The 241,190-nt window shown below is 41.1% G+C and overlaps 13 protein-coding genes across 28 annotated transcripts; 5 read left to right on the top strand and 8 right to left on the bottom strand.

The window, feature by feature from the left end:
• The first annotated feature begins 1,612 nt into the window (after positions 1-1,612).
• On the top strand, positions 1,613-12,171 carry fsd1 (fibronectin type III and SPRY domain containing 1). The gene is made up of 13 exons (XM_047343015.1): positions 1,613-1,811; positions 2,575-2,670; positions 2,805-2,936; positions 4,270-4,371; positions 4,621-4,643; positions 5,620-5,741; positions 8,526-8,735; positions 8,832-8,930; positions 9,042-9,189; positions 9,287-9,369; positions 9,484-9,735; positions 10,733-10,821; positions 10,918-12,171. The coding sequence occupies exons 1-13, from the start codon at positions 1,797-1,799 to the stop codon at positions 11,026-11,028; spliced, it is 1,482 nt and encodes a 493-aa protein (XP_047198971.1). The 5' UTR covers positions 1,613-1,796; the 3' UTR covers positions 11,029-12,171.
• Positions 12,172-12,468: 297 nt separating this feature from the next.
• On the bottom strand, positions 12,469-20,780 carry LOC124854721 (signal-transducing adaptor protein 2-like). 2 transcript variants are annotated; one of them, XM_047343016.1, is made up of 13 exons: positions 20,626-20,780; positions 18,603-18,674; positions 18,380-18,499; positions 18,241-18,297; positions 17,949-18,097; positions 16,739-16,870; positions 16,582-16,651; positions 15,978-16,080; positions 15,506-15,595; positions 14,597-14,644; positions 14,451-14,486; positions 14,213-14,347; positions 12,469-13,383 (listed from the first exon to the last, which is right to left on the bottom strand). In XM_047343016.1, exons 1-13 carry the CDS (start codon positions 20,710-20,712, stop codon positions 13,331-13,333), a joined length of 1,152 nt encoding a protein of 383 aa, XP_047198972.1. In that variant the 5' UTR covers positions 20,713-20,780; the 3' UTR covers positions 12,469-13,330. The 2 variants fall into 2 exon arrangements, with proteins under 2 accessions (XP_047198972.1, XP_047198973.1); XM_047343017.1 differs by lacking the exon at positions 15,506-15,595.
• Positions 20,781-23,428: 2,648 nt separating this feature from the next.
• On the top strand, positions 23,429-27,289 carry LOC124854722 (ras-related protein Rab-11B-like). Its single transcript, XM_047343018.1, has 5 exons — positions 23,429-23,584; positions 25,086-25,281; positions 25,374-25,567; positions 25,659-25,739; positions 26,540-27,289. Exons 1-5 carry the CDS (start codon positions 23,545-23,547, stop codon positions 26,683-26,685), a joined length of 657 nt encoding a protein of 218 aa, XP_047198974.1. The 5' UTR covers positions 23,429-23,544; the 3' UTR covers positions 26,686-27,289.
• Positions 27,290-28,497: 1,208 nt separating this feature from the next.
• On the bottom strand, positions 28,498-37,438 carry march2 (membrane-associated ring finger (C3HC4) 2). Of its 2 annotated transcripts, none has more exons than XM_047343030.1 (5): positions 37,069-37,438; positions 34,118-34,415; positions 33,321-33,525; positions 32,848-33,057; positions 28,498-32,717 (listed from the first exon to the last, which is right to left on the bottom strand). In XM_047343030.1, the coding sequence occupies exons 2-5, from the start codon at positions 34,297-34,299 to the stop codon at positions 32,559-32,561; spliced, it is 756 nt and encodes a 251-aa protein (XP_047198986.1). In that variant the 5' UTR covers positions 34,300-34,415; positions 37,069-37,438; the 3' UTR covers positions 28,498-32,558. The 2 variants fall into 2 exon arrangements, with proteins under 2 accessions (XP_047198986.1, XP_047198987.1); XM_047343031.1 differs by having other exon boundaries at positions 33,330-33,525.
• Positions 37,439-38,445: 1,007 nt separating this feature from the next.
• On the bottom strand, positions 38,446-42,102 carry LOC124854756 (ras-related protein Rab-11B-like). The gene is made up of 5 exons (XM_047343116.1): positions 41,944-42,102; positions 40,727-40,922; positions 40,441-40,634; positions 40,172-40,252; positions 38,446-40,060 (listed from the first exon to the last, which is right to left on the bottom strand). The coding sequence occupies exons 1-5, from the start codon at positions 41,981-41,983 to the stop codon at positions 39,915-39,917; spliced, it is 657 nt and encodes a 218-aa protein (XP_047199072.1). The 5' UTR covers positions 41,984-42,102; the 3' UTR covers positions 38,446-39,914.
• Positions 42,103-44,280: 2,178 nt separating this feature from the next.
• Positions 44,281-88,997, bottom strand: pip5k1ca (phosphatidylinositol-4-phosphate 5-kinase, type I, gamma a). Of its 5 annotated transcripts, none has more exons than XM_047343207.1 (19): positions 88,628-88,997; positions 72,885-72,916; positions 71,650-71,736; positions 71,265-71,395; positions 70,985-71,102; positions 68,864-69,016; positions 65,153-65,452; positions 64,445-64,653; positions 62,597-62,680; positions 62,287-62,335; positions 59,759-59,843; positions 59,186-59,347; positions 58,598-58,739; positions 58,254-58,286; positions 57,850-57,969; positions 54,265-54,517; positions 51,338-51,418; positions 49,485-49,574; positions 44,281-47,762 (listed from the first exon to the last, which is right to left on the bottom strand). In XM_047343207.1, the coding sequence occupies exons 1-19, from the start codon at positions 88,758-88,760 to the stop codon at positions 47,760-47,762; spliced, it is 2,265 nt and encodes a 754-aa protein (XP_047199163.1). In that variant the 5' UTR covers positions 88,761-88,997; the 3' UTR covers positions 44,281-47,759. The 5 variants fall into 5 exon arrangements, with proteins under 5 accessions (XP_047199163.1, XP_047199164.1, XP_047199165.1 ...); XM_047343208.1 differs by having other exon boundaries at positions 51,350-51,418; XM_047343209.1 differs by lacking the exon at positions 51,338-51,418.
• A 1,902-nt stretch (positions 88,998-90,899) lies between these two features.
• gpx4a (glutathione peroxidase 4a) lies at positions 90,900-95,621 on the bottom strand. 3 transcript variants are annotated; one of them, XM_047342877.1, is made up of 7 exons: positions 95,462-95,621; positions 93,246-93,340; positions 92,995-93,139; positions 92,510-92,661; positions 92,300-92,324; positions 92,014-92,073; positions 90,900-91,247 (listed from the first exon to the last, which is right to left on the bottom strand). In XM_047342877.1, the coding sequence occupies exons 1-7, from the start codon at positions 95,525-95,527 to the stop codon at positions 91,215-91,217; spliced, it is 576 nt and encodes a 191-aa protein (XP_047198833.1). In that variant the 5' UTR covers positions 95,528-95,621; the 3' UTR covers positions 90,900-91,214. The 3 variants fall into 3 exon arrangements, with proteins under 3 accessions (XP_047198833.1, XP_047198832.1, XP_047198834.1); XM_047342876.1 differs by having other exon boundaries at positions 95,435-95,601; XM_047342878.1 differs by lacking the exon at positions 95,462-95,621 and adding an exon at positions 93,539-94,055.
• Positions 95,622-96,199: 578 nt separating this feature from the next.
• Positions 96,200-98,727, top strand: polr2eb (RNA polymerase II, I and III subunit E, b). The gene is made up of 8 exons (XM_047342875.1): positions 96,200-96,379; positions 96,847-97,021; positions 97,213-97,328; positions 97,480-97,560; positions 97,686-97,744; positions 97,857-97,935; positions 98,314-98,386; positions 98,594-98,727. Exons 1-7 carry the CDS (start codon positions 96,323-96,325, stop codon positions 98,377-98,379), a joined length of 633 nt encoding a protein of 210 aa, XP_047198831.1. The 5' UTR covers positions 96,200-96,322; the 3' UTR covers positions 98,380-98,386; positions 98,594-98,727.
• A 356-nt stretch (positions 98,728-99,083) lies between these two features.
• On the bottom strand, positions 99,084-114,706 carry arhgap45b (Rho GTPase activating protein 45b). 2 transcript variants are annotated; one of them, XM_047342873.1, is made up of 24 exons: positions 114,306-114,706; positions 112,995-113,238; positions 111,973-112,155; positions 109,485-109,625; positions 109,192-109,276; positions 107,949-108,021; positions 107,765-107,840; positions 106,999-107,130; positions 106,744-106,805; positions 106,529-106,639; positions 106,346-106,426; positions 106,096-106,263; positions 105,765-105,902; positions 105,466-105,662; positions 105,234-105,352; positions 104,626-104,712; positions 104,374-104,475; positions 104,105-104,268; positions 103,581-103,769; positions 103,370-103,507; positions 101,784-102,055; positions 101,440-101,677; positions 100,159-100,258; positions 99,084-100,006 (listed from the first exon to the last, which is right to left on the bottom strand). In XM_047342873.1, exons 1-24 carry the CDS (start codon positions 114,591-114,593, stop codon positions 99,564-99,566), a joined length of 3,831 nt encoding a protein of 1,276 aa, XP_047198829.1. In that variant the 5' UTR covers positions 114,594-114,706; the 3' UTR covers positions 99,084-99,563. The 2 variants fall into 2 exon arrangements, with proteins under 2 accessions (XP_047198829.1, XP_047198830.1); XM_047342874.1 differs by lacking the exon at positions 114,306-114,706 and adding an exon at positions 113,756-113,914.
• A 1,207-nt stretch (positions 114,707-115,913) lies between these two features.
• Positions 115,914-136,781, bottom strand: tjp3 (tight junction protein 3). Of its 4 annotated transcripts, none has more exons than XM_047343229.1 (30): positions 136,599-136,781; positions 129,005-129,061; positions 127,901-128,022; positions 127,685-127,787; positions 127,279-127,567; positions 127,072-127,175; positions 126,755-126,944; positions 126,538-126,613; positions 126,002-126,099; positions 125,625-125,712; positions 125,336-125,515; positions 124,971-125,074; positions 124,363-124,447; positions 123,587-123,666; positions 123,251-123,347; positions 121,941-122,029; positions 121,741-121,813; positions 121,524-121,597; positions 121,107-121,170; positions 120,831-120,987; positions 120,345-120,453; positions 120,031-120,250; positions 119,735-119,940; positions 119,517-119,612; positions 119,299-119,378; positions 118,997-119,207; positions 118,736-118,836; positions 117,573-118,133; positions 116,853-116,911; positions 115,914-116,751 (listed from the first exon to the last, which is right to left on the bottom strand). In XM_047343229.1, the coding sequence occupies exons 2-30, from the start codon at positions 129,050-129,052 to the stop codon at positions 116,631-116,633; spliced, it is 3,885 nt and encodes a 1,294-aa protein (XP_047199185.1). In that variant the 5' UTR covers positions 129,053-129,061; positions 136,599-136,781; the 3' UTR covers positions 115,914-116,630. The 4 variants fall into 4 exon arrangements, with proteins under 4 accessions (XP_047199185.1, XP_047199182.1, XP_047199183.1 ...); XM_047343226.1 differs by lacking the exon at positions 136,599-136,781 and adding an exon at positions 133,071-133,516; XM_047343227.1 differs by lacking the exon at positions 136,599-136,781 and adding an exon at positions 132,116-132,531.
• Positions 136,782-137,901: 1,120 nt separating this feature from the next.
• On the bottom strand, positions 137,902-201,597 carry si:ch73-63e15.2 (protein strawberry notch homolog 2). 4 transcript variants are annotated; one of them, XM_047343222.1, is made up of 32 exons: positions 201,442-201,597; positions 187,372-187,598; positions 185,985-186,073; positions 178,982-179,108; positions 159,098-159,274; positions 157,718-157,804; positions 156,652-156,757; positions 156,386-156,546; positions 156,145-156,278; positions 155,873-155,963; positions 155,587-155,730; positions 154,925-155,042; positions 154,727-154,832; positions 154,425-154,578; positions 154,154-154,330; positions 153,577-153,674; positions 152,860-152,942; positions 152,013-152,195; positions 151,537-151,658; positions 151,322-151,453; positions 151,072-151,207; positions 149,296-149,408; positions 147,279-147,350; positions 146,987-147,095; positions 146,831-146,902; positions 146,584-146,727; positions 146,128-146,222; positions 144,493-144,585; positions 144,238-144,369; positions 143,697-143,773; positions 143,208-143,398; positions 137,902-142,588 (listed from the first exon to the last, which is right to left on the bottom strand). In XM_047343222.1, the coding sequence occupies exons 2-32, from the start codon at positions 187,477-187,479 to the stop codon at positions 141,210-141,212; spliced, it is 5,010 nt and encodes a 1,669-aa protein (XP_047199178.1). In that variant the 5' UTR covers positions 187,480-187,598; positions 201,442-201,597; the 3' UTR covers positions 137,902-141,209. The 4 variants fall into 4 exon arrangements, with proteins under 4 accessions (XP_047199178.1, XP_047199179.1, XP_047199180.1 ...); XM_047343223.1 differs by having other exon boundaries at positions 157,718-157,801; XM_047343224.1 differs by lacking the exon at positions 157,718-157,804.
• A 3,665-nt stretch (positions 201,598-205,262) lies between these two features.
• Positions 205,263-220,050, top strand: tm6sf2b (transmembrane 6 superfamily member 2b). The gene is made up of 11 exons (XM_047342796.1): positions 205,263-205,372; positions 205,601-205,719; positions 208,029-208,132; positions 210,228-210,325; positions 210,413-210,516; positions 212,587-212,669; positions 213,077-213,201; positions 215,440-215,541; positions 216,810-216,902; positions 218,937-219,056; positions 219,694-220,050. Exons 2-11 carry the CDS (start codon positions 205,640-205,642, stop codon positions 219,928-219,930), a joined length of 1,146 nt encoding a protein of 381 aa, XP_047198752.1. The 5' UTR covers positions 205,263-205,372; positions 205,601-205,639; the 3' UTR covers positions 219,931-220,050.
• An 8,409-nt stretch (positions 220,051-228,459) lies between these two features.
• On the top strand, positions 228,460-236,817 carry hapln4 (hyaluronan and proteoglycan link protein 4). The gene is made up of 7 exons (XM_047343070.1): positions 228,460-228,670; positions 229,893-230,025; positions 232,027-232,216; positions 232,468-232,640; positions 232,742-232,857; positions 233,095-233,281; positions 235,627-236,817. Exons 1-7 carry the CDS (start codon positions 228,668-228,670, stop codon positions 236,016-236,018), a joined length of 1,194 nt encoding a protein of 397 aa, XP_047199026.1. The 5' UTR covers positions 228,460-228,667; the 3' UTR covers positions 236,019-236,817.
• Positions 236,818-241,190: the final 4,373 nt, after the last annotated feature.

Here is a 241,190-nt window from a genome sequence, read left to right as displayed (position 1 = left end):
AATAAAGGTGTAGTTATTGTTATTATATATTGTCCTAATTTAAAGACATCAGAGGGTCCTACTGCTATGCCGCGGCTTAAAATGTACATCCTGCACGCTTCTTCACAGTGGTGCATAACAGTTTTTCAGTGAGATACAGACAGAGTGAAAAAAAACAAAAAAAACATGGAGTGACGACATAAGGGGGATTGTGAAACCCCTGTGGGTTTTGGTGCTGTGTCTTTCTTGAAAAGGCTTCCTGTGACAAGAAACAACTATGGTGAGTGGAACATAATGATTCCATCTAAAAACCACAACCTGCTCTAGAGACAACAGGGATCAGAGATAAAGAAGTACATTCTTCAATTATAGTTTCATGCAGGACGAGATGATTAGAGCTTTGAAAACACAATGACTTTTTAGTGTCTGACATTTTACAGTTGGGTATTAAAAACAGTTCCACTATTTTACAATGATATCTGACACAAATGTGTCTTTAAGTTCATTTAAGTCAAATGAAGAAGCATGATAATAAGTGACTATGAATTGTTTGGTTATGACAGTGAACAGTGATGATGAAAAAGTTTACAGGTGGTGTATTTCTTATGAATCCTCATGATCTTGAAAGTGGGTACTATCTGTGATGAAAGAAATGGACTTAAATCCTTTGTTTGGTAGGACGGTGGTTTACATTGATTTGACAGAATCTACAATACTGCATGTTCACGTGTTTTGGGGTATTTAATGTGCAAATTGTTGCACATATTTGTCTTGATTTTGGTTCGTTATTATCAAAACGAACCATATGAATACAAATTATATGTAACAAAGGTTGCTGATTTTTACAACCATAGAAGTTAAGGAAGTTAAGTATGTAAGTAAGTACAAGTGTGTTGTTGAAAATGTTGGAGTTTGTTTACAATAATAACCAAAAGTCATTTTTCTCTCATCAGCCAAAACAAATATTACATTATATTATGTTTTTCCTCCTATTACTATTTAAAGTTATTTATTAATTAATTCACTCATTAATTCATTGACCTAACAAAATGAAAGCCCTTCTCTGTTGTGTTTGCATTTTATTTTCTTCCAATTTGTATTCGTCATTACCTCGTTCTGCTTGTTTCACTTAACTTATTGAATAACGTAATTTTGAAAAAAGTTTTTCCTTTAAAAGGTCCAGTGTGTCAGATTTAGGTGAAAGACATCTATTGGAAGAAACTGAAAATAAAATAATCAGAGTGATGATTTCACTAGTGTGTTTCATTTAAATTGTACAACTTGTGGTTTTCTTTACCCTAGAATGTGCCCTTTATATTTAAATACTTTATATTTACATCAGCAGCAGGTCTATGGAGGCCAACTTGTTTTTTTTTTTACAGTAGCCCAGTCTGGAAAAACTAAACAACGTTTGAGTTTTTATGGCAACTGAGGGCTAGAGGTTTGGAGGGGGAGGGTGAGGTGAGGGGTATTCAGCTGCGACATGCAACTTCACCACTAGAGGCCACTAAATTCTACACACTGAACCTTTAATTGTGAGATTAGTAATGACTCTCAGACGATCTCTCCGACAGTACCTGAAAGCAGCATCGCTCCGCCACACAAACACCATTACCCAGAATCCTCCTCTGCCGCATGCGCTCTACGCACTACGGCCCAGAGGCGTTGGTGGTTGGTGTCCGTCCGAGAGATGCGTCTCTCCCCGGCAGCATCAGCACCAGCTCCGCCGCGCGAATAAACCGAGAGAACCGGGGCACGGAGGAGGAGCAGCGGCGGCGTTTGCGGCTCCAGCGGCGCCGGAGCATCGGGGCGGCGAGATGGGCGACCAGAAGGTGAGCCGGAGCCCGAGGAACAGGTGTCTGTGATGGGGGGAGAAGCAGCCTGTTTCAGGGCGTAGTGTTACAAAGGAAGCGGGGGGAGACGCTGCAGAAACCCGGGGAGTTTGTGGACATGGGAGCAGCTCGTGTTTCACAGCCGTGTCGTTTGCATTGATACGACTCTGTGCGGGTGAAGGTTTATCATTTCCGCGCCTTCGACGACTTTGTTACCGGTGTTTCGGAGCAGCTGCAGCGGCGGACCGGACAGGACCGGACCGGGGGCCTCGGTGCAGGTCCTCTCGCATCAATAAACATTACACAGTTCTTCCGTGTTAATGATGTTTCACTGTGACTGAGCAGCGTGAGAGTGGATCTAATCAGTGATGTCATATATCAGAGGTGTAGTCCGGCTCATAATCCATCTAGTCCCCTTGCAGTGGGCTGTTCAGTTCAGTGGAGCCGCATTATTGAATTATGAATGCACATCCTTCCGCCCGTGAAGTGTCCTCCCTGTGCTCAGAAGCTAGTCCCTCTGACCCCATCTGAAGAACACACATTTGATCATGTGTCTAAAGGAGCTCAGAGCCCAGAGCAGCTTGTGTCCTTGATGATCAGCAGCACCTCAGCTCGTCTGGTTGAGTGTGGAAGAGAAACCTGCAGCCATTCAACCCTCTGATGGAGAATATTTGACTGTGCACGCTTTGCTTTGAGGCTCTGAAAGGATTTGATTCGACAAAATATCAAATGTACAAATGTGATCTTTGTGTCATCTTTTCAGGAATCTCTGTTTAAGATCACCCACACACTGGCCATGAAGAATGAGGAGATTTCAAACTTCATCGGCACTCTCAAACAGAACCTCGACAACCTGGAGGTACAAAGTCACAGAAAACCTTCATCCCTTTAATTCGCAGTGTGGCAGCTGTCCTCTGTCCATGTGTTCATCCAGCTTTTCAGGTGAAAAGGCTGCTTCCCATTTTTACTTAATTTATTGTCTTGTGACACCAGGCAAACTCCAACCGGGTGCAGGACGACCTGCAGTCAGAGTTCACCGCCCTCCACTCAGTCCTGGACGAGATAAAGGAAAACATGCTGACACGCATCAAACAGGAGAGAGCCAGCCGCACCTACGAACTACAGGTATTTACCGCTCTATCTGTTTTTACAATAAGTGTGAATGTTTGTAAGATGCAGTTATTTAGAACAACCTGAAAAACATTTGGAATTTACTCAAGCTGCGATGTATTCATTTCTTTTTTACTTCTTTGTCTCATATCATACGTATCTGACCATATCGTGATCACCAAATGAATCGTGTGTTTTGTGTCTAACTGAAAACCAAAAATGTGGTTTCAAAGCACGAACTGATATTCAGGCTGTTGTGGAGGAACATGTCACCAACTTTAGTGCAGAATCAAACAAAACACAATTTAAAACTACCAGGGTTTTTTGCAGGCTCTTAAAAAATTCTAAGCTCAATAATCTAGGCCTTAAAAAACTTTAAATATGTTAAAACAAGAACAAGGTCTTGAATATTTTTTTCAAGGCTTTAATTATGTCAGTTTTTGTTTAACTCTACTTCCATCACTCTGAAGAATTTTACGAGAAATGTTTTGGCGCCATACATGGTTTGTAATGTCTCTGTGTGTAGATCTTTCCCAATGATACAAATACTAGCACGCTACGATAAAACTACAAATAAGACCAACATGGAGCTAATCCCTGCTCAGAATTTGTACACTCTGTACACTGTGTGGATAACTACTGTCTCTGCCTGACAACATAGCATTTCAAAGGTTGTTTTCCACTCGACTAATTAAAAAAAAAGAAATTGCTTGATTAGTTAATTTTTTTAATAATAAAATTGATATGTACCGCTGAGGTCTTCTTCAATATCAACATAATGTAAAGGATTTGTTATTCAAATTTGACATGGCAGGAACATAGGATAGAACATTTAAAAAAAAAAACCGATACAACAACTACTACTACTAATAATAATAATCATAATACAGAATATTGGGTAGAAATTAATTCATATCTTTTTGAAACAGAAGAGAATCAAGGCAGAGGACATAATACCAAAAATAAATACATTTATTTATTTATAAAATAATTTAAGAACACGAGGAATTAAAGAAGGTTCATGTCATGTCTGGAATTGTTGATTTCAGAACTTAATCACTAAAGGGCAGATTTTTTGTCAGTTTCTTGACCATAGAACAGTCATTTCAAGTCAGCTTCCGTGAAATTAGCTGTTTTATAATATTGTCATGTTGAAATATTCTCACAGTGGTGTCTTGATCTCTGGTGCAATGATCCGACACCCTGCAGTCTCAGGACAAAGCCATGACTCTCAAATGATGCCGCAAACACCAAAGCCTGTGCAGGGAACATAATAGTCCCATTATACTGCAGCGAAACGGCTGTGAGTTTGCAGATGTTTGACTGTGTGACGTGATATCTTGCCCAGAGTCAGCTGAGCGCCTGCTCCAAAGCCCTGGAGAGTTCGGAGGAGCTGCTGGAGCTGGCCAATCAGACACTGTGCTCCTCGGAGACGGACGGTTTCACCCAGGTAACTGGGCGACTGCTCTGCTGCTGTGGTGCTGCTGCACTGTTCCCCTGCTCTCTGAATGTTTTAATGATTGACCATGAACTTCAGTGTCCATATACATGATTGAATCCGTGCTTCTTGTGGTGTAGTGTTATCTTAACACCTGCACATATTTTGTGTTAAATGAAATGTGATGGGTTACAACTCAGTTTTCTCTTTGCTCCGTATCTCTTCTCTCTCTTTCATTTTCCCTCTGCTCCTCCTCTCCAGGCGGCCAAAGACATTAAGGATAGGTATAGTACTCAGCCATCCCTTGCTTCCATTTTGTCATAGCCTCCTGTAACCAATGAGCTATCTCATCATCTAGCATGCATGCGTTCAAACGTGTAGCCACCACACCCATTCTGTAGACAATAAGCACCATGGAAAAGCTTTCTTTTGTCTCTGTTTCCCACTGTCCTCTAAAGTCTGTACCATCCGCTGTCAGCCTCTCCCTGGATAAATGCTCCCTCTCTAGTTCTGCTTCCTAACGCCCGGGCCACAGTGGATAGCTGAGCAGTGCGTGTGCAGAGTCTTGCGTTTCATTTTTGCCCCCACGTTATTGCGTAAGAGCGGCCACCAGCATGAGACATGTCTGATCTGCGCTGCTCTTCTAGAGAGTCGGGGTCTCGCCCATATTCTCCACGTCTCCACACGCGATTCACAGCAAAATTGAATTGTATGAAAATGATCTTTCCGCTCAGTTTCAATGTCTTAATATCGAATATGTCTCAAACATAAATATTTGCATAACCCTGTTTCAAAGTAAACATGTAAAGCACACGTAAGGTTTTTTATTGACTACGGCATTCATTTGTTTTATAGTGGCTTTATTGGGAAATATTGGCAGGACTGGAGATGCACAGCTTCATACCGTAGAGTCTTGACATTTAGTTGAGTACATGACCCACTTTCATTTGAGGAAATACAGTAGTCATACCTAAAACCTCCCGTAGCAGCTGCAGACACGCTCTGTGTGAACAACAGATGTGCGTAAGCAACACAGCATGCGCTGCACATGCACCCAGTGTGACCTGGGCGCAGGTGTTGACCAGGATAATGAGGTCAGTTGTAGTAACAGAAGTGTAGCTAGTGGCCTTTTCTTAGTGAGCTGTACTAGAATCACCTGTTTGTGTGTTAGTTTTTCCTTCTCTGACTTAGTTGAATAATGCACCGTGCTTGTCTCCACCCTGTGTGTTTGTCTCTTTCTGTGCGTCTCTTTGTCTGCAGCGTGACGATGGCTCCAGCCTTTCGCCTCTCCCTGAAGGCTAAAGCCAGTGACAACATGAGTCATCTGATGGTGGATTTCAGCCAGGAGAGGGAGATGTTGCAGGGTCTCAAGTTTCTCCCAGGTCAGATCCACATTTACAACAAAGACACGCTGATAGAAACGTTTGTAGACAGCATGATGTAAATAAAGCTCTCTTCAGACATGCACTGAAATCTGGAGGGGCTGCACGTGAGAACACAAAGTCAGTTGCTCCGGACATTTTCCGGAACTTTTCCTCCAAGGCCCGAGTAAAATGTCTGGAAAATGTCCCAGTGAGCCCATGTGAAAAAAAAATGTTTTTTTCCTATCTTTATTCAAGAGTGTGGTCTTTCAGTTTGAACACATGACTTGTTGAATTCATGTTCAGATTGTGTACTGCTTTTCATCCAAACCCTGCCCTTGCACTCAAATAGCCCCTGTTCGCACTTAAATTTGCTCTGCTCCTGCTCAAACTGTGTGCTTGCACTCAGATATATTGTTGCTCGCACTGATTTCCTGCACTCCAGCTTCAGCCCTTCTCCGCACTCGGGCTGCTTTCTGCCGCTCATGAATCGTCTGCTCTCAGATTTCTCCTCTGCTCTTGGATTTTTTTGTGGAACAACCCTGTCAAAATTCCCCAACCAATAGAATGCCAGGTTCATTGGTTGACCACTGGTCAACCAATGAAATGAATGATATCCACTCCGACTCTGCTCCACTCCCGCCCTCCATGGCTTTATTATATGGACTTCCCCTTGCTGTATATTCCGGTATATACAATAACTGTCTTTTTATTCCAAACGTATTAGAGAAAGCAAGGGGAAGTCCATATAATAAAGCCGTGGAGGGCAGGAGTGGATGAACCCGGTCAAAGAGTAACCGCCTGCACGCGACGCTCAGAAGTAAAGCGAACGCGCCCGCAACGACCAGAGGCCAGTGGTCAACACCTCACCTGGCATTCTATTGGTTGGAAAATTTGAGAGGGTTGAGAGCAGACGATGAATGCAAGCACACAATTTGAGCAGAAGCAGAGCAAATTTAAGTGCAAACGGGCTATTTGAGTGCCTGGTCGATGTGCTATAAACAAAAACACATGGTTTCTGCAGTAGAATGAATAGGTCTTATCCTGCATGCTCTACCCAGACGCCACCCCTTAATTGCCTGACATTTTCCTGTTGTCTGACCCAGACAATCTCCTGTTGCGTTCATCATATGTTAAAGGCAAACTCAATTTTCTGGACAATTTACAGAGTTCATGTCTGTAAACTGCCTAAGTAGATTTACATCAGTATTGTACATGTTCTTCACTTGTGTATTTCCATTTCATGCTACTTAATACTTTAAGCTACAGCATTTCAAAAGGATTTTTTAAATTTTTTGATCCATTACATTTAATTAACTGCTGCAAATACTAGGCTGTTCACTAATTCGGATTTTTATACGAAAATAATTCTTGCTAAACTTTCCTTCTCAAGTCATTTTAATCTGTGATTGATGATGGTCAATTGATGATGATCAATCTATGCATCTTATACTCAATTCTGAATTAAATTAAACAAGAAAATCTGGCCAAATCTGGTACTTTTACTCTTGATACTGATCTTTCAGCTGGAAATACTTTACTTTTACTGTAGTAGCTGGGCTATATGTGATATTTGAAAGTTAAAAAGAGGAGCCAATAAATGCAGGTAAAATAATCTTCTTATGGATAAATCTGTTTATCAGTGGTAGTATACACAGGTTTTAACCTCTTATCACCTTGGTTACATTCGCTGTCAGAATAGAAACCATCTGTGAGACTGTCTTTCAGATTTTCCACTTATCAGTATTGTATATACTGATGAGTCAAATTACAAGTAACATGAAACATCGCTTTCTTCGCTCAGGGCGATGAAACCACAGAGATTGGTTAGCAGCTCTATGACACGTGTTAACCTCATTCGAGAGCTGGTGTGGTTTTACAGCTCACCTATGTACTGAAGGGGTCGAGCTCATTGCGAGCAGCGGAAAAGCTCAGATAAAACCACTCTATCCCTCCTCTGCAGCACCAGACGACAGGCCGATGAGCTGCTAAGGAAAGTTAAAGCTTGACGGGCCATATTCTTTCTATCAGAAGCTGTTAAAGCCCTACGGAGCCCCACTGGGGACATTAGTGGAATAAATATTATTGAGTGGTCACAAGTTGATAAGGTAATAGGGGGATCATTTCTCTGTGGCCACTAGATGCAAATCTATTCACCGACAGTGCCAGGTGATGGAAACATTTGCAATCACTAGTTTAGAGAGACATAGGACCCAGTGTTGTCAGTAAAGAACAGATTCATATCTTGTGGCCACAAATATTAAGACATGGTCACAATTTAGTTATCTCATGGACACAAGTAAGTTATTTCGTCCCAAAACCTTAATAACTCGTGGTCACAATAATATATTTTGCACCAATGCCACTAGGGGCACAATAGAGACCAAATGAAAGGAAGAGTTACAATTAAACCTACATTTGTCCACTGGCACTGGCCACAAAAGGACTCTTGTCTAGACAATACTATTGTCTAGACAATTATCCGCTAACAAGGTATACGTAGCTACTTACAAGGTGAAAATATGCTGACCTGGGTCCCTACCAGGATGTTCTTTAATTTTTCTGCCACAAAGTGGGCAGATATTTTTAAAAATGGAGCTGCTTTATTGTACATATTTATGTAATGTAATTTCCTGTAGACAGAAATTAATAATAGATAAATCTTCTGTTTAATATATGTATTTTGCACAGAATGTGTTACTGTCAAGTGTTGAAAATGTTTAGCATGAGCGGGGTTGTGTTCACAGAAACTGATTTTGGATGTCCCTCAAAACAGAAATGGTGTTTCTTCTCTTCCACATTCAGTTCCTGCCACTCCAGAGATCCAGGTGTCAGAGTGCCAGGTGTGTGACAACACAGTGACTGTAGCATGGACCTTACAGGAGCCTGACACTAAGATAGACCACTACATACTGGAACATCGACGGACAAACCACGAGGGTCCACCACGCATCAGGGAGGACTACCCCTGGATGGTGGTGGAGGGGATACGAGAGTTGGAGCACACACTGACGGGTACAAGCAAGGCTGTGAAGAGACCTTCGGCATTTGTTGTTTGAACCCTGATGAAGCTGATTTATAAGTTATAGTTTTGTTTTTCATTATTCTCAGGTCTGCGCTTTGACACCCGGTACATGACGTTCAGAGTGAGAGCGTGTAACAAGGCCGTGGCAGGAGAGTTCTCTGAGCCAGTTACTCTAGAAACTCATGGTGAGAATACAGGGCATAAACAGCAGGTCCATTCACAGCAGGTCACAACCATTTAAGTGTTTTATTCGTTTTAAAAGTTAATAAAAAGTTTGCTTCCTGCTCGGTTTCCAGCCTTCACCTTCAAACTGGACTCTGGTTCGGCTCATCAGAACCTAAAGATTGAGGACTTGAGTGTGGAGTGGGACAGCGGCGGAGGAAAGATCCAGGACATCCGCAAAGAGAAGAACCGAACCAACTCCCCCATGCATTCTCCAGCCAGGTTTGTATGGATGATGACTGCAAGGTCCTTAAACCATGTCAATGATGTCATTATGAATAAATCTGAGTCTCTACCCTGATGTCTCGTCTATAATCAGGTCAGCACTCATGTCTCCTAAAAGAGCCCCGACTGCCCGTCCAGGCAGAGACCGGTTCACGGCAGAGTCCTACACAGTGCTGGGTAAGAATTTCTTTTTTTTTCAGTGCTAAAGGTTCATAAGCACAACTCTTAATCTACTTAATATTGATACTGTAATTCCTGACCTGTATTATCTGGGCTTTTGTCTCATTACAGCTGACACCATGATCGATGCCGGCCAACAGTACTGGGAAGTGCGGTTTGACAATGAGAGCAAGGCCTTTGCTGTCGGGGTGGCCCTGCGGACCCTCGGCCGGTTTGACCAGTTGGGGAAAAGCAACGCCTCCTGGTGCATCCATCTGAACAACTGGCTGCAGCAGAGCCTCACAGCCAAGCACAACAACAAGGCTCGAACACTGGACTGTCCGATCCCAAGCAGGATAGGAGTCTACATCAACTACGAAGAAGGTAAGATAATCACATTCACATAGTTGGTGTTTGATTAGAGACAGAATCATTGCTGGTCTATTGAACTGTGGGTTTCAGTGATTCTCTCTCCAGAGCAGAAATTTCAGTTTGTCACTGATGCTGAACAAAGAAAATACAGATTACAGATATTCAGTTATAACTCTGCATTAAAAAGCCACTTAAAATACTGCAGGGCAGATGATTTATTTGTATGTGCTTTATTATTAAGATATTTTTATCCCTGTAGACAGAACATTAATCAGCAACAGTTTCGACAACAGCAAAAAAGAAGCTTCTAAAATGTGAGGATTTTCATTTTGTATTCATATATTTAACTAAATTTAATAACATAAGTTCCACTGAGGTTAAAAAACTCTTTTGTAAGGTTGACCAGGCAAAATAAAAAAAATAAAAAAACGTATTCAATTTAATTTCAAATACTTTAGATTTTTGGGGGATGTTGATCAGGCCCTTTAAGGAACTTTTCATTTGAGTAGAGTTTGGTGCCTCAGTGGACAACAGTGTTGATTTGTCCACCTCTCCTGCTGTAATAACATCGGCATTTGTTTTTGAAGGAGTGAAAAAAGACACACAGCTGTTTGCAGAATGCATAGCGATTAGATAATGTATCTTTTTGTTGCTGCATGAATTTGTTGCTGTAGGATTGTTTACTTTGTGGGTTATCCACCCGAACACAGACATTGAGTATAGTTTATAGAGAAGGCCCATTTTCTCCCTGATTGTCTCATTGCTGTTGTAGGTCATAAAGATTAAAATGAGACTGTTTCATAACCAGTGAAAATCTACTTGTAGGGCCTTTAATTTTAAGACATCACTCCAGGCCCTTTTATATAAACATTCAATAAAGTAAAATAAAAGGTTAATTGATAATTTTTAGAAATAATTGACAGGTAAATCAACAATCATAAGAATTTTTCGTTGCTGTCCTTTTTTATTGAAGTACATGAGTGTGATTGGCCTTCTTCGCTCTCTCCAGGTGCTCTGTCTTTCTACAACGCCAAAACTAAGCAGCTGATGCACACCTTCAAAACCAAGTTCCCACAGCCAGTTATACCTGCTTTCATGGTGAGAACTGTTTCTTTAGAAGCCTCTGTGCTCTCAAACCATCATCCTGTGACCTCTGTGTTATCAATCTGGCTGTCACTTTGCTGCCCCCTGCAGGTGTGGAATGGCAGTTTCTCAGTAGTGACGGGCCTGCAGGTTCCCAGCATGGTGCAAAGCGGTCAGAGGAAGAACAGCGGCACCAGCAGCTCCAACGCCAGCCTCACCTAGACCCATCCAGTCAGCAGCTCGATGCTACACCAGCTCGATCTGATCGCTGTCACCCGCTGCAGAACATCATCTCTGCCATGACGCCTGTCAAAGCCATATCATGGAAGAGTTACATCACTGGGGTGCGATGGTTTAGCCTGTTTCTCATGTCCGTGCATGACAACATAAATGTTTTTTGGAACGAGTTAGTCATCGGCGCCCTCAGTGACATAATCCTTCATATTTGTGACTCTGGCTGTTGTGGTTGCTTGGGGCACGTTAGGTGTAGTCGTACTAGTTTGTCACTCTCTACACATTCAATTAGCACTGTCCCACTGCTGCTAGAGCAAATATTTAGCGCTGGCCGCTGCCCTCTCCTTCCTTCCTTCCTTGCTTCCTTCCTTCCTTCCTTTCTGTCTTTCTTTCCATCACCAAAACTATCAGTTGTACTGTCATGCAGCTAGCTGCAGGTGCAGGGTCCAGCCCTGTCCTGTCCGCTCTCTCCCTGTGCCTTCTTTGTCATTTCCAAACTGATTGGCCAGATCGGGTAATCTAATCCGCACCATCATGCTAATATTTCACTGCAAGATCTGGTCTCCCTATTTCAGTTTAACAATGTATTGTGTCAGTGTCAGTATATCCTATTGTAACTTAGTGGTAAATATCATCTACTGAATCTGCCTCTATTCATCAACCAACCTATGTAACCCAAATAACAAGCTGCTGTTAGACAGAGCTGCTAAGTAGAATGTAGTTCATCACTCAATCAGGATTTATTCTACTTTGCCAGCAACTAATGGATCTTGAGAAATGAACCACACACATAATAGGGATGTTGTAGTTGAATTCTTGCCATGGCATGAAGACTTATCAGTATTTACTGCATTTCATTTTGTAGTCAGGACCCACACTGAGTGTAAGAAACTGGATCCTTCAGCCTTCTGCTCAGGTTCTGTCAGTTTTAAATGAGTCGGTGTTGAGCTTCGTCTGACAGAGGGAGTTTTCCTCATTCTAACGTCTTGAAGTGGAGTCAGAGCCGTCAGACACGGCTTCAGGAATTTGGAAATGACTGTACTGTATTCATTGTATTCACCTGACTTGCACCCTAATGCTTGTATGTATAGTATGTATGTGTCTATACCTAATAACACCACTTAATCTGCAGAGAGATGAGTCGTGGGTGTGTCTGTCGTCCCACAATAACTAATACCTTTCCAGTAGCTACAGCTAACTTACTGTGGTGTGAGGATTAGCAAGGTTTGGGATCCACCTGGGCTAGAAAGGAAAGTGGTGGCCTCTTGAAATTGTTTACTGATGTTACTGATCCTTACTTGTGCACTCTGAGTAGCGTCCATGTCATACAACACATGGTAAAAGTCTCACTTTGCCCTGTTGCTCTTTGTTCCCCCGAATGCATCTCCTGAATAACTGTAGCCTGCAATGTTTTAAGAAGCATCCAGCTGAGATTTATGTTACCTTTATTTCACGTGTGGACAAAAAGTCAGTTTATTGTAAATAGTTTGAATTTTTCCACTATAATGTATCAGCCATTGAGGTAATAAAGGAGTGAGGTCACTTTGCTCACAGACTTAATTTTTTCAAACGAGGAAAGTTAACTATTAAAAAGAGGTGCAACGAAAAAGTAGAGCAGCTACAGGAGATTGAAAACAGCCTGATTATTTCCAACTTCTGCCTCACACATTTTAAAGTCACTTGTTCAACGGTCCGACTTGATGTGATGGAAGCAATCAAAGCTACAAAATGAGCTGACTTCACTGATAAACTATTCACTTACATAATGTAAGTAATCAGCAGCTCATCTCTGGGAATCTGTCTCTACTCACTCATGGCTTATATAAAGAGAAAGTCATTTTGAGAGAAACACTATACATGTATTTACATATAAACATCACGAGCCTACGAGACAAAACATCCTGTCCGTAGTTGCTTAAAAAAATATAAATGTATACATGATAATGACATTTACAAAATGAACCAAAAAAACAACACTGATAAGGAAAATAAGGTGAAGATAATGTGACAGGTACATCCCTCTTTACAGTCCATTAATTTGCTAATGCGTGTTAGAGAAGGGTGAATCAATAAAGTGTTAATCTTCAGAGAGGCCTCACTACTGACAGGCAGGCAGCCAGCGAGGAGGAGGAAGAGGAGCAGAACCACGGTGCAGAGGAGGACGAAGTCATTCATGTGCAAATTCATGTCGTCTCTGTTCACCCGTGCCAGTTCATCGTGCAGGGACAGACTGGGAGGTGGCTCCTTTTTCATGTGAGTGAAGGCTTCCAGAGACTCCCACCAGGAAACTTCACTCCAAACACTTTGCCCTCTGCTCAAACTTGAGTTTCAGCTCTGATATCGCTGCGAGAGAAAACAGAGCATATCAGACGATGAGCTTCAATAGTCAATCAAATCAACCAAATTTTATTTTTAAAGCTCGTATTCACAAATCAAAATTTACCTCAAACACAACAGAAAAGGAAAAGCGTTAGAGAGGAAATACATATGCTGCGTCAGACAATGCGAACTTTTTATATTGTAATAATTCCATTTCATAATGATGTCATCCTGAGGTAAATTAACTGAATGATTATTATTGGTTCTTCTAAATAAGATGTAAATCGTGTTTCTAATCTTACTTGTTGCAAAAGCGTATAAATACTTGCATGTATAATTTTCTGAGTTCATAGTGAGGTCATGATGTCATTCCCATACTGTCATGAATAATATTTCAATCCATACAAGCTTTAGGACGTGTCTATAGGATGCAGAAATACCCACAATACAAATACATTTTTTAACAATGCATGACATCATTTTCTTACTTCATTGTGATTTCTTCATGATGTCTCTTGTATAACATGATTTTTTTGGGGAATCATTTTCTGATCAACGTAAGCTTTAGATTGTTTAACTTGATTATTTTAGCAGTGATACCTTGAAAAAAAAAGATTCTGATCATAGTTAATCGGTCTGGACCTTTGACCTTTGCCCAATTAGCTGTAAAAGTGAATCGTCTGCAGATACCCTCCCAAGTAATATTCCCAATAAGTTTGGTGAAAATCCTTCCATGCATTGTTATTTTCAACACGCACACAGACATGGGCAAAAAATAACACTCTGCTCGTGCTGCTGCTGGCGTGCAGGTTAAATATGAATTAAAATGGTAAATGTCCTCAAGTGGACTCACTCTGTTCTACAGGGTCTGTGAGGCTTCTCCTCCTCAGCTCTTTTGTGGAGGAGGCGAGGGAGGAGGTTGACCTACTCGGGTTCAATTTGCGAGGAGCAGGAACTGGAGGTTTGGAGGCGGAAGGTTTCTTTAGCTCTATGGGAAACAAAATGAAACCCAACACGATTCAAAATCAAGCAGCGAAAACAGCAGATAAATGGAGTATTGTGAGATAGAGCGATAAGAAGAAGGGACATACCTGGCAGAGCGACAGGTCGATCCTCTCTCACCTCCACTGTTTGAACAGAGACGTGCGTTAGCCACAGCGATGGAAAAAATGGAGTCATACCAGTTTATGTTTGCAAGACAGAAAAATCAAGAGCTGACTGGCAGAGTTAAACTCACACTCAACTGGCGTCGGTGCTCGTTCAGGAGTCTGTACTTTTAAAGCAACTGCAAAGGAAAACATTTAATTATGATTAATTCATTATTATAGGGTTGATATCAAACATAATAAGGTAAACAACAAGTGCTGTCACAGTGAAATCACCTAACCCTAAACTACAGCGGGCTGCTCTCAAGTCCACTGGTTGTAGGTGGTTTTTGAAATTGAGCATTTAGAGAACAGCATATTCAGTAAAATAAAGGTTAACGTGAAGATTTTTAGTTATGCATGTGCTGTGGCTCTGGGGATGGAAATATCTGTGTGTCTGTTGATCCACCATGTTGGTTCAAACACAACACAACGTGTGGAGAGATGTCTCAAACAGGCATCTCGTTCTTATTGTTTGCTTGAATCAAGTCCACAGCGGAACAAAAACACTCTAGAGGAATTTGTTCCTGCTTGATAAATAAGAAAACCATGAGTGATTGTGTGAGTGTATGAACAAGCAACGCGATCGTACCTCTACGTGATAACTCCACTGTTTTCACAATGTTGTCAGAAAGCTTTGATTCAGTGGAATATTTATTTTAAGTACAACCACAAAGTGAATTAATCAACCACTAGAGGTACAGCCCCTGAAGTATATGCAGTGGGTTTATAATGTTAAATAGAAGATTATACAAATTTTTTGTTATTGGTTTCTATTTTGACAAACTAATTAAAAGTTCTATTTTGTGTTGCTGTGACTTGGAAGGGGTCCAAGATGAACCCTCTTGCGGATCTAATTTCCTCATCTGAATACCTGAACCACAGAAAACAGTTCTGACAAACAGTTGAGTGGCTGAGTGAGTTGGTGCTTAGGTTTTTTAACATATTAGTGTGTATTACTAGGTATTATTCATATTATTATTTTAAAATTGACACAGTACCTGGTTTTGGCGGCAACCTTGGCAACTTGAGGTTAGAAAAAGCCTGCTGAACACTTTTTTCTCCATTTTCCCTGTCCGACCGAATAAAAACTGTAAAAAAATAAAAAACTTACATAAGTCTTTGGTGAATGGAGATAAGATAAGATAAGATAAGATAAGATAAGATAAGATAAGATAAGATAAGATAAGATAATCCTTTATAAATCGAGGAGATGTGCTGTGTTGCAGCGCCAAAGAGGACAGTCAAAAATAGACATCAGTAAAAGTAATAATTAAGTGCAATATAAACAAAAGGAAATATAAAGATATAAATGGAATTGAAATAATATATACAGTATATATATATATATATATATATATATATAGCAAGATGTATACAGTATAACTGGATTGCACATTAGTCATTGAATTGCACAGATAGGAATGAGTATTGCACAGTTAAGTGAATGTAAAAGTTTGTAGTTGTACGTACAGATGTTTTTCTCATACTGCTCCTCGATGATGAGCGGAACCAGAGCTCGGTCAGTTGTTTCCACCAAGTAGTTGATCACATCTCGAAGTGTGTCACAGTGAACCTGCACGGGGAAAAGCTTGTTCTCATTAACGTTCAGCACATGCAACAACAATGAAAACAGCTTGTGTTCTGGCTCTGATCCTGGAACATCATGTGTTCACGTTCTTCACGGAAACACCTTGCCAGTGCACATGCGCACATGCGCACATGCACACACACACACACACACACACACACACACACACACACACACACACACACACACACACACACACACACACACACGCATCACTTTATGCCAGCAGTGAGTCATGACAGTGACAGTGACAGCAACATCTCATCTGCCGCATTCACACTTTTCTCTGGGAAGTATTGTCACATTACTTCCCTGTCAAATGTTTGGCATTGCTGAAGCTCATTTAGATAAGCAGATTTATCAAGTTACCGAAAGGCAACGTCAGGCTACTTTATTGTCCGTTTTATTCAAGGGCAACTGTCAATATCACTGATAGTTTGGATAGAATAACTCTGCAGAGAGTAGAGGGATGGTAGAAACACTTACAGGATTGTCCACATCAATAGAAAAGCCCCCTTCATGCTTAGTAGTCACACGGTAGTGACTGAATATAGCACTGATGGAGAGAGAGAGAACAAGTCAGTCAAAAAAACGAGGAAACAAATCAAATTGAAAACTTTACAAACTGTGTGTGTGTGTGTACCCGACATGGTCCTGTCTGGTGGTGATAGCGAAGGAGTTTCCGTCGCTTCCAGGCCTTATGAGCAGGTTTCCTCTCTTGCACTCTTTCTCGAGCAGCAGCTCGGCCTCCAGACGAGACACTCTGTGGTAACAGCTGCAGCGACGAGACAGAAGGAAAAACGTCACTCATCCAAAACTGGGATCAACAAAAAGTGGTGCACAAGAACTCACAGATTGGACGTCTGTGAAGTGAGTGTGAATGAAAACCTACATAAGTTTTGTCTGAGATCTAAGGTAATAAAGGCTGAGGTGTACTCTCAGTGTGTAGATTTATTTTGATGCTAAAACATGAATTAAAACTGAATCCATAAAGAGCATTTAAAAACCTAAAATTCACATGTGAAGATTAATATGCTTAACATTTTAAACATTAGGACCCTCTATTGACAAAGCTCTGTCCAATTTAAAGTCAGACATCTCTACTTTTCACATTACTTATACGCAAAGGGAGCAACATCTTCATTTATAAAGCTACCATTTTATTTATCAACAGATTCAAACTCATGAATGTGGGGAACTGTTACCTTTGATATCCATGATTACAGATTATTATAGTTCTCATATGAGGAATAAGTCCCTTCAATAGACATTTCTTTCAATGACACAAACAATTAAAGTTTCATTTAAGTGTTAAATTATGACTGCTCCTGTTTTTTGTTAATATGTCCATCACTGTGTATGCTGCTTATACTACTGTCTATGTGTCTCTGGTAAACATATGTACAAGATTTTTGACTTTGACTTTTACTATGGGTTTGCACCATTGAGGTTGAATCTGCATTCCCTGATTAATTAAAGAAATGTATTGATTAATTGAGTATTTGTTACAACTACAGAAAATAAAATCTAACATTTTCATGAGAACGCAAATAATAGTTCAAGGGAATTATTAATGTTTTTACCAGTATGCTTACATTTAGTTTTTCGGGAGTTTTAACTTCATATGTACCCTTTACATGTTTTGTAGTAATAAAAGTTACAGATTTTAAGAGAGGCACATTGGAAGGAATTATCAAGTAATGTCAGACCCATAAAGACCTTTTCTATTTCACAATTCTCTCTTCAGATATTAATTTAGTCATGTTTGTATCCTGGTATCAGCTCTATAATATGGCCATTATATTAGAAAATCACCACTTGTGTCAATACTATGGAGTCTGATTGGTACTCACGGTGGTAATTCAACTTGATCGTTGATGTAGGCATAGGAGGTGACTTCAGGCGGAGCGACACATTTTAATCTCTCCCTCTCATTCTCCACTGCTTCCTGCAGCATGTGGAACTGACCCGGTAGCAGGTTGAGGGAGGGGGGCACTGACAGCTGCAGGGAAACACACAGTTTTTCTCTTATTAGTGTCGTGATACAAACCATACCACTATCTCAAGTGTCTCCAAGTGTCTCATCCAACTCAAACTTCAGCCATTTAAACATAAATTGTGTATTAAATGTTGTGCATCACAGACCTCAGTCACAGAGAGGATAAAGCCCTTCCACAACTCACGAGCCTCTGTATTAGGAGCCTGTAGAGACATTAACAAACTGTAAATAAACAGGAATTAAAACAAAAGTCCTGACCAGCATATTTTCTTAATGTTCCCTCACGGTGAATTTGATATTTCCATCTGGCAACCTGAGGGTGAGTCTGGCTGCGTCCAGGTTACGATCCTGGCTGCTGTCGTCTGTGACTGAGATCAGTCCACTGAGATCCAGTTTCTCTATGTACTGAGGAAACACACACACAAAGCCACAGGTGTTGGCTCAATATAGAATTGTCTGGGGAAAAACCTTAAATACAGTTTTTCATTGATTAACCCAAATAACTTACATCAGTGTTTCTCTTGTCATTGAAGAAGTAAAGCATGTTTCCACACAGGCAGGTCCACAGATTCCGGGACGTCTGCACAAACACACATAGAAACATACTGAATGAAAATACAGCACATCAGACACAGAAAACTATAGAACCCCACATTGGTCAGCTGATAAAAAATTAGCGGATATGAGCCTTTAAAAAACATATCGGTATCTGTGTTTATGTTTGCAGGTATGTGCCAATATGAAAGCTTATATTTTACAGAATAAGCAATAATGAAAAGATGTGCATTTATGTTAACATTTAAAATATTATTTTCGAGATTCATGGCTATATATTTGATTGTATTTGTGTTTACTTTTTATCTACAGCTATTTATAATAAAGTTTATGGTTAAACTGTCAAATATCAAGCATCAATTACACGTCTTTGTCATAACAGTTTGATAAGTACATCTTAGAAATAATTGCAAAATGTTTATTATATATATATATATATATATATGTATATGTGCAAATTCGTATTGGAAAGATTTGTATTAACAGTATCGCCATCGGCCCACATAATTATGGATAGGTCTATGGAAACAGGAGGAAATACAAACTAACCAAAGCTAAACAGAACAAGGCAAATAAGTAGGATAGTTAATCTGTTCCTGGATTTGACTTGATGAGTCAAGAGTTTGTCACCACATTAGAAATCAGTGTTGGGTATAAATAGTGCTGAAGTGGTTTGACCTGCAGGTAATTATAAACATGTCACTGGATAAATTTTGGGAGTGAATCATAATCTAAGATCACCATTGTCTGTCTCAGGGAAAAATGCTGCCAACGCTGTGTGGTACAAGTAATGCAACAACTTTCCAGTCCGGTATTTATAAGTTTGCACAGAGGATGGTCCCAATTTAGTCACAAACAAATCCCCTGATGTAACTGAGCTGCCCTTCCTTCATTAGGTATACACCTAAAGTGTCCCAGATAAATCCTTCCCCCACTGTAATTTCATGTGCTTTCATCTGAGAGTGTACAATGTCTTATCAGCGATGACTTGGCAGAAAAACCCAGAGGATTTACTATTTGCAAAGCCTGTCATGCCAGTTTGTTTCTTTACTTTTCTGTCAGTTTCAAGCCCGCACAAATCCTCATGGCACAGAGGGCTGAAAAGCAGTCAGACCTGTCGCAGACGCAGAAATGTTGCTCACAATCTGCAGAAGTCAAAGTCCACATAACTTAACTATAACTATCTAACTATCATAACTATCTAATGACAGGCTGCTCCGCCCAGAGAAAACAACACTTCACCGGCATTTACCAAGGACTGTGATGAACGGCTCTGACATATAAAAAGCATTCAACTTGACAGAAGTGTTGAGGACATCCCTGGCAACTATACTGGACATTGTTGAGAAACCAAGCTTTCACGGTTCTGCCAAACACACACACACACACACACACACACACACACACACACACACACACACACACACACACACACACACACACACAAGAGAAAGAGACAAACAGAGAAGGGAGTAAAGCTAGCATCACAACAACAGTTGTCCTATTTCACATATCATCATGCACTCCCGTTTGCAACTGTCAACTAATAATCAAGAAAGATAGATGAACAATGGAAATAATAACAACTGCTAGATGCAGACCTTACAGTCATTAAACCACACTATCTTTGACAAAACCCTTACTTTTACATTTCAGGATCAACATACAATCTTTGGTTGACCTTTTTCTTAAAATTTTGAATTTTTCTATTATTTTCATCGCTGCATCATCCGCGACTTTATCGATTATGGGACGATGAAAATAGGTTTAAAGATTGTTAGAAGAACACTTTAAAATTGGCATTAAGCCATACCAACTTAAATGAAAAAAAACTTTACAACAAAAGACAAATACAGAAAATAGACTCAAAGTGTCTCTTCACAATCCATTCAGCTGTTGCATGCTACATTCAAAGACAACCTGTGCTGACTCTCCTGCAGTCGACAATAACATGTCTCTGCTGCCTGAGAAGTTACCTTGTCTTTGAACGACCTCTTCTCCAGGTAACCCTCATAGTAACAGTCGGGCAGCTGGACTCTCTGTCGCCCTGCTCTCCTGGCCATGTCGAGGTGCAGCCTGTATATGAGACGTTTACTGGGACTGTGTGGTAGATACTTCCATTACCACCTCAGCAGGTTCTGCTAGACTGAAGTTACCGTAAGAGGGAAGTGGTTACCTGGGTGTCACCGCTTTCACAGCCTTAATGCTGATTGGCCAGTGCGTGAAGTGGGTGGATGTTATTTGAAATTTCCACAGGTGAGTGTACCTGTGACGTGAAGGATCTGTGTGGAGGATGGAAATTACCTGTCTGCTTGGGCCTCACTGAAACTAAGACTGGTGTAGAGCGTCTTTGATCTTAACTTTATAAGTTTTATAATTATTAAGACTGAACTTAAACTGACCAGAGGAACTTGTGTGTTATTTCGACCGACTGAGCTACTATCAAGTCCTCATTTGGATTGGTTTCTTTATGTAAAGCGCAGTAGGAGGTAACTGTTTTCAACAAAAACACAAACAATCAGTGTGTCTTTGCAATTTTTTATTTTTTTTTAACCTGAGCAGTGAAAATAAATGTTCAGAATATTAAAAGAAAACACTCCTTTTATTAAGCTTATACAGCACCTGAGTTAATTTTATATTGTAGGATTATACAGGACCTAAATTCCTTAAATAATTAGATTATATAGCTACACAGTCCATTTTACAATATTACCTTATATTGCACATTAGTCTTTTTATATTATAAGCTCACCTGAGTCCATTTTTTTTAAGCTTTTATAGTGAAACTATTTTATATCATTAGCTTATATAGATACTGAGACTATTTTATTTGATTAGCTTATAGCTACTGAGTCTGTCGTATATTATTATTACAGGTACAAGGTCAGATTTGATAACGTCACGTAATATTGTCACTTCCTTGTGGGAAAACATCCGTTGCTTTCATACAGCTGGAATTCCACAGGGCAGTGGTGTTGTATTGGATGTGAATGATAAAGAAAAGCAGGATATTACAGGATCATGGTCTAGAAGCGAACTGATGTATTTCATATTTTAACAGGACAGGTTAATGTACAAATGCTCTTGAATAAGTGAGAGGTCTCATGGATCTTCAGTGAGTGGGAGCTGAGTGTGATGGCCCCCTCTGCTGGTTCTGTGAATGGACTTGTCAAACTCAGTTATGAGTTTATACCCAACTTAAACTAAAACAGTTTGAATTGTAGCTTTATTACCTTTAGTTCTAGAGTTCAGATTTTCATCAACTTTCATCAACTATTTTAGAGAGCTGAAAATATGACTTATTATATTATAAATTAATTAGCCTTCTGTTGTTTGAGGCAGCACAGACAACTACTGGTGCCTATTTAGGGTACAAGGGGCAGGCAAATTGAGATTTAAAAACATTCTTTGCACATTTATTTAGCAAAATGAAACTCTCTGTCCATAGCATGAAGAGATGAAGAGCTGCTATTCTGATTCTTTGTAACATCATTTCATCTGGTTCCTAAATGTTTGTTAAACTCTCAAGTAAAATGTCTTGTTTCACTGATAGTTGGCTTTTAATCTTTTATATCTGGCTCTCCCAACACAGGCTACTATGATCCCTGACATTATCTCTATCTGTCTGTCTGTCTGTCTGTCTGTCTGTCTGTCTGTCTGTCGGTGTCAGCCATCATCTATGACATAATCTCTCTCTATTTGTCCTCCACAGCTTCCTGGCCATGTTCATATCTGTCTCTCCACAGCACCAGATGTGGTTAAAGACGGAGCAGGAACCTGTGGCTTTCTCGGCTTAAATTAACATCTGTATTTTCCTGTCTCATTCACATTGACCCATCAACATTTACTAGGATACTTTTATGTCAGTTTTTATCCAATTTCACTGTTGATACAAGTTCAGCTCCTACACACGGAGTCATGTCAACATTCAAAACAAAGTAATGCAGAACTTATCAGCATCATGACCTACGCCCGGATTCCAGATACGGGTTGGACAGAGAATATACGTGTAATGAGATTGACAGCGTTTACCTCGTGAATGTTAGAGTAAATGATACAGCTCTTTACAGATATTGAGTCTGGACATGTATAGTTTTTATTATGAATCATAAAATAATAGTAATACACTTTGACTAAACTATTCACACTAAAGATCCACCGAATAACTTTCTCTTGTGCTTTCAGCCCCATCACAAAGTCTTCATCATTGGATGGAGTTTGTTCAGTGTTCATCTGTTTATGTTGAATCCCAGAAACTGGTATGACTTCATCGCTTGCACTCTTCATCTGTGTTGGCTTTAAAATGAGACGCTGATGGTGAGAGTTCATTCTAGGCCTGATCATTTATTAATCAGGACCTGCCGCTATTACCACCTCATAAAAATCGAACAGGTAGATAGTGCAGGGTGGAGCGTGGATTCTTTTATCAAAGGTCAGAGCTGAACTATCAAGCCTAATAAAAAAATAAAAATTGGGGTCTGACAAGGAAATGGCAGCCTTTAAATAATAATGTTTACTTGAATTAATATGATAAACAATAATGGAAAGCAACTACAACTTTTTTTTTTTATTATTATAGGCCAAATCTTCAGCAATTGATTAATTAAAAGAATCATCTCTCACACAGTATCATGGATGCGACCCTTTGGGAAATGACATCTATACAAAGGAAAGTACAGACATGTCAATGACCATGTCACGTTATTACCATGGATGCGCACATCCACGATTATTCCTGTGACTTCCTGCAGCTGCAGCTGCTCAGCGTACGTACCGTCACGTGCTGCCCCTGCGCTATGTGCGTACTGCCTCCTGTCATCTTGGCGCAGCTGCCTGCTTGTGGCAGGGGAGTGTTTTCTCTCAGCGCAGCCTCAGCGAGGTGATCACGTCTGACCATGGGCAACAGAGACGATGAATATGATTTCCTGTTTAAAGGTGGGAAACACGGACCGAGCTTGCAAATAGCATTCTGTTATCACAGCTGGCTGAGAAGTTGCCAAGCTCGGGCTAGCATGCTAGCGTTAGCTGCGTCAACGTCAGTGGTCTCGATAACATCAGCTGGTGGTGGCAGCTAACTGTCGCTAGCCGCCAGCTAACCGCTCCCGAGCCGTCTTCTCCAATTGACACCACGTTTAATTTAACATGAGGTCTACAGCCGCTTTTATTTGCGTGTGTTCAAACTGTGCTGCTAACGCTGTGTTTGGCTACATGTGTTTCACATCGAGGAGGGCGTAAGGAAAGGTAGCCCTGCATGCTAGCAGCTAATCTAACGGGTGGAGCTGAGTCTTTAACAATAACTTTGTCGTCGAGCGGGGGGGGGGAGTTGTCCTCCCACAGCTGGAACCACACTAAAAACGTTACTGTCCAAACATGGCGCTCTACTTCTTCACGCAGGTCTAATTAACTCCGATACATTTACTGGAACAATACTGAACCCTCTGAGGTTCAGTGATGTGGTTGTGTACCTGTCGCCTCAGGGCAGAAACTCACTCCAGCTGATATGAAGAGGAAACAACTAGTTTCTTGTGAAGCGGCTGTTCAGGTGATCAGGTGCTTCCCAGACAACCCCAGGGCCTGTTTCCACTTTTACTCACTGATCTATTTCTGTCATTATGTCATTGTTCACATGGTCCTGTCACACCTTGAGTTCAGTTTCATGAGAAATGTTACTCACTTTCCTGTCTAAGTTTAGTCAGGCACATTTCCCGATTTAGGCTCAGCTTGTTATTGTGTTATTTTTAATTGAAACACTCAACTGCTTTCAAACTCAAATGACTCAAACTCAAACCCTGATTGAAGTTTTCTTGCTCCGAGGGGTTAGATCTGAAAACATGAAGCTCTTGTTAACACCGATTTACAAACTTGAATGATATTAAGCTCTGTAGTTAACGGTAGAAGATTCTTTCACATCCAGCCAAGTGTCATTGTATTGTAAACCACTGGGATTTGGACTGTGCAGTAACAATAGCAGAGGATCAAGAGGCCTTGAAAAATCGTTGAGTCAGATTTCCCGGAGCGAGTGTTTTTTGGCAGCGTCTCCCTGAACGACGCCCAACAGGGCAAAGTCTGCCAAGATAGAAGATGGCAACACAAGTCAGAGCTCTCACTTTGACCAAGGAGGCAATGAATGAATGGCAACCTGACCACCTACTGTGCATTATATCATCATAGTTGTTTGATACATTTTGTCTAACTGTTAGTATCAGTGTTATAAATGAGCTAAATCTGGTACATTTATGTCAGTTGAACTCTTAAATTAAGTTTTAAAAAGTGAAAGATCACCAGCTGCAGTAGTACTGGATGAGGCATTTGCAGGTGAACATGGGTCGAGTAAAATCACACAACTGCTGGAATTATTGAAATCTGTGAGACACATTTTCCTTGATGATAACCCTGGTAAGTGTTTACATTTCTTTTCTTTATGTTGTGGTTGTAGTCGTACTAATTGGAGACTCTGGAGTGGGGAAGAGTAACCTGCTGTCCCGGTTCACAAGAAATGAGTTCAACCTGGAGAGCAAGAGCACCATCGGGGTGGAGTTTGCCACCCGCAGCATCCAGGTGGACGGCAAGACGATAAAGGCTCAGATCTGGGACACAGCTGGACAGGAACGCTACAGAGCAATCACCTCAGCGTGAGTTTGTTTATTGTTGTGTGTAAACAAGTGTTTACTGTGGGGAAAACCTATAGAGTTGATGTACTCATCTGGTTTTATGCTGTAACCAGGTATTACCGGGGAGCAGTGGGGGCTCTTCTGGTTTACGACATCGCCAAACACCTGACGTATGAGAACGTGGAACGCTGGCTGAAGGAGCTGAGGGACCACGCTGACAACAACATCGTCATCATGCTGGTTGGAAACAAGAGCGACCTCCGCCACCTCAGGGCCGTGCCCACTGATGAGGCCCGAGCCTTCTCAGGTAAATCACACCAAGTGCTGAAGTTATAAAGAAAGAGAAGCCACTTGGTTACATGTTTAAACTAAACATTTTTTTTATCTTCCCACATTAGAAAAGAACACTCTGTCATTCATTGAGACATCAGCGTTGGACTCTACAAATGTAGAAGAAGCCTTCAAGAACATTTTAGGAGGTAGGAAAAGCAAAGAGGCAGTACAATAAATCATGTAATGCACGTAGAATGATCCCTAAAGATCAGTGTTGCATATGAATTATTTAAAACATCATCAGGTAATAGAGGAATAATTATAATGAAAGGTATTTGTCAAACTCATGAAGATGTTGACAAAGAAGGAACAAGTATTTTGTGTTTATAACTAATTTAGTAAGTTATTGGTGGTGATTGAAGAAATATATGAAGGGTGGAGTTGAAAAATTACCTAAACTGTGTACTGTTTTTAAAGTAACTGAACTTGAACTCCAATACTTAAATAAAAACAAATATTATTCATTTTTAAACCTTGATTTAACAGTCAAGATTCATGATATAATTGGCATGTAGATATTTATCTTGTGTGATATGTATCTTTTAATACATTTTAGAAAAGATACTAACATTTTACTCCCCCTCATCCAAAAAAAGTTACTCAATGAGATTTAAAACATTTTTAAGTACTCTAAAAGATTTTTTTACTCTAATGCAAGTGAGATTTGTTTTTATATGTAATTACCAGCACTTCACTTTTGTGTACTTCTATACTTTCTATACTCTCTACCAGAGTTGACTTTCAATCTAAGAATTCATTTAACGTTCAATATGGAGGTGAAAAGAATTGTCTGAAAGACTTTTAAGCAGAACACTTAATTTAATGTTTAACCATTCTTTTGTATTTTACTTCTAATGGGATATTCACTTGTGGGATGAGTTTTAACAAGTTTAAACAAATGAAATGCATCATAATATTAATCTTTTCCTTGCTTTCCCCTCTGCAGAAATCTATCGCATTGTGTCGCAGAAGCAGATAGCGGACAGATCTGCACATGATGAGTCTCCAGGCAACAATGTGGTGGACATTAGCGTCCCACCGACCACTGACGGGCAGAAGGGCAACAAACTCCAGTGCTGCCAGAGCCTGTGACCCTGAATCCCACAATCCCATGGCACTCATCCTCTCCTCCACATCCACGCTGAAATCACATCACCTGAGCACTTTCTATCCCGGAGCTCTGCTCGCGGCTGACTCCTTTGTCACTCTGTATATTTCTTTCTTCCTTTCATTCTGTTATGTGTCATACTTTTGAACTCACCCATTGCTCTTCTCTTCTGCCATGAAAGAAAACGAGAAGCCTTTATGTCACTTGGTCAGCTGAGCTGTTTGTGGAATCAATGTGAAGGTTCCTGTGGTGCAGGGAAGAGGCGCTCGTGGCCATCTTAGAGATTCTTGAGGTTGTTTGAACTCTACTGACTCACCGTCATGCACAGGGAGGCTGTGACACACATTTCAATGGATCCCACTAGATGGTGCTGTGTAAATAAACCATAGGCAGTTACTCCTACCTGGTGAAGCAGTATTATGCCTTTTGACAGTGTGGTTCTTACTCTCTTCTTACATTGGTTAAGTTGTCATGCCAAAAACATCCTCACAAAGTATTTATTGAAGAATACTTGGCTTGATTTGTCATAGTTTTACTTTCAGTGTAAGAACTGTAAAACAATTTACAATAAAAGTACTTGAGTACAAATTTTGTGTATTTTGGTGTATTTTGAGCAACTCCATTTTGCTGAACTTTATATTTCTATTCCACTGTATTCAGAGATTAGTATTTAGTACAGCTTATATCTATTGTAGTGGTTTGTTTTTAGGTCAAGATTTTAAAATGTGATAAGTTTTTATAATATGCTGCAATGTTAGATTAAATAACACCAATACTACAAGTATAAATCAGGAAAGATAAGCTTGAAAATGTAAACATTAAAACCCTGCTTGCATGTTAATGCATCAGTTATAAGAATCTGATTATTTAAACTTTGGAGGCGGCTCTGATTCAGGAGATAGAGGATTGTCCACCAATAAGAGGGTCGCTGGTTCGATTCCCACCTCCAGTCTGCATTTAGAAGTGTCCTTGAGCAAGACACTGAACCCCAAATTGCCCCTGACGATTGTGGCGACAGAGTGTAAATGATGTGTGATAGAAAAAGCCCTATGTAAACGCAGTTCATTTCCTTTTATTTGCTATAAAGAACATTTTGCTCATAATGTTAATTTAAGATATGGAATGTTGGGCTTTACTTGTCATGGAATTTTTATATTATGTGACCTTACTGTAAGTTTAAAAAACTCTCAGTAGCACCTCTGTCAAGCTGATATCAGCATTTTAGTAAATAAGATAAGACAAGTTGTCTGGATAACATGGGACCTGTACAAGGAATTCCACCGTCTACATCAGGCTACTGAGTTCAAGGTTATGGTACGGTGTGTATCCTCCGTATCTGAGGGTAAACTAGTGAGGTAAAGAGGCTGATCTTATCCTCGATTTGATCACCAGAGCCACTGGAAACATTCCAGTATTTTTGGCAGGTTTTCCTTCCTGGAGTGATAAGACCAACATGAAATAGTGTTTTTCTAAACTAAGCTGCTTATGTTTGCTAAATGCAGCGGATCGTACGAGGAGATTCTGTGACTCTCGGATCCGGCAAAACTTGACATCAGCAGTTGTTTTTCCATCAGGATTAATGGCTTCATGGAGCTGTGGTCAAAAACAGACTTACACTAATGACGTCTCATCCTCACTGGGCTGAGACGATGAGCTGTAAACAGCCGCATCATACAAATCACAGAGTGTACACTGTAGCGTAAACGATAAACTACACTGCCACACAGAGGTCTTCACATGAAAATACAACCACACAGATACAGAGCAGAGAACTACAAGAAAACAAAATGCACAAGTTAATTTTCACCCATAATTTATCATCATTTTTATTTGCTTTGCAAATAATTCTTGGCTGATTGCAGGTACCAGGGTTTGGTGAAGACATCTTTCTTTTTTTCACAGCACACCATAAACATCATATTATTGGCAAGAGTGAATACTGAACTGCAACAAATGATACATACATTAACATATCCAACCTCCAAAAATAAAGACATGTAGAATTAAAATATAATACAAAAATGTCATCATAACACAACATAAGTAACTTCTAAATGGTTGTTTGTGTATTAAACAAAGAAAACAATGATTTAAAATCCCTTTGTGGGTTTGAGTGGTGGAATCTATATAAAGGATCAATTGCATCATGGTAAATGTGTTATGAAACTCTTTGGAGAGATGAGGAGCTCGGATAGCTCTGACGTGAACAGACATGTAGAACGAGGAGCAGCTCTGCATAAATTATGGGAAACTTAAAAAAAACAGAAAACACCATCGATCTGCTTTAACTATAAATTCCAGTTTCTTGTTTTTAAGCTATTTTGAATCATCACCTCTTTGCTTCGAACCAGGGCCCCAGTTGACCCTAATGCCTGGAGTAAAGCTTGTTTATGACAAACAGTAAACACACAGATGATCAAATGACTCATAAGCTTGTAAGGCAAACTAGGCCCCGGGTGCATCGCAGTATTGCAAGATATAATCCTTTGATCAATTAAAAACACAAACAAAAGATTAACTGGGGCAGAATGTGGGACACCACACCATCAGCGCAATGTTCCAAAGGGTGATGTTAGCCGAGTGAAGCCAGGGCAGGGAAATAACTAGAGCCAGACTGATTTATTGGGTGACCGGTTGTTATGTGCCTTTCATGAACATATCGGTATTAGCTTCTGTTTGTTAGTTGTATTAAACTTTTATTTTAGAGAGATAAGTATTCACGTTGAACTTTTATGTGACAAAAATTTGGTTTATTTTCTTCAAGATCTGTATATTTGGTTGTATTTGTGTTTTCTTTTACCTTGTTATTCATATTAAAGATTATAGCTTAACTCTAAAATATCAAGCCTCAGCTTGATAACAACATCTTAGGAATCATTGCAAATTTTTTGTTAATATTTATCTATTGATATATTAGTATAGGAATTTTTTTCCTCCCCAATATCGGTATCGATATCAGCCCCCCCCCCAATCAAATCAATTTCTGTCAGGCTCTAGGAATAACAGCTACTGGTGACTGGTAATGTCACATAATCAAACAGATCTGGTGTCAATTTCCAACCAAAGCACCAGCACCACTGTGATGCACCGCGCCTCCAGTGACTGATGTTCAGAACACAAGTTGTCTGAAGTTCAACACAGTGCAGGAGGAAAAATGTATTGATGCTTATTGACGGCCAAGAACCAAAATTCACTCTGAAAATGTGACTGAGATGCTCAGAGTTTCCTCCTGAAAAGACTCTTTGACATTTTGAAAACATCTGACTTTGCCATGCCACCACATACCAGTTTAAGTCAATACATTGTTCACGTATATATTAAATTAAAGACATTATCAACGCAAATGTGCATAAAATCCAGACTACTGGACTTTTGTGTCTACAATAGTAGAACATTAAGGAAAAGCATGATAAGAGTATGTTAATCAAAACATTAAAATAAAAATTAGACAAAGTGACAAATTTATAAATGCCACTGCACTGAAGACAAAATGAAAACCAAAAGCAAATGATTATTTTTAATTAAATTCAAACTTTAGCTTGTAACAATAAGAGCCATTACAGATTTAAAGCTTGCCCCATTGCTCTCAATGCCTTCTGTGTTAAGGCATTTCTTTTTTAAATTGCATCCAACAGAATTGCGCAGCTATAAATGAAACTAAACCTTGTAAGACATACACAGTGATACTGAACTCAGAGCTTAGCACCTGCATGTCCTCCAAAGGATGATGTGTTGTATCCTTAAAGCCGATGTGTTAGAGTCGATGGCCTTCATCAGGTCCATGGACTGAATCATGTTCATTTTAACATTGTTCTACAAATGTTAATGGAGTTTTCACCTTTAACCCTCTCACCCTGTGGATGACTCACAGTGTGTTTAATCAACCGTCTCCTCATAAACCAAATGACATGAAATGAAGAAATAAATGCTTTCAAAGTCGACCACATTATGACGTGGAGATCTGGAAACCAGGCTGACTGGCTGGTTTGTGGTTTTTTTTGCCTCTCAAATCAGAGAATATCATCTCTGACTGGTCTATTATCAGCCACTGTGAGCGACCTGATTTACAACTGCACCAAACTATATACAAGAGAGAGAAGTGAATCCCAATCACAGCCAGTACGAACTGTTCTGGTCAGTAACATCACAATGTAACACCCCCCCAAAGAACGACCTTCCATCAACAGGGTTTTTCAGGGGGTTCCAAGCCCGGGGCAGACACCCAGGGAGCCATGCACAGCTCCACTAAGTCTGCTTACAATGTTCGTTTTGGGTCTTTTCATACATGTTTGGGCCGTTTGTAACAGGTTTTGTCAGTAATTTACTGCTCCCGTATGTGTCTATCATTCGCGCTGCGCACTGCCAACTGAATCCAGCCCTTTCTACCCAGTCTGAGTTTACATATGTGTGCGGGAGGTGTAGGCGGCATGAAATTTGACGGAGGCGGCCGCCTCGCAATTCTCTATGCAGGAAAAACCCTGATGAAATGGACTTAGAAGAGCATGTGAGCATCTAGTGGCCTGCTTCAAAGAAAAGAAAAAACAAAGTTTGGTCAGATTTGGCCTTTGTGGTGCTTGCATAATGTGTCCACCAATTACAGTCATGGTTGGTGGGTTAAGTTTATGTCAGATTGGCAATAGCACTAAACACCAGCACTAAAAGTCACCACTTAAGAAACTATGGTTAACCATGACTTGATGTGACGAAATTGCAATATTTTATCATCTATATCCCTGATTGTTGTGATCATGGAAACTACACACTTATAGAAATATGTATTGTTGTAAAAAACAAAGCAAAATCTAAACAAAACAGGCCATCAATACTAATGTTTGAGTACACAGTACCAGCCACCAAACAATGCTCGTGGAAATGCTCCTCTAAAAGCCATTTTAATTGGAGTTTTCTCTCAATCTATATAAATATAAAGACCTAGTTCTTAAGTGCTGATAATACAAGAACCTCTATGAGGACACTTCAGTAGGAATAGCAAATTTGTTCATTCTTCGTGGTTTAAAAAAGACTTTATAATACACAGTAAAAAAAAAAAAAATATCCCAAATAATTAACAGTAGTTGCATGCATGACTGTGCATGTTGGCGGAGGTCTCTTCATGTACTGTGACGACCTCGGAGTCCACAGTGTTTTTATTGCACAACCATCTCTGGCTTTGCAAATGTTGCGGTAGCATCCGTTCTCAGGTGAGATAAACAGACGCAGAGAAAACACTGAAACGTCCCATAAGCTTGAGCGAAACCTGAAAGGTTTCATTTCCGACAGCGTACTGGCATCTGTACGGTAAAATGGAAGTAAATCAAAGAGCTGAGCTTTTCAATAACTTCTTGAAATAGCTCCTTTGTCTTGTATGCCCAGATGTGACAGGAATCTAAACACGTTCATCGTTGCAGCACAACAACGAATGGACTCTCTGGAGTCACCTGTGGACCATTGATGGGTTGTTGAAACTAGGCAAAACAACCCATTAGAACATCTGAAAGTCCATTATACAAGTGAGTTTGGTCCATCCCTTACTTTACTTTCATTATCAGCTATTGCAATCACATCGTAGATGATAACACTGAACAAGTCTCTACTGTTCCATTCTTCAGTGCCTTTGCATCAGCTCTGTCAAAGACAGACTATTTAAATGTGCTCAGTTCAGCACCCACACAAGGACAGATTTTATCAAAACAGGAAATGGGAAAAAATAGGGACTGATGGGGCAAAGAAATAAAAGGGAGAAGTTAAAATAAAAAGGCCCACAAGTGCTCGTTTAAAGTTGTGCTGGCAGGCATGACACACTGAGAATTAGCCCCCACACTCACAAAAGACTACCATCAACCAATCCCATTCAGTCTCATACTATACTCTCATTGGCAGGCTTCTTCATCAGTTTACTGGAGAGCAAAGAATGCTGGGAAGAGTTAGACTCCTTGGCTTCAGGTATGAGCAACCGTACTTTCTGATTTGTTCTTCTCCACTCAGAGTACAGCTGACAGTGGTAGCGGAACGACACCTGCACAGACAACCAGGAAGGAAAATGAGGAAGATGGGACATTAGTTATTGACATGTGTATTAAAGCCTTTAAGGTAAAAATGGCTGCATGACAGTAATAATACAGCCTGATTTATGGGAAAACATTTACCAGGGTCCAGAGAACGTATATGGTGAAGAGGGCGATGGTGAGGGCGATGAGGCCGACCGCCTGCAGCCAGCTCCCCAGCTGAAGGTGGTCCTGAGCGCCCCGTAGACACAGCCAGCCTGAAATGGCTGCTAGTGGCGTGATAAACAGGAAGCATATCATGTCACAGAACAGTGTCCTCTTCTCATTACGAGGGCCAGGGTCCCGCAGCCACTGGGATTTAGAATTAGACAGAATATATTCGGGTGAAAAGAGAGGGAGGAAGACAAGGAGAAAAAGATCTTAAGTCATTCAAGAACAGAGAAGTCTCACTATTATAAATCAGCAAGCAAGCAAGCAGAAAGATGAGATGTAAAAAAAAAGAAAAAGAAGCTGCTTCACATTTAACATAAGCACAATTCTTTACACACAGCAGCTCAGCCAATGAGAATACAAAAGGAAGGAAGATTGATGCAGACAAGGCAAAGGACATTGACCTTTGTTACCTCTGTGAGAGGCCGTGGTCGGCGCTCGATGCTGAACTCTGTGTGGCAGAGCTCGCAGTAGCTGGTGTTGGAAGACGACAGCCACTTCTCCAGGCAGCTCCTGTGCACCGCCCCCAGGGTGCCTGTGCAGTTACAGGGGGACAGGAGCCTCTCGCTGTTGCCTCCTTCATGGCAGATACGACATATGGGACCGTCACTGTGACAAAAAAACAACTAAATCTGAAACAACTTTTCAAGCAAATGGAGTCACAGCACTAACTTGACTCCACACCAGGTAATTAGTTAATGGAAATTTACTCGAGCGTATTCTGAACGAGAAAGAGCGAAAACCCCATTTGTGTCTAGACTCATCAAGCTCATTTGTCTATCAGGAGGTGTGATACAGCAACAAATATATCATTGTGTAGTGTTCAAATATCATTACTCTTTACAGTATTACAAATGGCATTAAAATGTCTGACCAAAAAGAGGAGGCCTTGGTCTGGATCATACTGCACCATGGCTCGGTTGGTTTGCAGTGTGAAAACTTTATTTGTTTAGTTCAGACAATTCCAAGAAGTTGAGACAGGATTTAACAACAAAAGAAAAGGAAGTGAAAGTATTTCGCAGAAATGTCTTCTTCTCCTCTGACTATATAATGTTTAAAAAGGAGGAAGTTCATTTTGCTGGTTTAAATGTCATCATGATATTACAGTGGAAATGAAATGAATTAAACGGTTTATTCGTTTTCAACGACTTTCTTCCAAGGACTTCATTCATTTTCTAAAAACAACCTCAGGCACTCTTACCTCTGTGAGGCCATGGGTTTTAGCACAGATGACAGCAACCGTCCGTCTAAGGCTGTGACCTGGGTGACGTACAGCGCCTGGCACCCGTCACTGCCTGACTCCTCCACACTCTTCCACAGACCTGTGCTGCTGGCACAGTCACACAAAGAGCCAGGCAGGTGGCAACACCCGCCTGTCGTCATGGTTATGGTGTCCCGATACTGGCCCTCCAGATGGAGGTGAAGGTCAGAGGAGAGGGATGAAGGAGGAAGCAGAACGTACGAACTCTGTTCTCCCGCAGCGTGGGATAAGTTAGTTTCTACAAACAGAGAAAAAACAGCCTGAGAGTCAACAGCTTTTTCATATAAACAATATTGGTTTAAATATATAGTATAAGTATCAAAAAGAATTTGGGGATAAATGGGCCTGACTGGATATTTCCTCAGTGTCATGTACTATGATATGCCTATTTCATACCTTTAATTATTAGCTACTTAATAGATTCTGGTTGTCAATATAAATACAATAATCAACAAATAAATGATGATGCATGAGTGGAGCTATCAGCATTTAGAGTATTTAAAATGAGCCTTCACCAGGTGCAACACTAAAGTTATCCTTACACGCTGATAAATCAATAATTACCATTCAATTACAGCATATATTGAGATGAAATGCATAGTTAGTACTTGCATTTTGGAAATGTAAGTACATCATACTATTAATTATATTGGCATATTTTTACACTATGGTATTGCTACTTAAATAAAAAGATTCTCACCACTGGACAATATAATGACTTCAACATGAATGGAGTTAAATACCATACGAAAGCAATGATAGTGAAAACCAGCAGTCATATTATTATTATATTAACAGTATTGTGAAAATATTATGATTTTGTCAAATCAGTCTCGTTCCTGGTTTCCATTCCTTTATTATGACATAATTCCTCTTAGAGTTAATGCACCAATAGTGTCCTGACATGTGGAAATAACTTAGTCATTTAACAGAAAGCGGTCTGTGTGGAGTCGGCCCAATGCGTCTGCTAATCCATTATAAAAGCCAGTGTGTTGGTGTGCATCAGTGAGTGTGATGTGCAGCAGACTGATAAACAGCTGTCTCTTCTCTGATACTCCCTCACTAACGATAAGAGAACTAAAGAGACGACTGCATTTTCTACAGCCTGTAGTTTATTCATCTTACTTCCTCAAAAATTGTGTTAGTCTGTACAGTGACAGGTGAATTTCAAATGGATATTTCCTCTAAGTGGAATGTGTATTGTAATGACAATAATTACACACAGCAGGAATAATAATAATTCCATAAACAGCCTGTGTCAGTATTTCTTTCAAATGTTGAGCACTGAAGTTGTTACATAACTTTTATGGTAATTAACAAACCAGTGTATTGGTCAGGAGTAAACACTGGGTTGTTGTTGTTGTTCACATTAGGCCCGACTCTCCGACTACACGTTGCTGCATTACTCCAGTCTTTATATGATCCTTTGTACTCAACACTGCTGTGTGTGTGTGTGTGTGTGTGTGTGTGTGTGTGTGTGTGTGTGTGTGTGTGTGTGTGTGTTTTTAAACAGGAGGTTTAACATGGCAGATGGTGCAGAAATTCTGGTGCTAATTTATGGGATTTGCGTCTTTAGTCTGTTAAACCTCCTCATGAACAACGAACAGAAGAATTTTCATTCCATAGTTTTTAAAACCTTGCTGTGATTAAGAGCAATGGTTTAGTCACAGGTGTCTGTTAAAATAACAGATATTAACAAATTGATGAAAACAAATCAACAATGATTTGATGATGGCCAGGTAAAATATTCATCTAAACCGACAAACAATAGGTAAATGTGGGTAATCAACATAATGTAAATATTTATTGTACTAAATGCAGTATTTTTAGTATTTTTGTCATTTATTTTCCATCTTTAAATGTATATTTGGATGTAAACATCTCAGATTATTGAAAATACAAAACACAACAGAATAATAATGGGGTAGGCAGCGTAGACACTCTAAGGGATACTACAAATATTTGGTACTGCCACCTGGCATTTTTTGGGTGATGATGTTAAAAATACAGTGAAATAATGAATTTAAGCAGTTTGAAAAGTTTTTTGAGAAATGAGACTTGTTTAAACACATTGTTATGGACTCAAAAATGTGTATTGGCTCTATATTGAACGGACAATTTAAAAATACCTTTCGCTGTTGATCACAAATTCCAAATTATCATTTGAACTATTTGGCCGCAAGGTGGTTGTTGAATTGAACAGTCAAGCGATATATAGGAACTTTGAGTGACTGATTATTTCATGAAGACTGAGGGCCTGAACTTGACTTCACACGGGTCCATGTTCAGATGTTAAAGTGTTAAGACTGTACATCACTGAATGGAGACATGATTAACAGGTACAATCCGTGACCCAGAACAACAAAGGGAGGAGGCCAAAACTGAGACAAAACAACATCCAAGTCATTGTTTTCAGACCTAGTCATGCATGTAAATACACAAATTAAACAAGACTCGTATATTTTCATATACTTTGACCTGAATTCTACAGAAACACATGAATGCGACTAACATTTGAATACACTGAGTCATGTGTCATGAAAAACAGACCCAGCCAACAGATTAAAGTCATATTCTGACTTTCATTGCGACTAACAGCAGCTATTGTTAGCGCAGCAGCCAGATGTTGCAGCTTTGGATCAGACTATCGTCTGGCGCAGAGGGTTGTATCACGTCAATATCTCTAAATGCTGCAAGGCTCAAATGATCTGTGCGTAACAGTGAGGTCGTTTTACACATTAATGACACAGGCTATACAAGCTCGAGTCTGTCAACATGTTGTCTGTCTTCATCACCCGGGACATCAACGGGTTCACTTGTCACATCTGTGCTGTGTGCTAGCTGCCACTAGCTAGCTGCGGAAATCAGAACCGACACAAAGCTCCACTCACCCGTGTTGTCCTCTCACTGCTGCTTCACGGCGACAGACCTCACGGCCCCGCTGTCCCCGCGCTGTGTCCACGTCTCATGTCACTGTGTGTGGTTAGGCAGCGGTAGTACAGTCCGCTGGGTAACGTTGGAAACCCTGTGCAGCTCCGTGCTAACACAGCTAGCGGCTCTCAGCTGATAACACAGAGCGGGCCACACTTCCGCTTTCCCCCCGAGCTTTAAATACACAGCAGGCTCATCATCAGCTGTCTGACTGCTGCGGGGAACACATGCACATGCACATGCACACAGACACTGACACCGACACCGACACTGACACTGACACAGAGCCAGGATCAGAGCCCACCACTGCAAACGTGACTGGGAATAACAACAGCTCTACAGAGGGAGGGGCCAAAACACACCAGGGGCTGTCTTAGAGTGGCAGGTCAATAATAATAATAATAACAATAATAGCAGAGGCAATATGATGTCTGTGTTCAAAAGAATAGTAATAACAATAATATTGATAATAATAGAGGCCATATGTCTGTGTTGAAAAGAATAGTAATAATAATAATGTTAATAATACAAGAGGCAATAGTGTGTGTTCAAAATAATAGTAATGATAATGATTATAATAGCAGAGGCAACATGTCTATTGGTTTGAAATAATGAATAGTAATAATAATAATAATACCAGAGGCAAATCACATGTTTAAAAATAAAAAAAGATAAAAGATAATTTTTATATTAAGTCAACACAAACTATTTTCACATGGTATTTTATTTTACAGAGCTGGTCTTACATCTGCAAAGTAAAAATATTTTATTTTTTTGATGAACAAAAAACATGTAAAGCCAGGCAGCAAGAACCTTAACTCATCAGATTGTAGATTTAAATAATAAACCTATTTCATTCAAATTAAGTAGTGCTGAACGGCAATCACACTGACAGTATTTGATCGAAAGTGAGTGGAGTTTTGAAACCAAATATCAATACTTGAATCAACCGCTTTTTTGACTGTGGTCTTTGCTGCTTGTGGGACCAATAAAGAATTATCTCACCTTATCTTATCTCATTTTAAAGAGGCCTGTCCCAGAGGCATAGAGGCAATGAAGTGTTACATGGTTGTTTTCTGTGATGGTGGCAGGTCATTCTAAGTGCAGATGAGTGAAGTCAGACTGTCATGTGAGGCAGCACACTGTGTACAAACAGAGACTAAAATCACACGTCCAGTTGAAACTTGAGTTGCTAAACAACAGTAGCAGACACAGCGTTGTGCCCTGGGTGAGTAATACATTCAAAAATAAGCCTGTCTACTATACAGTCACATGCATTACGTGGTGTTCATTCTACAGGAATGGTTGTAAAGAGGCTTGTAAAACAAAAACAAGTATGGCTATGTAAATTAGATTTATTTATGATTCAGTATTTTCTGTGCAAACAAGCTTAGGTTTGCTTATTTTACACATATTGATTTAAAGAAATGTAAAATATCACAACAGACATGATGCATCAGATCTATCACACATGACAGGATTTCTACCAGATGGTTGAGGAGCGGCATTTCAGCCAACCATGTAAACAATTTGCATTTCTCATTTTCAGTTCCATTTCCCAGCTCAAGACTGTGCCTGGCTTTAGTGAAGTGTTTCAAAAGTATGTTTTTATCATCTTTATCCATTAACCTTATATAATATAGTATATACAGTACATTGTGTTCTTTTCAGCCAACTCCTCCCTCAAAAGCAATAGGAAATGTCACCTTCCTTAATTAGGAAGTTAAGTGTATTTAAAACTATATGGTGATTTGTTTCACTGAAATTTTTAGACATAAGTGCAAGAATGATTTTCATTTTGACATTCTGATGAAAGAATTTGGACCTGAGCCAACTCATTACAGGAACTACTTAGCGTAGCTTCTGGGTTCTGATCATATTACAATAAACACTTAATCACAATTAATAACAATACTTTTGCTATATTGCATTACATTTTTTTTTGCCAAATACAGATTATCTGTCATCTCAGCAGCTGCAAACACACTTGCATGAGAAAACCCCAAACTGATATCAATTGCATCTGTGTCCTTTGGTATCTTTGTGCACTAAGATTAACACTCACACATACATGCACACACAAATAAAAACACTCAAGTTTGTTTCACACGTGCCCATATTAAGTCTGACAGTCACAGCCAGTCTGGTCCCTGGCTCACGCTAACTTAATGCCACGGTGGGCACAGGGCAGGGAAGGGGAAATTAAAACTAAAGGAGGCGACCAGGAACTCCAGACAGAGTTTAAATGAATACTCCAAAGTACTGATGCATCACAGTCTTCTCATCTCCTTTTCTACATCCGTACTGCGTGATTGGCAGAGCCAGGTCTACCAGACATAAAACTGGGACTCCACTTTAGCAGATCATGTCATGGGACTGTATCCTCAGGCTAAGAAAAGGAGGCAAGTACAACCGACTCGGAGCACTGATAAACACGCCCACTAATCCCTCACCGTTCCTGCAACAGGAGCGGGTCAACAGGACCATAGAGGTGAGTTAATTAAAAAGAAATGTAGTTTACTACAGTGTTGAGATCAGCCCCACAATAGGAAACACTTCCTCCCTCTCAAGGCTATAATGAGGCCATCAAATTATATAGACACAGGCTCTCCTGAAATCAGAGGAAGACAAACAAACAAAGAAAAAACAAACAAAGAAGAAACCAGCAAAAAGGAATGTCGGCTACAAGAGTCTTGGATCAGAGGCATCAGAACCAATGAGAGTATCATGTTGACAGCAGCATGACAGAGGGAGTAAAGCAGAGGCGAGGAAAGGAGTGACTGACAGAAAGAGGAAAATACAAGCATCACAGGCTTTGACAGCAAGGGAGTTTGTTGCCCCTCTGCCCGTCCATGGTCGGGGGGACGCTGATGTCCACTACATTGTTGCCCGGAGAATCATCATTTCCAGATCTGTCTGATATTTGCTTCTGAGATACGATACGGTAGATTTCTGTGACAGAAAAAAAAATAGGGATACTTGAGTAAGATTAGAGGAGTTACACAAGCTTGGAGACTTACGCCGAGCTGCACATCATATTCAACACTTAAACACTTTTCTTACCCGTCAGGATGTTTTTGAAGGCTTCTTCTACATTAGTGGAGTCCAAGGCTGAGGTTTCAATAAACGAGAGAGTGTTCTTTTCTGAGGATGAGAAAGAGAAAAATATTTCAAGTCTAAATGTTAACACCTTGGATAACAATCTTCAAGGTTAACAGCAAATTACTTAGTGGTTTGTGTAACTGAAGAGTGTTTCTTGATGACTGAATTATCCTTTAAATCACATGACTTTATTTAAAATGCAGTGTTGTTCACCCAGAGGCAACACTTACCTGAGAAGGCTCGGGCCTCATCAGTGGGCACGGCCCTGAGGTGGCGGAGGTCGCTCTTGTTTCCAACCAGCATGATGACGATGTTGTTGTCAGCGTGGTCCCTCAGCTCCTTCAGCCAGCGTTCCACGTTCTCATACGTCAGGTGTTTGGCGATGTCGTAAACCAGAAGAGCCCCCACTGCTCCCCGGTAATACCTGGTTACAGCATAAAACCAGATGAGTACATCAACTCTATAGGTTTTCCCCACAGTAAACACTTGTTTACACACAACAATAAACAAACTCACGCTGAGGTGATTGCTCTGTAGCGTTCCTGTCCAGCTGTGTCCCAGATCTGAGCCTTTATCGTCTTGCCGTCCACCTGGATGCTGCGGGTGGCAAACTCCACCCCGATGGTGCTCTTGCTCTCCAGGTTGAACTCATTTCTTGTGAACCGGGACAGCAGGTTACTCTTCCCCACTCCAGAGTCTCCAATTAGTACGACTACAACCAAAAGACACATCCCCCAAAAATATTACGAATCAGCTTGGATACTAATTATTGGAAACATTGGATGACGAAGTTTTAATGTATATAAATAGGATCTGTGACTTTAAAAGTCCATATCTCCTTTAATACAATTCACAGAGAAATAGTTCTCATGTCGTTTTAAAGTTCTTTTCCAGCTCTTAGTTAAACAATATGAAAAAAATTCTTCAGTCCAGCCTGTGAAGAACTTAAGTCATTAAAGATAACCTTCGCAGACTATAAACAAAATATACACACAGGAGGGTCCTAGTTTTTGGGTCCGGTCCTATTTGATATTTGACATTATACAGAAGAGATGGCCCTCATTTCCAATAATCCTTAGGGGTGAACTCATAAATTGGATAAAGTAATTGTTTTATCAATATTCCATAATGTGTAACTTTTACACTGTGGCCAGAGCTTTGGTTAATTTAAGTTTCCTGTTTATGATTTATATCACATCCACTTCTCACAGGAACTATATCTATACATCTATGAACAACATCCTGATCAGAGGTGAGAAGTTAGTGATCAACAGCAACACATACATTCAGGGGCGATACGCTAACAACTCTTGAGGTACGACATGTACAACATGTACGGAGCAGCGATTAGATTTCACTTCAAGTTAACGTTGGGTGGTGTCAGGTGATTGTTTGTAACGAGGCCAGGCAGGTAGCTTCCATGTTAGCATGCTAGCTACTTAAATAGCCGCTTATTTAACTCAACGTTAGCCTGCTAATTCACTAGCGTTGAATAGCAGCACTAGTCTGACCGGTTGACGGTGTTAAAGTGTAGACTACTGAATATGAGTTGTAGTCATGTCACATACAAGTGTTAGCTTGGAGTTAGCTCGACAGTCAGCAGATACCATGTTATCGATCACCACTTTGCCACTAGCAGAGCTAACTTTAGCATTAGCGCTGGTTTGCTGGACTTCCTCATCGGACAGTCACCAAGCGGAGGGTCGTTCGTCCCCGATTAAAGAAGAACTCACCTTTGAACAAGTAGTCGTACTCATCATCTCTAGTTCCCATCTCAAAACACGGTTTAATGTACTTTTCAAGTACTTTCTAAACATCCACAACAAGCCTCAGCACCGGCTGCTACCAGGCACCGCCCTCAGATACAGGGCACGGGCACGTGAGGTTAGCAACGTCCACGCGGGCCAATTGGAGAAGTTATCCTATTGACTGACAGCTAGACGAACCAATCATGTGCTCGCTCTGAAAAAAGCCGACCAATCATCACGCGGGGGAGATAATACGGTGAGGCAGTGCACCCTTTGTTCTCCTGACTGTAACGCCCCATGTCTACATGCTGAATGAGCAACATGCAGCTGATTTATATGTTTATAGGCTGCTTCACCATGTTCACTGTGAACAGCCACACCTTTTATACATTTCACTCAGTTGTACAATATATACAATCTCTATATTATTTTGGAAATCAGATCAGCTACATCCAAACAAAGACCTCCAAGGCCCATGTGAAAACAAACAATGTAAGAGGCTATAACCATGTCTTATTGTCCTTTCTGTTATTGTTGATAACCCTAACCCTAACCCCTAACCCATTTTTTACATGGCCATCCAGACTAATGAAGATAATTACTCTGGTTTTCTGTTTTGTTCTTGAGTTTACGCTCATCTTGTAGGAATGAAGATTTGATGGTCTTCTATCTGTGCTCAATAGAAATAACTTCAGGCCTCATGTGGTCAGACCCCTCTGTGTTTTGCATCAGCAGATTCACTTTCTCAGCCACACTTTGCATATTTGCTCTACTGGCAGGTCCGGATGGTTGATTCCGGGCAACACATCGACCAGGCAGTCAAGATTTCCCTAAAGCAAAAGGCAGATTTCAATGATCAGTTTGGTGATTCACATTAAATTTCATGAACAAAACAATCAGGTTCAAATGTTTTTAATCTGTTCATCTTATTCCACAATACTTGGAAGGAAGAAATGATTTAGCTCATTGATAAAGGCAAACCTGATGTTGGTTGTAACTGAATTAATATTACAAATATCACTAATGATGATCAAACATTGTATTATGTGTTATTGATCTTAAATTTTCCATTTGATTTCAATTTTTATCATACTATAATTGTTATAATATATATATACTCACCGGCCACTTTATTAGGTACACCTTGCTAGTACCGGGTTGGACCCCCTTTTGCCTTCAGAACTGCCTTAATTCGTCGTGGCATAGATTCAACAAGGCGTGGCATTTAAACGATGCTCAATTGGTACTAAGGGGCCCAAAGTGTGCCAAGAAAATATCCCCCACACCATTACACCACCACCACCAGCCTGAACTGTTGATACAGGATGGATACAAGGCAGGATGAATACAAGGCAGGATGGATACAAGGCAGGATGGATCCATGCTTTCATGTTGTTTACGCCAAATTCAGACCCTACCATCTGAATGTCGCAGCTGAAATCGAGACTCATCAGACCAGGCAATGTTTTTCCAATCTTCTATTGTCCAATTTTGGTGAGCCTGTACGAATTATAGCCTCAGTTTCCTGTTCTTAGCTGACAGGAGTGGCACCCGGTGTGGTCTTCTGCTGCTGAAGCCCATCTGCTTCAAGGTTCGACGTGTTGTGCATTCAGAGATGGTATTCTGCATACCTTGGTTGTAACAAGTGGTTATTTGAGTTACTGTTGCCTTCCTATCATCTCGAACTACTCTGCCCATTCTCCTCTGACCTCTGACATCAACAAGGCATTTTCGTCCACACAACTGCCGCTCACTGGATATTTTCTCTTTTCCGGACCATTCTCTGTAAACCCTAGAGATGGTTGTGCGTGAAAATCCCAGTAGATCAGCAGTTTTTGAAATACTCAGACCAGCCCGTCTGGCACCAACAACCATGCCACGTTCAAAGTCACTTAAATCCCCTTTCTTCCCCATTCTGATGCTCGGTTTGAACTTCAGCAAGTCGTTTTCACCACGTCCAGATGCCTAAATGCATTGAGTTGCTGCCATGTGATTGGCTGATTAGCTATTTGTGTTAACAAGCAATTGAACAGGTGTGCCTAATAAAGCAATTTGGCATAAAATAAAAAGATAAACAAATGCCTTTAAAATACTTTGTTTTACTGTCTATTTTTTTACAATCATGAGGACATAGGCAACCAATTATCGCGTTTTTGAGAACCCAGTGCTAGAAGTTAACGCAACCGATCCTGATCAACCTCTCAAATGAAGTTAAAATGATGAAACACTATTTGACTGATGTCACCGGTAGAAGTGACTCGCTTCCAGTTTCAACAAGGGAAAAATATAAATATAACATGTCATTATCTCCATGGACAAAAATTCATAGAACTTCTTTATTTTGTATTCATTCTGATTGAGTCCAAACACACACACACACACATACAGCCATCTATTTATCCTCAGGTATAAATAGATGAATATACACAGATATACATAAATACACATTTCTGATATGCATATTCATTTTGAAATCATGCTATGTCTCTGCAAAGGTATATCCCTATTGGATGAGGGCACACCGCGATTTGAAAACACGTACACAACACAGCTGAACAGTTGGAAGAATCCCTACTGATTTGCATGTACAGAAAACCCCACAAATCGTTTCCACGTTTGGATATCTTACAAAGAAACAGCTGTGGTTTATAGACCATAAATATACAGCAGCTGCGTCTCAATAAACACACTGAGGAATATGATACAGTAAATCATGAAGATTGCAATCGTCTCTTGCCCAGCAGCAAAAATAAAACCAAATAAAAATAATATTCTCCGATTCAAATGGAAAATATATTTGTATATCTTTATATATGTATTTATAATTTTATGTACACATTCTCAGGAGCACAACTATGAGAAAGAAAATAAATACAACAGGACGTGGAAGAAAAAAAAAAAAAAGTACAAACGATAGGCCTACAAGTAAGATCTCTCAATAAGGCAATCAAAATGAACTGAAAAGCAAGACTGTACAAAATATTGCTGCTATGGATTCCATCTGATGAACAACAGCAAAGTGATTACAACTGGCCACTGCACATCATGAGAATGAGCTGACTTCTATTTTTACAATGTCTGACATGGATGTGTCCTCCCTTACACTAAAACACAGAGCAACTGAAAAACACACCTTCTGAAGTTGGAATAAATAAATGAGTTTAACGTAGTTGAGAGACATCAGCCACAGAGAGACTACAGTAAACACGAACCCTACAATGACTGTGATTCACCATCACACACACACAGTTAATAAAATAAACGCTGTCTGAACACCAGGCTTTGTGAGCAGAGACTCTATCGAACAACTGAAAGTGTGATATCGTGATGTAATGTTTATTTGGCCTCTATCACTAGTTCATTTTCAGGTCCTCTACAGAAGTGCAAACAACGTTCAACCCTTTTTTTTTTTTTTTTTTTTACAAACCGCTGCGTCTCAACAAGTCATCACTGCAACGCACCATGTTTGTTGTAATATACACATAACAGGTACGATATTGACGGCAAATACGACAACTGCTGCTCTACGTCTACAAACATCAGAAATGTCCAGGTCAGTGGATTTGTCATTGTGAGGAGGTGCCGCTATCGGACACAGCAAATGTCACTCATCTACTGATAATTCTTCCACCTCCCAAAGAAACAGAAGTGAAACTCTACTCTTACAAATGTTGGCTTCACCCTCAGTCATTTTTTTAGTTTAAATGAAGACGTTTTTTTTGTGTGTGCGTCTTGTCCAAAAATAGGGCAACACTGGAAGACACTGTAATGATGTGATCATCACTGTACTGACTGACAAGTCCGCTGCCTCAGTGTTGTAGTTAACTCCGTCTATATCGAAGGCAATAGTCATAAGTCTCAGCTGTTTCCACAAGAGATGCAGTGAAGAAAGTATTAACACTGAACTTACACGACAAAACGTGACGTAAAAACAAACTGGGAAACTACTGAAAAGCCGCAGTGAACAGATTATAAAAACAAAAAGTTAACTTCTTTGGATGCAAATTGAAAAGAAAAAAAACGTTATAAAGTAAAAAGTACCAGTAACAGTTTATATTGAAAGAACAGAATAAAATACAGACAGATAAAACAAAAAAAAGACAGATAAGAACTAAATAAAAGTTCACAGTAGTAATAACAGCTAAAGAAATGATAAGAAATAATAAATGTTGCAAAAAACATGATATAATTTATAAATTATTAAGTATTCAAAAACTTTTTATCACTGTATATTCACTATAGGAAATCAAGTGTTTCAAATCTCTCTTCTATAAACTAAGCTGCTTATTGTCACTACTGGAAATGTGAGGATGATGAACTACGTCTAGATGGTCTCTTTTGATTGGTCTAACAATGGTTATCATTCTAACTCCGGTTCCACGATCACAAGCACAGACCTCCAACACCTCAGGCTTCACCACTCGCTCTTCGAGTGCAATCTGCAGGTGGCGTGGGCAGCACCATGGAGGCTCCTCCCCATTGGTCAAGCGTCTCGTAAATACAAGTGTTAGTGGAGTTGTGAGGAGCCGCCACAGGAAGACTTAGCTTCACATTGTCTTCACTGACAATGATGACGAGCACTTAGACGTCCTGGATTAATCATCAGAGCAAATTACGAACAACTGTCTTAGAAAATGTTAGATTATTTGATAAAACCAGAAAATGGTCAAATAAAAATATTTCTTTCATTCACTGCTAACGGCAGCGAAGAGCTAATGATCATGGGCGCAATGAAACAGACATCAGAGCCCCATTATTATATAATTAATTTTCAGATTCTGGATCTGTTCTGGATTAATTCAGAAACTATGACCCTGGTTAGACATGGTATTAACTTCTGTCCTGAGTGATTCCATCACAAATGTTCAAGTGCTAAAACCCTGTGTGAACGCACCCAAATGTGTCCTCAATGCTTCTTCAGATCCAATAACTCAGACCACACTGTTTTCTCTGTGAGATCTCAAATCCGTCCTGGGCCACATATGAAGGACATCTGACTCAGTTTCACAATGAATCAAACGTATTTTTACGCTTCTCAGTGACCATACGCTGATTTGTTTTGCGGCCACAATATCAACACTGACCACAACATTATGATTTCTATTGTTTTTGTGTCTCTTGATACCAGGTCTGAACAGGGTCTACGGGTTTTGTCAAGAATTGCAACAACAAAATAATTTGAAGTTTTTGCAGCTCTTATTTGCAACTTTTCATGTGGATTATTCATGTTGTAATGTCGTATTTATCTGGTTTCATTTATGTAAAAAAACATGATCTCTAAGTAACAAAGTTTAAATACCGAAAATCAAAGGCAACAACTCGATCATACAGCATTGTTATGTTATCACAGACACGCCCATGTTTCTGTATTGAGTAACAGTGAAGATATGAGAAAAATAAATTGTTAATTGGGAAACCAGCGGCTCTGCGGAGTGAGTAGAAAAAGCCTGTTTAGAAGCTGTTGGAGGGCTGTGCTAGTGTTGAACATAACAAACAGTACAACTGTCTTCCATGTATGTCAAACATATATGCACTATGTCCCACAAACACATATTCATTAAAGTTATATAATTTTCATTTGTTAAGGGTGAAAGGCAGGGGTTTCATCACCGTCAGAATTTTCTCCCCCCTCTGGTATTCAGTCACTGTTTTCTCTTGGTGTGTTCGTTTTCTCTATGCCTGTTTAAAATCCTGGTTGGGAAAAAGATCCTGCTGCTACCGCTGAGTTCTGGACTTCAGACCAAAGAACCAAAGAGTCCTCTTCACTGAGAAGTCCGCTCCTCTCTGCCAGAGAACAGGGTTTACTGTTGGAGACACAGAGTGAACGTATGAGCGTACAGATCACACACATTGATAAGTATAATCATAGACTATGTATAAAGATGGACGACATGACAGCTCCCAAAAAGGGAAGCCGAAGCGTCTTTATTGCCACCTGGTGGCTGTCTACATTATAGGTCATTAACCCCGCCTTATCCATATTAGTGCATGGGACATGGATAAAAGTAAGGATTTAAGTACACATCAAAGAAAATTTCTCAAAGATGGTTTCTGTCATTTTAGTCAGTTCCTATCACACTGCTGTTTGTTCAAGTAATTTTTCCAATAAGTTTGGTTTTAATTTGTTATTTGATGCTATAAGACAGGGTGACATATCATGACTGACGTCAAAAGCACGACATAGTGGCACGCGCATCTGGGAGGGCTTCATTGTGGGTAGGTACAGATGCCTCGTCCATCTTTATTCACAGTTTATGTGGACTAAGTTTAACCGTTCTCATGCATTACTTGGTAAAAATACTAAGCTGGCTCATCAAAGTGCATTTATAAAAGAAGAAACAGGAAAACAGAATAGGTAAGAAAATAAGAAACCTCTTAAACATACAAACACCCATGTGTACCTGAAAACAGGAAAAGTGAAGAAGTCTGACAGGTAATTAAGTCTGTTAACATTGACCTTAAAATCCTATATAGATTTAGTGGAAAAGTTTAGATTAAATTATGCCGTACAATAATGATGTCCTGAGTCAGCGTAATTTAAATATATATATATATATATTTTTAATTTAGAATAATATTTGCAACGTTATTCCAATCCACATCTAATCACATCATGCATTTATCTTACTGGGATGGACATAATCTACGCTAATAAAACATCTGAGAACTTTCAATACAGCCAACATCTTTTGTCACGTGTGAAAGTAAAAACCTTGTGTCACGTGTCTAGTATGAGAAGAAGAAGAGCTTGAACGTTTGATTTGTATTTTAACACTTAAAACAAACTACTGACTCTCAAAGTAAACTCAAAAGTTACATAAAATCAATATATTATGGAGCAAATGCTCTGCAGGGACCGGTGGCCGGGATCTGGGGGGGTGGGGTAGGGTGGGGTTCACAGTTTTTGTGATTTTTCTTTCTTGTTTTTATTAAATTGTTTTATTATTTGTATATTTTTTCAGTATTTTGTGTTTCTTTAGATAAGAAAAAAATATTATTTGTGGTAAAATGAATCCAAAAAATTCATCTACATTGGGAGATGACTGAGAAATGTGTGATGAACATGTTCAATAAAATGTGACTCCTCTGTAGGTTTAATGTCCACAGTTTAACTGCGAACATTGTGCAGTGTGAGCTGTGGGTGCGATTTGATGCATGAGTTTAATGGCGTCACACAGGCTGATGCGGAATCATGGTGTAGTAAACGCTGAGGGAAACAGGATGACTGGCAGTGGCAGGCGACCAGTGACCAAATCCACCCACATATCAATGAGAGATGAATGCCGTCATGTGGTGGAGGGTTTCTGAACACACAACAAACCTACTCTTAGAATAGTAATAGAATTTGTGACCTGAGATGCTTTTTCTACAGTTACTGCAGAAGCTTTTTACTCAGTTACAACTCATCCTCTCCATCTTTGGATGAACAATCACCGCCAAACACAACATGGTCTACCACTGATTATACTCCTCTTCTAAGGGATTTTCCCTGTACTGGATACATTAGTCCGATGCTTCTCACTTACTGTCTCTCTTTCCCAATCCCCATCTGGCAGGGCCTTAGACTCTGAGCCATAGTGTAGCGGAGAGTACACCCAGGTCCTGTCCTCTGGAGGCTGTTTTTACACACCCACCACAGTAGAGGGAGCCAGAGGAACAGAGGAAAGGCCAGAGGTACAGAGACAAGCAGCAGGGGCAGGCAGGAGAGAAAGACACGGGAGATCACAGGAGAAGAGAGGACAAGACAGGAAATGAAAATTAGGGATGCATAAAGGAGGAAATGTTGCTGAGACACATCGGAAAGTGTGAAACTAACATATATGAGCAAATGTTCAAAGGATGTGTTAATCCTTTCAGTGGTTAGCAGACTTGAACATAGATGTACAGATCAAAAATAACTGGCGGTACTGGTAAATATGATGGGTCTGTGTTGGAAGCATGTGTCTTAGTGGTTGTTTTGCCCCATTTAGCTCCTGGGAAGCGAAGTGAGGTGTAGAGAGCGAGGGATGAGACGCTGCATCAGCCAAACGGGGAGGATGACGAGCAGGAATTAGGAGGTTGGAAGGGGAAGAAAGCCAGGATGCCAGGACAGTAAGACACAGAGAGCATCCTCAGTCTGAGCAAAACACAAGAACATGTTCCTTTTTTCTTTTCCAACAAGCAAAAGCGCTCTTTCTATAGAGTCCCTGAAAGCTGTGGTCGGTCTATTATCACTATAGGTACCAGGCATTTAAGACCTTAAAGAGCGGGAAGCAGCTGCCACTAGGAAGGTATGTTGGTGATGGAAACAAACATACACACACACACACAGAAAGAGCACGACCGATTTATCACTTGGCCGATAACGTTGGACTCACATGTATGCGTTGGTCGCATCAACCGAAATAATGCTCTGACATCATGCATTCCCGAACTTCATTGTGGTTCCGCTGCATTGCGTTGCCCACACTGCGCACGGCAGAAGTTAGACAGAGCTCAACTTTTCATGCGGTAACAGAAGTGCAGGCGCTAGCCAATCAAATCACGTAAATTTGTCAGCAGAGGAAGCTGGAGAACCTGGTCTGTTTTCATCTGGTTGTGGATTTTATTTCCTGAGTACTTCTCTATCATTTTATTGATAGCTAGCATCACACGTTAGCATGAAAAACTGCTATGATGTGTGTCCTGAGCATGAAACTGTGAATGTTGTTATGACGATCGCGTCAGCACCAAGCAGGCAGCATGCCCGTTGACAAGTGTTAATGCAACACATACGTGTGAGTCCAGCATAAAATCGTCTGTTATGGGGCTTTAATGTTTAATATCATGAGGAGTATATGTTTACCAATATGAACATTTTTATTTAACAAAATAAAAAATACAGAACAAATGTGCATTCATCTTCAGTTTCTCAATTCAAGCTGTATATATATTTGGTTCGTTTTGTGATTAATTTTCATTTATAGCTATTTATAATGAACTGAACTGTAAAATATCAAGCCTCAATTACAATTTGTCTAGATAAATCGCTATACACACACATACACGTACATATGGTCCTAAGAGGGATGAAGCAAGCTGTCAGTGAGTGAGGAAACCAATTTAAAGGAAGATCAATACAAGAGTAAAACACAGACACTGAGTAAGATGCCTCCAGACTTTTGTTTACAAACCTCCCACACTTCTTTGTCTTCACTATGGGGAGTGTAGACGTTAGTTTTTAGTTTCAACACAATCACAAAAACACCAGCAGTGGACATATCACATCAGGTATGAGCCTCCTGTGGCACACTCAGGAAAACCTTGTTTTCTCTCAACACTGTCATCTTATGTTTCATATAACAAACAAGTACACAGGACTATTCTACCCTCACACCACAACAAAAACCATCTCTCCTACCATCTCACTTACTGGCCTTCTGGACTGGAATTTCCTCCTCTGTCGCACAGGAGAGACCACCCAGGTCCTCCCATCAGGAAACTGACAACAATAGGGGGACGTGGTACATGACAGAAATAAAGAGAGACATGACAAACAGAGATGAAGGACAGACGAGTGAGGAAAGGTGAAAATAACACGGTGAAAAAAAAGAAACATGCTGAGGTGAAAATGGAAAAGACAGTTCTGGAGGAGAGTAACCCAGCAGTGCAACCTAGATACACTGGATGAATCAGTGGTGACAGATAGATTCACAAGTATGGCAGCCACTCTGTTTTCATCTCCCCCTACCACACAACATGCTGCCATCGCCGCTTTCATTATGACGCATGGCGACAACCACAGAGAGGCAGAGGAGAAGGAGGAGAGGTGAGGCTAGAGAAAGAGAGGGAAGTGTGGAGAGGAAATATTCACAACTCGATAGAACAGAGGGAGGTGAGAATTATTTAGGAGTTTGGGGTGAAATGAGAGAACAGAGGAGAGAAGGATGGAGGTGAAAATGATGGAGAGCAGACAAACGGAAAAAAAGACAATAAAATGTGGAATAGAACAGAGGTGAAGGAGAGAAGAGCAGGAATCATGAAAAGTGAATGTGGAAAGTGTTGATAGTGGCTGAATAATTCAGACACGAGCCACTCTGAGGAACCTGTGAGGTGGACACGCACGCATGCTTTTTCAATACAACTTTAATAGACTCTAATGTATAAGCAGCAATGAAGTGAGCAAAGGACTTCTGTCTGAGAAATCATTGCCCTCCTACAGACTACACAACCAGAGGGGGGATTAGAGAGTGCATACCGAAGCCAAGGCTGACGCCTTGTCTCGCCATGTCAAAGAAAATGGAATGAAATATGTTTTCTTTAGATACATCCAGTTACCTTTCTTTATCAAAGTTACACCCTCCGGCAAATTTCGTGGAAATTAGTTAACTAGTTTTTGTGTATTCCTGCTTACTAACAAACAGACAAACAAACAGCGATGAAAACATACCCTCCTTGGTTGAGGTAATAATAAAGATTAGATCTTGTTCAGAAAGACCTTCTGGTAGCTGAAGCTCTTGAAACGAGTAAAACTATTTCACTAATACAAAAGCAGTAATGCGTTTTAGTTTTTGTTTCTTGCTCTCATCTCTGAGTGTTGTGAATCAACACTTTTAAGCATTTATCAATTGAAAAAGCAGGTTAAGCTGAGCGATGATGCAGAAACTTGATTTATGTGGGATGTCACAGAGGAGAAGTGGTGATGACAGGATGATCAAATGACGAGTTGGCTGATGAGGCTGCTAAATGATCAAACTAAAGAGTGAAGTAGAAAAAGTACCTCCCATATCCGTGGCATGTACGGCTTTCACACTTATCGGCATACTTGGTCACTGCCTCGAGGCCACTTGTGACCACACAACCTGTGGCGTGTGTGTAGTTACATTTCATGACGTTTTGTGTTACTTGGCCTCATGCAGCATTACAGACCCCACCCCTGCTCCTGTGTTCAGAGAAGCATGATTTGGGCATCGGCCAGCAGCGGTCAGCTGAGAGTGCTGTTAAATAACTGAGGGAGCTCATTGACTAACCTGTTGGCCTTTTCTCATGCGACATTAGTGGGTGATTGATTCCTGATAGGGGACACCAAGTGGGAGTGTAGCCAGGTGGCACAGGAGGTACAGAGAACATTTCTATCGGTTACTGTGATCAGCAGCTCCGCTCTCCGTGCAGCAACTGACACTCATACATTCATTTATAGTCGTGCTTTTGGGCACATTGACACCTGCCAACCCAACACTGTCTGGTGGGAGCCAGTTAGCCACTGTAGACTGAACACACAGAAACTGCAAACGCTTTAGTTGTTATTTAGTTAGAGTGAGTCTGCAGCTCTGTAGAAGATTATATAAGACAGGAACAGACAAAGTGATGGTGCACATGCTATTATCACTTAAAACACTCCAAACTAGAGTGCACACTGCAAAACACTGTGCTTAAAGGAATAGTTTGACATTTGAGTAAATATGCTTATTTGCTTTATTGCTGAGAGTAAATATGAAGCTGCAGCCAGCAGCTGGCTAGCTTAACCATCCATACATCCATTTTCTTATCTGAGATTTTTATCTTATTTGAGGTTTTCCTAGGCCAGATAAGATCCTACCAGTGAGTTGTAGGTCTACCACTGGTTCTTCTTCCAGTTGAGTGGACCCATTATACCTCTAATAGAAGGCACTTAGGAGCCTGATTAGATGCCTGAATCATCCCAACTGGCCCCTTTCGATGTGATGGATCAGAGGCTCAACTCCGAGCTCCCTCTGGGTGCCCTGGGGCTCCTCCAGCTGAGATGCAAGGCAAAGTCGATCTACATTCTGACCCTCACCTATGGCCACGAACTCTGGGTAGTAACTGAAAGAACAAGATCTTGAACACAACCCTATCAGCCTTAGAGATGAGGGTGAGTAGTTCAGACATCCGGAGGGAGCTCGGTGTTGCTTAGCTTAGCATAAAGACAGGAAGTAGGTAAAGATGTTTTCATTATCTCCCAACAAGAAGCCTATTTTCAGCATATTTCTCAAATTGTCAAACATGTTGTTTAACTGAATACACCACACACACACACACAGCAACAACTTCACATGCTCTTCTTCCCATACCAGCCTGATTCTCCACTTGCTTTTGTGGTCCTTGTATCAACGCCTCTGTAGGAGAGCATCATAAGGCTCAGTCCAGCGACTGTACAAACCATTGACACACTGACCTTGACTCTGAGATGATTTGATGGCTAAATAAAAAGCTAGTTCTTGTCTGAGTCAAGTTTAATTTATCCTCACAGGAACAGTTTCTTAAAGCATGTAAGAGAAGGTCAATCTGTGTACATAGGTCAGTGTTCGTGGAAGGGGTTTTACTTACAAAGTAGATATCTGTGATTGGCACATCATCGTCATCATCAACTGAAGCTTGGCTGGTGCAGCCCGAGCCAGACACCTGGCTCGCCCGGTCCGCCTCCACCACCACCAACTTGGGACTGGATGCAGCTTCCTCAGCTGCCCCAGGAGAGGAGGGAGCAGCTGGGGCAGACGATGGGACTGCTTCAGGTACCGATGACCAGGTGGAAGGCTCTGCTGCATCGGGAGCCTCGGCGCCGGCTACTTCCTGAACATCACTGTGAATTGAACAGATGTGTGATTGTTTAAAGTCACTGTGGGCTGACAAAACTGACACAACTGATGATTCTCAAGCAAGTTCTGTAAATTTCATTTATATTTATAATTTCTACAGATTTATGAATGTTTATTCATGATTGACACAAAGTCACAAATCAACAATATCTTGACACACACACACACGCACACACACACACACACACACACACACACACACACACACACACACACACACACACACACACACACACACACACACACACACACACACACACACACACACACACACACACACACACACACAAAGAGCCATTAATTGGGTCACTTGCCAAAAGCCATTTTCCTGCAGCAGGCCACAGAAACAGGTCCAAGCTATTAGAGTAAAGTGGCTCTGACTAAAATTCAACAGCTGTGTGTGGGTGTGGGCGTGTGTGTGTGTGTGTGTGTGTGTGTGTGTGTGTGTGTGTGTGTGGTGTGTGTGTGTGTGTGTGTGTGTGTGTGTGTGTGTGTGTGTGTGCTGTTAAGCAGCTTAATCTCAAAGATTTGTCAGCTGGCCGTGTGCTGCCACACTTCTTCATTGTTCCTGGTCAGAAAATCAACCGTTGGGGGGGATTTAGGGACAGACACATTCATCTCAGCTTCTGTGTTTATCAAACCTCCACCAAAGAAAAGCCTGTCTGCTGGCCACTGAGGCAAAAAAGCTGAGTTGGCATTTTAAAGAAGGAGCTGATTGGCTGAATAAATGAGGGGGGCGGGATGATGGTTGCCATGCAGAAAGTCTCTTTCACGCCATCTCTCATTTCCATTCAATATATTGTCATAAAACGCTACATATACATTTGTGTCGCAGTGAATCGGACTCCACAGCTTTATCTGCCTCTCTTCTCTCCCATCCAAACAGATCCACAGCTGCAGGTGAGTTGAGGCTGCTCGGACATTTTTCAGGTGCTTCATTTGATTTGTTTTAGCTGCTCTCACTGCCCACCTCCCGGCTCCTCCCGGCTCCTCCCAGACCCCCCCGGCCACGTGTCTAGCCAGCATCAGACCCAATTATTCCGTTGGTTTCCCTACCACAACCACATCCTTCATCCTCATAACCCCATCATAAATGGAAGCCCCACAGCCAGTCTATGCAATGTGCTTACATCTCTGATTAGTTCTGTTTATTTTTCATCTCATGTTGCTTACTCATGATGCTGTGTATCTTTGAGTTAAGTCTCCAGCAATCAATTAAACACCAGGTTAAAATGTGTCAGGTCATCCTGAGCAGCCTCAGGCCTCCAGCCTTCCTGCCCCACTGCCCTACTTCTAATGGCTGGTTCCCCCATGTCAGGGCTCCTTAAGCCCCTTGTCTGCCTCGCAGTGTCACCCCATTAAAAAGACAAACATGCACACACACACAAATCAAAATGCATGTGCGCTCTCTCACCCTAATTTCTGTAAATTAGATGCCTGCAGCATTTATCTGTCTAGAACAGATAAATGGGTCAAGCTGCTTTCACTGTTCAACTCTGTCCTAAAAACTTAGTGTGTTTGTGTGTGTGTGTGTGTGTGTGTGTGTGAGATGCAGGTGAGGTTTATTAACCTGCCAGGAGGTTATTTATGTAGTCACATCAAACTGATTCATATTGATGATTTGGGTCATGCAGGGCTCACTGCAGCTCTGCAGCTTATCTATTCTCTATCAGGGTCACATGTCTGCAGGGAGCGTATGACAGAGCTCTTCTTCTCATTGTTTCTTCTTCAATGGTGAGAAGGATACAGAGCTGTGTTTGTCATTGGGCCTCAGTCACCAACCGTTCTGAAGAAGAAATCTCTTCTTAAAACCCATTTACCCAGGTTTACAAAGATTCTGAATTCACCAAGGTTTTCTTATCTGGGATTTGTTCTTGTGTAAGAACAAAATCTACACACATTGAAGAGCATTCTGAAGCATACTTGACAACTGACTTGTGTAAAAGAATCAGTTATTGTGTTTTTTACTTTTAATTCTACAGCTATTATAAGATTTAAATTAACATAATATTTTTTCATTTGTAACTTAAAAAATTATAGACCAGTTTCAGGGCATATTATAATTTTTTAAATGCATGGAAATCGAGAAGAGGAGAACACACACACATAATATTTGGTCAATACTGAAAAAGATAACACTTTTTAAACACAAACATGTTGGAAAGGAAAATATTTTGTCACAAAAATAGTCTCCCCTCTTTAGGTTTCACATACTAGTGTTTATAAATTAAATGTGTCATATGTTCCATAATTTTACTGCTACAGCTTTAAGTTAAAACTGAACCCAGGTCTGTGGTACAGTGCTCCCTGTGTGTAACGAGCACAAGCTGAACCCGAATATGACTCGAAACCTCAACCTGGCCCAGCATGTCCGGTCCTGATGGGTAGTGTAAGGCTCAGGTCCAGTAGCCACAGAGGCTCCACTGAGGGTTCACCTGCACTGCTGAGTTTCCAATGATGCGCTGCTCCAGCAATAACTCTGTCCACCTTCCTTTTCGTTTCCCTTCCTCCTCTCTCTTCTGTGTTTGACATTATCTATTTTGACTTCCAATCTTCAAAATGAGATCTAGCATTTTGAGCTACATATGATGAATTCCTGGTAACATTTATGATGTTTTCTTGTGAAACAAATACAGATGTAGAAACAAAACCTTCACCTCTTCACATTTTTTGAAGAGCCCCAAAAAATCAACAATCTGTTATGGAGAAGGATCTCTTATTTAAAGTGCTGAAAAGTCATGTCCATTCGAAGGCCCTAACATGTGATGAGGAATTACCGGGTTCTGAATGGAAAAACCATAAAACAGTTTACATTGTGATGTGTAAGACACTCAAACTTCACTGATGATGTCGTCAGGACCTACTGCCCACTGCTGGTGCATTGACAGTAAATTAGTGACGGACCCAATGAGCTAATTTTTTATGTTTGGAATATTTCATTGAACTGAATGTACAGTACAGTTGTGCTCCTGATATTTGGCTTATGAAAACAGATCTACATTAACTGCATTTATCTCTCTCATGTCATATTTGTAGTATTATTGACTACATGACGTATTGGACCATTCAATGCAGTTATTACATTACTGGGTGGTTGCGTCACTTCTATAAGGAGGTTATGTTTTCATGGTGGATCAAGGACTTGTTTTTTTAATGACATTCTTTAACATTGTGAGATAGGGCAGTTTTTGAAATTTGAGGATGTGATTTCTATAAGTCTGTGCAATTTGAGGCAGCTTGATGGACTTTAAGGGGACTTTTGGGCCTTGGCCTATGTATATGCTCTACTGAGCGCCATTCTAGTTGTTTTATGTACCTGGGTTGAGGTGAAAGTTGTGGAACAGAGATGGTGGGCTCACTGTCGTGTCTCTTCAACTCCACCTCCACTGTGATGGTTTGCTGATCCTCCTCACGCACACGCAGCTCCTCCTGGGTCCTGAACACAAATAACAACACACACAGAGGAAATGAAACACGTTTGGAAAACAGACACACCCAGCCACATCCTAGAAACAGGAAGAATGGCTCTACTTATAAACACACTTTCCCGCAGGCTGCCCTCGCATTTCTCCTCTGACCTCCCACCACACCCAGCAATGTGTAATGCTGTGAAAACATAAAGCTAGCCTAACCTCAACACATTATAACATTATAACAGCTGAGTTAATCCTGTTTGAAATGGTTTATGAAGTGAAAGTAGCTTTCATAGTTCTGACTCACCTTCCATCATGGCTGAGAGACTGGGTGTGTCGCCTGGAAACAGAGAGCACAGTGTCGGTACAAGCTGAGAACTGCAGCATTCAGCCAACATGCGGCATATAAGGAGTAATCTTAAAACCTTCACGAGTAACTACTGAAGAGTTTTTTCTGATTAAGTTCAGATTTTTAGGATTTTATATATTTTATATTAATACATTATACATATAGTGTATTAAATACTAAAAATAAATTTATTATAAATACAATATCAACTGACTTTGGGAGTAAAGGCTCAGATTTAAATTGATGATGCCAATGTTTTAATTTATGTGTGTGTGTGTGTGTGTGTGTGTGTGTGTGAGTACCTGTAGCGGGGGTTCTCTGCTGTGTCAGATGGGGATCTCTCAGGGATGGACAGAGAGGTGGTCGAGGACAGAGTGGTGGCGATTGATGCTGTGGTGGCTTCTTCAAATGATGGAGGAGTGCATGGAAGAAGATCTGGTCGACCTGGAGGAAACAGAGAAAGATTTTACAATTTATCTATTGAGAAAGCACCCAGCGATAGGTTGGCGACCTGTCCAGGGTGTACCCTGCCTCTCACCCAATATAAGCTGGGACTGGCTCCAGACTCCGCTCTGACTCTCAAAGTAAAGCAGTATAGATAATGGATGGCTGCATTGATAGATGATGAGATAGCGGGATCCTGTGAATTGTATTGTTTTGCACTTATTTCTGAGGTGCTGTAATGCTTGTGTACTATTTTAAAAGCTACAAGTCCGTTGTTGACTATGCCCTGCAAACGTCATCAGTACTATAGTTTAGAAAAGAAGACAAAACATGTTCATGTCATGTGGATAGATGCTGCACTTTTTCTGAATATTTCACTCAAAGAGACCAAAAGCCAATTTTAATTATCTTGGTTATGTCACTGTTTTCACAACACTGTTATTTACCCTCGTCCTCCAGCGTTGGGAAGCTGCGAGCTCCTCTCAGGTCGTAGATGTTCTCATCCCTCTCAGAGGGCAGCTGGCTGGCTGACCAGGCTGCACCAGGACCCATGCACTTAGGCACCATTAAAGACACTCGACCCTTCTTAGATGGAGACGACTTCAGAGCTGAGAGACAAAACAAAGTTAAACACATAAATGTTGAGAAAACTGTCGGATTGAAAGATCTACTAAAGATCTAATTAAGCCTTTAAATCCAACTACCTCCTTTCTAGCTAATGTTTTTTGGAGCTCATTCAAGAATAACCAGGAGATAACATATTTTCTTGAAGCCCTATTGCAGTGAATTCTTTGCTTGTGATGAAAAAGAAAGCTGCACAGGCATCAAACTGATGTAGTTCTCTCACATGACATGAAGCAGCACCTAATAAGGCAGTTAGCTACTGTGTCCGATAGTCCTGTCAAAGCTCGGCAGTAAAAGAGACAAAAAGCCTGGCATCCGACATTGACTCAGTGGTTCTTCCCACACGACTCTGTTTGACTATGTAAGGCAGTGTCTCGACGTAAAGTTAAACTCACAGGAACTCTTCCTGAAAACCGTGTTGCTCATGAACTTGAAGAACCTATCTGCATAGAAGCCAGGCCGGTGGACCGACACGGTGTCCTGAGGAGAGACAGAAACCCAGAGATTAATGAGACAAGTGGTGCGCGGATAAAATGATCAAACCAGAGCTTTAAGTAGATTAATTATCTATTAGTCTCTGAGTGTCCCATTTAAGTATTCTTTCAACCCACCGGACCGAACAACACACATACACAAAAAAAAGAGACAAATGACAGAGAGAAACACGGTCAGACGAGGCTAACAGACACATCTCTTCATTATTTATGTTGCAGCAGACGGAGATCCCACTGCCAGCAGTCTGACAGATGACACTTGGTGTTTGGTTTAGACAGAAAAGAGGAAAGGAGCAAGGGATGAAGGAGACAGAAGTGAAGCCCCTGCTTCCCTACACAGTTATTATAAGCCTTTTGTATCAATACCGCTGGAGTTCACGATGAGTAACATCTTTAAAGGCATTCACGCAACTGGGCCAACTGCATGTAACACATTGAAGAGTGTAGTATCCATTATCATCAGCAGTGACGCACAGGAGGCTGTTACGGGGTTAGTCGCTCTCCCACTTGTATCTTGTGTATGAGTGTGCTCAGAGAGGGAGAGTGGTATGAGTAAGTGAGAGTGGGTGGGTGGTTGGGGGTAATGAAATGGCTGATTGCTTCTTGAGAGCAGGTGACTGGTGACAATCTACAGAGTAAATTCTCAAGTGTACGAGGAGATGGGAGGTGCGATGCAGTCAAGGGATCTGTGGGTAATGACAGAAAACTAAAACCTATTTGGTACATTTTTGTGTATCGGATTTAGGGCCCATGTTCATCAAATAAAAAATCTCTAATTTGTAAAATACAAGTTTTTATAATTTAGTCTGATGCTACAGTTTTAAGCTGATAGCGAATCAAAATGAGGATTTTGTGTAAAAGGTCGGTAAAAACATGGATGTTTTTAAGGTCCAGTGGCTCCCAATCTTGACAGCCCGGTCCACACGTTTGTGAGTGAGAGAAGGCGTGAGCGAGCGACAGCAGTGCACACAGCTCTACAATGAAGCACCAGCACAAAACACTAAGTTAGAGAACTTTCATGCTATCATGAGAAGGGGAAACACTGCACACACCTGAAGCGCACCACAAGAGTGCAGCTGTAAGCGCCCTAAAGATACTGAGCCAACATTCTTTTCTTACACTTTACAAGTGTAATCGGTACCACTGGTGCTGGCGCGACTTTATTACCCATTGGGAAAAGTTCCACACAGTGGTATCCCTACTAGTCTTTCCTTTGTTTATGGAAGTAAACTTATATTTCTTAATTAATATGCTCAGGGTTTGTTGTTGTTAAAATGTCCCACACACTTCTCAAAATGTACAAGAGGATTGTTTCAGTAATCAACGAGCACAATAGTAAACATGCATTATTTATCCATGACAGAAGGAGATTGAGCCATTGATTCTCTCTCTCTCTCTATTACCACAGTGACAAGCTGACTGCTCATAAATGTGATTTACTGTGGACAAAGCTCAGTAATGTCTTATCTTAATGACAATGACAGAAAACAATGCAGATGGAGTGTACACTAATAATAAAATATTTGCTTCATTAAAGACAACTGTGGCTGCTCATAGGCTTATACTCAACATGTGAGTAATCCACAGTTCTGCCTTAAGCTGCTTCTAATAAGCTTGCATACACAAACAAACCCATAAACATGAATAAATAAACAGACCTGTACGCTGAGACTGTTAAATCAATGTGTGAGGAGACAGGGAGGGTGTAGCAACTGTACCAGGGGCATATTCTCTGATTTACAGGATGAGAGAGAGTAAGATGGACAGATGGGGAAGGGGATGAGCTGACAGAGATGAAAATCCACACCGACAGATCAGCGCTTCGTCAAACCAATAAAGTTTGCCAGAGTTGAAGCTAATAAAAATCCTCAAACACGCAAAGATCTGAAAACAAATAAAGCTTGAGGCTCCAGTTAATCATGTTTGGTACAAGCTAAAGGTAACAGTGATTCCTTTGTGTGCTGTCCCAGAGGAGGACCTGGTCTGTCGTGAATAATGTCAAAATAATATCATAATAAAAGATAAATTTATATTCACAAAGTTCAGGTACAAATTATTTTGATGATATGTCCCCTAAGCACCTACAAAACATAAAAGAGCAGATCCTTAGGTGCAAAGTCACCTGAAGTCAGAATAGTTTTCTCAATGATAAAGAAAAGCTGGTTATAAAAAAAAGTCAATTATGATTGGCTGTATAAAAAACACAGGTGCTGTTGCCATGGAATAATCCATGTGTAGAGGGGGAAGTGCTGCCCTCAATGGACTGTATATGTCAGGGGGAGGGACCTATGGATGGACGACGACACACTGATCATTACATCACAATAGAGTTGATGTTTTGTTGATCGTTTGTGTGCACAATATACAGCAGTTCCTGTTCCTGCATCTGATTGGCTGCGTCTCTATTTACAGAGCTATTAAAAACTCACCCCGTCGTGAACCAAAGCTTTCCACGAGTGCTCCAGTTTCTTGATTAGCCTGCAGAGGCAGAGAGACGCACACTTAAAGTGATGATAACCATGTCTTATATATAAGGGTCATACACAAATGAATATAAGCAACGTGCCTATAAAATGTGCTGTCTGTTATGTTGTTTCAGTTTATGCACAAAAAATGTCTGCTGCAGTAGGAAGTATCTACACACAGACATTCATCCTACATCTGAAGCCTGCGACCTACTGGAGAATATAAAACTGAAGCATTGACTGCATACAATCCCATGGTCTCTGTGATGATCACCTGTAGGACTGCAGGATGTCGATGATCCCGATGTAAAGAAGAAGTCTCTCTCCCTTTCCATTGACAGCTGGGATACCGCCCATCCTAAAATGAGAAGCCAAAAAAAAAAAAAGGCGCAGTCGAGTTTGTCAATCAGACTGCAGGACTGTTTTCAGCTGATGTGATTTGATACGAGATCCTGTGAATCAATAATTGATCCGTCAAAATTTAATCATCAAAACCAGAGTTCAGACACAGGTTTTTACCAGATTTTGTAATCATCCCGCAGCAATTTTTACTCTGTATGGTATTAAAACCCTATTTATTAATAATTCATGTTTTTCATAATAAGTTTGCATATTATGAAATATATTCTATCTGCCTGATAAGGCTTAACCTAAATCATATGAATCCGGAATCTTAGAGGAATTAAAACCATTTTAATGAAGCATTGCGTTAGTTCATGCAGGACACGGAGGCATGTGCTCAGCTGTCATAAACTGTCAGCTACTGTCAGCTACACTGATCCCTGCTCAGCTAAAGTGCCACTTATGCTCTGCTGCCGCCAACTTGCCTCCACCGCCCCAGCCTCCACCTTTTAGCACTGAGTCCAAACATGGTTGTGGTAAATGGTATTCATCTGGAACAAAATGCATCTTGCCTGCTACGCCCACTGGGGGGTTTTGCACGTGTTCCCTGTTTTATCTTAGCATGCTGCTTGGCTAATCCAGGGAACATCCAAAGCATGGAGCCATCCCCGCCAAGCATAACTGTATTTCCCTTTGTGCAATCAATGATTAAAACATGACGAAGTGTTCCTGACTGAAACGTATTTAATTTGTAGTATTAAATTGGATTCCCACAGTACCTATATTTGGATGCTATTAACAATAACTTACAACAGATATATCCCAGTAAAATAAATATAGGTGATGATGATTAAGGCTTTTATTGTGAAGGAGCTAAAGGAAGTGTTTGACATTTTAAACATTATTTTAAATCCCAAACTCACATCACTTCACATGGTGTTTTTTTCTCCAGTTTGTACCATCTAATTAATTATATTCATTCCACACCCGATCTGTGGAAGCCCTGATTAGATGACGTGATTAAGAGGCAGCAGTACATCACACACAGGGTCCTGCAGTTCAATACTTGATCTAATCCTTGTCAGTGTAAGTGTTCAACTTTGACCAAATAATCCCAAATCCCATAACCAAGCAGCATCCCACTGCACTGTGAAGGTGCGGATACTGTGCTCTACTGTATCTTCTAAACAGCTGACAGAAAATCTCATACCAATTCATCTGGAAAGCAAGGTAGTTTATATTAGAGGAAGTCAAAGTGTCTGAACTCTTAATGTGTAATCAATCAAAGTCAATACTTTGTTTAAAATCAACTTCCTCTATTCAAGCGATAGTAGCATTCTAATTATCTATCGTCCATTTAATCCACACTGAACCAACAGCCAAAGATTGTCTGCCTTAACACTACCAACTGATTGATGGGCAAATATCAAGCTTGTTATCAAGGTCCCTTGAAACTGGGGGAACCAGCTTCAGTATGACCTGTAAAATCTTTTGTCAATTTTCATTTTATATGGCAGATTTCACTTTTTAGATTAAAAGGAAAAAAATCTGAAATTTTCTGTGCATACTCACACTGAAGTTTACAGATTTAAATACTGAAAAGGATAAAATGTCTAGAAACATTAATAATTTACAGGTGAAGTACTCTTGGGAGTCGCAGTTAAAGATTAAGCACTTCAGACGAAAATGTTCCGACTAATACAGGTTTATCATGTTTATTATTAATATCTATCACTGGCCTCCGCTGCAAACAGCCCCATGTCTCTCTGGTTAAACTCACGTGTCGTCAGTGTCGATGGACCCTCCGCAGGCTGCTCCTCCCTGGATGGACTCCATGGCTGTGGAGTACAGGGCCTTCTGCTGGGCCACGGGCCTCTTCTCGTCACTGCCGCCCTGGGAGCCCTCCATCTGCCTCTCCCTCTCCGCCTGGTCCATGTTGTGAACGCCCAGCAGCAGGCTGTAGTCCATGATCTTGAAGCTCTCCAACACCTGAGCAAATACAGACACGTGAGTGTCCTGTGATTGACAGACACATGGTGTATAAAACCGTCTGAAAGCTTTTAACTGTGGTGGATAACAGCTTCAGCACCAGAGGGAATGAGACCTGTAACAGTGGAGATGTTGGTGCCACACACAACACACAGTGATGCACACACTGAAGCATGTAAGCACTAATAAACAATGTATAAGAGAGCAAGTGTGTGAGCAGAAACTCTCATTTGCTTTGGGACACTGCATTTTGGCATCACTTACTCTTTCCTTCTACCCTCCCTCTATTTCTTACCTCCTTGCATAGCATCTACTCCCGATATCTAAAGACTCTTGATCAGGATGTCATATGGACCTCAGAATTACTAAACCCCCTTTTACTAACCACGTTAGCTAACTTTCATTCTACCCTGCCATGGCTCTCTCATGTCTATCTCAAGTGTAAATTCAGCAAGCAACAAATCTTTACACAGCAGCTATAAAACTCTGTTCGTCTTACCAGGCAGTCTCTCTGTAGGGTCTTGACGAGCGCGTTGTAAGTGTCCAGGTCCAGCATCAATCCGTCCTGCATGTCTTGCATGAAGTCCAGGTCTTTGAAAGTGGGCCTGGCCTTCTCCCTCTCCTTCTTTGACGCTCGCCTCTTGTAGGTGGAGCCCTTCAGGTCAAATTTGAGGTGCATGCGAACCACACGGGGCAGGACGTTGTTCATCACAACCACGCGGATGTTTTTCCCGCCCGACTGGACGCAGTAGAGACCGAAAAACTTGGGCAGCAAAGTGCGAGGGTTTTGATTCAAGTTCTGTAGAGAAAGAATGAGAGAGACAGCAGACGATCTTAAAAAGGCTCATAAATTGGTGTAAGTTTCTGAGCTTTGACGGGATGTTGAGTAAGAACTTTACAGCGGAAGCAGTTTGCGTGGGGAAAAGTTTGGCACAAGCTATTATCACATTTTACATGATTTTTTAAAAAAAATATGTACCTGTGAACAAGAAGTGCTAAAGAAATTATTCTTGACACTCTGAAGGATCTGAGAGGGTTTGTTATCACAGAATATCCAGAAAGTCAAGACAACAACACATGAAGCATTTTTTATTCCAAGGGACCTCGGGAATAAAAAATACATGAGCAGTACGATAGGTGATACACAGAGTGGGAACAGTTAATTTGTTAAGAATACATGATTCTCTGTCTACACATACTTTGGTCACATCTGTCACCTGATTACATCAGAGTGATTTACATAACTGAGAGTGAACAGAGATCAAGATTTTTAACTCACGGTGCAGTGATACATGTGGAAAGACTCAAACTGTGATTACAAAATAAATCAAAGATATTATTATAATTATCATCATCATCATCATCATCATCAACAATAGTAATCATCCACCGACGCAGTGATACAAGGTTTTCCTCCAATGGATGAACTAAGCAAGTTGTCCCACTGAAGATTTCCAAACAACAATTTCAGACGATGCGAGTCATTAACTGCATATCCAGTGTCTCATCAGTAGCCTGCATCACTTAATAAATAATCTTTAAGTTTCCAAGACAACAAACAGTGAAGAACAAAATGATGATCAATGTTTCTCTCTCTAGATCAAACAGTAAACTGACATGTTACAACAGAAAAGCTACAGAAATTACTACACAAAAGGTAGTTTTCAGTTTATCAAACTGTAAAATCTAATTTATCTTCAACAGAGAGTACCATTAATATAACATTGAAAACTACCTTCTCCTATTTGACAGGGTTCTGTGTGGATTTTCAGCAGTCAATCCACACAAATGAGGTTAATCGGGCTGTGTGCTCAGTTAAAAACCTGCTTTGACCTTGGGACCTGAGCCAGTTCAGTCCCATTAGAGAAATGAGAGAGAGAGAGACAGAGAGAGCTGTAGTCCATACATTGATAGCACACAGCATCCAGGACTGGAAGTAACTACAAGAGGAAAAGGAAAGAGGAACAGATAGAGGAGAGATGAAGGGTGAATGTGGAAGTGTGGCTAAAAGGCTCAGCACTGAATGACCTTCAGCTGAGAGAAACTGGTAGAGAGAGAGAGCAGCAGAAACGATACAGAGGAAAAGAGCGAGCGGGAGAGAGAGAGAGAAAGAGCATCCTCTGCCGTCAGCCATACACGACCCTTCTGTCGATGTTAAGAGGGCAGAGCGTTGACGAGCCAACAACACAGACACGTGAGGGAGAGGAGAGAGCAGAGAGCAGAGATGGAGAGGAGCGTGAAAGGAAAGCGGGGGGGAAGAGTGGATTAAAATACGGGGTAGAGTGAGAGATAAAGACAAATAAATTACCCCAAGAGCAGCACAGCGGGAGGGAGGGTGATAAGACGTTAAAACGTGAGAGAGGATGGGAAGATGAGGTAGAATAGAAGGGCAAATACACAGAAGGAAAAAAGTCGGTTACATCACAGTGATCTGTATGCTGCCCAGAGCGAGACTCCTCAGCCAGCCCTCTACCATCCGCTGGTCAGCTGTGGAAGAAATGTGGAGCTCCACCAATGTATGCCTGCATGCTGTCGGTTTTCCCACATACTTTATTTCGTTCATCACATCACTAGCTTGTGAGTCTATATATGTTATGTGTTGTGTCTTATTTCCTTAGTCCACCTTCTCTGACCTGAGGCTACAGCCACCCTGCATGAGCATGAATATCTCCACTTTCATTATGCCTCGTTCTCAGACCAATTACACCAGCGAAAACCAACCAAAACGACGGAAAAGGTCACAGCAAATGTGCCGAGCCTTTAATGTCCCTAAATGATTAAATGATTTCCCACAGTGGTCTTTGGCCATGCCTGACGGAACATGAATAAACACGAGGCCCAGGGCTGTGAACCTGAGAGGCTGGATAAGTAGCATGGACATACATGGAGCTGTTGCTGGTTGACTTCATTCACAATAAGCCTGCAGACTTTAGAGAGGAGGAGAGGAGGGGATGTTACTGTTGGGGCAAGTCATGCTCTGTTAGGCTGAAGTACAGTACATCCGGTTACCGAAATACACCAGCCAGTCTCTTATGAATCCGCGCGGCCCGAGGTTTCAGTCAGAAAACAGAGTTGTTATGTCTGCTGCTTCATATGAAAAGAATTTCATGCTCAGAGGAGAGATTTCCAGGCTCTTACATAAAATGCCGACGAAAAAAAAATATTCCTCAAAATAACGACATGAGGGCAAGTTTCCATTTGAATGAAAGTCTGAGTGTTGCATGTGTTTAGTGGCCTTTTCAGACCAAGATACAGCAACACTGTCTATTTTTACATTGACAGCAACATTACGCTGATTGACCCGTTATTGATAAGACATTATTTCTAATATCATATTTACATGAGCTGCCAATTGAATATTGCATTCATATTCCTGTTTAAATGATACAGAGCATCATTACATCCACCCTGTCATAGGCTAACATTCCTGAAACTTGTTTGAGAATATCACCATACAACACGTTTCACAGCTTAAGCCATCTTGTTTACACCAGAATCCAGGCCATGCATCATTAAGCAGTTTGTAACTGATGAATGTCAATGTCACAAAATGCTGTGAAAACTTCAATAGGACGTTATAATGCAATTAAGACGTAAACATGTCAACATAATACGACTAAGGTCGTAATACTCCACATGTCGTTGTTCAATTACTGCTTATTCTGAGTATGACCTTATTAGGTTAAATTAATCATAAAACTGTCTACCTGCCAGCGTCTTATTCAGGCTATCGTCTTCCTCTGTTTTTTATCTGAATATTAGTATCCATGTAAACGTAGTAACAGACAAGCTTCTCCCCATTTTCTTTGCATGAATCTGTGTTCACTTTATGTTCACGTGCCTTGACAACTACATGGTATCAAGTCTTATTGTTTTGCATGAGATTATATTTGTACGCATGAGCAACAGTTATTCACCATGTATTATCCTGCATGTGTGAATCCTACCATGAAGAGAAAAGATTGGAAAACTACTGAACCTGAAAGTAAGAGTAAAAAAAACAAACAATACAGCTAAAAATCAATGGCTGCAATTTTGTTTTCATCTACCTTTGACATAAGACGGACATGGATTTTTTTTGCATTTAAAAAAAAGTAAGATATGGACATGATTCACTTTAGATGAGCACGTTTTTAACACTCCCACTCATACCCAGTAACTGTACGCACATGCGCACACACACGCACACGCACACGCAGTCTTTGCTCACCATGTAGTATCCAGGCAGCAGTTTCTGTAAGAACTCAGCCTCCTTGTGCATAACAGTCTTGATGATGAACTCGTCGTCCTTTGTGAGATAGAAGACTGAACCACTGGCTCCAGGATTGGACAGCTCAATTAGGGGCTCGTTACACAGGGAGTACTGCAGGGACACACGGACACAGAAACTGTGATTTAGTGAAATAAAATGACAAAAGTATAGTTGTTTTAAGCATATTTTAGTAAGAAAACATAGTATAGTGTTTGTGGAAATTCATTGTGATAGACAGGAAAAATAACTTGGGGGCATATTCATGATGAATATGGCTCTCCTGTTCAAAATATGAATCAAACATTTTTTCCAAATAATCCAAATAATAATATAACATCTTAAAAACTGGGGGGAGGATATCTTCAAACTTGCACCGTGACTCATCTCCAGATAAAAAAATCCTACAATCCTGTTTAAACACTGGATCATTTAAAAACAAATCAAGAGGCACACATAAGTATGTTGGCCCACGTACACACACGTATTGGGCTTGAATTGATTATCTTTGGGTTTTTGACTTTTGGATCAAATTTAAAGAAAGCAAATGAATTCATCACAATTTGTCACATCAGTTGGGAACATCAATGTAAACCTGGTGACGACATTTTACATCAGTTAAACCTGCATTCAACACATGCATATTGAACTGCGTTAGACAAAGATGCCTAACGCAGTGGGGGATTGAAATATAACATAAACACTATTCACAGTCTGGTGAGGCTGAATACTTCTTGGCTATCATATACTGAGAGATGTGCATCCCTATTTCCCAGTATGCTCAAAGAACCAACATTTTATATACAATAGTAAATCCATTATATCAATGAAGAAATTCATGTTAATCAATTGTTTTCTATCTTGCTATATTAAAAATTTACATTTTTATTATCATGGTCTTTTAAAAAAAAGATCTCTTCTTTTGAAGTAAACCCATTAATTGTCTGGACTGGAGTTTCATTTCAAGTACCCGCATGCAAACACATGACACAAGTTATATTTTCCAGTTTATAAATACTGTTGCTCGTTTGTGTTCATATCAAACGTGATAAAGTTGTATTACAGTCACACTTTTGTCAGGCACAAAGTCACCTAACAGTCCTGAGGTGGCTGAAGTGGAAGGCAGACAGGCTAAGAGAGACACTAACCTGCTCAGTTACTGACACAAACAGACAGATAAAGATGCACCTGACCTTATCGTTACTGTTATTCACTGACATCACAGAGAACAAGTTCACCTGGGGCCTGTTTCGACAATTCACTCTGGTGTTTTCTTTTTTTGCTTCCACGTGGTAAGTACACGTTGAACATGCATAAACACAGACTAAGCAGTGTGTGTTTATTCTGTTAGACTGCTCAGAGCAGTGAATCATGCAGCCTCCAGGTCCTCGACGCTGACGTGCAGAGACAAGCTGCAAACCTTCATCCTTCTCCTCAGTCGTGCTCTCTCCTCCACTCCGCCTGTGCTGTCTCATGGTTTTTCTTATTCATTCTCTTCCACACTCAACACTTGTTTACTTTATCTGTTGTCATTTGTTGGGTTTCCCTTCCTCCCATTTCTCCTTAAATCCCAATTTGTTGCTCTCTGATACGAGAAAGATTGTTATTGTTATAATTTGTTACTGACAGACTCAAGTCACATGACCATTGAATTGTGACCATTTGTGTCATGTGCTGTTATCTGACATGGTAGATTATTATTAACACATTGGATTGATTTTGATTGACTGAAAATGATGCTGAGAATGAAATCAAATTTGAATTATCCCTGACTTTTTAACTGATTTAAATGTGGAAACTAGATCATCAGGATTTCTTCTGACTTGACTTGTGGCTGACAAACAGCAGGGACTCAACTGGACTTGGCTTGATTCTCACCACAGTAACATGAGACTCCCTTGTGACCTTAAGATGAATACATAAGACTCATTGGACTCGCATGTGTGTACGACTTTCTTCAACCTCTGATATGAGCTGATACAATCATATATGTGACGATTCTAGTTCGACTATAGATTTTCTGGTGAGTCTATGTAGTGTGTGGTAAGAGCTGGTACAGCTATGACAAAACAAAAGACTTACCAGGTAGTCATCTGGCCTGATGCCAAACAGTTCTCTGAAGTAGCGGAAGGCCACGGGAGCGTATGTTTTGAAGCGGAAGTCTGGGAAATGGTGGGCTGGAGTGAGGTTGCTGCCTTCACTAGAGGGCAGAGCATCAGAGCACAGTGATGAGTTTCATACTCCTCTCCAGCAAACATCCAACAGGTTGGTTAAGATCATATAGTGTTCACTCTACAGTATATGCACTGGAAATATACTGCTGAAGTATTTATTTATATGTGTGCGTGTTGGCAGTTGAGACCTGGGGAAAAAGATGCTCTCCACCACGTAGAAGTCCTGCATCAACACATCTCTCTCGGGCTTGGAGCTCAGGTTGCCAACGGTGTAACCGATGCCCAGCTGGATGGCACCTTTCAAGGCCGAGGATGTGGTCTGCACGGGTGGGGAAAGGGAGACAGATGCAGATGTGGTGAGAGGGATATGTGATGGAGCACATTTTGGAGAGGAAATTAAATTCCATATAAAGCTAATATACAATGTTATTGTCAGTTAGCATTGAATAAGATGACTCTCTGAATTCAGCCATAAAAAACACACAATTCTCAGATGTTTCTCTCTCAGCTTCTTCATATGGAAAATTTTACAAGAACTTAGCTTGTTTAAAAGCTGAAAAACTGCTACTTTACCTTCTTGTAAGTAGTTTCTCCTGATGCATCCACCCCTCTGTGACCAATCTTCTTTCCCTGACCAGGCAGGCCAGAGGACGAGGGCATCTGATGACACAGAGAGAGTTCATTAAAAACGTTTGGGAAATATCAGAAGACTGAGCACTGACACAGTATTAATGCAGGAGAGTGATTTCAAACTTTGGCGTTTTTTAACTGAGATCATATTTTCATTTTTAAGCAAAATATGTGAAACTTTACCTCCTGAATCAATCCATGATAACTTCTGATTAACTGAGATGATTTAGTTTCAATGGTGGAAACTGCTCTGGATGTTTATGATCTGAAAGTTGGTGTTTTAAGTAGAATTAAATGTCCATGGCAGACTTAAAATAAAACAAATGTCCAGCACTTGTTTGTTTTATAACCTCTGCCAAGGAAGTTATGATTTCCTCTTGTTTGTTTGTCTCTCTGGAAGTTAGCAGGATTATACAAAACTACCAAACAGATTGCCATGAAACTTGGTGGAAGGATGCGGTATGGGTTGTGAAAAGTTTATTTTATTCTGATCAGAAATGTTTCTTCTGAAATTTGTTTCACTTGTCTGCAGCATTTCCCACATATTTCATTCAATCTATGGCAGTAGCAGAGATGCACACACAAAAGGCCTCTCTCACACGCAACAGATTCAGAGTGACAGGTACCCACAGTAATGTGAGGGAGAGAACTGCATTGCATGCCGTGTGGGTACACACTCAACTGCAGCTGAAACTATGGGGTCTGACTGTCTGCATGGATGGTTACAACTTTATGGACGAAAGTGTGAGCGAGCATGCAGCAAATATCGTTGCACACAGCTATACGATGCAACAACATAGCCAAACACTTGCGTTCTACCAGAATCTAGATAATTAATTGATAACACTGGTTTGACATGGCAAGAGAGGGCATTAGCCATGGCAGAGGCATGCACTTTCAGAGCAAGTGCTCAGATTGCTCATGGATGGGATTCACTAATTTAGGAGGATTAAGATCATTTGAGAGGGATATTGAAATTACACGGGTGGTACTGTTGTCTGTTCCGACCCTTATGGAAGTCATCATGCACTAAGTGAGGAAAATTAGGCACTGCACATATCCTCAGATGAAAATGTATACTAGTGATTCTCATTAGCATCCAAACCAAAGAACTAGTTGATATTGATGTAGAGACAAGAACTAAAAAGAGAATATTACAGGGACGGATGGCAGCTTACCTCTGTGATGAAGGCTTTCTTAGCAGCAGCATCTGAGACAGAGAAAGACACAGAGAGATAGAGATGACAGTGTTAGTCGCTCTGAGACAGAGAGGCTCCAATACTCAGCATCATTAGTTTTCCCTGTGACAGAAATGAATCCCAAACCGTGGACGCAGCAGTCCAACATTATGTAATAACAGTGTGAAACACAAGTAGCAGCCTGTCAGCAAGAGGAACTGCAGGAAACAATCGCATCAGCGACAAGAGCACAAGGTCCTATTTGAACATGCTCACGTGTATTGAGTGCTGTGTGGCTGAAGGAATGTCAGTCTGTCGTGCCATCGTTCAGGCAAGGAATAAAAGATATCATTGTTTATTTGTTGGATTGCCATGAAACACTGTGCAGACATTTATGGTCCCCTGAGGAAAAATTTAATGACTTTTGTGACTCCCTGACTTTTCCTCTAGCAACACTGACAGGTTGATGAGTGTGACTTTTAATGAAATATCTCAACATCATCTACTGGATGGATTACCAAGGAATTCAGCAGACTCATTCATGTCCCCCTCAGGAAGATTTTTAATAACACTAGTAAATCCTCATATTTCATCTAGTGCCACCATCAGGTCTCTTTCACTTTTAAACTTTTAGTTTAGGACCAAAATGAATGATAGTTCAGATCAACATCTGCTCGAGAATGTGTTTATTGTTAAAGAGCACATATTAAAAGTTGGTGAGCATGATTAAAATTACACCCTGCTAAATATCAATGTGTTAGCACTGTGATTGTTAGCATGTTGACGCTGGTCTTCAGCTCGAAGCACTGCTGTGCCTCCGTACAGTCTCGTACAGAGCTGCAAGCAGGGCTGCAAACTCTCCGGTCTTGTTTTGACATGATTTATTAATTACTTCTATGAGGGAGGTTATGTTTTCACCCCTGACCGTTTGTTTGTGGGTTCATTTGTGTGTTTGTAAGGAAGATTACACAAGAACTACTGGACAGATAACAAAACTTGGTGCAAGAGTGAGGTGTAGGCCAGGGAAGAGCCCACTAAAGTGAATTCAGACATATTTTGGGGGTTGGTATCGAAGATCATGTGCAATTTCTTGTGGACCTAAATACAAATCTGGATCTAGTGGAGGGATGTTATGGGGGTGGAGGATTTTCAGCTACTGTATGGTAACGAAAATAGCTCTAGACACCTGCATGTAACTACCTCCAGCTGATAAACAAAATGCCTTAGCTATAGGACTTGCTTTAATTTAAGGCTGTTGTTGAGGTATGCACTCTACTGAGAGAAATTCTAGTTGAGTAAAAAATACTTGTAGACCTGATTAAAACATAAATAATATCAGCTTATGGTCAAAGGTACAATCCAAACAAGGTCACTTTTTAGGTGAAATGAAAAGGGTTGGACTTTATTAGATAAAATAAATAAACATGCATAAATCTTGACTGGAAGAGGTCGAAGCTTGGTTAGTAACATTTGCATTTAAACTGAGCTCTGTTCTTTCCGTCTGCAATGATTTTGTAGAAGTTGAAGTCAGCGTACAGTACATGCTAGCACTGTGGCTTTAATGGTTATAGTAAAAATAGTATCTCGGCTGACATGTGCTACACCATGAGATTACATTAAATTATGATGGTCTAAAAAAATCGTACAACTGCAAAAGCCGTACAACTGCTATGTTGTCTAATAACAGGATGTGGGGAGTAGAGAAAGGCAATCAGAGGACTGTTTTCACCAGGAAGACCTGAAATAGATGCATAATTATAGATGTATTACACTCAGCATAATAATGCAGAGAAGAATAAGGAGGGCAGGGCAGAGAGAACACAGAATGAGGAAGGAGACAGAATGAGTAGACTTCAGACAGCACAAGATTCAGGCTGATTAATACACTCTCTGCCATCACTGTAACCAATATCACACACAGCCGCACAGATGGTGGAATTTATAACGAAACTGCTGATATGTTGACAACAGCAACAACACAGTCCGACTGTTGTGAGTAAATAAAAGAGTCTCAGTGATGAGATGTGAAATTACAAATTTATTTGTATTTATATGATCACGTTTCATTTTTCTTTCACCTGATTTAACAGGTTTATTATCATTTAGCATTTAGTAGTTTTTTGTAAAACAGATTTACTTTGTAGCTCACTGCAGTCCATACTGCTCTGAAATACTTGTCAAACCCTCTTTTCTAAATTTATCAGAAACCATAATTTAGAGCATGCATTAATAATCATTTTCTAAATTGAATCACAATGTGCCCAGAGATTTACACACACCCAGTGAGACAGCATGCACAATGGCAGGAAATATGACATGAGATTTTTCTGCTGTGACATGTCAAAATGTGCACTAATTGTATGTGCAATGATTACTTCTTGTAAGTGGCTCAGTAACGGCAATATGCTGAGTAAAAGTTGTGGGAATCAAGTTATTACATCCTGCTCAAAAGGTTATTTTCATTGCTGGATACATGAGCCATCTTGAGTCATCACGACTGTGGTGAATCAAGATCATTAGCAGACTCAGGTCGTCTCATTTTAAAACTACAGATGACTAACAGAGGATGAGAAAGAAAAATGACAATTAAAAATGTGCAAACTGATCTGAGTACTGATTGGAGATAATCTCTCTCAAGATATGGAACCATAGATGTCAAGTGAACAATGTGTGTATTCTACTTTATTCTATTTCTCTCTAAATCAAACCGAATCAGGAGGTTAAAGCTGGTATTCTGCCCTAGAGAAAAACTCAGGCTAAATAATGATGACAGAAGATAAAGTATCACTTTCTGGTTGTAATCTTTGGGAGCACCAATCTATAACCAGTACAACATGATTCAGTGCTTCCCCTCACCAGCTGAGAGCAGCTAACCTGTACAGCACAGTAAAACCCAGTGTCACAGAGGAGAGGCATAGCATCTTCACAGCTTGACTCACTCTGTGTTTGCAGCTGAAATGATAGCCAGCCTCTCTACTCTCTCTCTGTGCCTGCATCTCGTGCATGCCCATGTGACCACAGAATAGCCTGTTTGCCACCCCTCCTCCTCCTGTGTTTCTCTATCTCTCTCCCTCTGTTACACACGCACGCACGCACGCACGCACGCACGCACGCACGCACGCACGCGCGCGCGCGCGCGCGCACGCACATTGGGATGAGCGAACAAAAACGTGCCAATGTTCCCTACAAGCTGCAGCATACAGGGAATACAATTTGAGGGGGGGGAAAAGACTGAGGGGTGAAGGAATGTTTCAATGTAGATAATTACAGAGGATGCTCTGCTGCTTTTTAACATGCTGTGCTATTTATTTGTGTCTGTGAGGACGCATGGGAATGGTGGGTTCTTTAATCTCTCCTCTGTCATTTCCAAATTCCTATTTCATATGTGTCGTGTATTCGAAGGGTGTGTGACATCCTTCCTTACTGCAGCCTCTTCCTTTCCAAAGGTCTGCAGCTGTTAAGACTGCTCTTACAGTGCTGCATTTAATTTCACTGATGTCCCTATGGTAATGAGTTGAGATCAATTATTATAATTTATTAGGTGATAGAATCAACTTTTGGACACTGAAGTTAAAACTCTCCAAAATGATTTTGCCTTTGATTTAAAACTACATTAACCCAAAAAACGATATAATGGTGTAATGTATCTCAATGATACATTAACAACCCAATGATACAGCAACAAAATGAATTTTAAATAAATAATGTATACTGTGGGCTGCATTCATGTGTGTTACTGACAACAATGTCTGACTTAGATGGGATCAATACTGGGACTCCCGGAGGATGAACTAAGTAAGAGGCCATCTCTGAGATGATTGTTTGTTATCCTGGCAGAGGCTAAGTGATGGTGCTTCAGCTATCGATTAGGTGTTAATTTTTTATAAGACAATAAAGCAGCATTTGATTATTGTGTCAAAGTGTGACTGACCTTAAAACACCAAGCGTACTAAATACAAGGTGGAGTGTAACATTGATTTGTGATTTGCTCATTGTCATTTGCCTGTGAGATTTTAATACAATCTATGTCAACAGTGTGAGGAGGAAATTATAGTCATTTGTTAAGGATTGCTGCAGAAGTTCAGCCTTGGGGAGCTCCTTTTTTTAAGAATATGTTGATTTATGGTTAGCCTCAGCCTAGTTCATTCTACTCAGGAGGGTTATGCAACAGTGATGGTTGCTGTTTGAACTCAGGGAGGGAAAACTGATCCTAAATCAGTGCATTCCACCCCTGAACTGTATTCCCCATGACCACACCAGCAGGGATAGGCAAGGATACATCCAAATTTATTTAAAAATAAAATATTGTAAGTGTATCAACATAATACAGCAGCCAAGCATCAAAATAAACAAATTTATATTATTTATTTGATTTATTATTTGATATATTTTATCAAAATAAAATAAAAGACAAAATACAGCAGCCAAGCCATGTATCAAAATAAACTATATATTTATATAAATTTATACCATAAATGTAATTTAATTGTATGCAAGACCAGTGGGTAGCTGCAAGGGATCAGTTATTTTTCAATAATGATGCTATATAATTGTAAATGCTTAAGAAGTGCAGCACACCAGCTCAACTGTCTTACCTCTTCTAGTCTTTGTCTGCCTCTCTCTCACTCATGTCCCTCCTCATAGGCTACTGCCTATCGACGCCTCCAATCTCGTTCAGACTAGCAAAAGAGAATGACCTTGAGGCGTGCATTTTCAATTATCGTGCCCACGCAGTCTTGTTCTATAGAGTTTAATAGAGTTATTTGAGAACAATTCTCATGAAACACAAAACAGCCCCCACTAAGTTACACAAATAGATAAGATGTGAACTACTGGAACAAATGGAGCCACGTTCACTTTAGCGCACACATAACACAAGCTCTCGGCCAATGGGCGCGAGACGTGATCAGCGAGAACTTGTTGATTGCTGAAACTAACGCGGCTCTGGGCTACGAGTATAACAGCAGACATTTAGGCTGAAAACGACACCACAGGAGCAGTATGGAGGCAGGTGAATCTGTTGTTTTTTTACGTTTGAAGAAGTGGTCGCCATTTACTTAAATTTTTGGGATTTCGCTGCAACACTGTTTACCCCTGAAACTCCAAAATTGCTTTGTGGACTCAGACACTTCTTCACCCACCCCTCCATCGGCATAATGGTAGTAAATAATGAGTGAATTTTCATTTTTGGGTGAAGTATCCCTTTAAGTATTTTTATACAAAATATGAATCCATTTTCATCAAACCTATTAAATACACAACAAAATACTATTTTGTATTTCAAATATTTTTATATTTTATCCGTCAGGTTCATTATAAAATTTCAACTTGTTTTCTCTTACTCACTTTCATAGGAAGAGATGGTAAGAAGATAAATACCTATTACCTTAGAAAGACTGAAAGCAGAGAGAGACAGCCGGGCTCTGTGAAGTAACCAGTAAGTAATCTCCTCCCAGTACCTCTAAAGGTCTTTACACACCAGGGGCGTAACAAATAAATCCATCCATCAATTATATACACCACTTGTTTTCTTGAGGGTCGCTGGGGAGCTGGAGCCAATCCCAGCTGTATCGCAGCGCCAATACACGTTCACTACGGCCAATTTAGACTCTCCAATTAACCTAAACCCAATTTTGCATGTCTCTGGACTGTGGGAGGACCAAGGGATCGAGAGACCATGGCAGAATCGTTGAATTGCAGTGAGGCTACAGGGTTAAACACTACTGTGCCCCATCTGGGGAGGCACAGGACCATACTGGGATCCTATCGACCCAGATTAGAGCCTGGCAGTCTGTCTGTGTTAACTTGCTTTATAACCCTAACTACTGTAGTGTACAGTGCTTGGTTAATAACTTTACTTGCAGTTCACTAAAATTGACATTCAGATGAAAAAACGAACTTTGCTTTGACGTCACATGACATTCACCTTGTGAGTAAAGAAACCTGCAGGTTTACATAAAATAACGCTCCCAGTGTATTAAGTCCTTTAAACACCACCTGTCTTTTTTCACTTTTTTTTGTACAGACCAATACCAGAATGATATTTATTTTCTCGAAGTCATTTCTGTTGTTTTTATGACCACCTCTAATGTGACTTGTGTGACAGATACACCTGTGCAGATGGTCGGACAGTGATCACAAACATGGATAAGTGTTTACATGTCACAGTATCCTGGTTTCTGTCAGAGAAATCCAGCCCAACCCAACCAGCAAACCAGCCTCTGTGTGTTTCTGTAACTAGGACATGATGTTACTATGCACAAACACACAAAAAAAAAGATACTCCTGCTGCTACTGTGCGTGTGAACTCAGGTGTATCTGTGTGTGCATCTCAGTATATCAATAACTCCTCCCACCTGACCATTAATGCAGTTACTTGAATGGCGACAGTTATGATTAAGGAGTCATCAACTTCCTAATGCTGAACTATTCAAAGAGGCTTAAACGTTGCTCGCAATTACGGCACTCTGGCAGAATAATATCCTTACGGCTTATCCTTACTGCATGTAAACGCACAGACAGGGAGCCACAGGCAGAGTAATCAGTAATGCCAGCTACTTACTACAAAGAGAGGTACGGTTAAACCCACCTCTAAATACGTTGACATGAATTAACTAACCCGCATGGTGGTATCAGCAGACATTCACAAGCTGCTCCCTTCTTCAGCTTTCCTCTGATTTACTGAACAAAGCGGTGCACTTGGGAAAGCCACTCCGACCTCTGCTGTCAGTGAGGTTGGGTACCAAACCCAACACTTTTTAGGGCACTGACTGAGTTACTACTGTACTAAAAAGTACCATTTCACTTTAAATCAAACAATATAAAATGTCAGTACGTGAGCAGAGCATTAAGAGAACGAGAGAGACAAACTTTGTGTGCAGAGGGCTGGAGAGGACAGAGGACAGCTTTTCTCTGTGCCAAGTCATCCTTTATGATCAAAAGCATCAAGGCAACCAAGCAGGCATAATAAAAAGCTTCCTGCCCTCAGCTGGATCAGAAAAAGCTCCCTTTGAGACATTTAGCTTAGAACTAGACGATGAGTACTGAACAGATTCTGCATACAAACTGCTGCTGGCAAACATTCATTTCTTAATAAATTGATTAATTGTTTGTCGTATAAAAGAAAACAGAAATCTGCTCATGACAATCCAGCAATGTAAAATGTCTTTGTTTTCTCTCACTGACAATCAAAAACACAAGTTGATTTGAAGTTAGTGGAATTCCAGGCATGAATTTATACAGTCAGCCTTAGTGGAATCTGTATGCTCATTTTCAAAGAGATTACCAGAGACTAAATCTTTATCAAAAACTGAGCAGATCTCCTTGTTATCAGTTATCTGGTTTGATATGCGCAGGTGGGAAGTCATATTTTTATTTGTGACTTGTTTTTCTCAACTTCAAACATCTGTCATTTTACAGAGCCCATATAAACCAACTTTAAGACCTAATTTATTTATTTTAAAGAACATTTGACTTTGCGCTGCCACTGAATCATTACTCATGTAATAAAGAATCAATAGAAAATCTGCAATGTGCTGAGGTTTTGTAAATGTCTCACAGAGAGGCAGCAGCCCAAATGCAAAGCCAGCCAAATCACGGTCACTATTACTTTACTATCCCTAATCCCAATCCCACCAGGCTTCCAGACTAACTGTCTGGATTATCAGGATAACATGGCGGCAATGCAAGGACAGGTGGAAGTCAAGAGACTGTCTGTTTGTCTGCCTGTAACATACAGTCTCTGCTTTGCTTGTTCATCATCGCCAATAATGCAACTGTTTTAATCAAAAAATCTGTTTTATTGTGTTTCAGAGACACTCACTGATGATTGCAGGAATTAATTCAGTTGCCTCGAAATTTCTCTGCTGGTGAAAAGCTTGACAAAAGAAACTGCAAATGTTAATAAAATGGAACCACTGCAAGTATTCCGCCTCTACCGCCTGCCTTCACCATCCTACTCAGTTTATTAAACACAGAAATTGACAATGAGAAGTGGCTGAACTGACTGGCTCTGCAGTTACAGACGGAGTTACTGACAGCAGCTAATAAAGCCTGTCTCAATCTCACCACATCTACTGTGGAACGGACTGACGGAACAGGTGGGGAGGAAAGTGTCATGTTTCCTAAGAAAGGCCTGAAATGGAAATTCAAAGTAAGGTCTCCCTTTCAGTCTCCCTGTCAGGGATGTAGACATCTACCTGTGTGTTTGTGGGAATGTGTTGCCCCTCAACACTGTGACTCGACATGTACACTCAGCCAGTACAAAAACCCATTAACAGAGGAGTAATTAATATTTCTGCATTCACGCCTTCAGTTTACATCTTCTCCTGGATATCAGCTTGTGGGAATGTTACATTAATACAATTCGATTGATATGTCAAGCATACGTGCGGTCTATACTCCCTCTGGGAGCTTTTTCTTCTCCCGGACAAAAGTGTTGAGTAGAAGCTCCCTGTTCTCTGGGCAAAGCTAAAAACATGCACACAAATATACACAAGTGCTGAGACTCTTATGCAATTTCAGTAAGTTTTTCATTACTGAGCTCCCAGATCACGACTGAGCTTAGTGATCCTTGCTGATCCTCAAAATGCAGAGAAAGCTGTCATCCAAGACAAAAAGGTCCTTTTATGGACTGAGGGAGAGGAGAGGAGAGGAGAGGAGAGGTTGGTGATTAGCCTGACTCCTCTGTAATGTTGTGTTATTGCTGAGAGCAGCATCTTCTGCATCTTCTGTGACTCAGAAGGTAATCTGCTCTAACTACAACTACTAACCTGGTGTGCTTTCATCTGGTTGTGCATTTTATTTTCTATGTACTTCTCTTTAGCATTGCATGGGATGTTAGTACGGAACCTGGCTATGTTGTGTGTCCCAAGCATCAAATTGTAATTATGATAGCTCCAGCACCAATCGTCTGGCATGCCCACCATCAAGCATACATGCATGTTCAGAGTATTGGTACTTTAGAGATGAAACAACCATAAAATCAAACATGTGCCACCCAGGAGAAATGGCTGTAACAATACTGCCCCTGAAAATCACTACCTCAATTCATCCCAGTATGTTCCTTAAAAACACTGACAATGCTGCATCACACAGACCAGCTCTGCACGCTGTCATCTAAGCAAATACACAGTGCAGATGATCTGGTACCACTGTTGTTTAGTAGCCTCAGGTATACAATCAACAAGGTGTATGCTATCATTTACCATTCTAGAGCATGCTCTGTGAGTGCAGGCTGCACTGCCTGTGGTTTCAAAGAGAAATCTACTGTAGGACCAGATGAATACCCACTGAAAAAACTGTCAGACAGCAGCCTTGGCCTTTTGTAAACTACAATGCAGCAAATAACACAGCCCACAGCTGCTGATCCACCTCCACACCGAATAGAAAATGACTCCACTTTACTGGGCTGCCACAGAACATAGAACCATGGAGGAAAAAGAAAGGTGTCTGCGGAGGGAGCCTGGACCGGAGTGAACAGAGTCTTTTTTTCTACAGTGCAGAGAAAGTAATAATCACACACTGGTGGGATTTTGGAGAATAACATGTGACAATCTGAGAGCAACACAACCTTGTAACTGTGATATAACAACCTTGAAGACCTCCAGGGACAGAATTGATCAAAAGGAAACAAAACATTCTCTTCAAAAAACGTCTTTTAACATGGCTGTGAAAACCTGCACCTGCTTACCTGAAGAAGAGATTTTTCTGTGTAAGATGTTTGAATCAGTAAATCCAGCAAATAGTTACACACACTGACTGGACCTACTCTTATTGCTCGCACAACTCTAACTACACTCTTTCCATGTAGGGATATGCCAGCAGAGGAGAAATCCAGCAATTAGTTACGGTCAGTGACACTTCCACCTCATTGTCTGCCCAAGAAATGAAATCCCTGCTATTTTAACCACTGTTTCTCGTTTGTAATATTTTCTGTATCAAAGCAACCAACTGCAGAGTAGGCAATCTACTTCCTGTTCACATGGACATGCACATGCCCAGTGTACCTGAATGGTGATGTGATATGTATTATCAGGTGTAGTATGAACAGAGAATATTTGATCACTTCTGGACGAAGATAGTTTTGTTAATCATATTAGTATGAATGTAGTCTCATTCACTCAGGGGGGCCTCACTTTTGTGGTCCAGCCAAAAAAGACAGTAACCACAATCAAACAATTGAAAGAATAAAAAAATTGCTGTTGGTTAATCATTTTAATAACTCCTCTAAAAGCTGATCTACACTGTTCAGGTCATTAGTCTAGTACAGGACTAATACATAGAGAGAAACACAGTCTCATCTACAGGCAGTGTAGAGTTCCCACTTCACATAAAAGCATGTTTTTGGTTCTTTAGATGGAAGCAGGACAAGAGGAAACAAACATGTGCACACAGAAAACATGCAAATACCCAGCTGAGCAGAGAACAAGCACAATCACAGTCCCCCTGAGGTACCAGCACCAGCTCTGCCGTCATTCAGCTTCACTGAGACCAGGCCACCACCTAACCTTGTTTCTAATTTCCTCTGTACCAGAATAGGTGGAATTAATAAAGCCCCAGGTAGGCACCACTCTAACACTTTCTTCATTGAAAATAATCTCCACTAATTCTGAGTGGGTGGCTCAGAGCTTTGTGCTCGTGTCTGACTGCACACATGCTGCAGGTGCTGATATAAAATAATTATAGCCTCCACAGTGGGCACAGTAACAGTCTCTTAATTAAAAACAGCAGGTCTTTGCCTTATTCTGCCTCTGAAGTCTGGGTATTATGACACTCGCGCCATGCAAGTGTGACACTGAGCCTGTATCATTCAGTGGGAGATATATATATATATATAGTCCTTTACGATTTTAACAAATTCCCCACAACAGAAGAAACTACAGCCTTAATCTCTTTATGTGTCTGTCCTCCCTGTCACTGTCTCCATCTCTTCTTTTTTCTTTCTCCCTCGCTGATCTTCCCAGTGGGTATTACTGAGAAAATGAAACAAAACCCTGTCAAGCACAAGGGCAGACGGCAGCCAGCGCTATGCTCCTGCCGAGTGTTGGTTAAAATAGCAAGTGTGGCCCACTTCCCCCCGCTTGCAGATGAAATGAGCAGCACGAAAAGACGTAACTGAATTGCGTCATCATCTATGTCATATAATTTGACTTCAAAAAAGGGTCAAACTCCAAAACAAGCCAGGATACAAACTGATCCTGGCACAGATAAGACTCAGATAAAAGAGAGAGAGAGAGAAATAATACAGAGGAAACAGATGGATGGTGAATTCCATAGGAGGCAACTGCCCAACTGCTTCCGTCAATCAATTCTGACGGGCCATGCCTTAAACCCAGAGCAGAGAAAACCAGAGGGGGAAGAATGATGTATAGTGACAAATGAGTGGCTGAGCCGAAGGAGTCACTCAGAGGAGGAGGTAGATCTCAATCAGGGAGTAAGAGGAGAGGAAAGACGAGCAGAGGAAAAAACCCAAAGACTACAGCAGAGGTTGAAGGTGAGAGAACATGTAAGATTAATGCTGTCACACTTAGAGCAGGAGACAATAGGGACAACTAACGACTGCCTGAGGATGACGAGCTTTGAATAGGACTAAATACTCACAGCTTTTTAACAGCCAGCTGTGACACCCACATAACATTGTGTTCACACATTCACAGCAGCTGAGTTGAACACTGCAGGCTGGTATTACGCAGGGTCTGACGTTCACCAAACTCTCGTTCGAGCACCTTCACACGTTACGTCAACATCCAGCGTGTCCAGGAGCCAATAAGAACTAAGCTCGACCTTTGCAGCATTAGCATTAGATGTTATTTCTATTGACCAGTGATATGTCACACTGACTGTGATGTGAAAACCCAAATCTGACTTTATTTTAAATAAGACGCTATTTTGATTATGATGTTTACATGAGTTATTAATAGAATACTACATTCATAGTCCTCACATTAAAAAAACGTCCTCTATATCAGATGAACGTCATTCCCATGACCTTTTACAAAATATGGCTATTGCAAGTGTTTGCGGCCATCCAAAAAATTCCAAAATTTGAATATTGCCTATTCCGAGTATGACATTATTCAGGTTAAGTTAATCGGAAAATGCTGTTTACATGTGTCTTATTCAGACTATTGTCTTATTGGGGTTAATATTGTCATATTGGCGTCCTTGTATACATAGTGATTGCATTGTCATAGAAATGAACACAATCTCTAGGTTAAACACTTTTCAGCTGAATAGCCTTTAATCTTGAGCAGACTTTCTCTTTAAGACCCGTCACTGACAGATGATGCATAGGAGTCATGCTGTGATCCACACCCCTCCCTGCTGCAGGGCTTATCACACAAAATAGCTTAGCCTATAATGCTTTGTATCAGAGGTTGCACACAACATTAGTAATAAAAAGCATAAGATTGACAACTTAGTGACACATCATATTGTGATAAAAATCTTTCTTTAAACAACACACAATGCAAGATTAATTAAACAACAGGCTGATAGAAACTATGATAGAGCAGTGCAGTCTGATAATATCACTAGATTAAAGCTCAAGTGATGCTAATATGTTTGATAACAGTATGACAAGATGCTGTAGGTCTGCTTTTACAATTTGATAACCCCGATTCAAATAGGGACAAAGAAAACAGTTTAAACAGGTTGAATCTATACACCAACCAATATGGATTCTTGGGGGGCTGATAGCATTATTTACCAAAATATTGTCTGATTGCCTTTAGTCATACATTTTAAACAACATGTAATAAACAGATTTTGGCATTTTGAATTTATCCCTTAGGAGTCATGTATTTCAGAGACATCTTTGGCTGCTTTGTTCAGGAATTGTATTCTAAGCACATGTGACATGTGAAATCACACAGATTTACAGCAGTAGCCTGTTTATTCACCCAGCTCCAGCATAGGAATACTGTTTACTTTATAGCAGATGATTGGATTCACGACTTCAGAGAGTAATGGATTATATTGTCTATTTTACTCATTGAAACAGCCAGTGTCTTTAGAAGTGGAGTAGGTCTTGTTTGACTGAACGACTTGTTGCAAGGTCTCAACTAGACAGGCTTTTTCTGTAATGGGATTTCTTTAGCAATCATAAAATGCTGCTCTAATAGCATATCAGGTAAGTGATGCATGGATCACGGGCATTATTGGAATATTGCTTGCCTCAATAATATTTAATGCAACTCAACCTGCAGCATTAGCTCATTTGTCGATGAATAAAGCTGAGGTTAAATGGGGTAACACGGTTACAGGTGGTGTTGTGTTAAAAACAAGAAGCTTGAAAACTCAACAGTGTCTTTTCATCCACTGTGATCACAAATCCCATAATACTACCAAGAGCTGTCCTCTGCTGCTTTCAGTCACATAACCCAAGATAGAGCAATGCCGAATATCTGTTAACCATTAATCTAAATAGATTTCACAGGGGACAGGTGTACTCAATAACGGATCTGGCTACAACAAAACCACAACAGCCGTAGTGCAATTTCAACCAGGGACCTTTGATGCATGTCACCCCTCCCTCATATTTGCTATCTGCCTCTCCAAATTAAGACAAGGAACACCAAAAACTAACAAGTAAAAAACCCTATAAAGCTGCACATGTGACCCTCTTCTCCAGAAAGGCCTGTGTTTTCCATTGCATGTGAAGGTGCATGACTGAGCAGGCACACACTTGTGAAATTACCCTAGGTGTGTGAGACACGCGCCATCTAGCATGCAAGAAAAAACATGGCATCTGCAGCCAAAGGCTCCCCACTTCCATTTTCATCCTGTGATACAATGAAGCTGGACAACTAACCCTCACCAGACAGCCCTTAGATTCATGAGCCTGTTCTGTGTAGCAGTAGCAAGCTCCTGTCAAAGTAGCCTCTTTACTCACCAGGGACAATGAAAACCCCCAAACCCTGAAGTACAGAGAGCATGACCAGTGAATGCAGAATGACTGATACCTGTTAACCCAACGTATAGCTAAAAAAACACATACATGCATTTACAGACATTTCCACATACATTATAGATTGAGGTCACTACTTACTAAGCTACATTACCTAATGTTGTAACATTTACATAGCAGCACATATCTTTAGAAAAATGTCTCAGTCCTAACTTGCTTTAAACAGTCTCTAGATCAGGTGTGGGGAACATCTGGCCTCCGGGCAAGACCATTCATAAATACTAAAAAATATTCATGAGAGCATTTTTGTGTGTGAAAGAAACTAACTTAGAATAACGATGTCCTTTAGGGTGGACTCTTCCAGCTGTATGGCTTTCAGTTAACGATCTTCGGTGGAGTTAGGCGCCAAACAGGCAGCAGTTACAAGATCATATTCTGGCAGACACAATATCATGCAGGTAAGTTTTGAGATGAGCAAGCTGATAGCTAAGAAGCTGAGATGTGATTCAGACAGAGAATTTGTGAAGGGGCAATGTTGCTGCTGCTTAGCTACACACTGCAAGGAATTTACATTTTCTTCTCTCAAACAAGAGACAATAAAAACACCCAACTTGTCATTTTGAGCCATATCACTGCCGAGTTTGATACAAGCGAGGAATTACCATCTCTATGAGCCACGCAATTCACAACCAAACATGAGGATTTAAGTAGCATCATTATCATCACTACCATCTGACACCAGACACCTCACCAATGAGAAGCAATTCCAGCCATCACATTAAAGTGGTTACAGTGATATATGTGTTCAATCACTTTAGTTGGCTATTGCCCTAAATAGGAAAAAAAAACTCCCCACCCCTCAAAATTATCAACCGACAAATTTACATTTAAAACAAGCTTCAATTGCTTCAAGAGTAAAGACGAACTTGTGTTTCTAGTATTAAAACAACACCTGTTTAATGAAATTCTGTAGATAAAACATCATTTATGGATTAACTATATACCCCTTTACAAAATGTGACCGTCTATCTGTGTAAAATAAAAGCATTATTTTGTTTATTCATCAAACCACTCTAATGGTTTAATCTACCTTTACGTCTGACATGTCGACACTATCGAACACAAACTGACTCAAGAACCTAAAAAGCTAAGCAGGAGGCCTGTTTCTCGTCTTCTAATGTTTGTCTCAGTGTCCAATACAAAGAAACACCCTTGAAAACAGAGACGCTGTCTCGGTGACAGGTGTCCCAGCCTGTCGCGGTCAGACAGTGGCTGAGGTTTGAGCCCTTCTCTTTGCCAAATGTTGGATCCTCTGGCTCCAGCAGCCGCCAACACTGAGGCTTTAATGGTTTTTGCAAAGAAATATAATGTCTTTCTGCAGCCTGTGGGAGGCAAGTGGTGATAATTCGTGGTGCCATTCAATTCAATTATTGTAATTAAAAGACAGAGGAGGAGGTGAAGGGGAATCCTAGCTACGCCCCTGGTCATTTCTATACGTCAAGGCAGGTGGTTGTAAATATCTCCAGAGACAGCAGGCTTCGTATGGGTCCTTTACACATCTCCTGGCCTCGGTGTGTTGTGTGTCATGGCTGCACCAGCACTGATGTACACAATAACACATGATACAGTAACACACACATTATCTCTATCACCTTACTTCACCTGCTTCCCTCCATTCAGCCGGGTTAGCTGCTAGCCTAGCTCACAAGGTCTTAGCTAGCTAAGATGAGTCGGGACTTTCGGTCACGGGGGCATCATCGGACTCTCACACGTCAATGGATGCGAGGATAATGAAACACACACTCGGTGGTTTGTCGGGCAGGAGTCGACCTACCCATGTCTGCGGCGTCCATCCCGTAGCTCACTCCGACCACCGTGTCCCCATCATCGGATGCTGCGGCCCCGGATAGCGGGCTCCCGTCCCCGGCCTCCGACAGCCCGACCGCTCCCTCGGCTGCTGCTTCCATTCAGCCTCCCGGAGGAAAAACAGCCCGGCCCCTCCGAATGAAAGACCCGCAGCGACGGCGCTCTGCCGGCGGGAGGACGGAGGGGAAGTGTCGTCTGCTACGGAGCAATAATCAAGCGGAGGAATATGTGACGGTTCTCCGAGACGGTGCCTTCATCTGTGCGATGTTTAGCCCGCACACAGCCAGCTCCTCTCGGCTCCGCTCAGGTCGCCGCACCGCACTTGCTGCTGCTGCTGAGCTGCTGCTGACCGGTTTTGTGCTGCTGGGGGGGGGGGGGGGGGCAGCATGGCGACCTCTGCAGGAGCCTGAGGGAACCGCAGCCTGGATGCTCAGTGTATCACATGCAGAGGAGCCTGAGCTGATGGAGTCTGAGAGGTCTGTGAGTGTGTCTGTGAGCGTGTCTGTGGTGAATCACCGGCTCTGTTTCACATGGTCCGCTGTGTTTCCGCTCCAGACAATAGGAAAAAGAAAGGTCAGAGGTCAGAGGTGACTGAGAGCACCAACCAGTCAGGTGCATGCTGCTGCTTTCGGATCTGAAATCCCGATCAAAGCAACCATCGTTTGACATGAATCAACGAGTTCATGTTAAAGGGATACTTCACCCAAAAATGAAAATTCACTCATCATCTGCTCACCACTAAGCCGGTGGAGGGGTGGGTGAAGTGTTTGAGTCCACAAAACACTTTTGGAGTTTCAGTGGTAAACAGTGTTGCAGCCGAATACAATACAATTGAAGTAAATGGTGACCACTACTTTAACTGTAAAAAAACAAACATGAAATGCCTCCATTCTGCTCCTGTGGTCTCATCCAAGTGTCTGTAAGCCACGACATTCAAATCCGACTGAAACGGTGTCATTTACACTGTTTTTAGCCTAATGTCCTCTGATATCCTCATCTGGAGCCGCATTCACACGTCGATCACAGCGGACATTAAGGCTAAAAACATAGTGTGAATGATCTATTTTTGAGTCAAATTGGAATGCAGAGGCTTACGGACATTTTGGATGACACCACAAGATCATGTTTTTGTTTTGTTGGTATTTTTTTCAGTTGTTTTTCTACATTTGAAGAATCGGTTACTTCAATTGTATTGGATTTGGCTGCAACACTGTTTACCCCTGAAACTCCAAAAGTGTTTTGTGGGCATAAACACTTCCCCCACCACTCCATCAGCATAGTGGTGAGTAGATAATGAGTGCATTTTCATTTTTGGGTGAACTATCCATTTATAAATCACATATTTTTTCCACCCCACTGGTGCCCATACAAATCATACAGACGCGTCCCACCTCTTCTCACCACTATAGGCACCAAACCTCATCAACATACAATATAACATATCATATCGATTTGGACTATATTGGACACTTTCCTTTGACGGAATGACTCCTCAACTCCAAAGCAAAATTATATTTCTGTTGATTAAAGTGCTGATAAAACTGTTGATATTAGTTTGTCTGTGCATGTCCAGAAACCATATAGTATAATAAGAACTAATTTATTCTTAAAAAAACAGCACTTTAACTAAATCCTCACTTTGTTTTATTTCTACATCCTTTTGTACGCAATCTTAAGGCACTTCTTTTTACTTTGTTCTAGGTAACCATGGTGCACATTCATAATAGAATATGGAAGCATATTAATACTCTGCTTGAATCTGTTAAAGGAAATTGTAAACTGTTCGGGCTTGATAAAGCTTCTGACAAGGAAGAGTTTAGTCTGATCTTAGACAGGGGTGACCTGGTTTTTATATCCGCTGGTGATTCCTTGATACGAAGGAGTCTTCATGTGACCCCTAAATGCAGATTGCATCAATTGTGAGCAATTCAATTTAATTTCAATATTTTCAGAAAATATTGTTGATGTTATGTCATATATGTGCTTGTCATCCAAGTATTTAATTTATTGTAGCCTACTATGAATCCAATGTCCAATAGATAAGATTGTTTCACTGCACATATTTCATTTTAAGCTCTACTGTTTGATTATTGTGGATTTTCTCACTCACACACAAACATCTTTCACTATGATGGATTTTGAGTCACATTTATGCCTATTATATACAATGAAAGCTTTGTCCACAAAAACATAAATATTTATACTTAAAAAATCCAAATAACTTACTGACAGACAAAATATAATTTGGTCAATATTTTTGAGCAGTTTATTATGAAAACAAGGTCAGATATGACTCTATTATTATGGATTACGGGATCATTTCTCCTTCTCTCCAGACAAACTTATGAATATAAGCTTTGAAATTCTCCCAGCATGTTTGTACACCATTTTTCATCAGGTCTGCTCTGTCCGCCATGCGGGTTTGTGAACAGACCGTCACTGGTCTGGGGTAGATCCAAACTATATTCACTGATGCTGGAGAGGCAGAGAAGGAGGATGGAAAGACAAACTGGATGGAGTATCAGTGAGTGAGGTATCAGTCCTTCATTAGGGGTTTAAAGGTATTGGGGAAGATCCTTCTCCACCACCTAGAAAGAAAGCACATTAAAGAGTTGGCATCAATTACATGTCCACGAGAGACATGACAACACACATGTATGATCCGTTAGCAGACACATGTGTTGGTGACTTATGGCGTCAAGATAATGACAATTTATACTAAACATCAAATCCATGTTAAGAGGCATTTAGTGACATCTAGTGGTGAAGTTGCAGACTGCAACCAACTGAATACCCTCCTTAAGGTTTGTGGGAGAACCTGCAGTAGCATTCAGGTAACATAAAAACGCGAAAGGAGCCCTCTCTTGAGCCAGTGTTTGGTTTGTCCGTTCTGAGCTTCTGAAGAAACATGGCGGTGCAACATGGCAGACTCTGTGAAAGAGGACCTGCTCCAGATGTAGATATGAATGGATCATTCTAAACCAAGAAAACTAATTCTTAGTTTCAGGTGAAAACATACTAATTAAAACATAATCATGATTATATTCAATTTCTGATGATAGTTAATCCTGAATCCTAGATCTTTAAATTAAAGGAAATCCTGTCTCCATCTTGGCTTTTGTTTATTAATTGAACTTGTACATCCCTTTTATCTCATTCATCTGTACACACTATTACACTGTATTTGGGCAGTTTATATTAACACAGTAAAGCTCTTAGCTCCTTCTGATGTAAGTGTACCTCTGAAGGCAAATTATAAAAAGGCCAAATAGGAAATAAATATAAAAGGATATACAACAATCAAAATATAAACTATAAATACATTTTATTAATGTAAAACATATTTGTACATACACTTGGATCATCCTGGGGTCCGTATCTCTTCACCACCTGCCCCTCTCTATTGATCAAAAACTAGAGAGGAAGAAAACAAGGAAAACCAAAAATGTATTATTAATATTTTTAGAATTAGATTATTCATTATAAGCATTTCTTGGTTTATTTCAAACATTATCTTATACATTTTAAATATGGTAGGCTATAGTAGAGAGAGGGATCTGGTGTACCAGCATGGATGATTCATTATTTATCAACCTTGGTGATATCTAAATATTAATAAATATCTTATATTAATATTTACCTTGGTGAAATTCCACTTGATGCTACTGCAAGAATGAAAAAAAAAAAAGTATGTTAATAATCACAGAGTGAACGCTTGAATCCACTCAGAGACATATTTGCAAGTTTCATATCATTATACCAGATATAACTTGTCGTCACACCTTTCTCACAATAAGATAAGCGTGTCTTTTTGTCCCTGTGTTCGATTATTCATATGTTCACCACTTACTTTCCCATGAAGCCTCTCCCATTGGGCTGACTCTTCAACCACTTCCACAGAGGGTGAGCACTGGCTCCGTTCACATCGATCTTACTGAACATGTCAAAGTGAGCGTTGTAAGATTCAGCAAACTGTTTGATCTGAGACTCACTGCCAGGCTCCTTCAAAGTACAACAAAGAAGAAAACAAATTACTAAAGGAGATGAGAGCAAGTGAATTCTTGTGGACTTACAGTATATTCAATTATACCTTTTCAAAATAAGACACTACTAAACCAATGTGGATAAAACACCATTTGTTTTGATTTACTACAGTATAAAGAACCATAAAAATTTGATATTATGAAATGCTTTTCCATCTTCACCAGTAAAACATACGCTGTAAAGTAGATGATTTTCTAATATGATTATGGCATTTACACTGTGCAAAATCTTCATCAATTTTAAGTCTGTGCTATCATGCAGCTTTAATAAAACACTCATGTGTTCGTGTACCTGGTTCCCAAACTGGTTAGAGGGGAAGGCAAGGATGCGTAAACCTCTCTCAGAATACGTGGTGTACATCTGAGTAAACTGAGAGTAGTTTACTGGGGTTTTGCCTCATTTAGAGGCAACGTTGGTGATGATGACAACATTCCCCCTGAAAATACAAAATCACACATTATACATAGTGTTTTAGTAAAGTTGGACTTGTGATACGATGCTGCAGCTAATTTAGGGAGAGAAAAGATCATAGAAAGACTTACCTGTATGTCTCCAGGGAGACCACATTGCCGTCAATATCTGTCGCTGAGAAGTCGTAAATAGACGTGGCCGTCTGCCAGTCCTCTGTCGGGGCAGACTGTCAGGAAGAAAGAGGGACAACAAAAACAGATGAGTGATGGGAGCTTACTTCTAAAGTGCACAATCAGGTGTCGTTTAAAAGAATGAATGTGGCACCATTCACACATGAGTGTTAGATAACAAGACATTCTGTGTCCCAGCCATTGGAGCACAATTATTATCTTTAAAAAAGTATTTCCATCCAAATGTTTCTTACCATAACCTGCAGCAGGACAGAGAGAAAGACAGTGGACCCTATCGGACGCATGACTGCCCCTCAGTGAGATCCTCTGAGGGCCGACGCAGATCCAATCTCTAAACCAATCAGCTACACCCTCACTGTTCAACCGCAATCCAAGTACTGACAGAAAGCACTCGCTCTGCCGTGCTCATGTAAAGGGAGCGGTTGATTATTAACAGACTTGATTGGCTCCAACAAGTCGCTCTTTATAAATCACGTCAGGTCCACAGGTCACAACATTCTCATCACACTGTCGACTCCTTATAAAAGCAGGAAATTGGGCCACAAGAGGTCGAGCTCCATGTGGCCGGGGCAAAGAGCAATATTCTGAGGATATGCACGGACCTATTATATAAGGGGCTTAATATCAGCAGGAAAAACAAAAGGTTACATCAGGGAATTGGCATTAAATTGCAGGACACGTAACCTCCTCAGTCTCACCCTGATATATGAGCCAAAACCTTCTGTTCATTCTAACAAATAACATAATCTGGGAAAACAACAGAGTTAGTGTTTGAAACCGTTCGGAAAGGCTTAGGGTTAAAAAACTGTTTGTTCCAGGACCCATTGTTAAATTAAAGATAACAGTTAAACTGGCAAACCCACAAAGTGTTACTGACGTCATCACGTTGATCTGGTTTATAATAGATTATTTCAACATATTTTGACAAATCATAGAAGCTTTATATTAATACATGGTTACAAATAGGGCAAAAAAACAATATAAAAAATGTATGTAATATATTTGTCATCAACAGCAATATGACAAAAGTCCAATGTATAGCTATATAATGTTTATGCATTGTACAAGAACTGTGAGGAGGTTTAACATAATCGATCTACCTCTGACTTGTTAAATGTTTCGAGGTTCATCAAGTGTTTTGATCTCTGCTCATAAAGAAAGTAAAACCAAAACCTTCACTCCGGAGCAAAAGTCAATCAAACTTAAAGAAATAATAATAATGGGAAATCATCAACCATTTTTGTTAATCGACTAAATATCTACATTTTTCCTTGACATAATTTTGCCCAAATCGTCCAGCCCTCGTTACATACAAGTCCCAATGCAAAAAAAAATATTAATTTGAAAAATCATTTATTATTTACACAGCTTATAGTGCGAATTAAAAGCAAAACAATAGCTAAAAAAATACAATAAAAACTAAAAAAATCTGTAATAAATTAAAAATGGGTCAAAATAAATCTAATTAAATACGTTGTCAGAGAGAAAGTAATGAATATTTCAAATGTGCTATTGGAACTTGAAGATATTGAGTAGAGCCGTAAACAATAATTAGAGACAGACATGCACAGGTCTTATTAATGTTCAGGCAATAATTGACTTTTCGTTAAAACGGTATATAGAAGATAGATAAGTCCGGTAATGACATGCACGTCACGTCAGCGGCTTCTGTTCAGGCTGTCTTCTCCTGCTCCGCTACATTTCAGAGAGAAGCACTGAGTCCCAGTGCGGGGGGGGGGGCTGTTTCTCAGAGATAAAGCTGATCAGCTGACCACAGCTGACAGGAAGCGGATAATGCAGCTGTCGCACACACATTAAACATCACAAAATAGCAATATATTCGGAAAACCTTGGGTGATGTGCAGGTACAAACTACAGTGAACTACCTGTAAATACAGTGTTTATTAAAGTGCGTCCACAGACTAGAAGATCGGACATGTTGATGAAATGTGTCTTTAAGAAACAGTCGCTGGTCAGATGTGTTACACACGAGGAGCAAAAGTAAATCCTATGACCTATTATTAATGTCAAGGATTTAATAAATGAAAATCAGCTGCGGTTACACCCGTCGATAAGAGGATGTTACGCACACACAGTTATGAGTAATATCAGTCGTAGCAGCACGTTACCGTTGTGGACAAGACAAAGAACAGTACCGTCGCGAGGATGGCTCCGGTGCTCGTCACAGCCCCGAGTATCATCAACACATGTATCGGCCTCATTTTACTTCAGATCATCGACTGCATATTAAGAAACACACACGGCCATGTTGTCGCTGCAGACTCCGCCCACCAGTCTGTTGTTTGAAATGATGGCGCGTTCAATTGCACCTCGGAGCTCGGAATTACCACTCTCCGAGTCGGAAGTTGCAGTTGGAGTCCTAATTTCGAGTCGGAAAGTCGGAGGAACGTCACCACTCCAGACTGTGAAATCTAAGATGGCTTCGCCGTGTATCAACAAGTAGTGAAAGCTGTAGTTTGTACTGTTTAGTAGCACTTCTGTTAGTAAATGTGTCGTACACATAGTACTGTCCAATTACTGTTTATGGACGTGTTACTCCGGCATTGCTATCCTTTAAATAATGCGTTATGCGTCTATGTGAACTGGTTTAGCTAACTATGGCTACGACGTAAACATTGTTCCTGTGCAACTGGAACGCAATTAACTCGTGTTTCTCGTGACGTCATTCCGAGAGCCGAGCTCCGAGGTGTAATGGAACGCGGCACAAGCACTGGGTGGGCGGAGACAACGTAAATGTATTCATATTATTGTTGTTATTTATTTTATTATTTCTTTTGGTGTTGTTATTATTGTGATATTTATGGTTGTTATCATAATTATTGTTGTTACTGTTAATATTAATATTTTTTTATCACTGCATCGACACCGCTCCGAGTTACCACCCACGTCATCAAGCTGCGTCGTTAACAAAAACGTGCGTCGCTTCCTCCGCTGGAGTTCAGTGATAAACTAAACAAAATATACATTTAGATTAAATATAAAAGAAGTGTAACGATATGGATGACGAAGAGGAAACATACAGGCTGTGGAAGATTCGTAAAACCATCATGCAGGTGCGTTGCGTTTGAATGTTTTCTTTTAGCTTGTTAGCTTAGCATAGCCTGTAAAGCTGTTCCGCTGTGTAGCGATGGGCATTAGGGGTTTTGTTGATTTGATCGTAATCATTATGTAGTTTGCATCTAGTTTACTGACCAGCTGTTTGTGTATGTAGTTTTTTCGTGTGGGACTTCGGGAGCAACTGACCCAGAGTGAGGGTAAAACAACAACAACAACTAGTTTCAGGAAGTTCCACCCTCTGCCTGCGAACCAACACAAATGTTATTCGCCAGGATGAAGAATTGAAACCGTATCTATAGATCGTACATCAACCTAATTTAGAATTAAAAGCCCAATTTATATCGTATTCCGATCACGGTTAAATGTGGGTTACACCCTGGAGAAAGAAGCTAGTCCGTAGAGAGCTTTGATCTGTGCCTGTTTCCACACTCACTCTCTTCGTGGCTTCACCCCGTGTCCTCAGCTGTGCCATGACAGAGGCTACCTGGTGACACAGGACGAGTTGGACCAGACGCTGGATGAGTTCAAGAGTCAGTTTGGAGACAAACCCAGCGAGGGTCGCCCCAGACGGACAGACCTCACCGTGCTGGTGGCTCACAACGACGACCCCACCGACCAGATGTTTGTTTTCTTTCCTGGTAGGTTCACACCCTATGTTAGTTACTAACTACTCAATGTTGCCGCATAGAAACACACAAATAGTCACTTAACCAAAGATGAGACGAGTATATTATCTTAATTTCTGGGTAAAACTGTTGAAACTTGACATTGTGGTTGTTTTGAATGTCCTGTGCATCTTTTTGATAATATGGAATGAATTTTTCTTCAGAGGAGCCCAAGGTGGGAATCAAGACGATAAAGATGTACTGTCAGAGGATGCAGGAAGAGAACATCACACGAGCCATCATTGTTGTGCAGATGGGCATGACACCCTCAGCCAAACAGGTAAACAACAATTTGAAGTATTGCTCACATGAAACATTTTGGTGATGAACAGAAACAAGTCTCTCGTGATTATGCTGGGACTGTGTTGTCGTGAGTTCACTTTCTGTGTTGCTCTTTTGGCACAAATATACATGGGAATGTTTTCTTTCAGTCTCTAGTCGACATGGCGCCCAAATACATATTGGAGCAGTTTCTACAACAGGAGCTGCTTATCAACATCACAGAGCATGAGGTAAACAACACGCTGCTGAGTCCACTGTATCGTCCTATCAACAGTATATATGCAAAAATGATCTCATTTGACTGTGGCTCATATGTACATGTTTGTGTTTGATGTATTACTTCTTTGTCCTTCAGCTTGTTCCAGAGCACATAGTTATGACAAAAGAGGAAGTGAGTGATATTCTGGCGAGATAGTATCCTTTAAGACTGCAGTTATGTAAAGACCAAGGTAAGTAGTGTCCCCGTAGTACTCAGCTCCTCGAGAGATTATGTATTTGTTGTCCTTCCTTAACATTTTGACTTCAGCAAATTAAAAGAGAGTCAGTTGCCGAGGATCCAGGCTGGAGACCCTGTCGCTCGCTACTTTGGCTTAAAACGAGGACAGGTAAAAAAATCTAGATACTTTTTAAATTGACATAATGTATAAAAAAAAGCACCCACACATGGCTGCATAATGTTGTGCATTTAATATTTTCTTCATTCAATAAACGGCTTTTGAATAAGGGCTTGTGATCCCTGAAACGTTTCAGACCTGCATCTAGTTCGAAGTGTTATTGTTACTGATATAGACAACAGCTAAAGCTATGAAAGTAAGACATCTGTTTAACTGGACAAGCTACCATTGTATGAATACGTCTGTCAGTATGCAAACAAGCTTTCACAAACTGTGGTCAAAGTGTATTCTTGTCACAGCAACTCAATGATGTGGATTGTGTTAGAGTCCAACCTAAAATCCTGCTTTATTTTCCTTTAACTCTTTCAGGTAGTAAAGATCATCCGACCGAGTGAAACAGCTGGGAGGTACATCACATACAGACTGGTCCAGTGACACACAGGTATGGAATAAAGTAATGCTAAGGGTGAGACGGTCATTGCTCGAATTCAACTTGTAATATTAGCCTCATAGATACATCTACACCAGAAAGTAAAAGATATCAATGAATCAAATCGTCATTTCCACTGTAGTCAAGTCAACAGGTCTAATCAGCAAGTGTTTGTGTCCGAGTATGTAGTTGCTTGACAAAGTCTGTATTATTTTTCAGGTGTTCTTCTGGATCGACATTTAGGACCAGTGAAGGAAATTGAAGAAGTTATACTTCTGCTTTTTGACCGGTTTTGTTTAATTGAAATATTTCCTGTGATACGATTTTGTAAAATAAAGAATTAAAACTTGAAATATTGTTATAACTTACTCCACATAATCTCATCAATTACTTTCACATCACAAAAACCTGTCTACATTAGACTAATGATTTTAAATGCCTACCTTCTTTCTCCATTTAAAAGCCATACTTTAGCTCGTGTAGGCGACGCTTTGAGAACTGGCTGCTTATTCTCCCTAGTGTCCGGGATCAGAGTTACCACCCACTGTAGTAAACTGTTCCAGCACCAGGAAGTGAATGTTCGGTCACTGAGAATTCACGTCAGTGGTAGTTACTCTTTATTAACTCGTCCATTTTCTTCATGGTCATGTTCGGCAAACATTTTTCTGTAGTCTGGCTTGTAAAACAAGATCATACATGGAACAAGGACAAATGTAAAATAAGATTTTTATTAAAATAGACCAAACAGCCATGAAGGTAATACAGGCAACATTTATAAGAAACTATTACATAAATTTTTTTTAATTTAGTGCTGAAAAGGAACCTGCAGCACTTGAAAGGGAATTTACTTTTTAAAAAAATCTGCATTGTACACATTCTGACATGACTCATCTCACTTTTCCTCAGGATTGTAAGAGCAATGAGGATAACACTTAAAAATGGAAAACAGACAAAAGAAAACATTTTTAAATCATTGGAGTCAAAACTCTTGAAATGACAGGAACAATTGCTTATAACAGCAGTAAGCGTGCAGAGGATAAATCGGTACAGCTACAAAAAACATCTGCACAGGTTAAAATGAAATTTGATGTTCACTATAAAAGAACGCTCAGTTTGAAGTTTCCCTGGATTTTAAAGCACAAAAAACTGATTCCGGTCACTGGACCTTATCAGATTTTACACTATGGTATCAGACAAACTCTGGGCTACTGTCCCTGTTCCTAGTTAAGGGTAATTTCTTTCCACACAGACGCGCCAGCCCAAGCCCTGACATGCTTAAAATAGGGGAATATGGGTAGTTGTTGTTGGACTGATTCACATTGAGCTCGGCCAGGGAGGTGCTCAGGGTCTGCTCCGCCCCAGTGTCTTCATCAGGGGGCCCGCTCTCTGGCAGAGCAGGGGGCTCTATACCTGCTGGGTTTTCTTGGTCTTTATCCACTTCCTGCTCTGGGTCGGTGTTGGTTGCAGACTGGCTGGACAGGTCCAGGCTGTCCCTGTAGCTCAGCTGGTCGTCGTCCACGCTCACCTCGCTCTCCTGCTTTATCAGGCAGTGTGGGTGTGCGGCCCTCTGCTCGCTTTCATCCGGCTCGAAGTCAGAGTCGGGGAGCTGCTCACTGGAGCCCAAAGAACTCTCTGAATGGATGGGGATAAAGAGGTCATTGATTTTTCACACTCAGGTCAAATACAAGACATGATAAATGTTTTTTTTACTCAGCAGGAACTACAAGAGGAAGTGCTTTAATTTACAACAGTATTATGCGTAGCTAACCTTTATGACAACTTACCACATCCCTCCTCCGTCTTGTCAGAGTCTGGTTTACTCTCTGTGCCTCCATCCTCCTCTCCATCACCAGGACTCACCAGCTCCTCATTGGCAACCGCACCCTGATCCAAAAGGAGGAAGTTAACAGATTGCATTAGTGTTTGTTTTCAGTTAAACTGCAAATCAAGAGGGAAGTACAGGACCCTAATGAATTATATGTATAGGCCATCACTGTAAAAGGAAATAAATGCGTTTCCATATTTTTGCTTCTTGCCATCATATCAGGTTTTTGTAATGGAAATAAATGATTTATGACAGCTCATTTCCTCTTACCTGTCAAACTGACATTTGCAAAATAGGCTCACTGTTCTTGTGAAGATTATATCTTTACATAAAAAGGCCTTAAAGCCCTTAAAAGCCAAATTACTTACCAGATACATGTTTGTAGTCTTTGACCTCTTGGATATACAATGTCAATTCGTTTGAACCTTTGACGTCTGTATGAAATTGAATTAGCATGTGAACATTTAAGTTGTGGTCAAAAACAATGTGTGAGGTGACCGTTGACCATCAGTCTAAGACTCTAAGTGAAAGTTAAGGTGCGTTGGAATAGTCCATTTTATTTAGTAATTTAGATTATTTAGTATTTCAGCGGCTGCCATACTAAGAGCTGTTTGAATTCTCTAAATGATGAGGAAAGGAGCTTCATTGCTTCCAAACTTATCTCCTTTCTGAAAGGTAGCAAATTTAAAGTGACACAACCTCGTAGTTGCACCTGAACACACCCATGTAAATATGGAAAAAAACAGAGCATCCATTATATTCTCCTGACACAATCCAGAACTGATGCACGTCTGAGCTCCTGATATCACTGTACCGTGCAGTCTAAGTGTCTCCTGTTATAAATAAAGTTGGTTTTAAAAAAAATGCTGAGGGGAAGTGGAGTTGCATTTTTTCTTCACACTGTGGTTCTCCTTTCCTAACTGCTTACAGATTCTCCTGCACATCTTTCCTTGACCTCATGATGTTTTGCATCGGGGTCAAGGGACAGGGATTAGGAGGCACAAATATTTGGACTTTCCGAATGCAGCCATGTAATGAATGATGTAATGAGGTTTCCTCCAGGCGTTCCTGATATACTGTATATTGCAGTCACATTCATTACCTATTCAGATATTACCTTTAAACTATACAATTATGCTTTCAGCATCGGATACAGGCTCAACACTTGTAGTGTCCAAAAATATATTTCATGAATTTTCTGATTAAAATACGTTAACACACTGTCTGCTGAGAGGTCTACCTGCTGAGTGGCGTCGGAGTCAGAGCGACAGTTTTTTTGCAACTGAGAGGTTTTGGAGTGGAAGATGGATGAATAGAAGACTATGAGGGCTTCTATGATGCGGGCCTGATGGGGGTAATCAACCAGAGACGACAGGGATATCGTGGCGCCGGTCGGACGGGGCCGCATCAGGGAGGGGCCAAACACGATCCCCAGGTTACTGGGACTCATCTTGTTATCCTCCTCCAGCTCTGCGATCCTGGGAGTAGGAAGTTAGGGGAATGATCAAAACTACATTTATATACCTAATCACTCATTAAAAAAAAAAAAAGTCTTTCTTCACTAGAAGTGGTGTAATAACGGACCTTCTGAGGTGGCGGATGATGTATCGCAGTGTAGCGATGTTAGCCTTGGGCAGCTCCTTTAGAAGCTCTTTCAGCTTGTCCACCAGCACCAGGATGTCTGGATTAGTGTCAGGCCCCAGATCCACCAGCTCGGGCCCCCGACCCCCTGCTGAGTTAACACTGCTCGGCTCGGCCTCCTCTCTTTCAGGTGTCTCACTTTCACTCTGCAGACTCTCTTTGGCCAAACCCATCAGGCTGTTGTAGAGGCGGAACAGCATGATGGGCTCTGGTAGCTGGAGGCGAAAGACAAAGGAAACAGACAGGGTGTTAGGGGTAGAACTTGGTGTGAACACACATTTTATCAACAGTGAAACAAGAGAAAGTTAGAAATAACTTTAAAACACATAAGTACTTTACATTTCACAGGAGTAAAAGGATTAATGGAAAGCTATATTGTTTATATATACTGTGTATGTGACTAGGCATGAATATATATTAAACTGTGTGTGTTCACAGGTATTTATAATCATGTGTATGTATATGTAGATATAGATGTGTATGGGTAGTATGTAGTATTTTCAAATGATTTTTATTGCGACTTTGGCGAAATAAGCTTTGAGCAAAAAAGATCTAAATAAACACTCAAAATAAATTAAATTTTAATTAAAATATTTGTGAATTTCCCATGACAATCTACAGAGGCATCTTGCAATCACTTAAGATACAAATTCTGCTCTGTGCCGCTGAATTAATGATAGTCCAACCAAAATCCACAAAGAGCCTCTCATTTAGCCTTTACTTGGAAAGCAAATATGTCCCCGTCTGTTTAGTTTGATCCAGTTATATTTGGGTTTGAGAGATTGGGCATCTCATTTCAGAAGTAAAAAAAGAAACGCTTCTGTGACATCTTGATCACAAATTGGATTTCTTTTAAATGTAGCCTACTTTATGGTTAACTTATTTATCCATTTGTAAAGGTTGTTTTGAAAGAATCACACTTGTCCAATGAACGCCATTAATAAAACACCGAACTACAGTTACGACAGATGGACTATATGGAGAAAGGTATTGGGACACCTATAGGAGCTTTTATGACATCCCATTCTAAATCCACAGGCATTAATATGGCATTTGTAGCTAAAACTGTCTCCTTGTGTCTGTGGGAATCTTTGTACGGGCCAGTCAAGTTCTTCCACACCCAACTCACCCAACCAGGCCTTTATGGACCTTGCTTTGTGCACTGGGGCGGCAACAGAAAAGGGCCGTCCCCAAACTGTTCCCACAAAGTTGGAAGCATAGAATTGTCTCGTTAAGCTGAAGCTTTAAGATTTCCCTTCACTGGAACAAAGGGGCCTAGTCCAACCAATGACAATGGGACTGAATGAAACACCTGAATTCGATGACTAAGAGGTGGGTCCCAATACTTTTGTCCATCTAGTGTATGATAGAATTTTTTACTTTAAAAAAAGAAAACCAAGCCAGAATCTCCTGATACAAAACATGAATGTTATAAAACAAGGACACCTTAAACAAGTAGAGGATACAGGTGCATCTTCTGCCACACTTCAGATGAAAATATGTCTGCGTGTACTTTCATGTGTGTGTACCTGTCGGAGGTAAAGCTTGAGAACGTTGCTGATGTCGTGTGGGGAACACTGGGACAGCTCCACCAGCTCCTTGCCATTCTCAAAGGCCTGACACAGTTTCTCCACTCGAGTCTTCACCCCGTTCACCCTGTAGATGCCCTGCAGGGAGGAAGCAGTGGTTGGTACCAGACACATGAGACTTCTGCTCTGGGGCTGAGGAAAGGTTTCTCACCTTCATCTTGAGTGCCCGTCTCTCGATCTCAGAGATGCACTTGGTGATGATGAAGGGGATCCCGTCACTGGCACAGCTGGCCACCTGAGAGAACTCCCTGCCGAACAGCTGCAGACGGCCCTGGAGCTTCTTGTGGCCACACTGGATGGCCAGAGTCTCCAGACAGCGCTTGTGACAAGCCAGGAAACACTGAGGACAGAGAAGAAGGCACCGACTAGATGAAGTCCAAAACTTTTACGAGAAGGGCAGGCGGCTCACACCCCATCTGCCATGTTAAAGAAATTGAAAAAAGTAATTCCAGGAACATTTATCCAGCTCCGCTCCAAAAGGTTTGGAGTTCTTTCTTGGGTCAGGCTGGAAATAGGTTGAGTATATTTTTGCATTATCCTGCAAACTATCACACAAATGCTGATGAAAACATAAGCTCCTTAGAAGAGGTAATAAAATACGAGCTCTCCAATCACATGCTGAAGTTCTCGTCAGGACACAAATCTGACTGTCTGGAGACATGATTAGGAACTCACCTCCTCGCACTCAGCCCCCTGAAAGTAAACATAGCTGTCACACTCGCGGCACTTGGAGGGGGTCCGCAGCTTCCTCAGTCGGTGGGTCCGGGCTGCTTTGGACAGGCCGATGTTACGGAAAGGTCTGGTGGACACCACCACATCAGGATCCATGCCATTAATATCTGGAGGAAAAGATCCCCATCACGTAAAAAGATAGCCCACATTTTCTCTCAGTTTAGCAGAATAGTTACATAAAAAAAAATCTAAATGTAATCTGAGAGTCTTACTTGGAGTTTCGAATGAAGCTACATTCCCGTCTTTCTCATCTACATCTTCATTGGACGACATTGTTCCAGTGGATGATGTGCGAACAATTTTACTGATGTCACCTACAATCAACATACACTTTAAATACATTTCTCAGACATACTGCTGCCTCCAACAAGATTTCTCCTGAGAAAAAGACAAATTCTTCCTCATCATTACATAGAGATGATATTTGTGTGTGTGTGTGCTACTGTGAATCAGTTCTTGCTTACTTGTGCTGACAGTGGGAGACTCGAGGCCTCCATCTCCTCCAACGCTGTCATCGCTCACCGTCGAGCCCCACGACTTGTGGCCTTGTCCTGGTGACAGCAGAAGTATAAAGTGTCAACAAAGTATCAAAACTTGACTTAATATTTCTTCTGCAACGCTCATCGTTTCACTGCCGTTTACTAGAGCCCGACTGATATGGATGTTTGGGAGCCGATACTGAAAAAACATTGATTCCAAAGATGTTAAAATAAAACCCAAACGAATGTAATTGAGGCTTGATATTTTACAGTTTCACCATAAACTTCAATACAAACAACTTTAAATAAAAAGAAAAACACAAATACAATCAAATATTTAGAACTTGAACTAAGAAAATAAACAATTGTAAAGTAACAGACATTTTACAGAAAAGAAGTCCACATATGATTGTCTCATGGCAAACATACACAGATACCAATATATCTGTAAAAGCCAATATTATTCTTTATTAAGCTGATATTATCGGCCATACAATAAATGGGCCGGGCTCTACTGTTTACTCTTCACCTATAATAAATATAATAATCTTAAGAACCACGGCGGCACAGTGACGTCAGCAGGGATCACTCACTCTTGCGTTGAGCCTCTGCCTCTTTATCAGCAGCTGCTGTATCCGCGCAGGCAGCAGGACTGTCTGTGTGGCTCGACTGCTCTGTGTTGAAACTGTCGTTCCTTAGTCTGTGGCCGTGGCTGCACCAATGTGGAATTACAAGACAGTCAATTTATTCAAAAGTAGTACTTTTTCCTTTAAAGTTGCGATTGAAAACTCGGGTAACTGTGGTTCTTATTAAACTCTCTCTTACTGTGACGAGGAGCTGGACGGGGAGTAGGCCTCAAATGTGTAGTTGACGTTCGGCTGCTCTGGTAGCTGCAGGTCTCGCACGTGGGCGGCGTACTGCTGTCCTGGGTCGTACAGCTTACTGCTCTCACACAGGGTCTGGTAGTGGACAGGCAGAGCCACAGTCTGCATGTGCATGAGCTGGTAGTAGGAGATGGTCGCCTGGAGGAGGAGCGGACGCAGAGAACAGTTGATATTATTCCGATGTACACGGACGACCGGTGGTTCAGTTGTGCACGCGTGTTTGTTCGTGATGACTCTCACCGAGCGGAGTGTCTGGTCGCTCTGTTTGACGACGTCCTGCAGCTGCCTCAGCACCGTGACCTTTGAGTGCTCCAGATCCAGCTGCTGAGCGGTGGCGTCTGCGATACATGTCCGGTAGGTGGCCTCCGCTTCGTCGGACTGCACATGCAAACACACACCATTTCTTATTTTCTGTTTGCTTCCAATCTCTTGTTTTTTTCTTTTTAAAGCACAAAGCGTTGATCATGATAATGTGGCAGGTAGATAAACAAATACATTTTAAAATAATTTAATATGTAGATCATGTGTGACAGTACACATGCAGACAAAAACTACAGTAGCTGATAAAAACCTTGTTGCGAGCCTCCTCCTCCAATCGTTTCTTCTTCTCCACAGACTTTGCCGTCGATCCTCCTCCCTCCTCCTCGGCTCGGCAGGCTGCAGTTTTGGCCTTGTCGTACTCCTCACAGCGAGCCATGTAGGCCTGCTTGGCCTTCCGCAGGTTCGCCTCACACTCCATCTTAACGCAGACACACAAACTTTGCTCTTTTCCGTTTCTTAGAGAGATAAAATTCTAACATATACAGAATTTGAGATTGTACCAGTTTTCTCTTTGCCCGAATCCAGTGTTCCTTGATATCCTTCCGTCTCTTTTCGTGCTCCTGTTTCCGCTGCAGCAGAGGCTGCAAGGACAAACGGAGACAGATCAACATCACGTGCGCAGCGGCAGCAGTAGGTTATGAGCGACTGTTGCAGGGTGATTAACGGGAGCAGACAGAGGTTACCTGTATGAAGGTCTGGTTGTACAGGGTGCTGTTGGCCTGCTGCAGACCCACACCCTGCTCCTGGTCCTGCTCCAGAGCCAGAGAGTAGATGGAGAAGAGCGGCATGTGGGGCTGGAGGAAGCAAACAACGCAGAAAGAAAGAGTAAGACTAAATGTAAAACTCTAGCTTTTGAACATTCAGTATCACAGATTATCAATGAGAGAGAGTGGCTTACATGCGTTATGCTGTGTTTGCAGGACTGGTATAATCTCTGCAGGCCTTTGGAGAACTCAGTCTCTGGTAAATAGAAGAACACAGTTAACAATGATAGGTCACCACACAAACTGATACTGAGCGATTCATTTTAAAATATTGGACAATACAATTATGGTAATACAAAACAAGTCCGCAAAGGTCGAACATGTGTTTAAAATTCTTCTCTGACAAATAACCTCGACATGATTGAATTAATTCGGAGTTTCCCACTTACCCAGTGAAATCCTCTTCTCCACGTAGTTGATCAGGTCCTTCATGTACTTGGAAATGGTTTTAGCATAGAGCAGAGCTGAGTCCACTCCTCCCTCACTGCGCTGGAGGATCACATCCACTTCCTCCACTCGGCCTAGACATCAATACACAACACAAACACAGGTCACTACACAAACCGTTACTGTGACGACAGTCAGATGAGGATGATGTGTGCGAGAACATTTTCACCCCTGTCTGTGTGTTGGTTGGTTTGTCAGCAGGATTACGATAAACTACTGATCTCTATGAAACTTGGAAGGATGTGGTATGCGCCACAGAACAACCCAATAAATTTTGGCACTGATCAAGGACTTTTGTTTTTACTTTCTTTAATATTGGGAGACAGTCTGACTAGTTTCCCAGGGAATAATTGACGAACTTAAATGTAAAGAAATCAGACATACTTAGGTGACTGAGATCTATGAGTGTGTGTGTGTTCTATTCTAGTTTAAGATTTTACTTTGGTGATAACTGTTTGTTACTGTTGTGTTTTACCCCTTTTTACACTCAGTCTGAATCAAGGTTGCATCAATACCTCTTAATGTAAATGACAAAGCACACACACATCTAGATATAACAAAAGATAGATATATATATAGATAGATAGATATATATATATATATATATAAATAAATGAAAGAGAAAACAAGAGTGATTGGAATCACAAATGTGCAGAAGTATCACAGAGATCAGCTGCAGTGTGAGGAGAGGACGGACTGATGTCCTACCCATGTCCTGCAGGTCGCTCCTGAACTGGCCGCCGTCCGCTCCCTGGCCTGTCGCACTGTACAAGTTCTCCAACGACTGCACAACACAAAAGACCATTCATTTGTCATAAACATGAAAAGTTGTGAGTGTAAATCTCTTTCGGAGACTGGTAGATGAGTTGCTTTGTGAAAAATGTTCACCCACCCTGCTTTTCTCGGTGGGCAGCAGGGAGAGCAGCGTGCTGCTGTCCACCTCTCCCATCAGCAGCTCAGACACACTGAGGAGAAAACAACACTTCTACATCAGCACAGAGACACTGTGCATGCATTGGGGCAGTTTGTAAAAAGATGACCACCAGTGTAGAGCGGTTTTAAAAATGAAACAAAAAAAAAAAAAAACTCAAGTGCTGAGGAGACCAAGTGATAAAAACATCAAGTTTGATTTTGATCTACCGGGTTTGATCTTTTCCTCTCCTCATATTATACATCAATTTACTCTGCCATACAGTAACTTGTATTCTTCTTCAAATGCCTCATCCACTCAAGTAAAACTGTGACATGTTTGGTTGTTGACAGTTACAAAAGAGGCTAAACAAGCAAACTGTTGTTTTCAGGTCATGGGCAGAAAAACAGAGGCGAGAATGAGGAAACAGACACGTCAGGCAGATTTCAACTGTCTGCCAACTCACTTCCTCCTATGACAGATATCTAAGCCCTGTCACTGATAAGCATGTGATTTACTGTTGGCCCAATATATACTTCAATTACACAAGAGGAATACATTTTACAAGTCAAAGTTTACTTTTTAACTTTCAAGTTATTTAAAAAGAAAAAAGTGTAATTTTTCACATAGAAACATTTGTATTGGAGACAGTTTTGATGGGTTCTTAGTTGCAGATTCAATCAATCAATCATTTCAGTCTTGATTCCTCTTGAGCATCTTAAATCCTGCGAACAGTCGATATCATCTCCTCAGTCTGTAGCAATCTGTTCATTTAGCAGCCAGGTGGTGAACAACAACTTCTGGTTTTGTGTCACACAGCAGAAGAAAAACCACTTCCTGTTTTCTGCTCTGCCTCATGCAAATGTGTCACCATCACTGCACTTCTCTCTCATTCCACACACACACACACACACACACACACACACACACACACACACACACACACACACACACACACACACACACACACACACACACACACACACACACACACACACACACACACACACACACACACACACACACACACACACACACACACACAGAGAGAGAACTACCTGTTCCGTCTGTAAAAGAGGTAAATTACTGGCCCTCTTGTACAGACTTTGACTTTGGAGCAAAGATCGCATCAATACCAGTAACAAGTGTGTGGTCTAGTATTCACCATAAGTTTATGGCCAGGTTACAGTATTAAATATTATAAAAAGGTGTACCAGGTACTTACTTGCTGCTAAAAGCAACTGCGATGGTTTCAATGGCCTTTTCAAAGTCCTTCTTGTCGGCCTCGTTACAAGCCTCATAGTGGAAACCTGAAAAGTCACAACCACGTATTCATGTTTCAGTTGTGAAAACACCGCCGACCATCAGTTACACCTCGCCATTATAACTACAGTATATTCACTCACAATGTTGGGTTCTAAGATCAGTGTAATTACAAAAAACAGCTGGAAAGATGTATGTTTATCAGTTTTCATTCATTTAGGGTTCATGTTTGAGGGTTTTCCTGCACCGACTGACCTTTGACCTTGGATATGAGCTTTCCGGCAGCAGTGAGGATCTCCACTGTGTTCAACAGAGGGTAGGTGTTTATAACCTGACGCAGCACCCGCAGGACCTCACCCAAACACTCGTGGGCCACGGGCCGCTGACTCTCTTTACCTGGATGAAAGGGAGGGAGGGAGGGAGGGAGGACACGTAGTGGTTGAAACAAGCATCAAGTGAAGGATATTCAAACCTGATAACACTACGAGGCCACATGAGTGGTTTTCTAGATGTTTGTGTCAAAGTCACATCATAATTCATAACAATCATAACTGCACGGTAATGCATTTGTGAACTGGGACCATTGAGGGATTGCTCCTTTGTGGTGCCTTCAGGGCTCTAGCGTTTAATGTCAGTTCAGCTGTCACAAAAAAAAAAAAAAAAATTGTAGTTTGGTGACAGTTCCTGATTCTCAGATGTTGCAGTGTCGTTAAAGGCATCAATAATAAAGAGTTAGGTCCATTCTACCACAACTTTAAGTACAAATAAAGTTCACCTAATGTTCTCACTTTCTGAACAACGAACTAGTGGAAAGTCCAGACAGCTTTGCCTGCAGGAAATAGTCCTCTACAGACTTACACACGTACCAATTAAACAAACAAGAAAGAATATATTTATTGTTGAAGTTTGGAGGATTTTGTTCCATTTCCTTGAAGAGGCTCCTAGCTCTTGCGTCACACTCATTGTACAGATGAGAGTAGAGTTATTCTTATCTCTCTGCGAGGAAGCCAATACACAGATTTCCGTTAATGTGCATCTATTCCTTTAACTCTCGCCAAGTCAGCGTTTCTGCTGTTAATAGAGACAGAGGGTCAGACAGGTCGGGTCGAGGCTGTGTCAGCTCTCCAGCTTTGATGTCACTGGTGACACAGCTCCAGCCCGCATCCTCATTCCCTCACACACACACACGTTTCATTTAGTCCTCTGTACATCCTTCTTCTGATGGAGGCGGCTCGCTCACAGAGGAGGTCAGAGGGCAGCCGGTCACTCAGTCCTCCCACAGTCTGTCTGAAAATGCGTGTCAGGATGTCTGAGCAGAAGCAGCAGCAGACAAAAAGAACACGGTGACCTGAACATAGTGCCACAGAGCATGTGGTTGCTTCTATTGTTTTGCAATAGAAGGGATCAATTCTGTTTTTTTTGCTACATCTGCTTTCGCACCTGCTCGGCCAACACCTTATATACACACACGTATTCTCTTCTGTATGAAACCAGTTTGTGGTTAAAGAATTAAAGTGGGACCTAAAAAGGACAGCGGAGATCCAGATTAAGGAGGTCTCTGGATTGCAGTACGGGAGGAGACAAGGCCCAAACTCTGATTGTGCTGCTGATTAAGAGGAGGAGGAGGAGGAGGCATTGGGTCACAGTGATGCAGCGAGTCTATCAGAGGAGGAAGTGTGGACGAGGCCGTTCTGTCAGAGACTATCCATCATGGCTTCCTGTTTAGAGAGCTCACACTGGGCGGAGAACACGACAGAACAGTGAAGGACACGAAACACAGCTCGGCCTTTCTGATCGGAGCCACGGGGATCTGCTCTGACAAACCAGAGAAAATACCTTATGACTCAAACTGGCTCGGTCAAAGTTTCAGTCTGGGCAACAGGTGGAATCAAGTCTGAAGCACTACTCGTTACTCCAGGAGGAAAGAATAGGTGTTCTGCCATGCTACTCTGCTGTGGGGAAGAGCAGTGTGGGACTGCAAGGCTGCAGTAAACAAGAAGCTAGCTTCCTGCTGGAGACAAGAGTGCGGTTACCCTGTGTGCGCAGCGGAAACGTAACCCTTCGTTTGGAGAGAGGAAGCTCAGTCACTGGTTCGATTGGTTGTGCAGGGTTGCCCTGACAACCCCCCCCCGCCCCGACTTCCTCCACCTCCTTACCCCTCATACCTGTGAGTGAACAGGACTGATGTCGACTGACAGAAACCCTCCTTTGTCCTTGTCGCAATGAACTAGAGCGTGTAAGGTCAAAAAGGGAATAGAAAGTAGACAGTATTGTTCTGTCGTCAAACTGAAATTCATATGAATGCAACACAAACAAAAAGAGACGCACTGTCCAATTATAAATGCCTCCACACGCACAGGGGGAGGGGGCACAGGGGCTTTGTCTCCACAGTGGTCAGGATGGACGAGGATCAGGGTTTTTAACCAGAGTGCTCAGTTCAAACCCAAATCAACAGAAAACGAGCCGTCAGAACAAGTTTCTAACAGGAGCCAAACTCAAAAGGTGAGACCATAGACCGTAAATAAAGAGGATGCGTCTCAACTTCCTCCCACTGTCTCGTACGTTGACTTTTTAGTTTGATCCATGTCCCATCCAGTAACAGGGAGGAGGCAGGTTTTATGACCTACACTGGAGCACTATTTTTAGGGAGCTGTCACGTCATTCATCTGTATCTTACAGTCTATGGATTAGACAGTAAATATTTGTGTGTGGATCTGTGGCTGGTTGAAGTTTGGCCTGTTACCTTCAGCCAGCACCACATCCTTCAGTTTCTCCACAGCCTCAGCGAAGCGCGCCACGTCTCTCAGCAGGGCCGGGATGTCCTCAACTTCAATGGCCGTGCTCTCTGGACTCTCGGACGAAGCAGTTGGGGTCAAGGCCCCTTTCCCATGGCCCTTGGTGAACACCCATGACTGCAATGGGAACCCTGAGGAGACACGCAGCGCATCAGGTCAGCACATCTTAAAACACATAGTTTTATGCTTTGGTATTTGTGAGGATTAAGCAAACAAACCGTGTTGAATTAGAGCCAGGCTAAAGGTTTTCCTTTGTTTCCAGTCTTTATGCTAAGCTAAGCTAGCACACAGCTGGTTCATATTTAACAGACAGGCATCACAGTGGAATCCATGCTCTCATCCAACTCTTCAAAAATCAGTTTTAACTATTTCTTTTAATGAAATTTGAATTGGTGTTTTGTATTGTTTTAAATCCACATAAATCGAATGTCTTTGAATTTCAATGTGTAGCTAAAATAAATCAACCTGATGTGAGCATTTTTCACAGTTTGGACATTTTGGGGACTAAAGCATTAACCGAAAAAAAAAGAAAAATCAATAATAAAATCTCTGGTTAGTGTTTATGTGAACGGTGAAATTAAAAAAAGGTAAAGCATTTTCTTGCAAAATTTTTGACAATTTGAAATTGTGTGTAATATTTTGTGTAGAGTATGTGTGAGGCCTGTCCCAAACAGGTTCTATTGTCACCCCTGTCCTCCTGTTTGTTGGTTTGGTTGTTTGGACAGATTTCCACAGAACTTGGTGGATGCAGGTACGGGTCAGGGACGATCACATTAAATGTCGGTTCTTTAACATTGCAAGATAGCATCAGTGCTTCTCAACATTTTCACTGTTTTCCCAGGGAACAATTCATGGGTTGTGATGAAAAGGGACATTTAGGGAAGTGATATCTGTGAGTGCAGCTTGATTACATGCAAGACTGTTGGGCCTTGGTGGAGGTTTGTGCTCTACTGATGCGTTTGAACCAGACCTGCGGCGCTGGCGTGTCTGCTCAGAGCGGTGGGCCTCTTCAGGGTGGTCACCGGAGACGGGCAGCCCATCCCTTGCATCAGCTTACTGTGCTGAGCGCTCGGAGTCCCCGGGCACGACACGAAGGGGTCCAGGAGGCCGGCAGAGACTGCAGTGGGGGTCGAAGAGTAGGAAGTGGTCGAGGAGAAAGAGGAGAGGCTGACGTCGCCGGCATCTTTCCGGCTCTGCTCCGTGAGGATTGACAGCTGGGAGGAGGACAGGAAGAGCGAGAGAGGTCAAGATGATAACATGATCCAGTACACGCGTGCTGAACGGCACAAACACATCAATGTGACCACTCTTTGCTGTTGTGGCCTTAAAAACAAAACAAAACAAAACACACAAACAGCACTATTGTTGGTGAACACACACACACGAAAACTTTCACAAGATCCTGCGCTACGTTGCGCAACACTTCCTGGCTCCAAACTGTGGTTGGGTGTGGCAAACTGAGCAGAGCGTGGACTAACAGAACGGCCCGTTTACTGTTTGGAATAGGAACAGTGACATTTCCAGAGGTGGAAACAACCTTAACGTCTACAAACTAGTCACTTTTTAAAGCCTGGTGTGTGTGCATCTTGTTTCCAGTTGTGGCAGATTGAAGGCCCCACTGCTTTGGGGCCTGACGATGTCAAGGAGCACGATTTACTCCTATAAACACTTCAGATCAGAAAAGCATCCTCGCATATTTGCCGTTTGCGTTGGACACGTCCTCACACGTACCTGTTTGAGCCATACGCTGTGCTTGTTGGGCAGTATGTCCAGCCCGTCCTCGCCTTTCTTAACCCTCTGACCCGTGGAGTAAGGGTTGTAGCTACTTTTGCCACCACGCTTCAGCATGCTCCCTTCCCCACTACTGCTCTGTCTCCAAGGCGGCTTGAGAGTGATCTCGCAAGAGCATTCACGACAAAACCCACACGCACAAGGTGGACTTCCTATATGCAGTCACACACACGCTCACTCAATTATCGGAATATTTAACTCGGGCTCTGCAGCATCATGAAGGTTTAAGTGGTTTCACACAGACGAGTTGCGTATCTCACCCTGAACACAGCAGACCCAGCAAACCAAACTTTACCAAAGAGTATTTATATCTGGTGGAAGTAGAGTTTGCACAAACACACCATCACCCCTGGTCTGGAGCCCTGTCCTCTCCAACTCACACACACACACACTCACACACACACACACACACGCTCTCACTCTCGCACACACACACACACACACACACACACACACACACACACACACACACACAGGTGATGCTACTCACTGACTGTGCGCTGCTCTGGCGCCCGGGGCTTCCCGCTCGGCTCTTCTTCGAGATGGACGGCGTCTTGATGAGCTCCCGCTTCTTCCGGGTGAACAGCTTCAGGGTCCCCTTCCCGTCCATGCCCACCTCCCGGAGCTTCACGTACAGGCCCCCCACCCACCCCCCAACTCGCCACTTGGGTGCTCTGCTGCCGGCTGCGTTCAGCGGGACCTCGGTGCCATCCAGGCCGACTTTCAGCCAAGGGGGGAAGTGTCTGTCCGTCTTCCTCCTCCTGCCGCTGTCGCACATCGAGCCGCGCAGGCTCACTGACGCAGAGACAGACAGACAGGCAGAGCGACAGACAGCTGCTCTCACCGCAAACTGTCTGTGTGCGCTGCTACGAGCATCCGCTGTGTGCGCGCCTGCTCAGAGGGAGAGGGGGGAGAGGAGGTGATCGGACCTTTACGCAAAGTTTGATTTCCCGGCAACTGAAAGTGTCACACAATTACACACCGACTCCATACGAGGGTTAACGCACAACACGCACGCACGCGCACGAACCACTGCCTCGTTCATATGAAGAGGAATCAATTCATCCTGACGCACGTGTGTTTCCACCATGTGACCTGCAGCTCTGATGGAGACCTTCCTCATCCATGTGCACCTGCACATTTATACAGAGTCAGGGTGTGTGTGTGTGTGTGTTCATAGGTCTGTGATGGAAGGAAAGAAGAATCTCGTCTTAAATACTTGTTTGCAACTTAAATCTCTGCTGAATACGTGTTTAACTTTAAATGTACCACTGAAACTGCAGCACAGCACATATATTATGTGGTTATGTAGATGTGTTCAAAACGCCGATCATATTTTATCTAGCTCTGTAGATGGATGGATATAAAATGATATAATGATAATAATTATGATAAATTCAAACCACATAAAAGACGGAGTGTTTTAAACTTTATATTTATATGTAAATATTAAAAGACTTAATCTGATTTGAAGGCACAACAATAAACCTCTTTAATGATCTCACAGAGGGGGTTGTTTTCATCTGTCTGTTTGTTTGTTTGTTTGTTTGGTGCAGTTTAAGGCTCTATTCCAGGATTTTATTGTCACTTTGCTGAACTATATTTCATGACAAATATATTGATTGTGATTATGAAGCGTTTTAAATTGTGTTATTTGCTTTCTATTTTCTAAACTATGTAAAGGGTCTCTGAACATTGTTAAAAGCACTATATAAACATTATTAAAAAATCATTTTGGTTATCAGACCACTTCCATTATTTCTTTGGGCCTTGGTGGAGGCCTGTGCTCTACTGAGTAACATTCTCATTATACTGACATTAACTTCAGAGACGGTCTGAACAATGAAATCTGATCCACTGACATGAAAGTACCTGCTCCCTATCCCATGTGGGTTTGTGATCATTTGATTGATTCAGATGGATTTATTCAAGAATAGGTATCGTCCAAGTACAACAATAACTGATTTATTGAAGTGATGAAATCTGCAGGGCTGCTGCAGGCTACAAGATAAGGTCACTTTCTAAAAGGACAATATGAAAATACCATATACATTATATTGTGCTTTAAAAGGTTTATATATTACCTTACAAAAAGTTATATTATTGCCCATTTTACTTTATTGAATTACATTTACATTTCCATCTTTGTCACGCTCCGTTTTAAAATTCCAATGTCCACATCAAGACAAAATATTTTCACACCAGTCGCATCCATATCTCATTTGATTGATTATCAGTGATCAGGGTTAAAAGTGGTTACTTATAAACATTAGAGACATCTATAGGTTTAAGTCTTTCTGTGATGATTGAACAAAACCGCTTTTGAAATGAGGAAAACACTTTAATGTAGAAAAAGTTAAAGAGTCATTCAAATATGTCATAAACGCCCTGCTATATTTCCATAAAAAAAAGAGACTCACTTTCCAGTACAACTAGAGTTTGCATACATGTTACATTCAGTAGCAGTAACCAAAAGAATGCTGATTTGTTTCACATAGGGTTATTTACATAAAAATCTGAAAATAAACCAGGCACTTTGATCTGAACATTAATCTCACAACATTTTTTACACTTTAAAACTCAAAGTGAAACGCTGTGGGGATCTTGAACACAGCAGTTTCTTCGGGTTCCCCCCCTGAACAAGTCCACCAACATCTTCAGATAAGTCTTACGTTTGAATTCATTCTGTGCCTTTGTGAAGCACCTTGAATTGTGTCTGAAAGAAATCCAAGAAATCAATGTTTCTTGAAGGAGTGACTTTGTTTCCATGTCCTTTTCAAATATCGTTGGACTCCAGTTTTCCTCCTCAATGTGTCTAGAGTTCTGTTGCAGGGCCCCATTCAATGTCGTCCTTTTCTTCGTCTTCGTCCTCCGAGCTGTCGCTGCCTCGGATCTGTGTGCGTCTGAACTGCACTGCTTGGTGATGATGTGCCAGCCTGTTGAAGAACAGAGGAGAGACGTTTACAACTGTCACAGAGCCTCAGTGTGGTGTCCTCCATTACTGCCAAAAACCCACGGAGAGCAAAAGAAGACTTACACGATGAACTGAGGGGCTTTCTTCACCTCCGCTTGTGCCTGTGGCTCTGCAAAACGAGCCTGAGGAGAAAACAAGAAGGATGTTAAACAAGGATTTCTCATATCATCGTTCCAATTGATTTTTAATGATAGAAAACTGTTAAGAACACAGCTCACTGCAAACACTAACAGCCTGAATAATCGTAGTTTCATTAAGAGATTCTTAAGTGGCGTAAAACTATAATAGTAATTCTGGATTTAAAGCTCATTTACTACAAATCAAGAAAACTGTACAACACTCATGACCATTTTCCAAAGCAGTTATTGTTGTTACATTTTCCATCAGTACCTGATTTCAGTAGGAGAAGTGCTCTAACAAAGACTTTAAACCTGCCTTAACAGTGATCATTTTAAATGATCTATACATTTGGGTTAGAAGGTTTTTCCCATCTCCCACTGCTGGTGTCATCAGATGTTGGTGGGAAAATCAGACATTGCTGACATTAATGTAGAGTACAAAGCGGCTGCAGCTAACAATCAATTTTATAATCGGTTAACTGTTCATCGCAATTTCCTAAAGGGAGAGTTTCCATATTTAAATCGCCTGTGTTGTTCTACAAAATATCCAGAAGACAGTCAATATTCTTCTCTCTTCTCAGCTCTGAAGACCTCCAGATTTGATGGGGTTACACATTAAACAGCACAGGTATGGTCCTTTTAATCAAAGCCACGTTACATTTACCTGCTGTAGTTTGTCTTCGATGACAGACAGGCTGGGATGATTTGGGCTCTCGGGCTCCACCTCAGCATGCGAGGGCTCTTTCACAGAGTGCTGAATGGTGGGGTCTGGGGCTATAAAATCTGGAGGGCCCTCTGATGGTGTTGTGGGTTCAAGCGCGCTGAAGTCTGAGTCTGTAAAGCTGCGATGAGTGGGTTCGTCCTCCTCAGCGGCACTCTGAGACGGGCTGTAATCGTCCTGGTGGATTGATCTCGGCTCAGGAACGTGCATCAGAGGTGGGATCTCTCTGAGTGAGTACGTGTCAGGCTCGGGGTCCAACACGGGGCTGCGGTGCCCGAAAGCCGGCTCAGACGATCGGGCTAAAGCGGATCCAGCTAACCGGGTTCCTCCTGACCTGGCGGCCTCTTGACCGGGATAGGCCTCCTCCAGGTCCTCGTTGTCGGTGTAGGCCTCTCCGTCTGTGTAGGGCTCTCCGTCAGTGTCTTCCAGGTCACTGGCAGCACTGAGGTAGTCTGACTGAGTTTGGTCCAGAGCATCCAGGTCCTGCTCTCCACCACTCTCCAACTGGACAGACAGACAAGTCATGTTAGTTTGTCACTGGACAAGAACAGATGTTTCACAAACTGTAAGATGGATAAGAAAACCACGTGCTCTCTTAAAATAAGCTTTGGTTTTGCTGTGCCAAAACATGTGTTTTGAAATCTGTGGAAATCTCTTAAACCTGGTTGAGGGAAATGATGAAGATTATCAAGGGTTTCGAATAGATTTTGAATAACCAGGCGAGCAGCCCTCTGTAACAGTGGGGGCTGGGACTGTATGACGCAAATTATCTAACTGATCATAACAACAGTCTAAATCTGTATCTAAAGAATCTCAATCTTGAAAAGTCGACTTCCCCAAATCTTTTTCATGAGACTGTAGCAACAGTCTTCACCATAACCGTGATGTTTAAATGTGAAAGAGTAAAAAAAAAACTATTTATGAACAGAGCATTCATAAATTGTGAAAAATATAGGCGTTCCAAGATCTGATGTGTGAAAAACTAAAATGTTTGATTGCAGATTAATTTGTGTCTAACTGTGTGTGTGTGTGTGTGTGTGTGTGTGTGTGTGTGTGTGTGTGTGTGTGTGTGTGTGTGTGTGTGTGTGTGTGGCTGTGAGTCATACCGTGACTTCAGACACCCAGACTGGTTTGGACTGTTGGTGGCGGATCTTATCCTTCAGGCTCTCATACCAGCTGTGTGAGTTGGGCTGCAGGTCAACACATGCTGGAGGGAAAATGTTCAAATTATAAAAATGGTACAACTACACGTGTAACTGTCAGGAACAAGTGAATAAATAAAGAACCTACATAACAACAGGACTGTTTTAAGTCTAACGAGTTCTCAGGTGTAAACTGGTGACACAGAGAGATACTTGGTTTCTTACATGAGAACAGGTGGCTGCAGTGTTTCCTCATCTTGAGCGCCTGTGTGTAAAGGCGTCTGGAGCTCTTGTTGGAGTCGGGGCTGTACCTCTGCCTCATGGCCTTGACGTCCTTACGGCTGTGGGGGTCCAGGAACAGCACCATGGGGTGGTACTGGATGTAGTTGAGTCTCTCCACTGCAGTAGGAGTAATGTCCAGCAGAGGGTGTTTGTCCTGGAGATAGAAGAACACATGAGAAACAGGGTGTGAGGGGAAAAAAGAAAACTGGATTTTGTTTCTATTTGTTGATTTGACTTTGACTCACCTTCTCTGCTATTCTCCTAACAGCGTCCAGTTTAATAACAGTGGAGCTGCTGTCTCCTCCTCCACTGCGAGGAACCATTTCTGCCATAAAAAAGAAATGATTAATATTTAAATAGAAAATCTGAAGAATGAGTGATGAGGACACAGAATAAATTATCATAATTTTGTTGTTCTGAATGTGAGAATCAGGCCAGAAAGTGACAAGAAAAAGAAACCAACCTGCCACTTCATAATCATCAGGCATCTCTCTGGACAGCTTCTCCAGGGCAATGTCATTAAGAGGACCCAGAATGACAATCGGCCGTTTGAAATTGGCTGCAGACATAAACAATCCAGGTTTATTAAAACTTGTTCAACTAGTCAGCGAGTTAGGACACGATTCTACACAACATCGTCTGTGTGTGTGTGTGTGTGTTTGTGTGTGGAGGAAAAACAACCTTCTCTGAGCAGGACTCTCTCATAAGCCGGGAATTTGCCCTGAATGGTGAGGTGCAGCAGGTCGTCTCGACTCCGACGCACGTTCTTCTCATTCTTTTTGTTCCCTCGGAGACCCCGTAGTTTCCAGAACTCTGCTCTGGGTCCTGTCAGCTGCTTCTCTCCAGTCGCCCGCTGTGACTGCTCGATGCTGGCCAGCGTCTCAGCCCTGCACGAGATGAATGAGGAAAATAAAAACTGAACTTATGGGTCTTGGTTAAACTAGAAATCTATCTCTGTCTTTTCATCTCTTCCTGACCTGGTCTGGTTGGGGATGGTGCCTTTATCCATCTCGTGCAGGTTGTTCCCCATGCGGCTGGCCAACCAGTTGCCCAGTTTGCCGCGGTGCATCGTGTCCACCACCCTGAACACCTCCCCTCTGGTGAAGCTCAGACCGATGGGGCCCTCGGCTTCGTGGTCGAAGTGGGTGCGGATGTAGAAGTTGTCTGCCAGGTTGGACTTGATGATCTTCTTATAAACTGCAGAGACAATACATTTAGGATTAAAAACTCTCTCACTAGTGGAGACTGAAAGGAAGTTGACCTCAGATCAGTTTTATGCTGCTACACTTACTGTCCATCTTGTTCTGGGTGCAAATCGCCACTTGTTCTCCTTTCTTGATGTTCAGCAGGAAGTTGGCTGCCTCTTCACGTGTGAAATGACCAAAATCAACGGTATTTACCTGAAGAAAAAAAGGGAGACAATTTCGTTAAAGGATGTGTTATCTCTGAAATGCTACAGTACTAAAAACTGTCAAATTAAAGATTAGTTACATTGACCCCAGACTTCCAGCATTTATCATTGTGAAGTAAAAGATCTTAATAATATTATGTACAGGGTTATGGTTAATGGAAATAATATGGCACCTTTCAAAGTACCCAAAACTAAATAAAAATGAAACAAACCAAGAACAGAACATAACAATAGGAATGTGTGCTGGAGAGAATGAACCGATTGGGCGTTAAATAGTGTTAAGTGTTTGTGGAAATACACAACTGATTCAAGGTAAAATGATTGGTTTAGAACAAGCCCTAGAGGAGTACAGAACCAGGACCTCACCTGCATAATCTGATCTCCCTCTTTCATTCCCTGGTTGTACGCGGAGCTGTTTGGCTGAACTCCACCTACAAAGATGCCGACGTCGTTGCCCCCCACCAGCCTCAGGCCCACGCTGCCGTCCTTCATAAACGCCACTGTGTGCACGTCTGAGCTGTACCTGACGGAGGTAGACAGACAGAGGAAACAAGCAAAGGGATTAAGATTGTGGTTTAACTACTTTGCTGGTGAATGAACATAAAGAAAAACGTTGATCCATGATGTAGTAACAATACTCACCCTGGATTAGATGATGGGTAAGAATCTGGGGGTAAAGAGTAGATGGGCTCTTCTTCAGTCTTGGCTGGAAGAGATAGGAAATGACTGTATTAATTGTAAATTATAAATTACATGATCACTTTACTAACTATTTAATCTACATACTTATTTTCTGAAATACGTTTATACAATAGGTAACTCATCACTCAATAATATTTCGTTTATTTTAGAGTGAAGAAACAGAAGTAATTTTTATTTTCACCCCCAAAACTTGGGATACTGTGACCTCAGTGCTAGGAGCCAGCAAAACTTCTTTTACTTTACTTCAATTTTACTTGATGCTAATCAATAATCTCAACTGTAATCCATTACTGAAACTATTCAACAGTTATCAAACTTGAAGCTTCATTTCCCATCACAGACAGTGCTGAGCCTTACAGTAAGGTGGTGGGTTGCTCTTCACTGAAATCCCAGACCTGACGGTAGCAGTTCCATTAGCAGCACCAGGAACACTGAGGAGGAGAAGACAACACTGTGATGTTTATGTTTACAACAACTCGAAGGGAAATGCCCCAATGGGGGGGAAAAACACACTTATTTCTGATTATCATCTGATGTGTTTGTTTATTTGACAGAGTGTAGTTTCATTGTGTACCTGTGGTGGCTCACGTCCCGCTCTGAGCTCCCCGACCTCCTCAGATGTGACAGCTGGTCTGACTCTGAGGAATCTGAGGAGTGAAGTAGAGAAACAGAGACGACAGAGTGTGGTCAGGACTTGACTCTGAAACTCCAGATGACAACAAAGAGGAAGAGAGGATGAGGATAAGATTGTTACACAGAGGAGGGCAAACTGACCGTCAGGAGGTGGTCTGATGGGGGATGGGGCACGATGAGGAGGCTCCTGCTTCACAGCGACTGACGTGGATTTTAGCTCAGGAAGGACTCTGAGAGAGGAACAGAAAATAGAAAGAAACTAAAGTGCGTCTTTTAACCTTAGTCACATTTTTGTACATAATTCATTGTGAAATTAAAGAGAGTCGTGTCTATGTCTCATATTGTTTTTGTGTATCTGCAGCTTTCAGGAAATCCTGTCATCTGAGGATGTAACTTTCTGTCACAAAGGTCATATCAGTGCAGAGTGTTTTACAATGAAACACTTTCCTATCATTGTGAGGACATTTGTGCCAGTTCTCTTCCACCCAGCTTCAGAGAGCAGGTTTAGGGATAACTTTAATTCAGGGTTCAGGTTCTAGTTAGTTTTAGGTTCGAGGTCAGGATGGAGTTAGGAATTTTTGTAATTTTAAGGTTAGGGTTAAGATGCTAGGGAATACATTATCTCAACAAGTATCCTCACAACTAATGTAAAACCAGAATGCAAGCATTTATGTTTGTGTGTGTGTGTGTGTGTGTGTGTGTGTGTGTGTGTGTGTGTGTGTGTGTGTGTGTTTTAAGCAGTTTAACCGACATCCATGTCACTATCATCACACACACCACCACAGTGAAGAAGAGTGTGATCTGCACTACCGGCCGCTCAGTAGGTTCTGAATAAAGGGCAGTAAAGCAGATGCATTTTTTACCCTGTATTTATCTAGTGGCTCACTTCTACTGATAATCACAGCTGACTATCATCCCACAGGTGCTTGTGCCATAGCTATATATTGTATCCATAGAGGTTTATATTTGTTTCAAATCATTTTAACATTGGTTTTAGGATTATCTTATTCTATTTTAGGGATGGGATTTTACTATGTGTCTCATACTCTTATACCCCCATCACTCAAGTACTGGCAGCATAGATAATAGATGTATTGATGGTTACTACTGACATTGTGCTTCGAGTAAAGATGTTTGGTTGACTATGACTATCTGCATATTAAGTGATGTGCCCTTATTTTTTTTGGTACAGCTGCTCAGGTTACTTTCAGTAGGCATCAGGTTTACTGTCAACACTGCTGGGTGGGGATAAATTTAGGTTTAGGTTAAATCTAAGTTTAGACTTCCCTTTCTGGTTCGTCCCACAGGTCATGTTTATAGTTCATGGTTATGAGAAAGTATGTTTGAGTTACTCAGCTGTGGTGAAATGCTGGTGACTTGTGAGAGAGAGCTCTGGTGCTGTAGACAGTCAACATTTGATTCATGACATTAAAGTATCAAGTGTCTCTCACCTGTATCTGTTGTTGACTGCAGTGGAGGGTTCGCTGTCTGTCGACACCCGGCGAGGGACAGACGCGTAACTGGCCTCGGACTCAGTCTCTGAAGGAGCTGTGAGGATCAATACAGGAAGGATATTGTCAGGAAATGTATTTTAGTAACATATTTTATACTTCAGTAAATTGATTAGCAGCTCAATATGCAGATGACTTGGTTGGGAATTTTTGATTTTACAACGACTCTCAAAAAATCTAACCAAAGCACATACAAAAACTCCCTCCACAAGTTTTTACAGTGCTTTCCTCAAACACACAAAAGACACCTGAAACATCATGTACACACACACACACCTTTCTGTGGCAGGCTGGTGTTGGCAGTGCTCCATCGCGGCGGCTCCACCTGAGGCTGCAGGGAAACGGTTGGCAGGACTCTGGAAGAGAAGAGAGGGAGGTGGGAGTGAGGGAGGAGGAAGACAACAAATCTCAGTCACGTCTTGAGAGGGGGGGGCTCGTGGCTAATATGATGATTATTGCTGAGAGCAAGAAACTTTAAATGTTGAATATTCACCTTTATATCTCTGAGGGAAGCTCTCTCTGTGATGGTTAACCGTCACTGATCGAAACTGACCTTTCAGAAGTATTAGTTGTCTTGCTTAACTTGTTTTTTGGGGTCACTATCAATGTTTTAACACGCTGACTAAAAACATGCAGATTTACACATATATGATTGGAGTCGTTACTAATAAGCTTCCTTGGTTTAATCAACACTTAGCCACATACAGGAGAGGGAGATGTTCAGTGAAAGTCACTTTTATTTCATTGATTAAAACAAAATGTCAAACACAAACACTTGGTACAGTCCAAACCACAAATCCAATCAAATCAAAGGCTACAAAATGAGGCTTTGAGGCAAAAACAACAAAAAAAGAGCAAATCAATAGAAATCACCAGACAGAAAAAAAGAGGTAATTTAAGGTCTAAAAAGGCAAAAGATAAAAACTTATGATTAGCTGCTATTATTAATGACAGAGGCGTTCACAGTCTGCTCAGTTCCCAGTCCGTGAGATCTTGTTGGGGTTCAGAAGGGGGGGTTGGGGGGTGGGGGTTGGAGGGACCTTCATCTGTACCTGTATCTGCTGAGGGAGTCTTGACTGTAAGTGGTGCTCTGCCTCTGAGGAGGCGCCAAGCTGCCCTCTGAGGAGGAGTCGGAGTCTGTGGAGAAAGAGAAGGGGAGGGATTAAATACAGTATAACTGCAGTAAAGTGTGGTCTATACTCTGCTGCAGCATGAAGTGACAAGTGTTTTTGACATCTGCAAAAAGTAAAGGTTGAAAGATATAGCATTTTGAAAAGCTTTACATTTATTTTGAAATATTCAAATGTTAGACCAACAGCATCTATCAGCCTCTATGCTGCCTGTTAAATATGAGTTACCACCTCAGATGTCACATAAAAACTCATCTTCTTGGCAATAGCTTTTTTAATATAGAGAAATAATGTGGAGCAACGCTGCCATAAATCACCACTTGTATCAAACAGAGTTGATTGATCATTTCTACATATGGTTGGAAACCACGGCACAGATCAACCTTCGTGTTCTTCTCTGACTTTGACTATTTTTGACAGTTGACACCTGTTCCTCAGCAAACACTGAAGGTAAGGCAAATATTGTTGAAGAGGAGACAGACAAAGTCCGGGACGAGTTCCATCACTAGGAAGTAGGAGTGTGTGCTGACCTGGGGGGGGGTCTCTGATGGGCGAGTTAACCCTCCTCGGTGGCTCCAGGCGAACAGGGATGGGGGAGGCTCTTAGGCTGTGGAGGGGCAGATCAGGGAGAACTCTACGCAAAAAAAGAAGAAGAAAAAACTGTTAGAAAACAATCTGCAGGGACAAAAACTAATATTGAAAAGATTCTATTTTTTAATGTTGCTGTGACTGAGACTGTCATCTAAAGGTTTATGTTGTTATTAATTACAAATATAATGATAAATGGCCATGGCAACAATAAAAAATAAACAAACATTTCCCTCCACAGTTTGTGAAGGTAAATCTTTAAAATTCTTGAATTTAAGCCTGGAGTTGAATAAAGCCTGGTCCTTACTTGTATTTGTCTGGGTGTGAGCTCCCTCTGATTGGAGGAGGGGAAGCGCTGCGGTCAGAGTCCGACTCCGACACGGGCTTGCGGGGCCGTGAGGCAGAGGAGGAGGGCCGAGAGGTGTTCCAGTTCGGCACGATAGGTGAAGACCGGGGGTTGGGTAGGGTGGACATACCAGAGAGAGTTCTGCAGAGAGAGCAAAATAAAAAGATGTTGAAAATCAAAAAATATCCCAAACCAGAGAGAGTTTGATGAACATTTTGTCACCGTGAAAGACAAATGAACTTTAACTGACTTGTACTTATCCCTCACGTCCAGACTCTCTCTGTCTCTCCTGCCACGAGGAGGAGAAGGACTGTGATCCGACTCCGACTCAGATGGAGCTGAAGAAACAACAACAAAGATTAACAAACACCATCTCTGCCCAACTGTGTACTTAGATCTTTGTGTCATGGATTTAAAGCTTAATGTGACTTCCAGCAGCTACAGAAACGTGAAACCAGTCTCAGCTCGACTCAGTATTAAACTAAGAAAATGTTAATGTTGCTATTTCTGAGGCTGTAAAAACCTCTATTTAAGAAGAAAGAAAAGAAATGAGAATTCCTTTAGTGTCAGTTTTGTGATCAACAACATGTGTGTTCTGGTGTAAGTCAGTGAATGTGCAGGACTGACCTCTGCGAGAGGTGTAGGATGAGACAGACGGCCGAGTCAAGGTGGAGCGCATCGGTGATGAATCCCGAGACTTGGGTGGAGGAGGCTCAGCTCTCGTCCTGGATGAAAAGACAGAGGTACAGGAATCTTTCACTGCTTTCGAAAGGAAATCCTATTCAGGTTTGACTGCTATACATTATAAAAAGATGATTTTAAATCACTTAACTACAGCCTTAAATATTACATCTATATCATGTTACTGCTCAGCATCTGTTTGCTTGCTTTACACAAATAATACATCATTGTTTAATAGGACAGATGATGCAGGCTGTGTATACTAAGTAAATGGGTAAATATGAAACACAAAGAACAACCTATTAAATCACTGAGCGCAGATGGCTTGGTGGTTGGAAAGTGAAACTGAATGACAGGGATGAGACCGGTTTTAGTTTTTATTTCACAAAGACTGAAAGGAATCCTCACCCTGTTATACAACTACTACTTCTACTGAAGGGTGATTACATGTTATGAGGTGGAGTGGAAGGTGTTGTGTGTACCTGCGTGTACGTTTCTCTCTGTTGGGTTGACGGGATGTTCTGTGAACAGGGACATCTTGGTCGATGTCGGAAATTTCTGATGGGAAACAGAAAAAAAACAATGACTCGTCCAAATCCTTATTTATCTCTTCTCTTACACAATAAAGAATAATTCAGAGTTTGTTTTAAATCCTCATGTTTGCAACCCCACTTTACGTTCCCCTGCTCCCTCCCTTACCCTCAAGTTCAGAGCTGCTGTTGTGGCGGCGGCCGTCTTCACTATTGGGGGCGCTGTCCTCCACCTCGGGGATGCTGACCAGGAACTTGCGTTCGTCCCTGAGCACCGTCATGGTCAGTTTGCCCCTGCTCTTCTCCACCAGGTGCTTGGTCTCCAGCAGGGACAGATTCTCCGTCGTCATGCCATTGATCTGGTCAAAGAAAACAAATCGATTAACACAAAGTGACGATCACATTATTTCAAACACTACACATGGCTTGATACAGGAGATGAACTATATATTCACTATGGTTTCAGATTGATCAGTCATTTATTACCTTGAGAATGAGGTCTCCCTCCTGCAATGTGCCTTCCTTTGAAGCCAGGCCCGTTTCTGTCATGTGCTTGATAAAGATCTGACTACCCAGCTTCAATCCATACTCTGCAGAAAGAGGGCGATGACAAGAATCCAGACCGACATCAGCACTTCAGAAATGTTAAGAGGAGTGGATTATTGTGAACTTTTGTTTAGTGGAGAATCTTACCATCTGTGACTTTCTTTTTAACCAGAGTGGTCCTGAGGGGCTTTTCTGGAACATCCTGTTGTGGGAGCCTCTTGTAGCCCGACGACATTAACGGCAGCGTGTTTCCATACCCGTTACGGTCCGGCGAGGTGCTGCGGGCTCGGTAACGATTGTTGGTCCGGGTGTCGCTGCCGTCAGAGTAGCGACGTGTTCGTCTAGGAGGTTCTGGGTCCAGCAGGTTGGAGTGGGAGGCGGCCCGAGACGGCCTGGTAGTGGCTGGAATCTGGATCTTGCGAGGGCGTTTCACTGTCTGGAGAGGAGAAAATTGAAAGAGGCAAAGATGTTGAGACATTGAGCAGTAACAGCAGATATAACAGAAGTAATTTGGGTGTTTTCTTTGGTGTTGGTGCTTTGGCTCTGTACTCACTACATTCGCAGTCTTGCCACATGATTTCAGGATCTGAATGGTGTAGTTAGAGTGGACGTTGTCCATGGATGTGCCATTTACCATGACAATGTGGTCTTTGGTGCTGCAAGACACAAGGAAACAAACACATGTGAGTCTTGTTCAGTTGATGGGTTCACACATCAGAGTGTTAAACAGTCGAGTTTATCCAGTCAGGAATGATGGTTGTTGACTTACAAGAGTCGTCCCATGGCCGGTCCGTTTGGCAGAACGTCTGACACCACCACGGCTGTGTCCCCATCTGGGTGAGGCTTGTCCTTCCCTCCTGACAGGGCAAATCCAAACCCCACCTTGGGATCCTGCCATCATGAGAGAATGAAAATTGAAACAAAAAGAAAGGCGAGACATGACAGTGTAACATGAGTGAGTGAAGAGAGAGAATTCAGGAAAGTAGGTGGGCAGAGAGTGAGAGCGTGTGTGGGAGATACAGTAGAGCGATAGAGGGAGAAGGGGAACATTCCAGCGGTGTTCAGTATGAACAGCTGGTGCTGTGGGGTGCAGCAGGGCGTGCCGCTCTTAATACCTGCTGTGAAACCGAGAGGTCTGAAACAAGGTCCTGCTGAAACCCCCCAAATCCTAAACAATACCCTCGGAAACAATAGTGAAACTGCCTCTGTGCCGAACATCCAGGCTCGACTTTCACCTCTGCTTTTGAGCACAGACCAAACAACACTAACACACCAAAGATAAGTGGTTAAACCTTCACATTTACTTACACTTCTTGTATTTGTGTCAAACGTTTAATGTAATATAAATATTCTTTCTTCCCCTTCTCTAATGTAGATGTTTTATATTGTTTGCTATTGTTTAAAATATTTGTATATTACAGCTTGCTCTAAACACACCACAGGAAATTCCTTGTATATGTAAACCTACTTGGCAATAAACCCAGATTTTAAAAGGTGCTATATGTTCGTTTTCTCAGCCCCTGTACTTTTTGGGCGGGAATCGGGGGGTTGGTCGCTCGCCAAGCGCTTCAGCTATTGTTACAAGACAAGTGTTTAGAATACGTCCTCTAAACCGCCCAGCTTCTTCAGAGCAGACTGTATGCTACAGTGACTCCCTGTTGCAAAGTGACGAGATGGGTTGGCGTGGCTGGGGCTAGCTGTTAGCATGCTAACTTAGGAAGAGGCCAAGATGTGATTAGAGATAGATGCAAAACAAGAGTTAACAGCTCTTAGTAAGAAACAGTTTAATGCTGAACTCACAATGCTTCTGCTAGATTGGTAGTGTTACCATTAGCTATGTAGCATTAGCATAAAATAACATAGAGCCACTTACCTTGTTTAGTGTTATTGTATGTTGCTCCCATATTGTTAAGTCCTCCATGCCTGGTTTCTGGGAAAAAAACAACAATCAATTATTCTATTATATTTGTACAATACAAATTTAAATTCGACAATAATAAATTATAATTTATTTATCCTACTACACAATCCAGGTCTTTGCATGGAGGACAGTTGAGCCTGAGCCGAAAAGAAAGAGTGTGTGCACGACACAGCCTGATCTCAGCTCTCACCTGTCCCAATCCTGCCTGACTGGTATGGAGGAGGGGCTAAATGGAATGTGTGTGTGTGTGTGTGTGTGTGTGTGTGTGTGTGTGTGTGTGTGTGTGTGTGTGTGTGTGTGTGTGTGTGTGTGTGTGTGTGTGTGTGTGTGTGTGTGTGTGTGTGTGTGTTCATGCTAACAGCACATCACTGGGGAATTGTTCTGGAGGTGTACACATAGAAAACCCTTGTATAGAGACAAGCAGGGGTGTAATTAATGGATACTCTCACAGTTTATCTAATTAATAAACCATTTTTTTAATTGAATAATCATTTGGTAATAAAAAGGTCAAAAAGTAATGAAAAACATCAGTTATAGTTCATTACAACACAACATCGTAAATTTCCTCCAGAGGTCTAAAACCCAAAAAATCTTCAGTTTACTGTGATGTATGACAAAGAAAGGCAAAACATCATGGTTTTACAAAAGCTGCAACCAGCAAATGTTTGGCAATTTTACTAAATAGAAAGAAATGGATCATATGAGTATATTCATTAGATATCAGATAATTTTATTTAACTAATAAAAAAGAAGTATATAAAGTAAATATATATAAAAATAAATATATTTCCTGTTCGAGTGTCACATCACGCCTATTCTACACAGCATATTTCTATGTTTGACTCTATGGCAAATCTCTTGTCCCTGGAGGTGTAATTGTAGAGCATTTGTAGACCGACAAGTTCTCAGTTCTGTGCTTGTTTGTTTTTAAGATTGCAAATGCTGAAACTGAAACACCATGATATTTCTAATAGACGCAGAATCAAGGATCAATAAAGAATCTTAGAAATCAAATATTTGAACTTTTGTGGGTGATTCACTGCTGAATTTCACACGAGAGTTAAAGTTATCATTGTCACTCCAATTACAATGCACATTGGAATGAAATCACCTGACAAAAGTCTGCAGTGACTGGATCTCTACTTATCTGTTCTCTGTGGCAGTGTTATACATCAAACCACAATCCCGTTGGGCTGCACTAACACGACAGCATGCCTCGCGTGTTTCTCATTCTCCACATACTATCTCTTGTCAAAACCAAACAAGACAAAGCGTGGGCTGGTCGTTGACTATTTTTCTTTCAGCGAGGAAGCACAAATAAAAACAGGAAAAGCCAGCTACTCATGTCAGACACACTGATGTACTGTCATAGTCAGATGACAAAAAGAAAAAAAAACCTTTGTGGAGTTTGTTCAAACTCGAGAGCAGAAAATGTAGGTGACACGAGCACAACAAACTGATATGGCGGGCAAGACAGGTGAGGAAGTTAATGTGTACAAACACCTGCCTAGTATGTGATCTCATTCAAACACATCATATAAAAACTTAATGTGAATTTACTTCCAACGCACCCTTTTAGAAATGTATTTCAGTTGAAAATTAAAGTCAAATAAAACACAAGGGGGCAGATCCAGGGGCAGGGCCGGGGGACACTGGCCCCATCTGATATCTGATTGGCCCCTGCAGTTGCCCAGTCCTGCCAGTAGTCTTTAAGTAGTCCTGTTAGTAGTCTGGCAAGACTGCCGACAAATATGACAATTTGAGGAGATTTGAGTTTTTAAAAAAATATATTCAATGACGTGTGGCTTTGCTCAAAGCTATAGCGCTACAATGAACAAGGAATGACTTGATATGTGCACCTTACTGAATTAGGAATTGTGTTGTGTAAACTGTGGCCCCTTTATGGCCCCTGATTTACAAAGATACATCATCCACCAGTGACTGGGACCACTAATCTTTGAGGGGTCAAAATCTCAACTTCGAACTCTCTGGTGGGTGTAAGGTGTAAAGCGGAGTGCAGGAGCACAGTGTGTGACCTGTGAATGGTAGGCTGTTTGTTTGACCCTGTTACTCATTAACTGAACAAATTGCTCAAATAAAAGCTGGCCCTTGGTTTTCCTGCTGCATTTGAATCTAAACGACAGCTGATGTCATTGTTTGATACTGTAGTTTCATAACAGTTTATCACAGTTTCAAGGGTGTGGAGGACATCGTGAGCAAAGCCAGAAACAGAGAGTCAGATTTCTTCATGTTTGAACAGATGAAAGTCTGTCAATTTAAAAACACATAAACCTCCCAACAGTCCACTTGTGTTCAATCAAGCTGCACCAAATTGCAGACACTTATGTACATCAGTCCCGTAAATATGTCAGATTGAATATCCATGAATTTTTATATAGGCTAATCAGTGAAAACTCACAATTGCAATGTTTAAGAGAGTGAAAAGCTGGTTTGCAGAGAGTCACTGAACAACTGGATCTCATTCTCTCAACTGTGCGACCAAAGAGCCAACAAGATAAACAACCAGGTAAAACAACTATAATAATGTTGCAACACTCAGCTACTGAGTGGTTCTACATTCAGAGATATTACCGTAGCCATCAGTTAAACTTTAACTGAGGATGTGGTCATGTAGTTATATGATGTAAAAAATAGTCGCTGCTGTCGTGAATTTGATGTTATCCCACAACTGAATCTGAAGTAAGACTTCAAACCACATGGATGCTATGAGCTCAAACAAATCAGGTGTTTGAACAAACGCCATGCTTCAATCATTAACAAGTTCTCTAACTAGCCAAGTCCTTGCTCCTGTAAACAACTGATGGATCCAACTGAAAATTAGCAAAAAGAATGTAAGAAATATCAACACAGATAAGTTGACATCTGTTTTCTGGTTAAAGCTGCAAAACCTGCAGACGTGTACCTTCAGGGTTTCACCTTTAGCTGACGTCTCATACAGGTAATTTATGATTCATGTCCTTTGTTCAGCTACAGGTACATTCAGACATTTCTCATGATATACTGCAAGACCATGAATCCTTTGTATTCCTCCATCTCACTTACCACTTGGTCTATGAACCTCACTTCCATTTCCCACTGGGATTTCTAAGCTGAACAAAACACCTGCGGCCTCCAGCAGGTCAGTGAACAGCCTGCTCTTTATATTCCATATGGCAACGGCAAACAACAGCAGCTCCCAGGTATCCAACTCCAGTTACTTGTTCCTCAGATCAGATCCACATGGGTGACGGCCTCTGTCTCAAACCTCTTGCTGCAGTTATTTTTTTCTCGTATATGACGAGCTGTGGTGTTTGTGTGTCTGCGGGGCCAGACCTCATCTGGAGCGCTCCTCCCCCACCCAGCCTTTGCCCACTCTCACAGTCACTCTCCAGTGCCCTTTAATCAACATGGATTAGGGTGGAGCTTCACTGCTGTGCACATTAGACAGCAGAGGAGTGAAGTATCTTAAATGTAACAGGTATCACTTAGATGTGCGTCGACCTGCATCAGCCTAAAGTGAGGATAAACTATTGTGACATAACTCCTGAAGTAGAAATATACAGCTACACACGGAAAGAACAAGTAATCAATTATTGATCACTTGTATTGCTTTCAAGTATGAAGACATTTACAACAACACAATCTGCTCCTGGTTTTCCCAACCTTTAAACTGAAACATGCTACATTTGTGTGACAATAAATAAAATCCCATATCAAATTGTCTAATGTTTCTACTTTCTTTTAAATAAGCAAATAAACCAAATAACATAAATATAATGATCTAATACATAAAAAGTCAAATAATGAGAAAATGTTACCCCCAGTTTATCTGAACTGTATTTTAGGATTTCTCTGTAATAAGCAGCCGTAACTACCTGCATGTAGTACTTATGATAAAGCCAAACTGACACTGACCGATCATTGATCATCATTGTTCTGGTAACACAACCCCTTCCAAAAGAACACTTGACTTAAATAAACTTTGTGGTTAAAGCTTCATCAACATGCATCCACTTACAGGCACCACCAGAAGTGGAGGTGGAGGCTCAGGGGGCAAAGAACCAAAGTGCTTCAAAAGTTTTATCCGCTGCGTCAGGTTCATCGTAACAGTGTTGTTTTCTCCTGTTAACAACACCAGCTTACAAACTTAGGCACCGTCTCAGAATAATGTAGATGGGTCAAAAAGACAAACAATCCACAGAGACGCCACAGGAAGAAGACACCTTAAAATATTCTATTTAAAATATAGAAAATAAAAAAAAGGCATAAATAGATGTTCTTCTGCCTCCAGACAGCTCATGTGTCCATCATTGTGTCCGAATTATTCCCTTACTGACAGTTTGATAAATTCAGACAGGACCACTTGCTCCCACTGTCATTGGTATGTGAGCCACTTGGTTTAAGTTGTTGTGTTTCCCACCAGGCTACAGCAGGTCCTGGGCTGCTGGCTGAGTTTCAGTCTGCTGGGTGCTATGGTTACGTCTGAGGAATGAGAGCACTGGGCTGTTAATAATTGATGGGGTGTTTGCTACACTATAGGTCTGCTTGCTCTGAGTAAAGTTTTCAAGGCTTCCTACACAGACCCTGCTGTGTTTTCAAGATCAGGAAACGTTAACATGGCAACACAGAGCTTTGACGGTATCTGTGTTTCATGGTTAACGTTTATACACGCCCCACAGCGTGGGCGTGCTGCTATCTCTCCCTCTCTCTCTCTCTTGGTTTGACTCTGATAATCACTGCCCTGCCTCGCCAGGACGACAGTCACAGTGACTTGTAGCCAAATTGTTTGGAAGGAGGGAGGAGGAGCGGTTACGCACCTCAAGGTTGAACAGAGATTGAAATCAGTATTATCTTCGTATCACTTCCTAAACCACAGATCTTTCATTCACAGTTTGATGTTTGTATTATTACAAATAACAATAACTGGTTGGGGCATAAAATAACAAATGTAAGTCTTTGGGTTAGGTTCAGCCGGGTGGAGAAGGGAGCCACCGTTCGGTCGGGGCACTACTCCTGTATTATTAATATGTCTGAAGAGAAAGAGAGCATGGAAAGCAACTACTACTGTTACTAAAACAAACACTTAGCAAAGGTGTGCCCCCTCTAGTAGGTAAATAACAATTCATTCCTCTCTCAGGACTTTAGTCTGTTCAGCAGCAGAGCCACAACTGTGTTTCAGTTAGATTAAGGCCACTCCTCTTCCTCCTGCTGCTGCTGCTATAACAACATGCAAACTACAAATCACCAACCACCAACCGCCTTGTTCCACTACAGGTCCTACAGCAAATTCACACTACTGCATCATTCCAACAAGCCCCAGTGATAAATATGAATGACTCAGAGAGGTATAGAGACTTCCTTACACAGTGTCAGTGGTTAATGAGGAAAATAGTAAAGCTTCTCTGTATAAACATCAAGCTTTGGAAGACAAATACTCAAGAGGTTTAAAGAGCGGCTGTAATTACACAGGCCTGGGCTTTGTACCTTCCACTCAAACAATGGATATACTCATGGTATGTGCTGTCAACAGTGTGTAAGTACTGTGAGCACCCACTTTACATCTACCTGGAAACCCACGTCTTCACATGGGTTATGAGAAAATACTCACACAAACTAGGGAAAACTGATTCACTCATGTCAACAATTCTGCTTCAGTCCACAAGATGTCTATTTAGAAAGATCTTTATGAATAAATATAAAATTAAAGACAAAAAGATCAGATATATATGCAAATGTGTGTTTGGTGTTGTTAAAGCTGAACTAAACTGAACTGAGAAATGGAAAACTAGACAATAACGAGGGTATTATGTGTAACAATAAACTACCTGAAGAGTTGGTAAGACCAAGTAACCTTCACCGTTCAGTGAGCAAATGTCTGTTTTGTTACCTCCACCAAGGTTATGTTTTCATCTCGGTGCATATTGTTTGTTGCAGCAGGATTACACAGATAAAGGAACCCATTTAATTTTGGGGTGGATCCAAATAAAGGGTTCGCGGATTCTGAATGTTGTTCTTTAACATTGCGAGACGCGAGAGCATGAAGTTAGCAACAAATTCATGGATCTTAAGGAAAACAGTCTGACATATTTAGAGGACTGATATCTGAAAATCAGGATCCAACAGATTGAATTGTGATTTGGTAAAGACGCTGTTGGGGATTAGCAGAGATATCTGCTCTCCTGGGTGCCCTTCTAGTTGATGGAAACATTGCACTTGACCACAGCGGCCAATGGTGCTAATAAATGGGAAGAAATGCTGTATAGAAATAACAGATGTTCACAGATGTTACCAGTGTGATGAAGATTAGCAGGAAAAGCCGTATCAGACAATCATGTGGGTATTCCATCCAACATTGTCACAATATACATCATCAAATAATACAGGTGATCTTCCTGACAGAAGTCTTTCACGCTGATCAAAACACTTCATTTGATTCAGGATGGAATTATATAAAATACACACGGACCCAGCTCGAGCCAGAAATGACCCGTCACAGGAAACTGCAGATCAGCAAACAGGTACATGACCCCCATACTCGAAGCACCGGGTCGTTCCTCAATCAGACAGTGCATCAGATAAATCCACTGATTGGAGCGGAGGGAGAGAAAGACGCAGATGTTTGGGAATGTGGAGTCGAAACTGTTGTGCAACTCTCTGCTGGCAAACAGGTAGAAACTTGCATGTGTGGCAGAACCAGTAAGGTGAGGTTGAGGGAAAGTGGGGCTTGAAGCTGTCAGCCACCAACCCAGACACCCACCAACCCAACGATGCCCCCCCACACACACAAAGGTCTCACTGCATTCTTATAAAATTGTGGAAGCAGCCATCCCTAGGACCTTAAACTGACTTTAAATCGTTGTGGACAGCCGAACCAAAACCTTATCCCTAACCTTGACCATGACCAATTCATACCTAACACTAACCTTAACCATGACCAGTTCATACCTATCACTAACCTTAACCATGACCAGTTCATACCCATCACTAACCCTAACCACATCTCACCCCTAACTTATACCAGGATCTCAGAAATGATGTTTTGCCTCATTAGGACTGAGCCATGGTCCCCATGAGGTCCACTGGTCCTGTCATGGTGTGTGTTTACACTGGAAACGGTCCTACAGAGGCAATAGAAACGAGAACACTCGACACACAGGTACTTATGCTTAAGTAAGCATGAAATATGCTGCTGTGAAATATAGTGAATAACAAACCACACACCATGACAACAACAACAACTGACACACAGGCCGGTCGAAACTTAACTAAGTGATGCCACCATTAGACTTTAACTTCTGTTCCTACCTAGTCCTGAGCTGTAGGGGTGGAAATGCTCACAGCTAACTCTGAGCTAGCTAGATCGCCTTCATCTTATTTTAAATGAGGTTACAGCCACACGTTTCCTATAGAAATGTCACGTTTTATCGTAAATAACTTCAGTGGACGTTTCCCTCCAGCTCCGTGTCCCCCTCGTCGTTGTGCTGATGTGGACTGACAGCCATGCTCCACCTGTGTGCACCAGGAAGCAGAGGAGAAGCTGACCCACCTGTGGACGCGCTGCGTGTGGGCTCGGTGTTCTCTGTCCGCCGCTCTCCCTCCGCTCTTCCAGCAGCTTCGCGACTCTCCGCGGGTGAAACTCTTCTTCGGAGTCTCGCTCCTCCGCTGCGTCTCTTTTCCGGGGTTTCTCCTGAATCCTCCAGAGGACAGGTGAAGGGGCGTGGCGACCGCTGCAGGACGTAAAGGTGAGTTTCGCGACGTCATCACGCAGCGCCGCGTCACCGAGGAACAGGAAGTGTGTAGGCGTAAACAAAGTCCTCCACCCAGTGGTGTCGGTGCCAAGAAGAGGCCAACCCAGTAAATGTAAAAAGAAAAGAAACCAATGAGCCCCGAGCTGCTACTCTTACATTTTCAGAACAGGAAATAAATTAATTTATTGTAGGCAGCCGGAACCTGACAGATAAACAATAGACAGTTTACTTCCTTGAATTATAGTCTGTTTATAGGTTTATAGCCATAAAGGGGAACATGGCATATGAAATAGAAATGTGTAAAGAGTCAGCTGAGTAATCTCTCTTGTTTGATTCATAATTTTACATATCTTGTTGTAAGTGTATACATATTGATTTCAGTATGATGGGCCCCCGTGCCATAATGGGTGAACGGGCCCTCACTGTCCCTAACACGGTCCCAACCTTTTAACAGCTGTTTAGATTTTTAAAGTCGCATTGGAACCTGTAGGACTGCTCAGCAATTCATCCATAATTGTGAGATTATCATCAGTATATAATTTAGTACAGTTACTTGCAGAAACAACTTTTTTGTATTCATTTAGTGTAAATATTAAGATTTCATAGTTGGTTATTGAGCCCAGAGTAGCCTGTACTTTTATTTTTTTAATCAGTAATGGAATATTATACTCAAGTCTTGTATTTCTTTATTTCCTCCAGGGAGGTTATTCATCTTTTTTCCCCCACTTTTGTCAACAATATGAGATAGGATTTATTTATTTATTTGTACATCAATTCAGGGGTCCTAATTTAAAAATCTGACACATTTAGGGGATCGCGGCATTCTACCCAGGGCTATTCTAATTCAACTGAGAGTTGCAACGCAGCAACAATAAAATACTCCAAGTAAAGTCCCTGCTTCAAAATCTCAAGTTTGTAAAAGTCCAGAACTATTTTCAGCAAAATGTTGAAGTGTTAATTCAGCAGAATTAATAACTATTTACAGTGTTAATTTTTATTTCTCTATTGTGCATCCATACGTAAGCATCAAATTTCTATATCGTTGTAGCAGTCTCATGGGAGCTGGTTGGTGGGATAACCTTTGAACAAACGAGGCTCGGCTTCAGCAATCTTCAAGTTTTTATTTGTTTACAAAGTTAAGATTGCAATTTCATATAGTCCTTCCTTTAATGAGTAGAAAACCTTTTTAAAGAATTAGTCGAAAGGCACAAATTTTACAATATATACATTTGGATCTAAATTATAAATATATAGAAAACAAAAGCACAACCCAGAATAAAAGTGCTGAACACAGTTTCTTTTTTGTACAGAAAAAATAGGCTTTGTTTAAAAATACATACAATCAGTAGCATGTTTTTTGTTTCATTTTTTTGTTAGCAATAAATTATTTGAGAGTAATAACATTTATATAATATGCAAATGGTGGAGAAACGGGAGAGATGGTTACACTATACACAGAGCAATCCATCGAAGATAAGAAACACAACAAGCTTGCAACGCTCAATCATAACCAACAAGAGAACAGTAACTTGATTATGCCATTCTTAGTGCAAAAATTATACCTAAATGATAAAAGGCCTAACTACACTAATACATGGTTTGTTTAAAAAAAAAGATTTTTCTTCCTAAAGATGCTCCGTATCCCTCAAATGCATAAAGCTTTATTTGTGTGACTGTAACACACAGAGTCGAAGGCAAATCTTTTGCAGACTGATGTCTTGGAATGTGCCTGATGAGGAATATTGAAAGCAAAATTAACAAGGGTACGAGGAAAACGGGCTACTTCAAGAATCTGCAATAAAAAAAAAAAACATTGGCGTGTATATGTGATACTGTGAGTGAGTGAGTCACTCTGAACCTAAACCGCTGTTACACTGAGGGAGAGAGAAAAGGCTGCGACTGATCAATTGCACGTTTCAGTATAACCTGGGTGCACATCGACTCAAAACTCTGTGAGCTTCAACAGGAATTAAACGTCCGATGACTGCAAAAGGTAACGAGGAAAAAAAAAAGAAATGAAAACATCCACAGAAAAATCATGTTCCTTAAAAAAGAAACAGCATTTGATCTTTGCCCTAAGAAGGCATAAACATGTAAAATCACTGACATCTTCACAAGGACAAACTACAAACCCATCACATTAAGTCTAAAACATAAATACAGCAAGAGTCACAGCACAAAGTTAAGAAAAAACAGCACGTGTATTGGTTAGTTTCACCACTTGTTATTAGGGGGAAATGATATATTTCTACTAACGCCCCGCTGTTAAACCTCTTATAGGTTTTTCTTCCTGAGATTGATAAAAGGTCTGATATCTTAGAGCCAGTAACTTTAGGGGTGTCTCGTGGAATACTTTGGTATCTCTCTGTGAACTGAAGGCCTGACAGAAGGACAGAAGAAGTTGGAGAAACAATTATACTTGAGGAAACAACAAAAAAAAGCATAATGAAATGAGTAGAAATAAATCCAGACACTGTACAGCAGTACAGAACAGTGCAATCTTATTTGGTGGCAGGTTATAATAGAATTTGTTTTATAGCAATCTTGACAACAACAAACGTCCCTGACCAAACATTTTTTTAAACTATTCTAATAAGCAGAATAACATATCTAAAATCTAAATTTCCCTTAAATATAAATAACAATAACTTTTATAATAACGATGACTAAAACATCAAGAACGCATTGCGCTCATCCCGTGAAAACTCACTGTACAAAGGTTGACTCTGATTAACTGAAAGACTTTGAAGCACAACAGAAAAAGAAGATTCATACCATGCGAACGTAGCTATAAAGCTTTGCCTGTTGAGCTTTAACAGTAATGAGGCTTTTCTGTTCCATCTCAAATGTAGAATATGGTTTTATTGCTTTTTGATCATCACTTGAACGTATCCCAACATCTTGTCATTAACAGTGCATCGATTTCACTCGTAGATGGCCAGATCTCACAGGTTTTTGAATACCTAATTTTAAAGACAGTGAACATTACAAGTCTACACGTGTCAAATGTAGTTTTTTAGAGCAGTAATGCCTGAAATTGAAACAAGTTTCCATAGATATTTGTTTTTTGTTGAACTCTTCCTGAACCCAGTGTAACTTGTTGCTACTGTCAAAGAGTTAAAAAAACAACAGGGTTTTCTTTTTTTAACCTAGAGAGAATTTAAACTCTTTGTCATCCTCTGTAATTCAAGACTGAAACTATGTAAATTTTTCATCATATATGAAAAATGACACATGAAACAACCCAACAAAAACACTTGAGACTTTCCTGAGAAATTCAAAGCCAAATCAAATCAGGAGTCATATCGCTAAATGTTACTGTCAGCTTTAAAAAAGAAACAACAAAAGAGACATTTTCTTTATCAACGCTGCTCGACTTGTTTGTGCCATACTGAGCTCCCAGCACATTGTCACAGCTCCACAGACCATCAAACAAGCACATACAGGCTTGATGGAGGCTTCTTCCTGAAAGCCGCCACCAGCATAGTGTAACACAAACGATGAACGACTGACTAAAGGGGGGGCTAATAGTTAAATAGAAAGACACCATATTAAATAAAAATCAAAACCAATGCTCAAAAATACAAATCTATACATTAGGCTACATGGATTTTTAGACTGCATTTATAGATTTCTCCAAAGGCACTGTTTGCAACAGCAGACTGCTCTTCCTCTCCCTTTTTCCTCACTCTAGTGTTCATACAAGCAGGGAGAGAAACAAGAGGGCGCTCGTAGAGGAGAGAATGAAAACTGAGGCATTTCATGGCTAATCAGCTAACAGATTTGATGTGTTTCTGTTTTTTTGTCTCCTCGTCTTCCAGTTCAACACTGTCTTTTGTTTTCACTTAAACCAAGCCTTGCATACAGCCTTGATTTAGCCAAGACAAATGGCCGAGAAGCGAAGTAACAGTAAAGCAAAGTCGAAAAAGATGTGGTGTTAACTGGGGAAAGGCATTTCGAGCTTCCAGCAACTTCGCTGATCATACCTCGTACAAAAGAATCAGCAGCGGGAGGTTTTATTTTTAAAATTTCCACACCTCGATGAATGAGCTTTTGTTTGGACAGCTCGTATGTTCAATAAAATACAGTTATCACATGGTTTTTGTTTTTGTTTCACTTTTCTTTTAACAGCTGCCTTTCCCTGTGGAGGACACACTTTGGTGTAGAAATCTGGTATTGATCGAGCCCGCCATCACCTCGACAGCCTCAAGCAGGTGAATGCTACAGGTGGGTAGAGAGAGGGGTGAGCAGAGCGCAGGACAGGCAGTGACGTGACTATAGGCCCTGAGGGGAGAGGGAATAGGTCCGAGGGTGCGATCATAGACAGCAGCAAACAAGACGCAATCTGCTTTCAAACATAAAAATACTTTAAGAAAAACACAGTCCGAGCTGTTGACATAACTAAGCTCTCAGTCTTGTGGCAGGTACTGGATGACAGACTTGCGGTCTAGACTGGCCTGTAGCATGCTGTTCAGCGCCTCGCGGACGTCGAGAGTGGCAGAACTGCACTGGCCGTTGGGTAAGGACAGAGAGTCCGACTGGGTGAGGAGAAAGGAGGGAGAGAAGCAGGGGGAAGGGCTGGGAAACAGAGAAGAAGAGGAGGACGGGTTGGAGAAGAGAGAAGAGGGGGATGATGTTGGGATGAGGGTGGATGCAGGCGGGAGACCACCGGGCACGTGAGAGACCAGGTTGTTTGACACAGACGAGGCGGAGGACGTGGAGGAAGAGCAGGAGGAAGCAGAGGATGAAGGGCTGACTTTCTGCTGGGGCATCTGGGGAGAAAGGGGCACGTCAAATAAATCTAACAGGTTCTGATGGTGGTTATTGGCGAGCAGGCTGTGATTCTGCTGCTGCGTCGTCTGCAGATGCTGTGGTTGCTGCTGCTGCTGTGTCGCCTGTAGATGTTGTTGTTGCTGCTGCTGCTGCTGCTGCTGCTGCTGCTGCTGCTGCTGTGTCACCTGCAGATGTTGCTGCTGCTGGTGCTGCTGCTGTTGTTGTTGTTGTAGCAAAAGAGGCTGCTGTATTTGTGCAGCGTGCTGAGCATTCAATGCACTCTGGGAAATCAGAGACTCCAGGTTAAATTCGAATGCTGCTGCGTGTCCGGCCAGAGTTTCAAGAGCCAGCCCGCCCTCCGTGCTGTCTGGGGAGGGCGACGGGGAGCTGACAGTCAGGTCCAAGATCTCATTCAGGGGATTCTTGGAAGACAAGCTTTGAGACAGCGTGGCCTGATTGAGTGGAAGAGACGGGTTCTTCAGCTGTGGAAAAGAGGAAAGGAAAGACTGGGGGTAAAACTGAGAGAAATTTGAGCTGAGGCTAACGGCGTTGGGCAGAGGTCCCTGGTTGTTGTTGGTTGTGGTGGGATTGTTGGGCCAGCTGTTATGGGTCCGTTGTTGCTGCTGCTGCGTTTGGCTGGGATTTCGCTGTAAGGACAACAGGGGTAAGTTCTGGGAGGGGGGCTGTAAGGTGGACTGGCTCTGGCCTGGCATTCTCTGCAGCTGAGGGAAGCTCCCAGTTTGTGTCCTCAATAGAGGGCTTTGGTTCAGTTTCAGTTTGAGGAGCTGGCTCTGGCTGAGAGGCTGAGGGAGGGACTGGTTAAGCATGGGCTTCTGGTTGAACAGATTCGCCAGGAGGTGCTTGTTATCCTGCTCCATTTTACGCATGCGCTCCTCGGCCAGCCGCTGCTCCGCGGCCTGCTGCTCCTTCTCCTTTCGCCTCCTCTTCACCTCCTCGTCCATTAGCAATAGCTCCTCCCGCACACGGGCCACGCAGTTCTCTGGGATCTTGATACCTTGGATAGAAGAGAACAGGTCAGGTCAGTTAGTTGTGAGGAAAATACTTTAACTTAACATATTATATAGTATTGTTAATGTAAAAATCATTAGCACATGTATTAACAGTAGTAAACAGAGGTGTGTTGTTGAATAAGTAAATATGTTTCTATGATTGTTTTTTTCCCCTATATGATACATATCTAGTACTTTTCTTTAATATCTTTGTGAAATATGTCTTTGCTGCACAGAGAAAATAGAACATACACTACATCTCCAGTAGGTGTCCTTACACTGTCGTATTATTATGGATGTTGCTGAATACTGAATTTCAACACCTTCTTTATTTTTGGGCCGATAGCTTCTCAAGTTGGTTAGTATAAATGTAGTGCTCATCGAGTCAAATAAGGTCATTTTAATTTCCTCAATTTGTCCTAAGAATGTGTCAGCACTTTGATAACATCCCATGCTACCATCAAAACAACTCATCTGGAAATCTGGGTTGGACTTCTCTTCTTCAGTCTACGGATTTAAAGTTTATACCTACAGGTGTGAAATCTGAGCACTATTTAGAAAGCGAGTACAACTAGTCACCATGTTGGTGAGATACTTGTCACTTCAGCAGGGTGATGTACTTACCGACTTGCTTGTTGTGCTGCTTAGTTCTAAGACGGACAATCTGCAAGATGCTGGAGCTGGTGATGTCAGACACCACGTCGGACACACGCTTCCACACGCGCAGTAGAGCACCACACAACATGTGGTACTGACGCAGGCGCATGCCCTGCAGACACTCTTGGCCTTCCTCAATTTTCTTACACTTCCCATTCCTATGGAAAAGTAAGAGAATAAAAAAAAAAGTCATACATACACTAAAAGAGCCTATATATTTCTTATCCAAATGTTTATGTATGCCAGGTTGAGGAACTGACTCTGTACTAGCATCAGCTGGCAAAGAAGGCACACGTGTTACTTGCAAGTTATTATTTCATGAGTTCTCAGGTGATCTGCAAATCCCTTGGAAGGGCATCTGACCTTAAAAGCACCCTGACTGAATCCTAATAAGTACCAGGCTGATTGCATGTGGTGAGCCATTAATCCCAAGGGACAGTGTGGATTCCTGCTTACCAGTTGGCATGGCTACACTTCTTGAAGGAGAAGGTGAACTGGTTTTCCCAAATGTCTCTGGCTTCCTCCGGAGTCACCTGCAGAAAGAGGCGTATGCAGAATTTAACAAAGATTTCTTTCACAACACATGAACTTTGGTAATAATGAGGTGTCTTTATCATCTAACCGAAAGTAATGTTATGGTGTCCCTTCATATAATCTGTTGTTGATAAAGGGAGGAGGGGAAACAGGAACAGCTTTGATGAGAAACATGAATGAAAAGGAACTTCTACTTCCCCGCTGTCAAATTTATATGCCTTGAGCATTGCCTGTTCCAGTGCTCCTGCATTGCCACAGGGGGGCAGCAGACTCCATATTCTAAATAATCCAAATGGACTGCAAATCAAATAACTTCAGGAGACATGAGGAATCGCCCCTGAAAATGTGCAGCCTCCGTCTAATATCAAACCTTTCCCGCAAGGAGATAGTTTTCGCAAACAAATTGAGATTTCACACAGTCACTGACGTTGGCTGGTTTATCAACAGAAAATTGGGTCATTACCTTCCGGTAACGTTGGTGTAGGTTGTCCAGGCTCTCTGGGTGGCTCTGCTTGCCGATGTTAGGCTTGAAGACAATGAAGTTCTTGCCTCTTCCTTGCTCAGCCAGCAGCACACATGGGTGGTTTCCTCGCAGCTGTGGAGAGGCGTCATTGACAGTGAATTTTTGTTGGAAGAAAATCCAGATTCAGCGAGCATCCACTGTGACATCACATTGTTATTCTGTGACGTATGGATTCAATCAATAAGAGGGACTCACCTTCTGGGACAGGTAGAATCCCTCATCGGGGCTGTTGAGCTTCAGTGACCTGTTGTAGGCCTCTTCCCAGGGCAAACCTCTGTCCACACTGATCTGCAGGGGCAAACAAAAAGACTAAAGCATGAGCTAAGCTGCCAAACAACCATAAACCCCTTTCCTGAAGTGAGACACACTCTTGCATAAAAATCGAATGCATTATTCTAAACATATAGTTATACAAACCCAGGCATGTTCCCAACTTGCTAAACTGGTCCTGGCTGTGCAGCATTCTGCTCTGCTGCCAACTTTGAAATGTCAAATGCAGGTTAGCCTGCAGCCGACAGCTAAAAGCAGGATATACTAGTAATCATCCTGTTCCCACCTACAACTATTGTCTACATAGGTTCCTCAGCCCTGGGCTAATCCTGTATGATCACAGTCGAACTGCAAGCAAAGTGTTATCAAACCTTATTTAACTGCAGATGTTTCTACTCTAGTTACATGTGAGAGTGATCAAATTGCATTGTTATATCCAGCCATGCAAAAACATGTCATTAAAAATCTTAATAAATAGTCCCTGGTATGTACGTGGTATCTTTGAACATAGCTTTGCTGCCATTTGACATGAACTATTTATTGATCTATCTGGAGGCTTCAAGCCCTACTGGACAGATCTGAAGATTTGAAGACCATAGATTAGAATTTTCTAGACATCATGTGTATTTAAAGATTTTTTGGGATCCATAATGCTCAGGCTTTCTTTGCAGGTGCAACAAAGTAGTGGTCATTTTTTTCAAGATAAAAACGGTCACGTCTTAAGCCCTTTCTCCACTGGTCAAAAAAACCACTAACACCTGCTAACATCTGGCTTTTGTCTGCAATGGGAATGGATACAATCAGAATTCTCTCCTGGGTCAAATGAGTCTGCATTAAACAGGTTTTCAACAGTTCCAGCTCTGATCGGCAGTAATAGTAACGTGACACCTGGGTGAACGCGTGGGTTTAGGAAGACAGCGAGGTGAGAGAGCGCCTCAGCAGTTCGTGCGTTTGTAACATTGAACATGATGCAAAGGGCAAACCTTACCAGCATTTAAATAAAGACTGGTCCTGGCCTGCATTATGTCTGTGCTGATCAGACTACCTGCTGCCCAGGTTGATATCTGGATCAGTGGTTGCCAAACTAGGGGTCAGGACCCCCTGGGGGATTGTGAGTCACAGATGGAGTATCCAAGATGATTTACAGAAATCGAATACAGTTTTAAAACAAGTCAAAATAGTGTATTTTAACCATAAATGTGTCAAAAGCTAGAAAATAAATTGTTTTTGTCTTCATGTGACAGCATCAGCTACCGCAGGTCTATTTACAGCACCACAGAAACAAACATTGCAACATGCGCTTGAAGGCGATTTTTTATGAATTGGCTCAAATCAATAGCCTTTTGTTTAACAGAGGTCGCAAGTCTTTGCCGCGGTTACTTTGGGGGTCATGGGCTAAAGGTTTGGTTTGGGAACCTCCGATTGAGATGCAGCTCCATGCAGGGGACACTATATTTTCACTGTAGACAGCAGTGGACAAGATAACCCAGGATATGACCATTGTCTCACAACATAATGGAGACCAGTTGTACACCTGAGACGTGGTTATGCGATGCCTACCTTATAGAGAACAACCTGTCCATCCTGAGGGTTTCCAACTGTCAGGAAAGATTCCTGCTTCTCCTCATAGATCTCGTCATTACCTGGGGCCAGGTCTGTCAGAGACACAACAGCAAATGTGAACCAAAAATAATTACACACATAAAACAATTAGAGGTTTTAAAAATCAATCCTCAAGCACCAATTACAGTCCAGTCTGAACGTTCTGCATGTTGACAGACATAACTGACGAGAGGAACAGTAACTGCTGTCTGTGCTCTACAAACAATACCAATATAATTAATTCATACCTTAGCTGTTGTCTAGTACGAGTAAAAAGGCATGTCAATGCAATTTAGAGTGATAGCAGATTCCATTAATTTGTTGTCTTTTTGTTTTTTTTAATCTCATTAGGATTACTGATTCATTACTTAAATTAAACCTAATATGTTGTATTTCTGAGAAACTCTTTCCTACCTAAGATTCCCATGTCGTATTTGCCCTCCTTCTTGTCCTTCTCGATTAGATAATCGAAGTTATCAGTGAAGTACTGGAAGAGATAGTTCTGCTTGTGGACCTCCAGGCCCAGGATACGATTGAGGAACTTGGTGATGCTGCAGTCTGAAATAAAAACGCAACACAAAACAATTATTACAACTAATTGTCGGTTGACAGATGATCCCACAACGTGGCTGAGGTGTATTTTTGTCTTTGAGTACTCTACCTTTCTCTGTATTGATCCCAAAGCGCTGCTCCTTACAAAAAATTCCTACATCCATCATTCCAAGTTTCATGTCTGAAATAAAGAAAAACATAGTTGTTTCACTGATAAAGTTTGACTCTGATTTAGTCGTTTCTTTGTTAACAGATGCTGACATACCTCTGAAGAAGATGGCCTCACCCCCTGGGTAACCTTTGGGAGGGGGCACTTTGTTCTCTATGTGGCCTAGGATTGCTTTGGTGATCTTATCCAAAGCCTTGGTACCGTACTGCAGGGGAAAAGGAAACACAATAGGTTCGGTCCAAGTCTTTCAGACGGAGCATTAAGCAATTTAGCAACACAAGTTAACAGTTTAAATGAGAGCACTGCTGAAGGAGAGATAGATCTAAAGAGTTTAGATGAAAAATAAGCACTTTGAAGGTAAAGTTCTGAAGTTCTTAAATTTGCTCACCTTGTTTTCAAAATTGTACTTGCTCAGGTCTCTGGATTCAGTGGCTCTTCTGTCTCCGTGTGTTAAAGCCCCCTGCAAAGTGGATTATTATTATTAGCAGTAGTAAAAGTCATTACAGAGCATGATAATATAAACACAGACAATAAAGCGATGAGAACCTGTGTTCGCTGTTAAGCTCCCATAATACAACCTGACCTCAATGCTCAGATTAGGCATGAGAGGGAATAACTTTAACAGCTAACAACTCACAAACAGATTGATATATGGTTACTATACAATTCCTATAAGACTACAATAAAATTGTCATGGAAATGACTAGCTCTGTTCATCTCCATCAGAGTTACTTGTACTGATTGCATGATTGTAATGTGGACGTTATGATGTTGCATTAACTTTTTAAAATTAGGGGAAATCTTTTAAAACTGCACCACATGGTTTGAAGATTGTAGTGGAGTGCACTCTCCACTGTCAGCACTTAAACAACCACTTTCACTTAAAACTGCAATAAAAAGCTTTATTTATAATCAGTCAGACTGCAGATACGTTTTTGACATATATTTATAATAGTTCTGATATAACTCTGTGGTTTATTAGTGATTTGTGTGGAACTACAAAAAATCTGGGACTAAACTTTCGACAGTCGTCTTATTTGAAACTCTGTTAAATGCAGATACATTTGCCCTGCATCAAACAGCAGCATGGGAAAGTTATCACACACACACACACACACACACACACACACACACACACACACACACACACACACACACACACACACACACACACACACACACACACACACACACACACACACACACACACACACACACGCAAACACACGCACACGCACACGCACTACCCCCGCCTGGTCTGTGGCAGTGTATCAGAGGAAGCCAATGAGGTTGAGGTGTCAGGTGGAAACTTTTTCTTTAACTGACTCCTGACATGACTTTGTGCCTAAATAGGATCCAAAGCAACATTTTGTAAATTGACATACAAAGGTGGATTTTACATCGTAGTGACATAAATCTCATCTTTACTTTAAATTAACTGCTAAGTATATGTAAGATCTGAGGCTGCTTTATGAGGGTTTTCAGTGATTAACAGATTTTAACTGAGCTACGAGGGAGGTTAACAAGAATTGTTACACAAAGCAAAGTCAGCAGCAGACCAGTCTTGTAGCCAGCTGTTGTCTCTACCCACACAGAAAAATGCTTTGAGATTCCATAACAAAGAGATGTCTAAGCCAAATATGACTTCACTGCTGATCTGGAGTTAGCCTGTTTCAAAGGTATTCAGCCGTCTAGCTGGAGGGACTCTGCGTGTGTGTGTGTGTTGGTGTATTTGTGGTATATCGGGTTCAGGCCGGCAAGTGGACGAGATGTGACCTTTTCGTGATGCAGATTTACCGAACGGGGCTGGCAGACACAGAAACGACTTCCTGGAACTGCCATCCCCTCGAACCCTCCTCGCCCTCTTCCCAAAAAGAACTGTCATGCTGTGTCACCATGGAAATAAATGACTGCTGTGCTGAGATGCATTGATAATTGTGGAAAATAACCAAAGACTTATAAATTATCCAGACGAGCTCCTTGGCCCTTTTTTTTCCTGCTTATTCAGTTTTCCATTATGGAGCAGAATCAGGGGAAAGACCCAAAAATCTCTTGAGATTTGTGGAGAGAAATGGATGTATCCTCAAGCACGGCAACAATAAAAAAAGATTCAATAGAGAGCGTCTAGAGTAGGGAATACCCCACAAAACAGGAAGGACAGAGGCTGAGGAAAGGGCAAGAATGCAAGTGAAAGACTCGATGGCAACAATCAATAAACATAAAATACAGATGTGTTTACAATGGAACTATTCTTCTCACACCCCAATCAACAAGATGAAAAGGGTAATTTTCAAATGTCTCAGATTTCAACCAGTTTAAAGGATAAAATAAAGGAAATGTGTTGGGGGAAAAAAATGATATATGCAACATGCACACAACTATATTCATAAGGCAATTTTATTTACCAGGCTCTCTAGTCTCTTTGCCACAATGGAGGCAAAACGTCTCTCCCCCGCCAACTCTGAGATGAGGAAGATGTACTCTGGGGCCGTCACCTGATTGGACCGATGGGTGCGACCTGAGAAGAAAAGGAGAAGATGATGATGAGATAAAAAAATCTATCAAACTAAAACAGATAAATAATCTGAAGCAGATCTGTGACATCGAATAACAAGAAATCTGTAGCTGTATCCAAGAAGCTTCCCTCAACAAAGAGCTGCTCCCATGAAATGCTGAGAATTTTTTTAGAATCACGATGTTTTCTAAGAATTTCCCTTCACAGTTAAAACTAGGTCCTGATAGAAATGAGTTATTCAACAGCATCAAGAGAACTCCTGAGGAGAAAAACTGTCCGAATGACAGGAACAAAAGATGACTGGATTAGTAAACCTGGGGGCAATGTTCATAAAGCTTCATCATACAACGAGTTGTTCCAAGTGTCAAAAAGACTTGGTAAAGATAAAAGTTATTCATAAAGCATCTTGGCCTGTAAGGTACTCTTCAGCTGAAGACCTTTTAAGAGGAAGAGTTTCTTAAGCAGAGGATAAAATTGGGTTATCAAGTTATTCAAGAAAACCTTTAGTTTTAGTTTGCATGTGCGACCTAAATGGTCAAACTCTGGAGTCCTGAATAATATCAAATAGATTAAAAGTATGGCTTTTAAACAGGCTGTTCATATTCTGCCATATCTGGATACAAAGACAAAAGTCTGTCTCTTGAACTATTCATTTCACCATTTGTTCAATCACATGTTTCAAACCTCGCAACATAGTCAACCACACTTCCTCCCTAAGTTTAAAATTTCAGTTTCTTCCTTGCTCAGAGTTGTTCTGAGAAGTTTCCTAATCCTTCCTTTTAGACAAGGTAAGGAGTTATTCTCAGAAAGTTGCACAGCTGCTGATCTGTACACTTCAGGGAGAACATCCTTCATTTGAAGAGGGTGTTGTTCACCAAGTACAAAAAAAAAAAAAAGCAAGTCTCTTTATTTCCACAGAAAAAGAACATTGGGTTTTATTTCCCTCTTATGAGGAAATCACAATTACTGTGTGTGTGTTTCTGCAATGTCTGTCTGTATGTGTGAGCACCAACCTGCCAAACAAGAATTAAGCTACAGAAGCCTTACTTCAATGTTTGCAACTTGCCGTAAACAACTCTGTGATAGTGTGTGTGTGTGTGTGTGTGTGTGTGTGTGTGTGTGGGTGGGTGTTTGTGTGTAAAAGATGCAGAGACAGGATGTGTTTTTCTACATCTTTGTCACTTGCATCAGAGCAGGACTGATCTTCAGTAAGTATTAAATTAGCTGGAACAGTTTGATGTTTCCATATGAAATAGCTGAAAGCAACTACAACCTCTCATAACCAGCAGAGTTTCACTGAGACAAATCGTTTCTGACATTAAAGGAGAAACTATTCTTCAACAAATTTCTCTCTTAACATTCCTGATACCCTTTGACCCTAAGGTTGCTGCTTATTACAGACATATACATAGAAAGTAGAAGATGAAAGAACCGGAAGTCCAGGTTTCTTCCTGTATAAGTGCAACAGACAAAACTCGCATCACTGATAAAAAAGAATTGCGCTCAAGTCACGTATTGTTTCATGTGGCATGATATGTAATGAGTTTCTTGAGTCCTCTTCGGATGCAGTTACAATTAATTTGCGAGAAGAAAAATGTCCTTTTTCGTTTTATTCCGAAGCTTTTACGGACCGTTTAAATTTGAAAGCTTCAATTACTTGACTCACCAAACTGCTGAATAGCTCTGTCTGCGCTCCACGGCAGCTCCAGGGTCATGTGGACCCTGCGCCTCTGGTTTTTAATTCGCTTGTCCGCCTGCAGGGAAATCCCAGAGCTGGCTGCCTCTGAGATGATAGCAACACACTGGAAATAAGAGACAGGTTTGGATTATTGGTGGGAATCTTTCACAAGCAATGTTTAGAAAGCAGCACATTACTTGAAGAGGTTTTTAAATGAAAGATTTATTGATGCGCCGACCTTTTCTCCACTCATGAAGCGGTCTTTTTCCTTTAAGTTGATGTGGTCGATGGTGAGACCCTGCTCAGCCCGTGACTCATAACGGACGCTGCCATCAGGACGCCGAACCACGCGACCCTTACGACCGGTCATCTGCACACAAAACAATACTTTGTTTGCATGCCTTCAGGAAAAAAAACAGCTTGAGAGTTTCTCGTTGAGCGTAAGGCTGGTACCTCTGAGACTTTATCTGGTCCGCCAAACTTATCTATGAGCTCATCCAAGGTGTTGAGAGGTAGTTCTTTTCCCAGCTGGGATATTTTGTTGAGGAGGCCCTGCTTCATCTCCTCTATCCTCGCTGTGAACACAATGCAAAGTGGATATTAACTATCTAACTCAAACAGTTGAGAGTCATTCAAATAACAGAAGCTTAAACATATAACATGTAATTTAAAGGCAACCAAAATGAAATGTCCTGTTACCTTGAATAAAGTTTGATCATTGTTGGAAAGATTTTGGATAATGTAAATACACAATCAACACAATATACAACACAGGTGGAGTCGTTTTAATGTGTCAGCTAATGAGTGGAAGGTTGTTCTACAGTCTATACATACATATTTAACAGCAGCAAAGGGCCTTTGACTTGATCCTCTCACACATTAATCCTCCCGACAACACAAACCAAAGATCAAAACGAGCAGCTCCCTACCTGTCTGGCAGCTAGTGTGGTTCACAAAGATCACATCATCGTTGTCCAGCAGGGAGTCGGGTGAGGAGTTGGAGTCTGTGTCCATGCCGTCGGAGTCACTACTACTGTCATCAGTGATGTTGATCACGCCGCCGCTGTCCACCGTGTGCTTGGGTACCTTGTGGTGGCGCCCCCTAGGCTTCCCTGATTGTACATGACATTAAAGTTAGAAATGAAACAACAAAACATTTGCAATCTCTTTTGTTACAGGTAAAGAAATATATGTAGAAGAGGAGTGTCAAGAAAAGTGGCAAATATGCCACAAACAACCAGATAAACACAAATATATATGTGCAATCAACGCTTTGTTAACTGTTAAATGTTTACTTTATGGCAAATGTCTGGAGTTTACCCAGAGTTTGTCTTTCATGAATGCACAACACAGCAGGAGGTTCTCTGCACTAACGCGTTCACAACAGCATCAAATCCTCAGTTTTCAGGCGAGAGTTGGAGCAGCCGGGTGCAGCAGACAGAGTCAGGAAGTGACGCATTACCTCTGCTGTTTAGATCACGTGATTCTGTTTACAGCACCCCGACACCGTCGTCAGCTCTTATCACCACAAACTCTCTTGACATATTCGTCGGTGCCCCCTACTCGCTCGCGGGGAACCCAGCTTTATTTCTCCTGGATTTCTACAGACTTTATACTAGCAGGACAGGAGGATAAAGTCCGTAGAAACTGCGAAGCGTCTCACTCAGGCATTTGCGTTCAGACATGCACCTCCTCCAGAAAAAATACAGAGGATCTGCGGACTCCAGTGCATGGACTAAAAGCAGCTATGGTGACAAAGACCTTCTATTCACTTACGTTTTCTCTTATTGCCTGGTGCCTTCTCTCTCCTCTGTTTCTCTGAAGGGAAATGTTTCGATACCAGAGACTGGAATACTCCCCTAAAGCAAAATGAAAGAGAAGAGCAGTAAGAAACTTAGTTTGTCTGGAAAGTGATCGGGACGACCCAGGGCAGTTGTGGCAGTTAGACTCCGTACATTCCTGATACGTTATCATTATTAGTGTCAGGTGCTGACAGGCAGATGAATACATTGTGTGTGTATGTGCGTATGAGATCTATTCTACTCAGACACTGAGGTATGTCTGCTGTGAGAGGCTTGGTGTCAAACAAGTTCAGAGCACTTAGCACCTCTCCCCTGTTCTTGGATAAGACGTTTGATAATTAAATAGCTGCTAATAATGCCTGGCCTCATTGAGGATAAATGGTGCAGACTGAAACCGCATGACTTGAATACTTATCATTTATAGAATGTAAGTGGTGAGGATCTTAGGCTTGGGAAATCATTTGGCAGAGTGATGAAGCAACAGAATCAAACATGACTGACATGGCTTTTAGCAAACAGACAATAATAACTCCTCAAAACAGGGTCAAAAGTGTCAGAACGTATCGATGGGAAACTGCTGCACTTTCCTGTTTTCTGAAAAACGTTACTGCTGTCATTTTTAGGGAGTGACCTTTTGAATTCATGTATCAACATAGAAGCAAACAGACAACTCCTTTCATATTGTACTCACTCTGCTGCAGAGACAAATCTGTCCAGCTGTCCATCATTCTCATCCAGGACTTCTCTGGTGCGAGACTCTCCGGTCGACTGAAGGCCAACAACGATGCACTGTGGTGGAAGAAAATGTAATACTGATAAAGCCAATAGTCTGATAAAGACACTGCTGTGTAAACAGCATTTTCTGATTATCTTACCCCAAATAAAGTCAAACTCGGAATCAGAAATAATCAAACTAAGACATGTGGAGTATTAGGGCCTTTGTCACATTATGTAGACATGTATTTCATCTTAATCACATTATAACGTCTTATTGGAGTTTTCGTCGCATTTCACAACATCGACATACGAAAGTTCCCAAATCCTTTGGAACCCATGCCAGGGTGTAGAAAAGATGAAATAAATAACAATCAATACCCTGTTGTTACTGTGGACAAAGTAAAGTATTGACAACCCTGTATAACACTAAATATTTCCTACGCTTCTAGTCATTCTCCACTTATGCAACATCTGTAAATCTGTAAAAAATCTTTCTCAAGATTATACACAAACACTGTATGACTCAGTGTTACAGAGTGTGTTGCACTGACCTTTCCGGCCAGCAGATCCTTTTGGGCCAGCTCCACCAGGCAGCGGACCTTGGCAGCGATGCAGAGGTATTTGAAGAAGCGTTGGTGAGACGACCAGAACTGCCCCCACAGAGACTTCCTGCTAACCAGGCCCAGCTCATCCGCTGCACGCAAGAAAACTTGCAATGCCTCTGCCCACTGGACACAGATTCCATGTTCATGTTTAGTTTAACATAACATGTGTTTTACCTCACACATATTAAAAACTGTTTGTGAGAGACTTGATGCTCACCAGTTTGGCAGCTTTGTTATAAACCAGTTTGAAGTCACTGTCCAGTCTGATCTCTTCAACGCGGAAAGATACCCCTGAGAAGCTCAGCTGCCTGGCAATGTACATGCCGCTCACTTTCATGTCCATGGCAACAATCTCCATGGCCCCGACACCTCTGTATACAAACAGCATATACATCATTTAACATAATTCAATCACAGGTTAAGCAGCCATACCTGCAGACTGATTCCCAGTAAGCGCAGTGGTATGAACACATGTATTCTCATGATTGAAATGAAAACTTAGCACCTAATGCTACTGACCTCTTCTCGATGGTGTGCAGGAAGTCATCGAATGCTCTGAAGGGCGTGCCCTCACCCCAGATTCCCAGGCGGCTCATATAGATCATGTTCTTTGGCTCAGAGGCACCTGTGGCGGAGATGACCAAAATTAATATTTTAAAATGTTCAGCTGTGTTGAATTAGGTGTAAAAAGTGTGTTTTATGTGTTTGTCAGCCTACCTGTGGCACTGGCATACACCACTCTGGCCCGTGGCAGCTTGTTTTGCAGGTCAAGCACTGCCTTGCCCATCTTTGTGGATGTGGCATTCTTGGCTTTGTGGCATTCATCAAAAATAATCTGTAATGGTGAAAGGTTAAGGACAAACAACAGTGTGGTGCAATGCCTGAAACCACTGTTGGAAGTAAGTGTGTTCAAATGAAAGCAGAGTACTCAAATGTCCGAGTTAGTTGCTCCAGACATTCTCAGGAGACTCTCCTGCCAGCCCCCTAATAAAAACTATTCATAATGTCTGAATGAGCCAATGTGAGAAAACAGCAAGAGATTACCCAGATGATTCACAACACGCGGAAGATGCAAAAAGAAAAAATATCTCTGGATGGAGAAGAGGAGCTATTATGTAGAAGACATCTCCGCAGCAGAATTAAAAACATTATGTCCGGCCTCCTGCATGCTGCGCTACCCCGAAACCTGAACACTGAGATTTCTGTGTTGTTGTGAACGTATCGGAGCAGAGAATCTACTGCTGTCGTCCTCATATCTGAAGATAGTCCGGACCCAGATGTGCGGACAGTCTCCAGAATTCATGTCTACAAACGGCTATATAGTGTCAGTCTGTGCTGGACAGATGAAGCATGTGGTGGCAACTAAAATGAAAGGATACAACTCCATCAAAGTCTGGCTTGCACCAGTCCAGGATCTGTTTAATTCTCGTCCGCCGCTGCCCTCCTGCTTGGCTCTCTCCTATCAGCGCAGAGTAAGTTGCAAACAGGACTCCTTCTGAGGTAGCTGTGTCTCCATACTTTATCTGGAAAAATAAATCAAACATTTAACACTGGAGAAAACGGCTTGCTTTTGTTTCATCTTCTCATGCACTTATATGACTTAAGCTGTCGCCGAGTAAAAAAATTATGTTCACAGGTTGTCAAACTAAATCCACCTGGACTCACCTTGTTTAAGGCATGCACAGGAATAATTGGTGCATCTATGTCTTTGAAATCTCTCTCTGCATCAAATTTCAGATCATTGGATATGCTGAACCTGAGGGCAGGAACAGGAAAGTCATTAATTCGGTTACTGTGCAAACATGCTCGGTATAACCTGGCATACAACTGCACGCAAAGCACAATCCTAAACAAATGAGACTACAGCTGTTATTTAGCTTTCAGGCTTATCTTACGTCTCCTGGATGAGGTCAACCAGAGAAGTAGATCTCTCTTACCACAGTGCTTTCTTTCTTCCCTTAAGGTAATTCTCCAGGATGATTCCTGCCACAGTGCGACCCTTTCCGACCCCTGCCCCATCTCCGATCAGGAAGCCTGCTCTCTGGTTGTTCTGAAGGATCACCTCGTGTTGCTGGGGGCACAAGAAGAGCAAACACATGAACAAAAGGCACCTATATTACCAAAGCATGACTCATTCACAGAATCAGCATGAAATATAAGTGCACATTGTGTGTTTACCTGGCAGGCATAGATGATGGCCTCTAGTTGCAGAGCGGACAGAAAGCCGCAGTTAATAGTCGACTCTGGGATAGAGAGAGTGTATGTGATGTCAGGAGGAGGGACACTGGATAGTGTGTTGGTCTCCACCACTATGTCAGGATGAGAAATTCCTATGGTGGCTGAAGAGAGGAGATAAAATACAGACATGTAAATTAATGTCATATTACAAAAGAAAAAATGTAGAAAAGTCGATGTGGATGTTGACATTCAGTCTAGCGACCTACATTTCGAAGGTCTGTACTCAGCATATGTGTCTACATGTCCCAGTTCCTCCGTCTCCTCTTCCTCAGCATCCTCTTCCTCCTCTGGTGGAGTCTGAGTTCTCTTAGCCTGGAAAAAACATTTGTAATTCAACAATAGCTGCTTATGGGAGTTTTGTTTTCAGCTTAGGTGAAGATGGTTTTAGAAAGAGACTGTAGCTGAAAGTAAGAAGTGGGTGAGCAGTTAGTAAGAAGAATTCCTTATCAAGGAATATTAGCAGATGAAGGATTGAAACGACAAATTAATTGAGAAGGCGCATTAACCAAGTAATGCAGCAGAATGAAAATGTGCTGACAGAGAAAAGTACTTTACATGAGAAACTGGTAATGAGGAGGGTCCCGTTTTGACAGAGAAGGCAATACTACAACGTTTCTATTCTTGTCGCAGTATATTTTCTTATTTAATACTTGTGCAATGTGCTTTTGCAGAGTGTCCAAAATATGCAACTTGTAGCAATGCTTTCATCATTTGTGTTAATGAAGACTTGTCAAAGAAGGCACAACATTACAGTTTCACTTAGGGCTGAATGATACAACCAAATATTATATCAAGATAAAAAGGTACATATCATTATTTCTTTTAGATTTGAAATCTCCTGAGTATAAGTTGTGGTTTTGAAAATCTATGTTTATGAGCAGAGAATGAAAAACACTTGATAGACAGTAAAACATTTAACTGTACTCACTATACTTACACAATGCATAAGGAATATATCAATATATATTGGAATTTTGTTATATTGCTATTGATGAAAAGATTATTGATATTGGTTTATTGCCCAGCCCTAGTTTCACTCATCACTTCCTTCATGCATTGATCTGTCAATAAGTGATCCTCACTCTTAGATTAGTGGCATGTTATGTTTCTATATAAAACAGTCTGAAGCCTATCTTGTATTGCAAGCACACAACTGCAGTTTCAACATATGACGCAAGATACATATCTCTGCATTACTGAGAACTGCAGGCTCATCTAGTCAAAGAGCTTGGTTTCATTTGAACATAAGATCAGAGAGGTTGACGTGGCTACCTGAAATCCTCCTAAAGGTGGGGTGCTGATAATAGCAGTTATATCATCCAAACTGGCCAAGCCATGAAACCTGCTGCTGCCATTCTGCTGTCAAAAGAACATAAAACGAAGAAATACAAACTCAAATAAACACCATGCCAAATGCACAAAAAATAAAAACAAAAAAGCATGAGTAATCATTGTGTATGTGCATGTGTTTCTCTGTATGAGCATGAGAGCATGTGGGAACTTCAGGGATGTCTGATGGAGCAGCACTCAACAAAATGCAATTTGTTCTCTGGCGATGAAAAGCAGGCAACAACAACAACAAAAGGCAGATAAAGCTGTGTGCGTCTGGGAAACATAATGGATGAAATGAGGGCACAATGAAAAGGAAAACATAAAAGGCTTTCAGAGGTTAGGAGAAATAAATGTACTCTGATTTATATCAAAAAGATATCCTCGGACCCTTCTGATTCAAAGAGGCCTGTACGGCAACGTGAGCAGCGATGGAAGAACAACAGCTGAGAATGAAGTAGCTCTCTTCAGATAACCAGCGTTGAAACTGTGATTTAGTACAGTTCCGCGAGACTCTTTGAAGGGATGCTACATAAAAGAACAATCATATTCATTATTTAGAGCGTCTTGTGCATGTCTCAGTAATTTTGACTCTTTGTGCTCCACTGTGACAACGGTGTACAAAACAACTGGTACGATAGAGGCCTGATGTTCTCTGGCATTAATGTCAAAAGAGTTCATTTCATTTTGAGTATGTTATGAGAATAATGAATAATTGAAATGTATTTGCATTTGCAAGGTAAACATTTTTTGGTAAAGTGTGTGTGAAGACATTGGCTACAAACTCTTTTAATGTTCACTGTGCATCTATCTTCATTTGTGTTAAATTTGAAACATTGAACACACAGTAACCTATTTTATTCGTTTTCAACCATTTGAGCTATTTGATAAAACTTTAATTCCCTAGGAGATGGCAGGTCAACATAAGTTATTTACACAATAAAATGGGTGTCTAACTCAGGGAAAATCCCTGGTTCAACCCTGGTGCCACATGTCTGTCCTGCTCTGCATGCTATCAAATGAAATATTCATAAAAGAAAACAATCGTGTTGAGAGTAGATTGCACTCAAGCCTTGGTCAAAACAACAGTTGTAGTGTTGACTATGTTTGTCTACATAAACACAGCTTCAAAGTGAATATCCCAAGTGAGTGTGAAACCTATAGCAACGTGCAAGATCAGCATTAATTTTCAGTAAGAAGAACAATCTGACTGTTTCCTGCTAGCTAGCTTATTTTTAAAATTTTAAACTACAGAATAGTCATACGTTGAGGTTTTGGCATGTTCATGAGTGTTTGTGGTAATGACGCGTGTTTGCTGCTGACCTCTAGCTGGCTTTGTGCTGGTGTGGTGGTGGTACTAGTGCTGACGTCCCAGAGGGTGGGCACCGTGTCCAGGTTATCTGTGCTGATGAAGGACTGGGCATCGGCATACTCCGACAGCGAGTCGGCCGGTGAGGAGAACAAAGAGTTTGTGGAGAGGTCATCAATGCAGGACAGGTCCTGAAAGCAGAGGAAAGAGAGGAGGTGTTAAATACTTCGGCCTCAGAAAGATGACAAAATACAGAGCAGAGCGGAGAGTCGTATTGATTTTCCTCCACTTAAATAGAGTTTAATATTGTGAAAGGAACACATAGATTTCTCAATCAAAACCAAACACACGCTCCATGCACACACACACACATTATATATATAGTGAACCAGACCATAATGGTGGCACATTCATTCTGGATTCCAGCCAGTACTGCACTCTTTTGGCAGTAACACCAGTAGCCTAAACAAATCTAATCATACACAGATGTGTAAGGGTGAGCATGTTAAATGGAAAGCGAGCATAATGAGAGTGCTTGTGTGTGTGTGTGTGTGTGTGTGTGTGTGTGTGTGTGTGTGTGTGTGTGTGTGTGTGTGTGTGTGTGTGTGTGTGTGTGTGTGTGTGTGTGTGAGATTTCAGACATGGCTGCCTTCCAGCCGCCTCTCTATTCATATCCTTTCTGAACCATTAGCATGTCATATTCTTTAACAAGCCTCTCACTGGCACCCCTGGGCCCCATGGGACTTATAAACATGGATGTGGGGAGATAGGACTTGAGTGATGGGCAGAACGTGACAAGCCGTGCAGGCTAGAAACTGTTTCTGTATCTGAAAGTATGTAGCTCTTCATTGATTGGTTGGCTGCGTGACTGTATGCATGTATATTTTAAATCTGTGGGCCATGTGTGGAGATTCCCACACTCCCATGTTCCGGTTAATGCCTCTATGTAAATTAAACTATTCCCCCTGCGTACAAGAAGCTGCCTTAAGCACAACCTTGCGGGCCCGACTTCATTCACTTCGTTCATTCAGCAATTCATGTCAGTGTTTACTTCCCTTTAAATGGATACTTCCACATTTGATGGAATGACATGAGAAGGGCAAGTAAATACTTTCCTCTGTCTTTGTGCAAAACTAAAGCTGTTTTTAGACATGAACTCCGGAAAAGGAGTTTAACATTGTTGCAAATAGTCTTAATTTCATTTTCTCTGAGAGCTAGATAAAAAGAGTGATACCACTCTCACGTCTGTTGGGTCAATATGACACCACAACAGGTCACTGGTTACTTTAACTTAATACCAGAGACAGGGAGACAGGGGGGAAGGGCTAGCTTTGCTCTGTCCAAACAAAATAACAAGAAAATCGATGACACTGTGACATTAATGCAAACTGTTAACAAGGAATTCTTTGCTTAATGAATATTTGAGGTGTTCTTTTATATAAAGCCTGGGTGGAGTTAAATAGTCACAAACAAGTGTTATTCTTTCAGCTTAACCCTTTGATACACAACATGGGTCAAAAGGGACCCGGCTCAGTTTCTATTTCAGACTTACAGTTGACATGGTCATAAAGATGCTGCTTGAAAAACAGGATGAGGAAAATGAGAATGCAATTCTTGGTCTTGATTCTGAGTCTGAAATCTCTGATGCTGAGGACCTAGACTATGTTCTTCAGGATCAAGCTGAAGTTGTGGGTGTGTCTTGGAATCCAGCATTTCTGTGTAGATGACATCAGGCCGGGACTCTTGTTATACATGTCCAGTTTGGAGTCAATTTGACAATGTATGTCCGAGATACAACAAACTCATGTTTTGATGGTGATTCATCAAAATTTGACGTCCGGTCATGATACACGTTTGTACCGAATTTCGCGAAGATTGGTTAAACCAGCGGAATTGCTGCTTTTTAGGGGGCGCTGTTGAGCCATTTTGCCACACCCATTCGAATTACTCAGGAATACGTACATTTTCATCAGGCCTGACGCGCCCGCGAAGTTTGGTGAGCTTTTGAGTATGTTCAAGCCGTCAAAAATGCGATTAATTAATTAATTTGCCTGAATAATCAAACGAAAAAGCAATAGTGCTTTTGAACTGTCGGTGCTCGGGCCCTAACAATGTAAAAAAAACTGGATTTATACAGTTTTATACAGTTAAACATCTCTGCATCTGTCATGTATTTAAACATGCTGACATCTTTTTCTTACAGTGCATGCAAAGCAACACTTTTTCAGATGAAATATACTATTCAGCCACAAGTGGTGATGAGTGGGCTTGCAGCACAATATGGTATTATGACTAAAGACGACAGTTAGAGGAAGTACAATGGAGCTCTGAAAGCCCAAAGTAAAAAACTGTCCAAAAAGAAAGATAAATGATCAGTTGTGATGCTGACTCAATCTCAACAATTGACTGCTGCTGATTAACACTGAGACTCCTGTCATAGCTGCCTGTTAACCATTACTCACAGTTCACCTGAAAATATCTTGCAGGCGTTGGAAGACAAGACGCACAACTCTTAGTGTTAACATGACTACATCATGTGGGAATGGTGAGGGTGGTAAACAGCAGGCAGACAAACACAGACTCAGTCCTGTGTGTGTTCAGAGATACATGTGTATGTTTTTGCCCTCTGACGTTAAGAGAAACAACTCACTGATCATAACATGTCGATGTTCGTGTGTTGAGCTTTTCCAAGGGTACAGCACGCAGCCTATCCGTATTTCTCTCTTCAACTCACTCGCCCTACCTATCTCTCTCTCCTTTTCTCCCTGTGCGTGTTTGTGTGTCTCTGTGCTTCCTGGGGGCAAGATCAGGCATGAGCTCTGAAAGCAGCCTCTCCAAAGTTGTTCTAGCCCTGCAGACAGCTGAGTGGAACAACTGCCTTTTCCTGGGTGAAAGGGGGGAGGACGTAGATGTGTAGGGTCTCTGTAAAATACTACTACCACTCCCAAACACACAACCTGTCACCACCGTCCCTTTTTTGTTTATTTAAACTGTCAGCTGTGTGTCTTCTGTACTCCCTCCTTTCTTGGCTGTTCTGACAGTGGAAAGATGAACAAACAACAAGGTCACTAGAGGCATCATTCCACAGATACCAAATTGTGGAAAAACACAGATAAGCTCACACACACATATTTCAGCATGGAAAACAGCAGAGTGAAAAAACCAACACTTAGTGAGCGGGGTCAGTCAAAAGCTTTTGTTCCAGGCAGAGAGATCATTGATACAAAATAATTCTAATGATTAAATTATACCTAAACAAATTTGATATGAAAATACAGAATTTTCTGGGTTAGAATTAAAGTTATGAGCCGTTATAATAACTTTCCTTATCTGCGCTGAAAGTTGAGTTATTATACAAGTTGAGTTATTGCTCCATGTTACGTAACAATATGACTTCTACGCTTTCCACATCATGTAAATCTGTGTTCAGAGAGCCTACTGTGCTAGTGCCATGAGAACCAACTGTCCTGATCCAGAAAAATCAGAGAAAACTTGGCCATGTCTTGGTTGACTCTAACCAAAACATGGCCAACCCCAGTACCCTGCTAATCGAGTTGTTAATTAGAGCGTAACTGAGGCGTTTTTTGTACCCTGTCCGGCCCGTAGTGTACCAATGGCTAGTTCGTCTGCCGTTCCCTAGACAGGGCCCTGCCAAGCAGAGATAAGGCCTGAATTCCAACTACTCTGATGGTAATCTGGCTGCTTCCACAGCCAAAACCATAAAACTACTAATCTTGCCTCCTTCCCTCTCTCTCCTGCCCTCTCTCTCTCTCTGCTGGACAATAAGAATATCTGTGTGTAATGTGTGTGCATGTGTGTGCATGTGTTTGTTTCTGTGTTTACAAGTGTTTCTTCAGAAATTTGCTTTCAGGGAATTCAATCTGCTTGAGATCTTTATTGTAATTTCTGGGAATAGCTAGTGGGGGGAAAATCACTGGCTGTATGTGTGTATTTATGTGTGTATATGTACACAGAATAACATATGAAAGCCTGTGTGCATGTTTTTATTTCCTGTCATTTGTCCGTCCCCCTGTTTCTTTTATTTTCACATGTTCTGCTTCTACTTTCCTTTCTCCGCTGCTACAAACGCTGAATCCAGCATTAAACCTCATAATGAAGATGAAACCACTGATACACGGCGGCAACCATCTGATCACTCGTCTATTACACGACACAACCTTTTGCTCAAATTGACTTGCTGTATAGCTAAAAGCACATATATACACGTACAGTAGGCCACATCTTGTTTCCACAGAAACAGTAAATTGTATTTCAGGGCCTGGTTGATGACAGTTGTCTGCCTACAGATGATTAATGGAGGAAGACTGCAGTGAAAAACATGTCTCTAACATGCCCATACAACATGGCGCACGCTTCTGGTTGAAGATGGTGCTTATCGGCTTTTAAAATCTGAACTAGAATAATAGACTTCTAAACACAAACCGTCCACAATCAGCTTGATGTATTTGCAGTGTGATGAATGATCTGAAACATGTCACACTCTTTCAAGACAATTAAAAAAAACATTTATCTGTGCTACTCATGCAGCAGTTGCCTGAAGAGAAATGAGGAACAGCAGTTTCTGATTTAATGATTAAAATGACACGGTTATGCTGATAAGGTCAGGCGCTGCCATACATGGAAGTCCAGCAGCCCTATCTTTTCATCTATAAACAATCATTTCCAAGGGCCTGTGGACTCCTCATTGTCTGTCATAGTCCACTTTGATGGGACTGTAATATAAGTAGGTTTTATCAGATAGAAACCTTTTTATGTTGTTGGCCTCTATTCCCTAAAAGGCTCTATAGTGTTACACTCGTGGCCTCTAACATTACTGAATTTTGTTTGGAACCCCCTCACTTTATTGTGGTCAAATCCTCTGTGATGTAGTCCTTGTCACTGTTAACTCCATCGGGTCACAGAAAAGTCAGCTTCAGTTTGTGTTCATGTGTTTTGGGGGCATAGCTTTAACAAGAGGGTTGATGGGAGGGGGTTGGATGTGTTTTTTTTTTCCTTAAGTGTAGCCTGCTCCTCTAGCTTTTTCAGGATTACCAACCCTAGCTTTAATGTAACGCATAATAGGGAAAGAAACTGTGGTTATGATGTGTGTCTTCCTGATCAACTTCATGAACAAGACAAAGACTGACAAATCCTTGAACAAACATTAGAAAAAGTTTGTTATCTGCCTATAATTCATGTTACTGCTACAAATTAGAGGCTAAAATGTGTGTCTTTACCAAAAAGCAAACTTCAGGTGTGTTCTTATGTGTATAGTTAAAGACCACATCCTGTTAAACTCAATAACCTGCTGAGGCCCCAGACAGGCAGGCCAGGCCCAGGGCTTCCCCCTCCTACACACTGCCAGCTTGGCTGCTTTTCCAAGGCCACGAAAGAAGTCATGCCGGCCGCCCACTTACCACACACACCCACATGTACACACAAACACACACCTCAAATGACCTTACCCTGTACATTTTTGTCACTATTCTCGCACCATTCTTTTAAACTACATCCCCCTAGTTTCGTTTTCTCAATGAATTCTGCATTATTAAGAGGATCATCTTAACCGGACACTTACTGATATTTATTTCCCTGTTGCTCAATATCTTATTGGGAGATAAAATCATCTGCCACACAGTTAAATGAGGTCATAGATGGCATCGCATTACAAACACTATTATGTACCAAACAATACATTTAAATTACAAAGAAATAATCTCACAATACCATTTTACACTGCATTGTATGTTGACTGAAGTCAACAAAAATTCAATAGCCTTGTTACCAAAAAAATATAAATGGCTGTGGTTTGTCAGAGCAGCAACTGAGCTCTTTTCAATTCTCTCTCATTATTCTGACGCTGAATATGTTGCTAGAACAATAGAAATTAGTTTGGTGGCGTTTTACTGAAATCGCAATGAATAATATAAGAGCTATATACTAATAAGATGCCACGGATTTTAATTGTAATAGTAAAATATCAGTGTAACCAAACATTACAGTGTCACTGAGTCGAGACGGTGCACTGAAAGCTGTCAGTGTCTGTGTTTGTGGATGGGACGGTGGGACTGAGAATTATTAAATCACCTGCCCTACTCCGTGATCAGCTGACTGAAACAGCCCCCACCCCAGGCAAGGGGTCAGCTGTTGACCTTGTTGCAGTCAACAGAACCTGATTGATGGCCTGTGTGTGTGTGTTTTCATGAGGTAGGTCTGGGGCCAGGCACCGAAAAGCCACCAATGGTGTCTTGCTCTCTGTGTGTATTATGTTATGTCAAGGTGTCTGCGTGTCCGACATCCCAGACTTATCTGCTGGGCTGTGACTTTAATAGCACAACTCTGAGCTTTTCTTCTTCCCTCACCTTCTTGCAGACTATTTAATTAACTTGCTATTGAGTAGACTTTTTTGTTTTAAGTGGTAAATTGATTTGTTGTGATGCGTAAAAGTTAAGTGTTTTGCGGACAGCACAAGCCATCTTTTACATGCAGAAATAAATCTGCTTATCCTGTCACAGAGCTTTGATCAAGGAGACAACTTGTCAAAAAGACATTGTCTTTGTGTATAAGAATACATGGAAAGATTTGTATCTTGTTTTGATCTATAAGAAGACTGAGTAACACAAACACCAGACAAAACATACATTCAAACACTTTTAAAGGTCTGTCACAGACAGCTGAATATCTCGGGTGTAGAGAACAGTTACACTGACCACAAAGAGCTTCATTTTTGACCGCTGCCAAGCCCTGAATGGTAATAACATTGACATTTTATGTCTTTTTTTCCCAAGGAGCAAATATTTCTAAGAAGCAGATTGACCTTGCTTGAAAGCTGAGCTGAAATTAATTTTCCAATTGTTACCTCTGAGAAACAAAAAAATATTTTATTTTCATTCCAATTGCCCTTTTATAGCTGTTGGGTCAAATTAAAAGTATTGTTTCATCCTTGTTTACCCTAAAGTCAGTTGATTATAGCCGATCCCAGCCCAACTTTTCGAGGCCAATCAAAGAGGTATACCCATTCCAACCACCTCCTGACAGGCAGGCCTTGTGGTGCCAAGTCTGAGTAAAACAAGACACGGAGAACTTGCTGCTTACAAGGCTACTGGAATTTTCCAGTGTTTTCAGATGTTCTGGGAAATAAAAAGATCCGATGTCAAGTGTCCCGACAAGCAGCCGAATACATGGAGCTGCTTCAAAGAACACGCTTGCAGGTTATGCTTGTGGAACAGCCTGAAGCTTACATTGAACTGACTGCTTTTGGCTAATAAGAGGAACAAGACTTTTCCATGCACATGGTGCTGCCAGCAAATAATCTACCTGACAAATTCAGATTCTTTCTCCAGCAGAAAAGGACGAGCAGAGTTAAATGTGTCAGGCAACACAAGTTGAAAAAAAAAAAAAGAAAAAACAGGCCAAAAAAAGGATACCAAAGAAATGAGGGAAATTCTGTCCACTGTGTATTTGGTGCCAAGAGGAAGTCACTCACAAATGGGTGCCGTTAAGGATGAGTTGGCATTAACAGAGGTATGTCATAATAGTTTAAACCTGTATTTCGTGAAGTAAAAAGAAAATATATCCTTTCAAATACACAATTATTCTGAAATGTATTTGTGATAATTAGACATGAACATAAGAAACATAAAGCACATGAAAATAGACTCACACTAACAATAACTGTGTGTTTGTTTACTTGTGTTTATGTGTGGGAAACAAATTGCATGTGTGAGCCTGCATCTATATTGTTTAGAAAAGCGGATGTGATGGAGAGTGCTGACGCAAGATGACGTCTTATTATGCAGAAATTTCAACACAGCCTACTGCACAATACTTGCTACAGGGGTGAACGCTGTCGTTTAAAACAGTCAGCAACGAGCACTGCATGAAAAGAAAAATTTGTGTCAGTTAGTGCCCCCGCAAATTTCGGTGGAATTTCAGGTTAACGACTGTTCACAGGAATCTGCATTGTATTGTCACAGCCTGAAATTATTAGTAATAATAAGTATTAATTATTAATATTGTGTGGGAGGGGTTTACCCACGTGTGTATTATAATGACCCAGGGTGACCAATAGCAACAGATCTACCATCCAAAGGTCTGTGGTTTTCTCCAATGGGGAAGTGAGATAAGTTCTCACAAGCGTTTTTGCTGTGATGCATATGCTAATTAGATCACACCTTCACTCCGCGACTCCCCAGCGGCACTCCCCCCTCTCCAGCCCCCCCACTGCGCTACCAGTGGTATGTTTCTGCCCGTTTGTTTCACGGGCGAACGCGGAATTCACATCCTATAAACGGCCACTAACTGCCAGGAATCAGGCGAGTTTGCAGGCGTTTGCAGTGGCGAAAATTCGTCTTTTCGTGCAATGGAGGTCTAGAGGATAACTGAAAATGTTACTGAATTCATGAATGAAACGATGCAACTGGGCCATAAGTTTAAGAATATGGCAATAGCCCCCCAGTTAATATTATATATTTAGAGAACAAAAACCCCCAAAATCACAAAGTATAATCTAAAAGGAAATTCAAAGTAAAAGTTCTGTGTCTGTCATTAGGGAATATATGATCATATCCCATTTTCAATTGCATTATGTGTTTGTAGAAATATCTTAAGTCTATATTCACATCTTCTCATTATCTGAAACAATTTTGGCTTCTCTTGTCATGACACACAACCGCACTTTCACACACCTCTATCATGCTGTGGGTCAGGATGGTGGGCTTGTTGCCCGTAAGTTGTTGACTTGGTTCTTAGCCAAGCCTGGTAACTGATGCAGGAATTAACTCTTTTACAACCATTGGCCAAGCCGACACTTTGACTATAACGATAAGTTGTCAACACTTTCACCTAATGAAGGCTGCATGCTGGCTTTTATTCTAATTATTCGGTGAACCAACTAAAGTTAACAGAACCTTAAAAAAATATTATCAACCAAAATTCACGGTATACCGTGGTCAAATTCTCCACGGTTATTTGTACTGTATTATCTTTAATAACCATAATTACCGTGATGAAATGGTTGATTCTGTCCAGCATCAAACAAGATACTGTCCAGCATTAACCAAAGTCAGCAAGTCTCCAAGAAGAAGGCGCAGCAAGCGCAGCAAGCAAGCACACATTGGTTGTGGGTTGTAAAAACATGGCAGAAGGAGCAGCAGGCAGGTGGGGGCTGTAACACCAGGAGAACTGTTCGTAATCTCCGGTAATAGCTAAAAAAATGCTAACAACCACTGTCGCCAACATGTGTTTAACAAACACTAATATTTTGCCCTGACTCTGACATTTGGGGTCAATGTCTGCACTCCATAAATAATGAAAATACTATTATCATTTTTATTGATCATATGTATTTTGTCAATATAAAACTTCTAGAAATTGCTATATTTTGTGTATCACTAATTTACAAATTTGACAGCACATTTTAACAATCCTGCGACAATATTGATAATCATGATAATTTTGGTCACCATTATCATGATACAACCTTTTTTGCACCATTTTAAGCAAGCAGTTATGCTGGAGAAGAACAACAAAACAGTAATTGATGTGCTCTTCAGATGTCTTGCTTTGTTCTTAACAAAACAATAATGAGAACTATGTCTGTCTTTGTCTTTATAGATGACCGTGATAAGCGTTAAACCCTCAAATGATGGCACATCATTTAAGCTTTTTGAAAAATCAGTGAAAAATCAGACACATCTCAACTGTGAATAAAATATGCATATTTAAATGGTTTACATGGAAACATTGAGCAAGACATGGTGTATATTCTAGGTTGCTCGTTATATTACAGGGCAAACACTTAATTAGACTTATACATTCAAACCTACAGGCACATTTTAGAGCAATGTAACCTGCATGTGTTTGGACTTGGGGAAGAAACCAGAGAGCTCCAGACACCCGCATGCAGACACGATGAGAATGTGCAAACGCGCAACAGAAAGGCTCCAGCTGGTCGGCTGAGTCGAACACAGAACGCTGGTGCGGCCAGACGACGCTACTAAACACAGAGCTGCTCTGCCACCAATAATCTAATACAACCCTGAGATACACAAAGCTTCTCATAAGTAATTGTATTTGTCTCTTTGTCTTTGTTTTATTTGAGAATGTACCACTAATGTGTTAATTTTTATTTATGATAACTTTGAAGACTGGTTTTCAAGGTGTTCCTTGTGATAAAGTGTATACAGCCTTGAATGAAAAGTACATTGCACTACAATCTATCGAAACACTAATTAATATGGTAGATCACACAATGTATCTTATTTACTCATATAGCTGTTTTGAATTTCAAAGAAAAGACGACAACAACAATGCAAACAATTTACAAGAAAAGTAGAATCGTTCCATTTTGTCATCTCTACAAGTGACCACTGACATATATGAGCTAACATGAAAACCAGATGATCTATAACACCTTTATATACAGTCTAATGTAGCACACACTGACACTGTGTCATCTTCATTCTGCTGCAAAGCCTGCCCTGCCTACTGTCAACTGTCAGAGCGGACAGATTTACTGCACGTATCCTGCATCTTGGCAGCATAAACTGTTTTTCAAGGCCAACAATAATTACTTAGAACATCACTATGTTTGGTTGTGTTTTTACCTCACACCACCCTGGAGTTATTCCACAGCTACAATTAATGTTGGCACTGACACGATACATTTAAAGCAACACTCTTGAGATAGGTTTACTTTGTGAAGATATGCAAGGACGTTTTTCCTCCTTCAATCCTTTGTAGCATAAGTAACCTCTCTTCTCCTTCCACTCCACCACTCATCATCATCCCCCTTTGCACTCACTCATCCTCGCCATCATTGTTTATTCACTTCCCGTAAGTAGCACGCCTAGGTCATGGTTGAGGTTTAATGTAATACCAGGAAACTGACAACATGTGCCCACTGAGACAGCCCTGCAGCACAGTCTACCTTAAAGAGGTTCGCAATGCTTCAAATAAGTATTTGTATAAGCATTTCACATTAACAAGACTTCGCAAGAAAGCCACATTATCTGTCTAACTGCTTCAGATAATCTTCATTTTTTTTTGCATGGAGTGACAACTGTGAATTTTGTCCATCTGCGAATACATTACAAATGGTTCTCTAGTCACAGCAATAAAATCTCTTGGATATTTCACATGATCACCTGTTTTTTTCTTTAAGTCACATTTGAAAAATTGTGAACCTATCCTCCAGGACTGTCTGTAGATCACATTTTGTGTTATAAGATGTTGGGCACACAATGATAATGATATTAATGTTTGCATACTGAATACAGAAGTTGTGGACAGAGACACCCCAGTCAGCCGGAGATAAATACACAGAAGCGAATGGGCTAGGACTACATGATCATTTGTAGTCTGGGCTAATGTCGAGCAGTATATTTCACTGACAGTGAGAAACTTTTACTGCCTAACGATTAAAGAAAACATTACTTTCCATTTAGCACTCAAATAACATCCAGAAATACACATTAAAGGTTCATCTTCAATCTGCTGTTCACATTTATGTTCTATTATAAATATATTGTTTAAATTGGAACCAGTGATTGTGGGAACTCTCATATTTATGAGGTGAAAAAAATACTGACAAATGTTGAGATTAGTTTATCAGCTTGATCAGCTCTTTCAGTGGAAATAGGCTCAGCAAGTCTCACACTAATAAAGTCATCATGATGATGATGAGTTACAATTCTACCAACACTATGTAGTCTGTTGAATGATACACTTTAGAAAAAATTCTGCAGGTTTAGTCACAGTGCAATACAACAATGGCACACCAGAAAACAGACAAGAGCCCTATTTAGCAAAACAAGATATCAGGTTCTAGCACTTACTGGAAGACAGCGAGGAATGAGGCAAACAATCATTTGTCATAGTTCCTGGCTGCGAAGAGCCTCAACAGTGGCAAGAAAATTTAGAAAGTCACAAGCTGAGTGGCTAACAGGCCTATGTTTGATAGTGACTCCAAATTCTATGTCACCTTGGTCTATTGTAAATTATTCTCTTTAAGTTAGCACAAGATGGATGAATGTCATCACCATGTATCAAGCAAGGACACTTGATCTTACACATCTAATTTGAAAAAAAAATAAAATAACTGCCATTAACATTTCCATAAACCGGATTTAAATAACATCAATTCCAATGCAGGCCAAGCTTCAGACAAAAAATAAAGAGTAAATAAAATATTCATTAAATGTTAAAACTAAAATCCCAGTCAAGTAATAAGTGGAAAATTATTATTAAAAAAGTGGTAATAATTTCTGACTAGCCTTGTCTAGAGCTCCCTCAATAAGGACAAAAACACAGCTCTCTCTTATTTTTCAACAAAATAACAACAAGCCATAAAAAAACAGCAGCGTAATACTTGACTAAAAGAAGCAATTGATACCAGTACCTTGGGAAGTGGTCGTCCCAGCTGTGAATACAATTTAGTCCAGAACTGCATGAGAGACATGGGTCCAAACGCTGCAGTGTGTGTGGGGGGGTAAAACACACACACACACACACAAATACTCTCCCGCTTCACCTTAAATCCCTGAATGCAAGAGCCTCTTCCATGTGTTGGTCAAAGTGTTGGCATTCACCCTACAGCTGATACACTCCAGCCCAACAGTGGAGCCTCTCTAGCCCTTTCACAGTTCCTCTCTGGTTCAAAACCCACATCTGCCTCTCTGCCGCAGGTGAACGCTCTCTGGGCAATGAGCTCACACACATCAGACCCAACTCTGTTGCTGTCACAAAGCAGAGACACGGGCAAGTCTAAAACATGCTTCCTGCTTCTGTAGGACAGTCGGGCGTTTGCATAGCGGGCTTAGTCATAGTGTTTGAGGACTAGTTCCTCAGAGCACAGAAAAGGTGGTTGGGGAGTGAGTGAGAGCGCAGGGGAGGGGAGAGGAGGGGAGAGGTGGGGAGAAGAGGGAGGGAGGAGGGGAGGAGCTTTCAGGAAATGATGCTTTTGTTGGTAAGTGACTAGAGTTACTGGCAGTCGGGCCCCTTTTACTGTACATGGTGTAACTCAACCGCATTTGTAGTGTAAACAGTTTTGTGCTCTGGACCTGGCCGCTCCTCACACCCCCCTGCTTACTGCTATGTTTAATGGGCTTGGGCCACTATTTAATGATTATTATATTTAGAGATTGACTCCCTACGTGGCTGTCTGTCTTACTTCATACTCTGCCTCATGTCTTTCTGTGCAGTGTCAATTGCAGGACTTCTGCTCTAACAACAATTACTGATAAATATTATGATCTATAGATCAGAGGTGTAATAGCTGATCAGAACAAAACAAAGAAAGTAATCTGGATAATCCAGGAAATTTTGTCACTTGTCATTTGTCACTTAAGAGAATTTTAATGTGTTATTGTGAGGTGTCTATTCACCTGTCAAAACATTCTCAAATTAATTCTGCTCTGTTGTGTTGATTGGCACCAAAATAAATTTAACAGGCAAATTGATTGTGTTTTCACAAAGTTGGCCAGTAGCGGTTCCCCTCAAACTTTATAGACAGCTGAAAATAACAAGAAGACAGCTGTAGTGTTCAGAAATGGATTACCAGGTCAAGTGCTAGCAGCAAATGTGCCAATTCAAAGGGGATCCCGGGCGTCAGCCAGTACTTGTGTCTGTGCATAAGTATACTGAAATACCTCATCGCAGATTGACATTCCCGCTTACTGGAACTCTGGACGCGGTTGTTGAAAAAATATAATATTCTGGGAATCTGATGGCAAATGGGTTCTTTCAACAAATCCAAGATGTTGATCTAATACAATGATGTAACGTCAGTTTTTCTGATATTAAAAGAATGTTAACTGTTTAGGAGACTGACATAAATGAGGACATTTGTTGAATTTAAAAACAGAAATAATGTGATTTATTTCTCCCGTGGGTGGATTAGATGGAGGGGTCCATTTGCACACTCAGCTTCCAGGAATAATGATATCAAGCCGGCATGTTGAGGTACTGTAAGGTCCATCTCTGCTGGAAACTGCCAGAGACGGAGTGGCGCCTGACCATGGTGTCATCATGTGAGTGGGAATCCTCTGAATAATGTGTGTATGTGTGCATTTGTGCGAGTGTGTGTTAGTGGGACATAGCGGGTCACTGAGGAGGGATGAATCATTGATGAGCTGCTTTAGAATACAAACATACAAACACACAGACACAGACCTTATTGCATCACAGCCCAAAGTAAGAAGAACCCACCCTTCACATCATGACTTCACACAAACAGAAATAATGCATTACAGCAGCCTTGTTGTATGGGGCACATTCGGTATGTTCTCCTGTTGCTTTGCAAAAACCTCTTTACTCTGAGTGAGACGCTCCACACCTTCTGCGAACTTTATCCCCCTGGCCTCTTAGTATAAATCTCCAGGTGAAAAGGCGGTGGCACACACAGAAGACACAGACGAAGATGTCTAGAGAGTTTATGGTGATAAGAACTGGTGTCTGTGTTGTAAAGAAAACCACGTGGTCTCTGCAGTGGCGTGAATACGTCACTTTCTGCCTCTGTCTGCTGCACCCGGCTGCTCCACCTCTCGCCTGAATAATGCAGAGAACCTCCCGCTGTGCTGTGCATGTGTGAAAGGCAAACTGTGGGTAAACTCTGAAGCCAATTCTCCAGATTTTACCCATGTCTCAAAATTGCAAATGTGCAACTGGCAATGTAAATAAAAGAGCAGTTAGATTAGATCAGGTGGAGCACACACCCTTACAGAAAACAGTGCAGCCATTGACATCTCTTCAAATTAACCTTTAACTTCCCCTTGTAAACTGGGCCATTCAAATTACTGCTGGTGTCTTACAAGGAAGTAACTGATTGGTTTTATGATTTGCTTACGGGAAGAAATAAATCAAGAAAAACAACATAATATTCAGTGCTGGTAAAGCCAGAGAAACAAGGTTCTTTCAGTTACCTTCAACGTTTAAAAAAATGTTTTTGTCTATGAATCAACTGGACATTTCTCGATATAATGTGCATATTTTTTAAAGATTTCCTTGTAAATCCAGTATGATACATATAGTGTATCATTGGCCATTGGATTCTGAATTTGTTTTGGATCGTTTGAGTTCAACTTTGCTTGTCTGCACAATATGGTTATGATGATGGATGAGCTATAGTCTGTGTAACTGCAAAGGTATTCTTAAATGCATACATTACTGGAATCAGTGAACTTTAGCATTTACCATACACTGTGATTAAATGAGTTTTTCCATGGAGAGATGTATGTTTTCTTGACGACATGGGTGCTCAGGGAATCTCACCCCCTTTAACAACATGTACAATCTTTTGTGGATATAGTAATGCAATCACCTTTGATAAAGACATTGAACTTTAATCTCCAGCTTGGTTAAACTTTAATCTGCAGCTTGGTAAAAGGCTGAAGACAAATTCATGATGATATTGATATGATTATGTACAGTATTTAGCAAATAGAGCGGTTCTAATTCCAAAGAAGAAGACTAGCATAATTGATGCAAAGGTGAGTATGTCTATGTCAATAGACTTGGTGAGTTCACACCCAACATGACCTGAATTTTGTGTGCGTCGAGATAACATACAAAGTACAACTGGTAAGGTCAAACACGGCACTAGTGTAACTATTGGACGTTGTTAGCCTCACTAGTTACACTAGTAACGTCAAAAACGCGTCACTGGTGTAACTAGTGGACTCCATGCAAATGATGTAGGCGGGGCAAGGATTGTGATTGGCAAGTTTCCAAACTGGGTGCTGGAAAGCCTCTTTATGGTTTGTTTTTAACTTGTTTTTTTATGTAATTTTATTTCTCTTGTTTAACTCTTAATTTATGATTCATTTATGACAGGGAATGCCGAGCCAGCAGTAAACACAGTAAATTTGAGCCGGATGGATTTTTTTCTGGACAACCAATAGGAAGCCTCAATTTATGACCCCTTCCTGTCTTCTGATTTGCATTTAGCACCATTGGTATGACTAGTGATAATTTTGGACCCCAAATGTATAACTTGTAGTGGACATTTTGGCCTTTACTAGTCCCTCTAGTAAGGGCAAAAAAAGCATCACTAGTGTGATGGTGGGGTGTGAACGCACCAAGATCTGCAAACATGATGACGCCACAGTTTTGTTTTGTCAAAGTTTCCATTGATCTTGGCCGAGTGTTTAGATAACGCTTTATTTTATGGGCTCCTAGGTTACCTAGTAGTTTAATGTGTGACTGTTATTTCTGGGGAAGTTTAGTTCTGAGTCTGACATATCACTGATCAATTACTTTGTCAGTAACTTCATAGAGCCATTTTCTAACTATCTATACAATTGAAAAGAAATAAAATATAAACATCTATAGAAGTTAAGTCACTTGAAGTGAATATGAATGAATATCTTATAACATGCATAAATTACTTGCAACTTGACACCTCATAAGGACAAAAACCTTTCTGTGGACATTTCTATTAGGATGTAATTGGGACATTCAGCCCAAAAAAATTATCAAAAAAATGTGGGGCATTAATCTCATCCATATCCTTGTATAGTAGCCATGTATTCCATTCCAATTGTTAGCTAATGTATTGTAATTGACTGATATTCGTTGGGATATGGAGTCTCAAAGGGAAGTTTATTAAATCTAACACAAACAAACATTTGGCTCTTATTTTCAAGTTACCGGCAATCTAGAAAAGGACATCCTGTCCACATGCGACAGCGGTGGGTTTCCTTACAATATGAGGATATTCCAACAGAGCTCAGTTGAAATGCATAAACAAAGTCGTTAGGCCGTGCGAACCAAAGTGACTCAACAGCTGAAGTAAACATGGCAGTCATGGGACAAATAATCGCAAAAATAATCACATCAAAAATTCTACCCAGTTGCACTTGGTCAAATGTCTTCTGTCATGGTTCAACGCCACAAACAAGACAAGAAATCCTGCTTTCTGATCATGGATATATTAAGATGTAGTAAGGCAGGGTCGCCATGTGATGTGATGTGATGGGGAAAATGTAGAAGGAAATAGGGGGCTGAGTGTGAGGCAGTGGATTAGTCACGATGACCCCGTGACTTACATTTTCTCTGCATGCCTCACATGGCAGGGAGTGACCAAAACCAAAACCAGAAAGAACAGCTGAGAAAGCACAACACAAGCACAACAACGTCTTTCTCCCTCACACTCACTCACACAGACAAAATAAAATTACACGTCTCCAGTACCATGCAACCAAACTTGCTGCTCATGAATGCTCCAATAATGAAGGAGCTACTTAAAACCAAACCAAGCATAAATTTCAACTGTCACATAAAACCTTTCTGAATATGTACGGAGATGATAACGTCCAGCATGTATCACATAATCATGAACTCCTGTAATTACCTGTAGGGACGATAACCAGATGTGCTAAGACAGGCAGATGGAAAACTAGGGGAATCCCACGTGAATCAGAGAGTTCATGCCCGTGCACCACACACGTGATGACATCACTCCCTTGTGTACAAAGCCATCATGTGTAGCCTTTGTTCATGAAACCTCTCGCAGCTTATAATAAACCATTTTCCTATCACTTCAATCACTTTTTTTGAACTGTTGCTGATTATTAACTACATCACATGTTAATAGAAATGGTTGGACATTTGCCTAAGCAACAAACTCTGGATGAACAAATATGTTTGATACAGCTTCAAAATGGACGTCAAAAGTTAACAAAGGACTAGCAGCACCTGATAATGTCCAATGATTTTTAACTTAAATTGGTGTGAGAATGAGTTTACAATTCGGTCCAGAATCAACACTTCTTCTTGCAAGCATTCCTGTGTCAGACATACTAATGCATACCTGTAAGGACTTAACTTGGCAAAATCTTGCTTAACATCAAGTTGAATAAATTCCACAATTTTGATTTGAGCTTTTACCAAACACTTAGGCTGCAAGAGACAAAGTAGAATCACTGCCTCCCAGTTGTATGCCTCTGCCAGCCAGTCAAGTTTCAGTTTAAATCTATGTGTGTCACACTCATCTACACACAGTTAAGACTCTGGAATGTTCTCAATATGGATGTTGTGCACAGACTCTTCCATCTGTTTCTGAATTATGTGTTTGAAATGTCTTTATGTGACTCAATATGTCACAGTGAAGTTGATCTCTTGGATATAAAATCTCCCCACCTTATCAATGTATTTTGTCATAGTTCACAAGTTATGACCACAAATGTGTTTTGTGAGTTCACCGTGAACTTGACATCAGTTAATGTTTTAGTCCAAGTAAATGTTTGTGACAACCAGACAGCATAAGGCATCTGGCCATAGTTATCAAAGAGGCATAAAAAGCTCTGTCACAAGCTGAAGGAAAATCACTTTATTTGAATTTGCCTCATTTGATAAGTGTTTAAGCAACCTCTGAGTTGTATAGATACAACAATGTTAATAAGTTGTTTTATCAGTTTTATGACTGATAATGAACTATATAACAGTTCTATATAAGTGTGTGATGTAATCCTGTAGAATGACCTTTCAGTTTCTATTTTGATGGGCTAAACTGAGCTGAGGATCTTTGCACTTTTACCAAGTGGTATCTAGTCATAGAGATATCAGTGGTTTCACTTTTATTTGCTGGGGTTTTCAGATGTTTGTCCGAGGGGTGCTGATCTGACATGAATGGAATTGAGTCTGTTGTCCTAAAAGCACAAACAAATAACTTCGCAGGAACCTGTATTCTAAGAAACCATGTCGGGTTTACTTTGAACCTTAACACTTTTTATTCAAGCTACAATTAGTGTTAAATGTGACCTCACATCTGCTCTGTGAACAAGAAATAAACTTTACACAACATTTTGAATTTGTGGGGACATAAAATCCAGGTCAACAGCAGTTTAAAGTGATAGAATAGGAAAATGTTTTATTATTCAGTGAAAAGCCATAAAAATGCATAATTAAGGTAAGAAATGCCCTTTCTCTTGCTCCCGTTCTCTTATTATTTACTGCTTTGGCCTTGTGTTGAACCAACCCCTAATTGCTTTGCCTTTTCTCCTGTCAGACAGGATAATCATGAGGGGGATACTGCCACTCTGCCTTGTAACCCATGACTGCCCCTCTTTAAAACTCATTATCATAGCATATTGTGTTTTTATATGCTTCCATAATGGCGCTCATCAACTCAGCCCAAATATGCCTCAGATTAGAAAGTCACTGGTCTGTGTCATTACAATTGGCTGCTATTCATACAATGCTAACTATAAGAAATTGGCTGTATGGACACAAAAGTGCACAGATATAAAAAATGCAAATGATGGATATAAACCAGCTGGGGGGAGGGGGGTAAATATTTGAAAGAGGAGAAGGCTGCACTTTTATTTCACTGCCGATATCAAACATTTCACATCCTGGAATAAATGTTCTTTTCTTACAGTATATTCCCTAAACAGAGTTAATCCTAAAGACATCAAATTATTCAAAAGAGCTTCAAGACACAGTCTTACATCTTCAACTGGCTCCTGAAACATATCTCACTTTGTGGACTCAATCCAAGCGTGACTGAAAATAACACTGACTTCTGAAGATGCGCTGTGGAGGTGTAGAAGAAAGTAAAACTGCAGGGTCTTATTAATGACATGCCTTGACAGGAACGGGGCAGGTACCGCTGCAGTCGTCTAGACAACACTAGGCTTTAATCAGACTGCTCGATGGTAAATTAAGCTGAGCTGAATACTTATGGGGGACAAGATGAAAGAGGAGGGTGGGAGGAGTGGTAACCGGTGTTTGAGTAGGTGAGTTGAGTGTGTTTGTGTGGCCGCTTGTTGTCAATACAGTGTGTGTGTGTGTGTGTGTGTGTGTGTGTGTGTGTGTGTGTGTGTGTGTGTGTGTGTGTGTGTGTGTGTGTGTGTCTTTGGTACAAATATAAATATGAACAGCAGATATGTGAAACTTACCTGTGGGAAATCTCCATTTCTGGGGAGGTTGAGGCTGGAAAAGTCCACTTCAGGGAATCCCGAGTACACGTCCATGTGCACATCCGGAGTGGTGGTGGTAGTGCTGCTGTTATTAAAGTGGTATTGCCTGTATGGGAAAGAAGAGGTTTAGTGTGTTTACCTGCCACATATCCAAGTAAAACTGACACATGCGGTTTTCTTCACAGTTGTATATATGTACACCTTACAACTGTAAAAACACAGCTTTATACTACTGTGCAAAAAACAGCTCCAGTAGAGAAATGAAAGGGACACTTAAAAACATGTGATCAAATGCCGCAGTCAAAACAGTACAAGGAGGTGATCCAGTGATTTTATACCACAAATATGGTGATCAACACTATACTATAGCATTACATCCTGTTTTTAGGAAATCCAACACAGCACACAGGCTTAACAGTTGAACACACTTTCAGTTTATCAGTTTATACTTTCAGAAGCTCTGGTTTTTAATGCTAGCACAACCTGTCAGCTTAAAAATACACACATTCACAACATCCACCAGCTTCTGGGCCTGGGCCATGGGTCACATCTTGTGTCCTTACATATTCTGCTCAAGATTTTGTAAAACTCCTTTAAATCAAACAAGTTAGAAATGAAATGGACGCTGTCATTTTCCACTTCAACCCCTAGTTTTTAATGCTAGCCCAACCTACCAGCTTAAAGATACACATTTAGTGTGGTTAATGTTACACTAAACTGCAAATGAATACAAATCTTCAACAGTCAAAGATAAAAGAATAACAGAAATTCATATTCACTTAGGTTCAACATGAAAGAGGTAGAGATTTGTAAAAAAATAAAATAAAGAAAAGGCAAAGAACAGTCATAAAGGTAGAAAAGGATATAAGCGAAGAGATACAGATAGAGAATACAAATCTGCTCCAACCTGATCTGAAGGTCCAACGTCCTCCTTTTGTTAAAACCAATCATTCTTCTAACCCAGTACTACAATAGCAGATGTATGTCTACAGACGTCTACAGACGTTTCAGTTTCTAACTGACTACTAGTCATCATAACGCCACAAGCCACTACACGTAGTGGTGGATCCACTCTCAAAATGAAAGCAAAACTAAACCTTTGTCAACGTGGGACTTTAACCGTAACATCCCATGTTCCTCTCATCCAATCATGTGCAAGGGCTCAGGCTCAGAGGGAATGAGCTTGGTCAAAGCGATTCATTTGAATTTGGCTCTGTATCCTCAACCACAGGCCAGGGATCAGTGAGACTGATTGATTTAAGTTCAAAACACACCAAGAGGATGAAAGGGCAGCCCCAGGCTAATGTATAGAAGCCAGTCTGTGAAAACATGGACCCTGTGATTTTTTTTGAACAGCAAGAACAACAACATGAAGCAAAATTCAATATATACATGTTCAAGTATTATTAGTGAGTGTCTGCTTAAACAAATTCCTAAGTCATCTTTTGGATTATCACAAATATCTCTGGGCTGCGACACAGTTTATTTGTTATTATTATTTTATTTTTTTTAAATAGTAAGCTGTGACTTCTGCCATCATGTCCGTAGAAACACATTGGGAAACTTTTCTAATGATGAGTGATGAATATAAACTACAAATATGCTGATGAGTTCATAGTGAATAATAACAATCATCCACAGTGGAAATCCCCTTCCTGGAATTTTGGTCAACAGTGATATTATTATAGCAGTAGTCTTGGCAGACCCGCATCAGCTCCTTTCCAACAACACAAAGCTGGTTAGGGGCTTTTGTCCAAAGATACTGATTGACTTACTGTTTGTGTATATGTAGCCTTCCATTACTGTCAGTCTGTAGTTATGGACTGATCATCAAATTAACCATCTTTTGGTTGCACAATCTTTTGATTTGAGGCTACAAACATGCTGGCCAGGCACATACCAATGCTGTGTTTGGACATTTGGCTTCCATCAGTGGACATTTACAAAGATACCTGATTATCATCGGTCAAATGGCTAGAATGATGTTTATCAACAAATGTCTCTGAATGACTCATTTCCTAGTAATGACCATAATTAGGGGCTGAAAGTGTCAGAACTGCTGGATATTTTAAACACTAAAATGTTGTTCAATCATCATCAAATTCAACGTTGCAGATCATTGTGAGTACTTCTTCTCAAGTCATTTCAGCTAATACCTATACAATATAACACCTACACAAAGTGAAATATCATGGAAAGCTCAAAGCTCAAATTAAAAAAATGTAAGATTCCCTTTAAGATACTGTAAAAACAAATCATCACCTACTGATGCAAACTCCAGAACAAAGTCACTACTTTCATGTATTTATGGATACAGACATTAAAAGAGCATCATGTTAGTGCTTTTGCCAGTTAAGAAGGTGTGAGTATCACCTGAATTATGCAACACACAACATGTTTCACTGCATCTAAGTTCGATCAGGTGGATTTTTGCTTTATCAAAAAGTTGTAATGTTTTTTCAATGCTTTGGATTTCTTACCATTTTTTAACTGTTAAGGGAGCAACAAACAAGTTAAAACCACAGGCTGCATATAAGATGGGAAAATGACAGCAGCCCAAAAGTGAAGCCAAAGCATTTCCATCGCCCCCTAGAGGCTGGCTGCAGAATACGTTATAAACCCTGCCTCCTCCAAGTTAGCAGATAGGACATGGACAAAACTAAAATGTCTAAATACATTTCAAATGCATTTTTGTCAAAGATGGCTTCTGTCATTTTAGGTAGTTCTTATCCCACTGATAAGGTGGGTTTGGTTTTAGTTAGTTATTTGATGCTATAAAAATGGTGTGAAACGAGGAAGTGGATCATCGTCCATCTTCCACCTCATGGATCGTCAACAGCATAATGCTACTTCCACAGAAAGAGGAAGGTGTTTATCAAACAGTCTCCTGAACAACCCAAGACTGTATTGTGAGTACTGTGACACCAGATAATAATCAACTGCTGAGATTCCTTGGATGAACTCTTGCTTACAGTCAGTACACCCATGAAATGTGACTCTGACACTTCCAGCAGTAAATGAACTTGAAGTCACAGCACTGGGAAATATCTCAGTGTGGGGCTGCGGGCAGTATCAACACAGAATAACTCAGCAATGGCAGGCAGCAGGTCCAACTAAACTTTGTAGAAGGGATATTTATAAGCTCAGCTCTGACTTGTCTACAGAAAGTCTTTGAAATGTGGTCTGTGGCGTGGTCCCATTTCACAGAGCCATGTTAACAACTGCAAACAATCTGAGCTTTCAAGACTGATAACTTTACAATGTGTCACAGACAATCAGAGCTATAATAGAAATGAAACCAGAGGAATGTTTTGGATTTTTCTGCTGTAAACTCCGACCAGACTCAGCTGTGAGGGACAGACGTAAACACACACTCTACAATCTGCCACCGTTGTTTGCTTATTTTCCCTCTTGTCATTGTTTGTGACAAAAAAACAGGAGCACAACAGGAAAACCCAGTGTATTTTAGAAAGTTCAATAACATATTGAGCACTATCAGGGTTTTTACAGCATTAAACTGTATTTGTTTGCATCAGTCAACATGTCCAGTGCAATCTGTAACTAGTAGATAGTGACATTTTTATATGTTGCATTGTTCTGGCTCTGTTATCAAGCAAGGAAGTTATCTGGCTTTAATGCCATAATTGAAACTAGAATGACACTTTGTATATAAATGTCAAGGCCCAAATGTCCCCTTATAAAACCATATTTAAATTCACTAGATTCAGATTTTTATTTGGATCTGCACCAAAATGCCACACTCATAAATATCAGTATATATACATGCCTGCTATTTTTCATCAATATCTATTTAGCTGCTTTTAGACATGCACCTGGCCTCCTAGAATTAAGTGTGTAGAAAGACAGGAGATGTGAGAACACAGCAGGGGAAAATATCTCCCGGTGAAAAAGCCGTGACACACCTCTTGAAGACACGGACAATGATGTCTAGAGAGTTTGTGGTGATAAGAGCCGAAACTGGTGTCTGTGTGTTATAAAGAAAATCACTTAAACTCAGCAGTGGAATTAATATGGATTTGATGCTGTTGTGAACGAGTCTGTGTTGAGAATCTCCCGCTGCATTGTGCATGTGTGACAGGCAAACTCTGGGTAAACCCCGGACCCAATTCTCCGGGCTTTACCCGCAGGTTATGTCTGAAACGGCTTTAATCAATCTACACAAAGTGTCATGGAAATAGGTTCCGTAGTTTTTTTTTAATAATCCTGCCAACTAACAAGCAAACATAAAACCTTGGCTTAGGTAAAGTTGTCTGTATGTGTATGGTCAGCAGGGTGAAGTTGAAAGTGAAAAGTTTGTCTCAGTGCTTGGTTGGCAACGTCACACACTCTGCTGTGTCTCTTCTACCAGTAGAGCACACACCTAGCCACCAAGACACCGGACAAGCGCAGGGGAGATAATCGTGGGCGATCTTTTGTAACAAGCTCCATCTTGAAGACGTCCAAATCATATTTTCAAGCTTATCACAAAGATTTCCCCTCATAAAGTGAATCCATGCTACGTTTACAAACCAAAAGAATGAAGCTTTGGTGATTGGTCAAACTATATCATGTGTCTCTATTATTGGGTCACTTTCATTTAGGACCAATTGAACAGGACCTAGCTGCATGGTGGATGAGGGGCTGGTGCCAAAAAAGGTCTTGACATCAATGGTGTGGCAGTGGTTTGGATATACGGTCAGATATGTCTTGAAGCAATACACAGAAAGAACAGGCAAAGAGTTATTCACTCAGGTCAGTACAACCTTACTCACTTATATCTCACAAGGTCCTAAAACAAAAACATAAATCACTGACTGACGCGTTAGGACAGAGGAAAAAATATGATAAAAGCGGCATACGATGGAAAAGGGAGACTGAGGCAGGCACAATCTATCTACATAAAGATATGGCACCAGACGTCATGACGATTTCCAACAAGGTCAAGGAAAAGTGATTGGGTAGGACTTTTTTTTACATTTCAACAACAGCCTGATTGAAGAAAACAGGTAGAGATGTAGATAGAGGACAAGAAAAGATGCAGAAATGGATGCTTAGGACCTCAGCCCTGTTTACTTTCAATTTAATCTAATCCAAAGCAATGCTACAGCAATAAATTACAAAGAGTGACCTTGTGACAGAGTAATGGTTCTTATTAACTCAGAACATTTCTGCAAGGTCACTCTTGGACCAAACATCTACTAACAGAAATTAAAAGAGAACTACCACTTTTTCCAACAACAAGACATTGTTCTTTCTAAATGAGGTTCTTTCTAACACAATAACCATAAAGTACGTAGATGATATTCAGTCACACCAAACATCTGGAAACCACAGGCACATCCTGATCTTGATCATATTTGAACAATGGTACATGCTGATGTTCATCATATTTGAACAAGGCACCATGAAAAGTGAGATAAGACATCTACACTTTGAGTGAACCTGAAAACCACAGACTGTTATCTCACGTCATCTTGAACTTCAGGTGAACACACAGCAGTAACAATACAAATCACCATTGCTTCAAGACACGGTTCCTTTTAGAGGTTTTGCTTCTTAAAAACATGAACAATTTAGTTTCAGACAAAATAGATCCCTTCACTACTGAGGAGAAATTGTAGATATCAAACCAAACCTCAAATTGAATCCACATATTATCTAAGTAGGGCCTGTTATTGTACGAAAATGAAGCTGCATCACAATTCTTCTCATTCATGGTAGAAATCCCTGTTCACGAAGGCTGAGCAAAGGTCAGACGTGCTACAAGGAAAATGTGCTGAACAGCTGCTGCATTGTACAACTACACAAACTGTGTATTGGGGTGTGATTTCTGCATAAATGGATGCAGTACAGACGACGACTGTAGCTGCTTCTGCCTGGTTGACAAGCTGCTTACTACTGTTAGTCATAAAAACAGAGCTGAGTTGCAAGATGTTAAGATCAACCTCCCTAGTAAAGCTGACGCCGGACCACCCAGTACAGGAAATGAACGAGGGCAGATAAAAGAGACCACCCCCAATGAACAGAGCTGGTGATTTGGTTTTAGCTTAAGAACTGATGTATAGGTCTGATGATATTTCGTCACTCGAGGTGTCAACAATGCAATGCTGGGAACAGATCAACTCAAAATTTAGTCAAAGCAAGATTTGAAAAAGAAGTGTGAAACTTTTGGGCCCGGCTGAGACAGTGGTGAATTTCATGTTTCTCATTCACAGAAGTGAACTTTTATGATAATGTGGGCTGGTACCACACATAGTAAACAGATTACATTCTTATTCAAAAGCATCACATTAATTGATTAATTGACCACAAACATATCCTTGTGCTTTACAAAAGTGAAGCAGCATAAATCACTTTCCAGTTCAATCACTAACCTACAGTAACACAGTTTTAATCTTCAGAAATGTTCTTATACATTTAATATCCTATGGTAACATACTAACTGTTGCAAGATATACACTTGTGAATTTATGGTTTTTGGCCTGTTACATATTACCATAGTTACTATAACTATGTATTTCTTTTAATGATTTGAGTACATTTTATTTTTATAACTGTGTTCTATAGAAGTTCTACAAATAAAGAGGAAGGATGTTTGTTTGTCATGCCGGTGTATCAGTCAAAAACAATAATACAATAGTCCAATATACACCAATAGCTGAAGTATAGATTAACAACACAAGACACCCACAACACATGGCTTGCTTGGTACAAATTGGTAGCTCTCCATGAGCGTCCATTGGGCAGTTATTGCCCAAGTCCAACAATTAACAGCCCTCAATGTAAAGTATGTCACCAGTTGTGAGTACTGAGCATGGTATTTGTTACAAAAAATCTCTTCAAGTCTCTCAGCTCCCATGTATGTATCGAATGCACAGTGCACAAAGAAAATTTGCTTGTCATGTTTTCAGCTGACACACCATCACTCTTTTGTTATGGTATTAAAAGGTATTGTAATACGTGTGAGATTGTAAATACTTACTGGTTTCCAGATTGCATAGGGCAGTGTATGCTGTATTCAGCCTGCTGAGAAAAAGATCCCCAGGATCCAGAGGACGCGTATATTGAACTCTAAAACACAGAAAATTAAAATATTTTTAACTTTGTAAAAAGCATACAAATATAATAATGAGTATGTGTAACATGACTTGCATATATTTTTAAAACACGAAAAACACAGACTCTATGCATCACTATGCATATCTTTTGACAAACACCAAAAATGGAAATCTGTGAACATTTCTTTCTCTCAGTCATTTGTTCAAAGGCTTATCCGTTACACTTAACAGTCAACACTGCAAACCACCCACCAAGTTTGAAGTCAATTGGATGGGGAGGGGCATCTGTTGAACCCCGTCACCAATGACATCATCAAAGGTCACGCTCCAGCTTGATGTTACTGCACCAGTGTAACTGATGTCAGAAAGAATGCTGACTTTGTTTGTTTAAGTGGTGTCATATCATCCCTTAAATGGTCACTTCAGCCACCTTAGAGGCTCCTCATGAGGCAGACAATTTCAGCTACATCAGCCTCGGTTGGAGAGATTCTCCAGAATCTGGGTCACTATGAGGACTATGACTTTGAGGACTATGTCATATGTCACTATGTCAGAGATTTTAGAATTAAACCTAAATCCAAATGTACTTTTTCAGTAATGTTAAGACCATAACAATCTATTTAAAATAAGGAAGTTGCTGTAATGTCAGATAACTTTAACCTTTGGCACAGAAAATTTAAGTGACACGACCCATTCATATTTTGTCTCTTTCACAATAAGCAATAACCAGATGGGCCCAACAAGTAATATCATGACTAGTGTCACTTTGTTTCTCACGTCTTTACATGACTGTTTGACCACAGAGATGTCTGTGATGTCTATTTGATGTGTAGTGACTTTAGGTTTGGGTACATCTGTAGTATGTTTACACAAGATGCAGGATATGAGATAGTAAGCAGTGAAAAGAAAAGGTCAGTGTGTTCAACCTTGTTTAACTCTGTCATTTAACACTGTTCTGAACCCAACACAGTCATGACATACTTTAAGCATGTAATAAGTATTACACACTGACTTCAATTTAAGCACAATCACATAGGATTGCTAATTGATACCGAGCATAATTAAAATTAATATATATTTATGTTTATTACAAAACATGCCATTACTATCAACAAAATGTTTTAAATATACTATAGCAAAAGCATGCAAAGGTACAATAAACTCTAAAAACTGAAGTATAATCAATTACAATGAATTACCATAATCTAATTTAAGGAATTTATTTCACCAGATTCATATTAAATGGAGTCATCAAAACTTTTTAAATTTAAGTGAGTAAGCATAAAGTTGCAACTAAATGCAATAATATACCTCCATGTTAGAGGAGACACCAGAGAACAGGTTGCTGTCCAGCTGAGGGCCCTCTGGATGCAGGTAGTTCTCCCCGTCCATGGCCAGCGCTGAGGGGAGGGTTGGCATCAGACCACAGCTTCACACATGACCACCAGCTGACTTAAGCAAAGCACCCTCTGACCACCACCCACGTGCTGGCTTTGTCCTAGGTAGTACTTCTAGCAGGGGTAAACGCTCTCCATGACCTGAGGAAGACAGTGGAGATGGGGGGTGTACAGATGAGTAAAGATAATCACCATCAGATCAGTATAGTGGAAGCATACAGAGGCATGTGGGAAAGGTAGATAAAACAATTAAGTAAGCAAATGTTAGAATGGTGCCATTAAAGAAAAAGTGTGGCTAATGTTGCTTCTTTTCAGACACATCCTAGTAAAAACTTTGAAGAACTGTCCACTTGCATATATTATTATACAATAAACGATGATAGAGTTGTAACACTTGCCTAAAAAAGGAGTATAAGAACATTTAATTTCAACTGATAAGAGGTTGAATTTTAAAATATTTATATTAACGCTTTAACAGTAAACAGAATATATAAAAGCAGTTAGTTATTTTAAAAGAAAACAGAGAAAACTTTGATATTAAAGAATGAAATATAATTAAAAAAAACAATACAGGTTTTACAGTTATAAATTACTTTCATCTGTTACAGCAAATTAGACTTATAATTGATCTTCCAAGTCAAGACTAATTCTTGCCATCTCTGTCACCACAAAACCTGAATCCAGATCTTGTTCATGATGCAGAGTATGGGTTTATGTTTTTATTGATTGACAGCCCTCGTTAGCTGTCATCTGACAACAAGGTTCCACATTTGCTGGGAGAACCAATTAAAATCACCACAGGAGGTCCACAACAGCTTGAACCATATGGGACGCAGATATGTTGGAAACCTAGACTAAATGGCGATGCACTTAAGCACAGTATAGTACATTTTCACAACCGTAAAGCGTAATCAGGTCGTTAGCATGCGACGCACTCACAAGGCCCTTTCTGTGTGTGTATGGGTTTTACGGCTCAAGCAGTGGGTGTCCGATATAATGACAAGTTTGACTGGCTAGACCAGACTGTCTGAGGCTGAAGGCTGCCTGCAATGCTAACAAGGTCCCAACCCCAGTCCTCTCTTACACAGACACACACACACACAGAAGAAATTAAAAATATATGCTCATAAACCTATGAAACCAGGGGGTTTCTGTCATGGGGTTATCCTTTTGTTTACATTTACATCAGATTTCCCCATTTAATCTGCCTCAGTAAATTACACATGCTCGCCTATAATTGGGAAACTGACCACAATGACCTACTTTGTCCTGATATGGTTTCACACAGAGACCAAATAACCCTGAGTGAAAAGGCTGCAGCTTGTACTCCTGCTGCCTACTGCTAGGGTCTGATGAAAATATAAATTGGAATGTGTAAGTCAGCTTTTGCTCGCTATCAGTACGTGCACTCGGACAATAGATTTGCAAAATATAAAATAAAAACTAAATGTAATTCTGTTACTTCAGGATTTAAAAGGTTAATAAGTATCATACAAATCACCCTGGTTCGACAACTGAATCAGTCCAGTCTTTCAACACTCCACAATGTTCACCTGTGTAATGTTGGTAACGCTCCCTTGCCCCAAACTACTCAAACTGTTACCTTCCTTCCTTCAGGCCCCCCTCCAGTTTGCCACCAGTATTGAACATGGGCCAGACATGTTCACTGGGGATAAAGCCGAGGTAAAAAATCCTAATAGAGTACATGAAGGTCTAAATAAGAGGGCCGTTGTGTGTCTGAGAATGTGCATGTGTGTGAGTGTGTATGTGAGAGAGAGAGAGAGAGAGAGAGCATGAGAGACCTGACCCACAACAAATTCACTACTGACACAGCCAATACACACAAAAGGGAGGCCATTTTACCCTCAGGCTGCCAGTGTGATACTGTCCAGATAAGGGTGACGCAAATGTGGGGAAACCCAATGCAAAGAACCAAGTGGCAAATGTCCTCGGCAGGAGGTCTTAAGCAAAAGGATATTAGATATTTTTCTAAATATGTAAGACCAGCATCCAGCCTCTGAGGGCCAGATGAAAGCAGTGGTAAACAGTGAGTGTGTATTGCGAGTCTTGTGAGGCCCCCCTTGCTGCTGGAGAATTGTACTTGAATACAACACCCTAAGGACACTACAGGCTTGGATGAATCAGCAGTTCTTTAATTCCAGTTCAATTTAGGACAGAGGTGAAATAGGCACATCAAATCTAATGTGGTTTTGAAGTATTCTTTTACCCATTTCAGTCCAAGACGCAGGCTAAAGGTAACCCAGGATAAATGCATTATTGTAGCTAATGTGATGAACAGTATTCAACCTGGGTTGATAATTCTAGATTAGCCCAAGTTTACCTGGTTCTAACACTTCTCAAACTACACATGTGTGTTTTCACACATCTGTTTGTTGGTTGGTTGGTCTGTTTGTTTTTAAGCAAGAATAAGCCCAAACTAATGGATGGATTACCACAAAACTTGGTGAATGAACAAATTCATGGATCTTGATGAAAATGTTTGGGGACTGATATTTATGAATAAAAATCCAGATCTGGTGAATTTAATTGTGGTTTTATAAGGGGACTGTTTGGCCTTGGTGTAGGTGTGACATTTTGGTTTACAATATAAATACAATAAAATTAAGAGCAAATAGAAAACAAGCATGTAAATAGGTGAAAGAAACTAAACAGAAACTTAACTTTGTTACTCTATTTCTATTTATAGAATTGTAAAATTCTACTGAATTCTGTGGTTTCAGTGATGCTTATGAAACTAAAGTTGTACTCTCGAGTGCCTGAACAAAGACATCCAGCGATTGTTATGTGACAGCTGTCTGAATACATACGTAGTAGGACGTCACACATTAGTTCTTGGTATGACAGATTTTGAGAATGGTGAATTTACTCATATACCATGCAAGTGTGAAAGTCAAAACACATCCTTTACCAGTAGTAATAGTAGTAGTAGTATGCACTCTTCAGTAGAAGAAATGATTTGATCAATAAGTGTGACAGCTGAAAAAAACATTGTTTTCCTGATTAGCCTTAATCAAAATGCGCCGTCATTCCTTCACCCTCTTCACCCCCACACCCCTGCTTACCACTTACATTACCTCCGCGCATTTCTTCAAATGAAAGAATTGCTTTATGTTTAACAGAATATTTGACAAGAAGCTTTTAATTCCAGCATTTTCCCATAATGCCCTCTCTGTCATTCCCCCTACCACCCACAGCCTCCAGTGCTATGCCAGTTACTGTCTCTTAGCAACAGAAAGAAAAAAATATCTGTCTTTTGCTGTCCCCTGTTCCCTAACCCCCCATTCCTCCAGCAAGACTCTGAGGATAATCGATACTGATCATTGCAAGAGTGGTCCCAGATATGGCCTTCCTGTAAGGCCTCTCATTGCCGGAAATCAGCAAAACCCCCCTGCTACTCTTAACCTCCGCAGAGAGGAAGAGGGAGGTGATGAAGAAAGCTATCAGAGGCTTTGAGTTCTGGCAGAAAGAAAACAAAAGATAAAGAAAGAAACTCATCCACTGCTGTACTTGAGAGACAAGGAGTTCATTCAAATAAATTCGGCACACACATCAGGCATTTTAATAACCATCATGGCTATATAAAAATTTGTCTACTTTGTCAATATTTGAATTTATAGTCTGTATCAAGACGGCTAAGCAAAGTGTGTATAAGAGAGAGGGAGAAGACAGACAGAGAGAGGGGGGGTGAGAGATAGTCTTTTGTAGTGTAATCTGTTAAATCTATTAATTACCTCACAAGGTTGCTGGTTTTTGTGCAGTCTCCTACCATGTGTCTCTCCCTCCCTCCACCTCTCTCTCCCTCTCTCTCTGGGTGGCCAACACAGCTACATGCAGGAAGATTAGGCCATTTCATGTGCAGCAATTGTACAATGCTTATAAAGAAAGAAGCCCATTCACTATACACTGAATTAGCCAAAATGCACTCACTGTGTGTTAATCCCACAAAAAGGACTGGACACGCAACCATGGAGATTTAGTTCAGTTAAAAACAGATTTTTCCAGCGATGTGGCTTCATTCTAGGCCGTTGGTTCCCCTTGGCTGTGTGAGTCACCATGTGCCTGTCAGCCAGACAGAGGTTAACAAGCAGCACAGCTCTGTCACTTCAAAAAACTCAAGATGTGCGTTCACTGTGTGTGTTGATAGCAACAGCACCCAACATGTGCTCGCTAGTACATTAGATGGGAGTGAAAATGCAGTCTGTGGTAGCAAGGGCTCCCTGGTTGTGTGCTGGTGGCCTTTGCTGACTATCAGTGGCTGCCAGAGCACATGGGGATCATCCAGGGAAGTGTGACTTCCTTAAGCTGCTAAGTCACGATTAACGCTCACGAGGAGAACCACCAGCCTGCCTCGCGTGTGTGCCATCTCACTCACAAATACTCATGTGGAGTGTTAATATATAATTATTGCTCCACACGCAGATATTTGTGTAATAGAATGGAATGAGGCTGTCACTTGGTAGTAAAACAAATGCATGTATTGACAATAGAAAAGAGGAATGCATGCATATATAGTGCTAAAATGAATGTAGGTCAGGGAGAAAATGCTGAATTTTGCTACGGTTTAGACAGAAACATCATTTTATCCCACTTCCCACTTGTTACTTTGTAACAAACACAATTTCCCCCTGGGATCAATAAAGCATTTCTGATTCTGATTCCTTTTGCGTCCCCACCATTCGTATAACTGTGTGGGAGACAAGCATCTTCTGTTCCATCCATCAATTTTCTTCCACTCATCTGAGGTCAGGTGGTGGTGGCAGTAGGCTAAGCAGTGTATTTCAGGCATCTTTATCCAAGCTCCTCCTAGGGGATTCTGAGGCGTTCCCAAGTCAGATGGGATATGCAATCCCGCCATCAGGTCCTGACCTACCCTGGGGTCCCAGTTGGGCGTGCCACAAAAACTTAAAATCGAATGCACATAGGAGGCATCCTAATCAGAGTATTGAACCACCTTAACTGGTTCTTTTTAATGCATTGGAACAATAGCTCTTCTCCAGATTTCAGAACTTCTCACCCTAACTATTAGACTGAGCTCAGCCAACCTATGGAGTATGCTCATTTCAGCTACCTGTATCCGCGATTACAATCTTTCATTCACTACCAAACTAACATGGCCTGGGTAAGGGTGGGAACTTAGGTTGTCTGATAAAAGGAAAGCTTTGTCTCCTGGCAGAGGAGGCTCTGAATGGACCTCTTGGATCCCATGTGCCCCAACATCCCTTGGGATGCAGATGAAATTCTTCTGGAGGTTGGAGTTGAAGACCTCACAGACAGGGATCTTCTACAGATGATCCTAATTCACCCACATTACACGTTTATAAATGTATAACCCTAACCCAAACATATTCTGTCCTACAGCAGAAAAAACAAAGTCATCCCCTGTCCTGTTGACAACTGTGACCTCATCACCTGTCACATTTATCTTATTTCTTTTCTTTAGCATTATACTAAATCCTTCTTGAGGTAAAGGGAAAATCTTCTACATGTGGCGTGTCCACAACAGAGGAACTTTAAATTCCATTTTAATCAATCCAATGTAGTGATTTACCATGGCCATATGAGGGTTTAAAGTTACTGTGCGTGACACTGATTGAAACCGTGTCAATGTACAGTATCTTTCGGGTGTGGTTATATCTTTGTGTTGTTAAATGCTCTGGTGGTCACATGCACAGCAATACTGGCTGAACAGGTCCAGTGCAAACACAACTTGTTTTGCTTTACTTCTGTGTCAGTGTGGACAAGTCTATGAGAGAAATGTCAGGGAAAAATGAAGTGAAAGACAAAGAGGATGGGTGTGAGATACAGTATGAAGTACAAAGTAACCAGGGATTAATAGATAAGGGACCATATATGTTTGAATTTGTTTGAATAAATTAGATACCAGTCAAACGTGCTCTAACATGACTTCTTCCTCTTTTTGGTTGTTTTGCATGCCTCTGTTCCCATTCGTGGTCTCTTTGGGGTTGTCTCAAGTTTCATTGTGGTCATTTTGCATCTCTTTGGGGTCAGGGCCCCAGGCCCCGATCCACGAAAATAACAGCAGCACTATCAATACACTTGCACACTTGAATCCATCACTAACTGTAATGTTGCAAGCATCCACATGTCTGTTGGCATGTGCCACTCTCCTGTTGTAGTGTGCATCTGTCTTCACTCGTAACAATCTGGCTCACGTCAATCACTGCATCCAAAGCACAAAACTCACTCACCACCACTCTTAGTCCATCAGCATCACCAGTAATCAGGTTAGAAATGATTAGGGTTCAGCTGCTTTACACCACAGCAGCAAGGGGGCCATTAGTTGGTTATGATTGCCTAGACTGGCTGGATTCATTAGTTACCGTGATGAAATATTCATAAAAGGAACAAGTTACTTCCCAGGGAAACACAACACTCTGTCATTCAAAACAGTCTACATTATTAATCAGCACCTTTTTCTAAACAAAAAGCCTATACTTGCCTCTGTGTACACATGCGCAAACAGACACACACATGCATGATGCAAACCCCTTAAGCACATATATGGAAAGACATAGACATTAGCTACCTATCTATTCTTGTTCTCCTCCACACAAAAGAAATTCCATTCAACATTACAGAAATAACAGCCCAGTAAACCCGATAGGACACTGAATAGAGAATAATGATTGAATGACTGTATAACCAAATCTGTTGTATTATCAAGAAACAAGAAATGGAAACAAATTCAGCTCAAAGAGCCTATTACTATTGCATTTTGCCCACTCAAATATTTATCAAAGAGACTCTCTAAACTGAAGCACAGAGGAAGACATTGAATCATTTGACCAATTTAGTCTAACTGAAAGGCAGTTTTCAACGATTTAGGTACCAATAAAGGAATAACGTTTAATCTCAATTAGATTAACATAATCTCTCTCCAAGTGGCTATTCAGCACCATTTTGTCATGATGATGAGCATCTTCTTGCCCATAAACACCAGCTGAACGAGACATTAAAGTAATTTGTTCATAAAGGGTGAAGCTAATTGAGCTCTCGTTGGCTCAGAGGACGACTTTGTTGTTGTAAATAAAGGAAAAGGCGGGGGGGGGGGCAAAGGGGGGTAAAGGTGACAGCAGAGATGAGCGCAGCAGAGTGACGTAAAGAGCAGATCACAAACCATGGTTTACGGTGCCTTGACACTTATTTAGGGAGCAAATCCCTCTACTTCTCCTGCCACCACCGGCACCCACCAGAAATAGATCAAAGACTGACTAGATGAAAGAGACAACGATCCACTTAGCTGCCTCTTTGCCCCGTTTTTCGTCAGTCATCTAATTTCCTCAGAAAAGAAGGATGATGACACATGCTAACAGGGAGCAGCCCTGTTAGTCTGTTTCAACAAAGCTGCTTTCAGACATGCACTGAGGTCCGGACACGTTCTACACATTTGACGGAGGAGGGGCTGTATGTGAGAATAGAAATGTCCTTTTCTGGAACTTTTCCTGCCTGTCCACTAGTAAAAAAATCAATTAACAAGTCCAAGTGAGCCTGTGAGAGAATTCATGAGTGTGTTGCTGACATTTCTAACACACGACAGGTGCAAACCTAAAAAAATTTAAGAATACAAATATCTCAGGATGAAAAAGAAGAAGAAGACCTGTGGTATTTAAAGAAGTGTATTGTCTTTGCACAAAATTACTGTGCAAGCTACTGGATATATCATATATCTATAGAAGGGTCATCTGTTGCAGAGAACCCACAAAAATAAAAAGGAGCTATAATTAACAAACACACAACCTACTGTATATCCCCTCAGACTAAGTTTACGTTTGATTTCTTCTAACATTGTTTTGTGAATGTTCTCTAGATATATGATCCATCCTCTGCATTTCTGTCACCCTCCCACTCTATACTCTCACTGTCTCCATCACCAGCCCTATATTCTCTCAGTGATATAACTTACTTCCCCATTTCCATTACTATCTCTCTTTGTTTCCTTGTGTTGTAATGCCCAGCTGTTTCCCTATTTCCATCACAATCCCTCTCTCTTCACTATATCTCTCCATGTCCCTGTGTTCCTTGCATGTATTTTCCTTCCTCCCTCCCTCCAGAGCAGGATGGTAGGATCGGCTGTTAACCCTCACCCGGTCTGACCCTCGGACGTATTCTGCTGCTGATTGGGGGCAGCTGGTTCCCTGCATCTGATCGCCACCCCCTGTATACGCCCCTGTCAGTTGTGGTTATTCAGAGTCAGTCATAACACCAGGCAAAAGCTATCACATGCACATTTCACAAGCTACCAATGGAGCACTGGGAAGCAAAACCTGGACAACTGAACTGGAGTGTGTGACACAAGACAGGTTTTAAATATGTATCACAGTGGTGTAATGACTGTTGTGACCTTATGAATGGAAACTGTGAGTCCAGTTGACCAAATATAATGGTGTATAGTACATATCCAAACAGAGGGCAGGCTTGAGCACCTGCTCAAGCTTATTCTGAAATGTAGATTGGAGCGAACAATTCAAAATAACCGTTAATTCTTACACAAATTAAAACATTACATTAGCAATAATACCAATTTTGTCCTGTGCTGGAAAAAATACACAGGACAGTGATATTAACTTAGGTCAGTTGCCTGTAGAGGTTCAGTTTTGTGAACTCTGCCCTTCTGCTGTTCAAATCTAGACAGTACTCTATTCCTCTCAGACTGACCTCACTTCTCTGGCAGGCGTGAGAATATTGCACCACATGCACAGCGTCAGGGAGCCTGTCAATGTCTGTCTGGGCCACTTGGCTATGCTAAGTTCAGTTCAGTTCATCAGTAGGCTTCAGCTAGCTGGGCTGGCTGACTGACAGGATCAACTGACGCTGCTACCTCTGGAACAATGGCTCCACTGCTAGTTAGAAGAAACTACACAGAAAATTTGTCAGACTGACACAAGCTGCACTTGAACATTATAGAAAAGTGATCAGGTGGTCGACACGCTGCCAATGTAAATATAAAGGATCTAAACATAAAGGGCCCATTCTAGGGTAAAGAAAACAACAATTCATACACTTTAGATGAAACACACCTGGGAAAACTTCACTAGGATTATTTATGTTCAATTTCTGCCAATAGATTCCTTTCACCTAAATCTTACACACTGAACCTTTAAATACACTAATATCAGCAGACATAATGTTATTTTTCAGCTCTCATATATCCGTTTCCGTACTGCATATGCAAGTTAATCTAAATTACAGTGTATTATTGCATTGTACCACTGTAGTAGAAGTGTGCAATGCTTCTTTTCACAAATCCCACCTGCAACACTGTCTCCATAACTATGAAAGATGGGTGAGGACAAAGGAAAATAACTAACTGGAAAACTAACTGTTGCCTCACTTGCATAAACACACATAAATCCAAGCAGCAGGTCCTGTTAGATTAATTAAACCATTCTCCAAAGACAAAAGTAAGTTAAGATATTGTACTGCCAGTATTACAAATACAAATACGGCTGGACGAAACAAGATCTGACTGACTTAGAGCAGCTCATAGCAGCGGCATTAGAATAGGCTGACCAATACAGACAGACTGTTCCTTTTTGTGATAAACAAGATGTCCTCTATCCCTGAAGGACACATATAAAACAACCCTGGGGATCAATCCACTAGCAAACAGGAATGGCAAATAGAGTTTTTACTCAAATTTACGACCGAAAAAAACTTCACCAAACCACAGACCTGAGAGTATCCTGTACCAAGTTTGTAAAATGACAATTCAGAACTACATATAGCAATGCAAATACGCCTGCTTAATGGACACAATGGCTGCAAAAAAATCCAACAATCTACCAGCCTTTCTGCCATGTTAAGGATTCAAGCTTAGAAAATCAATTGGCAAATGCAAATTTTCCCAGAATAGAAGCCGGCCTTGTCCATGATGTGAAGTGCATGGATCATATCTGCTGACACTGGAGCCTCTAGGCAGGGACTATGACAGTGGACAGTGATGTTAAGGTTTCACTCTACGTCCCCCCCTTGATTTAACTGTTGTTACAGTAAAGGGATTTGCTCAACATGTGTGGTTAAGCAGTGGGCTGCAGAGAAGGCACAGTTTTAAAAAGGCTTACCACATTCAGCTTTCTCTAGTTCTGAAAACACCCACATTACAAAGAACTCACTTTGGTTTTGTTCCACTGCGATCTGGCAAAAAAGTTCTACAGTCACGTTATGAATTGCATAACAGATTTTACCCCAACATAAAAATTAAACTAATGCACTTACTATTATAATTGCTTAAGGGCTAAAATATGAGTATACTGACATCTCCTTTTCAGTCAAGTTTGGATTCAGGAGTGATGAGACAGAAAATTAAATTAGAAAATAAACAATATAGGCACTGTCATACATGCAAATACCTTTAATACATCTAAATTCGACACAGGCTGAACATCATGAGAAAACATTCCCATTTCCCGTAAACTACACTAACATTGCACATTGAAACAAGGGTCAACCCTTTACGTTCAACCCCTGTTATATAGGGTCAACACACAATTGATGAATTCTCATCTTGTGTAAAATACCTAACACAAGAACACCAAGGATCCTAGGGTCAGCTATAAGAGTCTGACGCAGACAGGACCACTGACTTTGTGTCATTGATAATAAGTCTGTAGGTGTAAAATAAGTCATATCTGACCACTCTACAACTACATACTAAATTCCAAATGTTTTACAGCACATGCTGTATGCCAGCCTTCAAATAACACTTTATATTATCCTTCTCTGTTCATCACATGGGAGTGTTTTGAAATGCAAGCTCCTAACTGAAACAATGACACACAGTACTCAGTCACCCATCAATGTGGACACAGATATACTTATCATATTTCCTTCCTGGATAAGTCCCATTTTGAAATCATTGCTTGCTTTTCTCAGAGGGATGTTGACACAGTTTTTCCACAGAAATCCATAAGGCAAAGAAGTGAGGAATGCCAGAGAGTGGCATGCTCCCCTCCATTTCACTCATCTCTTACAAAGCTCTTATGTGGCTTGGGACAGATCCACATTGCCTCCAGGTCTGGACACTGGCTGGGACATAGGATACTCATAAAGGACTGGTTTGTTTCTTGTCACAGTGTGGAGGTGAACACTACAGCCACATATTCCAAACAATCGTCACTTGTTCTATCTCCCTCTTCTGAACAAACATCCATGTTGTGTTTAATACATAAACTATTATCAAATGAATGCCAGATTCCAGGAAAGCAGGAACTGAATCAAATGTATTACCTAGGCCCGGGTCCCCTCCTCCACTCCACATTTTTCACTCTCACTCTAATCAGCCCACAGGCCATAAATGAGATTTACAACTGGCACCAATTGGAGAGGGGAGAAAAAAGGGCTAGTAAAGACGAGGGGAGAGGGGAGAATGGAGGCCAGGGAGCATAGAGCAGGGGGCATGAGCGATTGGGTGAGCCATGTATCACTGCTGTTTGGGATCACTCGACCAACAAAAAAACCCATTAAAAATATTTCCTGGTAATTATAATAATCATCTGAACGCAAGAAACACAACCTGAACATTACATCAATGGAAATTTACGAGGTTATGTCATGATACATTACAACATTTATCTAACAAACTTGCTTGTCCTGCATTGTGAAATACCTCCATGCTTCCTATGTATCACTCTTACAGTTCCTGTAGGCTCTAAACACACTATCAACAGATCCAGTGTGTTTTGCGACCCTGTGAGTCCCTGCAGGGCAGGCAGCCATCAACTGTCTGACACGGTAAGAGAAATGAGAGGGGGGTGCAGCTCAAACATACAATTTAGCTCTAACACACGAGCACTGTTCAGAGATTACCTTCACTGGTATGACATTCATTGACAGAGGCAGGCATTTACAAATATTCCCAAAATATTACAGGTCATACTATTCAATTTCCCCAAAAGTATTACATGTCCATTTTTTGTATTGCTATTATCTTAGCTACAGCGATTCACAGGACAAAAGAAAAGGCATATGATGATACAATTTATCTGTATGACTGTCTCTGAGAACAACAGTTTAATTATCAAGCTTCAGTACTCTAGGTTGTGGATAATTAAAACTAAAAAGGAGTTGTGGTTTTTGACCTGTTTCTCTGCTTCACAATCCAATTTAAACAACCGTTCTGTTGCCATTAAAGTCTACACTGGTGCTGTAAGAGGAATTTGACAGCAAATAACACCAAGGCCACGGACCACATCACCGGGGTTAAGGGCACACTGCTAAAACCGTGACGGGGACCTAGCTTGTCATTCACGTCACAGTCACCAAATAGTTTCCATCAACAAGAGGGGAAATGACATAATTAGAAAAATAGCCAGCCACCATGGCAACCTACTATGTCAAGGCTTGCGTGGAGCTCGACTACCTTTGGCTGCAGGCAACAGACACACTGAAAACTAAAGAGTGAAAATTGCAGGAAAGATAAAAAAAAATAAAAAAAAGAACTAGAGGGGACAGCCCTGTGAGAGCTGTTTTCAGTTCCACCTAGTCGCTCATAGTTTTATGAATCACTGCCAAATATTCCAGTGCGTTTGGTTTCTGTCACACATCAAGTCAAACAGTTTCAGTCCATCCATAGGTTTACTTTTATATTAAAATACAGAAGCTAGGAAATTCAAGAGAACACCAGTGAAATGTTTATTCGTATAACATCATGGTGGTGCATGAGGGTAGTGCAGATTTCAATATAAACACAACAGCCAATTATTCCTTGGGGAGCATTTCATTCTTATCCACCACTGGGGCATATCCAACTCTCTATAGTTCAAAATGATATGGAGGTGCATTCATGCATTAAACAATGCACCCAGTTACACCACTGACCGCACAGATCCCCAAACTTTATTATGGAGAAATATCTACAACCTTGATTTAGATTTGTGTTTGTTTTCACTGTCTCGTTTAGTCACGTAGTTACGACAAAAGAGGCAGAAACCGGAGCATGTTCCAACTAACTGTACCTTGAGATCACGTTACAGTCTATTTACTTCTACCCAGCTAGCATTGGCTAACATCTTCTCGTGTATGCCTGTCCGTGCATTAAAACACAAGTGGGTCTTCGTGGACTTTTCACACGAACAGCACCTCAGTGTGAATGTGGCTCTTCCTGAGGTCCGGAGCTTCCCTGGTCTCCACAGCACAAAGGAAAGCAGCCACAGCTCGACGCTACGGAGCAGCTGCCACCACAGCTAGCTTCCCGAGCGACAAACAAAACACTGAACAAGCCGTGGCAAGCGAGCTCTCGCTAGCTACAAATCATTCCCACTTCACCCAGTCCAGTGTTTCAAGTAGTAATCGACGGTGGCGAAACTGAGCATATCCCGAATTAGTTCGATAAAACCAGGCGTACTTCTGGTAGCTAACTGTGCTAGCTAGGTTAGCATAGCTCCTAGCGATTCCTGACTGGGTATGTTCGTTTTGTACATTGTCTGCGAAGGTTAATATGATGACATTACTATGTAGTTATCTCAGGAAAATATTACATCTTAAACCGTTTGACCCCGTCGTGGGAACGCTCATCGTGGTGGCTAAGATACCAAGGAGTGTGTTTTTATTGTAAAAGTTACAGTAGCGTGTATTGTTTAAAAGCCAGATTACTTGCTGGTTAGCTAACATCAAAGCAGTTGCTTATTACCAAGTAACTAGCTAGCGTAGTTAGCTGTTGGCTTGTCTTAAGGCTAGCCCGGTGGTTCGGAGACATCAACACCAAGGGTCTTTTTTAATGTGTTCCCACTGCCCCTCGATTCGCTGGGTTTCAAGGCATTCTGAGTTTACAGATAACGTGTCCTCCCGATAACGCTGGACTCCGAGCAGCCGCCGGAGAAGCGGCGTAGCCCGTCGTAAAAAACGTGCGCGCCTAGGAGAGGCTGCCCAGGACGCATCTTGTTAATCGGCGACTGCCGATGTGTCGCTCGCCTTTTTCCAACAATATCCTCGACGTTGCACTCACCGTTCAGTCGGTATCTTATTCGAATTCCAGTCCCCGGCCGCGCGACCCGATTCTCGACGAGGAGTCGCCTCAAAGAAACGGAAACTGGGGATTTTATCCAACTTATTCTTCTTAGTTGTTTTCTCCACTTCCTGATTGAGACGGTGCCATTTTGAAAAGCGAAAAAACGCTTCCGCCGCTGTCGTCACGCGCAGTGCCGCTTGTTGATCGCGAGCAGAAAGCAGCTCGGGCCATAAATAGTTCATCGCGTTAACAACACCTGAGCCTCCACTTCACCTCAGCACCGTGTTATAATACACACACATTTATAATACACACACATGATGGGAGATCAGAGAAGAATTCAGCCCTTATTGATCACCTATTGACCCTTTACGACACAGTAATGATAATAGACGGATAATAACTACAAGTAAGGAATATGCCCTATTAGATATAAAATCCATAAAGAGTTTGGTAAAATATAGTTAATGTATTTATTAGCTTGTATTTTGTAAACCATTTAGGACAACTATTATGTTACTTACACTCTGAGATTGATAAACAAACTGAGTTTATACTTTACACAATATAGCACCTTTAGTTACAATGTGCTGGCAAGTTCAAAATGAAAAATTGAAGGCAAACGATAGGAAACTGTAAAAAAAAAAGAGCAAATAATAGGAAACAAATAAAGAAAGGGTTAAAAGTAAGAGCAGATGAGAAAAGAGTAAAAACAAGGGAGAATAAAACATTATAAAATGATTTAAATAGGTCACAACTAAGAGAAGGCACACCTTCAATGTCTTTAAGAGAGATTTAAAAGATGATAATTTTGTTCCAAAGAGTGGGGTTCCTGACAGGAAAGGCCTGCTCACCTCGGGTTCTCAGCTGGGACTGTGGATTAGTGAGCAGGGCCTTTGCTGAGGACCTCAGGTTACGACTGTGCACATATGGTGTCAGAAGATGTGACATGTACTTAGGTGCAAGTCCAGGATGGGGTGTTAAAGTCAGAAAATATTATTCAACCTTGTGTAAGTGAAGAGGACACAGATGATTGATCTAACTCAGTAGTTATGGATCATCTAAGAATTGACATTTTGCGATGCAGATAGATGTCGCCCGATGAGACATTAAATATTGTTAATGTATACATATTTTTAAATGTGTATAGAGCATACACAGCTGTAACCCTCACTTGTATTTTGATTTTTATATTTTAATTTGAAAGTCATGTTATATGGACCTCTGGTTTATTTTAGCAATGAATTACATCTATTTTGGATCATTTTATTATTTTGGTCAGAAAATGTGCTGGCAATGATAATTATAAATCTTTAAAATACCCTCACATTCCCATAGTTGAAATCAACTATTCATGGTAAAACAATTCTCAAGGGAAAGGATTAAATAATTTAAAACTAATAAAAACCTTAATTATCATACAGATATTTCATCAGGTTTTGCATTTGTTTTCCTTTTAGGAGGCCATTGGCCTAAATTTAGCCGGCAGAAAAAGCATTGCACAGCTGCATGAAATAGCATAGGAAAATACATCTGATAGTACTGAGTATAAATGGTATAAAAGTATAAAATAAGTTATTAAACAAAGAGAAAGGAAAATAATAATAAAAAAACATATGTTTGGATTTTCATATTGTATGCATAGCCTCTGTACTTTTTGGCTGTATGATAATTTGAAGACAATTATTGTATAAAAGCATATTTGATTTTTGAGGTCAAATAAAGTACATGTGAATCTTCCTCCTGCAGGTCTCTGTCTCATTTTGGCATCCGTCTATTCTATGTTATTGAACGCCCGAGCTGGAAGAGCTCCAGTTGTTTCCAGCAAACACACACTGCTACGTATTTCCTGGTATAACAGTCCCCTTTTCCCAACAAAGCAGGGTTGTGGGAAGCAAAGGGCGGTGTGTGTGTGTGTGTGTGTGTGTGTGTGTGTGTGTGTGTGTGTGTGATACATGTGTGTGTGTGTGTGCGTGTGTGTTTGTTTTTATTTCAAGGTGGCACTCATGAGAGATGGGCTATCGGCAGGGTTGTGCTTTGTTTTCCCAGTCTGATTCTGTTACATTGTCTGACGTCAGTAATGTGGTAGTTGATGATATAGGATGTTGGTTAAATGCATCACGACACATCGTAGTTGCACAATTTCAAAGCTCATCATTGAGGACATTTTGTGAGATTAACAATGCTCTGCATCCTCAGTGACTTCACTGTACCAGGATTTGCTGAACACAACATCAACAGGCTCTGTGATTAAAACAAGGAGACAGTTCCGATCATATTTTAAACTTTCTAATATAAACTTATGTTTCAACTCAAAACTAACAAATTTCAGTTTTTCGTTGTGGTATGGTGCATGCTCTTTTAGTTTTAATGTGGCGCCCCCTGCTGTAAAGATACTGAACTGGAATTTGAGAAATGGCTATTTAAACAAAGCAACTGAAGCAAGGCTGTAGTCGTGAACTGAACACTGGGGGGGACCAAAATCTCACAACTCATTATTAGCATACAAGATACATTTTGTCTGTATTTTGTTATTTAAAACAATGTTTAATACTGTATTGTAAGTCTAATGTGTGCTTGGTAATATAAACATGTTTATGTGTATTTTATATAACTTTATATATTACATTTTTATAGTAAATCAAATTATATAAAACATACATAAATATCTTTAAATAGCATGTATACATTAGACTTAAGACATAAGACAGCAAACACATAAGGGCCCACAATGTTTAATGTTTTATTTTTTTAAACAATGAACAGAAATATATGCATTGCTATAGATCTATGAAAACTAGCAAAACGTTTAGCAAACTGGTTTTGATTGATCCTACACTAACCTTTTCTTCATTCATCTTTTCTCCTCCTCTCCTCCTCTCCTCTCTCTTCTCCTCTCTCCTCTCCTCTCCAGTCATATCTCCTCTCTTTTCTCCTCTCCTCTCCTCTCCTCTCCTCTCCTCTCCTCTCCTCTCCTCTCCTCTCCAGTCATCTTTTTGCTTGTCATAGCATAACAGTTTTATTATTATTATTCGGCCAGTTTACTGCGAGCTGTGACGCAGGTAAAATGGACTGCTAAAACTATGTATCTGACAGAAATGCAAGGATGTTACAGTCAGTCTTACACGTTTTTTGCCTATTCAGACGCTGTGAACATACTTTTTGAGAAAGTTAGTTACTTTAAATCGTACACCTTCTTCATCTAGAGTTTAAAAGACGCGTTAAAGACACCTCCTCAGTTTGAATATCATCTTTGTAGAAGAGACAAAACTCAAGCTCAACTTTAGGTCAATTTCAGGTGCAGGAAATGCATCTAACTACATTTGTTGGACTTTTTGGACCCATTAAAATGCAAAAATGTCAAAAGGTGTCTACAACGTTTGGTCGATGGAATAATTAGAGCTAAAAAGAAATAAACAGACTAATACGAAAACAAACATTCACCAGTGCATCTTTATATCTCAATCCCCCTAAAGATGTCAGTGAAATGTCACATAAATACATTGTACCACAACATTCAACATCCGGTATCACAAGAAGTCAAGCCAGTTGAAGATGCCTGGAGAACCGTGGTATGTTGGAGAAGAGTTGATTTGAATTCTGATTGAGTATTGAAGTTCACACTGGTCAGTATGTTCCTCTCTTAGTTATAGGTTTTTCTGAACATTATATACACTGCACATTTCATAAAACACAACACCGACTGCACCAAAGACCCAGATCAGTAGAACTTGAAAGTGCATTGCTGGATACAGTGGAATGTCGACCTATTTTCTAATGCGACTTATGTAAATCTCTGACGAAACCAAATTGCGCAACTTTGCACCCAAAAGCTTCTTTGTCTCCGCTTCATTATTTCCTCGGTGAAGGCCATGTCTGCCTCAGGCCGGCTGTAATTCCATTAATCCACTGAGAGTGTAGCCTGACGGTAAGAGCCCACTCTGCTCCTTTTCCACTCTGTTATATTTTGTCGATTTCATTTGGAGTTTTTGAATAATATTCATGTAATTTTAATTAGGGGTTAGGGTTGAGATTCATTTAGTCTATTTCAGTTTTGATGAATATATTGATGTCTGGCAAAGTTTGAATATCAACTTGTTTTAATCATTTACAGTTCTTATTGCTATAACAGCTTGTTATCTTTGTTTATTTTCAGCTTTTCTCTTGGGAGGGCGGTTGAACTGCTTTTGAAGAGATGGAGACTTCAGTGTTTTTATTTTCATTATCGGCCCTCGGCATTCTTTATGCCATGAACACCATTCCAGAGCTTCAAGAGTAAGTCATCACATTCATTGATTTCTTATTGCTCAGTTTCTATGTATACATCTGTATAAGTCCACTCCTGTTTTCCTAGGGAGAAAGCTGTAAACTATTCTCATAAAGTTATAGTAATAGTTTTAGACATAAATACTATACACTCACAACACATAAAATAACGCATACTAATATAGAAACAATAATCATACTATTAGCCTATAATTGCAAGAATATGGATGTGTAATAGTGCAGGTGATCTTCACTGTATCGTGGGGTGACAGACAGTATTACCACCACTAGAGGACACTGTAAGCTTAAAACTAAAGTGATATTTCTGTCTGTGTTTCACTGGAACTACCTCATAAACCCTTGCTGCTAATTCAATGGCTTCAATTTTCAAGGTCTATTTGCCACTTGTGTAACATCTTCAAATGATTGGCCGTGTCGTGTTGTTCATTGGAGACTCAAAGAAAAAAGTGTAGGGAGCAAAAATAACTAAATGAGAGGAAATAATCGGATAAGTCGCTAATAAATTTTGCTCCAAGGGAACATTTTCTAATTTAAATCCTATTTGTTTTCCCTGTTTATTGGAAATTTGCCTTTAGAGTATTGTCTATTGATGATTACACACTACAGGCTGGATAAACAGAGCCAGTGGTGAAAAGCATGCTCCACTCTGCCCTCACTTCTTTTTAGTTTTTTTTACCACAAGATATTCCTCATTTTTACAGACTTTTATGCTCCCACTGTGTAAATACCTGGTGCTGGTTCCTTTTTTGAATGTGTGGACCCTGACAATCAATACAGACCGCACAGAGGAGTGTGATAAATTGCTCTTGACATACAATATGGCTCACGCTCTTCCACTCTGCAAACAAACTGCGTCGTGCGCATAAATCTTCCTGTAGTGTTGAATTGGAGAGGCAGCGAGGGAGCTTCCCTTTGCTCTGGCAGCATTTGTTTTCTTTCTGCGAGGACACACTGTGAGCTTTCCGAGGAGGTAATATTGTTCACTGGGAGATACATTGGGCACATTAATCTTTTCCAGTGTGAGGCAGTGGTACCTTTGACCAGTAAACATGGAGGGCAGCGCTGAACTAACATGGCCTTACCTTGCTTGCCTCTCCCACCCTTGCCTGTGATGGATTAAGCCTTTGTAAAGCTGTGCTTTTGCACCACTGGTATAAGCTCAGCACCACAGCAGCATGAGTCAAATGTTGCAAAAACAATGAAACGTTGTTGAGATGTGAACTAGAAATAGCATCTGGGCGATAAAACAACATCAATAGTTATCACAATATAATTTTCATCAATGGCAATATAACAAAAGTCCAATGTACTGTATATCAATTTAATGCTTATGCATTGTGTAAGCACAGTTAGAAGGTGTAACACATTATTGATCTACCTTAGATTCGAAAATGTCTTGCCGGGAACCAAGTGTCATTCTCTGTCCACAAAGAAGAGTTTAAAACCACAACCTTCACTCAACAGAAAAAATCGGTCTCTAAACTTAAAGGACATAATAATAATAAATATAATATAATAAATGAATTATACAAAATAATAATAATGTGACATTCATCTTGATACTAATCAATATTGATTGATATCAAATTTATTTTCTCCAACTAAGTATACAATATTATTAACACCATCACTCTGTGACTTTTTCTTTGACAAAACTGGATAAACTGATCAGACGGTAAATATAAGATTTTCATTGCAAACCAATCGTTCAATGTATATATTACAATAAAAAAGGCACACTCTTATTTTGAAAGGGGGTTTTCGCATTCCAAGACTTCTGTCTGATCAATAACAGGAACACTTCAGCAAGTGATGCTTCAAACTCAATGATACAATTCTAAAATCTCGAAGATTAAACATAAACCTACTACTTGCACTCTGTTCTTTTTTTAAATCATCATTATTATTAAAAAGCGACCTGAGATTGTGGGTAATCAGGAGGTTTAAATTCAATGTGACACCACCAGGAACCTTCACACACAAACTGCCTCTCCCTGGACTCAGCAGATCTTTCACACACACTTCCCCTCACACTCCTGCATTATTTCTCCTGGTGCCAACTCTGGGTGTTTGCATGTGATTATCATTCTGTCCGACTTCCCATTCATCATCATTTACTAATTCAGCACTGCAGAGAAGACTGGCACGACTTCCATGTGAAAAAAAAAACCCTAATTAGTAAAGAGAATGAGGCAGAAAGAGGGAAATTGCTGTCTGAAAGGGCAGAGTGTCTGCAGTGAGATGGGGCTGGAAAACATGGACAACGTGCTGCTATTTGCTTTTCTCTGCGTCCACAGGCCGTACGTGATCCTGGGGACTGGTGTTGCTGTGTTGGTCGTTGTGTTCCTGTTCTACTTCCTCATCACTCGTCGCAACCCGCCTAAAGACGCTTTATTCTTTGGTAATCGACTCAAATATGTGCATTGGCCAACTTACTTGCAATGTATTTCCAAATGTTGGAGTTTAACAGAAGGGCTTTCCAGAAGGTTCACTCAGTGGTTTCGAGTGAAAGCATGAATTGTATTCCGTTCAGCCAGATTTCACCTGATATGTGGAAAGCTGCTTAGGCCTCTTGAAGCTTAGACCTTTGTGAGGTACGGCCGACCCTCTGCAGGCTGAGGACCTTCACGGTGCTTATACTTACTTAACCTTTTAGCTATTCTTTTGCAACAGAGTCCTTGTTTGTTCCTGGGACAAAGGGCACAAAGGCAACTATTTGAAAATACTAATACAGGACCAAAATAACTGCTCCTGTATAATACTACCCAAACTCCACAGAGCATAAGAAGGCCTGCATTCAGTTTGTTCGTGTGACCACCTTTCACACGACTTTAATTGAACATTTCTGTGGGATCTGTCTCATATTCTGCGCTGTTACGTGTGCAGCCATTGGTCAGACTGCATTCTCCATTGTGACCCCATGCACAAACACTTCCCTTGCAGCTGAAGCCAGGGGCTGTGCTATTGGAACCGAAGTGAGGTGATATATTGGTACTTGTGCCCAAGGCGAAGCTCCTGTTATGTATAGGAGGACCATAACAATGGGGGCGAAGCAGTGTCAGCCTCTTCTCCATGACAGAGAGCCGTAATCCCCCCTGCTATCTCACCTGTGAGATGTCAGAGATAAACCTGCTTGTTCTAAGGGATTACAGAGACGCCGGTACGAAGGAGAGACAAAAAGTGTGTTTGTGTGTGTGTATATGTGTGAAGGACAGATAGGAGCAATGTGATAAACCCCCATGGTTTAAGCTGTGGCGTCTGTAGAGAGACGACCGTGTCACAAACACAGAGAGTTTCTGTTTATAACGACATTCTGCAGATTTCAGGTAGCAAATCACTGAAATGTTTTTTATACCTGTGTCCTATGAAGCGTTTCCCGTGGTAAATCACTGACGCACACATGGTGCTCGGTCCAACTTTCTTATATATACATTCATATTTGTAGATTCTCACTTTCTGTTCATTCAAATCCTGTTAAATTAGACCAGTGGCTGTCCAACTCTCTACTTCTATAGTGAGGACGCTCATTGGCATAATGTATTCCTATGCATCCATACCCAAACATTAACCATCACAAATACATGGCTGAACCTATCAGCCCTTTTGTCTCAAAGCCAGACTTAACCCTCAAACGGCTCTTTTCTGCCAAGGGAAGCAACTAAGCCCCTGCTGCAGTAGCTCCATGTCCCCCAAAGAGGCCTGGCCCCCAGGTCGAGAACCACTGCATTAGATTGTATCGTGGCATCTGTGGACAGGCATTTATGGAGTTGGTGAACCAGTGTGTAATATTGTTATCACGCATGTGGGGGTCTATGTTGTTTACCCTACGTCTGCCATCATGATTGTGCAGCTCATAACAGGATTAGTCAATCTGAGTAAAATCCTTCTAGTCATTAACAGTTATATTGGACATGTTATCCTCTAATAGATCATTAAGCAGTTAACCGTGGACATCAAAAGGAGCCTGTGTGAGCCCATGCTGGTATAGAATATATATTTTATATTATTCTGCTGTGCTTCAGACTGATGAGCACCCAGCTGTGGGTCCAAACCATCTGATAGCTCTACCAAATGATCTACTGAAAGTCGGGTCTCTAATACATTAGTGTTTGATGATGAGTTCATGTATATTGTGGACTGTTTATTGTTCATATGGCCTCTACAGAAGAAAAGAGCACTGACCCTGATGAAGCTCAAATCAGCCCCTTTTAAAAAACTAGATCAAATTCACAAGTGATATGAAAGATTAGTGTTTCTGTGACCTCCAAGCAGGAACATTTTGAAAACACATCATTCTCTGCTCTTACAGCCTTGGCATTCTTTACTTATTCACTGTATTTTTCTGAATAGACAAAGCAGATTGAGTAATTACATGAAAGCTTCAAGGTTTCCTAACTCCTTTTAGTTTGTAAGATCTGAAGCTGATATTAAAATAGTACTGAAGCATGTTTGTGTGTCCACTGTCAGATGTTCTCTTTCTGATTCTTCCTTTGCAGTTTTTGCTGAATTTTCATTTACTTGTGTCATTGACCTGACGAGTGCCTTGGAATATGACGGCATTATATCTGGATTTATGAATTTCTACCAAAAGACAGTGGGTTTCTTACAAACACACACATCCCTGTTGACTAAACACCTGTTGTTAGCGCTGTGCAATATGTATTCATGTTATGTGCTTCAGGGAGAACCCTATCTGGGAACAGCCTATGCCATCATGATGTGCTACTGGGATGGAATAGCCCACTTTATCATGTACCTGGTGATGATCAGCAGGATAACAGACAGGTGGGTGAAGGTACGCTCATTTATCTCACTCTACAAAATGCTTGCCTCAAATTATGTTGGAGAGAATAAACAATATATTATCTACCTGTATCTACCTAAACAAAAACTATGTAGGAGGCTGTGGAGGTTGTATGTTTGTAAGTCTCAAAGTAGTAACAGTAAGATTTTCATATATTTGAGCTTAGTCTGTTTAAAACTGAGTAACATAGAGGTCAGTTCTAAGGGTAACAACATATTAAAAAAGAGTCATCTTTTAAAAACCTATAGGCCATGAGGATTGTCATAAAGCAAGATATTTGTGAAGCTGATTGGTCCAGACTCCAAAAATATTAAATTATTAGAATAAAAGTGAATAATGTGAGCCTCTTTTACATCTAAGAGCTGAAGTCAAATGTGCCCTATGTTCCGGATATTTATGGAAAGAGAAAAGAGGACAAAGCTCCATTAATTCATTGTTTATGGGGGTGCACAAAGCTACAAAGAGTGTGTTTGAATGTATAAGCCTTATAATTGGAAAGGAAATTCCTTTACAAGCCAAATTATGTTTACTGGAAATATACCCCGAAGACTCTGCTGCAACTCTGCAGCATTTGTTGCTAATTGAATTTGGACTTTTACAAGCCAGAGGGATAATTACACTATTGTGGAAGAATCTGGACGTGCCTTCTATTGGAATGTAGATGAAGAAGCTGGCAGCCTGCCTCACTTTGGAGAGTAACTTACATCCTTGTAAAACGGAAAGACAAGAGTTTTGCTCACATGTGGAGCTCCTGTATGTTAAGAGTTTTTGGAAACACAGAAATTTAAATGATTTGAAACTGTGTGGAATCTATGCACTGCTGTGATTTTTTTTATTTTTGCTATGGTTGTGGGTAGTATTTACACTTTTTCGTTAAAGGAGACATTTGATACTTTTTCAGTTTTTCTTTCCTCTAGCGTGTTACAGGTTTTTGTGTACATGTAAACGCTCTGCAAAGATAAAAAGCCCAACATTCGCTGTAAAGGGAGCAGCCCCACCTTCGTGATCATGTGACATTACAATGCCCCACATTTGCATAATCCCCGCTCAGTGGCTAGTCTGACACGCCCCCTAACAAAGCCTGGTAAAGCGAGAGCGGAGGTCAAAATTTCCTACACCTTGACTAATCACAACACAGTAGACCAGCTGGCCAATTAGAGCAGACTGGGCTTCAGTGGGAGGGTCCTTAAAGAGACAGGAGCTAAAACCAAGTGTTTCAGACAGAGGCTGAAAAGAGGAGCTGAAGCAGTGGACAGTATGAGGAAGGTGATGTGTTTTCTGAACATTACAGCATGTAAACCTTTCAAGTAATGACCCAAATTAAAGTTATGAGTGTGGATATGAGAGTAATATGTCTCTTTTATGTTTTTAATGTTTAAGCTTAAAGGTAGGGTTAGTAAATTATTTCTGAAACACTTCTTATCTTATTAGTTGAAATCCTCTTTTTGCCTCATCAAAAAATAAACACAAACAATTATTTCACTCAGAATGAAATGAGTGATTGGCCTCCTGCCCCTGCATTCGCTGCACATTACCACCGCGCACATATCTTCACCTGGAGAGACATACACCATTGAAGCACAGACAATAGCCAGAAGTTAGTGAGCAAGTCACAGAAAGTTGGCTTCCAGCAGTTGAGAGGCAGTGTGCATATAGCTTTGAAGAAAGGGCCGATGGGAGGGGGTGGGATGTGTCGGTTGCATATTTTCAAAGTTAAGCCTGCTCTTGCTAGCTTTTCCATTCCAACTCTAGCTTGAGAGAGTTAAATTCACTAGAAGAAATAAGATAGCGCATTTAACCATCTCTGAGTCACAATGATGATTAAAGAGAGGATGCAGGGGCATATCATGGAAATGAAATCTTCTGTTAAACAATGTCAGCCTTTTCATTATAGTGGGAAAAACTGTGTTCAGCATTCTATTACAAAAATCATGTATGATATATGTTTAAGAAGCTCATGGATACAACCCTGGGGTTCATGGTATTACTTTCTATTTACCCAGCAATCTCTACAAAAGTATAACCCCTCTTGTTTTTTGTTTTTGTCACAGGAAAGCGTACCGTAACCTCGGCTTGCTCTGGGCCGGCTCTTTGTGCGCCAACATGAGCGTGTTCATTGCCGGGATAGTTGCAGGTGAGCCTCGTCTTCTATTCCCCGTCTACCAGTCCTGTGATGATGAGCTTTAATCAGGAGAACATCTGCACTGCCATGTACCATCAGTGTCACACGGTTCAGTCTGCCAACAAAACACCCACACGGCCTGCGCCTCGTCTGCCGTCACAACCCAGCGAACAAAGCAGAAAACAGACTCACAGCATCTGCTGTTGGCTTTTCAAACTGCATACAAAAGTGTCACAGGATCAAACTTGTCTGCAGGAAACATGTTTTCTCTGTTTTGGTATCATAGACATGCTGTACCGTACAACGTGTCTTAGCCTGAAGTGCAGTAGAGCTTTGAATAGGGAGCTTAATTACTGAATTACATTGAGAACATGTATCCTTGATGGTACAAACTAATGGACAGCTCTTCTCTCTGGCAGGTAAATACGGCTCAGAGATCCGGCCGGCTTTCTGGCTCAACTTCCTCTTCCTATTGATGCCTGTGTGGGGAGCTGTCACGCTGTTCACAAGGCCCAAGGACAGGCCGCTAATCGGCGGATACAATGTACGTCCAACGCATGGATGGTTAGGCCTTGATGTGAATGTGGAATGGCTTTAAAAGTGGTGTTTGCCGAATGTGTTTAATCTGTTCAACATACACGTACATTCCAGAGATTCAGACCATGAAAGGTGACAATGTACGGAAGTAAGGCATTTACATTTAGGACTTGCTGTAGTTTCCAGTTGATGAGATAGTAAAATTTGAGGTGAGCTCATTTTAATCTGAAAGAAGATCATTACAGTTTGTCTGCAAGTGGAGACCTGCCAAATTTCAGTATATTTTTTTCAGTGTTTTATTTCCTTTTTCTATCACATTCTCCAATGATTGAATCAATCTTAAAGGTGCAGAAGGGAACAAATACAAAAATAACGTTTTCCTATTTGCTAAAACTTTCACTATGATCTTACACTAGAACATGTGGCAGATATTTTATAAGAAAAATCTTTCTCCACCTACAGCTCGTAATGTAATTTTGAAGAATCCACCACTTCTGTTTCTGACCGAGTGTCAATCAGTTTTTTAATTTAGCCTCAACCCATCATGGTTCTGGCTGAAATAAGAGTGAGCTTGTTCTTCAGTCTTAGACTTAGAGCTGGTACAAACACTATATTTTTTGAATTTATAACCATATAATCAGATATCAACTTTTATATGAAAGGGGTCACAAGTAGTGACAATCGTACAGAGAACTAACACCCAGCTCTGCAGTTCTCTGCAGCTCTCAAAGGAGCATTTTTTAAAGCAACAGTTAGCTCATTGTTTTGGTTTTCTGGTCCATAACTTTACTGTGTTGACTCATTCTCACAGTTGTCCTCACTGTTGCTTTCATTTGCAGCAGGTGTCTTTTTTTCCAGCAAAAAGAGCTGAAATGACTGTATGTTAGGAGTAGTTGCATACAGGACCCAAAATGTAGATAAGGCAGGTAGTGCAGACAGAATGTTCAATGAAAAAGGAACACCCACAGTCTGTGTGTAGGTTGGCAGGAACGAAGAAAAGTAACTAAAACTAAAAACTAAAACTAAAACTAAAAGTGTAGGCAGTAAAACAGAAGCAAAACCTCAGGAAACATCACACAGGAAACACCCGGGAACAAGAAGGAACAAAACAGGAGCCAAGACAGAACAGAACCGAGGCAAACTGGACAAAACGAAACTGAGATAGTGGATACAGGTCAAACACATCTGGGCGGAGCAGACAATCACAAAAGCAGGAAACCAGACAAAGACATTAAGCAAAGCAACTAGTAAATCCTTTGTCTTATTGACCTCTCAAAGGGCTTTACACTATAAGTCATATTCACCCATTCACTCACATTCACACAGAGCTTCTATACACAGGGCTTTTTCTATCACAAATCATTCATGTATAGCCCTCATGGACAATTTGGGGGTTCAGCATCTTGCCCAAGGACACTTCAGCATGTGGACTGGAAGAGCCAGGGATCAAACCACCAACCCAATCTATCTTTCTATCTATTGCCAACAATGATATATGTATGTAAAGCAGTGTGTGGCTGGGAGGCAGGTCCCCCTCTCTTAGTGCGGGTCAGACAGTGAAAATATATAGTTAATTTATATTTATCTAGTGACCAAAATCTTTGTTTTCTTATAAGACTCATATAAAGAGTTTTTGTAGATGGAAATTCTACATAATCTAAAATGCATGTATGTGCAATTACTAGGTTAAATAAAATTAATTATGTATAGTGTAATAATAATGATTAAAACATTGCTTTAAAATAATAGCCTGGATATATAAAAGCTGGTCTATCCATTGTGAGGCAGGGGCCCCAAAGTTATCCTGGCTTAGGGTCCCCAGATGTTGTGTGGTCTTTCCAGCACCAAATGTGAGACACACAAAGTTAGCAACTAGCTGGTGAGTATGGTGGAGCATTTAGCAGCTAAACAACTTTCACAGATGTTTCTCAAATGGGGATCGCAAGGGGACACAAACCCAGCTACAAATGGATGTCAATGTTGCTCATTCCAACCTCACCATTTCAATTTATGTGTTGATACTCCCAGTGTTGTTTTATATATTGTTTCTGCTTCATCTTTATGGCTAAACAACAATGAATGCAGGTTAAATATTTATATTTATATGTATTATGTAAACAGAGACAAAGACTCGCTCGAGTTGCACACTCTGTCATAGAAACAGGTCTCATTAAAGTTAGAGTATGAAGCCATGACCGTGACGAAGCAGCACTATTCTGTACATTGTCTTGACATCTCCCCACAGGCGCAGCACGCTCAGAGCATGAAACTGATTTGGCGTCCCTTGGACCTGATCCTGGTTCTGCTTCTGTTGGCTGCCATGGCCTTCACTGTGCTCAGAGGTTTGGTGAGTGAGCATCACAGTCATGTCATGCACAAAGTTTAGGGTGGGGCTGTAATGGTTGTTGTAAAAGTCATGTAGCCTGTGATGCTGCTCATGCAGAGCGGTCTGTCCATGGAGGGTCCAGTAGCTGGTGAACTTGGTGAACTGGCTGCTGAATGTAGCTTCATATTAACTGGACAAGTTAAAAAGTGTCATCAATCTGCTCGTCAAACTCTCAGCAAATTCAGGATCTCTAATTACCAATTCTACTAAGAAAATCATCGTGTTTCAAGAGGAACTTTCACACCTTCCTTGTTTTGTCCGGACATTTGGACTTTTAAGTTTAGCCCGAACCAACAGACCAAAATTTAATTTGACCAAAAGAGATGGTCTCCCTCCGGATCAAACTGATGCAGTGTGAGCATTTTTTGGGATAGTTTGGACTTTCAGATTAATTGGAGGAAGTTGAGACGGCATTAAACAATAGAAGAAGAAAAGAAAGAAGTGTCTCACAGGATCAAAGAAGAAACAGAATTCTTTTGTTCTATGCACTTTATTAAAAAAAGTTAGTGAATATAGGAGCTGAACTCCACAAACCAATACATTTTATGTGAAGATAAATGTAGTAAATTACAATGGGAAACCAAAGCTAATCAGATCAAATTTAAACAATGTAACAAAGACCATAAACTTGGTTCGGACCATGATCTGGACTTTCAGGTGTGAAAACGCCCTAAAAATGCACAAAACAGAAAAACACGTCTTTACTCAGGAACTGGATGGAACAAATGGAAACCTCCCACATGTCAGGTGCAGCTCTCAACAACAACATCATTACATCTATAAATATCAATATTATTATTTTCACATGACGGTTACATAACTGTTCCTGGTCTTCTCCTCTCTCCCCTCTTTTCCACCACCTCTCCTGTCTTCTCCATTGCTCTCCGTTATGTTATGTTAGGATTTGGCACAATACAAATCACTATTAATTGAGTTGAATGTCTGTGTGGTAAATGAAGCTCCCTCCAGCTGCTGGTTAGTTTAGCAAAAAAGTGGCTGCATGCTGGTTTTAGCTTCATATTTACTGGACAAATTAAAGAGTGGTATCAATCTTCCTGTCCAATTTTGAGAAAGTAATCTCTTAAGCCACATGAAGTTTATTTGATCCTAATTGGTGATTATACTTCTTTCTTTCCTCCACCTTATACTTTCAGGTAAATGTTGAATTCTATGATATTGAACTGCACTATATCATGAAGTGTTTCTGTTATTTTGTCCACCCCCTGTAGGTGGCCCTGGACTCTCCCCTCGAGGCCTGTTCTGTGTACCTGAAGCACTACGAACCCTACCTGAAAGATCCCGTGGGCTTCCCCAGAGTCATGGTGGGAGCTTTATCTCTTTCTCTCTCTGTCTCTGCACTCATTCTCTGTCTCCACCGGCAGCAGCTGACAGCTGCTCTCCAACCTGCTTCAAATAAGCAGCTACATAATGGACCTCTGCATGGAGATCACTGAGAGCAGGCAGGAGGCTTTGCCCTTATCGCTGAGCTCGCAGCTGATTACAGTCATTTTTCATCATTACAGCGTGGGTTGAGAGGCCAGCACATCTTTGTGTCTCTCTACATTTGCTTAAGATAGATAACAGATAATTATTGTGGTTGGTGCTGTGCCTGCTTTATTTTCTGCCCCTGACCCCGCACGGCTGTGGGGTTTGCTGCGTTTTTGTCGGTGTACACAGCTTCGTCAATAGGTTATCCAAAGACCTTGTCAGGCGGCAGTCGAGGCACAATTGCGAGCCATTGATCAGAGAGACGAACCGCATGCTGAGAACTTGATAAGCTAATCCTTCGCCCAAAGCCCCCCATCAGCATCTCACTGGGTGGGAGGCAGGAGGAGGCTGTGTGGGCTGCATGTGGAAGTATGTCTTGGTTGCCTTTGCAAATCAGTGTGTGTGTGTGTGTGTGTGTGTGTGTTGGTATTTTGCACACCGCTACACTGTTTCTGCAATTAATGACCTCTTTCTTCATTGATGATGATGGACGATACGTGACAGATTTCCGTGGCAGCACTAAAAAGGCATTTTAAACAGAAGACTGAAGGGCATTTACGATTGGCTTTCAGGCCCCGAGCTGAACTCATTAGAATTAATCTGGACCTCAGACTGCGAATGAAAAGAAACCGCTCAGTGGTATAATTTTAGGGTTTTACAAAGTGGGAAACTGGCTTTTCATGCACCAAATATTTTAAGTTGAAGGTCACGACACTCTCTGTAAGGACCCTGGTTTGGAAGTTATAATTTGTGCTGAGGCTGCACATTTGTGTTGGAGCTGGAGAGGAGAGAAATACTCCTGTACTGCACTTTAGAACAATTTGGAGACTGTGAATTTTTGAGTATTTCCATTTCGTAATGACTCATTTTATTTAATTTCCATTTCATAGGAGAGTGTTGTACTTTGTTATTCTGCTATATTTATCTAATGGCTGTAGTTACTGGTTACATTGTGGAATAAAATTCAAAAGGATTAGAATTTTATGATAAATGATGCTCTGTTAGTTGGCTGTAAAACAACCTCAGAACATCTTCCTCGATCATACTTGTAAAACGCTTTAATGTTCCAGTTGAAACTAAACTGAATATTTACATTTGATATGTACCTCTTCCAAGGAGGTTGCGTTTTCACTCATTGTATTTGTTGGTTTGTTTGTTTGTTTGTTAGTAAGATTATGCAACGACTACTGCATGGATTACCACGAAACTTGTTGGAGTAGGTCAGTATGGGTCAGGAAAGAAACCATAAAATTTTGGTGTGGATCCACATTAGGGGGATTATTTCCTATTACTTTCTTTAACATTGCAAGATAGGGCACGTTTTGACCCTTCCCTGATTTCCCAGGGAATAATTCATGGATGTTGATGGATAAAAAATGGTGCAGCTTTAAGGGGACTATTTTGCCTTGGCGGAGGTATCGGCTTTTTAAGTGTGACATTGTGCAGATTCAGTAGAGAAAGCTGTAACCGGCATCACCACAGGCCAAGCAAACACCCCATTCCAAACAGGCATGTTTAGAAGGGCCACTTCACAACAATCTCAGAAGTCGGCAAAAGAATCATGACACATGTGGTGGTACATTATGCTTCTGTGTTTGTAGGTATAGTGCTGTGTTGGCCAAAGGAGAGCGAGGATGTCATAATTGTCAGGGTCCAACAACAACATGACAGCAATGGAGAGGAAAGCCTTGCTGCACTTTTCACTGGAATATGAATCATAATATCTACATCAACAACTCACCTGTGTCAACAAGAATAATGCCTGTAAAATACTGATTCAAGTCAAAATGTGGGCGGAAAAAAAACATGATACAATTTTCAGTTTTGCAAAAAAATAAGTCTCATATTTCTTCTTTTTTTTTTAACAGATGCTGCACTTTTTCTTCTATGGACTCCCTCTGTTTGGTTCGTTTGTTTACGGTCTCCTTAAGCCCGGCTGCACGTGGATGTCAGACTGGACGGTGTTCTGCGCTGGAGCCATGATTCAGGTAAAAACAATGAAGGCAAACAGATGATAAGTGAATCTGGCTGTGGATACAGGGGGCTGTATTCTGAAAGTGTTTTGCACTGACAGTGTGTTGCGTTGCATAAAATCATCAGGATAATAACTGACTCTCATCATCATCTTCAAGACAAGGGGGTGTAACACGTGTGACTGCAGTTAAACTCCCGGCCATGAGCTCTCAGCTTTTTATTAATTACCTGGATCACATTTATCCCCTAAAGCATATTTTCTGTTAATAAACAAGCTGGTGGTGATCTCTCCATATCTCACAGAAACATTGTGTTTGACTAAAGTCTTGTTTTGCTGTTTATAAATGGTTGCAGACTCTGTGCTCTCTATTTGATAAATTGCCAGGTTTTTAAGTCTGTACATCATTTGTTTATCACCTCCTTTAAAGATCCTGTTCTGTATATTTTAAACAAGATACTCATGGAAATTATTACCTTCCAAGTTAGTCTTCTGGGAAGTTTGTACAAACCATTAAGGCATGAAATGACCGGAAATCAATTTTAATATAGAATAAAACTGACAGCAGCAGATGTATCAGTGGTGATAAGCACATTATGCAGTTTACATGAATTACAATACACTCTAATCTTTTGCTGTGTGTTTCCTTGTAGTGCCAGTGGGCCCACATTGGAGGGTCCCTCCATCCTCGTACCACAGCTCCATTTCATATCCCTCACGATGTTTTCTGGTGTGTGCTGGCAGCTAACCTGCTCTACATGGTCACTCCTATCCTGGTGGCCCTGCGTGTTCAGAGTAATCCCTATTTCTTCCTCAAGATCTCCCCCTTTCCCGGGCAAACAGGTTTGCCAAACAGTGAGGAGAAAGACACCAAGTATAAAGACAAATAATCATTCTTAATCTTCATTGACCTTTGGAGTATAATCAATCATCTGATGATTCGTGAAGAGCTGTTGTATTTTAAATGCCATGTTTTGAAATGCCAAAATACAAGATTATTTTGCTCAACATTTTTGCATTTCGAGGTTATTTAATTGTTTGCTTTCATCCCTTGTGTTCCGTATACCTTGTATAAACAATGAAGCAACAGACTGTTGTCACAGTGAAGTCACCCATGGGTTTGTGAGCTGCTGTTTTGAAGCCTCAAGTTTGGCATTTTGGTCAGCACCATCTTGGTTGTTTGAAACCCGAAGTCACCATGTTTGGATTAGCAGGGGGGAGGAGCCTGCGACCTGGACCCATTGGACAGTGCTAGCTGTCAATTATACAGTATCCATGTGCTAATGTATACCCAGCATTATCATCCATTTTACTATAAATGGGACCATCATTTAAAAAGCGAACACTAGCGATTCAGACCGTAAACTCTTTGTAAATATGTGTGCTGATGTTTAAATCAAGTGAGAAGGACGGTCATTTACTCATAAATATCTTCTTTTTGCAACCAGTGGTGTTGCCCTCTGCTGGTTATTTGAGAGAATGCCGATTTCAGGCACTTTCGCATTAGCTTCACTTTCCAGTTCTGATTCTTCGTCCATTTTTTTATACAGTCCAAGTTTGCATAACAATATTATCATGCCCCCAGCAGGGTTCTAGGACGGAGATGATGGTAACTCAGGGACGGAGATGGTGGTGAGTCAGTCAGTCAAATATTTGCTGGATTACCATGAATCCTTTATGGACATTCATGATCCTCAAAGGATGAATACTGTTTTTCCCACCCGATACTCTAGCGCACTGATTCTCAAACTATGGTACGCGTACCAACAGTGCTACGCCAGCTCCCTCTAGTGGTACGTGGAAGAATCTCAGAAAAAGTATAATATTATTATTATAAAATTGTTTTTAGCGGCACTGTCAGTAATTTACATCCTCTCTTGTGTCTCTGTCATTCGTGCTGTGTGCTGAGCCAACCGCGTCAAACCAAACGGAGCGGGCCGCCATCTACTCCAGCGCTACATTCATTTACTAAGTTTACAAAGTCTGCTGTTTTTACTCAGGCTGAGTTTATACATGTGTCTGATCACACTGTTTGTGTGTGTGTGTGGGAGAGAGAGGGAGAGAGGGAGAGAGAGAGGAAAAGATTGAGCCTTACGGCTGATAAATGCGCCGCTCTGAATAAAGGTTTAACTCAATAATAAAAGTATCGATAATTATGTGATGATCAGTGTTGATATTGCAGCGACAAACAAATACACTTTTAAACTGTAGCGAGTCATGAGACTTCAGCTGAGAGAGAAACACACAGTGCAGTGGAGTCTGTGTGTGTGTGTCTCTATGTGCGCGTTGTTACTTTTCCCTCAGGTTCTGGGATCATTAATAAGCTTCAAAAGTTCATAATGATGAATTTAACTTGGGACAAACGTGATCACTAGAAGTTTCCACAGCAGAGTTGAGTTGGAGGAGGCGGAGCGGGATTTGACGGAGCCGCGTCTATATCTATACACCTATGTGTGTGGAAGTGTTTAAGCGCCAGTTCTAGTTCTACACCTTTGTACAGTGTGGCTGTGGCTGACAATAGTCAACAATAAATACTTTTCTTATTAGGAATAAACCTTCCTCTTGGCTAAACTGTCTGTAGCTGAATAAGTTAGGCCTACGCTACTGTATTTTAATGTTGGCCAAAACAGTGGTACTTGGAGAGACCAATATTTTCTGAGCTTGTTCATGGTGTAAAAAGTTTGAGAACCACTGCTTTAAAGTTTCCTCTAGCACAACCAGTACTAATGACTTTCATGATCCCCTTATTTTCCCTCATGTCTCCACCAGTTTCTACTTGTTCTGTGAAATATGTGGAGGTCGGGTCCATAAATCAGCACAAAATTTGGTAACATTCATGGTTCCCAGATGATGACTTTGGGGAATCAGCAACGGTGACGTTTATAACATAAACTTTGGTTTATGGCCAAATACCCTCCAAGCTTATAACGCTCACATTGGCCTCAGGTGCACTTCCTATTCAGTGATAAATTAATGAAAGTGAGATGGTGAACATGTTAGCACGCTGCTGTTAGCAGTAAGCTCAAAGAATCACTTTGCTTAAGAATACTGTCATCGAGCGGCAGATTCTGGTTTTCATACAAAACCTGTTTACTGCTCCATTCAGCCAATCCATCAGAAAAATGGAGTTGAATTCATCTAAATACATATTACGTTTTAAAACCTTTCCATCAATGTGTGCATCAAGGACTCGAGGGAACAGCCTGTTGATTGCTGAAACAAGATGTTGCCGAGGTTCTATATTGGGTGGGATGGGACACACAGAAGTGGGCAGATTGCATCATGAGAGAAAAAACATTAGGACAGCAGGAGATCACTAAAAATATCTACAGTAGCCTATAATGTGCACAAATCAATGAGAGTGCACACAGAGCAGGAGACAAATAAGAAGGACATACTAATATAAAAGCAATTATGTTTCCAGTCAGTAAACTGAAGATTAGTGCTCAATGTTCTGTCTGAGTATTACACAACAACCACTCTGCTCTATATGCAAATCAGATGCCTCGATTTTTTTCTCTTGGCAAGTAATACAGTTGTTTCATGATAAATATTTAAAAACCTGACAAAGGAAGCATTTTAATTCATGATTTATACTCTGAGATGCTATAAACAGATGCCAAGTTTTCCCGTTCACACTTGCTCACACATCTCTGTGGCTCTATTCTCTTCCTCGAGATGCCGTATGAAAACAGATGCACATGATTGAGTTTGCACTTTGCCAGGCAGCAGCGGCTGATGAAAGGAGGTTGATGAAAATGTTGCAAAGCATCTTCTGCGCACTCAACCCCGGAAAGAAATTGCACGGCAGTTTTCTTTGCCGAGGTTCTTGAACGCAGATAGAGCATGACTAAATTTGAGAGAGCAGACGTGAATCTTTATGCTGTGAACTGCTTCAAACGACCCAGTGAACGGCGTAACGAGGCCTCTGTTTTCAGCAAACACCAAGTCCGGCCAAAGCTACTGCTGCAGTACAGTGGTACAATATGTTTTCTATAAAATAATGAATTCTACAGGAAACACGCCAGCATGTAGATTCATTAAAAAAAAGAACTCTACCATATGCCAACAATATAAATAAAGGGTAATGTGATATAATTTGCCGAGCTGATTCATTGACTCCTGGCTGAAGTTCTGAAATGTTAACGTCGAAGGTAAAGGAAGCTCCTCCTCTCCCATAGAGAACACTGCTGCTGAAGCTTCAGCCGATACTTCCTGGGGTATCATGTTGTCACAATGTCACAATCATGTCACAGTAATGCCCCCCACCCCCGAAACGCACCCTAACAAAGCCCCGTAAAGTGAGAGCGGATGCATATATTTCCTACACACCCTGGAAGCGGTTGACCAATCACAACAGAGGGGGCCAGATGGCCAATCAGAGCAGGCTTTATTGGGAGGGGGGGTCCTTAAAGAGGCAGGAGCTAAAACCAAACGTTTCAGACAGAGACTGAAAAGAGGAGCTGCAGTATATGAGGAAAGGGATGTTTTCTGAAATTAGAGCCTGTAAGCCTTTTCAAGTAAAAACACAAATAAAAATTAAGAACCTGAATATGAGAATAATATGTCTCCTTTTAGGTTAGGGCTAGGTGTGTGTGTGTGTGTGTGTGTGTATGTGTGTGAGTGTGGTGTTGATAAATCCACAATATTCTCACTATTTGTTACACGACACAAACCAGAGCGACCACAGATCAACCCCCAGAGCTGAGTGGTGAGGATGTGCCAACATGTGCTGCAGAAGGTAACGTGGCTCTGGTCAACACACACTGCTGCCGTCTGCTGTCGGCCTTTCTCCATCTTAAAAAGACAGCTTGTCTTTCTTGGTCCAAGTAGGAAAACAAGGCCTGCTTCTGCTCTGCTGTTGTTCTGTGTGATCCCGTGTTTCCAAATCACAGGCATTTCCTCCCCTCCTCTGACACCCATCCATCCTCTGTAATTCTCTTCTGCTGAGGGATGCTGCTGTGTGTTCTCTCTGTGTGGGAGGCCCGGTGTCGCGGCTCCCATCATTGGCTTTTACAAAGACGTCAAATCAGCGGCTTCTGTTTTTGTTCGCCTCAACAAACACTTGAGGCGCCTGTCGTGGTTTTCGGTTGCTGCTCAATCAACTTTTCTTCCATTTAGTCCAAGTTAGTGTTAGTGCACATTTGAATTCTTCTGTCATTTCAGACCCTCCAGCTCCCGCCTGCCTTTCTGCACCTGATCGGCTCCTCCACCCCACTCACCTGTTTCCCCCGTTCCCCATCCTTTTTGTGCTACGTGCATTACTTTTCTAGTGCTCTGATATTTCAAATCTGATTGTGTTTTTACCTCCACCAAGGAGGTTATGTTTGTTTGATTGTTAGTAAGCAAGATTACACAAAAACAACCGAACGGATTGACAGAACTTGGTGGGAAATGGGACATGGGCCAAGAAAGAACCCTTAACATTTTGGTACGGTTCCAGATCAGGGGGCTGAATCCAGGAATACTTTCTTTAATATTGCGAGACAGGGCGTCATTTGACATTTTCACAGATTTCCCAGGGAATCGTTCATGGATCTTGATGAAAAAAACCCATTATTGGGCCATTCTAGCTTTATTTTGCTTCAGCCTAACATTTGAGTCCCATCTCTGACTATTGTGACAGTGACTCATAACAGGGTTTTAATTTGAATTAAATGTCAACACTGTGAAGACCATTGTTGGTATGAAATATAAAACCACATAACGTAATTGACAAATACTGAATCCATCTGCTTAACACGTTTAGTTAAGATGTTATTCAATGTGGTTCGGCCATTCAAACGAACAAAGTGTTTTCTTGACAAAGAGATGAAGGGGGGTATTTATGATGTTAGATAAAGCTTTTTTAAAACAGCTGTGTGACCCTTCTCTCCATCCCCACTCCATCAAGAACAGTCACCCACTCATAAGTAATTATCCCTTGTGCTTTGCTGAGCAACACACACACACACACACACACACACACACACACACACACACACACACACACACACACACACACACACACACACACACACACACACACACACACACACACACACACACACACACACACACACACAGAGGCAGACTCATTTAATTCACCCTCCCTCAGCAGCTTTTTCAGGCTGAAGCTTGACGTTGCCCCAGCTTGCACTCGATGTGCATTCTGTGAGTATGACAGAGGCTTTACATCAAATGCGGCTGCTGCAAACAGCTCTGTAATCCCATGATGGGAGTCACAGGAGATGCCTGGTGCAGATCTCTCTGCTCGGCAGTGCAGGCGGCCCCCGAGAGCTGTGGAGCTGTGGCTGTGAAAAAGACATTTCACACTAGGGTTTGATGAAGGCTTAAATTTGATAAGAAAACGTCTTTTGAAGAAATGTTTTAATGAATCAAGGAAGACACAGACTCAATTGAAGTATAAGTACAAGGCATATAACACACAGCCTCTTGATCAGGTTATCTGGACATGGTGGACAGGTGGTGTCAGGCTGCATGACTCCTGCATAACAATCTGCAACACAAACACACACGTTTTACCTTTTCTTAACTGTTTAACACTGAATTACTGCATTTATTCATATTTGGCAACTCTGCACATCTATGCATCTCCAGAGAAACTCTAATGCAACTATAATGCAGGACACTTCTTATGCTCCGATGCACAAGCAATAATAATTGTTTCTTTATCAATAGGATACTTTGTTCATTTCATTGTCACATACTGGTCTTTCCAAACCGTGGAATCCAGTTTGCTGAATCGCTGCTGAGACACTTCAGCATGGTTGTTCCCAAGTCATTCTTCATGGATTTCATTAAATCACCTCCCTCCTAGATAACAGGTAATCTTAAAAATCCCTTAGTGCAATAACAATGTTGGAGAAAAGTTCCCTGCAGTTCATTTCTTAACTTGTAATAGATTTGTAGAAGGATAATCTCTCTGCTCTGCTGTGGGGGCACTACACTGGAGCAGCTCTACTTCAGGGGCCTTTTCTAAATCAGGCCAGAGAATATTGTGGTTATTTCACTGTAACCATAACTAAGACTAAAGTCCAAACTGACATCTCATGCTGGTGGGTGTGATGCTCCATCTGGGAACATGTCCGCAGTCCCTCTGTCACCTTCACAGCAGTTGACAGGTCCACGTTCTTGCTCTGTGATCAACAGCGCAGAATGCAAGGATGTAGCTACATCAGTGCAGCTACATTCTTTTCAAACACAAAGTGCAGCTGCCTCCCGCCGAGCGTCCTGTCTCTTTTCATCGTTACCTGCTATGATCTGGAGAGCCTCTCCTATTTAACAGTCATTCTCGTGGAAAGCTCTCGTCGAGCCTACGCAACTTTCCCATAAGAGAGACTTCAGTGTCTGACATGTCTGTGAAGCTGTTCTTAAACACACTGGTGAGTGGGTGAAGAGCAGAGAGCTTGGAGGGCTGCAGGAACTCATGATCAGACGTCTCTCCTTCCAGCTGGTTTCACCATTCACAGCTTCATAAATCGTTTAATGGACAACAAAAGCAAAAATATTTACTTTCATGTGAGCTTGACGACCATTTCCTGACATATTGTTTACATGTAGCTGCAGACGTATATTACAACCGAGAGGCCTGAACCAGTGGTGGGATGTAACAAAGTACTTTCACTGTGCTTAAGTACATTTTACATGTATCTGTACTTTACATAAGAAGTACTTTCTACTCCACTACATTTTTGCAATGCATTGCGTTGCATCTTTAGATTCTTTAATATATATATATATATATATTTTCAATACCAATCAACAAAGAGAGGGGAACTGGTTGACTGATCCAATCAGAGCAGGCAGGTTACAATAGACCATGCATCCTGCAGCAGCCGCATCACTGGGGAAGAGACACCTGAAATGGATTCAGAACAGACTCAACCATCATATGCTACCTCAGCTGAAAGCACTGCACACTCTGCAAGTACTTTTACTTTTAATACTTTAAGTATATTTAAAAGTGAGTACTAACTTTGGTTTACTCAAGTAGAAAAGTTAATATGGTACTTTTACCTGAGTAAATTTGTGTCCCTTTACTTCCTCCCCCACTGCCCTGAACTGGGTCACTTTTAGCACAACTCATCATTTGTGGAGCCTTAATGGTAAATCTGATGAAGTCAGTGGATCCAAAGAATATCTGGTAATTTGCTCTATAGTTAAATTCCGTTGTCCTTTCTGGTTTTGCCTTTATTGTAATTAGGGATGCACAGATACCACTTTTTTTCAGACCTAGCACAAGTACAAGTATTTACATTTGGGCTGATACAGAGTACCGATACCTAAACTAAATAATACCATTACAATTCTAAAAATGACTTTGAAAACATATTTTATTTTCATCAGATGTTACTCACTTTCTGACTGTAACAAATGAAATATACAACAACATGATGCTGTTGTTGAAATTCTAACATTCACCTTTGTATTTCCTGAAAAAAACATGGCACTGCCACACATTGCACTTTATGTGACCTTTTAACACATGCAGTGGATTTCAGTACCACACATCACCCCATGATTCAGTGTAGGATGAATGGGTCGGGGAGGATGACGATGGGACAGACAGGCTAATGACTGGGGTGTACAGACCGGCTTGTGGCGTGCTGACTGAGCGGTGGAATTACCGGAGAATGAGCTGAGGCGGCGTGGGTGGACATCGCTCAGCAGAGGGGAAGGCAGTGGAGTCCTGGGGCACAGGGGTTTAACTTAAGTAAAATAGCACAGTTGGATTAACTGCACACCCTGAGAGTATCATAAGTAAAAGTACTCACATTTTGCAGTGCACTTCTATATTACTCTGATCTGTTAAATTAAAAGCGTGGGCCTAATTGAGTCCATCTATCCAATATCTACACCGTTATCCTTTGAGAGTCGCGGAGGAACTGGAGCCAATCCCAGCTGTCATTGGGTGATTGGAAGGGTATTCAAACCAGCAACCCTCTTGGCCACATTGCCAACCACCGTGCTACCCTTAATCTAGTGGAAAGACTACCTCAAATTGCACCAGTGGTATTATTATATTAACTACTATCAACCGCCATTATTGAAACATACTTATGAAGAAAATCCTCTGTCACCTCCCTCTTCATCTTGGAGCCATAAAGTCGTTTAGGAGAATTCAATCTGTCTCGAATAGAACAATCAGGCTCAACCTGCAACACAAACAGCCTTCATTATCGGGAGCGGCCTTTTAATAGCAACAGTGATCTGCCTGAATGTTAATGAGGTTTCACTGCATTAACTGAAACAAAGTGCGACTCTCGAACCAATGAGAGTCACTCTAATGGGCTCGGATAACACGCAGAAAGATATTCAACAACATTAAATCAGTGAGAGATCATTGCCGTGATTGACTTTTACACACAGCTCTGCACGGTGGAAGTGTGTGCTGCGTCATCGGCAGTACTGCGGGACCCACAAACACCGGTGGTTTCCCCCTGCAGTGCCGAGAGATCAGCATTGGGACTGGAAACAGAGAGAGGGAGGGAGAGGGAGGGAGAGGAAGAGGAAGAGGAAGAGAGGTGAGAGCTGCTGCAGAACAACATTTAGCCCGGCCGAGGAGTTAAACGGCGCACAGCGGCACATCTGCTCCATCTCCACATTAATACTGCTGTGATAGCCATGGTAAGTTCACTTCTGTGCTTAAATAGTGCGACTGCAGCTCTCTGTGCTGCGTGAGACCTGCAGGAATGATCACTGGACTAACCTTGAGAAAAAAAATGATGCAGCAGGGGATGTTTTTTCATTGTGTGCAACGTGCATGTGAAGTAGCTGCTTTAGTTACTCTGCTTCACTGGGGCCTGTCGTCATATTCACATGTTTTATGCTGCAGCAGTGCTGGTTTATAGGAGGCAATCATTCATAGGTGACACTGACAAAGCAGAAAACAAGCAGTGCATACACAAGAAGAAAACACACTTGACTCTTTTGTTTAGAATCTGTGTTATCCTCTTTTGACATCATTACTGATGTCACACATAAGCATCACTCTGTAGGGCTGCGTGCGTCCGCTTCACGTTCACCCACGACCCAGGCTGAGATAATGAGCACTTGACCAGAATAAGCAGCAGCAACTTCCAGGAGGAACTGTGTTATTCAGGCAGGTGATCCATCATCGTTCACTGCCAGAGAGGAGTGTTAATATGCTGAATGAAAATACCAGAGTTTGGTCTAATATACAGAAAACCCAACAGACATTAGATTAATAACCTCTGCCATGGAGGCTATGTTTTGTTGGTTGTTTTGTTTATTTGTGAGCAAGATTTAGCAAAAAGTGCAGAACTGATTCCAATGAAACTTCCAGTGAAAGGATGTGGTATGCGTCAGGAAAGCATCCATTAAATTTGGTGCAGCTTCATTGAATTTAAGGGGACTGTTGGGCCTTTGCGGAACGCGCTCTAGGTTTTTCAGTAACCATTTTGAATTTACTGTCAATTCAAGTCTGCTGTATATTCCAAAACTTTCTATATTCTTCATGTTCCTCCTCCACTTGGCCCAGAGGATAAAAAGAGCCAAACAAACTTAAAGTCTTGAATATCCTGGTAGGAATATCTCTTCCTTTCATATTGTGACCTGGAGTGATGAGTGTAGCAGACTGCTAAGCTATTTTAAAGCATGACTCTCAAACATGAGAAATATGAAGTGATCAGTTGTGTGCGACTTGCCGACCAGCTAAAAACTGAACCACTGCAGTTCTCTGGGATGATGTTTGGAGGTTTCCACATGACTGAACTATTATATAGTCTAACGCTAATAGGTCTTTATTGTGTCACTGTAATGTTACTGGGCTATAATGTTATAATGTTATAATGATGTTCTGGTTTCTCTGCTCTGTCCTGTCCTGCAGTTCCCAAAGTGGTCTCAGCCTCTGGCCTGTGGGAAAATGTTCTTCGTGGTTTTCATCCTGACCTTTGCCCTCTCAGTGACTTCACTACCCGCTGACATAGAGAAGGGGAGGAGAAAAGTGGTGCATGTTCTCGGTAAGGACATTTTATTCTTTCATGGTTGCTATTGGCAAAGGGACAAGCATCACTGAGATGTGCCCATATTTATGTAAGACACATATACTCTATGCATTGTTGACAATTGTCCTATAAGCAGAGTTGTTGAGTGGAGTTGCTCCTGTTTAAGCAGATTTTCTAAAATACTTTAATTCCTCCTCCTATCTGCCAAGTATGTCCCAACAAAACTACTCACGAGTAGAATTATTTTTACTAAACATACATATGTATATCCTTTACTCAAATTTAAGCAGCAATACGACAAAGTAAAACCATTTATTACATTACAAATATTTTTGGGGCCTTTTTGTCCTTTATTTTGGAGAGGACAGAGACCTATACACTGACGTAAGCATGCTAACCAGCAAGCTCGGACCTGTCACGTCTTGTAAAACCAATTTGCACCTCGAGAGGCAACAGTGAGTGACAGTAGTGTTTGGTCTGCCCTCAGTTCAACGTGAGAGGATGATGAAGTAGTAACTGTGTGTGTTTTAGACGTGTGGTGCAGCCGTCCTCTCCTTGTAATATACAACAGCCCATTTGTTTGGACTTTGAATCCGGCAGTCGGGCAAATACACACTGCAGCTTTAAACATGAGCAGGTACAGAGCAGCAAAATCTTCCCGCTGCAGTCGTGATTTGGAGCCAGCCGTCAAATATTTATCTCCTTTTCTCTGTGTTACTTTGTGTGGTAACTTTGTTAGCTGAGCCGACAGCATACAGTGGGTTTTACTGAACTCCTCTGATAAGCAACTGCTTTTTTCAGCCTTTAGTTTTACCAGGACAGTACAATGAGCTCCATCCCTTCCCCCATGCACCCTGACTAACAGTAAGACTCACTAGTGCACTGAAAGGGACTGAAAACCCTCCCTATCTGCAAACACCCCCGGGTATTAACAGCCGTCTCACCACCGTGGTCGTCTGTAAATGAAACAGTAACATCGTGTTGCAGCTCAGCCCTCAGTGTTGGGAAATAATGTGCTTACACTTTTGATCAAACACTGCTCGATGCATTCGTGGCTGCTGGTGATAAACAACTTTGCACAGAGCGCTGAGCAGTGACAGGACTAATTGCCGGCTGGCATGAATAATTGCAGGTGCCTTTATCTGGTCACAACGTATCAGAAAACCTTGTGCAGCCGCTCATTAATTTTTTTTTAAAGTTGACACAACACATGTGCAAACTCTTTGGTTGCCTTGCACACACAACACCCACACAGACAAACAGCATCTCAGCAAATCTCAAAAAGTGTAGACAAAGTCTTGTTATTGCCCATTTGCACACTGAGGCCTCGGCATCACACTGAGATCATATAGGGGAATTTTTTTCGACAGACGTTGAGGTAAAAATTTTGGAGTTGGTAGTTTTTTGACAGATCTACACAGAGGAGAGCCTGAACTGCAGAATAGTACAATCCCCCATTTATACCACTTATGCTTTAAGGGTCATGGCGGCACTTTGGCCAATCCCAGCCGACGTTGGACGAGAGGCGGGGAGCATTAAGGGTGTAAGCCTGGGGGCCTTTTATCCGGGAGGATTGCCCTGACTGGGATTTGAACCACCCGGAATGGAACCTTGGATGAAAAAAACTTCTCCAGTATTGATGTGCTGAACGAATGAGGCACGAATGTGACAGCTCAGGCTTTTGTTAACTGATGCAGATTTAATTTTGCAAGTGTCGGGCTGTGACATCCCTCACAAAGAGAATCAAAGATGGAATTTGACGATTAGAATATGAATTTCAATTATTGGCAGAGTTGAGGGGTATTGAAGCAGCACTGAAAGGACTGAAAATATAGATCTTTGGCGATGAAAGGAATGTATCAATATAAAACATAAAAATACATTGATTAAAACCCACTTGCCAAATAAATAAACAAATATAAAATAAAAAAAAGTATAGGAAACAGGCAGGGAAGATAGAGCAAATGGATAAAGTTGATAATTCAGCCTTTGTTTCCGTTGTCTTCCCTCCCACAGAGGACGACACTGGAGCGGTCATTGTGCAGACAGCTCCGGGTAAAGTGGTGACACATCGCGGTGGCTCCATCACTCTGCCCTGCAGATTCCATCACGAGCCGGAGAACAGCGACCCGGCTCGCATCCGGATTAAATGGACCAAAGTGACAGACGCTCTGCAGTTTGAGGACGTCTTTGTGGCACTCGGGAGGTGAATTCTGCATCTGTTCCAGATCAGTTTAACCAACAATACTGTATGTTGATTAAACTGAATGGTTTCCTTTTGCTTCTATGTTAGGGGTTGATCACAAATCATATTCTTATGGTGTATTTAAGTTTTTCTTTTTATCAATCCAATGCATTACTGTTTTTACAGGCTCGTAAGACACTTTTTAGAATTTACTGGTCATTGTGCTGTCAGGAATTTCTAAAGAACCGTGCACTTGTGTCACATGTCTCCAGGCAGCAGCGTGTGTTTGGAGTGTACCGAGGGCGTGTGTTTCTGGAGCAGGCGGGACCAGGCGACGCCTCAGTCATCATCCAAAACGTCACTCTGGAGGACTATGGACGCTACGAGTGTGAAGTCACCAACGACATGGAAGATGACACAGGATTTGTCAACCTTGACCTAGAGGGTCAGGGATAAGGGGCTTTAAGGATTAACAATTTCTTTCAATTCTTTTAACAATTTCACAGCCTGAATACTCAACACTAAACTTGCCTCTGTCAACTGTAGGAGTGGTGTTTCCCTACTACCCCCGTGAGGGGCGCTATAAGCTCAACTACCTCCAGGCTGAGGATGCCTGCAAACAGCAAGACGCCATCCTGGCCTCCCACTCTCAACTTCACAAGGTAAATTCAAACATCCCTGAAGCTCAGACAGTAGCAGTGAGTCTGATATCAAGAATATGAATATGATCAGATCAGAAATTATACCACTGGTCAATACCTCCTATTTTAAAAATCCCTACACACTGATGAACAGAGTAATGGAGTTATGTCAGAAGAGATAAACCACATTCTTTCTTACTCACTAATATCTTTAATCCTCCAGTATGTCCCACTCACCTACATTATCTCCCTCTACAGGCCTGGCTCGAGGGACTAGACTGGTGTAATGCTGGATGGCTGGAGGACGGCTCAGTCCAGTACCCTATCTCTCATCCCAGAGACCAGTGCGGCCGCAGGGACACCCCCGCTGGTGTTCGTAACTATGGCTACAGGCATAAGGAGGATGAGCGCTACGATGCTTTCTGTTTCACTTCCAAGCTGAATGGTGAGAACCAAAGAGATAAGGCACCGTAGATTGGCGGCTAAAGGTGTGTGCACATGCGTTTGCGTATCTGATGATCAGAAAGACTTTGTACATGATCATACACCTCGAAACAAACATCCATCCCAATATCCCACGTCTGTGGCTGGAAGAGAACAAGACACTGGCAGAGAAGTATTGTAAGTGATACTCTATAGAAAGGGGATGCATCATGAGCGTTAGGCCGTGGGGAAATGAGGCCTGTGTCTTTAATCTCTGCCTGTGATCTTGCAGGCCTAAGGCCATTGGATTTAGATCAAGCTGTGTTGATTCAGTGCTGCTCGGGCCACAGTGTCCGCTGGGTAACATGCATCGCCTTTCATCTCCCGCTTCTTTGATTTACATCACTTTCCCTCAGAGAGTCTGCGAGTGTCTCCGTCACACATGCCAGCTCCAGGTTCATAAACTCAAAACAAACTTGAGAAAGCCCCAGGCTGGATTAGCCTTTAGAGGCAGGAAACGTATCTGTGGTGTTAGGGCAGTTCGGGTCAAGATTGGTTATTAAAGGAATAGTTTATTGTTTTGGGAACAAGGTTATCTGCCGTCACTGTTCAGCTCAGAAGAGTAAAAGTAAAGTACAATTTTTGTTTTATGCATTTTAGGATGAGTGAAAATAATTTGTGTGACTTGTTTCAGTCGGCTGCTCCAACACCCGCAGCTCTGGTGTTGAGTCTTTGCCCCATAGACTTTATATAAAGATGAATGACGCATCTCCACTTCGTACCCCTATCCAAATGTTGGAATCTTTATAGCATCAAATAATGATTTAACACCAAATTTGTTGGAAAGATGAGCACTTAAACATTCATTATTGGAATAATAACTACCTAAAAAATTTGGATTTTTAGATTGCTCCATGTCCCATCTGCTAACCTGGAGGAAGTTAGATTTATGACCTATACTGCAGCGAGCCACCAGGGGATGATTGAGATTATTTGGCTTGACTTTTGAGTAGCTATCATGCCCTCCCTGCTATACTTTATAAACAGTTTATGGTTTGCCCAGTTCCGCCTGTCTGCCGAGAACTGCCTGTACACTGTGTTTTGCAAGGTTAACTCTGCAGTGCAATAACATAATCAATAACATAATTGATAAAACAGTCAAATCTTCAGTTTTGCTATCACAATACTATCAGCCATTAATCTGGTTTTTACTTGGTTGTTTTTGTACAGGTTCAACAAATCAAATATTACATGTTAATTAGTGAGCTTTGTGTTCTAGTTACCAGAGCTAAGCTCTTTTCCTTGTTTTCCAATGTTTGTGCTATGCTGAGCTAACTGCCTTCTTGCTGTAGTATCAATCTTATCATCTAAATCCTGGCAAGTGAACAAATAAGTATATTTCCTAATTTGACAGACAACTTCAGAACATTTACCATATTAGTGAAACAGAGTGCGTCATTGCTCAACAGGGAATAAAAAAAATTCAGTTTGAAAAAAAAAACGGGACTTCAAACAGGCCCCTTTGAAGTGTGAAAGAGAATTAAAAACTTCCCATGCATTTGAAAAACTAAACAGATAAAAGACAATGCGTTTCATTTGAATCACAAATCCATTTTTGGACAGCCTGCGAGTCCTTCCCTGCGAGAAGAAAATAGTATCTGACAGAAACCTTAAATGACTGCTCATGGCTTCCCTTGAGTGTTAATTACTGTGGACAGTCTGTTGTGGGCAGCTTCAGCAGTGGTTGTGACCGATACTGTGGCTCGTCTCCTGGGGAAATATCAGACAATATTCTGCCTCTCTAATAACCACCAGTCACATAAACAAGCGTAAAATCAATAGCTGAGCCAAGATCAAAGCTGAGGTTGCGGACATGATTTTCATGATGGCAGATGTTTGGAGAATTTTTAGTTTATGTTTTATATCCTCCTTCTTTCTTAGGAGAGACTACCTTGTTATCCAGCTCGGTTCAAACTATTCAACCAATCAGTACACTCACATTCTTTCTTTCTACCAGGCGAAAAGTCTCCCCAGAGGTGAGATGAAAGCAAAAATGGAAGCGTTTTAGGGTAATGTTGAGTTAGAGTGGTGTCCGCGGACTGAGTATTGGCTTTCGATTTTGTGCTGCTGCCCAGACAGTTGTTTAAATGAGTTGATATTCTGAACACAATCAGGCGGAGAGGCCAGGAAAACGGAAAATATTTGCCCTCCAGGCTCCGCTCGTCTCTGTGGCTTCACTCGCTCACTCACTTCCCTCTCTTTCTTTCCCTTTGCCCTTCTGAACTATACACTTGCTTTGTTTCCTTTCACGTTTCTCCAATTTCTTACAACAAACATCCCCTCCTCACCCTTTATATCCCTCCCCAGGCAAAGTGTACTTCCTCAAACGCTTTAAGAAGGTGAACTATGCAGAGGCGATGAAGGCTTGCATTCGAGATGGTTCTGTGGCGGCCAAAGTGGGTCAACTGTACGCAGCGTGGAAGTTCCAGCTTCTGGACCGCTGTGAGGCCGGTTGGCTGGAGGATGGCAGCATTCGTTACCCCATAGTCAACCCCCGCTCTCGCTGTGGAGAATCCCAGCCAGGTGTCCGGCACCTGGGCTTCCCTGATAAAAAATTCCGCCTCTACGGGGTCTACTGTTTCCTCAAGAACAAGAACGAAAAAGCAGGAGGTTCTGAAATGACAAAAAGCCGCACAGATAGTTTGACAAGGAGGAAGAGCAGCAACAGCATCCCCATGAATGCCACAAGCGTGATTTAAAGCTTGAGAGCAGGAGGAGGGATACAATTTTGGATTTTACTGCAACTGCCGACTTGGGTGATTTTCCTTTCATCCACAGCCAGTCAATCATCTTAGGAAGTAAGTATGTTAGCACATCTGTCGTCAGAAAACTGTTAGATTAAACAGCAGCTTGATCATCACTCAGACACATCGCATCAGAGAGTCTGCCATGAATATGCTTGTTTACATGAGTGTGTGTGGAACATATTTTTGGCCCCCGCTGTGGCTCCTGAGCACTGAGCCCCAGTCTGAGCCAGAATCCCAGTGCCAGGGTGAAAACATTCATTACTGGGTGAGATGGGATGATCCGCCTCACTGTATGGAAAAAGTCCAAGACGCCCTGTGAAGTTTGGATTGTACAAAGTGTAATTGCCTGTAACGGGAGCCATGCTTGGTTAGCAACCCTCTGGCACAATGTGAGTCATTTTTCTCATTAACTTAAACTTGGCAATCTCAACATCAGAGCTGAACAGACCAAGTGGTAAACATTGCACTAGCTCTTAAAATATTTGCACTTTAAATAAATAGAACTTTATTTTATGATAGCATCTTTGCTAAGATTTAGTGAGCATGTATTGTTTGGCTGTGAGTAGCTACTGGGGCGGATTTAGCAGAAATACAAAGCTACGATAATTGATATTTACCTCACGTACTGCACTTCTAAGCTACCTGGGACACCAGCTGCACTGCAAATGTTATTTCAGAGTATGTTTGCCTCTACAGAATGGGTGAATGTAAAATAAAACAATAAAAATCTTAAAATTATTGATTTGAACAATCTGTGTTAAGGTGCAGTTTCTTCTCCATCATGATATATAACACACATCAGGGTTAAAGGAAAAAAGAGGATTAATGAGGAGAAATCTAATGATCGCCTCATTGCTTCCATTTAAGGTTTGTGGGGTCACTGAGTGGCCTGATGAGTTTGGACATGAAATCAATTTATATTGAGGTTCTTATCCAAGCACTTCACAATGTGTCTCATTCACATGCACTGTCAGTCAAATGGCAGCTTGCATGCAAGGCACATGTCTCACCACCGGGAGCAATTTGAGGTTCAGTGTCTCAGTAGGACATTACATCAGGCAGACGGAATCGACCCTGACTTTAATAGACAATTTGTTGTATCTACTGAGACAAAGCCTCTGACTGTCTCTAAGCGAAGGCGTGAAAAGATTTCGAAGGTTTTTGCTGTTGCTGAAATATAGAAGTCTGTTGTTAGCTACATTAACATTGCAGCTAGGATAGCGACAAGTACTGTGCCACGATTCGACAAAGTCAACCAATGCAGGAGATGCAACGCAAACGCAATAATGTGAGTATGCCTGTAGTGTGTTGGAAGCTAAAATGCCAACATATACACTAGCAAAAGCTTTATCCCAATTCAGGGGCTGCTACCTTCGAAGGCTCCTACAAATGCAGTTGACAGATGCATTTTTCTATTTGTGAGCAATGAAGAATCCAACAAGTGGATCCTTCTCGGGATAACCTATCCCAGGATTCATAGCGCGGCAATGACGAGGTAGCTTTGTGACTAGCCAAGCTGCAGTAAGTGCAGCAACTCAAAGTGTAATGTTGCAGTGGTCGGGGCAGAAAACAAGCCGGTGACACCAACAATAAATCCGCCATAGACATGACTGTCTCATTTTGGTTCTGCCTTCACGGCCTATGCGGTCTACGAAGGTACAGCCTCCTTAGACCAAGTTCTTCAACAGATGCGGCTTCTGAACATGAACACAGCTTATGCCAATATTCTGACATTTAACAGGTGTACTATTTACCATGTTCACAATCTGGTGTATCTAAACAAAAAGAGCAGCTGAGTTCAATGATAATGACATTTGTTTAGTAGGTATATGATTAGATCAAATGGCAATCTATAAAATAGTTGTTGAGATATTTCACGAAAAATAACACAATGTTAGTGTCATGAAGGTGCTAGATGAAGTCACTGTAACACGATGTAAAGTCAGTTGGATAGTTCCTCTGGGAACCATGAAAATCTGTGCCAAATTTCATGCAAATCGCTCATGTAATATAGTAAATAAGCCAGGTTATGACTTGGAGTAAATGTATGCTAAATATACCAATGAGTCAGAAATGTGTCGACATCAAACAAAAGCTAGATCCTATATCACATAGAGTTGCTGGGTCTGGGTCAGCAGCTGCCTGTTTACGTTACAGACATTTTTAAAAGGCAGCGGGAACAACTCAAAGTAGTGGAGTGATTGACCTCTGTGTGAAAGCAGGGGGCGCTCACTCTGCAGCTACTTCTGAGGACCAAAGTCATTGTGTAAGTAGAAGTCACAGGTGATGAGTGATGAATGTTTCAATCTGGAGTATTTGTGCTTTGCTCTGACTCACATGATCCAGTGTTTGCCGAGCAGAGAAAGTGCTGAGCAGTGAGCCGGCTCTGAGTGGGAGTGAGCTGGTGTTACTCCAACGCAGCAGAACAAGCCATGTTATCGTCATAGCAACTGACAGCATGTAATTAAAGTCAAGTTTATGGCAAGTCCGACATAATAAAGTGATTGCTGCAAGTGACGAACTTGAGCCGTGAAAAGTAAATCACATCCCTATAGACGGCTCTGTGCTGTTATTTTACATTTTCAAAGAGGAAAGAAATACCTCTATGACCTGGATGATCAAAGTTGATGATTTTAATGATTTGCTCAATACACTCACCAACCCCATTACTCTGTGCCGCTGCAGATGTGGAGTCACAGCCATTCAATGAATAAGCAAAGTCTTGCTTGATGCACTATGACATTTATTTTTCATGCTGAATTATGTATTTGGGATTTCAGTGCTGAAGTGATTTAGATGTTTTTTCATGTGCTCTGGATTGTGATGTTAACCCATTTGAAATTCACTTTGCATGGCATTTAGCAGCAACGCCATCTTATGTAAGAGCGGGGTCATAAATAGCAGCATATACTTCCAGTTTGTCTGCCAGCACTTTGGCAAGCACCGCGATAGATCTGTGCGCAGTATGCTTTTGTTAGCAGGAATAATAATGGTAATAGCAGCTACATGTTGGACCGACTGAGTGCTCAAAGAAACCAGCACATTCCACAGATGGTGAGCTCAACAGGTCAGGCAGCAGAATATCCTCATGAGGCAGAACATTAGGGAGGTACTGGCCTTGATTAAAGCTAATTTACGTTCCCTTTCATTCCATGACAAGATAAACATTAGCTGTAAAGGCAGAGAGAATGATGGGGCGAAGACAGCACACTGCAGGAAAGTGATTGAGCCCTTTCAACTAGTTTGCTCAGAAGATGACAGCGCTGTCTTCATTTCATCAAGCCACTCCGTCCTCTGCCTTTTTCTTCTGAGGATGACAAGAAATTAGGTGACCCTGTAACAACAGAGTTTTGTGCCACACAATAAATCCGAAGCAATGGGAAGGACGCTGGCTCTCACTCGAATCTCATTCATCAGCCTGTGACAGAGGTCAGGGCCCCTGAACAGATCTGGGATGGAAGTGGAGAGGAGGGGACGAGAAAATACAAAGACACAGGATTAACACTAGTCACACAATTACAAGTACACACACACACACACACACACATACATGCACGCTCACCTCTGCTGGTGCACCTCACAGATGTTTGCACAGACATGCTGACATCTCACTGATTCTCCTGGTAGTTTTCTTTCACCTGTTCACCAGTTGGACAAATGACGCCTTTAACCTTACAGACCTTTTTTCACGACAGACATTTTCACATGTTATTTGGATTAATGACGGCTATATTCCATTTAAGTGTGCCACAGGTTCATGCAGTGAGCCAGCATTTATAATACCATGGTCCTGGGCGCAGCAGGGTTAACGTTATTAATTATACCTGTGCTTTTCGTTGTATTACATGACAAAGTGTCGGCTGTGAAAGGAGAGCTCTGTGTGCGGATGGATCACACGTTTAACCCAGCACCGTTCTGCTCAACGTGAATCTGAGCAAAGGTCTAATCAGACAATACATGCAAACACCAGTGTGTTATTGAGAAAACATATAACATGCAACCATTTAATACAAGAAACTGACATTGTTTTGCATCATCATTGGCTGTTAAGATGAATTTTTGACAGTGCAAACACTGTCAGAAACAGGTAAAGGTTTAAAGGGTTTGAGAATGTGCTATGCATTCCTATAGCAACCTGTGTGATCTTTGATGTGGTGCAAAAGGCCCCTACAGCATTTTTCAGCCTGGATTTTGGCAAAAATGTTGCATTTTGTTTGCATTTTTTGCAAAGGAAATTAGTATAAAAAAGATATAACTAAAGAGCATTAAGTTCTGACTAATTAAAAAAACAATATGCTCCAGGTGCAGATTCCACAAAACTGAACAGCCAAAAACGGACAAAATTAGAGTTTTCCAGTGGTTAAATATATATAAAATAGATGTAACCTCACTGCAAATCTTTTATACCAATTCATTATATTCAAACAAAGGATGTCTTCATTAAGATCTGGAAACTGGTGGAATCCCTCTCGACAAACATCGGAGTCATTTGTTGACGGCGTAGACTTCAGGCTATGATGGGAACAATGCAATGCTTGGAGATGATATGCTCACAGGAATTAATTCTAACTTTGCATCTGACCTCAGTATTGATATGATTGAACACACAAACAGATGCCATGTCCGTATAACAGAAACCCAGGGGAAATAGCTTCTTGAATTACCCTCTCTCCCTTAACTATTTCCCTTAATGCCTTATGCATTCTGTGTGTAATTCAGCTGAAAGACGCCGCTGCTGATACATATTATGGTTTGTGGAGATATGTAATTGGCCAAATTGTGAGAGGTTTCCCCCGGTTGCATTAAACAGACAGCAGTGCTGAGATAATTGAAAGTGTTAAACATCTGACGGAGCACAGTGTGGCTAATGAACAAGCACGCTTGCCCTGTCACTTATCGATGCCTTGAAAGAAAAAGCTACATCTAAACTACCACGTTTGAATTCGAAAACGCTTTTGCTCTGTTCTTTATTAAGAAAAGAACACAACTTCATCAATTCGACAACACATATAAATACAGAAACGCGCTGCAAATTGCGAAAACGAGAACGGCGATGAACCTGTTTTTTCTCTTTGCATGTGTTTTCTAAATTTGCAGTGGGTTGAGCTCTCTCGGCCAACGTAG

Source organism: Hippoglossus stenolepis, chromosome 14 (genome assembly GCF_022539355.2).
Source record: "Hippoglossus stenolepis isolate QCI-W04-F060 chromosome 14, HSTE1.2, whole genome shotgun sequence".
NCBI lineage: Eukaryota > Metazoa > Chordata > Actinopteri > Pleuronectiformes > Pleuronectidae > Hippoglossus > Hippoglossus stenolepis.
Note: the sequence above shows the minus strand (reverse complement) of the source record. Positions and strands in the feature narration are given on the sequence as shown.

Excerpts from the sequence above, each read along its gene's own strand:
- LOC124854722 (XM_047343018.1), top strand. The coding sequence starts at position 23,545 with ATGGGCAACAGAGACGATGAATATGATTTCCTGTTTAAAG. Across the intron at positions 25,282-25,373 it reads TACAGAGCAATCACCTCAGC|GTATTACCGGGGAGCAGTGG; the intron begins GTGAGTTTGTTT and ends TGCTGTAACCAG. Across the intron at positions 25,740-26,539 it reads CTTCAAGAACATTTTAGGAG|AAATCTATCGCATTGTGTCG; the intron begins GTAGGAAAAGCA and ends TCCCCTCTGCAG.
- arhgap45b (XM_047342873.1), bottom strand. The coding sequence starts at position 114,593 with ATGTGCGACAGCGGCAGGAGGAGGAAGACGGACAGACACTTCCCCCCT. Across the intron at positions 106,264-106,345 it reads TTCGGGCAAAGAGAAAACTG|ATGGAGTGTGAGGCGAACCT; the intron begins GTACAATCTCAA and ends GTCTGCGTTAAG. Across the intron at positions 100,259-101,439 it reads ACTCCGACGCCACTCAGCAG|GGTGCGGTTGCCAATGAGGA; the intron begins GTAGACCTCTCA and ends CTTTTGGATCAG.
- si:ch73-63e15.2 (XM_047343222.1), bottom strand. The coding sequence starts at position 187,479 with ATGCCAACCCTCCCCTCAGCGCTGGCCATGGACGGGGAGAACTACCTG. Across the intron at positions 186,074-187,371 it reads GTGTCTCCTCTAACATGGAG|AGTTCAATATACGCGTCCTC; the intron begins GTATATTATTGC and ends TCTGTGTTTTAG. Across the intron at positions 155,964-156,144 it reads GGAAGAAAGAAAGCACTGTG|GTTCAGCATATCCAATGATC; the intron begins GTAAGAGAGATC and ends TCCTGCCCTCAG.
- tm6sf2b (XM_047342796.1), top strand. The coding sequence starts at position 205,640 with ATGGAGACTTCAGTGTTTTTATTTTCATTATCGGCCCTCGGCATTCTT. Across the intron at positions 210,517-212,586 it reads ATCAGCAGGATAACAGACAG|GAAAGCGTACCGTAACCTCG; the intron begins GTGGGTGAAGGT and ends TTTTTGTCACAG. Across the intron at positions 215,542-216,809 it reads TCACTGTGCTCAGAGGTTTG|GTGGCCCTGGACTCTCCCCT; the intron begins GTGAGTGAGCAT and ends CACCCCCTGTAG.
- hapln4 (XM_047343070.1), top strand. Across the intron at positions 230,026-232,026 it reads AAAAGTGGTGCATGTTCTCG|AGGACGACACTGGAGCGGTC; the intron begins GTAAGGACATTT and ends TCCCTCCCACAG. Across the intron at positions 232,217-232,467 it reads GTCTTTGTGGCACTCGGGAG|GCAGCAGCGTGTGTTTGGAG; the intron begins GTGAATTCTGCA and ends ACATGTCTCCAG.
- LOC124854756 (XM_047343116.1), bottom strand. The coding sequence starts at position 41,983 with ATGGGAACTAGAGATGATGAGTACGACTACTTGTTCAAAG. Across the intron at positions 40,253-40,440 it reads TGAGGCCCGAGCCTTCTCAG|AAAAGAACACTCTCTCGTTT; the intron begins GTAAGTGTTGCC and ends TCTCATCCTCAG. Across the intron at positions 40,061-40,171 it reads CTTCAAAAACATCCTGACGG|AAATCTACCGTATCGTATCT; the intron begins GTAAGAAAAGTG and ends TTTCTGTCACAG.
- polr2eb (XM_047342875.1), top strand. The coding sequence starts at position 96,323 with ATGGATGACGAAGAGGAAACATACAGGCTGTGGAAGATTCGTAAAACC. Across the intron at positions 97,329-97,479 it reads TGACACCCTCAGCCAAACAG|TCTCTAGTCGACATGGCGCC; the intron begins GTAAACAACAAT and ends GTTTTCTTTCAG. Across the intron at positions 97,745-97,856 it reads AGTGATATTCTGGCGAGATA|CAAATTAAAAGAGAGTCAGT; the intron begins GTATCCTTTAAG and ends TTTTGACTTCAG.
- pip5k1ca (XM_047343207.1), bottom strand. The coding sequence starts at position 88,760 with ATGGAAGCAGCAGCCGAGGGAGCGGTCGGGCTGTCGGAGGCCGGGGAC. Across the intron at positions 65,453-68,863 it reads TGCTGCCTGGATACTACATG|AACTTGAATCAAAACCCTCG; the intron begins GTGAGCAAAGAC and ends CTTTCTCTACAG. Across the intron at positions 62,336-62,596 it reads GACATCCTGCAGTCCTACAG|GCTAATCAAGAAACTGGAGC; the intron begins GTGATCATCACA and ends CTGCCTCTGCAG.
- fsd1 (XM_047343015.1), top strand. Across the intron at positions 8,931-9,041 it reads AGTTACTCTAGAAACTCATG|CCTTCACCTTCAAACTGGAC; the intron begins GTGAGAATACAG and ends CTCGGTTTCCAG. Across the intron at positions 9,190-9,286 it reads CCCATGCATTCTCCAGCCAG|GTCAGCACTCATGTCTCCTA; the intron begins GTTTGTATGGAT and ends GTCTATAATCAG.
- march2 (XM_047343030.1), bottom strand. The coding sequence starts at position 34,299 with ATGACGACAGGCGGGTGTTGCCACCTGCCTGGCTCTTTGTGTGACTGT. Across the intron at positions 33,526-34,117 it reads AAACCCATGGCCTCACAGAG|TGACGGTCCCATATGTCGTA; the intron begins GTAAGAGTGCCT and ends TTTTTGTCACAG. Across the intron at positions 33,058-33,320 it reads CTCTCACAGAGGTAACAAAG|TGGCTGCGGGACCCTGGCCC; the intron begins GTCAATGTCCTT and ends TCTAAATCCCAG.
- tjp3 (XM_047343226.1), bottom strand. The coding sequence starts at position 133,154 with ATGAACCTGACGCAGCGGATAAAACTTTTGAAGCACTTTGGTTCTTTG. Across the intron at positions 127,788-127,900 it reads CCGGCCATGGGACGACTCTT|CACCAAAGACCACATTGTCA; the intron begins GTAAGTCAACAA and ends TGTGTCTTGCAG. Across the intron at positions 126,945-127,071 it reads AGGGAGACCTCATTCTCAAG|ATCAATGGCATGACGACGGA; the intron begins GTAATAAATGAC and ends TTCTTTGACCAG.
- LOC124854721 (XM_047343016.1), bottom strand. The coding sequence starts at position 20,712 with ATGGCCAGGAGAGCAGGGCGACAGAGAGTCCAGCTGCCCGACTGTTAC. Across the intron at positions 16,652-16,738 it reads ACCAGACAGGACCATGTCGG|TGCTATATTCAGTCACTACC; the intron begins GTACACACACAC and ends TCTCTCCATCAG. Across the intron at positions 15,596-15,977 it reads GCAGTATGAGAAAAACATCT|TTTTTATTCGGTCGGACAGG; the intron begins GTACGTACAACT and ends ATTTTTTTACAG.